General features: G+C 45.2%; 7 protein-coding genes and 4 pseudogenes across 12 annotated transcripts in view; 7 read left to right on the top strand and 4 right to left on the bottom strand.

Annotated features, from left to right (window-relative positions):
* The window catches only part of ARK2N (arkadia (RNF111) N-terminal like PKA signaling regulator 2N), a 63,083-nt gene extending 9,097 nt beyond the window's left edge, over window positions 1-53,986 (bottom strand). Inside the window, exons 1-3 of one of the 3 annotated variants that reach the window (XM_066615789.1) lie at window positions 53,795-53,986; window positions 32,359-32,454; window positions 24,221-25,035 (exon numbers count right to left, since the gene is read on the bottom strand). In XM_066615789.1, the coding sequence (XP_066471886.1) occupies window positions 24,221-24,944 (724 nt within the window). In that variant the 5' untranslated portion in view covers window positions 24,945-25,035; window positions 32,359-32,454; window positions 53,795-53,986. Of the gene's footprint in view, window positions 1-24,220; window positions 25,036-32,358; window positions 32,455-53,736 lie in introns of all 3 variants that reach the window. The other 2 variants (XM_066615790.1, XM_066615791.1) reach the window with 2 other exon arrangements.
* Window positions 53,987-57,066: 3,080 nt separating this feature from the next.
* Window positions 57,067-66,685, bottom strand: HAUS1 (HAUS augmin like complex subunit 1). Its single transcript, XM_066613485.1, has 9 exons — window positions 66,615-66,685; window positions 66,084-66,258; window positions 65,777-65,912; window positions 64,117-64,251; window positions 62,646-62,769; window positions 61,126-61,191; window positions 59,457-59,528; window positions 58,110-58,157; window positions 57,067-57,357 (listed from the first exon to the last, which is right to left on the bottom strand). Exons 1-9 carry the CDS (start codon window positions 66,633-66,635, stop codon window positions 57,304-57,306), a joined length of 831 nt encoding a protein of 276 aa, XP_066469582.1. The 5' UTR covers window positions 66,636-66,685; the 3' UTR covers window positions 57,067-57,303.
* Window positions 66,686-69,904: 3,219 nt separating this feature from the next.
* On the top strand, window positions 69,905-84,133 carry ATP5F1A (ATP synthase F1 subunit alpha). The gene is made up of 12 exons (XM_066613484.1): window positions 69,905-70,078; window positions 73,321-73,399; window positions 74,597-74,766; window positions 76,934-77,107; window positions 77,209-77,375; window positions 77,750-77,898; window positions 78,296-78,447; window positions 78,547-78,771; window positions 79,825-79,932; window positions 82,106-82,250; window positions 83,271-83,421; window positions 83,803-84,133. Exons 1-12 carry the CDS (start codon window positions 70,019-70,021, stop codon window positions 83,882-83,884), a joined length of 1,662 nt encoding a protein of 553 aa, XP_066469581.1. The 5' UTR covers window positions 69,905-70,018; the 3' UTR covers window positions 83,885-84,133.
* An 18,184-nt stretch (window positions 84,134-102,317) lies between these two features.
* Window positions 102,318-144,005, top strand: PSTPIP2 (proline-serine-threonine phosphatase interacting protein 2). 2 transcript variants are annotated; one of them, XM_066615721.1, is made up of 15 exons: window positions 102,318-102,381; window positions 117,783-117,883; window positions 120,239-120,316; window positions 122,000-122,034; window positions 123,674-123,780; window positions 126,993-127,055; window positions 128,288-128,386; window positions 130,175-130,220; window positions 130,958-131,037; window positions 132,052-132,150; window positions 133,344-133,440; window positions 134,965-135,046; window positions 136,298-136,332; window positions 138,488-138,550; window positions 142,141-144,005. In XM_066615721.1, exons 1-14 carry the CDS (start codon window positions 102,349-102,351, stop codon window positions 138,538-138,540), a joined length of 1,008 nt encoding a protein of 335 aa, XP_066471818.1. In that variant the 5' UTR covers window positions 102,318-102,348; the 3' UTR covers window positions 138,541-138,550; window positions 142,141-144,005. The 2 variants fall into 2 exon arrangements, 1 of the variants encoding a protein (XP_066471818.1); XR_010793812.1 differs by lacking the exon at window positions 136,298-136,332 and having other exon boundaries at window positions 142,141-142,158.
* A 6,272-nt stretch (window positions 144,006-150,277) lies between these two features.
* On the top strand, window positions 150,278-219,899 carry EPG5 (ectopic P-granules 5 autophagy tethering factor). Its single transcript, XM_066615176.1, has 44 exons — window positions 150,278-150,391; window positions 157,780-158,667; window positions 159,829-160,072; window positions 161,201-161,337; window positions 162,705-162,812; window positions 163,581-163,654; window positions 165,011-165,119; window positions 166,250-166,364; window positions 167,843-167,993; window positions 168,277-168,432; window positions 168,928-169,085; window positions 169,750-169,904; window positions 170,689-170,829; window positions 171,360-171,524; window positions 172,753-172,872; window positions 173,961-174,220; window positions 179,682-179,822; window positions 180,057-180,201; window positions 183,107-183,304; window positions 184,062-184,172; window positions 187,295-187,414; window positions 187,494-187,660; window positions 190,170-190,397; window positions 191,809-191,932; window positions 192,844-192,988; window positions 193,465-193,636; window positions 194,005-194,167; window positions 194,606-194,748; window positions 195,188-195,344; window positions 196,425-196,619; window positions 198,005-198,218; window positions 199,676-199,833; window positions 200,588-200,795; window positions 202,610-202,685; window positions 203,881-203,984; window positions 204,983-205,158; window positions 205,760-205,945; window positions 206,510-206,719; window positions 206,851-206,995; window positions 207,520-207,762; window positions 208,612-208,831; window positions 211,591-211,806; window positions 215,525-215,639; window positions 217,369-219,899. The coding sequence occupies exons 1-44, from the start codon at window positions 150,335-150,337 to the stop codon at window positions 217,549-217,551; spliced, it is 7,701 nt and encodes a 2,566-aa protein (XP_066471273.1). The 5' UTR covers window positions 150,278-150,334; the 3' UTR covers window positions 217,552-219,899.
* A 4,554-nt stretch (window positions 219,900-224,453) lies between these two features.
* On the bottom strand, window positions 224,454-229,568 carry SIGLEC15 (sialic acid binding Ig like lectin 15). Its single transcript, XM_066617842.1, has 3 exons — window positions 229,187-229,568; window positions 226,467-226,826; window positions 224,454-224,488 (listed from the first exon to the last, which is right to left on the bottom strand). Exons 1-3 carry the CDS (start codon window positions 229,566-229,568, stop codon window positions 224,454-224,456), a joined length of 777 nt encoding a protein of 258 aa, XP_066473939.1.
* A 2,165-nt stretch (window positions 229,569-231,733) lies between these two features.
* Window positions 231,734-231,853, top strand: LOC136642979 (5S ribosomal RNA; annotated as a pseudogene).
* A 14,396-nt stretch (window positions 231,854-246,249) lies between these two features.
* LOC136642433 (5S ribosomal RNA) lies at window positions 246,250-246,366 on the top strand (annotated as a pseudogene).
* A 7,528-nt stretch (window positions 246,367-253,894) lies between these two features.
* SLC14A1 (solute carrier family 14 member 1 (Kidd blood group)) lies at window positions 253,895-282,777 on the bottom strand. Of its 3 annotated transcripts, XM_066615898.1 has the most exons (10): window positions 282,677-282,777; window positions 277,902-278,079; window positions 276,727-276,874; window positions 272,064-272,253; window positions 270,815-270,943; window positions 264,963-265,155; window positions 261,364-261,511; window positions 260,050-260,184; window positions 257,900-257,949; window positions 253,895-256,414 (listed from the first exon to the last, which is right to left on the bottom strand). In XM_066615898.1, the coding sequence occupies exons 1-10, from the start codon at window positions 282,709-282,711 to the stop codon at window positions 256,235-256,237; spliced, it is 1,386 nt and encodes a 461-aa protein (XP_066471995.1). In that variant the 5' UTR covers window positions 282,712-282,777; the 3' UTR covers window positions 253,895-256,234. The 3 variants fall into 3 exon arrangements, with proteins under 3 accessions (XP_066471995.1, XP_066471996.1, XP_066471997.1); XM_066615899.1 differs by lacking the exon at window positions 277,902-278,079 and having other exon boundaries at window positions 282,677-282,763; XM_066615900.1 differs by lacking the exons at window positions 276,727-276,874; window positions 277,902-278,079 and having other exon boundaries at window positions 282,677-282,716.
* On the top strand, window positions 257,269-257,385 carry LOC136642767 (5S ribosomal RNA; annotated as a pseudogene).
* A 2,670-nt stretch (window positions 282,778-285,447) lies between the features above and the next one.
* Window positions 285,448-285,561, top strand: LOC136642958 (5S ribosomal RNA; annotated as a pseudogene).
* The last annotated feature ends 1,424 nt before the right edge of the window (window positions 285,562-286,985 follow it).

The raw sequence follows: 286,985 nt of genomic DNA, 5'->3' as shown, positions 1-286,985 counted from the left end.
AAGCCTTTCACAGGCATTTGGCTGACCCAGTAATTGGTGCCAGGCATGGGAGGCTAAAGAGCCTGAAGGGTACAAATTTTCTACATGTTTTGTTACAGCAAGCATGTCATGACCACAGTTTGCTTTGCTCAAGTGCAGATCAGCTCACTTCCCTGAAATAAATTTGGATCTCCAGGTGACCACCTCCCCCTCAAAATGAAACCATTATTCCTTCTTGGGCCACAAAGACTATGTTGCATGTATGTTCCCGGGATTATCATGTTTAGATTTTATATTGGTTGGCTGGCTGGTTGTTCTTTCTAAAGACAGCCTAGTAAATTTGGTAATAGAAAACCTGGGGCAAAAATTTTACATAATTCATCTGGCAACTCACAACATTAGCAGTCCAATAAGGACAAAACATTTTCAACTCACTCACCTAATATACTGACAAAAGAATTTGGATCCAAATTCTTTTCAAAATTACAACAGGATTTTTTTTTTCTTTGTTGCCAAGCAAGGGAAGAAAAAAAAGTTATGAGAACAGAGCTCCAGATGGATTGAAAGCAAAACACAACATGCCTATTCTCAATATAGCCATTGCAGCACAATCTATTCCAGTGTTTTTCAAGGTTTATCCTCTGCTGTACCAATTAACATGGTCCACCTATTCAAAGTACCACCAGGAACAACTGCTGAGGACATCATCACCAGTTACTTCTGGATTGGGAGGCCAGGTGCAACACAACAAACACCAGTAAAAGGCTCAGGGTGGATGGGAGGGCTTTTTTGAGCATGGAAAAGCATGCTTTGGAGCTCTGCCTACTGAGCTGAGCCGCCTACCGCTGTTTGTGTTGCATTCCTGGTCTTGTTACCAGGTAGGAAGAGTCCAGGGGTCCTACAAGTATCACCAGACACCACCTCAAGTACCACTGGTTGAGAAACACTGATCTATTCCACTGAAAATGCAGAGCACAACAGAAATTAACTGGGAGGAAAAACAGATTGATTCAATTCAGTTGTCACAACCAAATTCTGATTTGCCTAACAGGACCGTGCCCCCATGCTTGCTTGCTCCCTTCTGTATTTTCTCATTTGTGAGAACCATAGGCAAATGACAGTCACCTGAAACCAGAATCGGAAACCAAGATTTGAAATGAGATTCTGGTTTGGAGCAGCAACCATAATTTGCTTGAATGTCCCAGGAAAGTATGATTAACACAGACCAGGAAGTGCAGGAGCAGGTGGGAGGAGGAAGGAGCATACAAGCATGGAGAACATTCCTGACTACTAAACCATAATTTGGCTCCACATCAAGTTCATAAATTGACTGTACGCAGCCACCTGTCTCTATGATCTAGAAGAACATAGGGGTTAAAATGTGGCCAAGCACCAATGTCTTCCTCTATTCTATTCCATGATTCAGAAATCCCTCTGGGAAAAAATTCCCTGAACTGTGCAGGCTCATGATAGCCCCAAGGGTTTAAAATTTTTGAACATCCTTTACACATTTAACTTTTGTCTTTGAACAGCAGACCTCTCCCCATGTCAGATCACAAACTGCTAGTGAAACTGAGGGACAACGCAAACATTTCTTTGCCACAAAGCAGTGTGGGATGGGGATGGGTTGCTATACGCACAAGTACAGAGCAAGCTTGGATACACAAGAAGTCTTAAGTGGATCTTTAGTCCATAAGAGGCATAAGAGCTCTATAGAATCCAGAAGACTCATTTAAATCTAATATCCTGTTTTCAACAGTAGCAAATCAGATTCTTCCATGTAGCCCTGGAGCACAAGCAAGGCATGAAACAGACGCCCTCTCCTGCTCTTGTTTCTCAGCAACTGGTATTCAGTAACATATTGGAACATGGAGGTTCTATATCATCATGATTAGCAGCCATGGATAAGACTTTTCCTCCTCTATACACAATCCTCTTTTACAGCCATCTAAGCTAGCGACCATCACCATGTGATAGTGCATCCATAAATGATCTTACAGTGATTCTCAAACTTTTAGTACCGGGACCCACTTTTTAGAGTGAGAATGTCAGGACCCACTGGAAGCAATGTCATGACCAGAAGTGACATCACCAAGCAGGAAAATGTTTAACAATCCTAGGCTGCAACTCTACCCACATTTACCCAGGAGTAAGTCCCTGGGTAAGTCCTATATACTATCATTGCTAAAAGCATATACATAGTAGCCTGTTAAAAGTACAGATGCAGTCATATACCACAGTAACATCAAGTCTATTAAAAATAATATATTGAGATGAATGGGCTCACGACCCACAGTTTGAGAAAGACTTTCTTATGAGACTTTTAACAAGTGCCTATTAGCTACCAAATCAAAACAGCATCAAAACCTGACCCATACTTCAAGACTTACTGCAGGAATTTTAGAAATATAAGGAGGTTTCTCTCCTTATAAAACCTATTGTAACTTAGCATCGCAATTCTAAAGCAGTTATTCATTCTGCTGAAAACAAAGTGAAAGTACAGTATCTAGTTTCAGTTTCACAACCCGTTATAAAAAGATATATAGCAGATTTCAGGTGAAACCCTATGCCAATCACAACAGCTCTCAAAAGACAGACTCAAACTTAAAAAGAAAAATGAATGATTAAATACTAGCATGTACGAAAGTGACAATGACCCAGCATTAAACACTGATGATGATGTGAAAGTGAGGAGAAATCCTAGAAAGTCCCAGATTGGCATTTGCTGTTGAATAAGAGACCACAAACTTTACACAATTATGCTTCTGAGTGAGAATTTGGTGTCAGGAGGATAGAATGAGTGTCAGGGTCTAATTAACATGAAGAATTAACTAGAGGGTTTGTTCTTTGTTTCTCCCCACAGGAACATCATCAGAGTTCAGTGCAACATGGTCTCAATTGACATTACATGGTCAATTAAAAAAAAGTTTGAGTGCAGAAGATACGAGGGTCAAAGTACAATATTGACTATTTATTATCTAACCAATTAAGGAGCTGTTCATAATTCCTTTTAGTGGTTTGCAAACAGGCCTGCTTTAATTATCGCATTACTGTCAAAAGCAGAATACAAACTATTGCCAAATCAGCCAGGTTTAAATGAGCCAAATTCCGTTCATATGACAACAGGAGTCAAGTCAAAATTGTACCACTCCTACATGTATAATCATGCAAAAAATGTATAATAAATGTATATACATGCAGAGTGATATTCTTTATCACCTACCCAGAGAATAACTTGGGTGAAAGTCTTCATCAGTAGGAAATACAAGCATAAACTTGTTATCTGTAGCTCCAACTCTTGTATCTTCCACACTTCCAAACAGCACACCTTATAACTTAGCTTAAATTTAGCATACATTAGTGATAGTTTACATACTGAACAATCATTAACAGATGTCATTTAAAAAAGCAGCTCAAACTGTCCTCATTCAAGAGATTCTTCAAAAAAGGAAAACCAGGTATAAGCCATGTGCTCTCAATTTGTCAGTGGAAGCCAGGGGTTGTTCTATCATTTTGCTCCTACTGTGGCATGATATGTTGGAAAACAAAGATTCCTTTGAGTCCTTTGGAATAAGCTAAACCCAGAGGTGGCCCCTAGCATGAGGTCGGCTAAAGTATCTGGGGTGATGATTCCAAAAATGGCATCGGTTTTGCCCTATCTAGTTTTGGAGATACCGCATAGCCTCATTAGCGAATGATTTTTTTTTAATTTATTGAATAAAGATACGGGTAAAGGAACCAAATATACATGGGTTGAAGATAATACAAAGGGGGAAAACATTAGCAATTCGCAGAACTGTAGTTATTACCATTTTAAATCACCATCAAAAAATTAATTACTACTTTCCTCCATTCTATAATGTCAATACCAATTTAACAAAAATTCAATCTAATCTTGTCTATAATTGTCATAAACATTAATATGTTTACTTTCGTTGATTTTTATTTTACTTAATTGACTCAATCATTTATCTATCCATCTGTAAAACGGATTCCATAATTGCTGTATTGTTTCTATCTTATCATCCTTCAATCTTTCAGTTAAGACATCCATTTCAACAATCTCATATAATTTCTTAATCCACATATCTGTAAAGGGAATTTCTGAGCTCTTCCACATCTGAGCATAGATTAATCTTGCTGCAATAATTGTATACAGCAAAGTATGTCTTGTATCATTATTACAGCTTTCGGAAAAAATATTCAATAGGAATATCTCTGGTTCAAAAGGTGTAACACATTTAAAAATATTTTGAATATTCATATGTACTTTTCTCCAGAATTCTTTTGCCTTAGAACAGAGCCACCACATATGGTAAAAAGATCCTTTCGCCTCCTTACATTTCCAGCATTTATTACATATACCAGGATACATTTTTGCAAGTCTATCTGGAGGTAGGTACCATCTATAAAAGATTTTATAGATATTCTTTCATCTTTGTTGCTTTGATTATCTTCATATTTCTTTTCCAAATCTGTTCCCAATTGTTCATTGTTATATTATGTCCAATATTCTTTGCCCACAGGATCATCACCTCTTTTACCAACTCATCTTCCATTTTCATGTTTAACAAATATTGGTACATCTTCTTAATATAGTGTTCCTCATTTTATAGAAATATTTTATCATATTCTGTCTCCACTGGGTAGATTCCTTCTTTTTTATCTTCTATCCATCTTGTTTTTACTTGTAATTCTGTCAGCCAATCCAATTTAATCCCTTTCTCCAATAACTCTTTTGAATAAAGATCTGCTTTACCGTCTAATAAGTCATCATATCTCTTATTTTGTGATTCCCGTATCCACATTGGCTTTCTATTAATTTCTAGCGGTTTGACCCATCTCGGGATTTTCCCATAAACTTTATATCTTATTTGTTCCCAAGCAAATAACAGTGCCCTTCTTACCAAATGTTGTTTAAAGTAACTGTGGTATTTAGCTTTGTCATAAATCATAAAGGTATGGGGACCAATCTGCAAATCATGTAATTCTAGTTTCAACTCTCTAGATTTTTCCAATTCTGCCCAGTCTTTTATCCAGTTCATTGCTGCTGCATAATAATAAATTTCCCAATTAGGTATTCCAAGGCCAGCTCACTCTTTAGCATCTTGCAATAGTTTCATCTTCACTCTTGCTTTTTTTCCTTGCCAAATAAAGTTGGCCATAACTTTATTAAATTCTTGGAAAAATAATTTCTTTAATATCACAGGAATTGTCTGGAATAAAAATAGTATTTTCAGTAACACGTTTGAATTTATCGTTGTTGGGGAGAATAGTAACAATAAAAACAATCTATTCCATCTTTTTAAGTCATTCTTAATCTCCATCATTAACTTTAAATAGTTATTTTCCATCAATGCACTGGGTTTATCTATTAAGATAATACCCAGATATTTAACTTTATTTGTAATATTAATACCAAATTCTTATATTTGCTGTTTGTCTTGTTTTCTAATGTTTTTCACTAGTAGTTTCATTTTATCATAATTTATCTTCAGTCCTGACATTTTTCCGTATTCTGTCAAATTATCTATTAAATATTTTAAGGACTGCTTCGGATCCTCAAGAATGAAAGTAAGGTCATCAGCATACACCTGGATCTTAAATTCTTCTTTTTGGACCTTCACTCCAACAATTCTTTCATCTCTCCTTACTATATTATTCAATACTTCTAAAGTTAAAATGAATAATAATGGAGATAAAGGACATCCTCGTCTTGCTCCCTATTGGATTTCTATCTTTCTTGTTATATCACCACTTATCTTTATTCTCGCTGTCTTGTATTGTGTATATCTTCCCTATTATCTTTATAAACTTTGGTTCAAAATTCATCTGATACATTTGTTGTATCATAAAATTCCAATTTACTCTGTCAAATGCTTTACGTGCATCTACAAAGATTAATCCTAATTTCTTCTCTGGATGTGCCTCAAAATATTCTATTATATTAATAACTCTCACATTATTTTTTAGGTGTCGTTTTGGTAAGAAGCCCGTTTGATCTTGATGTATTATTTGTAGCAGGACTCTATTTAATCTTCCAGCTAATATTGATGCAAAGATCTTATAATCCGTATTTAAAAGAGAAATCGGTCTATAATTTCTAATTTCTTTCTTTTCTGTGTCTTGTTTCTGTATTAGCGTAATTAATGCTTCTTTCCATGAGTCCGGTATATTTCCAGTTTCCCAGATATCATTAACTAAATTCTTAAATGGTAATTGTATAGTCCTTTTTATTCAGGAAAGCCTTTGAGGCACCATAAGGGCTGTTGTTATAAATTTGTCTTTTACTGCTTGCTGTGTATTTTATCTTGTTTTAATTGTTTTAACTGTTTTGTATTTTTAATCTTTATCTGCTGTTTTGTATTTTTAACCTGATTGTTAGCCGCCTTGGGTGCCCTTCGGGGAGAAAAGCGAAATATAAATCGAATAAATAAAATATAGTCTCTTCAAATATAGTATTCAGCCAGAATTGCGTCTGATCCTGGAGATTTCTGATTTTTTGGTCTTTTAATTGCTTCTGTTAATTCTTGCATGGAAATTTTTTGATCCAGAATTTGTTTCTGTTCTGATGTCAGTTTTAACATATTATTTTAAAATAGGTAATCTTTTTGCAAGTTAGGGTCTATATTCTTCTTCTTATATAATTATTGATAGAACTTTTCTATTATAAGTTTAACTTCTGAAGATTTGTTTCTCAATTCCATTTTCATCTATCAAACTGCTTGTAAAGTTCCTCTGTCGTTCTTTTTTCAGTCTATGTGCTGGCCATCTTCCAGGTTTATTTGCATTTTCGAAATAATTCTGTTTAATTAGTTTTAATTTTTTCTCAGTTTCTTCTGTTTGTATAATTCTAATCTCGTGTTGAAGTCTCTATATTTTAGCATTTAATTCTTTTCTAGATTTTATCTCTTGGAATTCCTGCTCCTTCTCCTTCAATTTTAAGGTTAGTTTTTTGATATGTTGATTATCCCTCTTCTTTTTCCTTGCTGAAAATTTCATCCTAATTCCTCTAAAATATGCTTTGCTTGTATCCCAGATTTGTGATCTTATTTCTGGGTGATTATTTATTTTAAAAAACCAATTCATTTATTTAGCTAATTTTACAAAGTTCATTTCTTTCATATCAGTAATGTTCAATCTCCAGAACCCTTTCCTTCGGGATTTATTAAGTTTTAAACTAATTGGATTATGATCAGCAAAGGTGTTTGGTAATATTTTTGCTTCGAATATATCTGTCATTGCTGTAATCCAACACATATCTATTCTGGATCATACTTTGTGACGTGTTGAAAAATGAGTATATTGCTTTTTCCCTGGATTCTGGACTTTCCATGTGTCAAACAAATTAAATTCAATTCTTCTGCCAATTGTAAAAAAGATTTAGGTAAGTTTCCCCCTTTCTTTTTCCTCTTACTTGATGTATCTAAATTCATGTCAAACGTTGAATTAAAATCACCCAGCAAAATAAGATCATATTCATTTGAGGAGCCAATTTTCTACATAATTTTTCATAAAAATTTTCACGTGAAATTTTTCTCATGGGCATCATGGGGAAGCCTATACTATGACTTCCTCACAAGAAAGCTACTTGAACCATTCACTAAAGAGGCTATGCCATATCTCTGAAACTAGATGTGATCAGGCAAAAATGATACCATTTTTGGAATCAGCACCCCCAAATTCATAAAACCACCATTAATTTTGAAAAAAAGTTTTTTTCTGACCCTCAATTTCATAGGTCTGTGTTATTTAAACCTCCTGAACGTCAATAAAGGTAAACATCTTTGATGTAAGCACTCACTCTTCCCAGGTGATGGGAAAAGCAGATGAAACAGGCAATAGGAGGTCAATATAATTTTCACTGGCCCTCAAATCTACCAACCAGCATGGGTAGTATACCTACGTGGCTCACCATAACATCTGAGTCAGGAAGAAGGGATTGGAAAGGAAGTTGCACCTGCTGCCTGGGAAACCAAGTGGGGTCATTACTGCCAGCAGAGAGAATTCCTCATCTGCTACTAGTGTTCTTATTTTGACAGAAATCTATTTTGGGAAATGGTGGGGGTTGTGGCCTGCTGCTCTGTGCCCAAATCTCTGCAGGTCAGCCAAGTGTCATCTACTCCAGAATTAAAGGTGGCCACTGCTACAGACACAGAGGGAATTCAGAGTCACAAATTATGAACTATCCTCCGGCAGGTGTAAAATGTGCACCACTAAGCAGAACAGGGGAGATGATGGCGCAAGTTAGCAAGACATTTCATTGTCCAGTGTTGTTACTACAGAACTGTGTGTGCCTATATCTGCTCTCAGAAGTAATCTTACACAGCAAGGCTATGCCGGTTTATTTAAAAATAAGTCTCATTCTATTCAATAGGACTTCATCCCAGGTAAGGGAGTATAGGATTGCTACCCCAGGACCCAATCCTATTCAACTTTTCAGTTCCAGTGCAGCAGCAATGCAGCCCCAAGGTAAGGGAACAAATGTGCCCATACCTTGAAGAGGCCTCTGTGACTGTCCCCCCACTGCAGGATGCAGTGCACACCTCACTGGTTACAGCAGCATCGGCCCTGGAAAATTGGATAGGATTGGGCCCTCAGTCTCTTACATCTACACCTCTTCTGCAGGCATTTATTCAAACCTCTTGGCAATAAAGAATAGAAAAGGAGACAATTCCTTCTCCCTCTCTGAAGTGGGGAAACTTCACTGGTAATGATAAAAACGGACTGGGGGGGCACAAGCCCTTTACTGCTATAAGCCCAGTGACCTCAGATGCTGGATAGGATGTAGCACAGGAACAAGGGCAATAGATGGACCAGAAAGGTAAATAGTAGGGATACATTATTGTAGCAGGGGCAGGTAAGTTGTCAACTGTGGGATAGTGAAACAAGAGCTGGGCAGGTGGGTAAGGGTAGGAATCAGATAGGATAACCAAAGAAATTAATAAAGTGTGTGTGGGAGAGAGAGAATTATGAAAAGAAATGGGAGATGCATTTATGGGAGATCATAATGCAATTGCATACTAAGCGGCAAATGAACCAGATTAGCCAAATTCTAAAATAAACCTCTCCAAAAAACAATTCCGCTTTACATTTGTATTATAATAAGAGTTTTATTAGTAACTATATTAATTCTAGGTTTCAGTAGTTACATTTCTGAATTTACAGAGCTTGGCAATGAATACACATTATAAACACAATAAAAGAATAGCATAACCATGTTCTCCCCAAAATTTGTGAAAAGAATTTTAGGAGCATTCTTCATATTTTGCCCTCATTTCAAGTGTTTTGCTTTTCCAGTTTGGTTTTTGGAGGGAATGGATACAGTCTGGTATATACAGCATGATCAACCTGTTTATGCCTGATCTTAAGACACCTATGAAACCCCAAACAACACTAGATGGAAACACATAATGTGACCTAGATAATGATTGGAGCCAAAATCATCAGCCACCCAATAAAATGGGTAGCAAATGATTTTCTTTAGAAGCAGGATGCAGTGTTCATGGTCTAGATGTTGGACACCGACTTGTAACCATCAGGCTTCACTAAGGAGCCTTCAGCATCTCTGACCATTCTGCATCCCAGTTTATACAATGGAAATAACTACTTGTTATTGGGCAGGAGGTCTGGTCTAGAGGGTAGAGACTCCGTTTGCCTGAAGATAACATCGCCAGTGTTAGGCCAGGTCTAACGGTCTAAAGGTCGCCAGTTCGAGGCCAGTGAACTGGGAGACCTTGAAGCTACTGACAAGCCTAGCCGAGTTATTCCACCTGCTCTTTGGCCGCTGTCAGCCTGTGTGGGAGGAAAATGGAGGCCAGAATGCGATACCAGATCATTAAAGATCCATCTGAAATGTTGTGATTCTTGAAAGACAGAACCTGCTTCAATTGTAAAAATCCCTATTGGGATTTAGTATTGCCTGCCTATGTAAACCGCCTTGAATTAAAGTCTGAGGAGAAATCTGATGACCAAGAAAGGCGGTATAGAAATACCTGTATTATTATTATTATTGTTTCAAAGGGGCCAGGGAGGGTAAGAAACAAATATAGTAGAGCACAGGGCTGCCCTGAATAGTTGTGCACTGCACATGGGTGCCACATCTAAGGGGGCACTGTTCAGACATCAGAATGGAGGAGGGTGCCAGTAGAACGTCACTTCTGGCAGGGAGAAGGGGCACCTTTTTGTACTGCGCACAAAGGTACCATATGAGTTTGGGGTAGCCCTGGTAAAGCATCTGCTATCTTACAAGTGCCATTACAAATTAGCTGGTTAATAAAATGACTTCTGTACTACCTTCTCAGATCAAATGAAGAAATACTCTTTCATACTTCTCTCACTTTTACTACACCAAGGCCTCAATCACAGGGATCAGAAGGAGGGAATGGCAACACTTGTTCCTTCAGAGACTTTCATGTTCTCTTGCTAGCCGGTCCAGTGCACCTAATTTTTAAATCTCTTAACCACAGTTAAGAGATCAGGAATGACCTTCTTTGCCACCCTTCTCTGCCTTTCTCCCTTTTCAGAGCTGATCACTGTTTACTGTTCTACTTACAAGACCAGGTTTACAATGACCACGGTTCCCTTTGAACAAGAGTTTGAAACTGGGCTGCAATTCTTGGTCAAAAAGCCACCACAGTTAGCCCTAATATTGGTGCAGAGGCAACACTTAACCATGATTAATGATGTAAGAGAAAGTACGGGCGATTTCAGTAGGACAGAAAGAAGAAGGAGCATGCAAGGTTGAGGGGAGCTCCCTATTTCTAAACAGCGTGGAAGACTGGGAATGCTGCATTGAACTGAATATCAGGACTAAACCAGATATGACCATCCCTACCATGGTCTGGATCATGATCCCTTGTGGCTATTTACAAAAAAAAAAAAAAAAAAACCAACCCTCGCAGGGCCACAAATGCCATGTCATGTCTAGTTCGGCTCAAAGTCAGAGAGAAGCCAGACTTCAGTGTTTCTTTCCTTCCTAGGACATGTAGATCTCCTTAACAAGGAACATCCATAAGCACATTGATCTCCTAAATTTGAACATCACTAAATGAAATTAAAGATTAAGATAAACATACACTACTATTTTGAACCTGGAAGTGCGAAGTAGATATAATTCAAAAGAATTATGAGTGAAGCAATATTGGGACTCTTGCAGGCTAACTAAGCAGTCAGCAGAACATTCACTTTGATTTCAATCCAAAGATTTTAAGAGGTGTCAATGGAGAGAGCCACTCTGACATAAACAACAGCGCCATGAGGGTAAAATACATTTAGCTTTTCAGAAACATTGGGATATAACTTCCACCTATTTCTCATACTCAAGACTATTCCCATCAGAAAATGGAGCAATAACCTTATTTATCCTTGAATTTGAAATAGACAATATTAAAACCACAGACCAAACATATCACAAGTACGTGCCAAAACATTAAAAAAAAATACCTTAGCCATGTGCTGGGGCTCACAGAGCACAACCAGAAGGTGCAAGCCATTTCCCTGCTGGCCCTTGGACAACCACTTCCAAATGTCCTGCAAACCTCAGGTTCCTCCCACCCAGGACATGGGCAGGCTTTAGGTAGTTTAACTCATCTGACAACAGGAGAGACAGGATACACCTGCCCTCTTTCCAAGGTGCTAGGAGTTTGGCATGCCCAATTCTGCTTTACACCTTTGTACTTCCTACTCTTGGCACAGTCACTCACTGCTTCAGTTCATCTCCAGCCAGACGTGTGTCCTACCAGGGTCTTTTTTTACCCCTTTCCCATCACCTGAGCTGCAGGGCTAGGTGAACAAACTGTGAAGAGTGCACTCTCCAACAGTTTTAGAGACCTTCAGTTCAGCAGCTTGCATGAGAAACTGACTTATACAGACGCTGGGTCCATCTAGCTCCTAACCGGGACATCCATTTATTGCACCCTTATTTTTGTTAATGTTCACAGAACCTAGCAAATAAAGCAGAAGAAAAACCAAATGAGAACTAAAAATCAAAACAAAAAAACCAAGATTATTGCTGTTGGAGGCACCCAAATTTACAGCACCTTTACACACAACAATTTGGTTGGTAGTTAAAATACCCTCTGGTAAAATTTGAGAGAACCACTACAGATGTAAAGCTCAATTCCTAAAAGACCAAGAGGTAACTATGGAAATGTGCACTCTATTCCCACTCCTCTGTTCTTAGCAATAAATTTTTCCCACCATGGCTAAGGGGAATAGTGGCACCAAACTTAGCTGCAGTTAACAGAACCTGAACAGGATGGGAAACCAATATCAAACTGTGATTCGTATTCATGACTTTGTGTACCTTGGCTCAACGATCTCCGACACTCTTTCTCTCGATACTGAGCTAAACAAACGCATCGGTAAAGCAGCTGCCACGTTTTCCAGACTCACAAAGAGAGTCTGGTCCAACAAGAAGCTGAGGGAACATACCAAGATCCAGGTCTACAGAGCTTGCGTCCTGAGTACACTTCTGTACTGCACCGAGTCATGGACTCTTCACTCACAACAGGAGAGGAAACTGAACGCTTTCCACATGCGCTGCCTCTGACGCATTCTCGGCATCACCTGGCAGGACAAAGTTCCTAACAACACAGTCCTGGAACGTGCTGGAATCCCTAGCATGTATGCACTGCTGAAACAGAGAAGCCTGTGTTGGCTCGGTCATGTTGTGAGAATGGATGATGGCCGAATCCCAAAGGATCTCCTCTATGGAGAACTCATGCAAGGAAAGCACCCTACAGGTAGACCACAGCTGCAATACAAGGACATCTGCAAGAGGGATCTGAAGGCCTTAGGAGTGGACCTTCAGATCCCTGGCCTCTGAGCGGCCCACATGGAGGCCCGCGTGGAGTGGGAAACCCTGGCCTCTGAGCGCCCCACATGGAGGCCCGCGTGGAGTGGGAAACTCTGGCCTCTGAGCGGCCCGCGTGGAAGCAGGCTGTGCAGCATGGCCTTTCCCAGTTTGAACAGACACTTGGCCAACAGACTGAGGCAAAGAAGGAAGGCCCATAGCCAGGGAGACAGACCAGGGACAGACTGCACTTGCTCCCAGTGTGGAAGGGATTGTCACTCCCGAATTGGCCTTTTCAGCCATACTAGACGCTGTCCCAGAACCACCATTCAGAGTGTGATACCACAGTCTTTCGAGACTGAAGGTTGCCAACATTCCAATGGTTAAAATTAGTGCCAATATTTCCTTTAACATTTAATGTCACCTGCTTTGGCAGTTGACTTTCCAACTTTTAACCACATCCATGATTCATAAGAACATAAGAACAGCCCCACTGGATCAGGCCATAGGCCCATCTAGTTCAGCTTCCTGTATCTCACAGCAGCCCATCAAATGCCCCAGGGAGCACATCAGATAACAAGAGACCTGCATCCTGGTGCCCTCCCTTGGAGGAACTATTCAAAAGGAACTAGCATTATGTCTGCATCAGGTTACAATAGTCATTAAACTAAGACATCCACTGGACACAAGCCATTTTCAACAAAACACTCTGAAGCAAAAGTAATGTGGAAACACTTTAGAGAAACCACAGAATTTTGCAAGAAACAAATATGGTTATCATTGGCATAAATAATGCATGAATAAACTCTAAAGCATCATTGTTCATGATCATTCTGAGGCCTTTAAGGGTGTCAGACAAAACTCTGTTCAATTTCAATATTTACTTTTTCAAGTTCTGCTAGAATCTGATCAAAGTACAAAAGCAGAAAAAATTCTGACAGATTTTCAGCTGGTTATAATGATTTAAGAATCTATTTAAAATGATTATACTGCAAGATGTCTACCATGTCAGCTGACACAGTTCATCTCAATTCTAAAACACCTGTATAATCCATTGTAAACACACATTTTAGAGCATTCTTCAAAATAAAAAGTAGCTCCTGCATGCTTGGAAAGATCTGCAGAATTCACACTCAGTTTTGAATATATTTCTAACAAATATTTAACAATACTAGAAAGTGGTACAAATAAACTCTTCAGAAAAATGATCACTGGTAAGATTTTAAATTTAGAAGTAACAGGGCAAATTCACAACATTTTATTTAAGACAAAAAGGACTGTTGAGATACTAACAGTAATTCCTATCATTTAAAACCAATTGAAGTAATTGTATATATGATTTCAGATCGGCAAGATAATAAATTTACATCAAAAACACAAATATAAAAAATTATACATGGAAAGATTTAACATGATAATTACTTTAGAAAGCATTCAGAGTGTGCGTATCACAGCCATATCCTGCATAGCCTTCAAACAGTTACCCTGAAGATACAGGGCTTTTTTTAAATTTTTAATATGTGTTTTTTAAAAAAAGCAATTTCACTGCCTAAAAGACAATAACATAGAGCTTTTCTTAAGCTTACAAGACCAAGGAAAGGCGGAGATGGAAAGGGATTAGACATTTGAGAATTTATTTCGTCATAAAATCAGATGCAACATTAATGAAAGTTAATTCCACTGAGTACGTACATGGTGACATTTGTGAAGGAAATTAAAGGTCCTTGCTTCAATCACAATAGAGGTACAGAATGCAGCAAAGCTCAGGGACATTAGAGTTACTTCAAGTACATCCAGTAGGAATTGTACATTTGTGTCTTAACAGGAGGCAGACATCACAAACTGCTTTCGGACATCGTTCCAGTATTGAGAGCAGTTTGCCATGGGACGCTGAAGGTTGTTAAAGCAAAAAAAAACTCTGTGAACTACTTTTTGTTAAAAAGTGGTATACAAATATCCTTAATAATAATCTTGGTCAATAACTGCAACACTATGCTGCGACCCTAAGCAAAATTATTAGGCAGTCCTACTGAATTCAGTGAGGATTAGCTCTGAGTAAATGGTGCTTAAGAACACCCTGTGAGAACCTTAAATAACTGTTCCACCTTTTAGCACAATGGAAGGAATGCTTCTGAACTAAAACCCAAATGGAGACTATTTCAATAGAATTAATGATAAACTTTCCATTACTGGAACAAAGCTAATTCAACAAACAATGTTGCTGGCAGGAGCATTCAAAAACATTTTTCAGGCGTAGAGTTTGAGTCAGGTGTAGATTCTGCAAATAATTCTAACTACTTAATTAATGCCTGAGCATTCCCAACCAGAAAGGTTAGGAATATAGTTCGAGAGCATTGCACACAGTAACTTAAATGTATTTTATTAGGGCACAGATGCAAAGAATAGCTCATGAGTTGGAGAACCATGCAGCTAGCACCACATACAGGGTTTTCTGCACAAATACACACTGCATGCCCAAATGCTACACTGACTTTTGTTACTGGCTTTGAAGCCTGCTCCATTCCAAGGACTCAGAGCGGGTAAGGTTCTACCCTATGCTTGGCTACCAACAGCTGCTTTGAATGAAAACATCGTACAAAGCTTTTTGAAGATGCACAGACCTGGATAGGCCCAAAACCGAAGGGAAACTACTGAGACTGCCTCACTGCATGCCTCTGTGGTCCTGCATGGTTCTGCATAAAAGATACATTTAAACATTCCTATTTTAAATGTCATGGTAGAAAACAGCAATAATATTTTAGATATGCTGGGCCTAGGCTACTCAGGTTTCATAGTTACCACTAGGGATTTAACCTCATTACAGCACTAGTGCAGTGTGCTTCCAATGAACCACCCACAGCAGAAGAAATGCTGCAGTGTTTTGCACCATCTGAAACTACTAACAGTTATCAAGGACTGTCTACATTCAAGCACACTAGAGTAATTCAGCCTCAGAGTTATGAAGGCATAAATTTGGGGACTCAAGGGAGTTTCAAAAGCAGCTAGACCTGCAGTGTGATGGACTACTATTTGGGGGGGAGGGGGGAGGTCAAATGCTCATGTGCAAAACCTTGCTGGCTAAAGGAGCAATCTGGACAGGGGCAAATATATCAGTTATTTAAAGATGTCAGGCCAAAACTCAAACCCTGCAAGGTGATTTTTAAGACCAGAATAGTTTAACGGTTGCATGGAAATACAATTTGATCACATATAGAACACACACATTAATAGCACTATTCTGTTTCTGAGGATAGGTGGCATAAATTCACGAAGAAACCATGCCTGTACAATCTTCCTTAGCCTCTTTTATTCACTCTCTATTCTTTAAAAGTCAGTGCAACTCTGAATTGGCAGACCCAATGCTTCTATCAACCTCTCAAATTCCAGTGGTCCTTGAGACAAAGAAGTTTACCAAATATATGCATACTGATGCTCCCTCTAAGGATGGCGAACACAAAAGTACTTGTGAGAAAAATGAACTGCTAAAAGGGGATATAAATGTCAATTTATCAAACATATCTAGTTCACAACATCAGCCTAGTGTGATTGGAGAAGAAAAATACGGCAAGCAATATGTAATCCTATTTAAGCTGCTCAATTTAGATAGTAGCATTTGATTATGAAAATATTCATAGGACATATATTCATTGGGTACATAAGAATTCTTTCAATTCCAAATTTTATTTCCACATATAAACACTTTTGGCATGCAAAAGGAGCACACAAGGAATACATCAATTGCTCCCACAATAAGTCACACAACAGATGATTTCTAAGTTGTCGCTTGCCAAGCTTTGGTGATGGAAAGTTGGGAGGAGAAGCCTTTTAATGTCAGCCCAAGTACATCTCTGTTTTCTTTTGGGAAAAAAAGCCCCAACTGCGGCAGCTAAAGCCTAATCAAAGAACAAAAACCAAAAAACCATATAGAGTACGATCCAGTATGATCCATATCAACAACAAAGGTCTAAAAACCTTGTTAAGTCTGTGATTGATTCAAATTGGGTTCTGTGATATTCCCATTTTCAGGAAAGATTGTTGAGAAATTGTTATTCAAAGTTGCTGGAAACTCTAAGGCCATATCAGCATTTTGATAGCTTATGTAAGAGTTAAATGATTGCGGTGGATGTACTTGGCTATCAGGTACCTGCATAAAAACCCCTGCCTGAGCAGTTGGGGAGTTTCTTTGGCCAGCTAGTGGTACTTTAGGTTCCCTGGACTCCAGCTGCTGCTTGCTTTCTTCATCTGTGTCAAGACGGGTCAGTTTTTCTATCCACATGCGAAACTTCTCCTCTGTCTGCCTCTGCATCTCAGCAAAGCAGTTCATGGCCTCTTCCAGGACACTGCCTATGCAGTTCCTTTCCCAAACGGTGCCCCTGTCAAGCAATCCTGGAATTTCCCTGGTCGCTCCTTCAGATCCCCCAGCACGACCGAAGCCAGCTTTAAAGACATTGAGGCCATTGCATAAGACATCATTAAGGAAAAGATAATCATATCCATACATTAAGGCATGCGATACACATGGCTCTACTAGTCAGATAGTTACAATGTCAGAGATAACGCCTGTCCAATTAACGAAGTCACCTCACTCCAACATACTTACTAGAATTTTCTGGCTTTCAAAGTAACTTAAGAAAGTGACATTAATCTTATAGGCACCTTTCATGTTTTCATTGCTGAATGAAACTCAAAGCAGCATAAAAATGTGCAACAATCAAAATCTTATTTTAAAATAAGAGAAACAGCAAGATCTGATTTTTATGTACATTTTACTTAAGAATGTTGAAGAGTAAGAACACAAGAACTGCCTTACTGGAACACAGATCAACACTCCATTTCCAACTGGGTCCTGCCAGATGTCTCTGGGAGCAAGGCATGATGTCATGTGTCTATATTTGAGATATGCTGCCTCTGAAAATGGATTCCTGCTCATTTTACCTAGCTTCCAGGCCTGTGAAACATTGCCAGTGATTTGATTCCATGAGTACAAATTACTTAAAACAATTCTAACTACTCTGAAAAGAAGAAATCACACATCTATTTATGCTAAGTAAAACTTGACTTTTGATTATACTTCTGCAAGGGTTGCCCCTGCAGGCAATCAGAGCTGTGATGCTAAGCAACAATTACAGAATACCAAACGGGTATAAAAACCCTCTTTATTTTGCACTCGGAACTCATGCAAATTTGTAGAAACTTAATTTTCATTCTGTATTCCAATGGTAATATTGCATCTACACAAAATTCAAAATATTTTGACATGTGAGATGACACAGAGCACAGAAGGCGGATGTGGGCCTGGGAAGGGAGTTCTTGAGAGGTAATGATGATGTGCCATGGAAAGAAACATGGAACACTATCTGCATATTCTCCAGACGGAGAGAGAAATCACCAATTATTGCGACAATATGAGAATATGCTACTACAATGGCATATCACTTACTAAGGAATTCTGGTGTTTATATCAACGTTTGAGCTCCTTTTCTGGAACAATAATAAAAATATGAACTGATGGCCAACAGTCCACTTCCATGAGAATTCTGAGTGGGGCTACAACTGTGGCCTCAAGTGATGAATGCCTTGGGATTTTCATTACAGCAGGCATTATTATGGGCCACTGAGAAAGCAGTGATGAAAGTCCAGGTTCTCAGTGAGGTGCTAGAATGAGCTTAAAAATTAGAGGACTACATGAAGAATTCACTCATGTTCTCCCCCCCCCCCCCACAAAATCTCTGTCACTGTCATTTTATAACAGCAACACTTGCTCTTGAAGAGAAAAGTTTACTTCAGACTTCTTTTCAAGGCAGATTTCTGCAACGAGAGCTGTTTTCTCTCCACATCCCCACCAGCGCAAAGTACGAATAAGTCTTTTTCCAGGATTTCAACGAAAAGGTTTTCTCATATTAACAAGGAGCATCTCTTCTGGGATGGAATACCAAGGAACTGAACTACTTTACCAAGGACCATCCTATCACAACTCCACGCGTGAAAAGGAAAATTGAGGAGAATTTCAGTGCTTTGTAAAATCATGTAAGCAAGGAGAAACAGTCTCCTGTCCCTTTTCATCATACACTCACAAGACAGGGAAAACAACATGAACCAATAAAGTTCATGAACATGAACCCAACAAGAGCCCAAAGTCCAAGGACTCCAGATACCAACAAGGATTAAATTTAACAAAACTTGTTTATACTCCTCTGAAATCTAAGGATGCTCAAGTCTCCTTTTAGTTTCCTGGTACTATACTATCCACCATATTGCTATTAGTGCCATAGCAGAGTAGATAAGCCCAAAACAGGAGAGAGGTAGTTGCCCAAACCAACATGTAAGTTTTCAAGTACGTGATTGCTGCTCATCCCTTAAGCCATCACATGATATACAGGGACAGGCAACAAGATTCTGCACAATCTGAACATTAACCGGTAAACTGCCCACCTGTTTGCAAAAAGCCTCTGAGTGTGGGGGGGGGGGGGGAGGAAGAAGAGTGAAAAGGTCAAACAACTCAACAAGTGGAGATTTCTGAAACTGACTACGGGCATATGAACTGATCAGGACAAAGTGACCTGTGCTCCTTGAGACCCTAATGAAGAGAGAAAAATGTCAATGAGTCAGAAATTTCTACAAGTTGCAGAAGCTTAAATCTTACCCTTAAACCAGGGCTTTTCAGACTGGGGCATTGCAACGCCCCACCTGTGGGCCCTGGCCTCTGCCCTCTTAAGGGGCGGGGGTAGCCAGGAGGCAAGGAGGAGGCAGTGGCCTAGGATCGTGCCGCTCAGGGAGCTGCAGGGGCTTGGGTGCACTTACCAGAGTCTCCTGCAGCCTCCCGGGGGTGCGGGGAGCCCTGTGCGACCTTCTCCAGGACTCCCCGCAGCTTCAAAAGTGAAAGTGGAGCAATCCACTTTCAGAAGTGAAAGTGGAGCAAAACCGGAAGTGGAGTGCAATAATTCCACTTTCACTTTTGAAGCTGCGTGGAGCCCTGCTGAAGGTCACGCAGGGCTTCCCACACCTGCGGGAGCCTGCAGAAGGCTCTGGTAAGTGCACCCAAGCCCCTGCAGCCCCATGAGGAGTGCAATCCTGGGGGTCACGCTGCTGCCTTCCCCCTGCCCCTGCTGCCTCTCCCCCCCCCCCGCCCCTGCAAGGACTTAGAGCAGTTTTCAAACTCCTGGAGAGTTTGAAAACCGCTGCCTTAAACCAAAGAAGCAAGCTTGCTTCTTCAGCAGAGGAGGCTTCAAAGAACGCCAGGACACTGAATGAAACCAAATGAAAGAATCAGCTGAGTGGGATGCAATTGAAGAGGGGTCTGATATGATGTCTATAAGGTTTAAAAAAAACAACTAGTGGGCCACAAAAAGCAAGCAAACCAGAATACAGGCCTTCATTATGACTAGGTTTAAAGTGCCCCTTGGTTCAGGACAGCCTTCAACTGTCATTAGTTCCCACAGTGATTCTATTGGGATGTTACAGAAATGGCTGAACACCAATGCTACAGTCAACATTGCACAGCACACCCATTTTGAGCTCAAAACGAAAGGGCTTACTTCTGTACACTACAGGCTAAAACTATCACCCCTGAATTCCTCTGCTTAGATACAACTACTGTGTGTTCTACTCCAATCCTGCTGTCTGGACCCTTATTAAAATACGGTTCAGATTAAAGTGGCATAAAAATATTTGACTTTTAATTAACATTTGAATTGGTTAAAAAGCTAACACTTAATTACAATGAGGAACTAAGACACTAGCTTAGAGTAAGATAAATTCTGCACTTTTCTACTCACAAACAACACTGTTTGGTAAAGAAACCAAGTTCCCACACTCAAAAAACAGCAATGTCTTGGACTCTTAATTCTTCTAGTCTAGCTTTTAAAGGCACAGAATAAATCAGTATCACATACCGTATATTCTCTTTTCTATTTAACATACACATGCACACACACAGTTAGAGAATAGGATAAAGTACTTGTGAATGGTCCTACCAGCTGATTTTCAAAACAGCATTTCTAACTAAAACAAGAAAATCTGATGTGCTTGCCATAGGAAGACAGGCATACAATCCATGTTTGTCCATTAAAGTGACACAGTGTTCATCAACTTCAAAACAATAGTACAGGGGTTCAAACTCATTTCATACAGAGGGCTGAAACTAGCATTCAGGGCTCCTGCTGAGGGCCGGAAGTGACGTCATTAGGCAGAAAGTGACATCATTAAGCAGCTAATGGCCAGAAGCCAGACCTTGTTCTCATATAGAAACTCATTAACTGTAAATGACAGAAGAGAAAATACGCAAGTCTTGATAATATTTAAAGACTTGGGAAAGCCCAATTTTCAATTTGGCTGCCTCAGCAGCTGAGAGCCTGAGGGCCGGATAGAAAGCTTCTGGGGGCCATATTCAGCCCCCAGGCCTTATGTTTGACATCCCTGCATAGTATTACTGAATTTCAGCCATCCCTTTTGCATTTCTGGTCAACATGATTCTATCACATTTGAAATACAGTGAACCTTCGATTTAACAGATCTCTGTTTAACAGACCTTGGTAACAATGAAGTTCTGCTTTATAAAAACTAGCCATACATTTTGCATATGTGCATTGATGTAAATATATTAGGATTGAACTGACTTTTGGCATTAGCAGACACTCCTTCTCTAGCAGTCCATTAGAGCGAGGGCTCACTGTACAATTTTACTGAACACTGAACAACAAATTTTGCTGATAACTACATAAACCCTGAAATCTAACTTCTAACAGGAAGTAGAAAGCTACCAACTAAAAACAACTTATCTTCCTTCAAACTAATTAATATTGCTGTAAATATTTTAATTCTGGCCAGGACTCTCAACTTCCTCTTCTTTACAAAGGTTTTCTGGAAGTTTTTAGAAGGTAGAAAGGAATCAATTTATGTGCAAGTTTGCACACTGAAAAAGAAGTCAGAGCTCTAGTCTTCAAAAACCAGTGAGTTCTTTACGTCTTCTGCATGAAAGTAATCTTGAGAACACTAAACGCATGCAGCCTGTATTTAGGAAATATCCTGTATCCTACAGATAACAGCTTTAAAATGGAGAAAAGCAGGGAAGGATTAGGGTGCTGCTCATTTCATTCTTCCAACTTCTCTTTCAGTTGAGAGACTCACAAAGAGGAGACAACTGCAAAGATGAAGTGGCAGGTTTCTGTGCTCTAATGTGAACATGTGTCTGCTTATAAGCACTCACCTGAATTTGCAACCTCCATCTCCAGTTATAACATTTGATCCCTTTAGGGCAAAATCCACAATGCCACTTTGTTTAACAGCAACACTTTTAAAAGAACCACAATTCCATTAGAAGTTTTCATACCTGCATAATATGCAAGGCAACGGGAGCCTGTCACAGACTGTAAAAGAAGGGGGGAATCCATACTTCTCTGCACAAAATCATTTTGTTTCATACTAAACATAAGTCAACTAAGATACCAATTGCAAAAGGCAAGAGAACACCAGAGTGAAGCTCTGTAACGGGGGCCATATCACACCGTTGCTTCAAAGTGACTGCAATGATGTGAACTTAGTGCTTCTCTATATCTGCAGCACAAAGGTAAGTAAACTGAAGAGCTCTCCTACATTAAAAAAAAAATGTGACCAAGATGGTACTGACTGTTATGAACAGGACTGCAGCCTTAAAAGGTAGCTCACAAATCACATCAGACTGATGAACTTTTGCCTCTTGCATTTCCATCGCTCTCAAAGTTCTTGGGTTGCATATAGTGGTTTCCAGTGCCTTATACTTGGTCATATATTTTTCTACAATCCTGCCCATAGGACAACCAAACAAAGGGGCAAGGTACTGTGCTCCACAATCTGAAGAACACTGTGCTGAAATTATATTAGAGCTAAACCAAACTAGAAGAAGGTCCATATTGTGCATCTGCTCCTGGGCAATTTCACAATGCAAGGGGTGTGCTAACCTACTCTTTTCATGTACAAAACTAGCATGTCAAGAAAAAGAATAGCCTAGAAACCTCTCCTCAATACGCTAGTTTTATACATACAATCAGTGTTGGATGACGTCACTTGCCATCTGAAATGGTCCATCTCAGAGAAAGATGTATCTGTGATAATTCTGCCTGCCTGTTCTAATCTTGCTCTCTTTCAACTCAAAGCCTAGAAATAAACAATTGCTCTTAAGCTAGTATCATTTAGCTAAACAAATTTGAAGACCAGAGGAAATGAATCTAGCCAATAGACACCAATGCTGCAATCCTTCAGGCACTCTTACTTGAGCAACCTCCATTCAGTTAAGTTGGTTTGTGCAGAATGCTATTGAAATCTGGACAGAGGCTGGGTAGCTACAGTGCCTGAGGGACAGCACCCATATACAACTATCATCCTAAAGTGCTATGCAAAGGCAGAACCCATTGGACTATACATTAGCATTGGAAGGAAATACACCTGAAGGGTCACAAGCTGTGAACTCAGCATAGTAATTTTCCTTTTACGTCTTCCCACAGAGTACAGAAATAGCTCTACTCAGTAGACAGATTTTAGTTACAAAAATTATTTCTTCTCATGCAAAGAAACAATTAAGTTCACCCATAAAAGATTGGCAAACCAAAAGATGTTTAAATAGTACTTTATTTTAAGATTGCTATAAAATGCAGTTATTCTGAGAACCATACGCCAAGTTGAGTAGATGATACATATTCCTGATCATGCTGTTTGAGCTAAGGAATAATGCAGGCCTTAAATTGGAACCTTTCCAAAATGAACCTTCTGAGAATGACCAAAATATTTGGCCTCTTAGTCCTTCTGGATGCACCAGAAGAAAAAAAAACAACAGTAATTGTGCAATCCACACTACAAAAGAAATAACTCACTTGCGTCTGAAACTGAGGAGCGGGATGGGATTTAGTTATTTGCAACCAACGTGCAAAATATTCCTCATATAGGCTCTGGGGTAACCAGTCTGCCAAACTGCAGCTCACAGCAAGGCTGAACCAGCTTCTCATGCATTGAAACACAGCTGGAAAGCGCAGAATTTAAGTGCAGCAGTGAAGAGAAAGAAGGGCCTTGCAGTCAAGGGCAGAATAATACCTCATGCCGTTTCAGATGCGGAGGGAGCAACAGTTGCATCCTTTTAAAAGGTTTACTCACTTATAATAAAATAGCTGCAAATGAGGCTGCTTTAACTAGTACTACCTAAACCACACTGAAGTTAACACAGAGGAGGAGCAGGGGCTGGACTTGACTCACCATCACCAGTTTAATTTGCTGATGTGCAAATAAGCGAAGTGAGAATCCCCAGAACCAGATTAAAACTGCCGCGTTTTCTGCAGCCTACAAATTTACCCAGAGCTGCAGCTCTCCTAGATCTATTATTTATCTTTCTTTCTCAAGTGCCGCTCCTCTAAATTTAGCATGACAGCTGAGAAATGACGGCAGGAGCTTTACCAGTTCAGTTTAAAAAACATCCTCTACCTGGTATCTCTGCAGTGATTGTCTTGCTGCTCCCTGAAACTTCTTCATCATCATCTGATGAACTCGTGCTTGAGTCACAGGTCAGGTCACTATCACTGGTACTGCTGTCCTGCAGCAGGTTGTATTTCTTGCGAGCTGCCGCCTCCCGTTTTTGCCTCAATAACCGAATTCTCTCTTTGTGCTTCTGGCTCCGATGACCTTTAACCTTTGCAACACGGCCGTTCTGCTTATCGCTAGACTGCCGATTTTTCTTTGCAGCCATGGTTGAGGTTTCACTTTCCGACCTGGACCGCCTAGACTTCCTCCCAATGGTAGACCCCGATACTGCAGAAGGGTCACCCTCTACAGTTGCTTCAGCTTGGCTGGGCTCATTCTCTTCTGCGGAGGACAGGGTGTCTGAATCAGCCAAGTGCCCACTGGAAGAAGGGGAGAGCATGCAATGGTTGGAAGAGTCACTCTCATAAACATGGCCAGCTGTTGGCTTGTCACTCTCTGTCGACGCCAGCTGAGATTCTGATGAGTCCCGCCTCAGTTCCATCAGCAAGCATGGCATTGAGGCAAGCACTGTGGAATCCTCTACCACAACAGCACTTTCCTTCTGGGCATGCATTTCTAGTTCTATCGTTCCCTCCTCACCCAGGGCAGCCTCCTGTTTTTCTGAGAGTTTTGGTGGGACCTCTGGGTCAATGAGTTCTTCTACTTTGTCTACCGCCTCCATCTTCATTTCAGAGTTTCAAATCTCTCCTGGTCTCAAAGCATGGAGCAGAGTCTAGTGGATAGCACAACCTAGCCTAGGGCTTCAGCAGGAAAGCAACCTACAGGAGAAGAGACAGCAAATGAAAAGGTCAGCAGTGAAAAATTCAAATCGTGCCACCACTCAATCAGGAAACTGAAGTAATCTGGTTAAGAAACAGAACCAGGTTATCTTTTTAATATAATCAAACACACATCAGTCCTAATTTCAGATTTTTTTTCTCTTCTCCCAGATAAAACATGCTCTAACAGGCTACACTGCGCTAAAACAAATCTTCCCATGGTGAATTATGTTAGAGAAATTTTGCTTCATGCACAAGGTCTAATGATAAGTATACCTAGAGACAGAAAAGAAGTTCAGATCTCTTTGCTAGTGAATTTGGGGTGGACTGGTGTCAGGAAGCAATGCTAGAGGGGATAAACCCTCTCCAAATGCAGGAGGCAAAACAGTGGGTAGCAATGGCCACCCCTTCACCAATTTACAGACCAATACACATGCCCCTCCAACTGATACTGAAATCTAATAGGTGATCCATATTCCTAACCAGCATCACGAGTAATGAGCAAAGCACCTCTTCCTTCATAACTTACAAACCACTGCACCATGTAATCAGAAAGGCAAAAACTTAAGAAGAGCCCTGCTGGATCAGGCCAAAGCCCCATCTAGTTCAGCTTCCTGTATATCACAGTGGCCCACCAGATGCCTCAGGGAGCACACAAGACAACAAGATACCTGCATCCTGTTGCCACTCCCTTGCATCTGGCATTCAGATACAGCCTACTTCTAGAACCAGGGCTGTGATGGAATTTTCCTCCATAAAAACTGTCCAATCCCCTTCTAAAGGCAGCTAAGGCCAGACACCACTACCACATCCTGTGGCAATGAATTTCACAGTGTCTTATTGTCTTGTGTGCTCCTTGAAGCATTAGGTGGGCCACTGTGAGATGCAGGAAGCTGGACTAGATGGGCCTTTGGCCTGATCCAGTGGGGCTCTTCTTATGCTCCCCAATTCCTCTACGAGACAGGGAATCAAGCTTCTTGGGTAACATGAAAGTTAATCTCACTCATCTCTTTATTGACAAAACCCTGAACTGCAGCAGTGGTGGAAATGAACGGGTACTTGCATCAAGGACAACAGCAGAACTGGATCGCTCAAAACTCTATGTTGAGGTTACTGCGCACCATTATTTGGTATGCTATCCTATACAAATCCAAATTATGGTTATTGATATGGAAGATTTGAGTGGTGGTTGTCAACATCCCCAGAGTACAACTTGGGGATGAGTTGTAATCTGAGTTAATTTCTCAGTTCATTTGGTGCTTAGGTGAAGATGATCTTGCAAACTGAAACCACAGCAGGACTTGCTTAATTTTCATATTCTGTTTTGAGGATATAGCAGCTTTGCAGGCATGCACACATGCCTCACTGTACACATAATACATTTTATCTGCCCTCTTTTTTAGCTGATCTGTTCCAAGATCAGTTATAAAGTATACTTCAAGTGTTAAGCTCTATACAGAATAGTACAATTTCTACTATAAGTAGCTCTTGCCTCCTGTTCAGTAGAGAATTAACCATACCAACATTAGCTTGAGTATCACAGTAGACATTAAAAATTGATCTGGAGGCTCAGCATCATAAGAACAGCCCCACTGGATCAGGCCATAGGCCCATCTAGTCCAGGTTCCTGTATCTCACAGCGGCCCACCAAATGCCCCAGGGAGCATACCAGATAACAAGAGACCTCATCCTGGTGCCCTCCCCTGCATCCTAGTTTATGCTGTCCACATAAGATTTCTCCACACTGAGGTTCTAAAAGTTGCTCTTTAAAACATTCAGGTCTGCTTCTTACCTTACTTTTAAATACTACATTCATAAAAACATAATGCTGTAAGGCAATACAGGCATCTTTGTCAGAGAAAAGCAGCACAAAAGATGAATCATCAGTTATTTGGCTATCTACAGGTCTCCTTTCAAACACATGCATTGCTTTCCGAACATTACACTTTTATAAATGACATGTGGTTTGGTAGATAGAGCATTAGGTATGGGAAACCAATGCAGAGGTTAACCTTGCTATCTGGGTCAGAATTTAAATCACTGATGTGAGAAGATAAGCAAGAAAAACTAAAAGGCACTTTGAATGCTGAAAATGTCCACAGAAATTATCTTAAAATACAGACATAGAACTTCCAAGTTTCCAGCAATCTATTTTAAGTGTATCAAGTGAAGCAGTTCTTTGGGTTTTGAATGCTATGAGCCTCTTACAAGTAATACAGTGCACAACTACACTTTACAGAACTGCTTGCAGTTATACTTTATTCAGACAAAGCCTAAATCAGGTGTGCCCAAACCTCAGCCCTGGGGCCACTTGCGGCCCTCAAGGACTCCCAATTATGCCCAATGGGAGCCCCCAGTCTCCAACGAGCTTAGGCCCTCCGGAGACTTGCTGGCCCGAAGCAACTGCTCTCAGTGTGACGGCCAACTGTTCAGGCTCTCGTGTGAGCTGTGGGATGAGGGCTCCCTCCACTGCTTGCTGTTTCATGTCTGTGATGCAGCAGTGACAGAAAAGGAAAGGCCAGCCTTGCTTTGTGCAAGGCCTCTTATAGGCCATGAGCTATTGCGAGCCCGTCATACATTCATATAAATTCCATCTCTCATACATTCATTCATTCATGTAAATTTATTCAAATTTAAAATGTAAATTAACTCTTTAATTACAATACCACCAACACAGCGTCAGAGAGATGATGTGGCTCTCCTGCCAAAAAGTTTGGACACCCCTGGCCTAAATGAAGAGGAAGTAAAAGATCATCAAATCATGAGAATGTGTTCAAGGCCTCTTAAACCCATTGTCAGACTGGATGTTCAGTAAAGAAGGATGTTCTGGAAAGACATAAGGATGAGTGCAGGACCTTTTAGAAAGACTCAATTAGAATAGCCTCTGCTAGATACAAGATAGATTTTGCTTTGCACTGAGTATCACAGGAACAAAGAAACAAAAAAACAACCTTAGTAGGGATAGCTACTTATGGCAACTCAGGTAAGCTCTTGGTAAAAACAAGGAAGTACACTATCCAGCATCCGTTTACACAAAAATTGCCTTGATTTTAATAGGACTGTAACACACTGTGACAGACTGAGGTGCAAGGCTGAACCAATCTGATTCATTAGAGAAAGATATATTGAGAAACCACAACTATATGTTAATGGGGAATGTCAACTGTAAATTGATAGCACTATAGAAATCAAAATTATAGACATAAATCTAGTGATATGGAAAGGATCACTCCATCTCAAGTACAAGGAAATACACCAGTAGGATTTTTTTTTAAATGATAAAAATCTTCCAGTAAACATTACCATGACAAGTGTCAGTACCTGCAACACAAATGCCTGAAGAAGGGATTCACTTAGCCACAATAAAGTCTTGAAAAAGAGGTGTGAAGAATATGTCACTAGTACTTCTGCTTTATGACTAGTAGCAGGCCACCTGTTAATTATGTGGGAGTATTTGAGACTTAGTATTCACTCAGAAGGAAGCTCACCTCTCAGGGTGCATAGCCAACTCAGGGTGCATGCAACATTCAGTTCTTCCTTTAAGGGCTCTCTTACAAGTGCAAGTCTGCCCTGACCCAGTTAAGCTTGTGGGATCTTCTGGAGGAATAGTAGAAGACAGAAGTCTCCAAACTGGAAACCACTGTGTCCCCAAAAAGCCCTTGACGCTATGTTCCTTTCAAGCTGATCTGGGCACAGAGATGCAGAACAGTAAGCGCCGCTCAAGGGGGGGCTTTCTCCAAACCCTGGATTCAGCCCACGGGCCAGGATTTGGAAAGACCTGGTATAACATAATATGACTGTAAGCAAGAACACATTTATTTCTGTCCCCGTAAACCCTCAGTCAGTTTTTTTTGTTGTGGTTGTTTACATCAAGCTGTACATGGTAATTGGTAGAAAGAGTCACTTATTTGAAACTTGATTAGCATAACATCCAAGTTCCTCCTATTACTAAAACTTTTTTCTCTATCTTGAGCTGTGCAGGCTACTGAATTATTTAACATATGCTAAAGCACATATGAAGATGTAAATAGATAAAGCAATGTCACCTAGATACCATACACAGCAACAACATTCTAAAACATGGTATCACAAGGACAGGGGGTCTACACAAGCAATATATGGGCAAGATGAAATGTCAGTAATATTGCTAAAAAGGTGACTCAGTTTTAGCTTTAAAAGATTAGGGGCCCAAAGCTATCCACTTTATTTATTAGAATAAATTTCTAATAGAACGATTTATTCTAGATAAGAGATTCTCAAACTCAACAGAGTGCCACAAAAGCATACAAAATTTATTGAAATGAATTCTGCAAACAGTGGAAGTGTGGTCATCCATCCAGTAGTTTGACTCCAGTTTTTTCTGACCAGAGGACATATCTGATTTTTTAAAAACTATTTGAAGTACCAATTGAATAGCCAATTTACTTCACTGAAACCAAAGAGTAAGAACTACTATGAGACCAAACACTTGTCAAGTGACAGAAATGACTTCAGTATTACACTAGTCACAACAGCAAGCTCACAGTATCTTCTCATTTGGAAGCCCCATGAACACAAACTTCCCCTCCCTTATGCTTGTAGCTGGAACAGCTACAAACTTCACCAAGTTAAGATAAAAAGAAATAAGATGTGCAAACACAAAATGTCACAACAGCTTAGAACAGCTTCTAAAGCTTTTTCATTTGTAAGGTCTCCCATTTTAAGCCATTTCTGCCCAATGTTGCATATTTGCAACAGGGATCCAATGCGTACACCTGTGGGGTGGGCAGAAATGGGTTAAATCAGGCAGGCCAAGATCACCAAAGGAAGAGCTAGTAGCACTATGTGTCTCAAACATTCAAGAATTCTGTACCTTGGAAACTCACATTAACCACTCATCTCAATTCTTCTCTAGTAAAGAATAGCAACTCACTACAACATGGTTGCTGCATGGAGGAATACAAGAATTGTAAAGCACTATCCATGCAAGAAGTGCTACATACATATAAGTTACACATATGTTTATTCTGCAACATTTTGGGCTTTGTAGTATGTTTGCCAGAGGGTGGTGGAAGACACTATGGAAAGGAAAACACAAGATGCAGAGGCAGCAGCAACTGCTTTGAAGACATAAATCATTTCTCTACCCATCAAGGTTTCCTAAGAAGTGTGTAAGGGAGGGTTTTGTTTGTGTGAGTTTTTGGCCTAGACAATCATTCCTGACCTCCGCCCATGAAGGCTTAGGTTTCTTATTCCAGTTTCTGTATTATTCATGAAATATATACAGCCACAGGACATTATTTCCTGATCAACAGTCATTGGATTACACATTTGTACTAAAGTCAACCTAGATACCTAGATTGTGGCCAAGAGGAGAAGCAGTGTTAAGACTAATGCACCCAGTTATACTACAGCAAAGTTTAGTGCAAACATATCAAAGAGACTCTCAGAGCTTCTGAGCAAACATACTGAGATCTGCACATGGCTCTGATAAACTCACATGCAGTATCACATCCATTAAAGGAGAGTCAGTGGTAGACTTAGAGGGGGGCAAGTGGGGCAAATGCTCAGAGCGCTGACCCTCTGGGGGCATCTCAGTCAGCCTCCCCCCGCCACCCGGTTTGTTTTTTTAGAGGGAAAGAAGCTGGCAGCTCCACCGGCTTCTCTCCCTTAAAAAAAAACCCCTCCTCCCGACGGGGGAGGGGCACTGAGAATCGCTGCTAGACAGGCAGTAAGGTGCTCTTTCTCTGACAGTGATTCAGCACCAGACTGGGCCATCCCCTCTCCCCTCCTCATTTATAGGAGGAGACAAGAGGCGCCCTAGAGCAGGGCTGTCAAACATAAGGCTGGGGGACGAATGTGGCCCACAGAAGCTTTTTATCTGGCCCTCAGGCTCTCAGCTGCTGAGCAGTGCTGCAGTGTTACTGCTGCAAAGGCAACCCACATGAAAACTGGGATCTATTATATCTTGAAATATGATCAATATTTGTGTATTTTCTCTTCTGTCCTTTGCAGCTAATGAGTTCTTAAGTGAGGAAAAGTGCTTATTTTTGGTTATGAACTGTTTAATGACATCACTTCCTGCATAATGACATCACTTCTGACCCTCAACAGGCACCATGAATGCTGTTCAGCCCTCGGTATGAAACACGTTTAACACCCCTGCCCTAGAGTGTCACCATGCTAGAAGTCACAACTCTGAGAACAGATCCCCCGCAATGTTCAAGCACCAGTATTGAAGAGTAGAGGTCTATCACTCAGGTCTCTGACCCTTGCCTCCATTGGTGATTTTTCACTAATAAAAATGCTTTTATTTAGGCATTTAATTAGTTTTTCTTCACTGCAGTTTATTTTTTTCTGTGCTCGCATTACTAGTCTCTTTTGTGGACTTTTAGATTGATTGGAATTTTATTTTTTTTTGCATTTATGTATTTTTTTTAAATACATGTAAGCTGGGTTGGGAGCCTCTCTGGAGATTAAAAGGCAGGATACAAAAACATAAAAAATAGATACGGCAGTTTTCCAAACTGAGCCAGAAAGGTGCAAGACATCCATTACACAGAGGTCCCCTAGCAAAGACAACTTTCCTATGAAGAATAATACTTCTCATTTAGCAGTAGGCATCACCTGGAAATTGTTGCTTATGGGGCATATTTCTATAGTTGATATGTGACTGTTTTAAGATCATGAAGAATTGCTAACGAGCTCAACTAAGGGCCCAATCCTATCCAATTTTCCAGTGCTGGTGCAGTTGTGCCAGTGGGGTGTGCGCTGTATCATATGGTGGAGGAGCAGTCACTGGGGCCTTCGTAAGGTATGGGAATATGTGTTCCCTTACCATAGGGCTACATTGTGGCTACGTAGGAGCTGGAAAGTTGGATAGGATTGGGCCCTAAATAATCAAACGGGAAGGCATAATGCCCAGGCAATTTAAATACCAAAAAGGTAAGAAAATGCAAGATAGTGCTTTCAGTGACTAGCAGATAAGTATTTTTCCATGATACCAGCCTCATGTGGTAAGTGACAATTATCTTTGACAATCACTTAGAATAGTGGTTCCCAAACATTTTAGCACTACGACCCACCTAAAAAAACATCACTTTCCCAACCACACAAGCCTCTGTGGCTGTAACAGCAACTGGGCAGCAGTGCTTCCCCCATGTAGCAGGCTGTTTAACACTTGATGCACATCACCAAATCTACCCTGTCAGTTTCACAAACCATTAAAAACTGAGTCATGACCCACTGTCCTACAGACCCATAGTTTGGGAACCCTAGACAGATTTCTCACATTCAGATCATTAAGAAAGCCCTTACATGAAGAGTATTAACCTATGAACTTACCCTTCAGCTACTGCTGTCACTGCTGTATCTGTTCGGTGGACAGAAGACTTGAGTGTCCAGGGCAGTCATTCTGGTTGTGTTCCACCACCACATTCACTACCAAAAAAAAAAACAAAAACACCACAACAAAAAGATGTGCATGTAAAAAAGCTGGGTGTTTTAAAAAAACAAACCAACAACAAGCAAAAGGAGACATCAGCTTCTCAGTTATTAACATGTCATATTGATATGGAGATTCTCAAAACTGTTTGAACAAAGGGAAAAGCACTAAAACAATTTTTTTAAGGTCTGGTCATGTTATTTAGTTCTTGGAAATGAAGGACAGTAAGAAATGCTTCACAAGCAACTCTCTATTTACTCAGTCAGCATAACAGCCACAGCTTGCAAGCAGCTCAGTCCTATATTTACTCAGAAGTCCCACAGAACTCAATGAATCTTACTGCTAGAAAAGCATTTAGCATTCCAACTTAAGGGCTGCTTCACAATTGCCTATTCCAGTTCCCCATCACATACACATAGTGAAATAGACAGGGTACATGAACATAGGAACATAAGAACAGCCCTACTGGATCAGGCCATTGGCCCATCCAGTCCAGCTTCCTGTATCTCACAGCGGCCCCACCAAATGCCCCAGGGAGCACACCAGATAACAAGAGACCTGCATCCTGGTGCCCTCCCTTGCATCTGGCATTCTGACATAGCCCATTTCTAAAATGAGGAGGTTGCACATACGCATCATGGCTTGTAAACTGTAATGGGTTTTTCCTCCAGAAACTTGTCTAATCCACTTTTAAAGGCGTCCAGGCCAGACACCATCACCACATCCTGCGGTAAGGAGTTCCACAGGCCAACCACACGCTGAGTAAAGAAATATTTTCTTTTGTCTATTCTAACTCTCCCAACACTCAATTTTAGTGGACGTCCCCTGGTTCTGGTGTAATGTGAGAGTGTAAAGAGCATCTCTCTATCCACTTTAACCTTCCCATGCATAATTTTGTATGTCTCAGTCATGTCCCCCCTCAGGTGTCTCTTTTCTAGGCTGAAGAGGCCCAAACGTCGTAGCCTTTCCTCATAGGGAATGTGCCCCAGCCCAATAATCTTCTTAGTTGCTCTCTTTTGCACCTTTTCCATTTCCACTATGACCTTTCTGAGATGTGGAGACCAGAACTGGTGTGGCTTTACCATCGATTTGAGATGACAGCATATCAATTTATTCCCATACACAATGGTTCAATACAACATTGTCATATTGAGAACTGTCATTCTGGTCTTCACTGTACTGAGGTCGCTGTTTTTGTTCTTTGAGGATTATGATCCCTTACTTTGGCCCCAATCAAAGGAAGATGGGTGTACATGTACAGAGGTGAGGGTGCAGCTTAATCTGGAAGGGTTTTCTAGGACATGCTCACTGCAACTGCTTCTAACACTAAAGCAGTACAACTGACATAATAACTACAAAACCAACATTTCATTCTGGGTTCTTGATAAAGCCAATTGCCTTAATTTCCAGTGTTGAAGTATATGCTTTGCACCAAGGAAGCTTCCATTAGGCCAGTGGTTCTCAAACTCTCTGGGAGAGTTTATCTGGGAGAGTATATCTGGGACAGTTTGAGAGCCACTAAATTGTTGCGTGGGCAGGAGGGGGGAGGCAGCAGGGGTGGGGGAAGGCAGCAGCATGATCCCCAGGATCGCGTCATTCAGGGGGGCTGTAGGGGCTTGGGTATATGTACCCAAGCCCCTGCAGCCTTCCAGGGGTGCGGGGAGTCCGGCAAAACCTGCAGCAGGGCTCCCCGCAGCAGTGAAAGTAGATGCGGAGCGATTGCGCCCTACCTCTGCTAAGCAGAAGTGGAGCGCAATCGCAACTTCATAGGAGGGCAGTTCTTTGTTTTAAATAATTTTTTTAACTTATACTTATTATAAACTTTTAATTTACTTACTTACTTAGAGTTGATTTTGGCATATGGGTGTTAAAAATTTTCCTGCTAGATATGTTACTTCTGGCCATGACATCACTTCTGGTGGTTCACGACAGACTGCCATTTTAAAAAGTGGATCCTGGTGCAAACCAATGCTCTGCCTAACCAATTTAGGAAAACAGAGGTGAGGATAAAGATTCCCCCCCCCCCCCACTCTTGAATGTATACAGGTTCTTATGGTTATATACTTTGTATTTATGGAATACCTCCTGCCAAATCTCAGTATTTGGCTTTTCATTTTAAGTTTTACATCTTAAACTAAAAAGCGTGTAGCCACTTCAGCCTATGGCAAAACATCAAAGAAACCACTGCCTCTTTTTTCTCCCTGCACTAATTCAAGAAGAATCAAGTGCCCTGCTGCTGTCCAACTGGCATTTCAAACCCTCTGCCTAACACCTTTGCACCTATGAGGTAGACTGCTGTAAAGGGAAACTACTGTGACACAACAGAGTTTAAAGTTTTCATGTTCTGCATAGTTGGTGGCAACTAGACAAGACTGAGCCACTCCTCAACTCCAAGTTTCGCATCATTATCTCTTGCAATCCAAAACGTAGTGACACCCTGAAAAAGTAGCACTCTAGGTAACCCATTATTATTATTATTAATTTATTAACAGTATTTATATACCGCTTTTCAACTAAAAGTTCACAAAAGCGGTTTAATAATAATAATAATAATAATAATAATAATAATAATAATAATAATAATAATAACAACAGTATTTATATACCGCTTTTCAACTAAAAGTTCACAGAGAAAAATCAAATAACTAAATGGCTCCCTGTCCCAAAAGGGCTCACAATCTAAAAAGATGCAAAGGAATACCAGCAGACAGCCACTAGAACAGACAGTGCTGGGGTGAGATGGGCCAGTTACTTCCATTACTTCCTGGCTTAACAAATACATATAGACCATGCCTCTAAAAAGCTTCTTACCAGGTAATCTAAGGCAAGCAAGATATATCCTGATGTGATAGACAATCAAGGTGACTGGATCTCAGGATCATGTGCATCTGACACCATCTACTTTAACTAACTTGTGACCTAGGCATACACAAGTTCTTTCGACAGTCTTTCCACGTCCCAAAAAATGGAATAAGGATGCTCAAGTCACAGGTTATTTCCTACATTTGTTGGCAGGTACATGCATGATCTTGACACCCTGAGCTGAGTCACACTGAAAGTAGTATTATGATGATACTGCAAGCAGAATATGAAACAGTCCCAAGAGCGATATCCAGATAACTTGGCGGTACATTCAACAGTACTGGTTCTCTTTCTTTCAGGCCAAAAATGTGTCTATTCTATTCAGCAGCACGGTGAAAGATTCACTTACAAGACGATACTTCTTAATATGCAGGGACTTATAAAATATCTATTCTTATCCACTTCCCCATATAGCCTCTGCCCTATTTGTCTTTTGATGCCATCAGGTAACATGTTGCTTGTCATCAAAAATCTAAACTTTAAAGGAATGGCTGTAGATCAATAGTAAAACACATGTTCTGGATGCAAAAGGTCCTACGTTCAGGGAGTCCCCATTATACACTTTTTCTGGCATTTACATTTTGAGGATCTGAACATTAAAATTCCTCACATTTACTTCCTTTGCCTTGTGCAGGTCCCTCCTTCTCCTTGGAGCTTTTAAGGGGACAGCCCTGGATTTTGCCCTCAGTGTGCCTACAGACTCTGTTCACCTCCAAGATTTTCAAGAGATAGCACTGGGTTTCTACTGGGTTTCTAAAAGAGGAGAGGCTATATTTTTAAAGTGATGAATCTTGCTACTTGAAGGGAATACTTATCAGCCATTGATGAAGTGATTGCCAGCCCAATCCTATTCCTGGGTGTAAGCCCCATTGACTGTAATGGGACTTACTTCTGAGTAGACATTCATAGGATTGAGCCGTGCATCTCCTAGGAGACAAATCAGCCTCCTAACCAAACCCTTATCAGCTCTGATATATTTTCATGGTCTATTTTTATTTTCCCCACCAGCTGCTGGAAAAATTTAATGTAATTTAATTAATAAAGGGTTCAATCCTATCCAAGGAGAATGGGAGAAATGACTAGTTGGATTGGGGTCCACAGGGTGTGTGTGTGTGTGTGTGTGTGTGTGTGTGTGTGTGTGTGTGTGTGTGTGTGTGTGTGTGTGTGTGTGGCAATGTTGGTCAGGCTGAGTGTTCACAAAGTTCATTTGATAAAACAATTCAATTGATATGCTTACAAAGTTAAAAAAAAAAAAAAAGAGTCCTCCTGGACCAGACAAAATCTACCTACTCCAGCATCCTGTCTCCAACAGTGATCAGCAGCTGATCATTTATAGAGCATGTATATTGCTGTGCATTAATAATATATTTTTAAGATCTGCATTTAATTAATGATATGGTTAATATAATTAATATTAATATAGTTAATGTTTCTGGCCACTTCCTGTTTAATGATGTCACTTCCAGCCCTCAGGAATATGATGGGGAGTCATGGCCAACAGCCACAGGGGTCAAGGGAGCCACGGGCTGGAAAAGTTTGAGTACCACTGTTCTAAGCAGACATGCATACAATTGGGCTCTTAGCTGCTCATCCCTCATAACTGCTATTTATAGCCCTTATTCCTTATAGGGGGAAATAAACATGGACTTGTAAAGGGGACGGCCTTTAAAAAAAACAAAACTGTATGTACCCAGCCAAATTTACTTGAACATAAAGCCACAATACAGAATCACACCAGTATGACTACCACTGAAGGATTATGCATCTAAAAGGAGAAATTTTACCTGTTTACTCCTAATCCTTATGTAATGCTACATTCTTGAGTGCTTTCTGCTTTCTCATGCAATTTTCTATTTAGATTTCTCAGTATCTTTTTTCCCTACTTACCATGAAGGGACACTTCTAATTCTGTTCTATCATGTCCTGTTCCTAAAATATTTTTAAAAAAAACTAAGGATGAGTCAAACATTCTCCAGTAACTTTTTCTTATTTAAAAAAGTACCTTTGGACATCTCCTTAAATCTCCAAAGGTTTGCCCTTTTCACAGGTTTGACTGGCTGTTGCTTCATTGTGTTTGTTTCAAAACTGCCAGAGACACCATCATGGAACTAAATTTGGTGATGGTACCCAAGGACAAATGGATGCAACTCAGAGTGAGTGCAAAATGTATGCAGGATGCTCTGCTCTCAGTCTGAATTAGCTTTGTGAGAGACCTCAGGGATGTCATCATATAGTGAAATCTGATTAGTTACCTGACACCAACATTCCTATTAGAATGCAAGAAGGAATGGAGGAGGAAAATGGTATCAAAACTGCAGCCACTGGAGCTATTTAGAAGCCTGCAATGAAACTCTTGCCTGTACAAGTACTAGGGAGAAAGGAGGCCGAGGTAATCTCAACACATGCCAGGGAACCACTTTTTCCCCTACAGTGCTAAACAAAACTGAACAAAACTAACCAAACTACACAAAACTATACAGACTGCACTTGCTCCCAGTGTGGAAGGGATTGTCAGTCCCGAATCGGCCTTTTCAGCCACACTAGACGCTGTTCCAGAACCACCATTCAGAGTGCGATACCATAGTCTTTCGAGACTGAAGGTTGCCAACTGCTAACCAAAGAGTTCCACCTCAGGCCAATTTTCACAGGATGATGGGGGGAAAGAAAAAATTGTGGAAAAACCCCATCCCCCCATTTTGACTCAGCCCTAAAAAGAAAAAATGTAAAATGAAAGTAAAAGATCTATGAAAACAAAAGAAAAGTGAGAAGCAATGCTTTTTGTAAATGATTAAACAGCTTGCCCTAAGAGGAGTGCAAGGTCTTTGCTTCATACCCACAACAGTCATTTTTACTGTGCTCTTGGTCTGACTTGGAGGGGAGTGCAAGCTCTTTCAAGACATGGCTTTTTTTCTGCTTGCCGAAGCACCAGGCACAGTCATCCTCACACTTTTAAAACCACACAGAGGGAAAAAAGTTATTTTATTCAAAGTGATGGAATTGCTTTTCTTTGTCTTTGAACCCGTAACTTTCCATACAGCTTACAACATTTCATAACATTAAGCCATCATCTTCTAAAGGCTCTGCTCATAGGCACAGAAATAGGGGAGGCAGAATGCTCTTACAGCAGCTGATGCTTCCATTCTACCCAAGGCTTGGGGAAATTACTTTGGCACTTCACCAGACAATTAATAAATTAGCCCCAGCAGCCAACCTGGAGGCTGCATGCTCTACTATGCTCCAACAAGGATGATGAGTGAAACAAGAGATGAAAGGGTGAAATCAGAGAACTGTTACAACCAGCTTTGCATAAACAAATGAGGGTTAAGAAAATAGAAGGTTTCTATTTAGTGCTCAGCAGACAGTATAGCCAGTACAAAGGGGAGGGGGAAGTATCTTTATGACTGTCTGTAGAACATCCTGTGCATTTCTGGAAGTCACACCACATCTAACAAAAGCATACAAAGTTAAAAACATTAAAATTTGAGTGCACAGTTTTAAAATCTCTTGGCATGACTTATTGCAAATATAATTTTAATTCAACAATACAGGTTGAGCCTCAATATTCGCGTGGGTTCCCTTCCAAGCACTCACATGGATGGCAAAAAACACAGGATGGCAAATCAATTTAAAAAACAAAGTTTCTTTGCTCCAGTGATTGAAAAACAGCCTTGCTGACCTTTGTGATGTAAGGTAACAGTCATTAAGCTTCACAGCAGTCCCTCCCTTCACCAATGCAGTGATCACCTTTCTTTCACTGCTCAGGGGGAAGGGAGGGGTCCACTGGAGAGAGAAGGATTGATGGATTGTCAGCCAGCTGCCCTCTCTCTCTCTCTCTCTCTCTCTCTCTCTCTCTCATTAAGGAGGCTATTGTTAAAGAACTGTTCAGTTTTTTAAACTGATTTTAAAGGGATGCATTTTCCCCCTTCACCAGGGGCACATTCCTTCTCATTTGCAGTGGTCATTTGTGTTGAGTCAAATCTGTGTATAAAAAATCCATGTATAACAATGCTGAACCTGTACAGATGAAGAAAAAAAGTCTAATATGTTGACATGCCATACACACAATTTGACAACTGAAAGTTAATCTGTTATCTCCATTGTCTCTGCAAAATAAAGCTACATAGGAAAATTAAGCATGCTTAGCTTTGTGTCTCCTTACAATATCTACTCTGATACCACCATAATCTATTGTTGGTTCAAATCCAATCTTAGCTCAATGAATATCAGTCTATCCTAGCTCCAACAGAAGCCAAATGAATCTTGCGCAAGGAGGGAGAACACCTGAACCAAAGGAGAAGGTGTCTGAAGAGTTGGATCAAACAGAAATGAAGTTTTAGACTTAACTGGGGAATTAACAAATCATCAGGCCTGGATGACATTTACCCAAGAAACTTAAGGAACTCAAATGTAAGTTGCTCATCATTAAACTAACTACGCAATACAATTAAAACTTGGCTGTTTGCCAGAAAACTGGCTAACTTCCAATTTAAAACCTGTTTTTAAAGAGGGGTCCGTTAAATTACAGACCTGCCAACCTAACTTCTGTTCCAGATAAATTGGAAGAAAGCATTATTACAGCTAGAATTAAAACAGAGCATAAGAAGCTTTGCTGAAGACAAGTCATCATGGCTTCTTCAAAGAGAAATCCCGCCTCACCAACTTTTAGAATTTACTGAGCATATGAATAAGCACATACACAGTAATAACTCAGTAGACATTATGTACAGCACTTGGATTTCAAAACAGTTCTTTTCGATAAAGTTCCCTACCAAAGGCTTCCTAGTAAACTTAGCAGTCATTGGAGAAGAGGGTAGGTTCCCTTACAGATCAGCACCTGGTTAAGAAGTGATTGACCAAAATGATTAGTGGGTTGGGGCACTCCCTAACAAGGAAAGACTACAGCATTTTGGGCTCTTAAGTCTAGACAGGGGCCTTCCAAACTCCGTCCAAGGACCAAATTCGGGTTTGGACTAATCCATCCGCCCTGTGAGCAGACCTTACTGTTCTGCCAAGTCACTGCATGACTTTCACCTCTTTTGGGAACAGGGATGCCCCGGGGAGTTGTGTCTGCCCAGACATCCTGTCATGCAGCTTTTTGAGATGCAGGGCAACACACGCGACTGCCCATAGTGTTCCTGTTCCCCAAAATAGGTGAAAGTCATGCGGCGACCTGGTGGAATGGTACGCTGCAATCCAAAAGGGGACCGCATTTCTTAACACAGTGGTCTCAAGTTTGGCAACCACTGGTCTAGATTGGTATCTGAAGGGAGACATGATTGAGACATAAAATTATGCATAGGATGGATAGAGTGCAGTTCTTTTTTCTCTTGCATGACAACAGAACCAGGAGACATCCACTACCATTGACAGGTGGGAGAGTAAGAAACCTCCAGGTTTTAGAGGTAGCTTATTTCTGAATGCCAGATGCAAGGGAGTGGCAACAGGATGCAGAAATCTTGTTGTCTTCTGTGCTCCTGGAAGCATCTGGTGGGCTACTGTGAGAAACAGGATGCTGGGCTAGATGGGCCCTTGGTCGGATTGAGAAAGTATGTAGATCCCATCCCTCAGTGATTTCTCTAGGGACCAATGATCATTAGCTTGTTTATAAATGATCTAGAGTCAAAGGGAGTTGGTTATGTTTTGCAGAAACTAAGTTATTTGGGATAGTGAAAAACCAAGTGGAGAATGAAGAGCTTCAAAAGAATCTCCAAACTGGGTGAACAGGCAGATAGTTCCACAGTTCTCTAAACTGCTCAAAACACCAAACTGCTCCTGGGTTTCCTTTAGAGACAGTGCTTGAATAAACAGATCATTTGGGTAAGGAAACATGCAAGCTCCCTCCTCTAGACCAGGGGTGCCCAAAGTTTTTGGCAGGAGGGCCACATCATCTCTCTGACACTGTGTCAGGGGCTGGGGGGGAAGAATTAATTTACATTTCAAATTTGAATAAATTTACATCAGTTTACATAAATGAATATATTAAAGATGAACTTATATGAATGAATGAAGGTCTTGCAATAGCTCAAGGTCTATAAAAGGCCTTGCACAAAGCAAGGCTGCCCTTTGCTGCCGCTACTGCATCACAGACGTGAAACAGCAAGCAGTGGAGGGAGCCCTCATCCCACAGCTCACGCGAGAGGTCAAACAGTCGCCCTCACGCTGAGAGCAGTTGCGTCGGGCCAGTGCATGCTCTAACAAATCTCTGGAGGGCCAGAGGCTCATGAGGGCGACATTGAGAAGCCTTGAGGGCCGCAAGTGGCCCCAGGGCTGGGGTTTGGGCACCCCTGCTCTAGACTACTTCTCTGACAGCTTGGAAATGAGTGGTTCAAAGGCTCTCTAAATTATCTACCTCCTGCACAGTATATATCAAGGAGGCAGGCTCAAAGAAGAAGATCTGCATTCCAGGATCTGAATCAAAGACATCTATTAGCTATTGTGTCCATAAACATAGAACTGGCAGATATAATTTTTTTAAGCCATTGATAAGATGTCTCAGCAAAGGAGGCAAGTGCTCCATTAGCTTATTCACTCAAGCACATGGCCAGACATACTTTGTGGCAGAATCCTCTAAAATGCACTTTAGAGCAGCCTGTTTCTTACTGTTTGTCATATGTCATTCAGTTGAACGGTTCCCCAAAAGACAAGGGCTGCACCTTTAGACAAAGCAGCAGTTGCTGCATCAACTCGGGAAACAAAACCAAATTGCACTTCAACACATCTGAACAAGTAGAATTTAAGGGTAGACTTCCTCACCTTTAAGCTCTTCTTATTTTCTCTTTAATAATGTTCAAAGCTGGGCATGAAGCATGCTGCTTTCCTACACTTTTTTTTAAAGCTGCCTTCATAGCAAACAGAAAGTCTGCTATCTCCTTCTTAGCCCCCCCCCCCCCCCACACACACACACAAGTTTGGAGCCAAAGACAAACTCAGAAAAACAGAAATAAAAGCAAGTATTAAAAGTTGTGTGGCAACTGCGGAGTTCTAAATCTACATTACTTTGTTCTTCTGCAAAGTCATATAACATATTAGGTATCATATCTTAAACCTAATTTAAGCTAATAACCAATAAACTAATTTAAGAAATAACCAATAAACTAATTTATTGGTTATTTCTAAAATACGTTTTCAACAAAAAAGTTTCTGTGTATCACATCTACTCATCGAATTCATAATTCACTACACCCGTTTTCCCCTTCACACACAGGAAGTCCATAAATGGTCTCTAATTGTACATACAAGTCTTTACTGACTTATCTTTAAGAAAAATCATATGTTTGTCCATTTCATTTTGTATTTGATAATTTTTGTTGTTTTAAAATAAATAAAAGTTTGGAGCCAAAGAAATATAGATGCTTTCAGATAGATTTTTTTTTTTTTGTATTTCCTGCCTATGAGTCAGAGGGACCAGTACTTAACATATAACATATTGAGTAGCACAAGAGAATCTTGAGTGTTTATTTGGCTTCACTGGTGACTAAAATTCAGTGCAGGGACCTGCAAGACATATTGAAACAAGGGAAGCTTATTTATTTATTTACAAAATATATACCCTGCTTTCTCTCCCTGCCAGGCACTCAAAGCCGCTTATCAATCACAGCATCAGTTACAAAGTGACCCATATATCTGCTAGAGTCAAACTCAATTTTTTAAAACCCTGTCTTTGAGATGCAAAATGTGGGTAGATGGCATCATCGTAAGTATTTATTATCTTATCTACTTCCTGCAATCATACTAGTTATTGTGGTTTTAAAATATACTAGTTCCAATATTCTTACCTTTCCCTTTTAATCTGTGATTAAAAACCGTGGGCATGTACACAAGTTCTCTTTCCATGGAACCACCACATCAGTGACTCATAAAATAGGTCACTCTTGGTTAAACAAAAAATGCACAGCCAGATGGCTGAATCATCTTGCTCTTAATTCAATATGCAAAGTAATGGCTCATGTCCTATAGCAGTGAATAGTGTTGAATTTGGACCAGAAAGATCCAGATAGTTAAGTCACTATCTTTCAACTGACCTACCTCACAAGTTGGTATGATACAGGTATTGCAATATACAATCCTGAAACATATACACAAAAATTTTATACATATATACATGCTGAAATTTTAAATTTTAGTTCATCAATATGCAGATGATACTCCTTTCCACATGTTTCCAGAGTATCTATGGAAGTTGCAAATGCCACTGCCTGGAAGTAGTGGAGGTCTAGACAGGGGTCAATAAACTGCAGCTTAATCCAGATCAGTCAGAGGTGCTCCTTCTTAATAAGAATCTGGAGTAAGCAACATTTCAACTTGTGTTAAATGATATTGCACACTTTCTGCCAGAATACATGTGGATGGTGATAGCTGAGACAAGTGTTGCCCTTGGCCACTTTGGGCTGGTATAACTGCTGCACCCATTATTGAAGTCTGCAGATATAGCCTTAGTAATACGTTTAGTCACTGCAAGACTGGAATACCATAGTACAGTGTTTCTCAAACTGTGAGTCAGGACCCACTAGGTGGGTTGAAAACTAATTTCAGGTGGGTCCCAATTCATTTCAATATTTTATTTTTAATATAGTAGGCTTAATACTACCATGGTATGTGACTGCATTTGGGAAAATGTTACAGACCTGTACTTTTACAAGCTACTATATATATTCTTTTAACAATGGTAGTAAATGGAACTTACTCCTGGGCAAGTGTGAGTAGGGTTGCAGCCTAAGATTGTTAAAAATTTTCCTGCTTGATGATGTCACTTCCAGACATGACATCACTGGCGGTGGGTCCTGACAGATTCTCAATTCTAAAAAGTGGGTCCCGGTGCTAAATGTGTAAGAACACTGCTGTAGTATGTTCTATGTCAAGCTGCCCTCAAAGAACATCTGGAAACTTCAGCTGCCGCTGTGAGATACAGGAAGCTGGACTAGATGGGCCTATGGCCTGATCCAGTGGGGCTGTTCTTATGTTCTTAATGTAGCAGCCAGGTTACGGAGTGGGTTGGCCCAATTTGCTTCCAACTGAACTGGCTGCCAATACATTTCTGGGTTCAATTCAAAGTGCTGCTTATCACCTTTACAGTTCTTAACAACTTGGGTGCAAAATACATATATGAATCTATGAACCTGCTCACTTTCTAAGATTATCTGGGGAGACTCTTGCATGTTCTGCCACTGACTGGATGTACTGTAGGCACGTTACTGGGAGAGGGTATACTCAGTTGCTACACTGAAACTGGAATTTAGGGAGATCAGTTCTGCCCCCTTGGTGTTCTCCTTCTGCCCCATAGCAAAGACATTTTGTTCTGGACAGCATTTTAATTTTATAGTGCTGGTTGTTCTATGCATACTCTTGATTTTATTGTTGAAATTTTTGGTTGAAGGCTTTTTATTGCTTTCTATATTGTAATTCTATGCTGTTCGGAATGCAAGAAAAGTAGGATATAAATATTTTAAATAAAATAAATGAAGGTTTACCCCACGCGTGTCACCCTGAAACCCTTTAAAGAAGATGAAATAGTGTAACAAAATAAATTCACAGGCATTACTTCACTTTGCATGCTTCAGGCAACCATAGTCACTGGGCAGGAGCAAACCCTGGGCTGCATCTTGAATTAGTTGATTCCCTGCAGTTTAGATACCTGGCACAGAAATAACCAACTGCACAGTTACAGAATACGCCTGCAATTTCAGTGATTAAAAAGGCAAGAAACATTTGCCAACAGCTCATACCTTGTTTATGGCTACTGTGCTTGAATGAAGAAGCTTTCTATTTTAATAATTATTGGTTGAAAAGTCCTTCTCATATTATTCCTTATCAAGCAGTAAACAGCATGCAAGTTTTCCACTGACACAGAGTTCTTAGGCAGAAGCACAAAGAGCTAGCAGCCAGTTACATGTTATCGATAATGCGGTATTATCTAAGGCCAAGCCTAGTGCAGAAACAAAATTTTTCGGTCCATAGAAATGGCAGCCTATGGATGAAACCTTTCATATTCCAAACAATACTAGCAGGATAGTACAATAATCTATTAAAGCTGCAATTCTAGACATTTGTTCTGTATGTAACCCATAAGTGGCTACCATCCATCCCCCTTCCCCCATTCCAGTTGGCTGTCCTGGCCAGGCTTCGCTCAGCAGAAGCTGCAGCCCCAACTTGTGTTGAAAAGTTTCTTTGCACCCCACCAGTGCTACGGATGAGTCCATTGTCAGATAACATTTTAAAATTTTATTTACAGCTTCTATTATAAAAATATTTCTTAAAATAATGTATTATATAATTGTATATAATAAAATAATTGTAGTTTATGATATTACAATTAAAATTAAATGACTACACACACACCACATTTCTCAATGTTTAAATTCTAATACAGTTTCTCAACGTGTGTTCCTTGGAGCCACTTAATTTAGTCAGTTACTCATTCTTTCAATTTATATCCTGCCTTTCTCCCTGAAGGGCTCTCAAGTTGGCTCACAACGGCATCAAAATTCATATAAATCACAAAACACATAAAAATATAAAATACACATGTAACGCAACATTAAACCCCTATCCCCCCTTCCAAAGTTAAGTGAAACAGAAATGTTTTTAAGTCTTGCTGGAACTCTCCAGAGAGGCGGCTGAGCATAGATCCTCTGAAAGCATGTTCCAGAAATGCAGTGCCAGCACAGAGAAGGCCCTGTTTCTCACTGTCATACCCTTTACCTCGGATGGTGGCAGAACTGTTAGAAGGGCTCTGCGATATTATCCAAGGCAGTGGTTCCTAATATGTGCATCACAACACCCTGGGGCGTTGTGGGCTGCCCACTGCCTGGCAGCAAGACTGTGGCACAAGCCTCCAGAAAGCAGCAGGAGGCTCAATTTGGCAGGCAGAGCTGCAGTGCACAAAAATCACAAGCTGCGAAAAGGCCCTCCCCGCCCACCCTTATCTCTTACCATTGTTTGGAGGCTTGGGTTAGGCCTCCAAATCTGGAAGTGAATGGCAGTGACATGCTTTGTCACCATCCCTCATGTCTGGTTTTTCAGGCAGTTTTTCAGGCAGCAGTGGTAAATTAGGGAATTGCTGACCTAAGTGGACTGTATGGGAGTAGGAGATACCAAAGGTACCCTGGTCCCAGGCTGTAAAGGGCTTTGGAGGTCAAAACAAGCACCATGAATTGGGCACAGAAATGAATTTGCAGCCACTGCAGTTGCTAGGGCAGTGGCCCAACAGACTCAAACTGCCAGACCCAGTAACCACATAAGCTAGAGTGCAAAGAGCTAGAGTGCAAAGAGACAAAAAGGTTTGAGAACTTCTGTTTTAAAACAATTTTAAATGATAGTAGACAAACACATGCAGGTTTGAGTGCTTTACCCACTCCTCTCTAACTTGTCCCAAAAGGAAAGCTATACAAATCTTTTAATATACTTTATTAAAAGTAAACAAGGTGATTGGGTTCTCTAGAAAACTTGATTACAGCAGACTAACATTCTTATCTATTTTACATATAACAATGAGAAAAAGTGTTTTATAAATAATCGACTCTGAAACTTTCACAAAAACTCTGCATTTGCAAGTATCTAGATTCTGTAACTCAAGCTAGCATACTTCTAAACCAGGGTGCCCAAACCCCAACCCTGGGGCCGCTCGCGGCCCTTGAGGACTCCCAATCTGGCCCCTGGGGAGCCCCCAATCTCCAATGAGTCTCTGGCCCTCCGGAGACTTGCTGGAGCCCATGCTGGCCTGACACAACTGCTCTCAGCGTAACAGCCAACAGTTTGACCTCTCACGTGTGCTGTGGGACGAGGGCTCCTCCACTGCTTGCTGTTTCACGTTTGTGATACAGCAGTGATAACAAAGGAAAGGCTGGCCTTGCCTTGTGCAAGGCATTTCATAGGCCTTGAACTATTGCAAGACCTTCATTCATTCATATAAGTTCCATCTCTAATATATTTGTTTATGTAAATTTATTGAAATTTGAAATGTAAATTAATTCTTCCCCCCCCCCCCGGCCCCTGACTTAGTGTCAGAGAGATGATGAGGCCCTCCTGCCAAAAAGTTTGGACACCCCTGTTCTATACCAACATGAAGTTAAACAGTTTAGGAATCATCTTACTTATTAATCCCAAGATAAATTCCATCCATTTGTTTACAGTTTGCTTTCTGCTAAGACCAGGGATAATGAAAATAATGCTAGCTACGTATTGCGATCATGTTTGTAAGCTCTCACAACTCTGCAGTTAGGAACTGTTCTGAATTCTTGGATTTGGTTTCTATAACAGTACAAAAAGAATAAACAACTACATTAGCAAGAATTTTATCACCCAACTTGTCAGTACTCTTTTGAAAACATATTATAAATATCCTGGGGATGATATTTCATAGCAATTGAGATCCATAAAGATCAGCAACTTCAATTCTCAGATAATACTAAGACTCTAAAGATAAGGCACTCTTTCTTAAATTTAACATATCTGAGGAAAAATAGCAAGTTGGAACTTTAGAAGAACAAACTTGGAAGCAACTCTGCAAATTTCACAAACAGAATTATCTTTCATTTTTAAATGCTGAAAACCTAGGCACACTCAGCATGGAGTGGACTCCATTGAACCCAGAGAGATATACTTCTGCATAAACTTTCACAGGATTAGACTGCAGTTCTGAAAAAGTATACAAGTACCAGCATTTGTTGAACTCTTACAATGAAACTTTGTTGATAAATTCAAGTGATGCAAAACCAAAACATCTTATTTCAATATCCAAAGTGAAGAGACAGTTACTGATGCCAGGCTGGGGGCCATAAGGGGTAGAGTCTTCCCCATAGTGGCACCAATATAATGGAACTCCCAGTCAAATTGAGAACTACACCTTCCCCGGCTGATGCTGCTCCTTTTTGTTTGTCCATCCCACCTTAATTTTGGTTGGATATAGCATGTTTTTTGGTTACTGGCTACTTAATTCATTTAGGGTGGTTACGGGATGCTACTGCTGGATTTAAGCTATTGCTATTATTAATGCTGCTGCATCTTATGTATTTTCTATAGTACTTAATGACACTGTATGCTAGCTACTGATTTTTATTTTTTCTTTGAGTGAACTTAAATGAATATAGCAAGCCCCATTATCAAGGGGGAGGGCTGGTACAAAAATAAAATAGAAGTAGAAGGAAAAGCTGCAGCACAAGAATATCACTGCATTATAAATCTCTCAAAGGTATTTATAAGACAAACATCTAATGCAGTTTTTCAGTGACCCCTTTGACTTTATCATTTGTGCACGTTGTCATACTTGCCCTGGATTTTTTCAGTGAGCTTTAAAAAACCAAACACACACCAACTATTAGTCATATGTGAAACTGTGAGTTGGTACATGAATTATCCTTGCCCCTAATTTGACACAAATTTATCTCACCCTACTCTTTAAATAGCTGAAAGTATACCTGGAATTCTCTCATTTTTATTTTCAAAATCACTTTTTGAAGAAGGCTAGATTGAGGTACTGTGTCTGGGCCAAGGTGAACTTTACAGCTGAACAAGGAACTGAACTCAGGTCTTCCATATCCAGACCCAACACTATAGTCTTTCCCCCTATTGACACTATTGGATGTCAAAGGATGACACTATTCAAAGACAGGAAAGGAAAGTGTTCTATAGCCATTATGCTTTGAGAATTTCCCAGAAAATTGCTCCCAAATGTAGCAAACTGGCATGCTAAGTATAGGCTAGCATTGGCAAAGATCACACAATTACATGAGTATATGCCAGACCCTGGACCCATCTGCTCCGTCTTTGTTCTCAAAATTACATGTGATCAGGTCACAAAGTTGTTCTCACACAGGCAAACCGATCCTTGAAGTTGCTACTGCTACTGATCCTCCTCCTACAATTGATCCTGCTATCTGCATGGCTTGCAGATGTTCAGACCCTCACTGTTAGGTAAATCAGTGGGCTAGTGCCCATCAGCTAGCAACAAAAAGTAAGAAGAAAATAACTAAAATTGACAGATAAACAGCATAACATGATCCAATGACACTGGCACTCAGACACAGACACTTATTTTAGAAAAGCACACCACCGTTAAACTTCATCAACAGCTATGGACAACTTATGGGGGACTAACTTTGTTAAACTGTCATATAGCCAAATCTGCTACTAATTTACAAACCTGATATCAATGAGTTTTCCAAATTAACTTCAACAAATCTCCTTCTACAAGGGAACTCTCTTGCTGAATTGTGCTCTTGTTACATTCGTTTGTCTTGCTCACACCTGTTACACCCACCTCCGTCTCCTAAAATAAACTAAACTGCTCTGCAAAGGCTTATGCCTGTGTAGTGCCAAGTACAATGGAGCCATGAACCTTGGATTGAAGTCTAATCACTGCCAAACTTCCAATATATTCCACTTTTCATGTATGAAAGATTTAGGCTTCAGTCCTCAGCAGCTTTAAAGGGCTAGTATAAACTTCAGATAACATAGGAATACAAGTAGGATAGACAAATCTATAACCCGAACCTCTTTCTTCATGATCTCTCCTGAACATCCTTTTCATCCATGAAAAAGCACACAGGCAGGATGACTAGGGAAATTGGCATGATTAACTAGGGTTGATAACATTACACTGCAAGTCTCCAAGTAATAAAAATCCACTCTGGATCAGTTTCTTGTGTTGGTATGAGACTCCTTCAGATCACCAGTCATGAAGATAAACAACATGACAGAGACAAGGCAGCCCCACAAGCAAGTCAGTTCTATTGCTCAGAATTGTTGCAATGAGACCCTTATCATATGCTACAAACTCAGAAACCAAGTTTTCCCAAACTATCACTATCCTGAGAAATGTCAAATGAAGCATGTGCTTGTCAGATTCAAATAACCAAGCACTAGTTTTTTTTCTTTATAACTTTGCAAGGTCAGGTGGTGGCTTTCAAGGGAACTGCTTTCAAATGTTTCTTTAACTACCTAAACATACAAATAGAAGCTTGAAGTGATATTCCATTTTTCCCATATGTCAGTTCAGACCAGGCAAAGTACCAATACTCTGGCATCCTTCTTGGTAAAAATTTTTAACACCTCAAGGACGGTGAATAAAGATCTAATTTTTAGTTTCTTTGGCCCTTACACACACCCACCAGCAACTGAACTCCTCCACCTATGGAAAAACCACCTTGTTTTTATTGCTCTGTTTTTCTAGGACAGATTACCCCCCTTCCTCCCCACAAAAAACAGACATTCCTACTGCAGAAAAAGAAACTAAAGAGTCACACAGGAAGGAATCCCACAATTCAAACAAGAACATCAGTTGTTACTACCAGCTTATGGACTACAGAAAAGTCAATTCTGTAATGTACACAGGAAAATACAGTATTACCACAAAGACCTACCAAAAAAAAAAAGCTAGATCCATTAGTGCTGTAGCATCTTTCATACACTCTTCAGTATTTGCAAGAATATCCATTCACACTTGCATACATAAGTCACAGACAATAGTGTTTTATGTTTTTTTAAAAAAACATTAAATATCTGAACTAAACCACTCAAACACTGGGGAAAGGCAGAAGTGGGGAGAAGTTACAATATCTAAAGGTAATTGATACATCCAGATCACATAGGCAGACTGACAGATCAGGGAACATTAATCCTAGAAAAAATTGTTATTATCTAAAATGGTTATATGCTTTTCATTTGCTTGTGGAATTATAACTGAATTGTTTAATTCAGGACCTTGGTTATCAAGTATTCCAAGTCTTTCATTAACTACAATGATGGATTTACTACATACCCACCTATATGGAGCTGGATTAAAAATTAACCATTATTATAATACAGTTGACCTTAGCTGTCTATTCTTATACAGACTTCATGCCCCAACTAAACAAACCTGGCATAAGTTTATGGCATTTGATTCATTAACACAATTTGTGTGTGTGTGTGTGTGTGTGTGTGTGTGTGTGTGTGTGTGTAAACAAAAAGCAACACATTACAATGCATTTCTAGTTGCAACTATATTTTCTTGCTGTTTTATCAGGTCAAAACTCACAAAGTTAAAGGGGGGAAAACCTATGAACAACCTATCCTGCTGAAACCAGCAAGCTCATACCTGAATCTCATTACATTTCACAAAACCAGACTTGTACTGGTCCCCTGGCTATTTAGAGAAGTGCTTTGCTTTGAATGATTTATTGATACTGTCTTACGATCTCATCTTCATATGTTTTACTATAAGCATTCAAAAAAGTATGTCCTCTAGCATTATGAATATACCTGATTACATGACCTACAGCAATCATTCTTACTCAATATCCCATAGGGCTTGAAAAGATAACTACTAAACCTACAAATTAAACTTTGCTGAAGCAATGTGTCAGGTCACAGAAACTCAAAGGAGCTATATTTATCATTCACTGTCATTAAACCAGCTGAAAGGAATTCTTGACTCGAAGGCCAGTCAGTTGTATTTCAGTTACACCTCTGGCTTATTTCCATCTTCACTAACACTGGTAGATAAAATATTTAGAAGCACAAAGCAGAGGAGGGGAAGCAGAAGAGAAAAATATGCAAACATCTAGAATATTTTCAGACCTAACAAGAGGAAACCTTCAATGCAAATCATATCACCACACTACAAAGGAAAGGGCAACCAGCATCCAATCTGAAATAACATTTAATTGAAGCCCTTGGATTAGAGTGGATTAACAAAGGTGTGTACATTTTAACTTGCTCTAGGGAAAAGACTTTATTCCTAACTGTGTCTAAAGTTTGCTGTGCTTGTCCTTTGCTGTGCTTGTCCTTGCTGCGTCTAAAGTCATGGAGGTTTGCTCTTCATGAGTATGTGTGAAACTGCAATCCTGCAACTGCTGGAGAGCCATGGAAAATACCTTTGCCAATCCTGCTCCTCACCCTTTATGTACATGTACAGTAACTATGGCAATTTGGTTTCTGGGGAAATCATTCACTTCAGTACATTAGACTCCCTTAGGGAAAAGGAACGAAGACGCCTCTGCTTCTTTCTCTTCCATCCTGAACTACAATTTCAAAGTCACCTCATTTGTCTGTCTCATCTACTGATATGGGACTTCCCTTTCCTGAAATAAAATGACTGAAGGCCATAACCCAAAAAGTACAACAAATATGCAATAAGCCTCCCTGAACTTAGGAAAACTTGCATTCAGTATCTATATTGGGGGGGGGGGGGGAGAAGATACTGGATTGTTAGCTGCCCTGGCACAAGAGCGAGGCGCATCATCATCACCACCCCAAATCAATGCTCAAAGAGACAGCCCCCAAGCCCTGTTTCCCACCTTTAAAAACATGACAAGAAACAGCAGATGGGAAAGAAGAGCAAGAGAAAGAGAGAAAAGATGAGAGAATGTCTTCATATTTCACTATTCCAGGGTATCACATGGAATAAACTGGAGTGGTCAGACCACAGCTCATGAAACACATGAGGCTCTTTGACATATAATGTGTGGTTCTTGGAAATATGTTGCCTGATCTCCTTTTTTGCATCACAATTAATATAAAAGGTAAATAAAAAAAATTTTCAAGCTTGATAATTATTTGCTGGATATAAAGTGAGAGTCCACTAGATTAAAATAGAAGTTTACTGTTCATTTTGAGTAAATATATTTAAGGAACTTAAATGTTTCTTAAACATTGTAGCTCTCAAATGTCTCCCAAAATGCCTTAAGTTTCTCATACGTGGCTCTGACATTAAGTAAGCTTGGTCACCTCCGACATAAACAGAAGGCCGGAAGAGACGAGTGCCACAGAGTCACGGCTGCTGCGTTCTGTCTGCACCCAGATCAGGATGTAAAAATGCAACCAAACGCCCTTCTTCCCCCCCATCCTGTCCCTGTCAGCAGCCAGGGCAGAAGAGTGGCTGTAGTCTTTGGGGGCTGTGGCAAGCGTGGAGCTCAGACCAGGGGCTCTCTCTTCCTGCCGCCTCCACGCACAACCCACAGCGGTGTCCAAGGAGGAGACAGCTGCCCCATCACTCCAGACAACGGGGGGCGGGGGAAGACACATGCCAACTCAAGGGTGGTGGTGGCTGCTTTGACCAGCATCACCTCCCCTCTTACCCTCCTTGGTCCCAAGATACTCTGGCAGGGGGCAGAGGAAGACTTGGGGGGCGGGATAGGAAAGGGGGCAAGACTGACCCTCCCCCCAGGATGAACTCATCAGGACCAAAAGGTCTCTGTGAGCCCAACACTATGCATGTCTACTCAGACGTAAATCCACTAGTCAATGGGGCTTACTCCCACATAAGCGTGGATGGCTGGAGCCTGACAGCCAAGCCCATGCATGCCTACTCAGAAGTAAGTGCCATTACAGTCAACGGGCTTACTCCCAGGTAAGGGAGTCAGGGCGTGGGGCCTGACAGCCCATTCCTGCGCCTGTCTACTCAGCAGCAAGCGCCATCACAGTCAACGGGGCTTACTCACAGGCAAGCGCGGGCGGATGGCAGCCCGAGCCCGCAGCCGCCAAGGGTCACTCACTCACCAGGGCCGCCGCCGCCACGGCGCCTCCCGGCCTCGGGCCCCGCGAAGGGGACCAGCTCGGGCATGGGGGGCCGCGCCTCCCTCCCGCCTTCCTCCACCAGCACTTCGGCCGCCGCTCGGCCCGGCAGGAGGGAGGGAGCGCCTGAGGAAAATGTCACCGCGGGCAGCAGGCCGCTCGGCTCGAGCTCGCTCCTGCGTCACTTCCGGTGGCATAGGCGCCTCGGCGAGACAGAGGGCGGGGCCGGAAGGAGGAAGGGAGGCGAGGCACCAGGCCGCCGGAAGAGCGATCCGCATCGCCCTCCCCTCGGCTCCAGACGGCGAACGAGAGAGGCGGGGCAAAGCGTCGCCGGGGCAACGCGGCCACGCCCCCAGCCGACTTCCCCAGAGGCCGTTTAACGGCTGTAACGGTCGCAGCGGCTGAGTGGGGTGGAGGGGTGGCCACGCTGACCTGAAGCGGTGCACAGCAGTTGGGCAGGGACAGGCCCCGCTGGGCGCTCACGAGTCACACAGCCCTGCTGAGCTTCAGTAACACCATGTTGCACACAGCCTCACTGTGCCCCTATGGGCTTACTCACGAGTAACACCAGCTTTCACACTGGCCCCAGTGGGCCTACTGCTGAGTAACACCCCATCTCAGAAGTAACTTACTGAGGCCAATGGGCCTACTCCCAAGTAAGGCACACACCATCTCCACAGCGCCTCACTGGCCCCAATGGGCCTACTCCTGAGTAAAGCACATACCATCACCACAGCCTCGCTGGCCCCAATGGGCCTACTTCTGAGTAAGGCACACACCATCTTCACACAGCCTCGCTGGCCCCAATGGGGTTACTCCTCTGTAAATCACCCACCATCTTCACACAGCCTCGCTGGCCCCAATGGGCCTACTCCTGAGTAACACACACCCCCATCTCAAAAGTAGCTTACTGAAGCCAACGGGCCTACTCCTGAGTAAGGCACACCCTATCTTCACACAGCCTTACTACTGAAACAGAGACGCCTGCGTTGGCTCGGTCATGTCGTGAGAATGGATGATGGCCGGATCCCAAAGGATCTCCTCTATGGAGAACTTGTGCAAGGAAAGCACCCTACAGGTAGACTGCGATACAGCTGCGATACAAGGACATCTGCAAGAGGGATCTGAAGGCCTTAGGAGTGGACCTCAACAAGTGGGAAACCCTGGCCTCTGAGCAGCCCACTTGGAGGCAGGCTGTGCAGCATGGCCTTTCCCAGTTTGAAGAGACACTTGGCCAACAGTCTGAGGCTAAGAGGCAAAGAAGGAAGGCCCACAGCCAGGGAGACAGACCAGGGACAGACTGCACTTGCTCCCGGTGTGGAAGGGATTGTCACTCCCGGATTGGCCTTTTCAGCCACACTAGACACTGTGCCAGAACCACCTTTCAGAGCGCGATACCATAGTCTTCCGAGACTGAAGGTTGCCAACTGACTCCAATGGGCTTACTTCTGAGTAAGGCACACACCATTTTCAAACACCTCTAGTAGTAAATGCTTATTTAGGCCCTCCCTGCTGCGCCCTCCTGACAAGGGAGGCAACACCTGCTGAGTGTCTGCTGTCCCCACACCCATTAAGATGCAGCTGCTTTGCTCAGGGGAAAAAGGTGACCGTCAGCAAGTGCCTAGGTGTGAGTAGCTGGCTGAATGAGGGTCTGGTTCTGGACCTCTGTGTGGGCTTCCCTGGGAAACCTCTGACCATGGGGCCAGGCAGACCATGCCTGGTCCAGAAAGGCTCTCATGTTCTTGCCCCTAAACGTGCTGTGACTGAGGGGCTGGACCCACTGGTGTAAAATGCCCCCCTCGCCTTCAGAGCCAGTTGTGGCTGCAGCCTATGCATGTCTTCTCAGAAGTAAATCTCATTCTGGTCAATGGAGCTGCAGCCACAACTGGCTCTGAAAGCAAGGGGGGGGCGCTTTAGCCAGGTGCCTGAAGGAACTTAATGTCTTGCACCCCCCCCCCCAAACGTCAGTGGCCACACCACCAGCCCACAACTTCTTTATGCCTTTCAAAATAGTTCAGCAGATTTCAGCTAATGAATGAAAAGCAGCAGCCTTTCCATATGAACATAAGAAGAGCCCCTTTGGCTGGATCAGGCCAAAGGCCCATCTAGTTCAGCTCCCTGTATCACAGTGCCCCCCCCAGATGCCTCTGGGAACACTCAAGACAGAAAGCATGGGAGGCGAAGGGCCAGAGAGAGGCCAGACCGGGAAGGAATCCAGCTGGAATGAGGAGTTCTATGAAAGACTAGAACTATTCAATTGTAAAAATCCCTATGAGGGTTTAGAACAGCCTGCCTATGTAAACTGCCTTGGATTAAAATCTGAGGAGAAATCTGACAACCAAGAAAGGCAGTATATAAATACCTGTATAAAATACCTGCATACATATAGTTGCCTCACCCTTGCATCTGGCATTCAGAGGTAGCCTACCTCTAAAACCAGAAGGTTGCACACACCCATCATGGTTTGTCAGCAGCTATTGACTTTTCCTTCAGAAATTTGTCCAATCCCTTTTTAAAGTCACCTAGGCAAGACGCCATCACCACGTCCTGTGGCAAGGAGTTCCACAGATTAATTGCACACTGGGTAAAGAAATATTTTCCATGTACCATTGCTCTGGCAAAAGTGTTCAGTGAGTAACCATATTACCGCTTTGTCCACAGAAAAGCAACGCAAGAGTCTTGGGCACCTTAAAGATGAGCACATATGCTATGGCATTCAGGTTAGTAGGACAGAGGACACTTCACAGCAGGCACATGTGAAGCATTCCTCAGCTGACAGAACACTTCATGCACCTGGCAGATGGGGCTCTGACCCATAAAACCTGCTACCACAAGAAGTTATGTATGGCACCTCCCACATACAATCTAAAAAAATTATAGTCAATTTACTCTTTTTTAAAAGATCTGCTGAGCAGTTGATTCAACATTATAATCAAAAACACTTTTCAGCTGATCAGCTGACTAGTGAAATCGCACTTGAATCACTTTTAAAAAAATATGGCAGTAAAGGACAAACATCACATGCTCATATCTGGTAATAGCCACGGCACAACCAGTCACCATGAAGCTTATGACTGGCACAAACCAGAGCCTTCAAAGTAGGCAGGCAAATACTGGTGGTTGCAAAATTTCTAGTTTGGTGGCATTTTTGAGCTCAAAAAAGTTCCCTTGAGGTTAATCAAATCTTGAACTACTTCTGCTCTATTTAGAGCACCACCTGGAGGACAGCTGTCAAGCCATTTAACTACAAATGCAAATGATTCAGAAAGGTTTTATTGTCCATTCACATGGAAAAAAAATAGAGATCGTATACAAAATAGAAAGGCTGTATAACGTTTCTTTAGGGACCAAAGAGAGTGAGAGAAGATGCTACCATCTGAAAGGAAGGCAAGGAAAGAATACCAACATCTACAACATTTACAAGGTAATAGAGAAATTGACCCTTTCTTCCCACATCAGGGTCATTAGGTAAATTGATGATTGCTTGATAAGGGTTAGGAAAGTGCTGTCATATCCACCTTGGTTGAAAACTCTGCTTCAAGTGTTTCCTAGGAAGAGAAAAAGAAACCAGTGGCAATACTGAGTACTTGGAGTAGAAGGGCATCACCTATTTGCTATACATGGATAAATAAATACTATAACATGAAACCTGTGCAAAATTGCATGTTGGGGAGATGTGTTGCAGATGCTAGAGTCTGCTCCCAGTTCCTTCTTCTGATAGTTGGTGGGGCGGATGACAGCACAGCAGGCTCCAGGAGAGGTCTATAAAGCTAACTCAGTTTCTCAGGGTTGTAATCCAAGGCTGGGATTAATTTATGCTAGAGAACCACAACTCCTTGGTACTCCCGTTTCATGATTGCAATGTTGCATTAGTACAAAGACGTATAGTCCTTAGTTCCAATAAGGTGTGCATAATCACACATCACCACTGTTAGATTCCTTCAATTCAATCAGGCATAGCACAAGGCACCAATTATCACCTACTTCAGCATAATTTTTTATAGATGCCAATAGGATGGTAAATAAAATGGTGGAAACATTGGAATGCACATTAAGATGACCATCTTCCATCTTAAAATACCACACTCAGAACGAGGCAAGAATATATTTAAGCTACAATAGCAAAGCAAGGATTCCTGTGGTGGCCTGAGGACTAACATTGCCTGGCTCATCCACTATAGCACCTTTGTCCCGCACTAAACTGGACAACACTAGTGTAGGGAAAATTGCAATATCCCAGAAGTTCAGTTTGTTCATCTATGCAATTAAGGTCATTTATTAAATAAAAAGATGCACTCACCAGCTCTCTTTTTGCTTCTGCAATTTTCACTCGAGCAAGAGAAGGACACTAAAAAAAATCCAATAATTCAGGGAGTCACAGAGTTTGCCCATTATCTTTTCTGAATTTTCCAATACAGAAAATGGTTTATGGAAGTATGCGCCCTAAGCACTTGTAACTGAAATCTTTCCATGAAATACCCAATGGTAGCCATGTAGAAGGATTGGCTTGGAACAAGAACAGCAGCATTTGGCACCCACCCAAAGGTTGCCAGCTCCTTCATGTTATTTTTTAATAAGTGGAATGTCTACCCTGCCATTCCACTTTAAAGAAATGGAGGTGTTCAAGGCATCAAATATAGCATTGAACAACAGTAGCTAAAGACACACCACCAAATCAATAAATATAGAGCCAACAGTTAAAAGTTAAAGTATTGAGAAAACCAGATAAAAGGTTATATGCAGCAAAATCAAATGATTGCTGAAAGAGAACTCAGCAATAGGCAGCAGACCACCAGGAAAGTGGGGGACAACTAAACTTTACAGGGCACAGACTATCACATTCAGGATGCCACCAGAAAAAGAGGTCTCCCACTCCATTCTTTGTTATTGTCTCATATGCTGGGAACCACCTGGGGCCACTGACATCATCTGCCCCACCCAGTGCATCTCCTGTGTCAAATTCTAACTGGTAAGCTACTGAAGTAGGGTTTTGTATTCTTATCATTGTATAAAAGTGCAAAGAACACTGATGACATTATAGGAACAATAATAGCAATAAATGTGTGTTTTAACACCATCCTTGAAGTGGGGAGTCATTGTCCTGCCTGACACAAGTGTCCCCGTAGGCATAAAGTATGTACCACACACCATAGAGCAGCTGTGCAAGTATCTGTGATACAGACATCAGCTCAACCACTGTCCCTCCACATTCCACTTTGTCTGGAATGTTCCACATTTCCCAGCTCATTCCATTCCCTCAAAATTCCACTTGCCAGTCTGTATGCCATGGCCCTCTTTGTCCAAGCCACAAGAGGAATACAGCACTGTCACAGTAGCAGCCTCTATTGGCTCATTCTATTTGAGAAAACTAAGCTTTGAAACACATTTTGGATACTAAATATAGCTAAAGGAATAATAGCTATTCTAGAACCTTAACAGAAAAGGAAATGATAAATATGTTTCAAGGCTTTTCCATGTGTCACCTAACTGGCAATCCTTGCATCAGGGTGAACTTGAAAAAGCATAAGAATATAGCCTGTTGAAGGCAGTATAGAAATCTTCGAAATAATGAGCTTTACTCAAACGCACACCTAACTCAAAACCTACACTAAGAGTACAGGACAATGAAAATAGGGAAAAAAGTTACAGGTGGAAGGTCCCGATACGACTTCAGTTTCTTCTTCATAGGCGATGTCTGTTTCTTTAACTCTGCCAGTTTCTGTGGATAGAACACAGTACAATGAGGCTAAACTTTGTTGACCAAATAAATAAAAGCATAGTTAAGTTTTTTTATATACAGAGGAATCCTATGTGTGTTTACTTAGAAGTGAGCAAACTATGTTCAATGGAGCTTAAGTGTACAGGCATTTTAGCTGCACTCTCTGCCATAAAATGATACCCAAAGCAGTGTGCAAATATAGGAAGTATCGAGGAGAGATAGGGTTGTAATCATGTGGGACTTCCAATTATCCACATATCGACTGGGTCAATTTGTGCTCTGGTCACAAAAGACAGACCAGATTCCTTGACTTGCTAAATGACTGTGACTTAGAGCAGCTAGTCAAGGAGCCCACCAGAGGACAGGTGACTCTGGATTTAATATTGTGTGGTACACATAACTTGGTTAGAGATGTACATGTTCTGGAGCCATTGAGAAACAGTGACCATGCTGCGATCCGTTTCGACATGCATGTTGGGGGAAGAGTTCTAAGCAAATCTGACACAAAAACCCTTGACTTCCAAAGGGCAGACTTCCTTCTGACTAGCCTCCTCATTTGGGGGAAGTTAAAAGGGAAGGTAAAAAGAGTCCAATCTTTCCAGAATGCATGGAGGCTGTTTAAAACAAAGGTAGTACAGGCCCAGCAGAAGGGTATACCACAAAGGAAGAAGGGTTTGGCTGAGTCCAGGAGGGTGCCCACATGGCCAACGAGCAAAGTTAGAGAAGATAAAAGGGCAAGGAAGCTACTTTTTGTAAATGCAAGTCTTGCCCTAATGAGGAGAATAAAAAGGAACATAAACAGTGGCAAAAGAAATGTAAGAAGGTGATATGGGAGGCCAAGAGAGACTATGAGGAGCACACGGCCAGCAAAATTAAGGGGAATAATAAAAGCTTCTTCAAATACATTAGAAGCAGGAAACCTGCCAGAGAAGTAGTTGGCCCTCTGGATGGTGAGGGAGGGAAAGCGGAGATAAAAGGAAACTTGGAGATGGTAGAGAAATTAAACAAGTTCTTTGCATCTGTCTTCATGGGAGAAGACCTTGGGCAGATACTGCTGCCCGAACATCTCCCCCCTGACCAAGGAATTAAGACAGATAGAGGTTAAAAGAGAAGATGTTTCAGATCTAATTGACAATTTAAGGATCAATAAGTCACCAGGCCCAGATGGCATCCACCCAAGAGTTATTAAGGAATTGGAGAATGAAGTTGCTGATCTCTTGACTAAAATATGCAATTTGTCCCTTAAAAAGGCCACAATGTACAATTACCACAGTTTTGATTCTGATCTTGTACAAAGTCATATTTTGTTTTTGTTATTTTCACATATTCGTTATACCTCTATGCAGTATTTTCTGCATTCTGTTCTCTTGAAAAACTATCAGTATTTCAATTCCTCCTTTAGTACAAAAATCTGGACCACTCAGACATCTGAAACACACTCATTAGAGAGTCATTTGGATCTGAGCTCATAATCTCCAACAAACTTGCATATGAGTACCATCTGGATAAATGTTATTTCCTTTCAACCACCCAGGTTAAATGCCAACTAGCGTGTGTCATTTTAGAATACTGTCAATATGTGCAGCATAACACCCACCTCTGAGAGATTCACAAGAGACCCATGAGTCAGAGACGCATCCATGCCACTCAAAGAAAGTTGTTCCTGCAAGGAGGAAAATGCACAAACAGGAAAAAGCAATGACTACTTATTAGTGGCAAATTCAGACAGTAAGTAACATAAATTATCCACAGGAAAAAGACAAAGAGATGCAAAGAGCCAATTTGCTGTTTCCTATCTAATGAAAATGCAGCAGGAACCCCAGTCAACTTTATGAACATAGGGCAATGCTTTATACCAGGCCACACATTTGGGCCACCTAATCCAGCATCATCTACTCCAAAAGACAATGATGCTCAGGACGTTCCCCATCCCTGCCTCTGATTCCTTTAACTGGGGGTGCCAGAGATTGAAGCTGGCACTTTCTGGAGGCAAACGTACTCCAACACTGAGCTGTGGGCTCTCCCTACAGTGGAAGACTATAGGCATCCATTTAGTTGCCTCTCACAGCCAAGTCCCAGGACAGAAGGGTACACTATCAATACTGGTGTGGACCAGTACTTCCAAACAGCCATTCAGGGAGCATACCAGTAGGCTTCTCCAACACTACAGATTTTGTGCTTTCTAACGCATATGCCCATCTAACCAGTGGCAGACCTCCCCATAGGCTTGATGAGGCCAATGCCCTAGGCACAGAGCTTTAAGACCCTGCAGAAACCACTGCTAACTGGGTAAAAGGCACTTTTTAAGTGGGTGCTCTTATTTAGCAGGGGGAGAGTAACTGCCCCTCCTCACCCCAGCAGTGTCTTTTCTAGTGGGTGTCTGTTGATGTGCTTTTGCATCTTTTTAGATTGTGAGCCCTTAGGGACAGGGAGCCATTAGTTGTTTGATTTTCTCTGTAAACCGCTTTGTGAACTTTCTGATAAAAAGTGGTATATAACTATTGTTATTAATATTAATAGTAATAATAATAATAATAATCAGCAGCAGCAGCAAGAATTTTAGGTTAAGCAGCACACAGGCTGGATACAAAACAGCCCTTCCCACTGACATTTCTGGATAAAGCAAACAAGGGTTATTCAAACCGAATCCCTCCAGGGAGCTGTTTCAGATAGAGATTAAAGTCTAGTTCTCTTTAAATGTTGCAAACCTGTATCTGAGTTGTACAACTCTAAGATTACAATTCCCCCCCCCCCATACACTTGCTTTCTATGTGAAGGGAGCATTCCTGAACATTCTATCATGCAATCCTCCACATGCACTATGAAGTGCCCAGGTGCAGTTTCCCCACCTCAGTGAGAATTAGGACATTCCATCATAATTCCCAGGTAGGTGTAACCACATTCACAATAAACTCAAGTTACTATGGCACCACCCTCTATCCAATCTGGACCAAAAGCTCCCAGGAGCAAGGACCTGCCTCTTTTATCTGTAAAGAAACATGTATACCAATGGTGCTGTATAGAAGAATAGTCAGCAGGTGGTTCCAGAGGTCTCCACCTTGGGCACCGAGCTGTGCCTTCCCTGTAGTAGTACCAGTAGAAGGGTGTTAAGCTAACCTCTGCTGCCTTGATTCTGAATTTGAAATTCTCAGTTTTGTCCTTCAGGAACTTCATGTTCTCGGTGCGACTATCAGCTTTGGCTTTTTCTGTTACCAGAATTTCTTCTGTTTTCGTAAGGTCACTAAAAAAAAAGTGGGAGAAAAATCTCTTTTCAGAAATGAAAATATAGAAATGCACAAAAGCTTCTAGGCACAGGTCAGGAACCACAGCACACCCAGTGACTGCTCACTTGCCCCTGAACAACTTGAGAACTCTGAATACAAGCTCTGGGGCACTACACGAATCCAACGCAACTGGAATTGCCACCCTAGAGCCTCTAAGCCCAGCAACAGCTTAATCACAATTAGCTCTCAGGGATAACTTGTCATCCAGATCACAAACAATGCACCTAAATGAGGAAAGGCTCCTCTTTTGAACATAAAAGCAACTGCAGTAAGGTCCACCTAGTAAAAGGCTTAACAATTTTGGACCAAGTATATTAAAGATTGCCAGTTGACACATAAATCCATCCATCCTATAAGAGCCCAAAGGGAGACAATCTTCCCTCTAGCGAACTCCCTGACAGACCAGAACACAGCAAGTTATAATGCAGTGAGAACTGGAACAGTATCAATCTGTTGTCTTGTCCAGTGCTTCTCAAAGTTTCTGCCGTGGCAGACTGGCAATTTTTCCTCCCCAATGTGCCATGGACCAGCAGGCACATGACACATCAGCTTACCTCATCTTTCCCATATCCTTTCTAGCAGTCTTGTAGCCTCCTGCAAGGTTTGGCATGTATTCTAGTCCTAGGGCAAATCTTAAGAGAAACCAGGAGCCACAGCCAATGGCTGCAGACCACTACTAGTTCAGAGATCACAGTCTTAGTACAGATCTAAGACCACACATGCAGGAGAATGAAAAGTAAAAAAGACTGCAAATAACGAACTGCATTCACTAATGCTCTCCTTCAGAAAAAAGTCCTGCAAGTAGAAAACTAGTGCAACGGTTTATAGTCTAGTGTTTCTTTTCTCACCTATATGCTAGTAGCTTTAGTTTTTTACTTTCAGGGAGGAGGTTTTTGTGGACAGCATAAAAATGGTACCGCCAACCTGAAGGAGTAAAGTCCATTCTACCATCTCATTCAGCTGTATGTGTATATCACCATAACCAACAATATACACTTAGCATGAGGACACAGCATGCAGTCTGACTACTACAACTCAGCTAATCTAACCCTTTAAACTGCCTGAATGAGAGACTGCCTGGGACCTTACTAAGCCACTTCTACGTTCCTGAAGAAAAAGCAGGATATAAAAATAAAGACAAGTTCATTTGTTGATTTGGATCTTACTTTTCAACCAGTCTCCCCAAAGAAATTCACAGCATACCAACATAAACGTCAGTAGCCTTATAAAGAACCAACTCCAGTGCAGCTGAAGAAGAAGGCATCCAACAGCTGTCCCCCCTTTAAGAACTGTCCACTACTCACTCTTGAAGGCGTTTTTCCAGCATCAGCGCTGAAGTGAGCTTTTTCCTCAAATTAGTCAGTTCAAGCTCCATGTCTCTGTTTTTTGACTCTGCTGCGTACAGATCTGAAGTCAAGTCATTGATGGCAGGAATGAAGCTAAAGGCAAGAATAGATCAGGCTGATCAAATTATCAATTTAAAAAGCAGTGTTTGGATATGCATGAAAACCCTGGTTCTACCTACTGGCCACAAGCTTAGTGGAATATCTTGCAAAGCACTGCTTCTCAAATCATGGGTCAGGACCCACTGGTTGGGTCATGAGCCAATTCCAGGTAGACCACCATTCATTTCAATATTTTATTTTTAGTATATTAGACTTGACGACAACATGGCATGTGACTGCATTTGGGGTGATCTGTACTTTTAGCAGACTACAATGTATATCCTTTTAACAATGATAGTCAGTGGAACTTGCTCGTGGGTAAGTGTGAATAGGATTGCAGCCTAGGATTGTTAAAAATTTTCCCTGCTTGATGATGTCACTTCTGGCCATGACATCACTTCCAGTGGGTCCCAAGAGATTATCATTCTAAAAAGTGGGTCCTGAGTTAAAAAGTGGTTTGAGAACCACTGCAGCAAAGAATACCACATTCAACCATGCAGTTAAGACCCTCAATGCACTTTCAAGAGGAGAAAACACCCATATCTCTGAAAAACACTTTCACATAACTGTTACCAAATACCATTTGACTCACAATGTTTCTCTGTCTATGATAAAGTGAAAAATTAAAGGCCCAATCCTATCCAACTTTCCAGGGCAACTACAATGTGGCCTAGAGAAAAGGGAACAAATGTTCTCTTACCTAGAGGAGGCCTCCATGACTATTCCCCTACTGTATGATGCAGCACATGCCTCATTGGCAAGGCTGCACCAGCACTGGAAATTTGGATAGGATTTGACCCTCAGTCATCTCCACAAAGGAAAAAAGAACTCTGGGATATCCTGATATGTTTTTAAGGTTATTATACTAGTTAATATTTACAAACATTCTTTGTCTAATACTTTTCAGAATCATTTTATAGACATTCAATTCAGTTATGTAGAATGGAGGGGCACCTTGGCTGCTTTCCAACAAACAAAAGCCAGGAATGTTATATTCCTCTGTATGGATTTCAGAAAGTCCACCTTAACCCTGGACTGTTTTGAAAGGCTCTATGCAGATGTACAATCCTTGTTTTCACCACCAGAAACATTACATTTAGTGGAGTCATGTGCAGATACCCCAGAATTTTTCTTTGCTTTTCAGAGAAAGTGGACATGTTCATTATATCTGGCAGAAGGATTCTGAGAAATGCAGGTTATACAGTGGGAATATTTACATGAACAAGCCATCCTGGAGCAACGGGTCACTCTCCTCTTTAATGGTTCCTCCTTGCCTTGAACTTCTGTCTCAGCAAGAGCTATCCAGGAGTTTATGCTACTTTTGATATTTTATGTTTTTTTTTTTTTATTTGATCATTTTTATAAGCCAACTGGGTTCTTAAAAAAACAGGATACAAGTTCCTTAAGTGAAAAAAGAAAGCATGATGTTCTGAGATTGAAGTAACACTTGGGGCGAACCTGGTCAAAACACAGTTCAACCAAGTTCCCAATGACAGAGAAAACCAACAGCAGGCCCTACCTTGCAAGGGAAGTGTCCTTTGTTTCTAGGGCTAAGGCAGTATCCACCAAGGTATTCAGACAGCTGGTGCTGGCCTTAGACAAGCTATTGAAAGAAAGATTCAGACTTTCAGTCAGAAGATCCTGTAGATATCTACCTGAAGAAACAGAATACACTTTTTAGGAAGGAACTTTGGACTATCCAAACAAGACACCTTCATTGAAAGGGAAACATGAGGTGCCTACTGCATACAGCATTCTAAAACAATTCTAATGGGGAGGAGGAAAAGAAACACAAGGATTTTTGAGGCATTCAAATCCATTCTCACCCTCTGACTCATATTCTGCTGCTTTCTGCTTCATGTCATCAATTAACAGGCTGACATCTGCATTTCTGGATTCATTGCATTCTGCCAGCTCATACAATATATCAACAGTTCGTGCATCCGTCTCATACGATGGGATAGGTTGATCCCCAAAAGTCTTTTTTAACCACAAGGCAACCTAACAGGGATGTAGGGAAAAATATGCAGGCAAGGTATGAATAGTGACTATTTACCCTAAGCTTAATCTTAACACTAACAGTGCATAACTTCACAATATATACAATGCAATTACAATATATTAGGTCATGACCCATCAGTGGGTCCGGACCCACTGCCCTGGTAGGAAGAGGGGGGGCAAAGGCGTGGCCACAGCAGAGAACAGCTGTGCTCTGGCTGCTCCTTGCAACTGTAACTGTTCAGGTTGTCACTTGCTGCAACGGTAGCCCAGCCTGAGCTGCCTCCTACCCCACCAGCCCTCCCAGGGCAGGTCCTGCCTCCCCAGAAGCACCCAGGACCAGCTCCCGCCTCTCTCACCTTGCTCAGCTTCTCCTCCATGCCTGCCCGGGCCTCCTGCACTACAAACCTCCCGCCTTTCTCCTCGGCCCCTTTTTTCTGCGCAACCCGTCGCGAACAGATGACCTCACGCGCGCGGTGGCTCTCGGGCGTTGTAGTCATCGGAGGCAACCTGCCTGCCTGCCTGCCTGCTTACCTGACCATTCAAAGGTGTTTTCTGAACAGGTAGAGTCCCTGGGAGGGAGGAGGCAGGGGAAGCAGGCGGTGCGTGTGATGCTGGGTCTGGCTTTGCAGCTGGCAAAGGAGCAGAAGCTGGTGGCAACTACAGCTGCTTGGGCACCCAAGTTCAACACCAGATGCAGGAGTACTCTTTCTTCTATATTCATAATCATCCTCATCTTATTCTTAAGAAGATGAATGAATCAATGCACGAATGGAAAAGCACAGAGGCTTTAGCTTCTTCTAATAGAGAAAATTTTCTGACTGTACAACTGTTGACGAGACAGACTCCACCTCGACCCCAATATAAACTTGGTATGGCAACATTCTCAGTTCTGCCTAGAACAAGCTCTGTTTGTGTGAAATATGCAAGCTAATTAAAATCAAGGACTACAGAAAGCAGTTAGAACTGACTAAGATGAGACAAGTGCGAGTTAGAAGGTATTCGCTAAAATTGTGTTGCAAATAAGGTACAATGCTAACTGAACTATATAATGGAACTGCTTATGCTCTCTTATGAGTTCCTCACCCTGTGGGGAGGGGGAGCTACCTTTGATCAAAGAATACAGCTTTCCTTGCCAAATCCACATTTCAACTCAGCCTCCTTTATTTCTGCACATCACGTGAATGTCGGCTCAGAATCGGGGGCTTCCCTCTTTCTGCTACAACCTTGTGCATGTCTACTTAGACATAAGTCCTATTTATTTCAAAGGGACTTACGTGTATAGGTAAACGTGTATAGGTTTGCAGCAGAATTCTCTCATCCTCCAGGGAGAGCCCAGAAGTGACTGCCTTACACATTCCCCCCCCCCCCCCACACACACACACAAGAACAGCCCTGCTGGATCAGGTCATAGGCCCATCTAGTCCAGCCTCTTGTATGTTACAGTGGCCCACCAGATGCCCCAGGGAGCACACAAGACAACAAAAGACCTGCATCATGGTGCCCTCTCCTGCATCTGGCATTCTGAGGTAGCTTACTGCTAAAATCAGGAAGTTGTACATGCCCATCATGGTTTGTAACCCGCGATGTATTTTTCCTCCAGAAATTTCTCCAATCCCCTTTTAAAGGCATCTAGGCCTGATGCCATCATCACATCCTGTGGCAAGGAGTTCCACAGAGCCTGGGGCAGGTGCCCTCAGGCTCCACCCTAGCTTCATCTCTGACGCCCAGCAAGAACTCAATCCAATATTTGTGGTGGGGGGTTATCTCTGTGCCATGAATGCACAACACCAGAAAGGCGGTGGGACAATGGGGGCCGAGTTTCGCAATATGCGCCTATCCTGTGACATAGGAAAGGTCAATGTTGGCTGAGTAGCCTGCAAGAGCTCCTCATAAGGGTTTCTCTCTCTGTGCTCTGCCTCTATATGAAATGGCTTCTTTTTACACCACAAGGTAAAGTAATGGGGGAGGGGCTGGGAAACTCAGGACCCATCCTAGCCGGTTTCCAGTGCCAGTGGGGCATGCACTGCTTCTTGCGATGGGGAGGCAGCCACAGAGGCCTCTTCAGGGCATGGGAACTTTTGTTCCCTTCCTTGGGGCTGCATTGAGGTTGCACTGGTGCTGGAAGGATGGGTAGGATCGGGTCCCCAGGGGTTGTGGGGAGCGCACTCTGCACATGCCCAGAGGCACTCTTCCCTGCCTGCCAGACTGCTGCGGCTGGACCCGACCCAGGGACTGCAGCCTTCCTTATGGGGAAAGGCTATGGTGTTTGGGCCTCTTCAGCCTAGAAAAGAGGCGCCTGAGGGGGGACATGATTGACATACAAAATTATGCAGGGGGTGGACAGAGAGATGCTCTTTACACTCTCACACAACACCAGAACCAGGGGAGTGTTCTAAAACTGAGTGTTGGGAGAGTTAGAACAGACAAAAGAAAATATTTCTTTACTCAGCGTGTGACTGGTCTGTGGAACTCCTTGCCATAGGATGTGGTGATGGCGACTGGCCTGGACGCCTTTAAAAAGGGATTGGACAAGTTTCTGGAGGAAAAATCCATTAGGGGGTACAAGCCATGATGTGCATGTAGAAAAGGGCTATGTCAGAATGCCAGACGCAAGGGAGGGCACCAGGATGAGGTCTCTTGTTATCTGGTGTGCTCCCTGGGGCATTTGGTGGGCCGCTGTTAGATACAGGAAGCTGGACTAGATGGGCATATGGCCTGATCTAGCGGGGCTGTTCTTATGTTCTTATGGCAGGTTACCCCTGGGGGCTGGGGATAAGAATAGGCCCTCAGTTTGGCTGTACTTGTCGTAAGAGGCGACTGAACAGCCACCGGGTAGATGGGACTCGTCAGCCTGGGAAGGCAGCTCATCTGAGAGAAGGAAAACTCTGATCCCAAACCTCCACTGCCTTGTGGCTACATCCAGTTATGGGAAAGGCTTCAGGAGTCAACCTCGAGGCAAAATCCGGAGCCGGAGTCCCTGAGGCAGTTCATGGCTGAACACAGTCATATTCTGGCAACTCCTGCGACGCCGCTGGAACCAACCGTATTGGCCTCTGCCTTGCCATTGGACCATTTCAGCGACGTGGAGAGGGGGGATTTGCTGCATGGGTAACAGCCTGTCCTCCACACCTACTTTACCCAGGCTTCGCGCACTGGAGAGGACACTCTGTTCCAGAGCCACCATTCAGAGCGTGACACAATAGTCTTTCGAGACTGAAGGATGCCAACAACAGATGGCAGGCTGTCAGTTCAGTCCAGCCAGGGGGCGTGGCCACAGATCCCGCCACGCCCCTTCCTTCCCTTCCCTGGATCGCGGCACCGGCCACGCCCCTTTCAGCTCTCCAGCCCACCTGGTGGGCGTGGCCTACGTGAAAATGGGAGCCACGCCCACTTTCGCTCTCACGACTCGGTTTCCCTCAGTACGGAAGCGCGGCTGCTGTAACTTTTTTCAATAAAAGCATAAAAACTATGAAGCTGTACGTTTTTTGAAAGGCTCGTTCGAAGAAAATGAGATAGAGGTGAAGTGGGGTTATTCGGGTTTGAAAAAGAAGCACTTCCGGGTCATGCTGGAGGCGACCTTCTTGTTCTCCTCAAGGCCGCGGGAAGGGGACGGGACTTAGCTCCACTTCCGGCGGAGGGGCGGGGCAGCGCGGCGGCCATTTTGTCTGCGGTGCCTGCGCGAGGCGGCTGCAGCGGCAGAGACAGCCAGCGACAGGCACCAGTGACTCCCGCTCCGCTCCCTTCCGAGGCTCTCGCTGCGATGTTGTCCGTGCGTGTGGCCGCTGCCCTCGCTCGCGCCCTGCCTCGGCAGGCCGGCTTGGTAAGAGCCGCCGCGGCGCCGCCATCTTGGTCCGGCTGGGGGTGACATTGACGTGGGCGCCTCCTCCTTGCCCGCTCGCTGCGGCCTTCGCTCCGGGACGGCCTCCTGGAGGGCTCTTCCTCCCCGTCCCTGGGCAGCTGCAGCCGCAGGCGGGGCTCCGTCCTCCGCAGTGGCGTAACCAGAGGGGGCGAAGCCCGGGCCTCGCGGCGTGCAAGCGCCCCTTCCCTCGGAGCGTTCCTGGCCGGGGCGCGGAGCATCAGTCTTGCGGGAGGGCCCCCTCCGGAGCCCTCCCCGCCGGTGGCCGCCGAAGGAGCTGCTTCTGCGCCGCTCCCACTGCCCAGAGCGATGCTCCCTGCAGCACTTGCAGTCCTAACCAGTTTCCAGCACTGACACACGTGGCACGCGCTGCATCCTGCGGGGAGAGGCAGGCCAGGGGCCTCCCCAAGGTCAGGGCACCTTGTCGCCTTCCCTGGGGCAGCACTGCCAGGCCAGTGCTGGGAAGCTGGGTGGGGTTGCGCCCTGAGCGCCTCGCAGGCACAGCGGGACCCCGCAAGACTTTGTGCTCTGCACCTCCTGCAGCTGCTCCAGGTCTTCCCAAACAGGCTTGGACAGGTGAGGCTTTCCACATGCAGGGGCGAAGGCTAAAGAGCCCAGCAGGGCTGCGTCCTCTTTGCATGCAGCTGGTGGCAGGCAGAAGTTCCTTGCAGACCTGTCCTCTCGCTCTCAAAACTTCTTAGCTTCACAACCCACCTTTTAAAATGATGCTCTGTCATGACTCATCTTGCTTTATGAGATTTTTAAAAGGCTAATCTGGAAAGAAATATTTCTGTTTATTTACAAGTGCTGTTTATTTGCAAAAACCTTGATCTGTTTTTCATAATGAGGCAGCTGTAGCGTCATGGTCTGTTACATTACCCAACCTTCACCCCACTGGTTGTCATTGACAGGAGGGGGGAGAAACACCAGAAAAGACAATTTATTTCCCTGTATTTGCACAAGCTTGCAAATTGCAGGAGCTCAGCTCTTTGCAGGACAGTCAGCAGGAATGTGATTTTTGAATAGCCTAAGGATTTGAGGCAAGTAGTTATCCGATCTTTTCCATCACCTTGGATTTCTTTGGAAGCTATGCAGGACCCACCAGAAATGATTCACCAAGTGGGTCCTGACTCAGTTTGAGAAACACTTATAGGGAGTTTGCTGAAGCTGTTGGTAAAATGGCATAGAGGGGGACAGAGGAGACGAGAATCAGCGAAGGTTGATTCTTCATTGGTTCTGTTATGGCCATCTAAACAGTCACAGAGTGAGCACAGTTTCAGTTTTTGTAGGCTTGCTCTTTAGGCTACATGCGCTTGAACACTTGCTCACCCTTTCAATGACCTTTAGTAATTGACCCTGATAAATGCATTGCTGTTCTGTGAGTTTTTTCTCCCCATCCCCCCATTGGCTCCACTTAATGGGTTTCTGCATGTCTTAAGCATAGCTCACTTGCTTTTATGTGATGGGGAAATTAATGTAGCTTTGGAGGGAGCTTATGGTTGTATTAGCATAGTATCCTTGGTTGGTGTTTGTAACCTTGAGCTGCTTGTTCTTCTAGGAAGCTTAACTTCTCAACCTTTATGAACTACTTTTAAAATGGTGGTATTTTTGCCTTTTAGTTGCTTGTTTGGGGAGAGGGCTGCTATGCAGGCTTGAACTGCTGTTCCTCTGTAAAAATCCCACTTAAAGTCTAATATAAGCACTCCCAAACTAACCGAAGGGTTCTGTTCCAGACAGCATTATGTAAGTTGAAACCCTGTTCCAGTTCACACAGCAGCAGACCAGAGGAGAGTGAAATGACAAGGGATTAGATTGCTACTGCTACTATGGCAAGAGCCCAGCTTATGCAAATAGCATAAGGCTACTGCAAGCATTGGTGGCATGTGGAGGGGAGCAGTACCTGCTGCTTTCCCCCCCTCCAGTCCAATGTGGATGCGGCTGGCGTCCTACCTGCCTTTTACTCTGTGGAGGAAATGCAGAGCGAGTTTGGAGTATTCCAGCACATTCTGCATTTCTTCCATTTAAAGAGCCCCCCCCATGGAGAAAGGAGCTGCATTTTGATTAGAGGCCTGTGGCAGACTGATGTAAAATCAACATTACGTAAGCTGGGGACCTAGTGTAGTGTGGTTTTCAACTGAGTGCAAGTAGTGGACCTTTCCTTAAAGTCGACCTGCCTTGTCAGCTTATTAGTTGGTGTGGGAATGCCCCAGAAGACTTTGTTTATCAGCATTGTTCCCATTAAGCTTTATAGCTGCATAGTTAGAAATTCTGCATAGCGCAAGATGTCATTGCTGAGTGTCCAGAGATGTTGTCACAATGCAGTCGAAAGGCCACACAGCAAGGGTCTGCACAGTGCCATGGACCTCTTACAGGAAAACTTACTTATCAGCATTGTCTCATGCACTCTAGTAAAATGTTTTCTTGGTTCTGGTAAAACTCTTACATTATCTGATGCAACCCCTCACAAGAGTTTTATTTAGCATTTACAATTGACATGCTGCTGTGGTTTGGACACTTCTTGCAGTAGTTGCAGACCTCTGTCCCTGGATTTGTCATGATCTTATAAAGTGCATTTGGTGTCATTTTGACCACTTGCTTGTGAGATTTGTCCAGTAAACATGATATATATTAGAGGGCAAGACCGTAACCCATTTTTGCTCAATGCACAGGTGTACGCATTTCATCCCTGTTGCATATATGCAACATTGGGCAGAAATGGCTTAATGCTGTGGTTCCCAAACTAATCTAGGTCACAGTGTCTCTGCAGCCTCTCCTTCCTAGCTTAGCTGGGCACCACCATCTTGGATCTTGCAAAATCTAGTGAGATCCAAGATGGCGGCGCTGGCACTCAAATCTTGCAGGATCTGGACTCCACCATATTGGATCTTTCAAGATTTCATTAGATCCCATGGTGGTGCTCAGAGGAACAAGTAGCAGGGACCACTAGGGACATCCTGCAGCTCCCCTATGCGTGTGCTGTGGCACCCTAAGGTGTCATGATGCGCCTTTTGGGAACCTTTGCCTTAATGGGAAAGGGTTCAGTGAACTGGACAAGATCATTGGCCAGATGTTACCAAGACGCCCAGTAAAATCAAACCCCCACAGATAAAGAAGGCCCACTGTACTTTGGAAACTTGTGCCCAGTGAATGTGACTCTGTTTTAAAGGGAATGCTCAATGTAAAACTAAAGTATTTCTTTGCACTAGGTATCCAGAAATGCTTTGGGTGCATCATTTGTTGCAACAAGGAACTTCCATGCGTCTAAAACTACGCTACAGAAAACTGGTGAGTTCAAATACAAGCAACCTCATCTTTGCTAATAAAATAATGGTGAACTTTCATTATTGCTGTGAAGAGTTGCTTTGCACAAATACTAAGGACCAGATTAACATCTGATTAATGTTCAGATGTTAATTGTCAGCACTTGTTTACCACTGCTTCAACAATTCTGGTTTAAGCAGCTGTAACATTTACTTAGGGCTGCTTTTATAGCATTCAGGGCCGAAACAAAGCAGGCTTTCTCTATAATGTTGTCACTACTTGGTGATTTTTCCTTCAAAATATTTGTGTGCCACAGTTCCTGGGTTGGAAAGATTAAGTAGCCCTGTTTAGTATTTTAAAAGCCAGTTCCTTAAAATTGCTATGTTGCACAATTGAAATTGTGCTTAGCATTTAGTTTATTTGGCTAGAGCAGAGGTTTTCACACATTCAACACTGGGACCCACTTTTTTAGAATGAGAATCTGTCAGGACCTGCCGGAAGTGATGCCATGACTGCAAGTGACATCATCAAGCAGGAAAATTTTTAACAATCCTAGGCTGCAATCCTACCCGCACTTACCCAGGAGTAAGTCCCACTGGCTATCATTGTTAAAAGAGTATACATAATAGCTTGTTAAAAGTACAAGTCCGTACAGGTTCCCAAATGCAGTCACATACCATGGTAGCATCAAGTCTAATATATTAAAAATAAAATATTGAAATGAATGGCGACCCACCTGAAATTGGCTCGCGGCCCACCTTGTGGGTCCTGACCCACAGTTTGAGAAACACTGGGCTAATTTACGAGCTTGCAGAATCAAGAGAAACCTTTTTCAGCTTGCCTCAGTTTAAGTAATTTGTAAAGCTCTTTTGGGGTTATGTTGGAAAGCAGATCAGGAACATAAAACCATAAATTCTCATAGAAATGCTATCTTGGATGCTACAGACTAGTACCTGGAATTGGAAGTGGGCAGCTTGTAGAGTGTGGTCAGCCACAACATACGAGCGCTTGTGCTCCTGTACTGTCCTGAAGACTAGAAATACTGCTTTTCAAGGTGGTGGGTAGGATTCTAGTAAGATTTGGTAGATGAGGATGAGATAAACGACAGATAAATATTGTGTGGCCTAGGGTTACAATATGCGTGGTGGTGTGCTGTCAATAACTTTGCTTTATAATACAAACTGCAAGTAAATTTTTTGATCCTACTTGAAATTTTGACAGGCACTGCTGAAGTATCCTCTATTCTTGAGGAACGTATTCTGGGTGCTGACACCTCTGCTGAGCTAGAAGAAACTGGCCGTGTGCTCTCAATTGGTGATGGTATTGCTCGTGTCTATGGTCTGAGGAATGTTCAAGCAGAAGAAATGGTGGAGTTTTCTTCTGGTTTGAAGGTGATTTTTTCATTAGTTTTGTCCTTATTTTTATATAAAGCTGACTTGTGACTCTTAGATTGCAAAGTGCCTTCCTAGCTGATAAATTAGGTATGTAGAAAAGCTAGAAGGGGGTCATGGCATGTCAGTGAGATTTAGGATTGAAATTATGTAGGAAATTTAGATAAGATTGACTTGACGGGAAGGTAACGATCCAGTGAAGGTTGCTTCTTCTGTTCAACCTCTTTCCTGGTGTGAGAAATCATTGTGTGTCATAGTAGGGCTGTTGTCCCTAATAAGCAATAATTCTGAATGGTTATCAATTTGGTAGTCTTTAGCAACCAGTGAAATTGATAAAATTTGTTTCCAGGTTCAGTCCAAGGTGCTGGTTTTGGCCTAATTCCAGGCCATTTAGGGCTTTAAAGGTTACCTTGGGCCTGTCTCTTCTGGCTTGAGACTACTCAGGAGACCCCTGGAAACTACTCAGGAGACCTTTCTTTGTGTTGCCTGCCATCATAGGTATGGCAGGTGGGCTTGAGAAAAGGCCTTCATAGTTGTGTGCATAGACTAGGTAACTCAGTCTAAAAAGCTATACCAGTCCTCATCATTGCCCACCTTCCAGTAAGTAGTGTGCTTTTCCTTGGATCAATCTTGTATGTGTTGCTTTAAATGGCTATTCAGTCTTATCTGTTTCTCTGACAATGCAGAAGCTCTGTAAAGGTTAGCACTGCATTCTGCAAAGGGGGGGGGGGAATCAGGAGTCTTGGGAGAGCCATAAGGCCCTCAATTGGCAAGGGGTCTCTTTGGACCTGTGCCTGCTCCTTAGTTGGTGCAAGTATTCGAAGAGGAGGGGGTGTGCTGACTGCTGTCAGAGGGGATCACATCTGGTGCAAGTTGCCCTTGCTGGGTGCCACCCTCTCCCACCTCCATTCCATTGGCCTATCTGGTTCAACACTCCATCCTCCAGTACTGTGCTGCCAGCAGGCCATTTGTGATGGCCATAAAGTGCATTCCCCGTCAGAATGATAGTTCTGGCAGTGGCCTGTTCAGATTGGCCTGTGAGTTAGGTTTCTTGAAGTACAGTTGACCAGTTTGCTATGTATATATGTGTAGCTTTGGTTATGTTGCTCTGAATTGTCTGCCTTGAGTACAATAGTAGAAAGTAGAGTATTTATAAGTCAAGTTATTATATTTGAAGTATGTACCTGGAAAGCACAGTTCTTGGGACTTGTAGCTGAAAGCCTTTGCTTTGTGTGAATTGCCTTGCTAACACTTAAGCGCAGGTGGAACCTTGGTATCCACTGATTTTACATCTACTGATACAGGGAGTCCACCTTTAAATGCCTTGTATCAAGGAAAAACACCAAATCCAATCTGCTACCCTCACACTATTAAATATTTATACACTGCTTTGCAATGTTCCGACTAGCAATGGGCTGCATAAGTGACAGTCTGTCACCGGTCACTGTTCACCCCACCCAAGCCTCTGAAGTCAAGGGGAGCTGTGCTGCCCTTGCCTCTGGGAGCTTTTCTGAGCCCTGCAGAGGCAGCATGTGTCTGAGGCTCAGAATGATCTTTTCAACTGAAAAGATGCAACCAGAAGTGACATTTTTCCTCTTATAAGGCATTTGGAAGCCCAGAGGGCCGGAGAAACTGAAATCCCTTGGAGGGCTTCCCTAGGCCTTCGAATGACTTATAAGATGAAAAAATGTCACTTCTGGTTTCCCCGAGGTAACCAGAAGTTGCATCTTTTTGACCAAAAAGGCCATTCTGAGCCTCGCAGAAGTAGTGCAAATGCTTCAGAGGCTTTGTTTAGTGTTGGGCATTGCTTGATGGGAGTGTGGGAACACATCCCTGTTGCTAAGTGACACACCTGTAATTTCATTCCATTATTTCCCATCTAGTGGCTGAATGCGGTATAGCATTTATACCTATGCATTCTGGTGTAACAGTGAAAGAGCAAGAAACCTGGAGGTGGGTCTGATTTGGTATCCACTGGGGGTTGACCTGTATTTCAAAAATCTTTAAATTATCTTTCATCTTGGGAGTGCGAGGTTATATACACAATAGAAAAAAATAAAACCATTGTCAATAACATTTTATAAACAATTCGGAATAAACAGCAAAAACAGATGACTTGACTAGATGTCTTCTGAACTACCCTCTATTCCTGGTTATTTTCTCCTAGGGAATGTCCCTGAACTTGGAACCTGACAATGTTGGTGTTGTCGTATTTGGGAATGACAGATTGATTAAGGAGGGAGACATTGTGAAAAGAACAGGTGCTATTGTGGATGTTCCAGTTGGAGATGAGCTCCTGGGTCGTGTTGTTGACGCCTTGGGTAATGCCATTGACGGAAAGGTAGGTGAGGCAATAGTAGTTGATGCTGAATGTTACATAACAATGTGGATTGTTTGTTATGAGTTGCTATGAAGAGATGACAATATTTTCTTGCTTTAAAGGGTCCCATCACGTCCAAGACACGTAGGAGGGTTGGTCTCAAGGCCCCTGGGATCATTCCTAGAATCTCTGTGCGTGAGCCCATGCAGACTGGCATTAAGGCTGTAGACAGTTTGGTACCAATTGGCCGTGGACAACGTGAGCTGATCATAGGAGACAGGCAGACTGGGTAAGGACTACTCAGCTTGCTTGCTATATGTTTTCTGTTAGTGCAAGAGTATTCTGGAAATTCAGAGAAAGGAATAAATCTGCTGCTGCCGGGGAATTCTTGTGTGCTGACTGCTGAGAATCACAATGCGTTGTCCACAGACTCCATAGAAGATGTTGGGGCATGTTCTGTGGCATACTTTCCTCATGCAGAAAACTGGCTGGGTCTGTTAGGATGCACCTTTCCTCTACATGAATGGCAGGTGTAGACCAGCTCTTCACTTTCAATTACTAGTATCTTCTCTGTGAATCCAGGGTTCACCAGAACATGGTTCAAATCCAGTGTTGACTGCTGGTAGCACAACATAGTTCTGTTTACTTCTGTTTCTTCTGCAGCAAAACTTCAATTGCTATTGATACTATCATCAACCAAAAGCGCTTTAATGATGGGACTGATGAGAAGAAGAAACTGTACTGTATTTATGTTGCAATTGGTCAGAAGAGATCTACAGTTGCTCAGCTGGTGAAGAGACTTACTGATGCAGGTATTAACATGCTTAGATTCTCCTTCATGCAAGTGCTTGATATGGAAGCACCTCTGCTAATAGCAGGGATGCAAAGAGGTTTCTTAAGAGAACCGTGTTGGTTGAATGAACTTGAAGTATTTCTGTATAGAATGACTGAGTTCACTTTTGGCCAGAGTGGGGATTTGCGATTTTAATAGTAAGATACTTCAATCAAACATGAGTGAAATGCTTACTTTCTGTGGGCTGTTCCTGTTTATAGAAAAGCATCTAGTTTGATAAGAAAGTAGATCAGCAGGGAATAGTGGGACAAATCAAACTGAATTGCAATTAACCAGGCTGCTTGCTTGCTGCACTGGATAAGGAAGAGCTGACTTAAGCAGCCAAACAAATATTAATTGCCTTATCTCTTTTCCAGATGCCATGAAGTATACTATTGTGGTCTCCGCCACAGCCTCAGATGCTGCTCCTCTTCAATATCTGGCTCCTTATTCTGGCTGCTCCATGGGAGAATATTTCAGAGACAATGGAAAACACGCTCTGATTATCTATGATGATTTATCCAAGCAGGTTTGAATTTGTTGACAACTTGATTTTAAGTTTGAAACCTAAAGACATTTTTGGACTTGGGGAGGCAGATGTAACAGCTCAGCTCTTTTGCATCAACAGGCTGTTGCCTATCGCCAGATGTCTCTACTGCTGCGTCGTCCCCCTGGTCGAGAGGCCTACCCTGGTGATGTGTTCTACCTACACTCCCGTCTTTTGGAAAGAGCAGCCAAAATGAATGATGCTTTTGGTGGTGGCTCTCTGACTGCCCTTCCTGTCATTGAGACTCAAGCTGGTGACGTGTCAGCCTACATTCCAACTAATGTCATTTCTATCACTGATGGCCAGGTAGGATTCAAAGGCAGTTACCTAAGAATTGTATATACTAAAGGAATTACTTGGAATGACTTTGTCCTTTTTGGGCCCAATTTTGTTTTAGTAGTAACTTGCTATTAAACAGATGTGTAGGATACTGACAGGGTAGATTTTCATGTCCCTGTTTAAATTGCCAAGGCAAGAATAGTAAAATTGGGTAACCAATTTAAATGGTTTTGGAATTCATATTTTGATTGAGCGAGCATGCATTCTGACTGGTTGCAGTAACAGAAAACATTGGCTTGCAACTAGCTTGAGCCTTAATTCTGCCTTTAGGCTACATAAAAATCTTTGGCCACTAGCCTGCGTACCTTTTTGTATTGTGAAATTTTCGATGGATAGAATCTTGCATGCATGTATACATGTGAAATATTAAGCAAGATCACTCCTTTGAACCTTAAGACCTCAATTTACCTTTCCACCTTTATTTGGTTGAAAGAGCTCAGTCCACCTTTATTTGGAACAGACTAGAACATTTACAAATGCATAAATGAATTTTACATTAAGTTTCTTGACAAAAAACCAGAAGTGGGTTGTGAATGCCTCAGGAAGCCATTCTGAGGAGCAGAGGAGTCCAGAGGGTCCTCACACTTTCCAGAAGGCTGGCGCTACCCCCCAGTATGCCTAAAAGTCCCCTTTTCACAGCAGCAGCACAATCCCCACAGTGCCATCACTGCCATTCTGCTATCACCACTGTTGCCATTCCCCTTAAGGGGGAATGCAGTGGTTTCAGTTGCCCTAGGGGTGGAGTCACAACCCCCAGGTTGGGAACGTAAGTTTAATAAAAGCAGTCTATTTTGAATTCAGAAGAGTGTCATAATGCAACTCATCTCAGTTGATTAAGTTCAGACTTAAGTTTAAACCAGGTTATTTTTTAAAAAGAGAAATGTATCCTACATACCAACAGTAAAGTTGGGCTACTTTGACAATTTGTATGTAAAAATATAAGATTTTTTTTAAGAGACGGCTATCTTCATTTAACTGTCAGTTTTGCAATCACTCTGGATACCCGTCTGTGTCCTTTAGATCTTCTTGGAAACAGAGTTGTTCTATAAAGGCATTCGCCCAGCCATCAATGTCGGTCTGTCTGTGTCTCGTGTTGGTTCTGCTGCTCAGACAAGAGCCATGAAGCAGGTAAGTGTAAAATGATGGTCATATGGTGAACCGGTCATGGTGATCATCAGTTGGTCAATAACAGAGACCCACCTACGCAAGCACAAAAGAGGAGTGGGTGAGGTTAATTGTCATGATTTCTTCCTACTCACTGCCCGTCAAATGGAGTGCACTGCTACTGTGATGTGTTTTGTTTCCTTTCAAGACAATGGTGCAGAGAGTGGTGTGGCAACAGCAAACACCCAGTTTTGAAAAGCTGGAGGGAGGGAATGATGAGACAAGTAGGAGAGTAACTGGATGGGTGGGGGGCTGAAAGGGCCTGTAGAAGGTTGGGCTCACTAAAGGAACCACAGAAAAGAAGAATGGAAAGGGGGGAGAAAGGCCTCCCTGAAGTCTTCACCCAAGAAATGTCTCTAAATCCAGTCTCTCCAGCAGGATTTGCCATCTCTGTGAGCCCCAACCATGGCATTTGGGTACAGAGGCTCTATGAACTCCAGCCCTGGCTTTTGGACACAGAACAAAATGGTGGTCGCAGCACTGCTGCAACTGACTTCTGGGTTCTGGCTCACCTGCTGAGACAGCTAAAGTAACTCATTCATGTGTTGCTGTGTAAAGCAACAGTCTTCAAACCACGATCCACAGTACGCTTGCAACACTGTCTCAGGCATGGCAGTAGCGAAGCCTGACCATTCCGTGCTGCAGCCTCTGTTCTTCGTACCTGATCTTTGCAGAGAGTCATGCCAGTCAGCTGCTTCCGCAGCACACTGCCTCGGAAGTCTCTGCGTCCAGATTTCCAGGGGGAAGTGACTGCCTGGCATGACTCCCTGCAAAGATTGGGCATGAAGAACAGAGGCTGCAGTGCAAAATAAGGCTTCGCCACTTCGATGCCACATTTGAGATCATTTTGCCATCTGGACCACAGTCTCACGGCTCTGTAGAGCATAGGATCAACTTAAATCTGTTATATTGATGCTTTTTAGCATCTAAATAGTTTAAACCGAAACTGGTTTGTATTACGTTCTCTGGTAAGTGTGAGGTCAATATTTTGGGCAACACTGTTTGCAAGGGTCGAAGAGAAGGAGTTAAATTTTGGGCGTAGGCATACAGCCCCCAAGATTTGATTGTACAAGAGTGCTTCACCCAGCTCATAACTACTCTATGGAATGCTGACGGTTACTAACCTAGATAGACTGAAAAGAGAATTAAACAGATTCATAGATGAGTCTATTAGTAGCATGTAGCCATCTTCAGCTTCAGCTTTGGTCTGCCTCTGAGTACAAGTTAATGGGCAACAGTGACTGATGTATTTGTATCTTAATCTTCTGCCTGTGCGCTTCTTAGAAGCTTTTCGTAACTGGGAAAGAGGATACTGGTTTTGAGACGTTTGGTCTTATCAGCAGCACTCTTGTGATTCCACAAAACCTTCTGAATTAGTGCTATTCCTGTACAATTTTTCTTGTCTGTCTTGTTGATTGAAGTATGCCAAAATGTTGTATTGAACAGAACACAGTGTGGCAGACGTTACATGAACGATTTTCTGTGTTGAGCTGGGTCTTGTATCTCTCCAATCTTTGCTCAAAATTGATTTGAAACTTCCGTAAAGGCACCCATCTGGGACAAAACTATGCATGGGGTAGGGACCCCACTGGGTTTGTGAAGCCTCAGTTGAGAGATTGCAGCAACTTACATGAATGAAAGAGGTTGAAGACCACTTACTAGAGGCACCAGTAGGTAAATGGGAAGACATCTGGTGCACCCTTTCAGGTACCAGGAGATTTGTGTTCCAATCCTGCTAATGTTCTTAGCAATAGGAACATTTTAGCACTAGGAACAGCTTTCTCTAGTGCCAGGCTAACCTTTTCTGCTCTCTCCAATAAGAATACTTGGTTACAGTGAAAAGTGCTGGGAGGACATTACGGGGGTGGGGAGTAGGCAGTGATGGGGCAGGTATGGGAGAATATGGTATGGAAAGGCAGATTGACTGGGAACCTACAGTCACATACTATATTTATTGGAGTCACAGCACTAAAAATGTTGAAGACCACTGATCTGTAGTGTTAACTGCTGTGACTACACGTGTAATGTAGAACTGGGATTCTGGTAGTCCAGAAGCTGGCAGCAGACACTAAAAATGGAATGTTTGCTGCTTGGAAAAATTTGCCTAGAAGCCAATAAGTCTAACACCCTTTTGCAGGTGGCTGGGACCATGAAGCTGGAATTGGCTCAGTACCGTGAAGTAGCTGCTTTTGCCCAGTTTGGATCAGATCTGGATGCTGCCACTCAACAGCTCCTCAATCGTGGTGTGCGTCTAACAGAGCTCCTCAAACAAGGACAATACGGTAAAAACCCTTATGCTTAGCTCTGGTTCTGTGCAGAATGCAGTTCTGTTTCTTTCACTGTGTAATGGCTGACTGCTGAATATGGTCATACAAATTAAAGTCCATATGATTCTTGGGTATTTAGTGGGTGTTGAACAGGAAGCATGAAAGCAAATTAGTTGTCTGCTAAAGCTCCGATTAGAGAGGGCATAGAAGGGAGGTAACCAGAAGCTCTTTGTTGCTCCTGACCCTTCCCACAAGGCCTGTACCATCTCTCCCTCCCTCCCTCTTCTTGAGCTGTTACTCTTAGTACTGGGGTGCGTGTGAGAGAGAGAACCTAAGCCAGGGGTGTCAAACTCGTTTCATACCAAGGGCCGAACAGCATTCATGATGCCTGTTGAGGGCCAGAAGTGATGTCATTATTCCCATTATATGGGAGAGCCAATTTTCATGTGGGCTGCCCTTACAGCAGTAATGTCTCAGCACTGCTCAGCTGCTGAGAGCCTGAGGGCTGGATAAAAAGCTTCCAAGGGCCACATCCGGCCCCTGGGCCTTATGTTTGACACCCCTGACCAAAGCCATTATTTCTGGTGATTCAAAGTTAACTGTGTGTCTTGGCAAACTAGATGTGGAGGCATTAAAAAAAGCAACTTGCATTCAGTTTGAAAGCTTTCACTACTGTAACTCTTACTTGAACAGTAAATGGAAGTTCTCTGTACAGTGTATAAAGAGTGTGTGTCAGTTGTGTTCTCATGAGACTTTATGGGAGCCTTGGACATGTTTCTTGTTGCTGTAGTACTTTGAGAAGTATATGGCTCAAATCATAGCTTGCTCCTCTGCAGTAAGTGAAAGGTTGGATGACAGTTGTGCACCCCTCCTTGCCTCAATTTTGAGTTCCACAAGAAATTGAGAAGGGGAGGGATAGAGGAGCCTCGGCTTGGTGCAAGCCCATGCTCCTAGACGTAAGCGTCCCCTTCTTTCCCACTGCTGCAGATGGTTTGTTCCTAAATGGTTGACCAAATTTGTGCTCTTTTCCTCCAGTTCCCATGGCAATTGAGGAACAAGTTGCTGTTATCTATGCTGGTGTAAGAGGTCACCTGGACAAGCTAGAACCCAGCAAGATCACCAAATTTGAGAGTGCTTTCCTTGCTCATGTTCTGAGTCAACATCAGGCCCTCCTCTCAACAATCAGGTACAAATGACTTCATACTGGTTAGAAAACCAAAGACTTGCTTGACCAGGAATCGGTGTTCAGTCATTAATATTGGGGTGTCTGTGATCTTGGTGACTGAAAGTCATTTATAGCAGTTCTAGGCAGAGCTGTTTAAATTATTGTGTAGTAATGATGACTCTTGATGCCAGGTTCTGTATGGCAAGGCACAAAAGACCCTATTTGACTGACAATGTAGAGTTTTGATAAACCTAAAGTGCCTCTTAGTTCACACTGTGGCCTTAACGTCAGCCCTTGTCACTACTGCTTCGTAAACACCTCCATGTCATGGTTATGAAGTGGAGCAGTAGCTGCTCTGCAGTTTCCTCAGTTAAATTTTCACTTTTGGTTTTACTTCAACAGGACTGACGGGAAGATCTCCGAGCAGACAGAAGCCAAATTGAAGGAAATAGTCACAAGCTTCCTGGCAACATTTGAAGCATAAACTCTTAACTGTTCTGTATACCAGGCTGTTTTTTTGGTCACTGACCACTTGAGTACTCTGGTTCCCTTTTTCCAGAGTCTTAACGTTTGTGTGAGTTGAATGTACAGATCTTGCTGAGGATTAAAGGTTCCGTGTAAAGAAGTCTTGTGGCTGTAGTCTTCAGTAATGAAGATCTGTTTGCAGCCTATACGTGTTGGCTTAGGTTTGTGCACAACTACATGGTGAATAAAATCTTGCCTGTAGGAAGAACTTCAGACTGATATTTCCTTTAGAAATATTAAACATTGCTCCTGCACACTTAACAGTGCATTGAATGCTAAAGTGCTTGCTGTATGTTGGTACAGTTGAGAAGAACTTAAAGCACATTAAACAAAGGTGACAGACTGTGCAACTTGCTGTGCTGGCCAGCGGTTTGCTAGCAAAGCAGTTTGCTACTGATGCATAATTTTCATCCACTGGGCGTGTGTTGAGGTGGAGAAACATGCTAGGGAGAGCAGGTATAGTAACTAACCTTTTCATAAAGAGGCTGAAGAACTAGTCAGCAGTGACTAGTTTATAGTCTATTCTATAATATTCTATATTCAGACTAGTTTAAAACTTGTTATAAATAGCAACAAGTGACCAGATCTGAATGGCGAATGGCATCCAAGTATTCTTGGGGAACTTAAATAGCTGTTCTGCTAACAGTTATGTAACTTGTCTGTTATGAGATTATTTAAGGGAATTGATGGGGCCTCTAGGAAATTATAGACTGGTCAGCATCTGTTCTAGGTAAGCTGGTGGCAAGCATAGTTAAAGATAAAATTAAGCATATTAAAAAAACACAGTTTCTTGACCAGGGTGGTATTGAGAAAGCTCCCTAACCAGTGGTTCCTGCTGGTTAGTCTGTCTGCATCCTTTCCTGCTCTCCACTTTCCCTTTCTTGGGTCAGCATCTGAGGGAGGAAACAGGTGGTTTGTCCACTGTCTTCATTCCAGACTACAGCGAACCAGGTGTGGAGGCCATGTGGGAACCTTTCCCAAGAGGTGTAAACTCCAGGAGTTAATAAAACTCAAACTCACCATAGCATCTGCGAGACTGAGGATATATGACAATCCACTGAATTGCTTGTAATCACGATCACGGACTAAGCAAGCACAAATCAAATGTAACTTGTCTAAGTCCAAAAGAGAAGGAGTTAAACACAAGAAGTGTAGATAAAAAGTACAGGCGGTCTGATGGAAAATGCCTGACTTTGGCTGAGTAGACACAAGCAAGAGCTTTATCAAATGAATGCAATAATCAGTAATGCTCAGCAGATGGAGCACATTGCTAAACCCATGAAGCTTGCAAACAAGCTTGGAGTAGAAGAGCAAAAGAAATTCCTCAGCTGGTCTGGCTAAACTTACAGTCCCTATTGTCCTAGGAATCTTTAGTCCCTACACTAATGCACCACCAATAAGTGGGTGTGTTTTCTGGACTGGACAAAAACACATAGAGCATCCCTGTGCTTGAACTTAAATGATTTAAGTTTAACATCAAGTTTACTGCAGTTGCAGCTTGCCCTGACTCCATTCTGCTCCTTCTAGGTAGAGAGGTTTGGCTGCTCACTTACGAATCATATGCCAATCTGTTACAGGTAGGGAAAAGGAGCCTGAATCCACAAATACACAGAGCTGGGAAAATAAAGGTGTCTCAAAACAAAGACTACTGCAGGCTGCCCCAGTAGCTCTTAAAAGTGCTGAGTTTGCCGAAGAGCTGGGGCATTAGAAGTGTCTCAAGATGTGGGTGGCGGGGACTAGCTGTGAAAGTCCCCCTGCAGTTAGCTGGGTTGAGAACCCGTTAGCCCTGCCCACTCTGGGGCAGACCTCTTTCCACTTTTCCAAAATTTCACACTTAGGTGCACTGATTACTTAAAACATCAGAAATTGTATGTGTTGGAATTCACATGAGAACAACCTTTACTCAGTCAATCAACAGCACCAAACACGACTCATGTCCCACCCTGGGCTCAGCTCTGGCTTACTGCCTTTGGAACAATCAGCCAGCTTAAACTGGGTGTCTGTAATAAGTAGTAGCCAAACTAAAAACAGGATTCAGATACAACCAGATCCAATGGAAACATAAGTATAAATGTGTAAAATTTATTTTAACATTCAAATAAGGTACAAAGACAAGCACTTTCAGGTCATAGAACTATGGAGCATAAGCACACAACTTAAAGATAACTCCTAGTTGTTTAACACCATCCCTCACAAAAATACAGCTTACATGTCCTGATCTTAATCCTTTAGCCAATGCTGCCCACACTGAGATGAAGTAGCCACTGCCCAGGACCACAAACTGAAACAAGCTAAGAGCAAAAAGCTTTCAAAAAATAGATGACTCATACCTAACTGAGCCACAAACCAATCGACAGTCTTACCTGCCAAACCTTACAGAAGATGGCTTCAGGCAGAGGCCCACAATTGTTCTCACTAGACTTAGGGCACAATCCTAACTCCTTATGTAAGTGCTTTCCAACACTGGCATAGGGGTGCCAATAGGATGTGTGCTGCATCCTGCAGTTGGCTGTCACTCACGGAGGCCTCCTCAAAGTAAGGGAATGTTTGTTCCCTTACCTCAGAGCTGCATTGCCCTTATGTCAATGCTGGAAAGCACTGAAATAAGGGGTTAGGATTGTGCCCTTAGCCAAACTTAGCTATTTCTGTCACAATAGCCATTTATCATACAGCTTCAAACCTTTCTAGGGTTCTTTTGACTATTAGGCAGGTGACTGGAGTAGTAATAGCATTGTCAAAAGCTTTTTGAAAATCCAAGAATACAAAATTATTTGCTTGAAGGTGTTCTTGTAACCTTGACCATTAGAATAATTTATGGACTAGTAACTGGTTAAAGAACAGGAAGCAGAGTAGGAATAAATGGACAATTTTCACAAGGAAGAGAGTTAAGAAATAAAGAAAAATCCAAATTTTTTATGGGTTATTTGCATCTCATATAAATGAACTGGGTACAAGCAGTATAGTGGCCAGGTGACGCTTGCAGATGATGCTAGATGAGTATTCAAGTGGTAAAAATGAAAGATCAAGAAGAATTCCAAAAGGATGTCTTCAAATGGGGTGATTGGGCAACACAGTGATAAATGTGGTTCAATGTCAAATGATGCACATGGGGGGCAAAAACGTTCTGCCTTCCACATGTTAGTTGATGTGGTTTGAGCTGCCACTGACTAGGAAAGCAACCTTGGTTGTAGTGGATAACCAAAAAAAGGTACAAAAGAGCTACTAGAATAATCAGAGGGCTGCAGCATCTTCCTTGCAAGGAAAGGACTTAACATTTGGGACTTCTTAGCTTGGGGAAAAGATGGAGGGGCATGACCGAGACTTTGTTAATGTATAGTACAGTATGGAGAAAGAAGTTCTTCAGGGGTCATCCAATGAAACTAAGGTGGGAGATTTTGGATGGAGAATTCACTACTGCAGGATGGCTTGGAAAGGGGATTAAATTCATGGAGTAAGTGTGTACCACCCAAGTATGTACTACGTCCAGCTTCAGTGGTAGTATGCCTGAGTACCAGTTGTAAAGGAGCAGTGAAGGCAAAGGAGTGCTGTAGAATATGCAGCAGCAGCTAGATGAGCCACTGTTGGAAACAGGATGCTGGACTGGTGTTTGACCTGATCCAGCCAGACTGCTGAAAGGCTGCCTTTTCCCATGAGGTGCTACAGCAGGAAAGAGTGAGAGGCTGTGCTTTCCGCTAATGGGGAACAACAGAGGCTCAAAAGACCAGGCTCTTTCTGAACAGTATGTACCTTCAAGCACTTCCTCAAATCCTTTGCACACAATGCTGAGTTCTGCAGTCACTGTGCAAAGGTTCCTCAGAGCAGTCTTGACCCAAGCACCAAGCAGTTTGAAAACCGTTGACCCAAAGTAGCTCTTAAACATCTGGATTGCACTGTTTTAAGACATCTCACCAGATGTGACCGGGCAAGTCATAATTTCCAAAACTTCAAATACGTTGCAGATTACTTCTCAACACACACCCTCTTATGAGATAATGCAACCCTGTACTTCTCAGTGTTTGACGTGCCTGTCGCAGTGGCAGTTCCAGAATGCAGGTCACCAGCTGATGACTCACACTCCTAACCACCCTAGAAGCTCCTCACAGTGGAAGTTCCATAGTAAGTTTTGTTCCTCTTCCGTTTGGAAAAGTTCAGCTTAGCTACTCCCTCAATCATATGCTGCTGTTGCCCAAGGAATAAAATTCCTTTTCTGCATTGTTGCAATTCCCCTTGAACCTTCCAAAGAAAATGCTCCATAGGTGGGAGTGGAGAAACCACTTGATTCTCCAAAAGATCTTCATTTAAGGCTCCCTCCAAACTGAGTGAATTTAGGAGTGGAAAAAAAAAAGTTTAAATGAAGCAGATCTAGAGGCTTAAACTTCAAGCTTTGGCATGTGATGTGGAAACCATTGCTCTGTAGATGTCCCATAGGGCTTGTGCTGAAAAAAAGGGGAGGGTTGAACCCATAAGTAATAACATGACTTGACCAGAAGGTGGCACCAATGCATACCAAAAAAGTGCTTTAAAAACCAGCCTTGATGAACCTGCAACCCCAAATTAATGAATTAATCTGAAAGGCAAAAGAGACATTTCAGCTGTGCTGCTACTTTCTGTGACTGGCCTCCCTACTCTTCCTCCCTCTCTCTCTGCAGTCAAATAATGCTTGGAGGGAGCTCCAGTGGGGAATGGGCAGGGAAGGTTGGTTGGTGTGATTCCCCCACCAGCATTCTGGCCCCACTTGGCTCAGAAGTTCTCCCAGTTCTCCCATGAACACTTGGAGGCTCCCTGATCATTGGTGGTTTCCGCACATCCTCTTGGATGATCTTGCTTGGCCTCTCACCTTGGTTGCAAGAAAGTGTGGTGTTGGCCTGGGGACTTTGAAAACAGTTCTCTTTGGAATAGACCTGCTCATGGCTTCAGGGGCCTGAGTCAGTACATGTAAATTGCATTGCTATAACATGCTGTATGTGGGACTGCCTTTGATAACCATTTTGGAAAATCCTACCCAACTTTCCAGCACCAATGAAGCCCCAACGTAGGGGAAAAAATGTTTTCCTTGAGGAAGTGAGTGCCCCATCCCTATGGTGGAATGCAGCACATGCCCAGTTGGCACAGATGGACCAGTGCCGGATAGGACTGGCCCTCGGTGCAAAATGCCACTACAAGAATTCTGACTGGTGCCACGTTTAGGAAGCATGATGTACGAGCAGATCACTTGTGCCAACTACTGTTCTGCTTTTGGTTGCAATTCCAGATGCTGGTGATTTCCTTTAAAGCCTTAAATGGCTTAGAATCATGATAGCAAAGGAACTTTCTCCCCCATATGAATCTGCCTGTTCTTTGAGATTGCCACTGGACACGCTCTTGTGCATACGTCAAAGATGTATGATTGGTGAGAGCACAAGAGGTCCTTTTCAGACTGTGAAACACTGGGAGGATCTGTTTCCCCCTCCCCCACCTTGTCAGTGTTCCAGTACCACCTCTAGATTTTTCCAGCACTTGTTCAAGGTTGTGCTGTGTTAGATCACCTTCTGTGTTTAGTGCTGGCCATTCTTTTTAGATTACTGCTTCTGAGTTGTGGGCAGTCGGTGGCTTGCTTTCAGTTTTGTTGTGGTTTATGGTTTGAGTTCATAAATCACCATGAGCACTTCCAACCTGGTGATGGAAAGGTGGGCTATACGTTTATATACAACCAAGTTTACCAGAGGGTATATGGAATTCAGCCACAGAGAAGTAGCCACCATTTTGCAGAGATGATATTCAACTGGGTTTACAAGTCAGTGGCTTCTTCAGCTCCCCTCCCACCCAAAGTAGAAACATTTTCAGGTCTTCCTTACCTAATGTAACGTGGGGGTAACTACACCTTTTCTTGACTTGAACCTTGGGTATTGGAGGGGGTAAAAGGATGATCTGAGGGTCTTGGGGTTTGAGCAACTCTGGAGATGATCAAGTGATGCATTAAGAAGCACAAGATCACAGAGTCAGAGACGGAAAGTCAAGGAGTTCATCCACTCTGCAAAGAATTGATACATAAGTTCCATTTGTTAGCAACCAGTTTCCTTCTCAGCCTCGCTCTGAGCTGTGGCCAAGTGATGAATCCCATACATGGCTGCTTGTATCTCTGTCAGTGTGCCATGACTTGCTCAATGGGAAACACAGTATTGGTCACCTTTCTTAATAATGAAATAATTCTAACAATGCCTTCCTTATTAATGCCTGACTTGCACAATAGACTGGGATAATCCCGTCTTGAAACCAACAAGTGAAGTGTCAAGGTAGAACTCTGAGCTGGCCAATGGCCAATGACTCTGCAGCCCAAATCCTAACCAACTTTCCAGCATTGGCATAGCTGTGCCAATGGGACGTGTGGGGCATCGTGCAGTTGGGTGGCAGTCACTGATGCCTCCTCACAGTAAGGGGATGTTTGTTACCTTACCCTGAAGCTGCATTGCCCTTATTTTGGTGCTGGAAAGTGGCTTAGGATTGCACCCTGTACAGCCTAAGATTTGAGATCCAGATAGCCAATGGCCATGATGGCCATTGATGTTTCACTGTTGGTTTCAAGATGGGTTTATCCCCATCTATTGTGCAAGTCAGGCATTATTATTATTATTATTATTATTACACTCCCGAATTGGCCTTTTCAGCCACACTAGACGCTGTGCCAGAACCACCATCCAGAGCGCAATACCATAGCCTTCCGAGACTGAAGGTTGCCAACTGACATTATTATTATTATTATTACTATTATTATTATCATTATATTTTTGCATAGTCGGGTTGGTGTTATTGACTGGTTAGTTTTATCCAGACATTGAGTCCTTCCCTGGCTTTTATCCTATTTCAATATTATAAATACTGTCACAAAATGTAAGCTGATCCCAGTAAAGCCCAGTCTTTTGCCTTGTATTAGCTGTTTTGTTACATGTCTAGACTAGAGCAAGCTTCATTACACCTAGCCAAGTGCCTGCCCTACAGTGAGATTGCGCGTGGAAATACGGCAGGCGGTGGTGCCATATGGCCATGAAGTTAGATTGCTTTAAAAGATGAGTTGGCAACTTCTTGAAGGAAGAGAGGGCTATCCATGGCTCTTCGTCACAATAACAAGATGGAACCTCCATATTCAGAGCCTGTATGCCACTGAATACCAGTCTTTGGGTGTTGCAGTGACCTTTGGGAGAGCAACCAAAGCCCAGGGGTCAGGTTGCTGGATATAGGTGCGAGAGCAAAAGCAATGAATGGTTAGACAGAAAATCAAGAGACAGCAGACATATTGAGGGTTGAGAGTGCAGAGAGAGAGAGAAGCCGATTCTACTAGCCTCCTCCTGCGTTTTTATTGTACTTGCAACATTGCTACATTCGGTTCTCAGATAAAGCCACATTAGAATCTCATACGGGGGTGAGAACAATGGGTGCTTCTTTTCTCAGAGTGCTGTATCAGCTATTGTCACACTTCAGCCTGGGAACTAGCAGCCTTGTCGGTTTGCTGTTTAACAAGGGGGGTTTGCCCGCAATTGCCATCGCACCAAGGCTTTCTGTGTGCTTCTGCTTAAGCACTTAAAAACACCACATTTGGGGGCAGAGGCAATGTGACCTGGAACACTGCCTGGTCCACCTCTGCTGTGTGAGGAAAAAAAAAAACCCAAAGCCTTTACCGTGCTCCTTGCTTACAGCTGTGAAACCTGGAAGTGTGGGACTTCCAAATTTCATGGACGACCATAGTAAGGAGGGGAATGACCTTCTTGCTCAAGTGAGTGGGAAGCAGATGATGGTGGTTTGCATTGGTGGCAGGCTGGAGGGAGGTGGTGGGGGCAACAACAGTGAAAGCCCCCACCCCTTTGGCCTCCTTTGCCTCTGATTGCATCCGCATCAGGTGGCCTCATAGATGGGCCAGCAGTGTTTGGGGGAGGTGAGAGTAGATTGCCATTGCTGTCATGTCCTGTTTGTAGGCTCCTGGAGGCATCAGGGCAGCCACTATGACAAATGGGAGGCTGGATTTGGTGCACTCTTGGCCTGATCTTCCATTCAGAGGGAAATGACTGTGCAGTCTTGCTTCTCTTGCGCATTCAACTGCATGCCCCTCAGGTTTGGGGGCTCTGATTCTATATTGTACAGCTCTCTGCGTAGGAGAGAGTAGGAAGGCCCTGGTCATGAAAGTACATATGTCAAGATGAGACTTCCTGGTTGTGTTTTCCCCGCCTCCAGTCTTGCTCCATAATCTTTCTTTGCCAGTGGATAAATCTTTCTACAACACAGGCATGTTCTTACCTGCTTCTTACGCTTGAACACCAGGAACACCACCCCAGTCATCTTTGGTGCAGTCCTGGGAAAAAGAAGACAGGCAGCTACATGGACCTAATTTGGAATACCTTTCATTCTGTGGAGAGAACCTTCTTCAAAGAGTCCTCTCCATCAAAGGAGGTAAGAAATCTGTGGCTGGAGGAGGACCAAAATTCACAGGTGATCCTGGAAGTATTTAATCTGGATTATGAGACCCTTCAGATCAGAGTCATTTTGGAGTTGTAAAGGATCAGGGGCATCCTCGCCATTGTATGTACTTATTATAATTATACCCTGCTTTTTCAGACATGATTGGCTCCCAAAGTGACTGACAATTAAATACAGAGAGAAGAAGAATATTGTTAAAGATACAGTCCAGGTTCTTACCTCTAAGGGGAAGGAACAGGAGAAACTGCCTTGGCTGATGGTAGATGCCATCCCATAGAAGCAACCCTTCCCCAATTATGTTTCTGTTTATGGACTGGATATTTGCATTTTAATTTAAGGACATGGGCAAGGTTTTGCATTTGCTTTGCATGCCGAAGAGATGGAAAGATGAGTGGTATGAATGGTGTTTAGGTTTATGGCTAAACCTTTTGAATGGTGTTTAGGTTTATGGCTTTTGAATGGTGTTTAGGTTTATGGCTAGCCACTTGATCTCCTCTGCTGGGTAAGTATTGGCTTCAGGTGACCAGGCAGGAGCAGATTTGCAAACCGTGGGTTGGTTCGCTCTCTTGTTTTGTAGGCCACTGTTGTGCCACAAATAACTCTTACAGGCCTGTGTAAACAGATGGTTAGTAAAAATATTTGTGGGCTAATTATATGTTGCATGTGCAAGGCTGTAGTCTGCACTGCTGTTGCTGCAACATAGTAGAACCTGCACATGGCAGCTCGGGAAGAAGCTTGTGTGTAGACCCTGGCTACTGTGAACCAATTGCTTGTGCCCTTCTCCGGATGCTATGTTAGCATTTCCCAGCAATTTTGGCTCATGCTGAAAGTCAAATCCCAGGCTTGCCGACAGGTGTTTATCACCAACTTGCTACCATATACAGGTCTTCCCATCCTATAGTCAACACATACCTGTTGGTAACATAACTCGATGCTCAATGCATCAAGTGGCTCCAGTCTTTGCATCATGGGTCAGTATGGTTGGGCGTCTGCCAAAGCTCACCAATGACTAGAGCAGGTTGATGCCACCACATCTGACAGGGTGAATCGATGTGGGGCTTTAAGACAGGCTGTAATTTAGCTGGTTGTGTTTGTAATTGCAAGCATGTGAAAATCTGCTGCCCACAGTGCCTGATCTTCCTTTTTGGCCATTGCAGGCCACCATCCACTTTTGGGCTACTGCTCCATTGACACATAGTCTGCCTAGACATGCTGCTTTCCTTGAGACATCAAAGGAGTGTCTGTGGCCAGGGAAAGGCTGGTAGCCTGCAACAGGAAAAAAGACATTAGTCACATGCACACACATCAGCCACATGCAGCCCAGTGGGGTGTGTGTGTGTACCATATACAGCCCAATATATGTATTGGGAGGGGAAGGGAGCCCATTGAGGGTCTCTTGACTGCAAGGCCACAAAATTGTGGCACTAACCCGTAATGGCTTGAACCTAAGAGACTTGGGTTCGTGTGTTGCCTAACCCATGAATTTGGTGGGTGGTCTCAAGAAGAAAGATTTTATAATAGTACCGTAGAAGTGGTGTTGAAGGTTTGCCAATTGGCTACTAGTCAGGGTTCCATCACCACTAGGGGGCCCACTGGGCCAGGCTGGCCCAGAACCCCCAGTAATAGTGGCAGCGGTAGCAGCAAAACTCAATCTGGGCTGCTGGGGGACACCATGGGGAGATACAGTGCAGGACGCTTTCCCAGGGCCCCAAGCAACTAGTGCAAGGGCTGAGGCTCTTTGCTGAGCACAGAAGCAATGTGGCCCAAGTCCTGGGTGGACAAGCCATGGACCTGACCTGGTTTTGCTTGGTGCTTGTGGAATGAACTTTTCTCTGCTGTCATTCCATAAGTGCGCAGAAGGGATCATTCAGCTGCAGACAAGCTTCTTGGGGGAAAGTGTCACTCAAGGCTTCCCTCCTCCCAGTTCTTTTGATCTGCCTTTCCCTGCCCCTCTCGCCTTGCTTGTTGTGGTCAGCAGGACTCCAGGTGAGCTGCAGGGCAGGAGGAAGGTGTGTGTGATGGAAGGGATTGTCAGAAGAAGCTGCAGCACCTTGTCTTCTGCTGAAACAGTGAACTTGGAAGTCCCAGCACAAATCTGTGAATTGCAAACTGTGGCAGAAAACCTCAAGCACAGCCGTATTGCTTGCTGAAGCCAGGCAGCCTACTGAATCGCCCCCTTCCCCCATTGCGGAATGCACTCCCTACGCTTGACATGTACTTTTGGCACCTCTTTTAAAAAGCGTGTTCATTTGTCCAGACGTTGTAATTCAGTCTTTTTATGTATCACAAAGTGTGTGATGGCTGCTGTCATTATATTACGGTATTGTATCATTTCATTAGTATTGAATTATTCATAAGAACATAAGAAGAGCCCAGCTGGATCAGGCCAAAGGCCCATCCAGCTTCCTGTATCACAGTGACCCGCCAAATGCTCCAGGGAGCACACAAGACACAATCTGCGTCCTGGTGCCCTCCCCTGCATTTGGCATTCTGAGGTAGCCTACTTCTAAATCCAGGAGCTTCCACATACCTATCATGACTTGTAACCCGTAATGGACATTTCCTCCAGAAATTAGTCCAACCCCCTCTTAAAGGCGTCTAGGCAAGATGCCATCACCACTTCTGTGACAAGGAGTTCCACAGACTAATTACACGCTGGGTAAAGAAATATCTTCTTTTGTCTGTCCTAACCTGGACTTTTTCCTCTGATGTCATAGGGTGCAATCCTAACCAATTTTCCAGTGCCAAGGTAAGGGCAATGCAACTCTGAGATAAGGGAACAAACATTGCTTTACCTTGAGGCGGCCTCTGTGACTACCCCCCAACTGTAGGATGCAGCATGTGCCCCACTGACACAGCTATGCCAGTGCTGGAAAGCTGGTTAGGATTGTGCCCACAATGTCTTAACTTCTTGGGTGTTTTGTTTTGCTAGGGATGTTATATTTTGTAAAGGGTTTTGTTCTTTTTGTAAGTCGCCTTCGACAATTCATGGAGCTAGGATGTGAATTTATTAAACAAGTAACACTTGGCACTGATGTAACATTCAAAATGCTTCACATGCCTTACCTTGTACATTCCAGAGTGTTACTGCTGCTGTTCACCACCCTATGAGATATAGGTCAGTAACATTAGCCCTATATATTGTAGGTGGCAGAGAGCAAGCAGCATGCCAAAGGTCATCTACGTCAGTCGCTTGCAGAGGCAATATTCTAACCAGGAACATCATAGCTCAGGCTACACTAATATGCTTAATAATAATTAATTATAATGCTGATTGTAACTGATGACCTGACCTGTTATGTACCCGGCACATTCATTAACATGTACACACACGTACATAGACATGTATACACACATCAACACACAAAGTTATCTTTCACCAAACCTCGCTCACTTATACTCATGTGAATTCTGCATCCCCACATTTACCTGGCAACATTGCAGAGCCCTGATCGGCAGTTAGTCCTCTGCAGGGGCAGGAGGGTAGAGCATCTTTCGTTTGGTGACTTCTCTCTCTCACTACAGATGCTGCTTCCTCCACACCCCTCTTATGCATCTAAGAGCCCAATCCTATCCAATTTTCCAGTGCCAATGGGGTGTGCACTGTGTCCTGTAGTGGGGAGGCAGTCACAGAGGTCTTCTTGAGGTATGGGAACATTTGTTCCCGTAGAGCAGGCGGGGCTGCATTGTGGCTGCACCAGTGCTAGAAAGTTGGCTAAGTTGGTAATATGAAATGCCAACTAGCAACCCTGGAATGGGAAGCAGGTTAGGCTCAAGAGCTTCCAGCTGCTGACCCCTATGCCTTTATCACTGCCCTGGATAGAAAAGAGTGACAGATTGCCAGCTCCAGTTGTCCTTATTGGCAACCAGGGAGAATGAGATGGAATGAGAGCCAGGATGGTATAGTGGTTCTGGTGTTGAATGAAGACCTGAAAGATCCAGATTCAAATCCCTGCTTAGCCCAGGGACATGCGGTTATTAGAATAGAGCCTTACTTGACCCCGGCTGCACCCCCCCCCCCCCCAAAAAAAAGGACCTGACAAATCAGGTCTGGAGGCATTCTGGTGGCCGGAGAGGCCATACATCGCCTCTCCAGCATTTGGAAAGCCTTTCTCGGGAAGGCCTTTTTACCTTTTCTTGTTAAACTGGAAGAACCTTTAAAAGGCATTCCTGAGACCTTTGGAAATACCTTTAAAAGACCTTCTGGAGGCCTTAGAAGGCTTTCTAAGGGCTAGAGAGGCTGTTTGTGGCCTCTCCGGCCCTCAGAACACCTCCGGACTTGACTGGAGTGGCCATAGCTGGAGGTGAACCAGATGTGACGTCACTTCTGGGTCATGGGGCACCATCAAATTCTGTGCCTCATTGGCACAGGACGTCATGACACGTCCCTGGCTTAGCCACAAAGCGTCCTGTATGACCTTGGGCTTATCACTGTCTCTTAGCCTCACCCTACCTCACAGGGGTTTGTGAGGACAAAAGGCGGGAAGGAACCACCCTGGGCTCCTTTGAAGAAGGGCAGAATAAAAATGTACAGAAATATATACATATTCCTCGTGCTGCTGCTGATTGCAGGGACGCAACCCAGGAAATGATCGCTTGTATTTTTAGTAACTCTGTCAAGCCAGGTGAACAGGCCAGACAGGAGGAGTCCCTGCCCTGTGCCAGTGTGCCTGATGTTGCAGAGGAGGACTCGTTTTAAAACCTTACAAGGAGCGGTGCTGAGATGGTGACGACCCATTCCAGGTGTGGGCGATGTGGCTTCTTGCTTGCACAGACTCATGTCACTACCCATTTTCAGAAGAAACCTCAAACCCAGTAGCAGTTCTGGAAAATGCTCAAACCTGATCAACTTGTGTTCAGCTTTAATTCAAAATAAAAATGGGGGGGGGGCCCTGTTGGGATAGTGTCAGCCAGCTGAACTGGAGGTGAGCTTCTAGCCTCTTGTTCCACACAGAGGTAGCAGGAAAGACCCACAAGCAGGGGGTCCCCTGAGCTGCGCGGACCTGGCCCCAGTAACCCATGCCCCAGTGACATCTAGATTAGATTATTGCAATGCGCTCTACGTGGGGCTGCCTTTGAAGACGGTCCAGAAATTACAACTAGTACAGAACGTGGCTGCTCGTGTGGTTACCGGGGCACGTCGGTTTGACTCTGTCGAGCCGTTGCTCCGGCGGCTACACTGGTTGCCGGTTCTGTTCCGGGCCCAATTCAAGGTGCTAGTTTTGACTTTTAAAGCCCTTTACGGCTTGGGTCCGGGGTATTTGAGGGACCGCCTTCTTCCCTACAATCTGGCCCGTGCTCTTAGATCTTCTGGGGCGCCCTTTTGACTGTGCCGCCACTAAGAGATGTGAGAGGGGTGGCGGCCAGGAAGAGGGCCTTCTCGGTGGTGGCCCCCGAACTGTGGAATACCCTCCCCTTAGAAATGAGAACTGCTCCCTCGTTGCTAACGTTTCGGCGTGGACTGAAGACCTTTTTATTTCAAAAAGCTTTTAATTGTTGACAGGCTGGCTGGCGTTCTTGCTTTTTATATGAAAATCCACGGGGTTTGTTTTGTTTTTTAGCTTTTTAATCATTGTAAATTGTTTTTAACTGTTTTTCATGTTGTATTTTTAAATTGTTTGTTAGCCGCCTTGTGTGCCCGTTGGGTAAAAAGGCGGGGTACAAATTAATAAAATTAATAATAATAATAATAATAAAGCAGCATTCTTGACTCGATTAGGCAGGCATAAATCAGCTTGTGGCCTGTTTAAATTGCATTAAAATGAATAAAGGAAACAGGCTTTCAAGCACTTGCCCTTAGGCTGTTGCTGATTTGCAGTGACTTCTCATGTGTCACCCCATAATCTGCATTATTTTGAATATATGCCACCCTCCTGCCAAAGAACTCTGGGCAGCAGAGAGCAGAAAGCTCTGGGAGCTTTCTCTCTCCACTTCATCCTTGCAATAACCCTGTGAACTGGGTTCAACTGAGAAAGAGGGTTTGGCAGGCTGGATTTGGAGCAGGCATGGAAGGCTGGCTTGGGGTTGGTGGTGAGGAGGCAGTCCAGTTATTCTTAAAAATAGTTTAAAAATATACTTTATAACAGGAGTGTCCAAACTTTTTGGCAGGAGGGCCACATCATCTCTCTGACACTCTGACACATTTAAATTACATTTCAAATGTGAACAAATTTACATAAATGAATATATTAGAGATGGAACTTGTATGAATGAATGAAGGTCTTGCAATGTATTGGCAATCTTCAGTCTCGAAAGACTATGGTATCGCGATCTGAAAGGTGGTTCTGGCACAGCGTCTAGTGTGGCTGAAAAGGCCAATCCAGGAGTGACAATCCCTTCCACACCGGGAGCAAGTGCCGATCCGCTTGTCGGTTTTCACCCTAAACCCCACGCACCCCGTGAGGTTAACGGACTGTGGCGAGGCAACATCTTACTGACTGGGGACTGCCCAGCTTAAGGCGGGCGGTAGCTGCCCAATGAGATGCAATGATCTCTCCCACCGTCGGAAGCAGCCCCTGGCGTCACGCTCTACGCCAATCGAGCGAAGACTTGTAACCGGTAAACTGCTGCTTCCCATGTTGTGCCAACGCCGTATGGCGAAGTTGGAGTGTCCTCTCCAGTGCGCGAAGCCTGGGTAAAGAAGGTATGGAGGATAGGCTGTTACCCATGCAGCAAATCCCCCCTCTCCACGTCGCTGGAATGGTCCAATGGAAAGGCAGAAGCCAATACGGTTGGTTCCAGCGGCATCGCAGGAGTTGCCAGAGCATGACTGTGTACAGCCACGAACTGCCTCAGGGACTCCGGCTCCAGATTTTGCCTCGAGGTTGACTCCTGAAGCCTTTTCCACAACTGGATGTAGCCACAAGGCAGTGGAGGTTTGGGATCAGAGTTTTCCTTCTCTTAGATGAGCTGCCTTTCCCCCCTCCCACCCCACATCCTGTGTGTATTGGCAACCTTCAGGCTCAAGGCCTATAAAAGTCCTTGCACAAAGCAAGGCTCAGCTTTCCTTCACTGCCATTGCTGCATCACAGACATGAAACAGCAAGCAGTGGAGGGAACACTTGTCCCACAGCTCATGCAAGAGGTCAAACAGTCATCTTCACACTGAGAGCAGTTGCGTCAGGCCAGCATAGGCTCCAGCAAGTCTTTGGAGGGCCACATGCTCATTGGAGATTGGGGGCTCTCCGTGGGCTGGATTGTGAGTCCCTGAGGGCCACAAGTGGCCCCCGGGCCAGGGTTTGGGCACCCCTGCTTTGTAAGATCAGAGCAGCAATTTTCAACCAGTTTGCATGGCACACTGGTGTGCCAGGAAAGGTCTGCAGGTGTGCCACCAAGTTTGGAGCACAGTGATTGAAAATCGCTGACAAACTCTTCCAGGTTCTGCATTCTGAGCGGAGGAAGAAGGACAGACATTTCATTTCTTCAGACAGTTGACCTAAACATAGAGCTGAAGAACCCGGAAGAGTCTCCTGGAAGGTGGAAGTGACATCACAACAGACAAAGACCAGGAAATAAATTTGATTTACTTTATATAAAGCATGTGTGTGTATGTGTTATTAATTCTCTCTCTCCACACACACACACAGAAAGAGAGAGAGAGAGAATGAATGAATGAATGAATGAATAAATAAATAATGACAGGTTCATGTATGAAAACCCGAGTATCTCATATGACAGAGACAGATCAAAGAGAAGTCATGCATCAAAGTTCTGAAAGGGACAATCTGTGTACGAATGTAGGGTATTTGAGAGCTGAGCAAAGTGTGGGGGAAGAGGCTTTGTCTGAAGGTGCCTTATTTTTACTAGCACCTTGAGTTAATTATCACCGGCATAATATCTCTGCTCATGTCATCAGGCCTCCAGCTGATTTCTATGCTTGCAGATGTGGCTAGGCTTAGAGGTTCTCTATGGAAGTTGCTCTGCTCAGTGTGGCCACTTTTTTCTCTGGCTGTAGTGCAGGCAGAAATTTAACAGGTGCATAGAGAACAGCTCTACCAGTTGAATCACATCACATATATGTCAATGGCACAGCAGCACTGCCATGTCAGAAGTCCTTGCCATGTCTGAAAACAAGCTGACAGCCCAAACTGTACCATGTTTACTCAGAAGTAAACCCCTTGATTTAAGTGGGGCTGACTTTCAAGTAAGTAGGCTTAATAATGTAGCTTTAGAGCCAAGGCAGGCTTACTTGGGAGAAAATCTTACTGAACTTAATTGGACTTCACCTAACTCTCTCCTGCAGCCTAACCTGGAGCAAGTTTACTCAGAAGTAATTCCTGCTTTCAGTGAGACTTTCTGCATCCAAGGAATTTTGCATGAAAATAACAGCTGTGCATTCTTACCCCAAAGAAAATCTAATTGAGCTTAATGAAAGTTCGTCTAATTGAAAGCAAGTGTGTGAGTAAGTTGCCATGGAAGACCATAGCCTTAAGCCTACTTACTTGAAAGTAAGTCCCATACTTTCATACATACATACTAGAATGGCCCATACTTCTGGGTAAACGTTGTTAACATGAGGACTTTTAGGGTCCAATCCTATCCAACTTTCCAGTGTTGATGTAGCTGTGCCAATGGGATGTGCAGTGCATTCTGGGGGGGGGGGGTCAGTCATAGAGGCCTGTTCAAGGTCAGGGAATGATTGTTCCCTTACCTCAGAGCTGCACTGCAGCTACATCAGTGCTGGAAAGTTGGATAGGATTTGGCCCTTAGTTGCTCTTCCTGACACCATAGAGGAAACTAAGGCTGCAATCCTATACACACTTTCCTGGCAGTAAGCCCCATCTGACTCAATGGTACTTACTTCTGAGTAGAAAGACATAGGATTCTGCTCCGAGTCCAAGCCTATGCATGACTACTCAGAAGTAAGTCCCATTAGAGTCAATGGAGCTTACTCCCAGGTAAGTGTGGATAGGATTGCAGCTTAAACTCCCAATGCTTTAGCACAGGGGTTGCCAAATGTTTTAACACCCGGACCCATTTTTGTAAACTACACTCTTGGGATGCACTTAGGTTTACCAGATTTTTAAAAAAGCACACCTAGAAAGAAATAATATTTTATTTATTTGTAGGTAATAATAACCAGAAAAAAAGACCCTCAAACATTTATCTCCTACATCAGTGGTTCTCACACATTTAGCACTGGGACCACTTTTTAGAATGAGAATCTGTCAGGACCCACTAGAAGTGATGTAATGACCAGAAGTGACATCATCAAGCAGGCACATTTTTAATAATCCTAGGCTGCAATCCTACCCACAATTACTCAGGAGTAAGTTCCCTTTAGTATCATTGTTAAAAGAATATACATAGTAGTTTGTTGAAAGTACAGGTCTGTAACATTTTCCCAAATACATACCATGGGAGCATCTAGTCTAATATATTAAAAATAAAATATTGAAATGAATGGGGACCCACCTGAAATTGGCTCGCGACCCACAGTTTGAGAAACACTGTCCTACATGCTTCCAAACTTCAGGAGCTCAGCTCCTTGCAGGGCAATTAGCAGCTCTCTTGCAAACTGCAGGAGCTGAGCTGTTTGCAGGATAATTAATTAGCAGCTCCAGGGTCTGATTTCTGAATAGCCTGAGGCAGTGAGTCATCTGATCTTTCCCTCGCCCTTTGGCGACCCACCAAAAACAGGTCGCGCCCCGTTTGGGAACCACTGCGAGGCAGTGCGGAGCAGCGGTAAGCGCAGCAGCCAGGTCCTGGGTTCGGATCCTCCCCGCTGGGAAGCTCCCCACGTTCTTTCCCAGCCCAAGCGCGGAGGATGCAACGCGGGCGGGCGTAGGAGGCGCACCCTACACGCCCCCTTCTTTGTGTGAGCTGCGCGTTCAGACCCGAGAGGTGGCAGCCGAGGGCGCGGAGAGGAATTGAGGAACTTCAGCGGAGCCGCTCCGGCTGCACGTCCGCCCGCCCGGCTCCTTCGCTGCGCCGCCTCACCTGCTGGGCTGTCGCTTGGGCGCTGCGGCTGGAGCCAGGATGCGGCAGACCCTCTTCAAGGACAACTTCTGGGTGAGCCTGGCGTCTAGTGGCGGGGAGTTCCACCAGCCGGCAGGGTTTGCTTGTACCCAACCGGAGGGGAAGCAGCAAAACTTGGGGGGGGGGTGTTGTAAGGGCCCCCCCCATCCCTTTAAGAAGCTTGGAGTGGTGCTTTCTGTCAGTGCAGCTGGTGGAGCCTCCTCAGGGCTTGGCATTCCCAAGGCTGTTGCAGTGCTCATAAAGAGAACTCCGGCAGGTGAAGGGTTAAACCTATTGCTTGGGTCAGAAACTGTTGCTGGGACCAGATCAGTGGTGTAGCTAGAGGGGGTGCAAAGCACTCAGTTTTGCAGGCATCTGAACACGCCATGTTCAGGCGCTTGCCAAACTGAGTGCCTTGCAACCCTCTAGCTATGCCACTGGACCAGATCTGTGGATGGTGTGACGCATCCCTGTGCCCTTTACGGTGCCCAAGGTGGGGCTCTTCTTTTTTGGGCACTGTTGACCTTTTGTCGGCATGGCTCGCTGGCCAGGTCCCAGCGGCACTTCACTTTTGTTAGAAGTTTCAGTTGTTTTGTAATTTGTGGTTCTGGGTTTCTTCCTTGTTTCTCTTTCTTCCCCAACTTGTTGTGGCTGAGTGCACTGCACGAACCCAGAGCCTTGGTCTGTGAGAAATGATAGTAAAAGGTGCTAATAATTATGTGCAGAGTGCTCTCCCTGACTACTGGTGGCACCTCTCATGTGAGACTACATATGTGAGAAATATGCTCTGCTAGCTTTAACCAATATGCAATGTGCCTGTTTTCTTGTTCTGTGTACTGTTGACTGGTGTGTGCTAAACTTCGGCAATGAGTGCTAGAATTTACCTGTTCCTGATCTAGCACAATGCCTTTGGTGTGCTTTAGGTTCTTATCTCGCATGCACTCTGTGTGCCGATGAAGCACAGAGCTAGGAAGTCCCTCCACCCCCGTTTAAGTCTTGCCAGTCTACAGATCTGCAACCTGGTAGATATTGATCTACCTCGCAGGGCTGTTGTAAGAATTACAGCATAGTACACTCAAAATGTAGATCAAATGTGATATACATTTTCAAAGGTGTTTTTTAAAAAAAATATATTGAACTTTGACATTCTCAGAGCTTCAGCATCTTGGAAACCAGGGCTTGTGCACCAGTAAAGTTATGTGGCCTGCTTCTGGGTTGTAGGCGAACCTGTATGTTGAAATTAGTGGTACTTTTCCCCTAGCCTGCATCACTTCTGTTGTTGGAATTGGGCCAACAACAGAAGTGCTGTTGGAAAGAAAAGTGCTGGGAAAGAAAAGTGCTGGGAACAAGGAAAAGAAGGAGGCTTTAGCTTTCTGGATCCCATGGAAGCATTAGGCCCTTTTTTGTCTTGCCTTAAATGTGAATAGGGCAGGTGCTTGAGTCACAACAGGGCAACAGGGTTGCCCCACCATGTCCAGCTCTATACTCCTTTTTTCCTCCTCCCTCCCCTCCCTTTTTTCTCTATACTCCTTTTTTCCTCCTCCCTCCCCTACCTTTGAAGTGGATAATGTCTAATGCTGTAGCACTTCCAAGTGTTCATGTTGACTGTATCCTTGTGGATAACCTGAGAAGAATGGGCCCATTGTCAGCTTCTGTTACTCTGGATTTGAACTGGGGGGTGGGTGGTTGGGGGGGAGGAAGAGGATATAGGAATTGCTTTCTGCTCCATGCTTTATGCTATTTTGCCTCTGTCCTCTTCTTGGTTTTGTCCTCTTCTTGGTTATAAGAACATAAGAACAGCCCCACTGGATCAGGCCATAGGCCCATCTAGTCCAGCTTCCTGTATCTCACAGCGGCCCACCAAATGCCCCAGGGAGCACACCAGATAACAAGAGACCTCATCCTGGTGCCCTCCCTTGCATCTGGCATTCTGACATAACCCATTTCTAAAATCAGGAGGTTGCGCATACACATCATGGCTTGTACCCCGTAATGGATTTTTCCTCCAGAAACTTGTCCAATCCCCTTTTAAAGGCGTCAAGGCCAGTCGCCATCACAACATCCTGTGGCAAAGAGTTCCACAGACCAACCACACGCTGAGTAAAGAAATATTTTCTTTTGTCTGTCCTAACTCTCCCAACACTCAATTTTATGTCCCCTGGTTCTGGTGTTATGTGAGAGTGTAAAGAGTATCTCCCTATCCACTCTGTCCACCCCCTGCATAATTTTGTATGTCTCAATCATGTCCCCCCCTCAGGCGTCTCTTTTCTAGGCTGAAGAGGCCCAAACGCCGTAGCCTTTCCTCATAAGGAAGGTGCGCTAGCCCGGTAATCATCATGCATGTCAATGTCTCATGCAGCTTTTAAAAAGTAAAACAGACCTTTGAAGCTTCCGGCATGTGTTTGCTGAAAGGGGACATGGAGGCCAGGGGAACTCATCTCAAGGGAAGGACCAATGGATTATTTGTTCGTTACATATCTGTGCACTTTTCTTTGGTACTCAAGCCAGGTACGTGCGGTGGGTGGGGAGGCAGGTGAGGCAGAGCCACACCACTGGAAAGTGCTGCTGACATGTGAGGAACCCAAGCACCCACAACCCATGTGCTGAGTGGCACTTTCTGAAGGACTGCAGTGGGGAGGTTCTGCCTTACCTGCCTCCTCACCCACCGCATGTCCCTGACTCAAGCATACATTTATTTCAGATCCCTCGCCATCTTTCCAGTGAAAGATGGAGCAGCTTATGCAAAAGAATGAAAACAGAACAAAACTCAGTTACAGCAAAAGCAGGGCAAGGGGCCAACAGAGTGCATGCTGTTGACCATCATCATTAACTAAAATGCAGAAGGGCCTTCCCCAGATGACTTTAGTGACTGACCAGATTCATGCAAGTAGAACAATCATCTCAGTACCTTTTAAGACTTACAGGTCCAGCCTATATATACAGGAATTTGACTCAACACAAATGGCCACTGCAAATGCAAAGGAATGTGCTGATCCCTGGAGAAGGGGAAAAATGCATCCCTTTAAAAAACTGAACAGTCCTTTAACAATAGCCCCCTTAATGAGAGAGGGGGGGGCAGCTGGCTGACAATCCATCAATCCTTCTCTCTCCAGGTGACCCCTCCCTTCATGAAAGGACAAAAGAAAAAATTTCTTTGCCCTGTATGTAGTTAATTTGTGAAACTCCTTGCCACGTGATGTGGTGATGGTATCTGGCCTGGATACTGTATTTTAAAAAGGGCATTGGACAGATTGATGGTGAAAAAGTTCATCACAAGTTATTGGGTATATGCAATTTCCTGGTTGTTGAAGTTGGCTACCTCAGAATGCCAGGTGCAAGGGGTTGGCAAAAGGATGCAAGTCTTTTGTTGTCTTGTATGCTCCCTAAGGTGCCTGGTGGGCCACTGTGAGACACAGGAAGCTGGACTAGATGGGCCTTTGGCCTGATCCAGCAAATCTTATTTTCTTATGAATTTCTCCAGTGGTCTCTCATGTAGGTCTGGACCTGACCAAGCCCTGCTTAATTTCAGCAAGGTGGCTGGATCCTGTATCATCCTATTCATACTCTTGGTCTTGGAGCCCAGCTGGAGGAAAAAAACACTCTCCTTTAACCCGTTTTTTTGCCTGGCCGCAGGTGTACACATTTGGTCCCTGTTAGGTATATGCAACATTAAAATGACTTGGTGAAGCTTTGTGAGATGGATGGGGGAGGGAGAAGGATTAATGCTCCAAGTGCCTCCCCTTCACACAGCTGCAAGCATTACTAGTGGAGTGCAGTGTTGAGAACCCTGTTCTCTCTTCATAACATCTGTCCCTGTACCCTACTGCAACTAAGCCTAAGTACGAGTATATGAAATAAGTTCGTATGTTTTCCCTATTTAACCTGCCTCTATTTCCCTTTAGAATATTTATATACCACTTTTCAATAAGTAATTTAAGTGCTTTAGTGAAAGAGAATTTTGTTCTCTGTCTTGTGATTGTGAGCTCTTTGGAGGCAGGGACCTTTTCTGCTGAAAAGTGCCACATACACGGATGGTGCAGTGGAAATAATAATTGGACCCTAAGAAGAGGAAATGCTTATTCAGCCCCATGAATAGCTGGGCTTCTAAAAGACTGAGGCTGGGATGATTTAGGATGCAATTGTGGCTGCTGGTTAAGAGGAAACTAAATAAATGAAGACTTCATTGTGCCAGATTTCCCACGTGGAAGCAGATCCCCATCCTGAAATGCCTCTGGAGCCAGTCAGAGCAGGGGTCCTGGAAGGGGTTGGAATTGTACAAAATGCAGCTGCGGCCCAAATTGCAACAGGAAAGGAAAAAGCAAAGCCTCAAGACAGAGAGCCAATCGGTTACTAGAGGCAAATGTCTTGGCAGGCTGTGGAAGCAAAGCCATTATTGTGAAGATTTCAGGAGACATTGTGGCATGACAAGGAAAAAATTATCGGCTGTTCTGGAAAACATTTGCAAAATTTGCTTGGCTATCAGTACCAGATTTGGTTGCAGTCATGGAGCTCAGAAAGAACACATGCAATAGGCTTGCTTTCTTGCAGCCATGCAAATCTTAGAAAGAGGAAAAATGGCTCTGTGTGCAGCTGTGTGTATGCTTCAGACATTCACCTCCAAGTAAAGGATTGAAGGAATCGTAGTGGAAGGTAAGAGCTTACCAGAGCAATTACCTGATCTGCTATAGGGCAACTTCATATGTAATGAGTGGGCAACGGTTTGAGGCTGCTAGCCTTACTTTGCTCTCTGCTCTCTCTCTGGGCCAACCTTTTGAAATTCTTCCAAACTTCAAAGGAAGGAGGAAGAGGAAGCTGGCCACTTCCTCCTTCCTTTCCAACTTCTCCATCAACCACTTGGCCTTGCAAAATTGTGCTGAAAGGACAACCTGGTGTTTCATTTTCTGAATGCAGTTCCTTCCAGAACATGGGAACAGAGGGCCAAACTAGGCCTGTGACCCACTCTACTGAGGTTTTTTTTTTTTTTTTTAATAGGGTTGGTCAGAATCAGGACACTAGTTAGGAGGTTGGATTTAACAATCTGCTTAGGCTGAGCTGCTTCCCCAGTCTGAATGGCCTCCTGGCATAAATGCATTGTAGCTGGATGATGGCCAAGTGGCAGCAAGGGTAACTGCAGGACTCTGAGCAGTATGGGCCACATCCTTATGGACAAAGGTAAACAGTCAGGTTACTTGCAATTTTTTCAGGGGCCCTCAATTGCCATCTGCATTGCTCACCCATTTGCAAAAGTACATGCCCCAATTCCACTCCTGCCAAGTGGATCTCCTTGAAAAAGTAGGCAGCCTTGTGGAGGACAGGACAGGCCTATTAAAGGCTGTAATAGCTGCAGAGCCATTGCTACTGGCCTTTGCACCTTGATCTCCAGTCTGATTTGCAAACATTAGCAGGAGCTCACTCTTCAGGAACTACCAGGTGCTGTTTTTCAGTGTGACTGCCTGCGAAAGGCCCTAGAGCAGGCTATGCAGTTTTTCTCTGGATAGCTGTGACTGTGATAGAACCTCCATGTACAGGAGCAGTGCACCTCTGAATTTCAGATACTGAGGACAAAAGGGGGTGGCTTTGTGTCTTGCTTGTGAGATCCTAGAGGTGGACAAGTTGGTATAGGTCAGAAAAGGCCATTCTTGTATCGGTATCCTTTTATACTGATCTTATTAAATTTCAGGAAACTCTTTAGTTATACCATTTGTGTAGTTTCTTCTGAGTACACAGAGAGCTTCACAATGAATATTTTGATGTTGTCCTTAGACCCCCCTCTGAAAGGTAGGTATTGCCATTCCCTATATTGGAGGTGAGGAAGACTGATGCTGGGAGTGGCATGCAGAAGGCTGCTGAAAAATCAGGGGGGAAGCAAGACTCAGACTGGGGAAGTACTGCTTTGCAGTTCCCTCTCTTAACCATCACCTGTACCAGCTCTCTAGCCCAGAGTGTATTCTTTCATATGAAACATCGACTCCAAATTAATCAAGTTAGCAAAATGAACTGGAGGAGGAAGCAGCATCAGTTGATAGAGATGCTGATGGTCCCTCGCTATCAGCCAGCCCCATAGACTTCAGGTCAAGGTTTGGGTTCCTAAAGTTCGTAGAGTATATGGGGAGCAGGGTCCCTTGGAAACTTAGCCCCTTTACGCCATCGACTCAATGATTCAGTATCCGCTAATTTGGTATCCTCCAGGTGTTCCAGGAACTGAACCCTAGCGGATAAAGAGAATTGACTGCATATCACTTCCGATACCAGCAATTGTGGATCCTGAATTCAGTAGTCATGTGATAAGATATGGCGCAAAGGAATGGGGGTGAAATGCTGTCGTTTGCCTAAAGCAGCGAAGAGCCTTGTTCTGGTCCAGTGCTGTGTTGTGCTTCTGTAGCTAAATGACAAACTTAAGTGAATGGATGGAATACATTCTTTTCCTATACCCCTATCTTGATTGATTTCCTTATGCATTTGGGCCTCCCGTCTCAAGTTCTTGTCAGTTGCCAAGTTGCCACCTTGAAATAGCCTTTCCACACTTTCCACAGATATTCTGCAGATTGCATTGCTCAGAATGTTTCTGTGGACAGCAGTGCCAGAGATGCTGCCCTGGACTCATCCCAAGCCTAAACTTGCACAGACCATGTCTGCCTGCAGCACTGGTACAGGGCCCCTAAGATGCTGGCATGAAGTTCTGTTTTGCACCACTTAAGCTGGGGTAAAAATTACACACTTGCATGCATGTCCAGGAGACATTAAGGCTGGACTAAGCGAAGGGCAAATATTGCTCTCTCAGTTGTTTTTAATTGCAGAAAGTGGTGTGTTTGAGCAGTGGTGTCACCTGATGTGGGAGGCCAGCATGTCACCTCCATGATGAACCTCCTCCCATGCCGTAGGCGGGGCAGTGACCCAGGTGGTGGGTATTGTGATTTACCATTGACAACGATTGTACTCTCCCCACTGGATTTTTGGCTATACTTTTTGATAGAACACAGATGCTTCAGCATGGTTTTTTTTATTGCATTCTGCTGTAAATTACGCATTGAATGGTATATAACATGATGGTATTATTACTACAAATTGCAATTTTAGTTATTTTGGTCACTAGTGGTGTCGCCTTACTAACAACTTATTGCTTCAATGTGGTGTCATAATAACATCTCATTGGCTCTTTGAACAATCAGTCTCACTGGTCCATTTTGAATTAAGGAAATGTACTTTTTTTGTTACATAGACAGTTGCATTTTTGTTTTTTGGCCATAACTTTTGATAGAGTGGAGATATTTCACTCCAGTTTTTTTCATTGCATTCTGCTATAAATAACACATTGAATGGTATATAACATGATGGTATTATTCCTGCAAACCACAATTTTAGCAATTTTGGCCACTAATACGCGTCATCCTCCCTCTGCGTGTCACCCGGTGTGGCCCACACTCCCTGCATCCTCCTAGCAACACCACTGTGTTTGAGTGTCAGAACCAATTCATACACCTAACTTATTCTGTTTTGAGAAGGTGGGTTGAACAGAGTTGAGCTCCCATCTCAGTTTGCTACTTAGCCCACATTTGCCGTTCCAGGAATCAACCCAGAGTGCATGAACATAAACATATAAAGCTGTCTTTTGCAGTTAATGTATGTCAACAAACACACAAAAACCCGAAAAGAGGAAGGCTTGTCAAAGAGCTGCAAAGTAACCGAGGCAAAAGTGTGGTGGTCGATAAAATAGTTATCACACATCCACAACAACACAATTGCTTGGACTTATAAACAGAAATACATAACACACACACACAATGTGGGAAATGGTGTGCTCTGCTAGCACTGTGTCATGGTGAGAAGATAAAACATACTCGCATACAGATCAAACAAAAGATGACTAGGATCTGGAGTATGTCTCTTTTCGTGAGTTGTATCTTCAGAAATATTCTAGGAACTTGATAACTTTATAGGCTTCATAAACACTATAAAGTGTTTATAACTTTATAAACATTTCTGCTGTTGAACCATATCCTGGTCTGCAGAGCACCCAGCTCCACAAATCTTGCCAGGTCATGCTGGTGAACTCATCTGTGCTCAGCAGTATGTCATTTTCCAGGCTTCATACCCCCTTAAATTAAGTGTCAAAACACTGGACCATAAACTACCCTAATAATTCACACATACCAAGTTTGAAAGGAAAGAACAGAAAGCAATGAGTAGCTCCCTGTTGCTGATCAGTGCAGGTGTGGGCTTTTCAATGTGTTTGATCGTTAAAACAGGAACAGAAAATTCTTTGCAATAAAACACAAAGAACCAGAAGACTGGAGGTGAATTGCAAACCTTGCCATTGTTAATGACCTTAAAGAGGACTGGTAGACTGAGCAGCTTCTTTTGAACTCCCTTAATAAGCTCCTAAATGGCTGAAAACCAGGGGGTGTTCCCATATTTGTAAGATCCGGCTGCCTCCTAAATTGAAGTGAATTTCGAGGCATACAAATTAACCTATCTGCAGGGACCAGAGAAACACCAGTCCACAAGCCCTCTTGTCTCTCACCTGAAAGTAATTATGGGAACTGCATCGGAATTAGTAACATGTTTGTATCCTATAAACACAGCCACCGAAGAACAAAAAGCAGAGGGAATAACTATGCTGGTGTTTAGAAAAACGCAGCTAGATCCTGGTTTGTCATTAAGACCAGATGGAGAAAGCAATCGGGGGAGGGTTAGCCAAAAAGCACGTGCTCTACCACTGAGCTGTGGCCACAAGGATCGGCACCAAAGCCCACCTAATCCAGCATCCCGTTTTCCGCAGTGACTCACGAGCTGCCTCTGGGAAACCCAGAAGTGGGAGAGGAAGGCAGTCTCCTCTCCCACCATTGCTTTCCTGCAGCTGACATTTTGCGGCAGACAGGATCTGAACCTAGCGTGTGTGCGTGCTAGATGAAGTTTGGGTTGCTGCCTGAGACAAGACTGCCACGAGTGGCTTCATTCAAAGACCGTTCCGTTGGGGAACCATATTCCCGTTAAGGGTCCATGCCCCTGCGAAGATCCCTTTGCTAACCGCTCAGCAGTTCCTCGTCGTTGCTGGACTTCCGGGAACGCCATGCTTGGAGCTGTGCTGAGCTCAGCTGTGAAGGACTTCAAACTGGACCACCGCATGGTTGTGCAACTGAAAGGGAACAGTGGTGGGAGTACCCCTTCCAAGAGAGAAAGTGGGTCTTATCGCTTCCGTTAGGAGAAGATCCAAGTCCAGTCAGTAGTAAAAAAAAAAAAGCCATTAATTTGATTTGCAGCAAGAGGTAGCAGAATTTCCTAATAAATCCCATGTTTGCACAGATACACCCTTTCCCACCACTCTGACCAGACAATGATATGTTAAAGCACTGTGATTGTCACACCTATGCTGAAGGGACACAGGATGGCAGAGTTCATCCTTCTCTCTCTCAGCTGGCCAAAAGTCCAGTGATAGTGGTCACCTACCCCAAACTGGGGAGAAGGATGATGGCGGGTCTTCTGCCTTTGCCCCTTTGGGTTCACCTCTTTATCTCCTTGGAGTGGTTCATCCTGAAGGGATGCTCTTCTGCCTCCTGGGCTGGAAAGGTCCATTTCACCCTGGCTCTCTTGAGGGAGCAGGTACACAGAACTCCATCCATGCTGCGCTTCTGCTACTCCCTTCACACAGCCTTGAGATCTGATAAGGGCCTGTCGTGAATATGTACATGTTAGGCCTTGGTTAGCATGTGGAGCCTGAACCAAACTAAATCAGTAACGGAGAAGTGGCTAGCAGTTCCTGGCTGCAAGAATGTGAGTAAACAAACACTAAGATCGGTTTCTCCTCTGCTGGCCAGAAAGGACAGATAACAAGAATTACAACTCATTGGAATGTAGCACCTTTGCAGACAGAACGGCGCCTTATCAAGCTGTTGAAGTGCAACTGTGGATCTCCAGTTGGGAGGGGTAAGAACTAGGAGGACTAGCAACCAGACTCACTTCGAGAAGGTTCTGTCCTCAAAAGTTTCTGATTGGACTAAATAAGTAAGAAGTCACCTCAGTACTATTAGCACAAGAAGTATAATAAGGAGTGCCCAAGGGGTGTGTCCAGTTCCTTTTTGGACAGAGGTTTTGGGTGCAACATCCTGCACGCGTTGAGCTCCATTGTCCAACATGGGCATCTGGCCTCACAGGTAGCCTGGAGCTAAAAGATCTACAGGAAGCTGACCCATGTGAGAGATAGGAATTAATAGAGATAGCCAGCTAGCTTTATTATTTTATTGCTGATATGTTTCCTAGATGTTTATGCCTCTAGCATTTGCTGCCTCATGTAACCTTATGTAACCTTATGTATTTAATAAACTAAAATCTCTTTTACTAAGTTGTTTCATTGTCTGTTGGGGACAAAAGTTCAGAATCCTGCCTAGCCGTTCAGCAAGCTACCAAGTGCTCATTGAGGTCTAGTAACTTGAGGACTGAAGCTTTAATTGGAGAAAGCACTCAGTGCCTGCAAGGGATAGAATTAAGCCTAGAGGGTCTCGGTGTCCCTGGACTGAGACACTGGCACGTACAGGGTGGTGGCAGTACTACTGGATGGGGGGGCCTTGAGGGCTTTAGGGTTCAAGAACCAAGAACTCTGAGCACCCCAAACCTCCCTAAGTTTGCAACAGGGTCCCATTCTCCTCAGGGAGGGTCACACATTTACAGCCTGAACATGTAAGCTGACCTGATTCCTCCTTTCCTCATCTTGATTGTTGTTTGTGGTAGTTTTAATGGGGCATGCCCCATCGCATGGGCGATGATTGTGGGAGGTTTCTTGATGAGCTCCTGCACTTTAAGAGGTACCACTACATCATTTTTTATATGATGACACATTTTATTTTGAATATCCAGCACTGTAGGCATGTTTTACTTTGATGTGACTGTGAAGTATGAGTATATGGTGTGTAGGTATTAGGCTTCTCTCTTTCTCTGCGTCTCACATAAGAAATGAAGATTTGAACCCTGGTGTCACTGGTAGAAGTTGGGCACTGTCCATTTATTCTGTACTGACTTATTGCCAGGCAATTAATGCATCCTTCCTGACACAGTTTTTTGTTCCTTGATATACTGAGCCAGAGCTCAGAGCCAGAGTGTCAATCTGTCTAGCTGAGTAGCATCCACTGGGCAGCAGCTCTTCATGGTCTGTGCTGAGGGGGTCTTTCCCAGCCTGAAGTTGAGACCTGCTGTGCACAGGGAATGTCCTTTGGCCAGTGATCTTGGATCCCACCAAGCAGCCAAGCAGAGTTTTCAATGCTACCCGTTATTCAGTGGTGTCAAACTTTGCATATGGAGGGCTGAGTAGCATTCATGATGCCTGCTGAGGGCAGGAGGTGATGTCATAAAGCAGGAAGTGATGTTATTAAGCAGGGCATGACCAGAAATAAGCACTTTTTCTCACTGAGTAGCTCATGAGCTGCAAATGTCAGAAGAGAAAATACGCAAATCTTGATCATATTTTCAAGACATGGGAGAGCCCAATTATCACGTGGGCTGCCCTTTCAGCAGTGACAGCTTGGCACCTGAGTGCAGCTGATGTTAGTGCCCAGAGAGCCCGAGGGATGGATAAAAAGTTTCCAGGGGCCACATCCAACCCACCGACCTTATGTTTGACACCACTGATTTTGATGGTCCTTTCCGTATGTCATCTTGCTAATATTAGTGTGACTTTCCCTTGGGATCTGTTCTGAGAAAACTGGTTCCAGTTACTTGAATTATTTTAGGCTAAAGAGTTGAGATAGGGACAAGACTGTCAGATGCATTTAGCAGTGGAAGACCTGTACTTCCTGAGCAGTTTGGTAGAATATTGCCGGAATGGTTTTCCTTATGTATCTCTGTATGTGTAAAGAGTAGAGACTTGTTTAAAGGTGAATGCTGAAAATTAAGGGAAGGAGCTTGGGATTGTCCTGAGGACAGCCTCCACTAAGTCTATGAACTTGGGTATTGGAGTAAGTGTAGGAGGGGTGATTTTATCATTCATCATCAGTGCACATCCCTACCGCTGTCAAATGGGCACCTGCAATATTTGCATAAAAGTATTCTGGAGAGAATGCCATGGACCTTGTCACCAGCTGATGAAATAATTTCTTTCCCCCAGCAACAGTATCATGTAATACCTCTTGGAACACTGTGGGTTTGTTTCAGAAAGTCCAGCCTGGCATGAAACAGTGCAATAAATGCATAGCTAATCTAAGAGGGGTTAATTGGCCCAGAATGCACTGCTCCCATTGCCTAAAATAGCTGTCAATCATTCCAGGAAAAAGAGTGCTTTAACTAACCAGGGGTAAAAAAATCAGCATTGTGGGAGGTCATCTTGTATTGATATAAGCTGGCTTGCCCATATTGTCCTGGAGCACATGTTGGGATAACCATACATGCCCACTGCCAAATTTAATGTAAGCAACTTCCCCTTTGGTGCATGCCACCAGAAGTACTCAAAGCGTAGCTGGGAAAGGTCTTGGGGGGCACCCTCGTTTCTCGGCAATCTCTGGCTTTCACTTCCCCATGAAGCCTGGTTTCATTTTCCACAGTGTAGCAATCTCACTGTGAAAAGTGGCATCCCCTTCTCTTATTCCTTCCTCTTATGGTGTGGTGATGTAGACCTATAGAATTTCTTTGCATTTGTGGGGAGTGAACATAACTCTTCCGTGTGGCTTTCACAGATCTGTCATGTCTCTGATTTGGGCGTGTGTATTGTGGAGGTGTCAAAAGCCTGCAGAGCTCTCCATGGCAAACATGGACTGATTCCAAAAAGAGGCAATTTGGGGTTGAGGTTGGGGCTGGTTGAAAGTCAAGCTGTGCCCATAGCATAGCTGCAGGGGGGCAGCATAGTAAGCATTGCAGGTGCCACAGCGCATCTTATAAGTGGCCTCTCCCACTTACTTTGGAGCCATTCTGGGTAGCTCAGTTGCTGTTGCTGCCCAGAATGGTTCCCGACAGTGAGCAGGAGGGCCTGCTTACACAATACTTTGCAGTACTTACCACGCCGCTCCCCCTGTAGCTACGCTACTGCCATTGAGACCTTGGGTCACCTGATTCTGGCTGGACTGGTACCTGCAGGATCAGCCATCTGTGGTGATGGTGCTCAAGGGCAACAGAGAGCAGGCAGGCACTGCTCTTCTCCTCCACTATGGCAGAAAGATGAAGAAGGCACCTGAGTTCTAACACCCAAGTCCACAGTTTGAGATGCACACACCGTAGCTTCTTCCATGTTACAAAAGGAAAAAAAACGCAATTTACTCTCACACTGCAATTTTTGGTTGCTTTTGCATGATGTTGGTCACACAGTATGCTCAACCATGAATATTCATAATTTAATATACTCAGTGCTTTGTTTCCCCATAGGCGTGAATGGGAACCATGCATTTCTTTTGGAGAAAATACAGGGCTGGAGGGCCAACCTTCCTTCCTGCCTGTGAGCTTCCCAAACACTGAAAATCATACCAGTGTCTCTGTCCCAACCCAGCTTCCTCATCAGCCTAGTCTTACCCTTGCTTTTGTTTCTTGGTCACGCTAGACTGTGGCAGAATGTTGGTGAAAACCTGGGAGGCGGTGACTCGGAGCTGTAGTGTGTCAGCTCCATGCGAATAAGTACAGCAGTAAAACAGGTTCACCCAGAAAGAAGGCTGTCACTTCGGCATACCCAGGGGATGTTCAGGTATATCGAGAAATACTGGCTTAAAAAATAAGTTTCCCCCTTCCTATGGGAGTGCTGAGAGTTATTATGCTATGGGGGGGGCAGATTTCCCGTCAGTTATCCCTCCCGTTGATAGCACAATGGTTCTGGGTGTTCCTGTGTGTTGCCAGCTAACCACAACCATGCCCAGCTTGACCTGTGCCTTGAATACAGCTTGGCCTGCAGAAATCAGTGGGTGAATCATTTTGCAACCTGTAGAGGAGCACTGTCAACTCCTTGCCATGGGATGTGGTGATGGCATCTGGCCTGGATGCCTTTAAAAGGGGATTGGACAGATTGATGGAGGGGAAAGTCCATCACAGGTTACAAGCCATGATGGGTATGTGCAACCTCCTGAGTTTAGAAGTAGGCTACCTTAGAATGCCAGGTGCAAGGGGGTGGCACCTGGACACAGGTCTCTTGTGTCTTGTGTGCTCCCAGAGGTATCTGGTGGGCCACTTTGAGATACAGAAGGCTGGACTGGATGGGCTTTTGGCATGATCCAGTGGGGCTCTTCTTATGTTAAGACCTAATATCAGTTGATCAAGCTCTGTTAAAGGTGCAGGAGCAGAGGTTTGTGCAGAAAATAACAACCCTACCTGCTGTGCCCCACCTCCATTGTACATTCTGAATGGTTGGCAACCTTCAGTCTCGAAAGACTATGGTATAAGCCTACAGCACCTGGTATTCCCAGGCGGTCTCCCATCCAAATACTAACCAGGCCTGACCCTGCTTAGCTTCCGAGATCAGACGAGATCAGGCATGGAAAGACTATGGTATAAGCCTACAGCACCTGGTATTCCCAGGCAGTCTCTCATCCAAGTACTAACCAGGCCTGACCCTGCTTAGCTTCCGAGATCATGGTATAAGCCTACAGCCCCCGGTATTCCCAGGCAGACTCCCATCCAAGTACTAACCAGGCCTGACCCTGCTTAGCTTCCGAGATCATGGTATAAGCCTACAGCCCCCGGTATTCCCAGGCGGTCTCCCATCCAAGTACTAACCAGGCCTGACCCTGCTTAGCTTCCGAGATCATGGTATAAGCCTACAGCCCCCGGTATTCCCAGGCGGTCTCCCATCCAAGTACTAACCAGGCCTGACCCTGCTTAGCTTCCGAGATCATGGTATAAGCCTACAGCCCCCGGTATTCCCAGGCGGTCTCCCATCCAAGTACTAACCAGGCCTGACCCTGCTTAGCTTCCGAGATCATGGTATAAGCCTACAGCACCTGGTATTCCCAGGCGGTCTCCCATCCAAGTACTAACCAGGCCTGACCCTGCTTAGCTTCCGAGATCATGGTATAAGCCTACAGCACCCGGTATTCCCAGGCGGTCTCTCATCCAAGTACTAACCAGGCCTGACCCTGCTTAGCTGAAGAGACAATAAGCAGGGCTTTGCCTTTTTGTTTTGATGAATTGGCAGGAATTTGGGGAAGAGGCTCTTGTTTTGAAAAAGCATGTTGTCATTCTCTGTAGCCATCGTCCAGCACTTGTAGTACGCAAACAGGTCTCTTTCAGCTGACTTTCTTCTGGTTTTGATTTCTCAAAAAGTTTCACAGTTCTATCTGGTCAATCATGTGAAAAAGTCTGGAACGCGAGAGAAACTGAGGCTGTGTTTTCTGCAAGCAGCCCTGTCTGAACCGTCCAGGTGTTGCTTTTCATTTGTGGGAGTAACTTCCCCAAAGTTTGAACACGTAACGAAGACCATCAGTGATACTTTGCTTGATGTGCAGAATGGCTTGTCTGTCTTCTAAATATATCATGCTTATAAACTCGATCCTTAGACGCCGGATTTGATTAGCACAGCTGGATATGATGGGATCCTCCAACACCTGAACGATGGCAGGAAGAACTGCAAGGAATTTGAAGACTTTTTGAAGGAAAGGTACCTGCTTTTCTTTCCTCCCTGGAATGACTCTCAAAGCTCTATTTTTTGTCTATAAACTGCTGTTCCTGAAGCCTCAGTGCTGGTAACCAAAAACAAAATCAACACTATAGAATTAAAATGAAGTGCCACCTTTAGGCCATTTCTGCCGAATGTTGCATGTACGCAACAAGGACCAAATGTGTATACCTGTGGGGTGGGCAAAAATGAGTTAAAATGAAGTAAAAACTAAAGATCACAACCAACTGTACAAACCACCAAAATTTAGGAAAAAGTGCTACCTTTGTAGAAACTCAGCAGAGATGAAGAAGACTGTGCCCCCTTCGGGAGGGATCTGCCTTGATAAGCCTCTTTCACTGAAGGAAAGCTCTGATTTGGGTTTCAAAGTGGTTTAAGCATGTCTACTCAAAAGTAAGCTCTATTGAGATCAGTTGGTCTTACTCCCAGGTAAGTGTGTATATGATTTCACCCTGAAGGCCTTAAGCCATAATTGTGGGTGTGCTTTGGAAATACTTAAAGATGAAACTTCAACAGAGCTCTATTGATTTTCTATGAATCCAAATATCCTGGCTTAAAGCCTTTCCTTGCAGTCCAGGTGATACTGTGGTGGGTGGATATAGAGAACATCTCTGCTCAGTAGATTTTCCATGGGGTTCAAGTGTCTGCTCTGTCTGTCCTTGGAAGGCTTTAAATGTCATATTTTCTGATTTTAAATGCTTTTTGTAGCGTGATGTGTCTTAGTGGTTCTTCTTGGCCACTTCCTTCTCCAGCACCTTCTAGGATTTCTGGCTTTTCTTTACCCATAGTCATGGTCTTGTACCCTATCAGGATTTTAACCATAACATTTTCTTGAGTACCTGTTCTATGTCTCTCAAAATGATTGTTGGACCTAAGAGAGGAGACCTCAAGTGTGCAGAGAACAATAGGTGCAGTATCAGTATGCTTTGAGTCATATTGTATAGAGCAGGGGTGTCCAAAGTTTTTGGCAGGAGGGCCACATTGTCTCTCTGACACTGTGTTGGGGGCCGCGGAAAAAAGAATTAATTTACATTTAAAATTTGAATAAATTTACATACGTTTACATAAATGAATATATTAAAGATGAACTTATATGAATGAATGAAGGTCTTGCAATAGCTCCAGGCCTATAAAAGGCCTTGCAAAAAGCAAGGACAGCCTTTCCTTTGCTGCTGCTGCTGCATCACAGATGTGAAACAACAAGCAGTGGAGGGAGCCCTCATCCCACAGCTCACGCAAGAGGTCAAACAGTTGCCCTCATGCTGAGAGCCGTTGCTTCGGGCCAGTGTGGGCTCCAACAAATCTCCAGAGGGCCAGAGGCTCATTGGAGACTGGGGGCTCCCTGAGGGCCACATCGAAAGGCCTCGAGGGCCGCAAGTGGGCCCAGGGCCGGGGTTTGGACACCCCTGGTATAGAGCAATAACTCTATATTGCTCCCAGTCTACTTTTTTTAGATAACTTTTGTTATCTAAATAACAAAATAACTTTTGTTTTTATTGAATTTTTTGTTTGAATATTTTCTCATTTACCTGCTGGAAAGCAAACCACAAAAATGAAACACCTGGTGGAAAGCAACACACCTAGTACAAAACAACACACACAATGAAACACCAGAGCAGGCACTGGTGTACCTGGGGGTGCAAATACCCTGGTATGCCACCTGGCTGGGGTGCCGCTGTTACTCCCTCCCCCTGCCACTTTTTTTTTTTTAAAACAAAGCACCTTTAAAGGGCCTCAGAAGGCCTTCGGATTGCTATGGAGGCTATGCACAGCCTCCCCAGCTACCTCTAGGCCTTCTGAGGCATCCAGAAGGCGTGAAGATGTCACTTCTGGTCTTCTCTGAAAACCAGAAGTGACGTTTTTTGGCCTCGGGGGAGTGTTTTGAGGTCTTAGCCCCAGGTGGCACAGGGGCCAGAATCACAACTGAGAGCAGGATAATACAGTCCACTTTGTGAGGAAGATGAGGGATGAGGCCTCCTCTTCCTTTCATCCCACATGTCCATTGAAAGGGAAGGAAAAGGATATGTTGGGCCTTCTTAGTGCACCATTTGAGGTCTCAAGAATTTGAATAATTCTTCCAGTGTGGTCCCTTCTTTCCTCCAGTTGACTCTGGGCTGACCTTTTAAATAAAGAATTATTCTGGGCCAACTCTGAGTTTCCCCTTCTGTTGCCCTGGCATATCTTCAAGGCCATCAAGGCAGTTGCCTCCTAAGAGGTTTCCTCAGGAACACACAAGTCTTCGTCGACACAATGTCAGGTTTGCTACCCTTCAGCCACAATGGCCCTTCCTCTCTCCTACTTTCATGACAATTTCTATGTGTTTCCCTCTTGCTACAGGGCTTCTATAGAAGAAAGATATGGCAAAGACCTTATAAACTTGTCAAGGAAGAAACCATGTGGACAGACAGAGTTGAAGTGAGTCCTCATTATTTTCTAAAATTAGTTCTAAAAAAACTTTTTTTACTTCTTTTCTTTACTTCTTCTGTATCAGATTCTATGGGCCACAAGAGGTAGTGAAAGGAAGGGCGAGATGATTCCGGAGGAGGCTGAACATTCATCTCCAACCTGTTCCTGGGAATGAGCATCTAGCCATATAGCTCCAGTTTCCTAAAAATTGCTGATGTTGGGCTTGTAATCAAGCTTCCTCCTGCCCAGAAACTAGTTCCTGCTTTAGTGGAGATTGTTTAAGGCCAAACTGAGGAGTCCTTGTTGCATGACTGTTGGGATACTCAGCTGAGTGGAGAAAAGTTTGTCTATGGCGAGACTCCAGATTGTGAAAAGATATGCTCAAGATTCAGCTCTCAGATCCCATTAGGAAATCTGGTGGCAAGCATATATGACTAATCCACTAGAGGCTGGGGACCTTAGAACTACTGTGTCATGTTTAGGCACTGTGAATTATCATTGCACTGCCCCTTCATGGGCAAATGAATCTTCCTTTCTTCCCTTAAATTTGGGTAAAACCTGCTGCTGGCTTGCAGTTAGGCTGCAGTCCTATACACACTTACCTAGGAACAGGGCTTTTTTTGTAATGGAACGCACCGGAATGGCGTTCTGGCACCTTTTTTTCCCTCCTCTCCGCCCCCACCTTTTTTCCCTCCCTGCGCTGCCCCCGCCCCACACTGCTGGCTAGGGAGGGATTCGAACCTCCAACCTTGTGCTCCACAGCCCAGCACTCTCTCCATTGGGCTATAGGAAAGCCTGTAGTTAAAGCCTATAGTTAACTTGGCCAACAGTCTGAGGCTAAGAGGCAGAGAAGGAAGGCCCATAGCCAGGGAGACAGACCAGGGACAGACTGCGCTTGCTCCCAGTGTGGAAGGGATTGTCACTCCCGAATTGGCCTTTTCAGCCACACTAGATGCTGTTCCAGAACCACCTTTCAGAGCGCGATACCATAGTCTTTCGAGACTGAAGGTTGCCAACACATAGTTAAAGTGTTCAGAACTAATATATAAGGTCTTGAGTCCAGCTGGTGGCCACCAGCGCCTCAAGTATTAGTTCCAAACACTTTGAGCCTAAGAGCTTTTATGGCTCAATTGCTAAAGTGCTGGTCTTTGAAGCCAGAGGCTAGGGGTTCAAATCCCTATGAGGAAGAATTTTTTTTTTTTTAAAGGTGGGGAGGTGCTCCATGGCTGCAAAATATAAAGGTTGGTTGCCAGTTGCCAAAAGGGGGGCCAGTTGAGGCTGCAAAACTCCTCAAAGTTCAGTCTCAGGCAGGCTTTTTTTTTTACCTTTTTTTTTTAAAGTCCCAGGTAGGACTTAACCCACAGTTAAGCTCCTGGAGTGAGCCCCCTGCTGGAGGCTGTGGGTTAAGTCCTACCTGGGTTAAGCCAGCCCTATTGGGAAATCTGGAAGTTTTGGCCCATACTTGTGGGAAGGCCAGTGGCAATGGAAGAAGTCCATTCTCACACAGGCCTGATGATGAAATGTGTGCTCTTAATTTCAAAAGCTGCATAATTTGGGTGTTGCAATAGCTTCAGTTCCTACCACTTTAGAAAGACTGCTTGGTTGCTGCCTTGCTGTGACTTAAAGTAAAACCACGTTTAAAAAAATATTTCCCAGCCTCTGACTGTGTGCCTGTTTTTTTTTCCTCTTAAGCACTCTGAAAAGAGCCCTAGAAGTTTTTAAGCAACGTAAGTAACTTATGTCCGCTAGAACTATTAGGATCCTCAGCTAGACTATGAACAGAAACATACAGAATATTCATACATGTGTATTTTGTGCAATGAGCAATTGACAATAGCTCAATGCTTGCATGTTGCCTTGGAAAATTTCATGTATTATATAACTTCCTTGAATTTAATTGAACTTGCTTTTACAATTTAATGTCCATTGTGCCATTTCCTCCCAAAAACGTTTATGGTGGATTGCAAATTAATCCAGCCTCAGAAGAGGAATGCTGGTTCCCTTTACACTGTTGGAAACAATAGCGGGTTAGGTGACTTGCCTGAGGACACACCCTTGCAAGGGAAGCCCCAAACCAAGGCCCTTAAGCCATATGTGACTCTGCAGGGTTTAATTGGAGCCAGGGGTCAGTCAGGTTGGACACTGGCCCATCACAGGGCCCACATGATCAGGCTGGTCCTTGAACCCCTAGTACTAGTGGTTGTGTTCAATGGGCAAGATGATTGGGCAGGTGATTGGCGCCATGGAGGGCCCAGTGCAGAGCTTTGCCCCAGAACTTGACAGCCGCATTGATTAAGGCTAAACCCCAAGACCTGTTGACTGAGCCTTTGAGACTATTTCCAAAACCAGGGCTTAGGCACAGAAAACATCAACTAGGTTGTAGATGTTCTGTGTCTGAAAAAAGAAAAGAACAATAAAAAATTACAAAAACTAGATTTCTGTGATCTGCATTATTTCTGCAAATCAAGCAAATGTTTGTATTTTATGCTTAGTTTTGCATTCCTTCTTTTGCAAAGGAATGCAAAACTTCTTCCCTTCTTCTCTTGGGGATGGGTTATGTATGCCGATCACCAAAGTCTTGTCCACGAGGACTCCTATATGTCAGGCTCCTTGAATTTCACCTGCCATTGGGTGTAGGCTTTTGTTGCAGCAACTGTTACCCTGCACATGCCTGATCTCATCTGATCTCGGAAGCTAAGCAGGGTCAGGCTTGGTTAGTACTTGGATGGGAGACTGGGTGCTGTAGGCTTATATACCATAGTCTTTCGAGACTGAAGGTTGCCAACCTATTTGTTATGAACAGTAAGATATTAAAATGCTGTGTCTAGATTTTGTTTTTCAATCTTGGTTGCAGCTCTGTTTCAGAACATCTTGAGTACGCTTGCCAATGAACCCAGATGTGGTATCGTGCATTTGCCTCTGTTTTGCTCCCACCATCCAGAATGGCTCCCAGGGGCAGCTTGCACACTGCAATGAGGTTTCCTGCAAAACATAGCCTTTGCAGACCTCTAGCTACACCACTGCTGGCTACGGTGCGTTAGTGTTTGACTTGCGTTCAAATGCTACCACTCTTATAGACTTCGGAGGCATCCTTGGATAAATTGTTAGTTTTCAACTGTGCTTTTCTGTCTGTAGAATTGCCGAAAAGGGGGAAAAAAGTGATTTTCTTACCAAGTTTGGCAGCTTGGGTGAACAAATGTTGTAGCTGACTTTTCATTCCAATTATTTAGGCTAAAATCCAATTATTTAGGCTACAATCCTATAATGCTTTCCTGGGAGTAAGTTCTATTATTTTCAGTGAGACTTACTTCTGAGTAGACAAGCATAAGATTGCTCTCTCAATGTTGTTGCATTTCTTGCTTTTAGAGGTGGACAATGTAGGCCAGAGTCATATCCAACTGGCCCAGACCTTACGGGAAGAAGCAAAGAAAATGGAGGATTTCCGGGAGAGGCAAAAGCTGCACCGTAAAAAGGTCAGGAGTAGAGATGGGTGGGTACTTAACATCAATGCTGAATTAGTAGTGTGGTGGTGGTGGGGGGTTGCACGTTGAGTACAGCTTGCCTGCGTGTTGCTGTCACAGCCTCCAATGCCTTCAACTTCGACTGGGAGGAGCCACTTACATGGGGAGTCACGGCAACTGCTGTTCTTATCATGCCCCCTGGCCACACTACTGTGCTGAATGAACACTCTGGTAATACATTCTTGGATTTAGGTTGGTTATGTGCAGTCTAAGTAGACGATGACTCCAGGAGACTATTCTACTCAGCCAAACTTGGGAGGATCAAATTCATGTGGCGCTTGGCAGCAACAAGAGCACTAACTGCTTTCTGTGCTGTGCCTGTCATAGGGATGGGAGCTGAATATTTTGCAGGAAGTTGAACCAAACTGGAACTCATCCCCTCCAAAATGATCCAGAATAACTTCTTCAGTGAACTAGAGTGGAACCTGAGCTGGAAATCTCTTGGTTGCCTTGAACTTAGACCAAACAAAAGAAGCACAACCCATTCAAAATAAAGGGTTTAATAATCAGGCACCCCCCCTTATAATTATTTGTTAATGTTTTATTTTCTCCAATTGTAAACATCGTATTTGTAAAAACTTTTCAAAAGAAATAAAAGAGCCAATTTGAATCTTCCCTTCCCCCATTCCAGTTAAGTAATTTATGTTCATTGTACCTGAACCTCTTACTGAATCACTTTTTAAAGTAAAGGTCCAAATCAGAACTGAGCCAAAGTTAACACAAATGCTGATAACACAAATCAGAATCCAATTTTTAAATGGTCTTTCTCCTTAGTATTTTGACCCAACTGTGTACATGCATTTTCAAGGATATGAAGTATGAGAAAGCACGATTGGGTCTTAGTAGTGCTGTTGGACAGACTGTTAGTCCTCCATTGTGACCTGCGTACAGGAGTGAGTTTTCTGAAGTGAAAAACTGTTTGAATGGAAAGTGAGGGGTGTGTTTTGTTGCAGTCTAGTATCTCAGGCTGCTGACTAAGCACAAAGTTCCATACATATAAAGAAACAAACACATAGATAGGAAGACTTCGCCTGTTATCAGCAAAACTAGGTGAACTTTCCTAGGTGGACTTCAGCTTAGAAAGTAAAGGAAGAGATGATGTGAATATCAGCTGTTTCTTATAGATCTGTGTATCCCATGGAGCTTGAACTCAACTGGACCACCTGTCCATCTAGCCTTGTCTGCTCACTGGTCACAGTGCTCCAGGGCCTGCAGTGATAGAAAAGACTATCACCAACTAGCTGCTTCTTTTAGCTGGAGAAACCAAGAATCAAAGCTGAGTTCTTATGCATGGAAAGCGTGTGCTCTGCCACTAAGCTGGGATGAAACTGCAAAATATCTCCCCATGAAACTGCAAAATCTACTTTCAAGTTGCACAACCTTTTGCTGTGAAAGTCATAAACTGTGTGGAACTCCTGTCTTTTGTTCCATAGGCCATAAAACATGTAGCCTCGCCTGTTTATATGGAACAAGCTTTCAACAGTTGGTATAGATCCAGTGACTCCAATCTCCAAATTCCTAGATTATAGATTCCTATCACGCTGGTGTTTTGCATTTACCTAAGTCAGATCCTAGTAATCTTGATCTGAGATTGTGTGGGCAAAAGGACCACTTTATATTGTTAGGCTGAGATTAAACACAGATCCTCATGTAAAAAATGGATAGTGGAGATCAAGCATGCATGTGTTGAACATGTGTTCTGAGTCAGGTGTGCTTATAGCCAGTCTGAACACTCTTTCCACCCACACATCACAGGTTAAATCTAATGAGCATCTGGTGTGGACACGCATGCACATCCACTTCTCTATCACTCGTATAACATTTCCATTTTGCTAGTTGTGTTCATCAGCACTAAAGGACTTTTTATGGAGTTATAGAATATTAGCGTTGGAAGGGACTTTAAAGGACATATAGTTCAGCTGCCTGCTTAACTGCAGGCAACTTCAGCCTCCCTGACAAATGGCTATTCAGTCTCTGCTTGAAAACTTCCAACTAGGGAAAGCCCACAACTGTACGATGCAGTCTGTGGCAGTCTGTTTCTTATGGTTAAGAAATTCTTCCTCCAGTCTAGTCTACATGTACTTCCCTGTAATTTCAGCCCATTGGTTCTAGTCCTGCCCTCAGAAGCCACAGAGAGTAAGTCCTTCCCTTCGGTGTGACAGCCCATCAGATATTTAAAGATGTCTGTTCTATCACTTCTTAGTCTTCTTGCCTCCAGGTGAAACATACCAAGCTCTTTGAACCTTTCCTTCAATGTATTTAAACCATGGTGTCCCAAAATGGACGCAGTGTTCTTTGTGAGGTCTGATTAGTGTAATATAGAGTGGAATGATTACTTCTTGTGATCTGGAATCTGCCTCTGCTACTCCAGCCCCATCATCTCCCCTTTTTTCTTAAAAATGAGTGCATTTGCTGCTGTCCTCAAGTTTGATAGTACAGAATGTTTGGGTTGCATGTTTGAAGTTCCTCATTCCTTTTATACCTGCCTATCCCATGAACCCTTTGCTCAAGTCCAAAGTTTATTCCTAAATGCTGTAATAATGTGAGAGAACAAAATCTATGCAACCAGATAGAACTTCCTTGTTTGGAGTGATTCGTGTGTTGCATTTCAAAACTTTGAAGGGAAAACTGTTAATCTTAATGTCAGCTTTCAAGCTCAGAGCTGCAGGGGATTTTCCTCTCCCCATGAAACACATAGTCAGGGCTCAGTTCTATCCAACTTCCCAATGCTGATGCAGCCATGCTAATAGGGTGTGTGTTGCATCCTGCTGTTGGGGGGGGGGGGAGTCATGGAGGCCTCCTTAAAGTAAGGGAATATCTAATCCTTTTAAAGATATGCCCCACCTTTGTGGAATTCAGACTCCCTGTCAGATATTGGAATCTGTATGGATTGCAGAATACTATAGATCCTGACTGAGGAGGATCATTTTTAGGAGGAAGTCTGTGGCTATTGTATTTTGCAAGATGGGGTTTATGGCAGCCACCATATTTGCATATCTTGTTCCATGTGAGAGGGAAGTTTTTGAGATGTGGCCATGTATTTTTAAAAGGAGAACATGACAGTTTAAATCCTTTCCATTATGATATCTTGGTGGTTCCTTTTCTATTTTCTATTTTTTGCAGTGCAAAACAGACCACTAACAACCTTGGTGTTCTTTCCCCAGATTGAACTTATAATGGATGCAATTCATAAAAACCGGAATTTGCAGTACAAGAAAACCCTGGAAGTGAGTTACCGCTCTCATCTGCTTCTCATGACTTTTGTTTCATGGTCATCACCTTATCTTGATATCTGGGTGTCTTAGCAATCCATAGGATATAGACAGATTCATGTTCATCCAGCAACAGAAAACACTTAGGGGGAAAAAAGAGGATTTGGATATCCTGCAGTGACATTCCTGGGTGGCTAGAGACAGGTGAGACCCTCCTATAATTGGTTTGCTGTTCCCCAATTTCTCTTAAGTGTGCCAGGAAAAGAAAGGTGCCTCTTCTATCTGCCAAGCTTCAGTCCTTACCTTCCTCCCCTATTTTCTACCTGAAACAGTCAGTAAAAAGGAAGAGTAAAGACTGAAATGGGATTATTCCCCCCCCCCCCCAATAAAGTCAGCTTGAAAGAGTGACTCTTGTTGCATAGAAGGCTGACTATTACTCATAGTGGTTCTTAAACTTTCATAGAACTTAGTGGTACAGATGTCAAATTGGTTTGTTTTTTTGTTTTTGTTTATTTGCCATATTTTTATCCCGGCTTTTCATCCTAAGGGGGAGAAATTAAAAATTACCTCTTTAATAACTGTTTTTAAGTTTTCAACATTGTTGTGCCTCTTGTATTCCTTTGAACTAGAATGCTCACTCTTTGTGTTGGCATTTGTCAACAGCGCTCAGAATAGAAAATGTGCCAGTCTTTCTCCCATTTTATAGATGCAGGAGAATCTGGTGTGACCCTCCTGTGTGATCTCTGAGGTTTGCTGCTCCTCCCCCAGCCCCTTCCACTCCTCTTGTTTGTTCACGTCTCATGGCCCCTCCCCCCATGGTCTCAGAATGGATGGGGAGAGGGTTACATAGTACCCAGTGGTCCTCATGCAGCCTTCTCCTATCCTACGGCTAGACCTTCTCTCTGGGATCAGGGCCTTAGGCTGACTTCTTGGCTTCCTAACCTCAGCTTTCAAAGAGAGTAGGGCAAATGTGTATAGGGACCACATGGCTTCTCGCAAAATCATTGGGTTGCTGTGGGGATGGGCCCACTTCATGGCTGAGCTAAGTGGTCTGCAACTTGCACAATGGCTTATCAGTGATGCTGGCCAACATTGTCTCTGTGTTCTTAGTGGGTGGGGTTTCTGCCTGGCTGAAGGGCCTCTTCCTGGTCACCTTTGGCCACACAGGGTGATGGTTTGGTGTGATCTGGGGGGAAGTGATTTGGAACCTGTTGATTGTGGCCTGTTTCGTCTCATGACTTTTCTAGGCAAAGCGGCTGTATGAGCAGCGGTGCAGAGACAAAGACGAAGCGGAGCAGGCAGTGCACCGGAGTGCCAACCTGGTCACACAGAAGCAACAGGAAAAGGTAAGAGGTGCAAGTAAAGAAGAGGGCTTATGGAGAACAGTGAAGAGAGAGTGATGCACCACAAGGATGACTGTCGTTCTTTATAGACATACTAACCCCCAACATGCGTGTTGTGATTTTGCAAGACTTTTTTCCAGAGGCATCTCTATGGAAATACCTGCACTATGGACTTAAACCGATTTAACAGTAATTTCCTCCAGGGATCTCTAACCCAGAACTCTCCTCACCCTCAACAAATTTAAATTCTCAGATCTCCCTCCAGGGGCTTCCCCATGCCTCCTAATGTCTTATAAGGCATTAAAAAGTCGCTTCCGGTTTTTCAGTGACACCGGAAGTCATGTGTTCTGAGCTCTATAGCTTGGTCTGAGCCTGGTAGAGACCAGGAATGGACATTTTTGGCCTCTGCTGAGCTCAGAAGCCCCTCCACAGGCTCTCCTCACCTCCAGAGGGTGCACGTGTGGGAGGGCCCAGACCTGATCTGCTGATAACGGAATCCACAGATACAGGATTTACAGCTGTGGGGGGGCTCTCTAATACTATTTTGAAAATTCCCATGTAAATGCCTCCTGCCCTGCTAGATCCTCTTCAGGCTGCAGTTCCCAAATGCACTTCCTAGAAAACAAACCCCACTGAATACAGTGAGATTCAGCCCTGAACAACCCTGCACAGATCTGCTTTAGAAGTTCCTTAATTTGAGCCACTCCCACTAAGTTAAAGGAATCCAGTTCATACTACTGCACTTGTTTGACTTGCTCAAGACTGACTGGTGAAGATGGAGGAAGACCTTTTAGAAAACAGATTATTGATTTAAAAAAAACAAAACCCTATAAACTTGTGAAAAAAAAGGTTTTTATAGGAAAAGAAAAATCAGGGCAAAAGTGCAAACATCTCTGAATACATATAAATACAATATAATACAATGAATAAGTTTCATATTTTAGATGCAGTTTGCCCTTAATCAAGTACTCTTTGTTCTCAGTATCATGTTGAAAGTATCAACTGTGTTTGGTTTTTTCCATGTGCCTAATCTACAGAGCAGAGCATTTTCCCCTGCCAGGTTTTACGATAACAAAAGGCCATTTTCTTAGTGGTTCTATTGTTCGACCATTATTTGCATTTTTTTCTCAGGGCAACTCAGGCCAACCTCATTTGTACCTGAGAGAATTCCAATCAGTTCTTCTGGAGTACTCATTTAGTTCACTCTTCTGCTTAGGGAAGTTGCTCACCTTTTATTCAATGACACACTCTGGGTCTTTCCAAGACCAGACTTCGATCTTCAAGGCACCTCCTTTTCTGTTCTGGGCTTCTCTCCTCAGGGTTACAATAGCAACTTTGGGGAGGGGCAAATTTCAACTGGTAGATGGTGTAGGTAGGGGAAAAGAATTGTCTCCAAAGGGGTCAGGTTCTCCCCATCACCTCCCCACAGCTGCTTTTTGTTAGAGAAGATTCTGAGTTCAAGTGCATTTCTTGATTCTGCTTTTCTCGCAATGTTCTGTCATTTGGTTTCAACCTGAAGTTGTGGAGACTTGGCCACCCTACTTCTTTTAGGGTTAGAATTTTGTGTCTAGGACAGAATTTGGTAACCCCTAAAGCAGTCTCCAATTCTATACGCTTTATGAATTTCCTACTACTAGGTATTCTTGTTTCTGCAGAAGTACAGACTGGAGTGGCTGAAATGGATCTTCTTTGCTCCTTCCCCGCTGTTGACCAATGCAACCCCCCCCCCGCTCAGCCCAGCTTCAGAGAGCTGTTTATTCATTTATTCTCTTTTTTTGTCCCCATGTCCAGCTGTTTGTAAAGTTGGCTCAGACAAAGACAGCCCTGGAGGATTCAGGTGAGTGGATCCCTGCCAGCCGTTGAACAGGCCATCTGAACTGGGCCCTTTAATGGCAGCAGTGGTGTAGCCGTGGGGGGTGGCACTGAATTATTTTGTAAGACGTCTTGAGGCCCCCTAAGCAGGGTGGAAAGGTGGGATATAAATTCCTTAAATAAACAAACACAGGGTCATGTTCAGTAGCCACCAAGAGAAACAAAAAGTGGTGGATTGGAAGGGTGGTGGTGGAAAAGGGGCAGAGGCTCCAGATGTCTGATGTGCCAGAGATTGGTTATCCTTAACTCTCCCACTTCCTCTGTTGTCTTCCTTTCTCCATCTGGGGAGCATTAGTACTGCTGTTGACAATATTGATTACATTAAGACTGTAACTTCTTCTGGGCAGAGACCAATTTTCTGTTTATGTTGTGATGTGCATTGAAAGGGCATCATGCAACATAAATGTATAAGAAGTTAGCACCCATTCCTTCAATACTCTGAGCAGAGGCGGGCCAAGATGTTCTGGCACGCTAGGCAGAGATTCCAAATGGTGCCCCCAGTGGCAATATTAAAAAAATGACAGCTGTCCTTTCGTGGAACTCATGTCTGTTGCTTGAGGTGACCTCGCCACTTTGCCTAATGGTAAACCCAACCCTGGTTCCAAAGCCATGTGGTCTGGAATTTGTTCCAAACGGAGTGTGCGGAGAACAGAGGACCACCACCTTGAAATGTGACTGACTTGCTCTTTGAACTAATTGCAGACAGGGTGTATCAGGCGAACGTTGGCACTCTCGAGAAAATTAGAGAAGAATGGCAGAATGAGCATGTCAAAGCTTGTGAGGTAAGCACTGATGATTCAGTTGCCCTTCCTCAGGGGATGGAATGCTGGACCAGTTGGTCAGGCTAAGAAGGAATGGTGTTTCACAGTCTTCCGTATTCACATTCCAAAAATTTAATTAGAAATAAATCCAGGAGAATTGGCAGCAACTTAACATGCTAAAATGGCTCTGTGGGGAATGCCACCACACACACACACACACACACACACACACACACACACCCCTGTCCTTTGCACACAGGCTTCAGATGGCTTTTTGGTCTGTACTTGGACTCAACTGTATCTTGGTGTAGCACAATAATTGTTAATAGCTTCCTCAAATGGGTAAAGTTACTTTAAAAGCACCCTGAAGGAGGGCCAGAATTCTGCTACATATTGTATGTGAGGAAGGCTTCTCAGAAACTTCATTTGGGACAAAATGTAGCAACCAGGTTGCTAATAGGTGGAAACATAACTTTCTGGCTCTGGCAGAGGCCATTAGAGTGGGTTGTGGGTCCATTGTATCCCAGGCTTCCTAATGAGGCATCCCGGCCCCAGGTTCATGTAATGATGGAACTGCTTAACAGTAGGGTTCGAAGAATGCATCCCCATCATTAAGCAACACTCACCTGTATTTGTTTCTACATGGGTCAAAGCAGAAGAGTTTAAATTTTCTTGTTAACGGAGTGTGGACATTTCTGAGCCAGTACAAAGTCAGAAATGTCCTGTGTCTTCAGCCCCCAAACCTGGTTATCTATCAGAACATGATTTTCCCAGAAAAAGACCAACTGGTTGGCAACTGTGACTGGAGTTACTGGACCACTGTACAGGTGAACTGGGAGCACTATGTGGGGCATAGTTGTGCATGGGGATTCTGTGGCAGGTGTGTGATGACCAACACAAGTCTCCACTCTCCAATTGCTTGTGCAATTTGGGTTTATCTTAAAAGTCAGGCCTACAATGTTGTCTTCATGAAGCAATTCCCAATTAAAACTTGTTCTCCAGCCTTAATGCTCGCTGTCACTTACACCCCTGCAGTTCTTTGAGAGCCAAGAATGTGAACGGATCAACTACTTCCGGAATGCTCTGTGGCTTCACGTCAATCAGCTCTCTCAGGAGTGTGTCAAGAACGATGAGGTAAGGAAGGCCACTCCTTGCTGTTCTCCAAGCCTTTTGCTATCTGTTTGAGGTACAGTCATCTCCTCCTTACTTTTTCCACAGTCTGTCCTTCTGTGCCTTTAATAGCAGCCTGATAAATTTCTGCATGGTTTTTCAGGCATATTAAAAGATACTGAGAGTCTTGTTGCATAGGGCAACACGAAATGGGATGGAAAATGCTTCCTAATAGATAGGCCAGAGGTTGGGTGAAGTAGACTCAAAGAGGTTCAGTGTAAAATGATGCCTGATCTGTGCATATTGCAAAGGGCTGGAGGAATCCTGAGAAGGTAGAGAGGATGGTCCCATTTCAGATAGCAGGAATGGATATCACATTTTTTGAACTCCCCTTCAAATAAAAAACTCCCTGCAAATGAAACCCTTTGACCTCAGGCAAAAAGGGCCTGCCCTCGCTCCTTGCTGTGCTAGTTTTCTTCTTGCAGGGAGTTGTTTGGTTTCTTTCCCTCACTGAGTATTTTGCTCCACCAGCAGAAATAAAAAACTCCCTGCAAATGAAACCCTTTGACCTCAGGCAAAAAGGGCCTGCCCTCGCTCCTTGCTGTGCTAGTTTTCTTCTTGCAGGGAGTTGTTTGGTTTCTTTCCCTCATGGAGTATTTTGCTCCACCAGCAGTCTGAAGAGGCACAGTCCATTCTTGCGCATTGGGATGATCTCCTCCTCCATTTGAAGCAAGCCTGAGTTTCAAAAGCAGGAAGGAAAATGGAGCTAAACTGTTCTGGCCCCAGATAATATTTTCTGCCTGCAAATTCCATGTCCCACTGCAGTAGATGATTTAGCTAAGAAACTGCTAGTCAATCACTATTGACTATGGGAACCTCCATGTTTAGAGGCAATCTACCGCTAAACACCAGTTGCTGGGGAGTAACAGCGGGAGAGGGCTTGTGCCTTTTCAGAGGCATCTGGTTGGTCACTGCAGGGACAGGGGAAGCTGGACTAGATGGACCTTTAGTCTGAACCAGCAGGGCTTTATTATGTTCTTAGGGGGCTACTTTCTAGTCACTATAAGAAATAAAACCAAAGTGAAACTTCTGGTGATCTGAGGAGGGTTCTCTTTCCCTGCCCTCTTGGCCTTGTGGCGCCTCTGTTTTGAGGGAATGGAGCACTCTCCTTTACCTTGCCTTTTTCTGAAAAGTTGTCTTCCTCTTGTGCTTTCTAGAACTATGAGGAAATCCGCAAGAGTCTAGAACTGTGCAGTATCGAGAAGGACATTGAGTGTTTTGTAAATGTCCGAAAAACAGGCGCCGTCCCCCCAAGTAAGTGGACTGTTGTTGACTGTCTGAGGCCCAAATTGCCTGTGATAGTGGCAGGCTCATATCTTTTAAACATGGGTCTGCCCTAGTTATGTGAGTGGTGGGGGGTATGAACAAAAGGGTCTAGAGGCTCCCCCCACCCCCAGCCAATGCCTTTTGTATCCACAGCCTCTCTCTTCAGGTGCTTTCCTCTTATCCAGTCTTGCTTTCAGTATTCAAGCTTTCCCAAGCTGGTTGGGAAAAAAGCAACTGGAGGTACTGATTAGTGGGATAAGAGTGATTTGGAGAAAGATTTCAGTACCCACCCCCCTGCACCCTTCTGTGCTCTCAAGCCGCATTCCTGATCCCCTATAGCACAAGAATGAATCAGATTGATATTTAAAGACACAGACCTATTGCTGTTTGTCTCCCCCCCTCCCCATCTGTTCTGCAGTCAGATGTGCATCATCTCTGCACAGTTTGGAGATATCCTCTAGAGGTGGTTCTTTGATTGACTGGCAAAGCAGCTTCGGATAACTAACACTCAAATAATGGTCCAATGTTATCAAATAATGGAATATTTCCTTGTATTGTTGAATGCATATACTATACATAAATTTTAAAAAGACCCAAATTTATAATGACAAAATTAAATTATGGTAGCCCAAGACAATGTTAGAATGGTGTACTATTTCCAAGCATTAATTGAAAACAGAAATGGCCAGGAGGTGGATCTCTGGCTACATCTGGCTACCATCTTGAATTTTGGTGGCCCCAGCCATCTTGTGAGCAAACTCCTCTTGAATGCTGGGAGGAGGGCTGGATGGCTGGCAAGGACCCATAAGAATTGATGGGGATGTGCCCCTCTTGGTCCTCCTTCCCAAGGTTGAAAGAGAGGAGTGTTTTTGTACTGGGCACCCACTGAGGAAGTAGGAGGACTTGTGGCACGCTCTTCTTCAGTGCTGTGAAGGTTCTTCAGTGTGGACAGCCAGATCCGTCCCTGGCTCAGGTGCGTGCCTGTGAGAGAAGGAGAAGGAGGAAGCATGAGCAGACATCGTAAGAAAAAACGACAGAGGAGTCTGTTGAAGCGCATTGCTTCTTTTAGAGGGGCTGTAGGTTTGCACTGAATTTTCAGATCACAAGCTGCCAATCAAAGTATGCCCCTTACTTCAGCAGAGGATTCTTTTATAACTCCAGAATTGGCAGCTTGTTGGGGACAAGCAGAAATCATGCCAAAGCTGTTTCTGCAGATGGCAGCTGCATACCTAACTCTCTCCCTCTCTCCCTGCTGCTGTCTGTTGCCACTCAAGCATGTCCTGACACTCAAGCATTCTATCTCCCTGCCAGCCAACTGCGGGAAGCAGGGGGCTGTTGTGACTTCAGGACATGGCTGAACGGTATTCGACAACTCGCCGGGGGTCTTGAGATGGCCAAAAACCTGTTAGGTTCCGACATGATTTTGCAGCTGAGGTTTCGTTTCTTTTTGCAAGTGTTTTAGCTTCAGCTCAGCTTTACAAATCAGCTATTTTCCTCCCCTTTTTTGCGTAGCCCCAGTGGTCTATGAAAACTATTATAACTCGCAGAAGAATGTTGTCATTCAAGGACGAAATCCAGCCCCAGCCCCGGGACGGTAAGAATAAAGGAAGTGCTCAGATGAGATGGGAGAGGTGGGGGCATGAAAGTGTCTGCAGGCCTCAGCCGGCTGCAGGGCCAAACTGTGCAGTCGAGAATGAGTTCTGGAACTGGCAGGTGGAGTGCCTTCTGGGGGTTGAGCAAAGGATGGGTATTTGCTCAGGTCAGGTAAGTGATCATTTACCAAAAGGGAAGCTGGGGGGGGGAAGTGAAAATTGGTGAGTGTAGAATTAAGCAAGCTACCTGCTGTCAGTCCCTCCTGCGAACATCATTTCAATTATTTCAAATGTTATCCCGCCTTTTATCCCCAATTGGCCCTAATAGTTCCATCCCCACTGCCACCACTCCAGTGTTTCAACATTCCCATACAGCGCCTGACTAGTGACCTCTGCTGGGAAGATGCAGATTGCCGTATTGCATGCAGAATGTCCCTGCGTTTGTGTTGCGTGGGTTTGGAGTCCCATCACTGCTGAGAGAGTACTGTCCTAGGCAAGCCACTATCTCAGTACCCCGCACCCTATCCTCCATTTGGAGAAAATAATATCGGAGAGCTGTTGGCCTGAAGTAGGGAGGCGCTGCAAAGGGATGAGAAACTGGCTTACTCTTCCTTGACAGCTTCCTCTTTTAAGGTAGCTCTCCTTTCTCCCTGCCCTCTCATGGGCGTTGGGAACAACTTTGTTCTTGCTGTTAATATTTATTGACCACTTATCAACAACAACAAGCTCATAAAGTGGCTTGCATCACAAAAGAAATGCAAGAAATGTTCCCTTTCCCGCAGGGGCCAATAGTCTTAAGAAAAGACATGAGGCACACTGGCAAACAGCCACTGGGATGCTGGGATGAGGAGGGTTTTTGCCCTCCCCCTTCTAATGAGAGCCACCTCTGCAAGAGATGCCTCTTTCCCTGGTTAGGAGGGAATTATGCAGCATTGTTCACAGGAGGAATTCTCATAAAAAAGAGGATTGTTGCTGTATTTTGCTTGCCCTTGAAAAGCACCAAAATCCTTTCCCTGCATTTTCAGAATGGAAAATGGGCTGGTGGGAGAAAATCAGTCCTAATGGTAACACAGGTCTTCGCCCCAAGGAGCTGACAATCTAAAAATACCAGATAGTGGAGGCAATAGAAAAGGGGAGGAAAATGGAGGTCATGGTGAATGTGGGGAAAATGCATTCAGTTACGTGTAAGAAATGGGCATAACTTCTAAAGCACAATAGAATTGCTGAGTCCTATTGTTCTTATTGATCTGCAGGAGGCCACCATTACCCATCCCTTCCAGCAGGCAATGTAAGTGATCGAGCAGTTTCCTTCCCAACTGGAAGCCTTTCTCCAGATTAAGATTCATTGCTATCTGCAACTTGGGGATAAACTGGATGAGGGGATAGAAATCTGTGATTGGATGCCTCTGTCTCTTTAAATGTAAAACAGCTTGGGGAGAATTTGTATGGGTGGGTTTGGGGAAGGGATCTCCTGGCACCAGGCCATTTTTGTGATGGAGACTCTCTTGCCTGCCCTTTGCCTTGTTCGTGAGCCCTTAAGTTTTCTGACATTTTGCTAGCAAGGTAAAAGAAACCTGAGGCTCCTGGAATTTCTCACCACTCAGAGAGGTGGAACATGGGTACGAAATGATATAAATTTATGGAAGATCCAGTCACAGATCTCCACTCTCTCATCTATTTAGGCCCATAGTGTTGCTTGCTTATGTCAGTTTCTTCGGATTCCTATCATTTTTTTAAACAGTAATATTTATATATGCACCAGAGTGAGAAGCAAATAAGGAGTAATATTGATGTCGCTTTGAAAAGGAAGAGGGTGGCATGACATTTGGGGATGGAGAACTTGAATATACTCTTGGAGAATGTACTCTTGCTTGTTTCATTATTACATTTCCTAAAAGCCCAAACCAGTCTTAAGTCAATGTGAGGGCACTGTCACACCATTTCCTAAAACTTTTCTGTCCCAATTTCTCTTGAACAACTCTCGAAGTACAACTTTAAACATTTACTCCTAAAAGCCAAACTAGGCATTGCCCAACAGAGGCATGTAACAATCTCCAGGCTCTCTTTAAGTGAGACCTGTGAGTCTGAAGAAAGGGGAAGGAGCTGTTTCATCCTACCCCACCACACCCTTTTCCCCATCCAAAGTGCCCTTTTAAGCTGTTTTTCTGCCCATGGGGATAAACTACGACACCGTATCTTTTATTCTGTGGATAGAAAAACTGCTTGAACAGACAGCTAGGAAGTCTATATCTGCACTTGAACATGGAAACTTCTGCAGTAGGGATCGGCAACCTTTTTGGGCAAAGGGGCCAGATGTTTGGCAATCATGTAATTGCCGAACTTCCAGATTGCCAAGCTCCCAGGAGCAGGCGAGGGGAGCTTGGCTTGGGAGGTAAAACCTCCTGCCCAACTTTCCACACACTGGACAGGGAACGGAAGAGCTGCCTGCCCAGGCTTGCCCAGTTTCTGTGCTGCTGTTAGCCTGGGCAAGTGGCTGTGCCATTCTCGGGCACATGGCATTGTGTTGGAAGCCGGAAGGCATTGCCTCCTAAGGGCCCAATCCCATCCAACTTTCCAGCTCCAGTGCAGCCGCAATGTAGCCCCGAGGTAAGAGAACAAATGCTCCCATACCTTGAGGAGGCCTATGTGACTGTCCCCCCACCACAGGATACAGCGCACACCCCATTGATACAGTTGCACTGGCCCTGGAGAATTGGATAGGATTGGGCCCTAAGTCGCATTCTGCATGAGCCAGATGACTTTTCATGGTGATCTGGGTTTGGCCCATGGGCTGTAGTTTTCCAACCCCTGTTCTACAGCTACTTTTCATTTTTTTAAAAAAGTTGATTGCGCAAAATCTAATTTCATTCCATAAAGTTTAAGTGTGAATGTGAAAAATGGGCATGTGAAAATATGTGTTACATACAGTTAGAGATCCAAGACTGACTTCTAGCTCCCTGCTAACAGTGTACATTAGGTCTATTCATATCTTGTATCGTACATGCATTGTTTATACATACATAACACATAAGAACAGTACACAGGTTCATATAAATAAGATCAGTGATCTTATTTAAAAATAAATAAGATAAATGTTTTTAAAAGATCTAAGATCAGTGTGGGAACTGGATCCCTTGAAGAGTACAGAATGCATATATTGGTGTATGGATGTTGAATATGTGAGCAGAGCTTTTGTGATAGACCCAGGTTTGTTGCTGTTTAATGTGTGAAATGGCCCCCCTCTCATGGTTTTTCCCCAAAGAACCCCAAATAAAACAAGTACAGTTTTCTGTTGGAGGCCAGTAGCTCTCCATCCTCTTTCTCAGAGTGACATTTTCTAGGATTTGTGGTATGGGGAGTCAGAACGGTTGTGCAGTGTTAGGTTTGTAGTGTATGTGCCTGTTTCATCTTTTATAGTTCTAACTGTGATCTGTATTTTACAGTGGACCCTGAATACTCTACTGTCGATGGCTATAGTTTAATACAGCACCACTAGTCTAGAGAAGGTAAGCTTGTTGATGAAGAAAGAGATTTGTTTGGGGTGGGATGCCTGGGAGTTTGCTAGTGTGTTGAACCCAGTTATTTCCTGTCATTCAAGAGTGTTCTAGGCTGCGGAAAAGCTTCCACTATTGTTTCTCTTAAGAGAGACTTAAGTCAGCGAGGCTGTGCAAAATATGAGGAAATGCCTTTCAAAGGGTAGCCTTGCCACATTTGGGAAACAAACATAATGACTCATAAACCTTGGGAACTGGAAATGTTCTCAGGAGTTGACTTTGAGTCAAAAAGTTTTTCACCGAATCAAGACTTTCTCCTGCTTCAGTCTGGCAGCCCGATCTGATGCGTGCCTGTAGTGGGCACCAGGGCCTGTAGTGGGCATCAGTACAAGTTATGTAAATATAGGAAGCTGTCTTTATACTGAGCCGGACTGAGCCCAATACTGTCTGGTCTGATAGCAGCCACCTCTCCAGAGTGAGGCCAGAGATCTTTGTCCCACATGTCAGAGTTTTGAAAGGGAAAGAATGACATATTGCTTCCACCTCAAGCCTGCTATCTCTGCAATAAATCCTACTTCCAATTTTGATAGTTACTATAGAGCAAAATGCTGAAGGCCTGATGTATGAAGGGGTCAGGAGCCCTCATTCCCAAGATCCTTTAACTGGATATTTTCTGCTTGCAAAGCATGTACTCGGTCACTGAACTGTATTCCCCTCCCCCATGGTCAATATATTTGATTTATGTACCGTAAACTTTCATTGCCTTTTTGTTCTTCTACTTTTGGGTAGAAGCAATTACCCATATAGAAGCTACCCAAATAGTTGGGCAGCTAATAGAATAGAAGTACAACATCCCATTGCAGATATTTTCAATGTATCTCTTCTCATGGCACACTGACCTCTATGGTCTTTGCCTTTTGTGATGTCACTTTTGACTTCCCAGAGACACTTCTAGATTCTGTGGCTCTGTTTCTAGGGCAATGTTCTGTAGTAGCTATTCTATTCTAGTTCTGTTTGTAGTAACAGATAGTGGGGAAAGAGAGACTACAATTAGCTACTACAGATATTTGCCCTAGAAACAGAGCCACAGAACCCAGAAGAGTTTTTCAGTGATTTTCAACAGCTGTGCTCCAAGCTCCAGCAGCACCCCTGTGAACCTTTCATGGCACACCAGCTGAAAACTGCTGTCCTATTTAAAGTAAAATTATACAATTACAAAATCCTCTAGTCATTCCCCAAAGATGAGAATGGTGTTAGGTTGGTCAACACCATTGGTCGGGGGCTGGCCAAATGCCCACATCATCCAAAGAGCCCACCAGACATTGACTCCACAGTGCTTGGGGCAGCAGTTGCACCTGCTGTGTCATTATGGAATGGGCAGGGATGCCATAGGAGGACTTTGTCCTAGGGCCCCCAGCAAGCTGGCACCAGCTGTGCCTGAAGGCTTTAAAAAAGAAAAAAAAAGAATCAGCTTTATCTAGCACTGATGATGGGATCTTCCAATTAAAATCCACAATTGTGCAAATGTAGATTATAAATAGAATGACTGTGGCAGTAGCAGTGGATATTCAGAAATCTAAGGTCACTCCAGAATTTAGCCAAATGATTCAATGGAGAGAGGTGAAAAGCGGTGTGCCCCAAGGATCTGTCCTGGGACTGGTGCTCTTCAACCTCTTCATAAATGACCTGGAGACAGGTTTGAGCAGTGAGGTGGCTAAGTTTGCAGATGACACCAAACTTTTCTGAGTGGTGAAGACCAGAAGTGATTGTGAGGAGCTCCAGAAGGATCTATCCAAACTGGCAGAATGGGCAGCAAAATGGCAGATGCGCTTCAATGTCAGTAAGTGTAAAGTCATGCACATTGGAGCAAAAAACCAAAACTTTACATATAGGCTGATGGGTTCTGAGCTGTCTGTGACAGATCAGGAGAGAGACCTTGGGGTGGTGGTGGACAGGTCGATGAAAGTGTTGACCCAATGTGTGGCAGCAGTAAAGAAGGCCAATTCTATGCTTGGGATCATTAGAAAAGGTATTGAGAACAAAACGGCTAATATTATAATGCCGTTGTACACATCGATGGTAAGGCCACACCTGGAGTATTGTGTCCAGTTCTGGTCGCCGCATCTCAAAAAGGACATAGTGGAAATGGAGAAGGTGCAAAAGAGAGCGACTAAGAAGATTACTGGGCTGGGGCACCTTCCTTACGAGGAAAGGCTACAGTGTTTGGGCCTCTTCAGCCTAGAAAAGAGATGCCTGAGGGGGGACATGCTTGAGACATACAAAATTATGCATGGGAAGGATAACGTGGATAGAGAGAGATGCTCTTTACACTCTCACATAACACCAGAACCAGGGGACATCCACTAAAATTGAGTGTTGGGAGAGTTAGAACAGACAAAAGAAAATATTTCTTTACTCAGCATGTGGTCGGTCTGTGGAACTCCTTGCCGCAGGATGTGGTGACAGCATCTGGCCTGGATGTCTTTAAAAGGGGATTGCACAAATTTCTGGAGGAAAAATCCATTACTGGTTACAAGCCATTACGTGTATGTGCAACCTCCTGATTTTAGAAATGGGCTATGTCAGAATGCCAGATGCAAGGGAGGGCACCAGGATGCAGGTCTCTTGTTATCTGCTGTGCTCCCTGGGGCATTTGGTGGGCCGCTGTGAGATACAGGAAGCTGGACTAGATGGGCCTATGGCCTGATCTAGTGGGGCTGTTCTTCTGTTCTCTGAGCTGTGCCAGTCCTTAGGCTATAAAGAGCTCTTAAGCAGCATCTTCGTGTGGGCACAAAAACAAACCAGTAGCAAATTCAGGTGCCGCAAAATTTGCTAAATATGATCCTGGCCCCCTTCATTCACCCAAGCTTTTGCTATTGACTAGCTCTATCCAAACTGGAAGTAGGATTTACTGCAAATACAGTTGGGATGGGAGCAATAAGAATGCCCTTCTTTCCTTTTCAAAAATCTGACACGCAGGACAAAGCTCTCTCCCCAACAAATGCAGTTTGTTCCTTCCGTTCTCCATCATCCATTTTTTTTTCTGCTGCCACCACTGACTGGCTAAAGCTTCCAAGTCATCCACAGGTACTGGAATGCTCATGGCCAGCTCCAGTGGGTAACAGTGTGGGGTGGTTTTAAAATCAAGAGTGACCAAGTCTGAGAAGGCTAGTGAAGAAGGCTTCAAAGAAGGCATCGCATGGGCTTTCACAGTCTTAACCACTCTTATTCGTGCCTTCCATTGGGAAAACAGATGCCAAGATCCTATGTAGGCATCCAAAGCTTGGATTACTTGCTTGAGTCATCGGGGCAAAAACACTGGAATGCTCCATATTCCCACCCTGTGTTGGCTAAAGGGTCTCTTATGTGAGTGCCCCCCAAATCCTGACGCTGGCCCTAGTCATTGTCCTGCTGGCACTGTTGCCCTTTCTTAGGAAAGGTGATTTATGCATTTTTCAGATGCTAAAACTATAGTTTTGTTTAGATAGGATGAAGACATAGTTTGCCAGGAGAGATTAACAAAATGTGTGTGAAGGATTTTGGACCATTGGAGCTCTTTGGTAGCAAGTTATGCTCACATATGCTTTGCTTATCTTCTCTAGATCTTGAAGGCTTCCCCCAATATGTACTTCCACAAGGGAAATTGGGAAGAAGAGTTCCTTTATAGCACAGCAGAAGCTGGCTCCTATCCCCACCTCCCATCGTGGTTTCTCATTGGCTGGACGAATTCTCATGTTAAAAATCAAGACCACAGCAAGTGCCTGGTTTTGCACAGTGGAGCATCTGCAGAAGAGTGACAGCCACCTGTGACTAGCAAGCAACAAACCCACCAACTTGATTGTTTTGATTTTTCCTGTTTGGGGGACGGAAACATTCCTGAAGTGCAATAGTTAATGAGATGCCAGGCCGCGAGTTGGGCTGTGGGAACTCCAAGTTCAGATCTTCACGTTAAACTCTTAGGATGGCCTTGGCCAAGCCACCATCTTTCTGCCTCACAGGGCTGTTGTGAGGGTGAAATCAGTGCATATTTGTTGCTCTGAAGCCTTGGAAAGGAAACTGGTGTGACAGTGAGAACTGATGGGCTGCAGGGGAGGGCAAAGAGCAGATCTACTTTGGGGGGTTGGCATATACCTTGCAAAGGGCTCCAAATGATTTAAAACAAAAATATTAATAAGAAGCACAATATTTATCCAAAAACAAGGCAATTCATATTCTGTACTCCTGCATGGGAATCTGCTGCAGCAGAGCTCAGATTTCCTTGGAATCTGTAATAAAATGAAAGGCAAGTTAGTTGCTAATCCTCATGGTTGGAAAAGAAGCTGGTTAATGCATGGATGCTGTCTCTGTGCTCTCCGTAGCTTTCTCTGCTCTTTGTAGCATTCCCCCACAGCTAACCTTGCTCTAGAGCCCAATGCACACCTCCCTGGAGGAAAGAATTTGGGTATTTGTTTTGGCACACTATGGAGAAATCGATATAAAACTGTGTGTACGAGGCAGTTCCTGGTTGTCTGGCACTGATGGAGTTAGTTGTACTTGATGGTATCCAATGCAGATTGTTTGATCCAGTTGCAGAGAGTTTCATTGTTTTGGATCCCGTTTGTGTGATGGGTTGATAGTTTAAAAAATGGCTGACAAATAAGAACATGATATTGTTGTTTCCTGGACAATGATGCAATTGAGGACAAATGCAATTCCTATCCCAAACGCCCAATTTGTCACACATGCGCGCGCGCGCACACACACACACACACACACACACTCGAATGCATTCTGCAAGAAGTGAAAATTTGTCCTATAGGTTGTCCTAAATCTATTTCTGTTAGTATCCCTAAGCTTATTCCAGTTGCATAATTCAGTTTTCTGATGCCACATTCCCACTCCTCTTTCATTTATGTATTTATAACTGGGTTCAGTGAAAAGGAATTTCTATAGACGATTCTGGTCTCTTGACATAAAATGAGTGGTTGTTGGGTGAATTGCCTGCAAGCCGACTGTTGCTGAGTTGTTGTTTGCCTGCAGTTCAAGTGTTTGATGGCATTAGCCCTCTGCCTGCTTGCTGTGGGATTTTCATTTATTTATTTTAAAATATTTATATCCCACTGTATGTCCATGGATTCAAGGCAGCTGACATAAAGGTTAAAATTGCAATAAACATACTGTTAACAAATAAGTGATCAGTGAGAGGTCCTTGGGGTCCCTTCACGCTTGCTTTTAATAGACCTGTTCTAGCAAAATATCTCTGAGGCCTGTTCCAGGTATTTCCTGGCTTCTAGTTTTATGCTAAACCCCTGAAATGAGATGTAGATATTAAAGGCAAAAGAAGCGCAACAAGAAGCGCATCCACTTCCTTAAGAGTGGATTCCCCCAAGGACAGTTGTCTCATTGGTTCACTTTCCCTGGCCCTCTCTTCAACTGTTTGTTTTGCTTGTAGTGTTCAATGAAAGAGCAAAGGATTCGCTTTCCTACTGCTGGTATTTTAATAAATTTAAAACGTTTAATAAAATGTTAATTGGTAAGTTGAAACTGTGAAACTCTCATTAATGGAACACTTGGCATCTCTTGAGCTTCTGGAAAGCAGTGGCATAGCTTTGTATTGGCAACCTTCAGTCTCGAAAGACTATGGTATCGCGCTCTGAAAGGTGGTTCTGGCACAGCGTCTAGTGTGGCTGAAAAGGCCAATCCGGGAGTGACAATCCCTTCCACACCGGGAGCAAGTGCAGTCTGTCCCTGGTCTGTCTCCCTGGCTATGGGCCTTCCTTCTTTGCCTCTTAGCCTCAGACTGTTGGCAAAGTGTCTCTTCAAACTGGGAAAGGCCATGCTGCACAGCCTGCCTCCAAGCGGGCCGCTCAGAGGCCAGGGTTTCCCACTTGTTGAGGTCCATCCCTAAGGCCTTCAGATCCCTCTTGCAGATGTCCTTGTATCGCAGCTGTGGTCTACCTGTAGGGCGCTTTCCTTGCACGAGTTCTCCATAGAGGAGATCCTTTGGGATCCGGCCATCATCCATTCTCACGACATGACCAAGCCAACGCAGGCGTCTCTGTTTCAGCAGTGAATACATGCTAGGGATTCCAGCACGTTCCAGGACTGTGTTGTTTGGAACTTTGTCCTGCCAGGTGATGCCGAGGATGCGTCGGAGGCAGCGCATGTGGAAAGCGCTCAGTTTCCTCTCCTGTTGTGGGCGAAGAGTCCATGACTCGCTGCAGTACAGAAGTGTACTCAGGACGCAAGCTCTGTAGACCTGGATCTTGGTATGTTCCGTCAGCTTCTTGTTGGACCAGACTCTCTTTGTGAGTCTGGAAAACGTGGTAGCTGCTTTACCGATGCGCCTGTTTAGCTCGGCATCGAGAGAATGAGTGTCGGAGATCGTTGAGCCAAGGTACACAAAGTCATGGACAACCTCCAGTTCATGCTCAGAGATTGTAATGCAGGGAGGTGAGTCCACATCCTGAACCATGACCTGTGTTTTCTTCAGGCTGATTGTCAGTCCAAAATCTTGGCAGGCCTTGCTAAAACGATCCATGAGCTGCTGGAGATCTTTGGCAGAGTGGGTAGTGACAGCTGCATCGTCGGCAAAGAGGAAGTCACGCAGACATTTCAGCTGGACTTTGGATTTTGCTCTCAGTCTGGAGAGGTTGAAGAGCTTTCCGTCTGATCTGGTCCGGAGATAGATGCCTTCTGTTGCAGTTCCAAAGGCCTGCTTCAGCAGGACAGCGAAGAAAATCCCAAACAAGGTTGGTGCAAGAACACAGCCCTGCTTCACTCCGCTTCGGATGTCAAAAGGGTCTGATGTGGAGCCATCGAAGACAACAGTGCCCTTCATGTCCTTGTGGAAGGATCTGATGATGCTGAGGAGCCTGGGTGGACATCCAATCTTGGGGAGAATCTTGAAGAGGCCGTCTCTGCTGACCAGGTCGAAAGCCTTTGTGAGATCTATGAAGGCTATAAAGAGTGGCTGTCGTTGTTCCCTGCATTTCTCCTGCAGTTGTCTAAGGGAGAATACCATATCAGTGGTGGACCTGTTGGCTCGGAATCCACACTGCGATTCTGGATAGACGCTCTCTGCAAGTACCTGGAGCCTCTTTAGTACAACTCGGGCAAACAGCTTTCCTACAACGCTAAGGAGAGAGATGCCGCGGTAGTTGTTGCAGTCACCCCTGTCACCTTTGTTCTTGTACAGCGTGATGATGTTTGCATCCCTCATGTCTTGAGGTACTCCACCTTCTCTCCAGCAGAGACAGAGGATTTCATGCAGCTCAGTGACGATGATCTCTTTGCAGCATTTTAGGACTTCAGCAGGGATGCTGTCTTTTCCAGGTGCCTTGCCAAAGGCAAGGGAGTCCAGGGCCACGTGAAGTTCTTCTAGGGTTGGTTCACTGTCAAGCTCTTCCAGCACAGGCAGGCACTCAATGTTGTTCAGTGCTTCTTCGGTGACTACATTTTCTCTGGAATATAGCTCAGAGTAGTGCTGCACCCAGCGTTCCATCTGCTGCGCCCGATCCTGGATGACCTCGCCTGTGGCAGACTTCAGAGGGGCAATTTTCTTCTGTGTTGGACCTAGGGCCTGCTTGATACCATCATACATCCCCTTGATGTTGCCCGTGTCAGCTGCTATCTGTATCTCGGAACAGAGCTGGAGCCAGTAGTCGTTAGCACATCTCCTGGCAGTCTGTTGGACTTTGCTGCGAGCAGTTCGGAGGACCTGCAGGTTGCGCTCACTGGGACAGACCTTGTATGCTGCTTGAGCTCTCCTCTTTTCCTCAATGACTGGTGTCAACTCCTCAGAGTGGGCTTCAAACCAGTCTGCCGCCTTGTTGGTCTTCTTGCCGAATATGGACAAGGCAGTGTTGTAAACGGTATTCTTGAAATGTTCCCATCTGTTGGATGCGTTTGCGTCGGCCGGGCCTGGAAGAGATTCCTCAAGCGCTTGTGCAAATTCCTCCACTTTTCTCTGATCCCGGGTCTTGCTGGTATCAATGCGAGGTCTTCCTTCCTTTTTCGTGTGATACAGTCGCTTTGTTTGCAGTTTCACTCTGCTGCACACCAGGGAGTGGTCAGTGTCGCAGGCAGCACCATGATAACTGCGTGTGATCTTGATGCTGGGAAGGCTGGAGCGTCTGGTGAGGATCAGGTCGAGCTGGTGCCAGTGCTTTGATCTTGGATGTCTCCAAGAGACTCTATGTTGGGGCTTTGTGTTGAAGAATGTGTTGCTGACACAGAGACCGTGATGACAGCAAAACTCTAGCAGGCGTTGGCCATTTTCGTTCATCCTCCCAGTGCCAAACTGACCTAAGCAAGTGGGCCATGAACTGTTATCAGCACCAACTCTAGCATTGAAATCGCCGAGGATGAACAATGGCTCTTTTACAGGGATTTTCTTGACAGTGGTGGCCAGGTCATCATAGAATTTGTCTTTGGCTTCTGCTGGAGACGACAGAGTCGGTGCATAAGCACTGATGAGAGTGATAGGTCCTGCTGATGACTGGAGCTGCAGGGACAAAATTCTTTCACTTCCCACAGTAGGTGGGATGATGGATTTCAGCAGGGTATTTCTGACCGCAAAGCCAACGCCATGTTCCCTGGTTTCGTTTGGTGGTTTTCCCTGCCAGAAAAATGAGAAATTTCTCTCCTTGACAGATCCGGAATCTGGCAGCCTAGTCTCTTGAAGGGCGACGATGTCCATCTGCAGTCTGCTCAGCTCCATGTCGATGACAGCTGTTTTGCGTGCGTCGTCTATTTCTTGCAGGTCATCAGAGAAGCCAGGTGTCATTGTCCTAACGTTCCAGGTGCCCAGCTTTAGGGCAGTAGTTTTCTGTTTTCTGTTGCATGGTGCAGAGTTGTCGATCCGCTTGTCGGTTTTCACCCTAAACCCCACGCACCCCATGAGGTTAACGGACCGTGGCGAGGCAACACCTTACTGGCTGGGGACTGCCCAGCTTAAGGCGGGCGGTAGCTGCCCAATGAGATGCAATGATCTCTCCCACCGTCGGAAGCAGCCCCTGGCGTCATGCTCTACGCCAATCGAGCAAAGACTTATAACCGGTAAACTGCTGCTTCCCGTGTTGTGCCGACGCCGTATGGCGAAGTTGGAGTGTCCTCTCCAGTGCGCGAAGCCTGGGTAAAGAAGGTATGGAGGATAGGCTGTTACCCATGCAGCAAATCCCCCCTCTCCACGTCGCTGGAATGGTCCAATGGAAAAGCAGAAGCCAATACGGTTGGTTCCAGCGGCGTCGCAGGAGTTGCCAGAACGTGACTGTGTTCAGCCATGAACTGCCTAAGGGACTCCGGCTCCTGATTTTGCCTCGAGGTTGACTCCTGAAGCCTTTTCCAGAACTGGATGTAGCCACAAGGCAGTGGAGGTTTGGGATCAGAGTTTCCTTCTCTTAGATGAGCTGCCTTCCTAGGCTGACGAGTCCCATCTACCCGGTGGCTGTTTAGTCGCCTCTTACGACAAGTACAGCCAAACTGAGGGCCTATTCTTGGCCCCCAGCCCCAAGGGCCTATCTCTTGAGCTTCTGGAAAGCAGTGGCATAGCTAGAGGGGTGTAAAGCACTAAGATTTGCAGGGAGCCTTGCCGCAGTGTGCAAGGGGCCCCTTTCCCTCCTCTATGGAGCCATTCTGGGGGGGGGGAGGAGGAGGAAAATTGAGGCAAATGCCAGAGAAGAGGCGATGCTTCCATTTTGCTGCTGGGTACTCAGAGGCACTGGGTCATTTTGCATTCTCACAACTGGGGGAGCAGCAGACATCATTTGCTCTCCATGCTGTAGGTCTGGGTGCCCCACATGCTTTCCACATGCGCTGCCTCCGACGCATTCTCGGCATCACCTGGCAGGACAAAGTTCCAAACAACACAGTCCTGGAATGTGCTGGAATCCCTAGCATGTATGCACTGCTGAAACAGAGACGCCTGCGTTGGCTCGGTCATGTCGTGAGAATGGATGATGGCCGGATCCCAAAGGATCTCCTCTATGGAGAACTCGTGCAAGGAAAGCGCCCTACAGGTAGACCACAGCTGCGATACAAGGACATCTGCAAGAGGGATCTGAAGGCCTTAGGAGTGGACCTCAACAAGTGGGAAACCCTGGCTCTGAGCGGCCCGCTTGGAGGCAGGCTGTGCAGCATGGCCTTTCCCAGTTGAAGAGACACTTGGCCAACAATCAGAGGCAAAGAAGGAAGGCCCACAGCCAGGGAGACAGACCAGGGACAGACTGAACTTGCTCCCAGTGTGGAAGGGATTGTCACTCCCGAATCGGCCTTTTCAGCCACACTAGACGCTGTTCCAGAACCACCATTGAGAGCGCGATACCATAGTCCTTTGAGACTGAAGGTTGCCAACACAGGGTACCCCAAAGCCAAGAGTGCCAAGCACTAGTACCAGTAATTCAGCATCACTTCACTGCACCTTAACCATGACATGCTGCAGGTCTGAGGTCTTCATCAGATGCAGTCCGTCTCTGATGGCACGTCCTACAAAACTGATGTTTCCTTGCAATGTCTGTGACTTTAATTGTGGCTGCCACAGTGAAGGACAGTCCAGCTGCTGGGGTGTTCGGCTCATGTGCTGCCCATTGGCCACCTACGACATCATCAGAAGAGCCCTGCTGGATCAGGTCATGGGTCCATCTAGTCCGGCTTCCTGTATCTCACAAGGGCCTATCAGAAGCTTCAGGGAGCACACCAGACAAGAGAGACCTGCATCCTGGTGCCCTGCCTTGCATCTGACATACCCCATTTCTAAAATCAGAAGGTTGCACATACACATCATGGCTTGTAACCCGTAATGGACTTTTCCTCCAGAAACTTGTCCAATTCCTTTTTAAAGGCATCCAGGCCAGATGCCATCACCACATCCTATGGCAAGTAGTTCCACAGACTAACACTTCCTTTTGCCTGCCCTAACTCTCCCAACACTCAGTGTTAGTGGGTGTCTCTGGATCTGGTGTTGTGTGAAGGCACCGAGGCTGGTGCCACCACCACATCCTGTGGCAGGGAGTTCCACAGACTAATCCTTTTGTCTGTCCTAACTCTTCCCACACTCAGTGTCAGGGAATGTCTCCTGGTCCAATCCCCTTTAAAGGTGTCCAGGCCAAGTGCCATTGGTGGTGTAGCTGGAGTGGGGTGGAGCACCCAGTCTGGCGGGGGGGGGGGGGCAAGTGGCCCCTCCCTTTGGAGTCATTCCCGGCAGGGGGAGCAAAACGTGCTCCGCCCCCCTCCAGCTACCCACCAAGTGCCATCACCACATCCTGTGGCAGGGAGTTCCACAGTGCCAACATTCTCTCTAGGCCAGCTCATTGCAGAGAGAGAGAGCTTGTACACCAAAGCGCAAGAGGAAGCCCAGGAGGGAGATGTGTGCCAGAGGCTGCAACCTGTGGCAAGGAGTTGCACAGGCCAACCACACGTGCTGACACTGCAGAGGGGCCTGCGTCAGCGACACAAGCCCCTGCTCCAGCTGCAGGCCCTCATCACCAAGCTGGGGGCTGCAGGAATTTGGGCCTGCTGCGCCTTTAAGAAACACCTTGGCTGCCACGACACCGTTCCCTTTAGGACCGCGGGGAACAAGGCGGCCCTTCTGCCCTGGATGCTCCGCTTCCCCCATAAGTCCGAGCAGCAGGCGACGCTCTAGCCTTCTCTTGCATCTCTATGGCGGGCGCCGCTGCCGCTCTAGGCTTCGTGGTGACTTCGAGCGAAGACTTCCGGTCACGTGAGCTTCCCCACTTCCTGTCTGAGGAGCAGCAACAACAACAACAAACAGAAGGGGAGCTGCCGCGGGCGGTGGAAGGAGGCTCCCTCCGAGGGCGGATGGCGGAGGCCGTGAAGCCCCGCAGTCGGCCCAAGGCTAGCCGGGCCCGAGCCAAGGTAAGCCAAGAGCCTCCCCTGGAGGGCCGGTCCTCCCCCCCCCCGGTCTCTGGCGCCCTGGGGTAGACCTCCCCTGGCCATGGAGGCTCTACTTCCCTAGCTGTCCTGGCTGGTCCCCCTGGTTTCCCTGGGGTAGACTTCCTCTGGCCGTGGAACTGTTGTCATGTTGATGTGCTGTGCTGGGGAATAAGACTAGAAGTGCACCCCTGTTGGGTGCTCCTGGACCTTTAGCAAGATTCAGTACCATTGACTATTCTTTTGGACTGCCACTCTAGACCAGGGCCTCCCCCAAATGGGAGGGTTCATACAGTGGCATTGGAGGTCTGCCACTCAACCCGTTGTTCTTTAGGGTCTCACTAGTTGTTTGGAATCCATGCTAAGCTGCTGGGAGAGGTTTGTCTCTGGAGATTGAGGTTGAGGTGTCATCAGTATGTGGATGACAACTCTTATCTCATTATGGCACCTGATTTCAGGGAGTTGTCCTTAATCAGAGACTGGAGGCAGTGATGGGCTGGACATAGATAAACAAACTGAGATAATCTAGACTAGATGGACATGCTATGGGTTAGAAGGAGAGCTAGTTGCTGAAGTGTTTAGCCCTCCTTTTGCTGACAGTTGCTGTTCTGTCTTAGCCTTCCTTTTGAAGGAGCAGCTAGTTGGCTTAGAGCTGTTTCTTGAGATCAGTCAGGTTCCTGCCATGGCCAAGAGTGCCCTGGTAGATCTTCAGCTGGTGCATCAGTTGTGATCCTCTTGTGAGAAGCTGTAGGAGGAACAGGAAAAGGAGAATCTTAGTTCTAATGAACCCCATGAAAGGGGAGAATTTGATTAAAAGGACATGGTTCCCCCCCACCAGCACTTGCAGAGTTATCTGTATGCTGCTGTCACTGCTCTCTGAATCTAGAAAGCAAGCAGCAGAACTGTAACTACGTATGTGAGTCTAGGTAGGAAAAAGAATCTAAGTAGGTTGCATGAGGATTTGAATCTTGCCTAATTTCCCATTCTCCTTTTTGAATTCATGGTTTTTGATTTTTAAACAGCTGTTCTGTTTCAGTCATAGTAGAGCCAGGATCTTATAGATCATTTGTGGCTGTGTATATGCAGAGGAACTGGTGTTAACCATGACAGTTTGCTCCCTGGCCACTTTAGCAACCAGCTTCCAGGCTGAGGAAACCCTGATGATTGAGCTTGGGAGGAAAGGCACTTCCTTTTTTGGATTTGTTTTCCTGGTTGTAGCAGTTATTCTTTTGAGGGTTGTCTGGGTCATAGTGCCATATCTGTCACAGTCATTGCAGAAGGTACCTAAACATGTGTAGGAAGGCCATATTAAAATGTGTTCCTTGGCTGTTCCTCCATCCTGGCATGGTGGGCCTGTGGTCACTCCTCTGGATCACAGCAGCTGCCTGCTTCTGAGTAAATCTGCCTTCCAAACAAAATCTTCTGAGCGGGGCTCTATTCTGCATGCTGAAGGTTGATTGTCATCTGCAGGGGATGGTGCTTTTTTGGTGGTTGCCTCAAGGCTATGAAAATGTTTCTTGGAGTAGATTAATTTGGCTTTTCACGTTTTGGCCTTTTGGAAATTGCTGAAGCCCCTCCTGTTTCCCTGGGCCTTTGGAAGGTGATCTTTAAAAGGCTTCTGTTTGGCAACACCCATGTTTGACTAATGGGATTGCCATTAGTCAGTGATTAATGATTGATTGTCTGCTGCTTCTGTGGTGTTGTGTTTGGCTCTAGTTTTACTTTACCCTTTTGGTTTGTATCTTCCATACTTTTATTGAATGGTTAGTGTGTGTTTGACTTGTAAATTACCTCATGGTCTTCTGCATTACACATGGAAGGTAGTTTATAAAGCTAAAAAAAAAAAATGAACAAGTGAGGGAGAGCCCCATTGGATGTGGCCAAAGTCCTGCCTAATCCAGTGTTCTGTTTGCTGCAGTGGCCAATCAGGTGCTTCTGGAAGCTCACAAGCAAGGCCTGAAGGCAGTAGCCTTTTCCATCACCTAAGAATCTTGCTGAGCCAAGCCCAGGGTCTCCATTTAGTTTCCAGCAGGGGCCAACCAGAAGCCCACAAAAGGGTCTGAAGGCCAAAGACGCTTAGGAACACAGTATAGGGGTTATTTCAACTTTTTCTTACTGATTCATTTTGGCAAGTTGGATGTCATTGGTTGCAATGGCACTTTCTGCAGGGTGGAGGATTTTTGGTGGGGAAACCACACAGGAGTAAAGGGTTAAGCATCTACTGCATTTGTGGTCCTAGGCTAGATTGGGCCATGCTATTTTAAAGTGAAAATAAGCCTGCAACCAGTCAGTAAGACAATTTGATATCCCAGTGCTGCTTTTTCCAGCTTCAGCTCCCTTATGTCTGGTTGGTGTGTGTCTGAATGCAAATCAAGGTGCTCATGATGACCTTTAAAACTCTTTATGTCTTGAGATCAGGATACCTGAGAATTATTGCCCCTTCTGAGATGGCCTGTCTGCTAACCATCTGCTAAGATCAGCTTCTAGGGATGCTGTCTCCATCCGAGATTTGGGTGGTGATGATGTGAAAGAGGGCCTCCCCTGTGGCAGTGCTGCAGTTGTGGAGCTCGCTTCTGCTTGAGCTGAGATTAACCGCATTACTTCCAACCTCCTGGTGGCTCCTGAAGGCTTTTTAAATTTCTAGATATGGTATATATTGGTGGTGGCAGCAACTGCTTCTCACTGTTTTCTGATATTTTGTATTATATTTTTATTTTATGTTTTTTCTTTGACTTGTTAGCTGCCTTGGGTGTCCTTTTTTTAGAGAGAAAGGTGAAATAAAAATCTTTTTAACTAAATAAATGTCTGTGGGGGGGTTGCTGTTTACTGAGTTCAGTCTTCGGAGAGATATAAGAAACTGCTTTCTTCTGAGGAAAACCATTAATCCTTCTAGGTTAATTTAGTCCAGTGATTTTCAGAGTGTGCTCCTCAGAGCTCTGGGGTTTCCCGAGACCTCTTCAGGGACTCCATGAGCACACCACAAACATCTGCTTGGTGCTGCATCACTCCATGTATGTACTGATGCTCTGGAGCTTCCCAAGACTCCGTGTACATGCTGGAGGGGCCCCCTGAGTGTGAAGGGCTCTAGAGACCAAAAAGTTTGAGAACTGCTGATCTGGTCAATACAGTTTGGCAGCAGCTCTCCAACACCTTGGGTATGGGTCTTTCCCAGCCCTATTTGGAGATATCAGGGTCCATCCACATGCAAAGAAGAATGTGCTCTGCAGCTGAGTTCTGGAACGTCTCCTGCTGTAAGGAGTTTTTAAAAATTGCTTTCACTTCATGCAGCCATAATCATGAGGACTAAAAATGTTCTTGTGTAAAGGAATGAAAGCTCGGTTGTTTAGTTATCTGATGGACACCATATATTGTGTGGATACGGCGTAGTAGTTTTTGAATGCTTGCTACTTTTGTGAGTCAGTTATTTTGCTGGCTAAAAAAGTCTACTGTGTTCTTCTGATGTCAGCTGGACTCAGTACTTCAGAGTAATGTGACTCTCACATGGTATTTTCTTGAGGCTCTTAACTTGTGTTAGGTTTTGGGATCCTCATGTAAAAAAATACATGCTATCAGTAACTGGTGATGTATTTTACAAAGCAAAGAATTAAGTTTCTTACCACAGCATCTTGTATTAAAAATGTTGAAAATAGAATAAGGCCTAGCAGTTTATAGGGGATGTATTTCAGCAAATTAATGGATTAAAAGAGGTTCTTGCATTAGTAGCTCTGCTTCTGTGGGGGAATCCCTGATTTTTCTCTGGTTTCTTTTCTTGCTTAAGCATATGTGGGTGCACACAATTCAGGAGGATCCTTCAACCCTCGGGAACATTTGTGATGTGTGCAGGGGGAGTCTGGAAAACTGCATTTCATAAGCAAAAGCCCATGCATGGTAGTTGAGGATGCAGTCCATTTCTGATATCTTCACAGTCCAGTTATTTTCTGTGGAATACATGCTTTCACGTTACTGTACTTATTCTGATCTGTTGCCAGCCCCTTTGAAGTGAAAAACATCAGCTGACCCCAGGGGAGGCAGAACTGCCACTTAAAACCCCACAAATGCTGTGGCTGCTACAGGAAAGTCAGAGACTTTAAAATCGTGAACGTTGTAAACATGTGCATGAGCTTCCTTCTGCAGCCTGCCAAGCTACAAGTCTTAGAAATGCATACAAATTTTGCCTAGTCTGCAGCACCTGTGTGTTAGTCACTTGGGAAATATCCAGCTTTTGTGAAGTGTCCTTCTTTGTTCCCTGGAAGCACAATCTCCCTCACCCCAGGTGACCAAGACTATGATTATTTTCAAGTCTGCTCTTAAGAACATAAGAAGAGCCCCGCTAGATCAGGCCAAAGGCCTATCTAGTCCAGCTTCCTGTATCTCACAAGGGCCCACCAAATGTTTCACGGAACACACTAGACAACAGACACAGCCTGCGTCCTGGTGCCCTCCCCTGCATCTGACAATCAGAGGCAGCCTACCTCTACCTTGCACATACCTGCCATGACTTGTAACCTGTAATGAACTTTTCCTGTAGAAATTTGTCCAGTCCCCTCTTAAAGGCATCTAGGCAAGATGCCGTCACTACTTCCTGTGGCAAGGAGTTCCTCAGACTAATTACACGCTGGGTAAAGAAATACCTGTCTGTCCTAACTCTCCCAACATTCAACTTTAGTGGATGACCCTTGGTTCTGAGATTATGTAAAAGGGAAAAGAGTGTCTCTCTATCTGCTCTATCCAGCCCCTACATAATTTTGTATGTCTCAATCGTGTCCTCCCTCAGGTGCCTCTTTTCTAGGCCCAAATGTTGTAGCCTTTCCTCATAGGGAAGGTGCCCCAATCATTTTGGTTGCTCTCTTTTGCACCTTTTCCATTTCCACTATATCCTTATGCACTTTGACTACAATTTTAGTTATAAAGTGTATTTTAATTTTTTGGAACTAAAAGTTGTGGAAGGGAACAAGGAATAGGCTATGAGGAGGTGAGCAAGTATCTTTGTAGGTCTTGGGTCTGTGGGTGGAGTTGCATGGGGAACTTAATTCTCCCTGTGATAACTGAAAACCCTATCCTGATCCTGAGGTTTTTGAGGAAGTTTTATCTTCACAGTGCTAGTGGCAAAAATTTGTTTCTTCTTGTTTTAGCGAGCAAAATAAAAATAGCAAGAAAAGCAGAAATGCTGACAGATGCAACAGGATTTGTTCAAGTTGTTTCTTTTGACTGATCACATAGACTCAAGTGCTCTCAAATACTCATCAAGTTTTTAAAAGGGTTAAAATTCCCATGTCATGGTCCCTGTCTGCATTAGACCCTTCTATGGCTCTTAAGGAGTGGGAGCAAATATATACCAACTCTAATTGTGCACAGCTCAGAAATGACTGAAGCATGAATTTGAAACAGAAGGGAGGAATGTGGCTTGATAAATAGCTAGAGATGGGCTGTTTTAAACATAAGAAACAGTATGGCAGAAGTCATGGAGACCAGATAGAGAAAGATGGGGTGTGTATATTAGCTGGTGCACATTTTTGCAGATTCTATGACTTCAGTCAATCCTAAGTGTGTTTATTTGGAAGTAAGTGGCCTATGGTGGGGTAGTGGTTAGAGTTCTGGACTTGTACCAGGGCTACTTGGGTTCAGATACCTTCTTGCATGTGAAGTGCACTGGGTGACCTTGGGCCATTAATTCTGTGTTAATAATAATTAACACATAGACGAACAGGCCTTGCTGAGGGAGAGTCAGCATGGCTTCTGTAAGGGTAAGTCTTGCCTCACGAACCTTATAAAATTCTTTGAAAAGGTCAACAGGCATGTGGATGTGGGAGAACCCGTGGACATTATATATCTGGACTTTCAGAAGGCGTTTGACACAGTCCCTCACCAAAGGCTACTGAAAAAACTCCACAGTCAGGGAATTAGAGGACAGGTCCTCTCATGGATTGAGAACTGGTTGGAGGCCAGGAAGCAGAGAGTGGGTGTCAATGGGCAATTTTCACAATGAAGAGAGGTGAAAAGCGGTGTGCCCCAAGGATCTGTCCTGGGACCGGTGCTTTTCAACCTCTTCATAAATGACCTGGAGACAGGGTTGAGCAGTGAAGTGGCTAAGTTTGCAGACGACACCAAACTTTTCCGAGTGGTGAAGACCAGAAGTGATTGTGAGGAGCTCCAGAAGGATCTCTCCAAACTGGCAGAATGGGCAGCAAAATGGCAGATGCGCTTCAATGTCAGTAAGTGTAAAGTCATGCACATTGGGGCAAAAAATCAAAACTTTAGATATAGGCTGATGGGTCTGTGACAGATCAGGAGAGAGATCTTGGGGTGGTGGTGGACAGGTCGATGAAAGTATCGACCCAATGTACGGCGGCAGTGAAGAAGGCTAATTCTATGCTTGGGATCATTAGGAAGGGTATTGAGAACAAAACGGCTAGTATTATAATGCCATTGTACAAATCTATGGTAAGGCCACACCTGGAGTATTGTGTCCAGTTCTGGTTGCCGCATCTCAAAAAAGACATTGTGGAAATGGAAAAGGTGCAAAAGAGAGCGACTAAGATGATTACGGGGCTGGGGCACCTTCCTTATGAGGAAAGGCTGCGGCGTTTGGGCCTCTTCAGCCTAGAAAAGAGACGCCTGAGGGGGGACATGATTGAGATGTACAAAATTATGCAGGGGATGGACAGAGTGGATAGGGAGATGCTCTTGACACTCTCACATAATACCCGAACCAGGGGACATCCACTAAAATTGAGTGTTGGGCGGGTTAGGACAGACAAAAGAAAATATTTCTTTACTCTGTGTGTGGTTGGTCTGTGGAACTCCTTGCCACAGGATGTGGTGCTGGCGTCTAGCCTAGATGCCTTTAAAAGGGGATTGGACAAGTTTCTGGAGGAAAAATCCATTATGGGGTACAAGCCATGATGTGTATGCGCAACCTCCTGATTTTAGAAATGGGTTATGTCAGAAGGCCAGATGCAAGGGAGGGAGGTCTCTTGTTATCTGGTGTGCTCCCTGGGGCATTTGGTGGGCCGCTGTGAGATACAGGAAGCTGGACTAGATGGGCCTATGGCCTGATCCAGTGGGGCTGTTCTTATGTTCTTATGTTATTTTTTCTCTCGGCCTAAGGGAGAGGGGACATGAATGGATGGGACATGGCCATGTACACTGCCCTGAGCTTCTTGGGGGTGGACCAGCTTATAAATGACTATAGATAGTCTTGGATCTTGAGACGAGTTTGTCTGATTTTTCATACCTGTAAGACCTGCTTGCTAGCATTGCGTCATTGGTAATTTGGACCAATTTGATGTCCTCAGTCTGGATTTGCTGCGATATGAGCCCACTGCTGTTGTTCAGACCCCATATTTTAATGTTGCTTCTTACATTTCTTCTAGGAAAAAAAGAAAAAAAGCGAAGAAGAGGGTGTTGAGCCTCGGACAGTTCTTCCCAGTGCAATCAGAAACCAAGAAGGATCTTCTCAATCTAGCAACGCTCAGGTGGAACACCTTCCAGAGTGCAGGCCCCATAATGAAGTGAATGAGAGACAAAGTGGGAATGACATGTGTGACATCCCACCAACTGTGAAAACCCTGATGAATGAAGGCTCCCCAGCAGCTGCCCTGACAGAGCCTTTAACACAGGTGGATGAATTTGAGGCAAAAGCTTTGCAGGAGCAGAAGGATGTTGAAAAGACAGTAGCCAATCCTCAGAGCCTTACTGATGGGCTCATTAGTGAAATGACAACCTTTTGCCTATCAGAAAAGAGTGTTTCTTCGCCAGCAGGAAGTGAACAGGACCAAGAAACTGAGAATATGCAACACAACAAGCATCCTGTTGTCCACTCTTCGGAAGAGGCAACCGTTTCTGCCCCCATAAAAGAAGTCAAAGAACGCATACAGAATTCTGGTTTCAAAACACTGTATCCAGATCTACCCTTGGAACTAACTCAAGAGAGATTACCAGTGCTTGCCATCAAGGCACTGTTACCTAAGGGTAGGCTGTATCCTGAGATTCCAGTGGAACCAGAGCTGGTGCCTTTTACCAAAGAGCAGCTCAAGATATTTCAGCCATGCTCCTGGCTGGAGAACGTAGAATCCTATGTGGAGGAGTTCGCAAGTGTCGCGCATCAAGACAGGCACGAGTTTTATGAGTTGTTGCTGACCTACTGGCGCTGTCGAAAGCACCTGCTTCTGGCTGAGGCAGAGCTGCAAACCATGACATCAGATCTCCACAGTGTCAAAGGTCGCCTGTGGATGTTCACAGACAAACAGCAGTCTATCCAGGTGGCGTAATAGAAGTTGTTTTGGAGTCTTAATTCATACATTTGCCAGAACCATGTGGTTCAGCCCTCTTGAGTCTTTGGCACTTCTGAATGTTGGTGACCAGGAAAGTGTCCTGGGTTGAATTCTGTCCCAAATCTCTTGCACGTATCGAAATTTAGCATGTTGGAGAAAACAAGTTGACTTAAGGTCCAATCCTATCCAGCTTTCTAGCACTGGTGCAGCCGCAGTGCAGCCCTGAGGTAAGGGACCAAATGTTCCTATACCTTGAGGAGGCCTCTGTGATTGCTTCCCCACCACAGGATGTAGTGCGTGCCCCATTGGCACAGCTACACCGGCACTGGAAAATTGGATAGGATTTGGCCCTTAGTTCTCTTATATGCTGGTTTTTCATGTGAAGGAATTCACTGATATGGTTGCCACCTGCAATTCTGAACATGTACTGGCAGCCCCCACATCCATGAATCTGGTATCCATTGTTTCAACTTGCTGATCCGCTCCCCCTTTAATTAGCATTTACTTGCTTACTGCTAAGAAAATGTTTCTTCCTTTTACAGGTTACTATAAGCATGCAAGCTTATAGTGACGTGGAGGCAGGTTGCAGGCAGCCTGAATGCTTGAAGAGACGAGATCAAATATTGACAGGAAGTAGTATTGCAAAGATAGCGTGTGGGTGGTGGCCTTCCATTATTGGTTGCTTCTGACAATTCAGGGGCTTTCTCCATTTATCTATGACAGTTTATAGCAATCAATAGATAAAACCCTTGTTCAGAAAACACCCCCATCCTGCATTCATTGAATGTGTGGTGCAGAAGTATCCTGAGATACTCACGCCTCCTAGCCCTCTCCCCCTACTTTGATGCTCCTGCTGGTTGTGACTTTTTGGTAGCTGTGTATTGACCATTTGTATGAAATGGGATGAACAGTGTCTGGGGACAGGGGCTGATTCATATAGTTTGGAACCTTGGATCAGGAAAGGGGGAGGAAGGTCCATGAACCCCTGTGTCACCAGCTGGATTTTACATGGCATGATGGCATCAATTCTCATTTCCGCATTCTTGTCCTGTCCTCCCGTCACACACCTGTGAATTAAATCCTCCCTTCAGTTGTTGATTTTGCCAGTCCTTGTACATCAGAATAGCACTGATGTTGATTCCTTTGCAGGGCGTCTGTGCTGATCAGTGCAAAGTTTCTGGCCATCATCGTTACCAGACAGTTGAAATGAATGAAGGTGCCTTGGCAGACCTGAGGAGCTTGTTTGAAGCCAAAGCTGAGCACATCCATCAGACTCTGGCCCTGCACTCGTACACTTCAGTGCTGTCCCGCCTGCAGGTGGAGTCTTACATCTACGAACTGCTCAGTGGCTCTTCTTTGCTGAAGTCAGTGGGCATTCAGCAGCAAGAGCCAGGTGTGTGTGTGTGTGTTTAGTGTAAATCAGTGTTACTGGTGGGGAGACGTTGCCGTCTGCAGGCAGAGTACAGCCTCGTGTTCTAAAAACAACACTTTCCAAAATGTGGGGTTCTTTAACACAGCTTCCATAAATTATGCAGATTAAGCATACGAATGTACATGGTAAAGACTGAGAAAGCAGGAAGATATCTCAGTGGAGATCCTGCTTCCTGGTCAGAGGAAGGGATGGGGGAACTAGTTATACTGAAATTACATGCACTTGTCAGTGGCTTGCCTTTTGTGGTCCTCTGGCAGTCATCTGGCTAGGAGCTTGACGACTCTTGCTCTTCACTTCCTTCCTTTCTGGGATTTCACAAAATGCTGCCCATTTGCTCTTGAAGCTTGTGTTTGCAATCTCAATAACTAGAAATTTGCTTTTTAACGGTCTGATTGTCTCACAATGCTGGAAACTTTGTCCATTTTCAAACCCCGGATTTGTGCCATGCTCAAATTATGTGAGGAGATCCCATAATAAAATTTGCAGTCCTGGTGTCTCCCAATTTTAGCTACTATCATGCTTTCTCCCCATCTTTGAAAATAATTGCCGTAGGGATCAGGCTTTCTGTTATTTGAGCACTGCCTTGTGCAGAATCAGGGGAAATATCACAGGCTGACCACTTCCTCAGGAAACGTTTCCTAGTTGTTGGAATATTTGAGCAGTGAAACAAGTTACCTAGGGCATTCAGAGCATCTTTTTCATGGGAGGAGGCCTCTGAAATCGAGCGTTCCCAACATAAGAGATGGGACTCTGTGAAAGGCATGAGTAATTGTTTGGAGAGGTGGATTCCACTTACCTTTCCTAATCATTACACTTTCCAGTTCTTGCATGGCTGCTGATTAGGCCAAGAAGTAGAGGATGGGCCTGTCCTATGATAAATGCCATTATCGGAAAAAGCTATCCCTTTTTACCATTGCAGTGTTGTGAGGATTTTAAGCTGTGCGATGGTGACTTGACTGAAGCCACCTAGTGAGCTTTATGGCTGAGAGGGGAAGAGAATCCAGGAAAGGGCTCCCTGGCCCAAGCCCCAGCAGTCTTCACTATACCACACTGGCTTTCGGCTCTCCTAATTTCATTCTTAATTTACAGCTCTTAAACAGGTAGAGAACATTTCTTCAGACTTGGGCTCCTTGAAGGAATGCATCAGCGTTCTCTTCAGTTTTACTCGCAGAGTTGTTGAAGATTTGCAGTTCCAGAACGATGTTCTTCTTTGGCTCCGGAAGCTGGTAAGAAACGCTGTGCAGAAATTCTGTAGCTGGTCATCTTGGTAGTGTATTTCTTTTGTCATGGCTGTCCCTTGTTTTGCCCAGGAGATCTGGATATGTACGCATGTATAGCCTTCTCCCTCTGTTTCTTTCCAGCAAATGGTATTCAGAGACATTCTGCCTCTGAACCTGGAGGTCATATGTAGCCATCATGGTTAGTAGCCATTGATACAGCTGTCCTAGATTTTTGCTTCTTGTTTCTGGATCTCTGAGTTTCATAAGTCATGCTGGTATTTTCTTAGGCATTGACTTTTGCAGTAATATTGCTAAGAGGGTCATCCATATATTGTAGAGAAGCCTGCAGAAGTGACCTGCTACATTCTGACATCGTTACATTATTTATTTTAATACCTTATTCCCCTCTTTTCTACTCTTGTAAGAGCTCCAAACAGCTTATGTAATAGGTGAAACAATGCAATAATCGTGTTAATCATGCAGAGAACCGACTGGTCAGCGTTTCTCAGTGTGTGCACTTTGGAGCCCTAGGGCTACAAAAAACAATTATTAGAAATGGAAAGAGACAGAAAAGTTTGAGGAACTACTGCTCTAGATAATTTCAAACAGTTTCGTTACTCACTAGCACATTTTAACCATTGTTTCATACTTGAATTAGGATGGGTAATGAGAGATCAAAAGGTAGATCTTGAGAGTTCAAAAGGTGGACCTTTTTGGGTGTATGTGCATGAGTGGGGTGAAGATCCCCACCCATACTGCATCTTAAAGTCTTTTGAGTTTGAAATAAAAGGTTGAGACTTTTGTGGATTATTGAATATGAGTGTTAGGGTATGTTCTTGTGGGGGAAAAATGAGCCCAGATCCAGTCCTGTATGTACATACTTGAGAATAAGTCCCATTGAACTCAGGGGTAACACTTCTGAGTAGATATACTTTGGATGGCACTGTGAATGGGGGAATGTTTTCCCTACTTGTCACCATCCAGCACCCAAGACACCGTAGTGCTCTCCTCTCAGACCACTAGGTGGCAGTCTCTGTTACTCTTCAGGGGGCTGGATGAGAAGGCACCTCCTTATCCTTTAGCGGGGTCTTTCTCCATTCTCCGTAGCATGGACAATGTTTTTCTGACATGGTTCTACATTAAATGTGAAATGAAGCTCCATTGCATTCCGTATCTGACTTAACAGCATCCTATCTAGAGCTGGATTAATCAGTAGGCTAAGGAAACAGCAGAGTGGAGACGCAACTGGAGCTTTTGCTGTGCTGTGCTGATATGGGAGTACTTTGTTATTTTAATACTGCTTTTAGCAAAAAGTTTTTAAAGTGGTTTGTATGGCAAAATTACGTTCAATTCGTAAAAATTTCATTTTCCAGGTTTCCGTCTTGCAGAGAATTGGCTCTTCAGGGGACCATGTCTTCCTCTTGAACCACATTCTTCGGTGCCCAGCTGGTGTCAGTAAATGGGCAGTTCCATTCATTCAGGTGTGAATGTTGAATCTCTTCTTGAAATTGTGTGACTGATGGGATCTGGAGTGCACCATATCAGACTGCATATGTTGGCTCCTATGATTGAAGTTTCCTCCATGTGAAAAAAATGCCTTGCCCAGAAACTAGCATGTCAAGGAGCAGGTTAGGCTGGAACCTGAAGCCTCCTTCTTGACATCTTAGTTTTCCATCTAGAGATTGTTTTGTTTTAATATGGAGAAGAATATAATCATGCAAACACCCACCTGAGGTCTGAATTAGGCTAAACTAGCAATTTTTAACACTTTTTTTTCTCATAGCGCACACAGACCTCTATGGTCTTCGCCTCTTGTGATGTCACTTCCAGCTTCCTGGAGACTTTTCCAGGTTCTGTGGCTCTGTTTCTAGGGCAACTGTCTGTAGTAACTACTTGTCCGTCCCTCTTCCTCTGTTGGCAGAGCTTAGTAACTACAACCCCACAGCTGTAGTAGTCCCAGGACTGTGCCATTTCAGGCTTTGGATGGACAGTGGTTGTACTATATAGTTACTTTTCACCCATTGATTCTGCTGCCAGAGCTCACTCTTGTTATATTTGTCAATCTTCAGCCCAGTTTTTCGCAAAATCATATTTCTAATAGCTCCCTGTGTTGCGATTAATTAACTTTACCCTGAATATCTGACTCTTTGTTTCTTAGAATTGGGTGCTTTTGACACCCAGCCCTGTGATTTTAGAATTAGAATTGCCTGATTTTGTACTGATTTTGTATTTGATTTTTTCACTTTTAGATTCACATACAGGGTAACCCTTCTGGGGTCTTTCATTTTATGCAGTCCCTCGCATTGCTTATGTCTCCTGCAAAGTAAGTACAATGGAGAGAAATTGTGACTATAGGTTATATTGGAATATTTTGCTTAACCCCATAAAGACAATGCAGAAAAGTCATCTGTGCAGTCGTGATAACTTGAGCTACCTGCAAAAGGTTGATGTGGACCAGAAACCTTTTTTTTTTAAGGGTTCGGTTCCATGTTAGGAAATCTCAAGGTCTTCCTCCCATAACTACAGAGGAAGAACTGTAGCTCAGTGATAGAGCACAAGCTTTGTGTACCAAAGGTCCTATGTTCAGTCCCTGGCATCTTCAGGTAATCTAGAGAGCCTCTGCCAAACAGAGCAGGTGATACCAAGGGTGATGGACCAAGAGTTTGACTTGGCATAACACAACTGCATGTGTTCAGTTATTCCAACATTGAAGGAAGGCTGTCTTGCCCTGAGCCTTTTTCTATCCTAGGAAGGAGAGAGAGCACTGGGCAAACAGAAGGAGTAGGGAACAGTTCTCACCTGAGCTGTCAAGCCACCTGTGCATGTGTCTGTCATATTAATAACTTCAGTTTGCTCTCCAGTACATGGCCATCATTTTGAGGCACTTGCAAAGCTATAAATGTTGGACTACATGTTTTTTCTAGTTGCATGCTAGGGGTTTGCTTTAAAAGGAGAAACACACTTAACCAAAAGCAACTGTTGGAGGCCCTGAATCAGACTGGCATCACAACATGCAGGGAGGATCAATTTCCGCAGCTGTTCTCTAGCTAGAGATTGCCCTCCTGAGCAGCAGTTCACTCCAGAGGCAGCTGTTTGCATCAAAGAGCAGCAGAGGTGGTAGGGCATGGGGGATTTTCAGTGGGAGAACAGTATGAAGGAAAAGAACGAACCTCCCCACATGCTCTCCACTTATTTTTTTTTAAAAGGTGCTTTTGCTCTTAACCGATCTCTCAAGCACTTACTTAAGATAATGTTTAATTGGACCATAACACACTTGATTCCTCAGTTCTTTGAAAGATCACTGTTTACGGATTTGAAAAAAATAATACTGGGGCCAAAACTAAAACCATGTGTGTCTGCTTCCCTGAGGAGAAAGTTCTTATATGTACAGCTCTTCTTGCTGCACAACTTTCCAGGAGCACCCTTCTCCAGCACTACACTACACCCATGAGTAGCCTACTCACATGCCTTCGAAACATTGCTTATGCTTAGTAAGTGATGCACATCTTCCTTGGTGGAACACATCTGGCTTGTGATTTCTGTATTTTTGAACTTGGTTGTGTGTGTGTTCTTCCCCTTATCAGTTCAGCTCGGAATGTCAGTAACAATGAACAGCATTTCTCCCTCTTTTGGAATGCCTGCCTGATTTTTGTGGCATGTTACATTTTATAATCTGCAGAAATCGAGCAGAGTTTATGTGCCATATGAAGCCTAGTGAACGGAGGACTTCCTCTTCATCTGCAGTGGAATCTGGAAACTGGACTTTGGTGGATGAAGGCGGGGAAGAGGTACTTTAATTCATGGCCTTTTTGTATTCCAAGCACAGACTCTTCCTGAGAAAGCTGGAATAAAACATGCCAACTGTGTATCTGTTAGCCAGGATCTGAAACTTATACCTTCACTTTTGAAATATTATAAAGTCAAGTAGGTCACTGATATTCCATCAAGAGATATGCAGCTGCCTGTATAAAGCACTGCCTCAGTCTTTTTTCCAGCCACAGACTGGCCTGATGTCTGCTTTTACAAAACTGGTCCTTGCTGTCACTTTGCTACTTAATACACAGGTGACATCATACTGAAATGCAGATAGAAAGGACAAAAGTGTGTGTCCAATGATAGGAGAGGGACCAGTCATCCTCTCCATTACTGTTCTTGCTCTCCTCTCTGAGGCAGGGGGATGTAGTGCTCAGGAATGGGCTTTATAATTCTGAGGTGGAGTGTTCTTCTGTACCTAAGAATGCCTGATGTTGGGCTCATGTACGGAATTGTCAGGGGGCTGGAGCTCAGTGGTGGAGCACTTAAATACAGCCCCTGCCATTTCCAGATAGGGTTGGAAAAGAGCCTTGGGAGAGCCACTGCCAGTCATCATAGACCGCTCTGAGCTAAGCGGACCTGCTTAGTTAGAACTAGATCTGTAGAAAGTCGTTTTTTTTGTTCCTAGTTGGGGAGGAAAGCAGGAAAATGCATGCCATTTAATTTAATTGTAATGCAGGGTTAGGGATCATGACCAGTTTTGGTTTGGTTAAGTCATAATTTATGCTGGTCAGCATTGACCCCTTCCCTCCTCCAAATAATCTGTAAGAGTGAAATAACCGGGTTGGGTGGGGGGGGGGTTTGGTTGCCTTACTCAGGGCTTTGGGGCTGGCAGTTGGCTGTCTCCAGAGCTCAGAAGAACTTTTCCCCAGTTGTGGGCAGGGGAGAGACTTCTGTATGGTGCTGAGTTTTGTCTCTCATGGCAAGTGGTTTTAGGAAGGCCTGGATAATGAGAGCTTCTTTTTGTTGTCTTGAAAGAGCACAATCTGACCCTGAAGGAAGAAGTACAATCCTTGATCATTTTGTTGGAGAGGCTAGTATTCATCCATACCTTGCTGGTGTTGTGCTTTTTAAGATTAGAAAATGCAACCTTCTTTCCTCCTAGGATGAAGATCCTGATACCAGCTGGGTTCTTCTTCTTGAGGATGACTTGATTGCACTTTTGTCACAGTTTCCCTTTCATGAACTCTTCCAGCATGTTCTTGGATTCGATTTTAAAGGTGGGCAAATGTGTCTAGTAAGAATTTTTTTTAAGGAAAAGACATTTATATAGATTACTTCAGTTGGCATTCCACCCCCTGGCCCTCTGAGCAGAGGCACCCCTTTCTCCTTTCCCACTTTCACCTTCCAGCTCCGTCCTCTTGCCCTCATCTTCTCCACTCTTCCTCCATGTTTTCCTCTTTGTGGGTCAGCACTGACCCCTCACTGGACCTGGTTGTAACTGGACCTGATTCTCCTCAGTATCTCTTGTCAATGGTGTAGAAGAGGGGATAAAAGGAATCCTTATCAAATTTTCAAACAACACTAAAGTGGAAGAAATAGCTAATAGCACAGAAGACAGTAGAAGCATTTGAGAGCATCTTGATAGAACTGAATACTTGGCTGAAACTAACAACATGAAGTCCAGCAGAGACAAATACAAGGTCATAATTTGCATTAGGCACTTAAAATCAAATGGGAAATACGTAGTTTTACAGCAAATGTGCTTTTTTGTTGTTGCAGTGGATCACAAGCTGAACATGAGACAGTGGTATGGTATAGCTGCAAAAAAGACTAATGCAGTTTTAGGTTGCATTAGTAAAACCATAGCTCCCAAGTCACATGAAGTAATGGTTCTACCTTACTCTGCACTGGCCAGATCTCATCTACAGTACTGTGTCCAGTTCTGGGCACTTCATTTTAAGAAGGATACAGCCAAACTGGGGCAGTTCAGAGAAGGGAGCAGGGACCTAGAAAACAAATACCATGAGGAGAGGCTGAGGAAACTGAATACATTTAGCCTGGAGAAAAGAAGGCTGAGATGACAAGATGGTGCTCTTCAAATACTTGAAGGATGTCACATGGAAGAGGACTGGAATGTCCTTCTGGACATTTATTCGTATTGTTGGAGATGGAGGAAGCAAGCAAGGATGGATGGAAGGACATTCCAACCAAGTTTACTGAACAGTGGTTGAGACTGAGAGCTACCAAAATAGTTAGTTCTATTTGTATTTTTAACAGTTTCAGATTTCTATTACACTTGTTAAAAATATGTTGATTTTCTTTTTTTCTGAATCATAAGAACAGCCCCACTGGATCAGGCCATAGGCCCGTCTAATCCAGCTTCCTTTATCTCACAGCGGCCCACCAAATGCCCCAGGGAGCACACCAGATAACAAGAGACCTGCATTCTGGTGCCCTCCCTTGCATCTGGCATTCTGACATAACCCATTTCTAAAATCAGGAGGTTGCGCATACACATCATGGCTTGTACCCCGTAATGGATTTTTCCTCCAGAAACTTGTCCAATCCCCTTTTAAAGGTGTCCAGGCTAGACGCTGTCACCACATCCTGTGGCAAGGAGTTCCACAGACCAACCACACGCTGAGTAAAGAAATATTTTCTTTTGTCTGTTCTAACTCTCCCAACACTCAATTTTAGTGGATGTCCCCTGGTTCTGGTGTTATGTGATGTCTTCTGGGTGTTTTCATCCGCACAGGCGTTTATGTTCCTGAGAAAACAACGCCCCAGGAGATGATGAAGGTCTTTGCGTTTGCTAACTCCTTAGTGGAACTTCTGGCAGTGGGGCTGGAAACCTTCAACCGAGCCCGGTACCGGCAATTTGTGAAGCGAATTGGCCGTCTCATCAGGTAGGTAGAGTAGCTTGATTGTCTCATGGGTGGGACCCCAGGCATCAACCTGGTTGGGGCCTCACCTTGCTCCCTTTCCTTTTGAGTCAATTTTATTGCATTGGCTGCCCCCGATTCCGGGTCAACAAGTGGTCCTGATCCTGAATGAGGAAGGCTCAGGGCTGAAAGGGGCATCCTAACACTAGCTCTTAAAAAGCCTCCTAAAAAGTGAGAACTGAGGGCCTGATTCTGTTGACATTGTCCTGAGTTTTTCCTCTTCCTTGTGTTCCTCCTGATCCTGTAGGATGACACTTTGCTATGTGAGTGACCACTGGGCTCAGTACATAAGACATGCTAAAGACTGCGGCTATGTAATGTATCCTTACACAGTTGAGAAACTGCAGGTGGAATTCGATGAACTCTTTTTGAGGGCTGTCCTTTATGTACTGAAAGCAAAAAGGTAGGAAGCCACAGGCTGTCATGGTGGTGGTGGGAGCATGAATGGCTGTTGAGGAAATCTAGTTAGAGAGAGAGAAAGCGATGAGCAAAAAAAAAATCTGTTGGTAGAGCAAGGAAATCTGCTCTTCATTGGTTCATTTCAGTAATGGAGTAATGAAGTAGCTTTAAATGTTGAGCTTTTACTTTGGGAACTTGTCTAGTCAAGGCAATCAACCACATTGCCTGATTCCAAAAAGCCAGTAGTGTTTTCATCTGGCAAGCTTCTCAGTGAGACAGGGTGCCATCCCCGAAAAAAGTTATTACCTAGCTGAGTCAGATGGCAGTGGGGCTCTATTGGGTTTAGGCAAGTCCTTGTGGTAGGATGTTCACTTCACTGTGGGAAAGACTTGTCAGGGTCACAGAAGCGTGGAAGTGGGGTGGGTTGTGTGTGCGTCCTTGGTCTCTGCAACAAAGGCTGGTTACATTGTACTTCTGCTTTGGCTTTCCAATCCCACAGGCTGGGGGTGTGGCTCTTCATGTCAGAGATGCCGTATGGGACGCTGTCTAGCAATATGCTTTGGAAACTCTTTTCGATCATGCACTGTGCAGAAAGTGAAAACCTAGAGAAACTGAGTGCCACCATGGAGCTTGCTGACTGCCAGCGCGAACTGAAAGGTAGAGCCATTTCTAAGGGGGAGGGAATTCCAGCCAGTCTATGCTTATGTGTTCCATGCAGGTATTGGGCCAGTGCTTTGGAGGCAAGCATGTGGTCCAGCAGGGAGATGAAGGCAGTCAGAAGACAGCCGAGTCTGTGCAAATGAGCTTTTAGACTGGGGAGCGTGGCGAAAGTCAGCAGCTTTTTGCTACCAGGTGAAAACTCTGTTAGCCATTTGTGCCACCTGCAGTTGGCAGCTGCAGTTAGTAATGCTGCTTTCTGGCCAATTGCAATGCTGGTCCAGCAGTACAGCAGAGAGAACACATTTTCTGGGTGTTTGGAGTAAGGCGACTGGGTAGAACCTCTGGCTTAACAAACCAGGCATCTTAAGGAAGGATTTGGTTGTGCCCGGCTCTGTGATTCTGTGAAAAATCAAGGCCAAACTAGATGTGCAGTTCTACCCCTAATTCTTTGTCATTATGAAGGCTTCCCTCTCAGCTGACCGGTGGTTTACTGGCTTGTTCATGCTTGTAAATATAGGAAATGAGGGACTCATTCATGCTGCCACTCGGATCTCCACATCTCCCTTCTGTCCATCAGGATGTCAAGTGAATTGACATATTCAGGGAGGACTTTAGATATTTGACCTAGGTATAAACTCTCTTTTTTCCACGATACTGGCAGACCCAGCCCATTTGGAGAGTTTTGAGAAATATCTACAATCGATGAATGGGTCTGAGCAAATCTGCCTGCTGACAACGTTCGCCCAGATGGCACAGACCAAGCGGGATGATGTGGATGAGGACTTTGTCAGAGTCATTGTGCTGGAGATTTACGAGGTGAGCAAGAAGCAGTTTGTAGATGCAGTGGCATAGATACAGGTGGGTTGCATGTTAAGTACTGCAGGCACCGCGATGCACTGTGTAAGCAGCCCCTGCGCATTGCCACTGCTGGCCAGAATGGCTCCGACGGTGATTGGGAGGGGTTGCTTACTTGGCATGTTGCGGTGCCTGCGGTACTGAACGCTGTACCCCCATAGCTATGCCATTGTGTAGGCGATCTACTTGGTTCCATAGAGGAGGCAGAGAGCTCTGTGCAAGTGATTATTTTAATACTTATATTTTGCTCTTCTTCATTTTAAGAAAGCAGGATGCAAAACAGTTTATAAAAATAAAAATACAGGAAATCGCCAGATAAAAATCAGCTGTTAAAACAGTCATTGCTTCATTGATGGAAAACAAAATTTAAAATGCCTTATGAAATGGACAGTTTTTCACACCTCTTTTAAAAGCCGGAGAAGGCTTATTTGAGGTCCACAAAGAGGACATTGGCATTGCGAACAGCTGCAGACCAAAGAGCACAGCCTCGGGTGCCAGTCTTGTATGTAGTGCTCAGCCTCTGTGAGACCCTTACACTCGACTGTGAGACCCTCATACTAGACTGCCAAGACTGCGTACCTGGATATACTGGCTACCAAACAGAGCTGTGAACCTTCTTACCTCTTCCATGAACTTGTCTGTAGAGTTGGGAATGACGTTAACTCACAGTAGGTGACTGCTTTTTTCTTTTACACTCACATAGAGAACTTAAGTTCCTCTCCCCTGTGCTTTTTTTTTTCTTCAGGTGTCTTACATCAGCCTTTCCACAAGAGAAACATTTTCAAAGGTTGGCCGGGAACTCCTGGGCTCCATCACCGCTGTCCATACCACCATGATTTCTGTCTTGCTGGACCGTGTCAGTGAAACCATTGAAAGAGTCGGCATGGTAAGTCAGCATGGCTTTGTCAAGGAGGTGGGCTTTGCAAATCTCTGCCACGAAATGCAGATTTCTGTGGTGTATAAATTAAGCCAATTTGCCCAAAATTGTTTAGTTTTGAATAATTATTTTTTTGTCAGGGAGGTTTAAGGTGGTTTTCACTGAAAAAGTCAACTACTGTTTAGTTGACCAGAGGTCATTTCAGCAGCAAGTCAACTTTGATATTCAACAGAGATTCATATACAGTTTCACATCCCATGTTTTGGTTTTGCTGCTCTGAATCACAGAATCCACACAGTCCTGTTACTGATAGATCATTGAGGACCAAAGTGCCATTGAACTTGTAGCGCTTAACTTTTTCTGTGCATAGCAGGTAGTGGTGGTTCAGAGAAGCTGCTTTCTCTTTCCGCCCTTGAGTCATTTTCTGAGCCTTTCTGACCCAATTGCTATTTCTGTGGAATATTTGCGGGCACAAAGAACCCTGATGGATTCTAAGATTATTTTCATCGATCATCTTCCATCCTGTGTTTTTTTGTTAGGTTTCCCTTTATTTGTTTAAAGAGCTGCCGATGCATCTTTGGAAACCCTCTGCTTCAGAGGTTGACCTGATCTGCGACTGGCTACTGAATTACAACCTGACGGAAGTTGAGAACAAACTAGCTTGTGTTATCCTGGAAGGACTGAACTGGGGACTGAATGAGCACGTATGTATTAAAAACAGTTCATCAATTTAAAAAACTTGTAAACTGAATAGGCTTCCCCCACACATTTTTGTAAACATTAATTATTTTTAATTATTTAAAACTTATGAATAATTCTAATGGTATGCATAATCACAGAAGAGGCATTCCTTCTTTTTTCAAGCACAGGAGGGAATTCCTCAAAGATGAGGCTTATGACAACATATCCATATCTGAAAATAGAGAATTTTTTCCTTATAGATTTTTTTGTCATATGTCTGCTTATTAATCCATTAATGGATTAAAACTGATTTGATTAATTGCTTCTAATAGGGCAACAGGCCTGACCGAAAACTAAAGTATGTCAGGCATGGTTGAGAGTGATTTGGCTGGTTGCTCAAGCAATGGTGACTCTCTTCAGAGCTGTAGATGGGAACTGTGACAAAACAGCACCCACTATATATGACTGTGAATGTGTGCAGCTTTAATGTAAAGGTCCGTTTGAAACTGAAACCACATCGTGACTTCCTCTGTTGGTGGAGGAGAGGATTATTTCAAGAGACAGGGCAGGATGATTAGCAAAGGTTTTTAAAGCTTCGCAGATGAAGATTCCTTCCAATTTCCATCCTCTTTAGACAAGCCCACTTTTGGAGCTCCCCCCCCCCCTGGGAGCTTTCCCCATCTCTTGGCTTTCAAGGCCTCCTTGTAATAGTAATCCTCTTCTCTCTCATCCTCTTCTAAGTCCTTCCTTGCCTTTTCTCTCCCTATCCAGAGTTGGAGGCAATTTTTCTCCTTTTCCCCCAAGTAAAGAGCAAAAGAGAAAGGAATTTCTTTAGCAGCCACCAGTGTGCCCCTCCAGTATGCCATCCAGCTGAACCAGGAAGATTGGGTAGCCACAGTGGTGCACAAATCCCCCAGATCTGGTCAGATACTGAAGCAGATTCATCAGGACCACATTTGATTCTTTCCTCCCATGCAGTCACAATGTCAAGTAAAGGCTATTCATCACTGAACCAGCACGCTGCTCCTCCACATACATAATTGAATGTTTTAGTTCTTGGCTGATCTTCTACTGGACAGACTTCTTCTCTGTATGCAGTTCTTGTACAGAGGATTATTCCATTGTATGAGCTCCAGCTGCAGCTTGTTGCTCAGGCATAGGCTTTATTTATGGGACAGGAGTTGGGGGATAATACACAAAGGAAGCCTGGTGGACTGTTTCCTTGAAAATAAGCACTGTATTCTTTAATAGGGTAGCCTTCACCTGGATTCGGAAGTCCATGTCAAAGTTGCACTGACTGTCTTGGAAGCATACCAGAAGTACCTCTCTCAGAAACCATACAGTGGTCTCCTCTCTGAAAGCATCAAACAGGTACCCCACTTTCTCTTTGTATGTTTCCTCTCTGCTGTGGTGAAGAAATGCAAGTCCCTCAACTTAACATTCCTGTAAAACCTCCTTGTCCTTTTACCTGCTGTCAGCCCTGTGCAAACGTTGCTTTGGTTTTTCCTCAAAGGTTTTGTCTACATGTACAATTTTATTGCAAGTCCATGGCGAGGTAAGGTCCGTTTCAGTGGCAGCTGACCTGCTGAGTCTGTACTGAGAACAGCTGGGAATTGATGAAGGCGTCCCTGAGTCTCTGTTTGCAAATGTCAACTTGCAGCACTTTAACGGGAGGCAGATATTTGAAATTAGATGCTACAAGGTACAACCTCCCCCTTTAAGGATGTAGCTTTGTGTTAATCCTCAAGTTGCTGCGTTGTGGTCAAGTAGTTCTGTCTTTGAGCCCTTCTTGCCTTTCCTTCAAGCATGAAAGATCATTCCCTTGAAGGCACATGATGTAGCACATGTGTAGTTGTGTCTGGACTAGATGCGGATGCTCACAAAGGAGAGACTAGGCAGTTAAGCAGGTCAGAATTCGTAGCACCATGGATGCCTCCAAGGAGACAAGCTGGTCTGAGGCCTTCCACACTTCCACAATGCTTATTCTGCCCTCCTGGACTCTGCCTCCGTGCCTGGAGAGTGAGAGCCTTAAAGCGTCTCACAGGAATGCTAGGAGGCACTATTTGAACACAGTGAAGATGTTTGGAGGGCACAGAGCCAATAATGTGAGTGTAGGGTGGAGCCAGCTGGGTAAGTTGGTGAATTTAGACCAGAGAGGAATGACCACCTGAGTCTGGCAGTGGTGAGTTTGAAATGCTGGACTGAGAGTGGGGAACTGAAATGACCAAGTGAGGTGGGATATGGAAGCCAACAGGAGAAATGGAGGGTGGCTCCATGTAGATGGTGAGGCAAGGGCCTTGGGGAACTGGGGGCTTCTAGCCAATTGGGGCCATATGAATACTTCTTTAATGCTAACTTGCCTATTTTTAAAACTGTTTGAGTCTGTACTGCTGTAGGCGGCAGTACAGGCAAGCTGGATGTTCTGTGATTCTTCAGCCATGATGCCTCTTTGTTCTCAGGTCTCCTACCTGGCCAGCATTGTTCGTTACGGAGAGACTCCTGAAACCTCCTTTAACCAGTGGGCATGGGGCCTGATTTTGAGATTAAAACTGGACACGAATGACCATGTCCTGCAGTTACACTGGCCTCCGGTTGCTCCCCTCCCCTGGGGGTCAAAGCTGACAGAATCACCCACATTTCACCCACTGCTGAAAGCTGTCAGAGCAAGTCTTCCCATTGGCTGTTACCTTGCACTTGCCATGACAACACTGGGCTGCACGTAAGTTACCAGATGGTTCCTTGTCTTTTGTGCTCTTGGTAAGCATTTGTCTTCCATCTGATGCTAGGCTTCTTGTAGCACTATATTTCTTTTTTTGCTCTGTGTCAGCAACACATTCTTCAACACGAAGCCCCAACATAGAGTCTCTTGGAGACACCCAAGATCAAAGCACTGGCACCAGCTCGACCTGATTCTCACCAGACGCTCCAGCCTTCCCAGCATCAAGATCACACGCAGCTATCAGGGTGCTGCCTGCGACACCGACCACTCGCTGGTGTGCAGCAGAGTGAAACTGCAAACAAAGCGACTGTACCACACAAAAAAGGAAGGAAGACCTCGCATTGATACGAGCAAGACCCAGGATCAGAGAAAAGTGGAGGAATTTGCACGAGCGCTTGAGGAATCTCTTCCAGGTCCGGCTGATGCAAACGCATCCAACAGATGGGAACATTTCAAGAATGCCGTTTACAACAATGCCTTGTCCATATTTGGCAAGAAGACCAACAAGACGGCAGACTGGTTTGAAGCCCACTCTGAGGAGTTGACACCAGTCATTGAGGAAAAGAGGAGAGCTCAAGCAGCATACAAGTCCAGTCCCAGTGAGCGCAACGTGCAGGTCCTCCGAGCTGCTCGCAGCAAAGTTCAGCAGACTGCCAGGAGATGTGCTAACGACTACTGGCTCCAGCTCTGTTCCGAGATACAGATAGCAGCTGACACGGGCAACATCAAGGGGATGTATGATGGTATCAAGCAGGCCCTAGGTCCAACACAGAAGAAAATTGCCCCTCTGAAGTCTGCAACAGGCGAGGTCATCCAGGATCGGGCGCAGCAGATGGAACGCTGGGTGCAGCACTACTCTGAGCTATATTCCAGAGAAAATGTAGTCACTGAAGAAGCGCTGAACAACACTGAGTGCCTGCCTGTGCTGGAGGAGCTTGACAGTGAACCAACCCTAGAAGAACTTCACGTGGCCCTGGACTCCCTTGCCTTTGGCAAGGCACCTGGAAAAGACAGCATCCCTGCTGAAGTCCTAAAGTGCTGCAAAGAGATCATCGTCACTGAGCTGCATGAAATCCTTTGTCTCTGCTGGAGAGAAGGTGGAGTACCTCAAGACATGAGGGATGCAAACATCATCACGCTGTACAAGAACAAAGGCGACAGGGGTGACTGCAACAACTACCGTCGCATCTCTCTCTTTAGTGTTGTAGGAAAGCTGTTTGCCCGAGTTGCACTAAAGAGGCTCCAAGTACTTGCAGAGAGCGTTTATCCAGAATCACAGTGCGGATTCCGAGCCAACAGGTCCACCACTGATATGGTATTCTCCCTTAGACAACTGCAGGAGAAATGCAGGGAACAACAACAGCCACTCTTTATAGCCTTCATAGATCTCACGAAGGCTTTCGACCTGGTCAGCAGAGACGGCCTCTTCAAGATTCTCCCCAAGATTGGATGTCCACCCAGGCTCCTCAGCATCATCAGATCTTTCCACAAGGACATGAAGGGCACTGTTGTCTTCGATGGCTCCACATCAGACCCTTTTGACATCCGAAGCGGAGTGAAGCAGGGCTGTGTTCTTGCACCAACCTTGTTTGGGATTTTCTTTGCTGTCCTGCTGAAGCAGGCCTTTGGAACTACAACAGAAGGCATCTATCTCCGGACCAGATCAGACGGAAAGCTCTTCAACCTCTCCAGACTGAGAGCAAAATCCAAAGTCCAGCTGAAATGTCTGCGTGACTTCCTCTTTGCCGACGATGCAGCTGTCACTACCCACTCTGCCAAAGATCTCCAGCAGCTCATGGATCGTTTTAGCAAGGCCTGCCAAGATTTTGGACTGACAATCAGCCTGAAGAAAACACAGGTCATGGTTCAGGATGTGGACTCACCTCCCTGCATTACAATCTCTGAGCATGAACTGGAGGTTGTCCATGACTTTGTGTACCTTGGCTCAACGATCTCCGACACTCTTTCTCTCGATACCGAGCTAAACAAGCGCATCGGTAAAGCAGCTACCACGTTTTCCAGACTCACAAAGAGAGTCTGGTCCAACAAGAAGCTGACGGAACATACCAAGATCCAGGTCTACAGAGCTTGCGTCCTGAGTACACTTCTGTACTGCAGCGAGTCATGGACTCTTCGTTCACAACAGGAGAGGAAACTGAGCGCTTTCCACATGCGCTGCCTCCGACGCATCCTCGGCATCACCTGGCAGGACAAAGTTCCAAACAACACAGTCCTGGAACGTGCTGGAATCCCTAGCATGTATTCACTGCTGAAACAGAGACGCCTGCGTTGGCTTGGTCATGTCGTGAGAATGGATGATGGCCGGATCCCAAAGGATCTCCTCTATGGAGAACTCGTGCAAGGAAAGCGCCCTACAGGTAGACCACAGCTGCGATACAAGGACATCTGCAAGAGGGATCTGAAGGCCTTAGGGATGGACCTCAACAAGTGGGAAACCCTGGCCTCTGAGCGGCCCGCTTGGAGGCAGGCTGTGCAGCATGGCCTTTCCCAGTTTGAAGAGACACTTTGCCAACAGTCTGAGGCTAAGAGGCAAAGAAGGAAGGCCCATAGCCAGGGAGACAGACCAGGGACAGACTGCACTTGCTCCCGGTGTGGAAGGGATTGTCACTCCCGGATTGGCCTTTTCAGCCACACTAGACGCTGTTCCAGAACCACCTTTCAGAGCGCGATACCATAGTTTTCGAGACTGAAGGTTGCCAACTGTGATATTTCTTTTTTAAATCTGTTTTTATTTTATTATACCAAAAACAAAAAAACTAAAAAATAAAGATATTACAGGTTGTGTGGCAAATGCGGAAATCACAGACTACATTTCTTTGTTCTACTATAAAATCATAGAGAGCGACTAAGATGATTACTGGGCTGTGCCACCTTCCTTACGAGGAAAGGCTACGGCGTTTGGGCCTCTTCAGCCTAGAAAAGAGATGCCTGAGGGGGGACATGATTGAGACATACAAAATTATGTAGGGGATGGACAGAGTGGGTAGAGAGATGCTCTTTACACTCTCACATAACACCAGAACCAGGGGACATCCACTAAATTGAGTGTTGGGAGGGTTAGGACAGACAAAAGAAAATATTTCTTTACTCAGCGTGTGGTTGGTCTGTGGAACTCCTTGCCACAGGATGTGGTGACAGCATCTGGGCTGGATGCCTTTAAAAGGGGATTGGACAAGTTTCTGGAGGAAAAATCCATTACGGGGTACAAGCCATGATGTGTATGTGCAACCTCCTGATTTTAGAAATGGGCTATATCAGATGCAAGGGAGGGCACCAGGATGCAGGTCTCTTGTAATCTGGTGTGCTCCCTGGGGCATTTGGTGGGCCGCTGTGAGATACAGGAAGCTGGACTAGATGGGCCTATGGCCTGATCCAGTGGGCCTTTCTTATGTTCTTATCCTACCAAAAAATTAGTTTTCACTTCTTAAACAATCTACACTTATTAAAAATACATTTTCAACACAAAAAACCATAGAAGTTAAATCCCCTATCTACTCATCAGATAAATAGATTATTTGACCCATTATATCAAACTACATTTCTTTATTCTACTACAAAATCATACAAAAAATTATCAGATCTTAAACAGTCTAAACTAGCTAAAAATTACATTATCCACACAAGAAATAAAAATTAGAAACATAAAAATTAACTTCCCTGTCTACTCATCAAATCCATAGGCTATTTAGCCCATTTTCCCCTCAGTGCACAGTTAGTCCATGAATGGTTTCCAATTATCCATAACAAATTTTTACTGACTTGTCTTTAATAACAGTTGTAAGTTTATCAATTATCCATCAAAACCTCTTCCTCCTGACACTGATCCTGTTATATATCTTCTAATCTTCCCTCTTGTCTTCCTAAATCCTCCTGTTCTTTAAATTTCTGCATAAAGTCTCTTGCCTTTTGAACCATATCCAGTCAGTAGTTTTTTTGTTGTCTATAAACCTGGTCAACCTCTGAGCCAATGATATGTTCATCTGTTTGTAAATACCAAGCTAGGACCTGTACCATTCGTTTTCTCAAATCTTCTCCAACTTCTCCGAAATTCTTTGATGAGGCACTTAGTCTCAATGTTTTTTCTTTATTTGTTTGTTCCATCAAAGGTATCATATCTAATGTTTTCTCTTGTTCTGAACTCAGGACTTCCATTCTACAATCAATGATATTGACTCTGTTCTGACTCTCCTGTGTCTCTTGTTTAATATGTTTGACAGATTCTTCCAGCTGACCCATATCTTGTCTCAATTCGAATTTCAGGTCTTTAAGGTCTTGTTCAACTGAGTCTATTTTTAATTCAATTTTATCCTGAAACTGTTGAAACAAGTATTCCAGAAATTCCATATTAAGTTCTCTCTTTGGAGTCTATATTAGTAATCTTGGCTGTTAAGTTTGTTCTTTTGGTTACTCCATAGTATTGGCTCTTCGTTCCAGTTTTTACCAGCAGATGTCACTTCTAATTCAAGAACTCTATGGTTACACACTCTGTGATTTTGAAATAAAGCTCTTCTATTCTATAGTTCATATACTAAAATTTCATAAGCTATGACGTATCAAAAAAAGCTAAATATAAACACCCTAAATATTGTAATCATTAAAGTCAATAAAAAGTTATTAATCACTAGGTAATTTCTTGTTATCCCTTTGATCCAGGGAAGTCCTCAGCTGCAAGCTGTCAACAGTAGCCAGGTTTAAGTCTCCTGGTGCTTTCCCAAGCAGGAAAGTTCAACCTGCCATATTTACTCCCCCACATGATCTCTGTAGCACTGTATTTCTTCCTTGATGTCAGAAATCAACCTACAGTTTCGGAAAGCCAAGCAATAGTTTACTTTGAAACTGTGGACAAGAGAGTGCTGCAAATCCCACTTTTGTTCTCAATCTTTTATTCTCAAGAGTTCTAGTTTTAAACATAAAATGGCCTTGGCAGCCTAATATTTGGTCATTATCTTTCCATTTTTCCTCTTTAGCAATAGCTCCGATAACATATTTGTGAATCTAGGCAGACAGTTCCAATTTCCATTTTGAGTTGGTGCAACTGCATGATTTTGGTCTTTATTCTAGGAAAAGAAGAATGAGTTCTATATGTCAAGATATTTCATTCTATGTTGTTCAATTTGGGTGTGCCATTTAGGTGAAGAAAGTAATCCAGATTTACTTAGCCAGGGCATTAACCGTTGACCCCTACAATTTCCCTTTGACAAACTGGGATGAGAACAAGTGGCAGAGGGGGGACTCCTTACCCCAAGTAAATGTGAAAGAATCTCTCTTGCGTTTAGACTGGTGGGCACCAAATGCTCCTTCCTTTGTGGCTGGTTCTCCTGCTGTTCCCCACCTCCTGAAGCTACCTCAGGTGCTGGGGTGCATCAAGACAAAACATTTTGCTGTCTTCTTGCTGTAATACATGAGGCAAACCTGTGTTTATCTTCTTCTTTTTTTACAGAATTGAGAAGTTCTGTGCTGAAGGGATTCCTCTCCTGGGCATTCTGGTGCAGTCACGACATCTGAAGACAGTAGTTCATGTGCTGGATAAAGTCTTACCATTGTTCTACCCCTGCCAGTATTACCTGCTGAAAAATGAACAGTAAGTCCATTATTTCTCAAACTTTCATCTCCCTCCTCTTTCTTGATGTCTTCCTTGTGTCGTTTTCTGAATTGAGGTAGGCCTTTCATTCTTTGTGAAGCAAGCACATACATGGATGACATTGTATCGGTAATGGTAAGACCTTTTTTAAAAGAATGGCGGTCGGCCTACCTGTATTGGAACATCTGTACCCATGAACTATGAGCCTGATGGCATTTGTTGTGGTTTTCCTAGGTTTCTCTCGCACCTCCACCAATTCCTTCAGCTGGACAGTGGTGTTCCCCAAGGGATGACCCAACAGGTGACACACAAAGTGGCTCAGCATTTGAGTGGAACAAGCTATGGTGAAAACCTGAAGCTACTCAACAGCATGATTCAGGTCAGAAACGTAATAAATAAAGCCATTATCGCCTCCAAGACTGGAAAGTACCAGGGAACCAAAATACTCATCATCCTACTCCTGTGTCACAATCCTCTATCCCCTACAGATCATCCCACACAGTACATAGTGCATATAGTGTGCTACAAAAAGAGAAAACAGGTGGTTTGTGCACCACATCGGAAGTGTTGAGTGTATATTGTGATTGCACACAAGCACAAAGAAAATGTGTTGTATAGTATTGGATGTAGAATCTAGCTTTTGGAGAGTCTTGGCTCTTTTTTAAAAAAAAAGTTGTTTAAATCATGTTTCTAGCCTTTATGTCAGTGGAGATGGGCCTGAAATTGTGTGGCTCCTGCTTCCTAAAATCTCAGAAGTCTGAGAGGTGGTTAAACTAGATTTCCAGTGGTCAGGATTGGGTCCACAGCCCCTACCTAATCTTCATGCTTTCTGATGGCTATTCATTGGCATCCTTCAGTCTCTGGAGACTATGGTATTGTGCTCTGAAAAGTGGTTCTGGAACAGTGTGTAGTGTGGCTGAAAAGGCCAATTCAGGAGTGACAATCCCTTCCACACTGGGAGCGAATGTAGTCTGTCCCTGGTGTGTCTCCCTGGCTGTGGGCCTTCCTTCTTTGCCTCTTAGCCTCAGTCTGTTGGCCAAGTGTCTCTTCAAACTTGGAAAGGCCATGCTGCACAGCCTGCCTCCAAGCGGGATGCTCAGAGGCTAAGGTTTCCCACTTGTTGAGGTCCACTCCTAAGGCCTTCAGATCCCTCTTGCAGATGTCCTTGTACCGCAGCTGTGGTCTACTTGTAGGGCGCTTTCCTTGCACGAGTTCTCCATAGAGGAGATCCTTTGGGATCCGGCCATCGCCCATTCTCACAACATGACCAAGCCAACGCAGGCATCTCTGTTTCAGCAATGCATACATGCTGGGGATCCCAGCTCGTTCCAGGACTGTGTTGCTTGGAACTTTGTCCTGCCAGGTGATACCAAAGATGTGTCGGAGGTAGCACATGTGGAAACCTTTCAGCTTCCTCTCCTGTCGTGTGCGAAGAGTCCATGACTCACTGCAGTACAGAAGTGTACTCAAGACACAAGCTCTGTAGACCTGGATCTTGGTATGTTCCATCAGTTTCTTGTTGGACCAGACTCTCTTTGTGAGTCTGGAAAATGTGGTAGCTGCTTTACCAATGCGTTTGTTTAGCTCAGTATTGAGAGAAAGAGTGTTGGAGATTGTTGAGCCAAGGTACACAGAATCATGGACATCCTCCAGTTCATACGCAGAGATTGTTATGCAGGGAGGTGAGACCACATCCTGAACCATGACCTGTGTTTTCTTCAGGCTGATTGTCAGTTCAAAGTCTTGGCAGGCCTTGCTAAAACGATTCATGAGCTGTTGAAGATCTTTGGCAGAGTGGGCAGTGACAGCTGCGTCATGCAGATGTCATGCAGCTGCGTCATGCAAAGAGGAAGTCATGCAGACATTTCAGCTGGACTTTGGACTTTGCTCTCAGTCTGGAGAGGTTGAAGAGCTTTCCGTCTGATCTGGTCTGGAGATAGATGCCTTCTGTTGCAGTTCCAAAGGCCTGCTTCAGCAGGACAGCAAAGAAAATTCCAAACAAGGTTGGCACAAGAGCACAGCCCTGCTTCACTCCACTTCGTATGTCAAAGGGGTCTGATGTGGAGCCATCAAAGACTACAGTGCCCTTCATGTCCTTGTGGAAAGACCTGATGATGCTGAGGAACCTGGGTGGACATCTGATCTTGGGGAGAATCTTGAAGAGGCTGTCCCTGCTGACCAGGTCGAAAACCTTCGTGAGATCTATGAAGGCTATAAAGAGTGGCTGTCGCTGTTCCCTACATTTCTCCTGCAGCTGTCTAAGGGAAAATACCATATCAGTGGTGGACCTGTTGGCTCGGAATCCGCACTGCGATTCTGGATAGACGGTCTCTGCAAGTACCTGAAGCCTTTTTAGTGCAACTCGGGCGAATAGCTTTCCTACAACGCTAAGGAGAGAGATGCCGCAGTAGTTATTGCAGTCACCCCGTTGCTTTTGTTCTTGTACAGAGTGATGATGTTTGCATCCCTCATGCCCTGTGGTACTCCACCTTCTCTCCAGCAGAGACAGAGGATTTCGTGCAGCTCAGTGGCGATGATCTCTTTGCAGCACTTTAGGGCTTCAGCAGGGATGCTGTCTTTCCCAGGTGCCTTGCCAGAGGCAAGGGAGTCCAGGGCCACGTGAAGTTCTGCTAGGATTGGTTCACTGTCAAGCTCCTCCAACACGGGCAGTCCCTCAATGTTGTTCAGCTCTTCTTTGGTAACTACATTTTCTCTAGAATACAGCTCAGAGTAGTGGTGCACTCAGCACTACTCTGGTGGCTAATGAAACTATAATGTGGGTGGCCACAAATTTGAGTGAGTGTGAGTGTGTGTGAGGGCAGAGTCAACAGAGCTCTGATAGCAGATTAGTCAGTTGTGCAAGCCAAGCTGTGTTCTGCAGCTGTAAGGGAGAATAAAACCTCCAAAATAGCCAAATTTAATCTTTGAGGATGACTCCAGATGTAGTAATCAATCAGGCCTAACTTGCATTTTCTTTTTTATGTTAAGTCATCACAATGTGACTGGTCCCTCTTGGTTTTCCTTCGTTCTTCTCAGTGCCATCACACTATTGTTTAGCCACAATGGCTGAGTGAAGTGTGTTGTTTCAGATGCAGCATATTTCTGAATACTGGTTCCTAAGGTGCAAACAGCAGGAAGAGAGCTGTGGTGCTCTGTGGCCAACCACTGTTGAGAATTAGGTGTTGTGCTGGAAGATCCTTTGTCTTGCCTCGAAGGCCTCCTCTTATGTTATTTTTTCATTAATAGGGAGTTGTATTGATAGTTCCGCTCTTATACCCTGGCAGGGTCATATTTTCACAAGCAGCCATCCCAATGACATTGGACCAGCTGCAGTGTTGGACTTCTGGGTTCAGCTCCTGATCAGTCAGCCACTCTGGCACAAGGAGAAGGCCACCCTCTACCTCATGGATCATTTGTGCCAAGCAGCTTTCCAGTTTAACCAGGAGGATTGTGTGCAGAAGCTGCTGTATCAGCAGCACAAGGTAGGGTGGATACAACCCTTTCTCACTTTCAGTTGTTAGGGTCCTCTAATAAATAACACCTAGGAAGTGTTTTGAATTGCACCACTCTCCAGTGGAGGAGGGGAATCCCACTGCACTTGAAGACCCGTGGGAGGGCTCTCCTTCCCATTGGTTTCCCCCCCCCCCGAAGTCTTTTCCATCTCTCTTGCTTAATGTGATGGAAATATGGTTGCTTTGTTATATTAATTACTGGGAAACAGGCTGAGAGGTGGGTAGTTCTTACAGGTCTTAGACAGGTTCAGAAAAATGATCCAAGAGCCTCATGATTTTTTAAGGCGATTTTTAATAATTTCCAAGCCAATCTGAGGCAAGTTTGGGGGAGCTGCTCTACTCCTAGTAAGCACATGTCAATTCAAAGGAAGGCGAGTTGGGTGCCTGTTTGATGGCTTGAGTTAAGTAGCAGAATTTCCAGGACGTGTAAATCCAAATGGCTGACTCCTGTGGTATAGTTTCATCCAAATATATTTGTAGTTTAAAGCAGCCTTCCCCACCCTGCCCCCGCAGTTATGGGCAAAAATGCATCTTTTCTATTGCTTCAGTAAGCATTCTGAGAAATCTTGGAGTGGACTTTCTGCTTCTAGCTGAAGGTGGGAATCTCGTGTTCAACCAGTCTGCTCTAATTGCACTGCTTTTAAGCCTAAGGATTGCAGTCTAAATCTCTGACCTGTAATGACTCAGTTTTCTCCTCTGCATTTCGTCTCTCATCCAATGCTTCCAGAATGCTTTGGGCTACCACTGTGACAAGGGGCTGCTGTCGTCCTTAGTGAGCTGGATTGTAGCTGGCAACGTCACACCTTCTTTCATCGAGGGAAACGCTAACCCCACTCAGGTAGAGAAATGCCGTTGCGTTGATGTGCTGGAGCAGGTGTGAAAGGATGAAGTTCATTTTGGCGGCCTTTGGCGAACCATTATCTCTCAGTCTGATATGAGAAATAAGAACCCTTAAGGGGTCATTGTGAGCATAAAACAGGAGGAAAACAATATATACCCCCCTCAGCCCCTTGAAGGAAGAACAGGATGCAAATGCAACAAACACAGTAATAATAAAATCTACTACATTATAATTTTTAAAATGTTTCGAAGCTAGGCCCCCTAAATTAGTATACCTAAGGTTTCGTTTAGGTTTTTAATGTATGCTTTGTATGCTGTTAATTCCCTGTATTGCAGCACAGATCAGCACAGAGCAGAATAAGACCTTAACAGAGTGATTAGTGCAAAACTCATGCAGACATAAGTAAAGCTTCATTTTATCAGAGAAAGTAATAAAATACAAAGGGGTCAGTACTTGCTAGCTAGTCACTTGTGGTTCATCTGGTATCATGCACAAAACAGTGTTTTGTGGAATCTTAGGTTCCAATCCTATCCAACTTTCCAGCACTGATGCAGCTACAATGCAGCCCTGAGGTGAGGGAACAGATATTCCATTACATTGACGAGGCCTCCATGATTGTCCCCCCGTGCAGGATGCAGCACACTCCCTGTTGGCACAGATGCATCAGTGCTGGAAAGTTGGATAGGATTGGGCCCTTAGAGTGTATCTCCTTTCACAAATTATAATCTACCTCATGTCTCTGCTGAAATATCCTCTTCAGCTGGTAAGTGTGTTTGTGTATGGGTATAAATCTGTGAATCTAAAGAAACATCAGTTGTAGAAGGTGGTGTCAGAGGGCCCTGGGATGGAAGATGTACTGTCAGTGACCAGGAGTTATGTAAAATTTAGTGACAATCAGTATAATAGTAATAGTCAAGAACTGGTCTCCCTGGCTACACTGAGTTAATTAACTAGAGGGCTGAGGAAGGAACAATGGTTGCTTACCATGACTATTCATGTGGTGGGTGTGTATTTTTATGTGAAGCAAAACACATGAAAAGTGCAAGAATAACTTAGGTAGGCTTTAGGGATGATAATGTAGAATCCCCTGGGGATTTGGCAAGGCACCTGGAAAAGACAGCATCCCTGCTGAAGTCCTAAAATGCTGCAAAGAGATCATCGTCACTGAGCTGCATGAAATCCTCTGTCTCTGCTGGAGAGAAGGTGGAGTACCTCAAGACATGAGGGATGCAAACATCATCACGCTGTACAAGAACAAAGGTGACAGGGGTGACTGCAACAACTACCGCGGCATCTCTCTCCTTAGCGTTGTAGGAAAGCTGTTTGCCCGAGTTGTACTAAAGAGGCTCCAGGTACTTGCAGAGAGCGTCTATCCAGAATCGCAGTGTGGATTCCGAGCCAACAGGTCCACCACTGATATGGTATTCTCCCTTAGACAACTGCAGGAGAAATGCAGGGAACAACGACAGCCACTCTTTATAGCCTTCATAGATCTCACAAAGGCTTTCGACCTGGTCAGCAGAGACGGCCTCTTCAAGATTCTCCCCAAGATTGGATGTCCACCCAGGCTCCTCAGCATCATCAGATCTTTCCACAAGGACATGAAGGGCACTGTTGTCTTCGATGGCTCCACATCAGACCCTTTTGACATCCGAAGCGGAGTGAAGCAGGGCTGTGTTCTTGCACCAACCTTGTTTGGGATTTTCTTTGCTGTCCTGCTGAAGCAGGCCTTTGGAACTACAACAGAAGGCATCTATCTCCGGACCAGATCAGACGGAAAGCTCTTCAACCTCTCCAGACTGAGAGCAAAATCCAAAGTCCAGCTGAAATGTCTGCGTGACTTCCTCTTTGCCGACGATGCAGCTGTCACTACCCACTCTGCCAAAGATCTCCAGCAGCTCATGGATCGTTTTAGCAAGGCCTGCCAAGATTTTGGACTGACAATCAGCCTGAAGAAAACACAGGTCATGGTTCAGGATGTGGACTCACCTCCCTGCATTACAATCTCTGAGCATGAACTGGAGGTTGTCCATGACTTTGTGTACCTTGGCTCAACGATCTCCGACACTCTTTCTCTCGATACCGAGCTAAACAAGCGCATCGGTAAAGCAGCTACCACGTTTTCCAGACTCACAAAGAGAGTCTGGTCCAACAAGAAGCTGACGGAACATACCAAGATCCAGGTCTACAGAGCTTGCGTCCTGAGTACACTTCTGTACTGCAGCGAGTCATGGACTCTTCGTTCACAACAGGAGAGGAAACTGAGCGCTTTCCACATGCGCTGCCTCCGACGCATCCTCGGCATCACCTGGCAGGACAAAGTTCCAAACAACACAGTCCTGGAACGTGCTGGAATCCCTAGCATGTATTCACTGCTGAAACAGAGACGCCTGCGTTGGCTTGGTCATGTCGTGAGAATGGATGATGGCCGGATCCCAAAGGATCTCCTCTATGGAGAACTCGTGCAAGGAAAGCGCCCTACAGGTAGACCACAGCTGCGATACAAGGACATCTGCAAGAGGGATCTGAAGGCCTTAGGGATGGACCTCAACAAGTGGGAAACCCTGGCCTCTGAGCGGCCCGCTTGGAGGCAGGCTGTGCAGCATGGCCTTTCCCAGTTTGAAGAGACACTTTGCCAACAGTCTGAGGCTAAGAGGCAAAGAAGGAAGGCCCATAGCCAGGGAGACAGACCAGGGACAGACTGCACTTGCTCCCGGTGTGGAAGGGATTGTCACTCCCGGATTGGCCTTTTCAGCCACACTAGACGCTGTGCCAGAACCACCTCTCAGAGCGCGATACCATAGTCTTTCGAGACTGAAGGTTGCCAATACAGAATGTAGAATGTCTGGCTGAACTGCATTTATTTAACAGTTCTGTATAGTGAGACAAGAAACTTTTGTCGACTTTTCAAGCCAGAATCAAATGTGGGCTTGTTTGGCTTGTGGGCTTCCTGGAGACAATTGGCAGACCAGTCTTGGAAGCTACATGGACCTCTTGTGGTGTGACCCAGCAGGGGTCGTCTTATGTTCTTAATGTGAGGTGTAGAGGCTGTAAGTGTTTGCAACTTCCATTCTTGAAACGCCAGGTTCTTTATAATTTTTTCCCCTTATTGATTATAGATTTGGTTTGCGTGGACCGTTCTGAACATGGAGTCCATATTTGAAGAAGATTCCCAGCTTCGTAGAGTCGTGGAAAGAGAGCTGCTCACCAATTCTTTGACTCCTGATCAGGCTCTGAAGGTACAAAAAAAGAAAAAAGGAAAGTACTTAATGGCACAGCCTGTGATGACATCATAACAGACCCTCCCTCTGTTTCCAGAAAGCACAGGCCCAGCTGAAGCTCCCCATTGTGCCTTCTCTCCAGCGGCTGCTAATTTATCGTTGGGCTCACCAAGCACTTGCCACTCCTGCAGACCACCCCCTCCTGCCACTCATCTGGCAGAAATTTTTCCTCCTCTACCTTCACCGTCCAGGGCCACAATATGGGTGAGAATGTTTGAAAGCATTGTTTTCCTAATAGCAACTGATAATTCAGGGACACCTGATGAAACAGATGCTTCTCTGGCAGTGGAGGAGGGGGCCTCTGCAGCTTCCTTTCTTAGGCACCTTTTGTCCCTGTTGAGCAGCAAGAGAACCTTCCCGGTTGAGGCAGTTTTGCCTCTCAGAAGCTGCATCAGTGGAGGCAAATGAGACCAATCTGTAGTTCTTTACAAAGCAAAATATTGAAGGCCACCCTGGGTATCCCTAATAACCAGGCAAATAACCTCGCAAATACCCCACCTGTTTTGACTTTTTGCCGATTGAGGCTGTGGTTTGTCTTAAGAAACATAAGAACAGCCCCACTGGATCAGGCCATAGGCCCATCTAGTCCAGCTTCCTGTATCTCACAGCGGCCCACCAAATGCCCCAGGGAGCACACCAGATAACAAGAGACCAGCATCCTGGTGCCCTCCCCTGCATCTGGCATTCTGACATAGAGTATTGTGCCCATTTCTAAAATCAGGAGGTAGCATATACACATCATGGCTTGTAACCCATAATGGATTTTTCCTCCAGAAACTTGTCCAATCCCCTTTTAAAAGCATCCAGGCCAGATGCTGACACTACATCCTGCAGCAAGGAGTTCCACAGACTGACCACACACTGAGTAAAGAAATATTTTCTTTTGTCTGTCCTAACCCTCCCAACCCTCAATTTTAGTAGCTGTCCCCTGGTTCTGGTGTTATGTGAGAATGCAAAGAGCATCTCTCTATCCACTCTGTCCATCCCGTGCATAATTTTGTATGTTTCAGTCATGTCCCCCTCAGGCACCTCTTTTCTGGGCTGAAGAGGCCCGAACGCTCTTCCTTTTCTCATAAGGAAGGTGCCCCAGCCCAGTAATCGTCTTAGTCGCTCTCTTTTGTACCTTTTCCATTTCCACTATGTCTTTTTTGAGATGTGGCGACCAGAACTGGGCACAATACTCCAGGTGTGGCCTTACCATCGATTTGTACAACGGCATTATAATATTAGCCATTTTGTTCTCAGTACCTTTTCTAATGATCTCAAGCATAGAATTGGCATTCTTTACTGCCGCTGCACATTGGGTTGAAACTTTCATCGAGCTGTCCACCACCACCCCAAGATCACTCTCCTGACCTGTCACAGACAGCTCAGAACCCATCAGCCTATATGTAAAGTTTTGGTTTTTTGCCCCAATGTGAATGACCTTACACTTACTGACATTGAAGTGCATCTACCCTTTTGCTGCCCATTCTGCCAGTCTGGAGAGATCCTTCTGGAGCGCCTCACAATCACTTCTGGTTTTCACCACTTGGAAAAGTTTGGTGTCTGCAAACTTAGCCACCTCACTGTTCACCCCTGTCTCCAGGTCATTTATGAAGAGGTTGAAAAGCACCACTTTTCACCTCTCTGCATTTTGAAAATTGCCCATTGACACCCACTCTCTGTTTCCTGGTCTTCAACCAGGTCTCAGTCCAAGAGAGGACCTGCCCTCTAATTCCCTGACTGTGGAGCTTTTTCAGTAGCCTTTGGTGAGGGACCGTGTTGAACGCCTTCTGAAAGTCCAGATATATAATGCCCATGGGTTCTTCCGCATCCACATGCATGTTGATCTCTGGGGTTGTGTTGCTGTCTTTGAACATTGCGTAGTACATTGTTTTCAATCTCATCTTTGCTGTTAAGCTGTGCACCACATTGAGCTTTTTGAGAAAAGGGACATAAAATAGATATTTGCAGGAAGTCTGGTATTCCTTTCTGCTGGCCAGAGCTTGGACTTTGGAGCATCTTGCCAAACTTTCCTATATGAACATCTGAATCTCTCCATACCGTGTCAGACCATTATTCTATCTAGGTAACCTGGTCCTAGGCTGTATATGTGGCATACTTATGTGAGCAGAGTTCTCACCCCAATCCTTAAACCTTTGTGCTCACCCTGCTGGATCTTCTTTTGTCACAGTATTGGTTGGAGAGAATTGGAAACAGTAGGAGAGACTTCTGTTGTTTTGTGCCTTTTCCAGTCTGCACCATGAGTGAGAGGTAACTTTGCCACTTTGGCCAGTGCAGAGGGCTGGAGAAAGGTCAAGTCTCATCTCACTTGTGTGGAGGTTTGAGTACTGCTCTTTCTTCTCTACTACAAACTGCAGTGTACAAGCGAGAGAGCCTCTTGGAGGCTGCTGGCAATCCTCCTTGCTAAGAGGCCAGGGACAGTAGTCATTCGGGAATGACCTATGTCTCCAGCTGTGTGCTTAAATTAATAAATTTTCCAGCATCAATCTGAGGTTCCCCTCTCTTTCAAGTCCAGGCCATTGTCTTTTGGAGCTCTTGTGCCAGTTCATTTCACTAGGACGTGTAGGAAAAGGACTTGATGCACTATGCCTGATGAAATATGCATCAGAAATGATTTGTGTTTTTTTAGAAATGTACATTTCCAGAAACCTCTCTTAAAGTAAAGCTGCTCGCATTGGTTGTAATTGACAAGAATTCTGCTTTTAAGGTTACCTGTCGATGGTTGCATTGGGAAAAGATTTTTCCAAAGTTCTTCTCATGTTGGCCTGTTACATGACCTTAAGCAGCGCTTGACAGAGGCAGCTGACTTCCACCACTCTGCCAGTAAGGTGCTCAGGCTGGAGAACCCAACGAATGGCAGCGAAAGCTCAGTGGAGAATGGGTGCCATAGACCGAATCACCTGACCTCCCCTGAACTGCACAAGGAACTTGTCAGGTAATGAATATCTATCAAAATTTTGCAAAGAAGGCTGTCCTTTGCAGTGTCCTGGTACACTGTTTTCTCTAGCGAGTCTGCAAATGGGGTGGTTGAGAAATTTCAAAACACTGCAGCTGTATTTCTGTGATGTGTTGGCTCCCTGCTCGTGGCAGACTGCCTGAGTGGCTTCACTCCTTCTTGAAGGATGGATTCTAGAAGGTGGTAGTGGGGAATTGCTGCTCAGTACCGTGACCACTGGCTTTCAGGGTTCTTCATGGTTCAGTTTTGTCCCGTGTGCTTATTATATTCTACATGAAACCTCTGGGAGAGTTCTTCAAGGGGTATGGGTTGGAAAGATATCTGGCAGTGATGCAAGAAAGGGTCTTCTCTGTGGTGTCACCTGAATAACTGAATTACCTGCTGCAGAATGTGAGGTTGGCACCATTTTTGTCTTTTTGGCACCAACTGAAGACATCTATTTCTGTCAGTCTCTGATATGTGATGCTGTTGAGCTGCTATCTCTGTTATGGTGCTTTCGTTGTTGTTTTTAGACTGCTGATTTCATTTTAATATGTTTTGATTATACTATTGGAAGCCACACTGAGCCCCTTCTATTGGAAAAGGAAAGTGTGGGATAGAAGTTGTTGAATAAATAAACCCAACACCACCTCCATGAAGCTTCTGAGAAACCTTAGGATTCCTCAAGACTGTCCTTTGGAAATCACTGCCATAGGAAATGTATGAAGTCCTACCTTGTGAATGGTCTTGATTCTTGAAAATCAATTGGCTGTGTAACTTAAGAACTGGAATCTAACTTCCTTATGCTCAATATACTAGTGCTGGTGGACAGAATAATTAGTTTCAAAATTAATTGATACAGTACTAGCCAATAGGCAGTTTCAGAGTTGCAATTCAATTTTTTTCAGGTGACTGTTCTAGGAAGCATGCATTTATATGTAATCAGTGTAAATGTAGATCTCTTTGGGCTTGTTAAGATTAGCATATTAAGCATTTCCAGTGCCTTCTTTTTTCTTCGTAACAATAAGCAAAGAGTATGCTATTGCCTTGTCATGTCTTGAAATACTTGCAAATATTTCAGTTTAATAATTTCCAGGAAAGGCTTTGAATTTGCATGTAATGTTTAAATAAAATCAATTAAATGTTTTAGATCCAGTAGTTTGAGCTATTAGAAGAACTTTTGCAGTATTTTACGTTGACATGTAAAATAATCCTTTATACATTTCGGTTTCTAAATATATCAGACACAGTAAACCAGACCTCAGTCAGTTTAGGGTGTTAGAGAATTCTCCAATTAGAAATGCTCTAGAAAGCACACATCATTGTAATGTGTACCCAGAGGATACATACAATAAAGGAGACCATGTTAGGCCCACTCTGTAATTGTTTGCTGTGTTCTTACTGCTTTTAGGTTTTTCAACGTATGTATTCTGTGGCTGGAAGAAGAGAGCTTTCAGAAAGGGGACATCTATCTTCCCTCATTGCCAAAGCAATATGATGCCCACAGGCTTGCCAAGATCATGCAGAACCAGCAGGTAAAATGGACTTGATTTCGAAATGCTAGTCCACATTCCCTGACACATCGTTGGTTTACTTCTTCCCCCATTCTGCCCCTCATGCTGTGGAGACCTGTTTTGTTTAATATGTTCTAAGATCATTCCTGAACAAGCACACAGATGAGGAGGAGTCTACTGTCCTTTGTAGGTGCTCTGTGTATACCAGTTGTGGGGTCATTCCAGGAGCTCAGGAGTTACTAAAAGAATCTTTAAACTTTGCTAAGGGTGGTGGTTGGGGATGATCTGCTTTTGAGATGTCTTAGAGGTACCAGCTGACTAGTGAATTCTGGAGAAAAAATAAGTATTTACTGCTCAGGAAGATATTGTTTGACATGGTAAAGAAAAGTGACTGTGAATCAGCGGGATATTTTTTTCTCCAGGATGTGACTTTTCAGTGATTTCTCCATTAGGATGGATAAATCTTCTGCCTCCATCCCATCAAGGGGTCCCCTGATTTTGTACTGTGTATGATCTGTACATCTTCAGAGAGCCCTGCTTAGTTTTGGATCACGGCTTCTTCTCTCGTCAAGGTGGCATGACTTTCAAAATGCTCTACCTGTTGGAACAGTGCAATAACTACATCTCATTCTGGTTATTGCACTGACTCACAGTGAGTAGAGATGAGATTGAGCTTTCTGCAAGCCACACTTTTAGTAGGCGTTAGAATTACATTCCGTGTGGTGGGTGAGGCTTATGTGAAATTGCAGCAGCCCTCAAGATGGGTGCTGTTTCTATTGGAAAAAGATGGCTTGTCCTGGCCCTGTTTTTCTGTGATGACCTTTGGTTGTACTGTTTCAGTGTAATCTCTTGCCCTAGGATTGAAGGGACTGGAAAGGTCCCCCCTATTACCACATATACCCAGTTGTGCTTTATTCTCCATCACCTTGTAGGATTTGTGGATAGAATTTGTCAATGTCGAGCGCATACAGCATGACTTCCAAGAAGCAATAAACTTTTGGGTTCAAGTCAAGGTAGAATCGCATGCGACCTTAAGTGCTTTGTCAGTGCAGACAGACTTCACAAACCCTCTTTCAGGTAAGTCACAAGTACAGCATTCAGAAAGATGCTGCTGATTCTATGGGTGTGTGCTGATACTTTGCAGTTAAATGCACTTTGGGAAGGAGCCTCCATTTTGGAACATCAGTACTCAGAATACGGATATTCCAAAATACTTCTCAGGTGAGTGGATCATATAAGCTAATCTACCTGAAGCTGCAGTTGGGATATCTTGGACTTGGGTAGGGTTTGACCCAGTCAGGTACTCATTTTGTCTGACGTTCAGTTGGGGCTCTTCAGACTCAGAAAAGGTGCCTGAAGGGAGACCTGATAGAGACATATAAAATTATACACAGGGTGGATAGAGGGAATTTCTGTTTCCTCTTGCTCAACATCAGAGCCAGGGGACATCCACTAAAACCAAGTGGTGGGAGAGGTAGATCAGGCTTTTGACAGTGTTGCCTATCCACAAAGCAGGTGGTGGTTTTGAATACTTTCTGGCTCTTCTTTTGCAGCCAAAGAGAGAATTCTCAGAAACTTAAAGAAGTACGAGGCCCCCCAGCCTTCTCTTCCCCTTCAGCCAATGAAAGCACCTGTGCCTGTCATTTCTTCAGCCAGCCTGGTGAATCCAGGTGAAGCCAAAGAGCTGACTCACGCTGACCTTCGTGTCCTGCAGCAGCATGCCAAGTAAGATGCAGTTCTTTATGTTCTTGATTTTTGTTTTCTCACTTGGTTGTGTTCAGGCACTGTTGCGGTCCAGCCCCCAGATTCCCCCTCCCTTTTCCCTGACCTAATTCCCCACCACCACCACCACTGCAGGCCTGAGTTTAGATCCTTACAGGGTGTGGTAAGCTACTCTGTTAAGGAACCTGTCACATTACTTGTTCCTGTGTCAAGCCTACTGACTTCAGGCTCCAGAGACAATATCCACTTCTTCCCTTATATGTGATGTTTGTTCCTGGAGAAATCTGACATGCTTGTTAAACTAAAATTTGAGGAGTCTGCTAGTTAAAAAAACATTTTGGTAAATGTGTGAATTCTTTTTAATTTTCCAGATCTGCAGTGCTCCGAGAGTCCCAGCAAGTTGCTTTTGACAGTGAGATCTTGGACACTCTGCCAAAACTTTATGCTAATAGAGAAGAACAAGTTACTCTTCAGTTGGAATGTCGGGGTGGTTCCGGTAAAAGTTGCCAGGGGGCAGCTCTTGTAACAATCCAGGTTGGAACAGAAATCCTACCCACACCTGTTAACCTTGAAAGTCTCACCCAGATTCCCAGTAATTTCTAAGCACCCGGGGAAATATGGCTTCTCTTGCTTTTCTTCTTGTCCCCATTATATTTGTGAGAACTAGAATCTTCCCTCCTCCATTTTTAAAGAGTTCAGATTTTCAAAATTTTGGGCAGAGGTTCTGTGATAGAAATCCCTTCTGGGTCTTTCCATATGATCCATAAGCAACTGCCAGTCAGCTGCTCAGATTCTGCACAGGTTGGAGGTGTTTGAAAGTCCTGTTAAGCATTTTACTTAGAAGTTAGCCCACTGTGTTCAGTGTGACTTAGGCTGTAAACCTGTTTTACTCACTGGAAATTTATACCTGCCTCTCTGCATAGGCATTCTATTTGCAGGGGCCCCTGCTGTAACAAGTTCTCTCCTTTTAAGTTTGAAGGAAAGCATAAAAACGAAGCCATCAGTCAGCAGCTTCATGCTTTGAAAAAAGAAGTGAAACAGCTGCAAGCAGAAGCCACCAAACCTCCTCCTCTGCGAGTCGTGGAAGCTGCTGTGCACATGAAAAATTTTATCACGTAAGTTGCTTGCACTTCACTTCCTTTTGCTGCAGGGTCTGGTAGACCTTTTGTCAGTGGGAGAAAACGGGCTTGCAGCTGGTATCCAGCTCATGTTCTCTTTAGTGGATTAGAAGTAAATGTGGTGCTGTGACAAATAGCTAGGTTTCAAACAGCCACGTGCAATGTTCTTTGTGCATTTTGGGATGTCCTTTGTCAGTGGAGGACAATAGGGATTGCTTTTCCTGTTTGCCAAACTAGGCCAGGCTTTACGAGGCTTTGATAGCTGGAAAAGGAACTACCCTCTTCTGGTCCTGCCTTGCTCTAAGAACCAACTCTGTTCAAGCTAGTTATAGGCCACCTTTTCCTTCCTGGTCCAGTTATGAGTTAGGACAGGAAAGCACTTGTGAGTTTTTTTCCCAAAAACCAAACTACTTTCTTTTCTTTCCCTCTTCAACAGAGCTTTAATAAATATCTACAAGCTTCAGTCCATGACTGGCATTCACAGAGTCGGGACCAATCTGTTTTTTTCAGTGGCGGAATTTGTGTGTGATGAAACACAACGTCATCCACCCACCAAACAGTTCTTCATCTCCTGCATTGAGATCCTTGGCCAAGTAAGCTGATCCTGGGATGGAATTCTTCATACCCTCTTGACCCTTTTAGTTATCTGTTTTGCCCCAATTTATACTCTTGTGAAATATATACGTATTTTAAAGCAACAGTGCATCTTATGCCATACCAAATTGTACTCTACCCCGTGGTTCCTAGTGCTGTGCATAGAGCTGTCAGATTTGAGACAAGTGGGTCTCGCATCTCTTGTCCAAGCTCTTCCTCAGACTTGCTGGTGTATTTAGCTGGGGAAGTCAGGGATCTTATGAAATGGGCTGGGTGTCAACTGGGAAACTGGGCCTTCATAGTTTGGGGCTCCTTGCAGCAATTGTCCACACACTATGGCATGTCTGCACTGGCGCTTCTTCAGGGCCAGATGCACAGGACACTCCCACTTGTGAGAACTGATTGAGACTACAACTCTTGCTGCCCTCTTTGTGCAGTAGTTTTTATTTCTTCATTTATGTAGCTCCATCCATGTGCATGGCTCTCTGTGCGGAGTGAAAAGGTCATTGTTCCAAAGACTTGCAGTCTAAAAATAATCTTAATTGACTATAAGAAATGATTGACCATTAGGAACGCAAGAAGAGCCCTGCTGGCTTGGGCTAAAGGTCAACCTAGCCCAGCATTTTATGGTGCACAGTAGTACTGACCAGCCATATGCCTTCAGGACGCCCGCAAGCGGAACCTGGAAACCACAACCACTGTTGAGCCTTTCATATCACCACTACGACCATTGATGGATGTAAACGCCACTGAGCTTGTCCAGTTGTCTTGTAAAGCCATCTAAACAAGTGGCCTTTACCATATCTTACGGTAGTAAAAACATTGTCATTCTTTGAACTGTGCTGAAACCATGGCCCATGAATTTCATTGGATGATCCCAAGTTCCAGTATTAGGAGAGAGGGAAAAAACTTCTTTCTCTTTTTGCTTTCTCCATATAATTCATAATTTTTATAAATGTTTGTCATGCCCCCTTCCTTCCCATTTTTTTTATTCCTATAGGCCGTGTGTGTGTGTGTGTGTGTGTGTGTGTGTGTGTGTGTTTTGCTGAATGAATCACTATGTCTGTATCTTGTTCCAGGTGTTTGTTGCAGGAACAAAATCTGAATGCAAGCCACTTCTCCAGACAATTTTGAAAAACCAGAGATTTTGTGCCCTCCTGTCTCCTTACTTCACTCCTGCTGCATCTCCAGAGGAGTTTGTGTCCTTGTATGAGAAAGTTGTGTCTTTCCTCAGCAAAGACAACAGCAGCATCATTTGTATGCTCCTCACAAAGGCAAGAGGCTCCTGTGAACTTCCATTTTTGACCAGATCAGGCTGTTGCATAGATGTCTGTATTTTGAAGCCTTGTTGTGAGTTTGTGACTGTAGAGGAATCAGAATTGGAGCTGAGCTAAACAATTGTTAGCTGTGTGTGATGCATCTTTTTACAGGATTTGAATCTGTAATTGTACAGGATTGTACCTCTTTTACAGGATTTTTACTCTGCATGTAGAGGACTATATGAATGTTTGGCAACATTAAAATATACCATGTGTATTCAGAACTGATTGTGCCAGGGAGAAGGTTCTAGTCCAACCTGAGGCTAAGAGATCTAGAACAGGATCCTGCATCACATCTAGCACATATTTTGGGGCATAATGGCATTTCTAAGCAAAGGACAAACAGACCCTCCAGGATCTGCAACAGATCCTTCAGGAGCTTTTTAAGCTACTGGGGAATTAACACAGAAAAATAGGCATAAAATACCAGGCATTCATCACAGTTGGCTCGGTCATGTCGTGAGAATGGATGATGGCCGGATCCCAAAGAATCTCCTCTATGGAGAACTCGTGCAAGGAAAGCGCCCTACAGGTAGACCACAGCTGCGATACAAGGACATCTGCAAGAGGGATCTGAAGGCCTTAGGAGTGGACCTCAATAAGTGGGAAACCCTGGCCTCTGAGTGGCCCGCTTGGAGGCAGGCTGTGCAACAAGGCCTTTCCCAGTTTGAAGAGATACTTGCCCAACAGTCTGAGGCTAAGAGGCAAAGAAGGAAGGCCCATATCCAGGGAGACAGACCAGGGACAGACTGCACTTGCTCCCGGTGTGGAAGGGATTGTCACTCCCGAATTGGCCTTTTCAGCCACACTAGATGCTGTGCCAGAACCACCTTTCAGAGTGCGATACCAGAGTCTTTCGAGACTGAAGGTTGCCAACTACATCACAGTTAAACTTTTAACCAGTGTTTAAAGCCGATTCACAAACCATGATGCAGACACAGGAAGAGAGGAGGGAATGTACAAATCCCTGGCATGTTCCCAGTCTTTTCATTATGGTTAACAGATTAGAAACCTTAATGACCAGGTTCAGGCAGTAATCAAAACCATAAATTACAGAATCATGTGCAAACTTGGGAAACTCGTACTTCTCCTCCTCCATGCATGATATCAAATCATGGTTTGCCATTACATCTGTCCCATTCTTCCTTGACATGCTGATTTTGAATATGAAGGGAGTTTAAAACAAAACGAGGGGAACTTCTAGACGGAACTTTAAGTATCAAGAACTATACTTAAAATTTCGGTCCCTGGTTAGGGTTTTCAGCTTTCTTAGAATGTGATTTTTGCCTCCTGCCTCACCATGTCGCCTTGCGCCAATGCTGTTTTTCTTCCCCTTCCAGTTTGACCTCCCAGAATGGTTGCAAACTTCGAAGCCCCCACTGTCTGAGCGGATCAGGCTTTTGGAGTCTATTCACTTGGCACTTGAGGCCTGTGGCTTTGATCCCGAGGAGGACATTGTGATGTCTTTTGCTGTCTTGTGCAACCACTGGGCCTGCCTCCTCCAGTACCAGTTTCCTGATCACTACAGCACCTTCCTGAGGCTGCTCATGCAAAGTAAGTTCCCATGGGGCACACACTGTCATTTTTCTTGGTGTCCATCTGCAGATGGCATCCCAGTTGTATAAATGGGATTTCCGGACTTTTACAGTGCTTGGCTTCTAGTGGAGCTTGATTTCCTCCTCTCTTTATTTTTCTGTTTATTATTTTCTGTTTTCTGTTTATTTTTTTCTGTATGTTCCTGATACTTTTGTTTGTGTCAGGTTCTTGCCTCCAAGCAGTTAAATTCTATTCTGCAGGAAAGCAGGCAGTGGAGGTGTGTGGTGTGTGGTTCAAAAAGGGAAGAAGTGAAGTTTCAGAGCAACAGTCAGAGGGGCCCCAAAGCAGACAGTCAAAACCTGGAAAGGGCAAGATTGTGGAAATGGAACCTCAGGCAAACAGTATTCTTGCACATTGACAAGCAAGCAAGCTGAGCAGCTAGGCCAGGGATCTCTAAACTTTTCGGTCGAAGGGCCACATCAAACATCTGGCATAGCGTTGAGGGCCGGGAAAAAAATTTAATATAAAATTTAAATAAATACATTGGAGATGAAACTTAGATGAATGAATAAATGGGCTCGAATGTTCAAGATTTCTCCAAACACCAACACAGCCCAAAGCACACACTTAAATGGACCCCCATTCCTCCACCCCACAAGTACAACTCCAGTTTTATTTGGTCAACTGGGTCAGAGACTCTCGGGGGATCAGAGGCTGGACACGGGCCAGGTAGAGGCTCACTGTGGGTCACATCTGGCCCCCAGGCTGTGGTTTGGAGACCCCTGAGCTAGGCCATTGTAGGACTGGTGGGTGAGTGTCTCCTTGAATTGAATGCGGTCTAGATGGTGCAGACAAAAACACAGAGCTCATTCTACCAGACTTGCAGTGAGCACTGATAGTACCACAGTACAAATGCTGGGAGCGTCAGTTTGAGATTCCACCCCTTCTTACCTCTGTGCCCTGCTGCTGACTTTCTTTGTCAGAAACGTGCTGCTTTCCAAAGAGTCCTATAATGTACTTGCTCCTTAATATACTTGACCTTAAACAAATTTCTTCATTATGAAAACTGAATTTTGTGGCCTCTCTCCATAATTCAGATTACTGCAAATGATCTTGTTTGGTATAATGTTGCATACATTATTTTGCAATGTTTGCTCTTCTACAAGAGTTATTTTGCAGTTGCTAGAAGGGGCAAGAGCTAAGCAGTGAGCACTGAATCACCAGCCTGGAAATCCTGCTCTCACATATATCTGGCGTCTGGGATTCCAGCAGGCACAGCCCACTCTCCTTCAAGCATCTTTGTAGCTGGAAGGGCTAAAAAGTTGTGTTTTTTAAAATAAGCCAATGAAAGTTATGTTCTTTGTTTTGTTCTTGTGTGAACCAAAACAACATACCCAACTCTGGTTATAGTATTTGATGCTAAGCTGTTGTGGTGATCATAGCTGTGGAATGATCCAATCCGAGTTTGCTTTCAGGTTCCTCTGGCCAACTCCTGAGTCCAGATTGTTGGAAGGTGTCTCTTAGAGCCTTGGGATGCAACACCAAGGCAACTAGAAAAGAGGCTAGGAAAGAGAATGCCAACAAAAGTACCACATTCCTAACATCCGCTGAGACTCTTTTGTCCACAGAACAGGTGGGTTGTCAGAATGCACAATTTGGAGACAGTCTTGAGGCTGTCACAGAAAGTCTTGCGGGATTTAAGGCTTCCCTGACATCAGCCACATTGAAAAAGTTTGTCTTGCACCAAGCAGCCCATACCTGTGTGTAAGCAACAATGTCTCAGGCAACCACTTCCTTGAACTAGGGCTAGTTGTGGGGCAATTGCAGGAAACAGCAGTGGCAGAGTGGATGAAGCCTGCATGTAATGTTGTTTTGTCCAGTGGTGTAGCTACAGGGTGTCACGGTAAGCAGTGTAGGCACTGCAGTGTGCCAGGTAAACGGCCCCTCCCACTCACCGTCAAAGCTATGCTGGGCAGCGTTGCTGCCTAGAATGGCTCCAGCAGCGAGTGGGAGAGGCTCATTACCCAGCGCATTGCAGCACCTGCAATGCTTACTGTGCTGCCCCTCATAGCTATGCTACTGTTTTAATTGTTTTAAAGTCTTAATAGCCTTTTAATTGTTAAAAGTCTTAATATTTGTAATTTTGCCATGGGAACATGTTGTGCTGAAGGGGTGGGGTATATATGCTTATAATATAAAATAAATAAAAAAGGTCCAAGGTTCTTGTTTATTAGAATGTGTTGGCACATGCTGAAAATGTGTCAGGACTGTTGGTACTTTGGCTGTCCGTAGACAGGAAATCACTGGTCACTTTGAAGGTGGATTGGTGGACCGTGCCTGGCCTCTCTCCCAGCTTTTATGAGTCCTGCTCTTCCTCCTCCCTGCAGGTCACGGAGACCACAGAGTGGCTTTCAGACTTCTTCTTGAAGCTGCGCTGGTCATCACAAGACTTCAGGAGCTTTGGTCTGTTTTCAAAGTGGGCTCCCTACGTAGGCGAAGTGAGGCGCTTCATGGAGTACCTTGTCAACAGGCTCGTTGCCTCTGAAGTTGCCAGCTTGTTGCAAGAGCCAGTAGGCAGCTACCAGGTTCTGGCAGGTAACAGAATGTGTGGTGCTGGTGGAGGATGCTCGTTGCTATTGAACTTGGTAGATTCAGAGAACATTCAGACCAGAAGAAAACCTAAAGCCAAAGTGTTGGAACATAGTTAAAGCTCAGCATCCCTGATATTCAGTCATCCCAACACTCTATCTGCTAACTGGGTGAAGAGGCACCTTTCAAAGTGGTGTCCATTCATATTTAGCGGGGGAGAGCAGCTGTCCCTCTTCACCCCAGCATAGTGTCTTTTCCAGTGTCTGATGCTGGTGTCTCTTCTGTACTTTTAAGATTGGGCCCTTTGGGAACAGGAAACCATTTATTGATTTATTTTACTGTGTAAATCACTTTGTGAACTGCTCCTGTTGAAAATTAGTATATAAATATTATTAATAATCTCTGTTCTGTGCTAAATGAATGTAACTATTACAATCCACCATTCTTCTGGAGAGCTCCAAATGGTATGCCTGGCATTTCTTTGTAGCCCTCCACTGAGGCACAGGCTCAGACCTACTTAGGCTCAAAGCAGCTGTATCAAAAGCCTTCAGAATCCATAAGAACAGCCCCACTGGATCAGGCCATAGGCCCATCTAGTCCAGCTTCCTGTATCTCACAGCGGCCCACCAAATGCCCCAGGGAGCACATCAGATAACAAGAGACCTGCAAGGCTTCCTGGGAATTGAAGTTAAGAACATAAGAACAGCCCCACTGGATCAGGCCATAGGCCCATCTAGTCTAGCTTCCTGTATCTCACAGCGGCCCACCAAATGCCCCAGGAAGCACACCAGATAACAAGAGACCTGCAAGGCTTCCTGGGAATTGAAGTTAAGAACATAAGAACAGCCCCACTGGATCAGGCCATAGGCCCATCTAGTCTAGCTTCCTGTATCTCACAGCGGCCCACCAAATGCCCCAGGGAGCACACCAGATAACAAGAGACCTGCAAGGCTTCCTGGGAATTGAAGTTAAGAACATAAGAACAGCCCCACTGGATCAGGCCATAGGCCCATCTAGTCTAGCTTCCTGTATCTCACAGCGGCCCACCAAATGCCCCAGGGAGCACACCAGATAACAAGAGACCTCATTCTGGTGCCCTCCTGCGTCTGGCATTCTGACATAGCCCATTTCTAAAATCAGGAGGTTGCACACACGCATCATGGCTTAAGAACATAAGAACAGCCCCACTGGATCAGGCCATAGGCCCATCTAGTCCAGCTTCCTGTATCTCACAATGGCCCACCAAATGCCCCAGGGAGCACACCAGATAACAAGAGACCTCGTTCTGGTGCCCTCCCTTGCATCTGGCATTCTGACATAGCCCATTTATAAAATCAGGAGGTTGCACATGCACATCATGGCTTGTACCCCGTAATGGATTTTTCCTCCAGAAACTTGTCCAATCCCCTTTTAAAGGTGTCCAGGCCAGGCGCCATCACCACATCCTGTGGCAAGGAGTTCCACAGACCAACCTCATTCCCTGGGCATGAAGGAAAGCCACCCAAAAAAGTTTGCCACCACAGCCCCACACGTAGGACACCTGTTTTGCATGTAGAATGTCCCAAGTTCACTTGTCAGCTTCTATAGTTTAAAAATTACCTGGTGGGAGAACTGAGAAAGATTTGTGCAGCTGCTGTCTGAGATGAAAAACTGATCAGTCTTAGATTTTGTGTAAGGCAAGTTAAGCGTATATAGTATTTACTTGTGTAGTGCCGTTGCTGGGAATACGCAGCCCTGTGTCTTTCTCTTTTGGAAAAAGATGTTTGTCTTTGGAAATACAATATCTTACAGAATGTGCTTGCACAATGTTTGTTTTTCAGCGCTTCATTCTTTGCATTTAGTAATCACAAAACTCTTTAAGCCTTGGATTCTGGTGTTACAGAGAGAAGATGCCAGGTAAAATGGAGTCTGTTTTGTTTTCATGATGAGTCTGTGGCATAGAATGACAGGGGGAGAAAGTGTGTGGCTGCCCAAAAGGCAAAACCTGAATCTGTTTGTCAAAGACTTTGACTTTATGATGAGACATAAAGGAGTCATGCAGTTGGATACACAATTAGAAGTGATGTTGGTTATGTTTGCTTACATATGTGCTAGTCTGCAGCACTATAACAATGTTGTATGCTTATCTGTTAGAGCGATGGTTCCCAAACTTGTGGCTCCCTTGACCTCCTGAGCCATTGGCCGCAGCTCTCCATCAGGACTAGTGGCGGGTTTTCATGAGGATTCCACAGTGACATGGGAGCCATGGTTTGGGAACCACTGTGATAGAGCATCTCCTTCTTTATGTTGCAATAGTTCTCTTTTCCTGTAATGCAATTAAAATCATTTAATTATTTTAATTATCAGGCTGCTCTGTCTTTGGTGGCTTAGGACGGTGGTTAATTCAAACGCATTTCATCAGCATACTTAAGGACCTGTTTTAGAGGGATTTATAGAAGTCTAACTGGGACAAACGCACAGACTCTTTCTCCTTAGGGTCCTTCCAGTAGTTGTTGGGCTTCTAGTTGAGCACAGAAGCTCCAAAGCTGGAAGGTTGTCCTCACAGTTCAGCCTTGGCAAATAGATAGCGCCGCAAGACGGCTATGCTTTGTCCTAGTTCGAGAGTGGCAGAATCTTTCCAGCGCTTTCCTAGGTTGGGGAAGACCCCTTCTGCATGAGAATACTGGATGTAATGGTCTGAGTTGGTATAAGGCAGCTTCATGTGTTCATGTTGGCTGACCTCTTGAAGACCAAGCTATGTGCAATGATGAATACATGAACTGGCCGTTAAGTGTTTAGTTTTAAATATCATATGGGGGAAGACCATTGCAATTAATGCACAAGGTCAACTTAAATTAAATATAATAAGCTCTAATTTTTCTTTCTTGAATACTTAAATTAGCTTAAATTAAATTAGCTTAAGTGGATTTTTAAAACTGTAACTGGGGTAGTAGGCATGATCCAGGTCAGAACCACAACAGGGGCAAAATATTAAAGCCCTCCTATGCACTTCCTGTGCATAGATTGATCATGTCTCCACCTCCACATGCTTCGGGAATCAGGAGGGCACATGGAAAATGACTTTTGGCTTAATTGTTTTTCCTTTTTAAAGTAAACAGCCCTGCTATCCATGGTTGGAGAGCGACACTCCCATTGCTTCCAATATGGTTCAGTCATATGCAGACAGTGTGGGTGTCTTGCATGAAAGCTTTAAAGGTAGGCAAATGTCCACTGCAATAACCATTCATCTGTTATTTCAGCTCAGTTGTCTTCCAGCTGAACTCTTGTAGATTTCATTTTCACTTGTGCAACTTTCTTTTCCTCTAAGAATTCTACTCCAAAGTATTTTAGACTCTCTGACCAGAGAGCTCCAGGGTGCAGAGTATGGGCGGACTGACCCATCCAAGCTGTATTGCCATATTTGGCATCATTGCCCAGCCCCCAAAAGCTATGAGGGTGGATGAAATGAGGGTGAAAGTATCTTGTTCTTTCTGCTGACCAGCTTCCTTGGTGACCGAAGAGTGTCCTTGTTGTTCTCCCTTATGGTCATTCCCTGGTAGATGTTATCCCTGCTAGCCATGAAGGTTGATATGGGAAGAAGGAAAAGGTGTGTTGCTTTCATCAATGCTGAAGCTATTGAAGGAAGGCACCAAGACCCTGCAGCCCTCATGACATCCCCCCGTTGCTCGGCAGGGCACCTTACCGAGAACATTCAGCTCAGCCTAGCTAGAAGTGGCTTAGTAGTCTTTGCCTTGAGCTGACAAGATGCTCCAAAAGTGGCTGGGAAGTCTGAAGTCTTCAGCATAGTCCAGATCAGAAAGTAGAGTTCGGAATGTTTAAATATGGAAATGGGGGAGAGTACAGGATGACATTTGGCCTAATGGCTGTCACTGATGTTTCCCCTGTTCAGTTTCTAAGGGAATGGGGCATGCTGAGTAGGTGAGAGGAACTCCCTCTCCAGTGAAAAGGCACAAATTTGCTCCACCCGAGTCTGTGTCATGTCTCTCACAGGCCTCCTCCCTGCCTGCTCACTTTCTTATACTCTTGCAGGCATCTGGTTCCACACAGAAGCTCTGTGTTTGTTTGGGGTCTTGTCAGCCTTGTTAGTTCTGCAGTTTGGTTAGTGGTTTTGTCTGAGTTGTACCAAAAGTGAGATTTTCACAGAGTGGTGGCTGATTTTCTCTTTTCCAATCTGCTGTTCCTTTTTGACATAGATAAACTGTTGCCAGGCCAGCGTGGGGCACTTTGGCTGTTTCTCATGCACTATTGTGAGTCGTGCACAGCCCCCAAAATGCCGGAGCACATTCTCTATACATTCCATGCAGAATTTGGTTGCCTGTCCTGGAAGGAAATGCACCCAGACCACCACCTTATGGAAGAGTTCTTTAAAGTAAGAGCCAGTTTTGGTGACTTGATAAGGGAGACAAAAAGAGTGAGTAGGAGAGAGGCAATGATGACCTGGGGTGAATGTGAGCTCTGCCATCTGCACTGACTCCATGTTCTCTTTCGAATGCATTGAAAGTGCTGATTCACTTGCAGTGATTTAGGCCCAACATCCCTTTGGTGCCTCCTGCTCCCTTGGGGCCTGTTACAACCTCTAAGATCCTCCAACAATGCCCTTTCCGTGCCTCAGGTTCTGTGGGCGAAGGGACAAATACGTGCAGTGGCTGCCCAATTATGAGGCTCCTTTCCACTGTTGACTTCCTGAATTTGGAGGAAGTGTGGAAGCCCTGCTTTGGGACTGGTCTTTGGTACTCCGGGTTAAGTTGGCAGAGTTGAGGTGGGGGGAGATTTAGAGGAATCTTGCTCTGTCAACCAGTCTTTCTGCCCCACTTTTGGCACAATCTGCAATGAGCCTTTGGGGCAGGGGAGTTGGAAACATCTAATCAAGTAAAGTTGGTTAGAAATGCTGAGTCTCTCCTATCCCCTAATGCTATTTTTGTAGCTGAGTGGCCATTTTCTTTCTTTCTTTCTTTTTTTTACCCTCCTAGGTTGAAAGAGGCAGCCCCAAAAGTTGCTTCCTATTTCTGGGCTCAGTTCTATGTGAGGTCAACTGGGTCAGCGTCCTCTCGAATGCCTGGAATCCCAACCCACCTCCAGAAACTCACAGCATGATTGTGTGTTTACTCTACATGGTGGTCCTTCTGGGAAAGGAGGAGCAACTGGTAACCAAAGGGGTATGTCCAAAAGGCAGCTGGCATCTTGTTCCTTCCATGGCTTGCAGCACGCATGTTATCCCTCCCCAAAGACAGAAGTTTACAGACTGTTTCTGCATCAAGAGAATTAGATGAGGGTCTCTGATCTGCAAACATTATGGAGCATTCCATACTTTGCTGCCAAAATTGTGCATGGGTTGGTTCCATGTGATTTTTTTTTATCTCTGTTGTGCCTTAATACTGTAGTTCAGCCTCCCTTGGTACCATACAAGTTGTGAACATCTATGTAAAACTGGATGCACCTGTGAGCTCATGGAACTGCCTTGTAGTGAATCAGACCATTGGTTGCTCTAGCCCAGCATTTTCCACTCTGAATGATTCTGGCTCTCCAAAGTCTCAGGCAGAGGTTGTGTTGTTACCTAAGATTTTTCTAACTGGAGATGCTGTGGGTTGAACCAGAACCTCTACATGTAACGCATGTGCTGTACCACTGAGCTATGGAGACTTCCAAATGGCACAACTAGTACTCTTAAGAGTGGGTGGTTTATTAAAGTATGAATTCTATTTCTGGTTTCAAAATTTCAGGAGTCCCCGCTGCTTAATCTCCTTGGCCAGACCAGCTCCCTCCCATGGCAGCTTGTAGGCATTTTGTCCTATCAGAGCATCATTGGCTACTTCAACAGCCACTATCCTCCATCTATCATCCTGGCAAAAGAGCCTGCAGCTGATCTGATCATGAAGCTCCTAAAGGCTTCTGCAGGCTTTGGTGCCTCTTCTGAGAGCTACACACACCTTGTAAGTACACCCAGCTGCATAGGAATCTTCTTTCTGCCGTGTTCCTGTTCGAGTTTCTTTGTTCATTACCCAGTTTTCACAGAAGGTGCTATAGTGTGATGTACAGTCATTTTTGTCTTACCATTTCATAGGATGCAACCCTGAAGTGCCAAGCCTATATTCGCCAGGTGGTTCATTTTCTCAGTGTTCTGGAGCAGAATGGCAAAATAACTGTGTCGGCTCTGGAACAGGAAATGGCAAAGCTGCTAGATGATATTGTCATCTTTAATCCTCCAGGTGGGCAAGAGGAAAATTTGCAAGAGGGGGGTTTGACAACAATTTTAATCATCCGCAATTTTCTCTTTAGCAGTGTTGAAATTTGTGGTGTCTGCCTCACCCCATAAGGCTGTTTCTGTCTCTAGGAAGGCAGGACAGATGCCACTCATTATACCCGCAGACAAGACTGCCAACCCTTTCTCTCTCGTTCATCTCTGCACAGGGTTGGCCATAACTCTGTGTCCTGGGTTCTGTCTCTGGCTTTGTCAGTGCAAGGATCTTGGGTAGCATGTGCTGCGAAAGCTCTGGAGAGCTACTGTGATCAGGAGTTGGCAGTTCGGGTTTAGATGGTTTGTTGCAATGAAAGACAGCTTCGCATGTTTATAGGGTGGGCTAGAAATGTGAAGAAATATATGCAGTTGGCTTTTCAGTGCTAGGGATCAGCTGAGCTTTATTCTCCACTGTCACTGCTCATAGGTCTGATCTCCTGACTCTTAACCATCCTTCCTCCTGGAAGATCAGTCTCTCCTTTGTTGCCTTTTCAGACACAGACATGCAGGCTCGCCACCTGGCCTTAAGTAGCCTCTTCACAGAAGCCCTGATGATGATGAATAATGCCAGCGTTTCTACAGCAGAGTCTCTCCGGGTCAGTTTGCGAAGCTGGATTGAAAGAGCTGTGCACGGCCTGGGGGTGATGCCCCTCTTAACAGCCGCATGCCAGAGTCTTGCCTCTGTTCAACATATGGCAGAGACCACAGAAGCTTGTGTCACTGCCTATTTTAATGAAGGTGAGAGAGAATGTCCATCGCTGGTTTTGTCTGTAATTTCAGGCAGTCCGTTTTGGACTCGGGGTGGCATCCAGTGTGGTTACTGGGTCACTATACTACTGTTGCCTAACATGTAGTATATGTCGTACTTGGCACAGAAGTCAGCATCCTAAGAATCTAAGTTTTTAATTTTTTTTAAGCATTTTAAACTGTTCAGATTTTTCCTTGTGGGAAAAGGAAACAAGTGGGAAAAGTACAACATGTGGATTGTGCTTGAAATTGCAGAGTCTACTAGGGTGCCAGGCAGAACATCCACTAGCTAAGGCAGCAATTTTCAACCTTTTTTAAAAATCTCACAGCGCACTGAAAAGGTGCTAAAATTGTCAAAGCACACCATCCTTTTTTGGTCAATTGACAAGGCACAACATGCTGCCAGTGGGAGCTCACATCTCCCAATGAACCTACTAATAAATGACCCTACCCCAAATTCCTGCAGCACATCTGTAGACAACTCATGGCACACCAATGTGCTGCAGTGCGCCACTGGGCTAAGGTGTGAAGCGTCAGGGCTTTGCCAAATTCTTTTTCCTCCATGGCTAGTTGAATTAGAATAAATTATGAAAAACAAGCGAATATATGCACTTTTGACATCCTGTGAGGCAGAATTTGACTCTTTTTGCTGAGTGAGCTGGCCTTCTTTACAACATCATGAGTATCCTATGATTTTTTTCTTTTTTGCCTTTGATGCCTAAGCTTCTTGATTTTATAGCTCCATCACTCATGATTACGGATTGAAACGAAGAGTCAGCGGAGGCTCTGGGTCCTCAGACTCTTCCTCTAACAGTTCTTCTCCTTTTGTTTTGTGCGAAGACTCTCCGCTCAACCAGGACTTGGGCTGGGGGCCAATTGTGGCATCCTTACAAGTCCCTGAGCTCACAGCAGAAGAGTTCCTGCAGGAGTGCCTTGCCCTGGGGGCCTACCTCACACTCTACATCTACACGTTGCAGCAGCTCAACACGGAGCAGACCCTGGCCAATGAGATGCAGGTGCTGCTGACGTTGAGCAGGTGGCTGGAGCAGGTGTACCCCAGGTATTGGTGTGTCATGGCTTAGCACAGTACCCAGCATACTGGTCAGGAAGGAAGTTAGGATTTCTAATCCCAGCTACAGCTTCTTGGACAAGTTCTCCTTTTCTGACCTTCTCACTGATGGACCTGTCCATTCTGTCTATTGCATGCCCCCTGTCTCTGTGCAGAGGCAGGACTGTAGAGATCTGCTGGAACACAATGCTTATGGTGTAAAAGCTACTTCAGTGATAAGTTCATATTAAGATAGTGCATGATGATAGTACAAACATTTATTAACCTTCTGAATCAGTCATTTTTAACCACAAAATCAGTATTGACTTTCTAAATGCATATTGACCATATAAGGCAGGGATCATCAAGCAAAGGGGCTGGATGATTGGCTATGGTGTCATCACTGAATGTCTGGGTTGCCAAGCTCCCATAAACAGCCAAGCTTGCCACCTGTTAGCATGGGTTGGGGGCTTTGCCATGCCCTTTCCAACTGTGTAGCTCAGGGACTGCCCTATCTGGCACACAGCAAATTGAGTGGGATACTTTGCCTCCCAAGCTGAGCTTCACATGGGCTGGATGACTTTGGGTGGCAGGCTGAATCTGGCCCATGGGCTGTAGGGTGCTGAACCTGATATAAGCTTTTCCTCAGTGGCATGGCTTTCCTGAGAAAGTCGTTCAGCTTTAAGGCTTTCCACATGTTCCAAGGGGTGCGTGCCAGCCCTGAGAAGGGTCTGCTTTCCTCAGTACATCAGACCTTGATGATGGTTGTATCACTTGTATCTGAGGTGTCTTCCCTGTTGGTAGAGTAGTCTGTGCAGATGTGCACAACTGACCTCTATACATACAATACTGAAACAGTAACGCTTTTCAGAAAAGTTCCTGAAAATGTTCTTTGGCAAAGGAAAAAGTAATATCCCATCATGTGTAACTGCTGGTGTAAGCAGGTTCTAGATCATTTTCCATTTTTCTATTGTGTAAGATTAGTAGCTGATGCAGTTCTCTCATGCCCCAAAGTTACATGACAGGCATTTCTTGTTGGATTCTGAATCAGCCTTCACTGGAAAGGCTTGAACGTGCTGGTGTGTTGTATGAAAAGAAGGAGCTAGGGATGAGCCTAGAAGCTGTGATGGGTTATCAAGGCAACAGTGATGGTGCAGGAGGGAATGGTTGGTGTATTGGAGTGGGGGCAGCAGAGGGCTTTTCTCTTCCCTCTACTCTCAGTGTGATGAAGGCCAGATGATTGTGATTTTAGTTGTCTCTGGAATTTTATGGTGCAAATGCAGCTGCAGTGCTGTACCAAGTTGAATTGAATCCATTTGTTCTTGGCTTGTGACAGATTTAAAGATCATGTCCAAATTAGTGAACTTTTCTCTTTATCGCTGTGACATATAGATACGCATTAGTAACCTGAATGTAGGGAGTACCTAATTAGAAGCATTAATTCCTAACAAATGACTTGCTCATCTGGTTTCTCTCAGAGAGTGGAAAATGTCAGGCAGCTTCTGAAGCCCAGTGTGATGCCTTCACCAAGGCTCCCTCTTGCAAGCAGTTCTGCCATTCCTGAATGACACAGACAATCTCGTGCTATTGTACCTTGGAAACAGTGTCTCTTCCTTCATTGTACTTTTACATGCATACATTTCTGGAAAACGTAATTTAAAAAAAAAAAGAAGACAGGAAATTGTAGCTCTGAATGTGATGGTCTATTTTTGGAAGGATTAATCAACAGAGGAACTTATTCCTCGTAGCACAACTCTGGGGCTTCCACTCAGTAAGGACAGATTGGAGATTACAAGGACAGGTTGCCTTTTCAAATGCTCATTGTTAATTCCAGAATTAGAGAATGGAAGGCAGGATTGACTTCTCAGAGAAAACTAAATGTATTATTCTCCAGCATTGGAAATCAAATGATTCACCCACTCATGGACAGTGGATCAGGAGATCTCTTGAGCAGGGAACCTACACCAAGAGAAAATTCAGAGACATTTGAAAAGACTGAAACAGTTTTCTGAAACCATTGGCTGCTTAGATAGGAAGGCTGGTATTGGCGAGAACATCTAGGGGCGTTCTAACTTTCGTTGTAGTAGAGCTGGTGTAGACTAATGGCTCAAAGACTGATTTGTGAATCAGGACGTCCCCACTTAAAATCTCACCTCTACCGAGACATTCAGGTGGCTTTGGCATGCCGCTGTGCTCTTCATGTGCAGTAGGTCATGCAATAATACTTGCAGTACAGGGGCTTTTATAAGATTGTAGGGCTTCTCTACCTATTTATGCTTTGCTCTCTGGCCCTGAAAGCTTTCCATGAGCTCCTCCTTCCTGCCAGTTCAGCTGAACACCTGCCTGGGATTGTCTTTCTGTCCTCTGTCTGCACCTCCAATAATAATCAATTAAATGCTGTGGTTTTGCTACCTTCCTGGGAATGTTTCTGCCCTGTCTTCCTGCAGAAGGATCTGGGTCCATCTGCTGTTCTTGAGAGTGTCTGAGCCCGCCGGGAAAGCATATGATCCCTTCAGTGCATGTGTAGATACATGCTGTGGGGATGGGGTGGTGGATGAATCTGAGGAGCCAATGTGTGACTGATTCTGCCTTAGACTTGGGAGTCATAGTAAAGGACATTTTTGTACCTGCAACTCTTATAACCCTTATATATTGATAGTGGTTTAATGATAATTCTTAAATGTAAGAAGAAGATACCAAGAAGTGAGGCAAGATAATGGTTAATTTCTAATGATGGGCATCCCTGTGTGTTTTTCTTCTTCCCCCACAAGCTCTACAAAGGATGAAGCCAAGCTTTTCCTTTGGTGGCACAAAGTCCTGCAGCTCTGCCTCCTCCAAATGGAACAGGATGATGCTGTACTGATAGAGTCGGTGGTCCAAATATTGATGTCCCTGCAGGGCAGGCAGAACTTGCTTGCTGAAGAGAGGCTGACGTCAGGAATACTTGGTGCTATTGGGCTTGGCAGAAAGTCCCCTTTATCAAACAGGTAACAACCTAGGAAGGACGGGTCCCAGTCTAGAGGCAGCTTTTAGCATATGATGGGACTTCAGGCTCAGAACATCTAGAAGTTGCATGGTCTAAACATGCCTCCAAAGGTAGAATCTGCTGTATTCACACTGCCTGATGGATATTCGTCAGTTCCTCTCATAAGACCAATACACACAACCACTTAACTTTCATCCAGGATGTTCCGCTTTGTTCTTTAACCATTATTGAACATGAAGGTGGCGCATAACATTAAAAAGGTGGCAGAGCAGCTTTTAAACTGATCCCTGGGGGAAGGCCGACAGGAGCCGAGGGGCATCCGGTTCGGGATGGGGAGGTTAGAGAACAACAAGACAAAGGTAGGGTAGGAGAAGAAATTGGGAAAGGTAGGGTGATGGGATGTGATAGACGGTTTGGCACAATGAGAGGATGCGGGGACAAAGGAGCGAATAAGCAGCCCATCCTGGGGCATTCCGTGTATAAATGCTTTTATGCGAATGCCCGAAGTCTACGAGCAAAGGTGGGAGAACTGGAATGTCTGGTGACAAGGGAAAATATTGACATAGTGGGCATAACGGAAACCTGGTGGAATGCGGAGAATCAGTGGGATACCGCAATCCCGGGCTATAAACTCTACAGGAGGGACAGGCAGGGGCGTGTTGGAGGTGGGGTGGCCCTTTATGTTAAGGAAGGGATAGAATCCAGCAAAGTAGAGATTGAAGGTGGGTCCGACTCCACCGTAGAATCTCTGTGGGTTAAATTACCAGGCTTGTGCAGCGATGTAATACTGGGGGCGTGCTATCGTCCTCCAGACCAGAAATCTGATGGGGACCTTGAAATGAGGAAACAGATCAGGGAGGTGACAAGGAAGGACAGGGTTGTAATCATGGGGGACTTCAATTATCCTCATATTGACTGGGTCAATTTGTGTTCTGGTCACGATAAGGAAACCGGATTTCTTGACGTGCTAAATGACTGTGGCTTGGATCAGCTAGTCACGGAGCCCACCAGAGGACAGGTGACTCTGGATTTAATTTTGTGCGGTACGCAGGACCTGGTTAGAGATGTAAACGTTACTGAGCCATTGGGGAACAGTGATCATGCTGCGATCCGTTTTGACGTGCACGTTGGGGGAAGAATACCAGGCAAATCTCTCACAAAAACCCTTGACTTCCGACGGGCGGACTTCCCTCAAATGAGGAGGCTGGTTAGAAGGAGGTTGAAAGGGAGGGTAAAAAGAGTCCAGTCTCTCCAGAGTGCATGGAGGCTGCTTAAAACAACAGTAATAGAGGCCCAGCAGAGGTGTATACCGCAAAGAAAGAAGGGTTCCACTAAATCCAGGAGGGTGCCCGCATGGCTAACCAGCCAAGTTAGAGAGGCTGTGAAGGGCAAGGAAGCTTCCTTCCGTAAATGGAAGTCTTGCCCTAATGAAGAGAATAAAAAGGAACATAAACTGTGGCAAAAGAAATGTAAGAAGGTGATAGGGGAGGCCAAGCGAGACTATGAGGAACGCATGGCCAGCAACATTAAGGGGAATAATAAAAGCTTCTTCAAATATGTTAGAAGCAGGAAACCCGCCAGAGAAGCGGTTGGCCCTCTGGATGGTGAGGGAGGGAAAGGGGAGATAAAAGGAGACTTAGAGATGGCAGAGAAATTAAATGAGTTCTTTGCATCTGTCTTCACGGCAGAAGACCTCGGGCAGATACCGCTGCCCAAACGGCCCCTCCTAACCGAGGATTTAAGTCAGATAGAGGTTAAAAGAGAAGATGTTTCAGACCTGATTGATAAATTAAAGATCAATAAGTCACCGGGCCCTGATGGCATACACCCAAGGGTTATTAAGGAATTGAAGAATGAAGTTGCAGATCTCTTGACTAAGGTATGCAACTTGTCCCTCAAAACGGCCATGGTGCCAGAAGATTGGAGGATAGCAAATGTCACGCCTATTTTTAAAAAGGGAAAGAGGGGGGACCCGGGAAACTATAGGCCGGTCAGCCTAACATCCATACCGGGTAAGATGGTGGAATGCCTCATCAAAGATAGGATCTCAAAACACATAGATGAACAGGCCTTGCTGAGGGAGAGTCAGCATGGCTTCTGTAAGGGTAAGTCTTGCCTCACAAACCTTATAGAATTCTTTGAAAAAGTCAACAGGCATGTGGATGCGGGAGAACCCGTGGACATTATATATCTGGACTTTCAGAAGGCGTTTGACACGGTCCCTCACCAAAGGCTACTGAAAAAACTCCACAGTCAGGGAATTAGAGGACAGGTCCTCTCGTGGATTGAGAACTGGTTGGAGGCCAGGAAGCAGAGAGTGGGTGTCAATGGGCAATTTTCACAATGGAGAGAGGTGAAAAGCGGTGTGCCCCAAGGATCTGTCCTGGGACCGGTGCTTTTCAACCTCTTCATAAATGACCTGGAGACAGGGTTGAGCAGTGAAGTGGCTAAGTTTGCAGACGACACCAAACTTTTCCGAGTGGTAAAGACCAGAAGTGATTGTGAGGAGCTCCAGAAGGATCTCTCCAGACTGGCAGAATGGGCAGCAAAATGGCAGATGCGCTTCAATGTCAGTAAGTGTAAAGTCATGCACATTGGGGCAAAAAATCAAAACTTTAGATATAGGCTGATGGGTTCTGAGCTGTCTGTGACAGATCAGGAGAGAGATCTTGGGGTGGTGGTGGACAGGTCGATGAAAGTGTCGACCCAATGTGCGGCGGCAGTGAAGAAGGCCAATTCTATGCTTGGGATCATTAGGAAGGGTATTGAGAACAAAACAGCTAGTATTATAATGCCGTTGTACAAATCGATGGTAAGGCCACACCTGGAGTATTGTGTCCAGTTCTGGTCGCCGCATCTCAAAAAAGACATAGTGGAAATGGAAAAGGTGCAAAAGAGAGCGACTAAGCTGATTACGGGGCTGGGGCACCTTCCTTATGAGGAAAGGCTACGGCGTTTGGGCCTCTTCAGCCTAGAAAAGAGACGCTTGAGGGGGGACATGATTGAGACATACAAAATTATGCAGGGGATGGACAGAGTGGATAGGGAGATGCTCTTTACACTCTCACATAATACCAGAACCAGGGGACATCCACTAAAATTGAGTGTTGGGCGGGTTAGGACAGACAAAAGAAAATATTTCTTTACTCAGCGCGTGGTCGGTCTGTGGAACTCCTTGCCACAGGATGTGGTGCTGGCGTCTAGCCTAGACGCCTTTAAAAGTGGATTGGACGAGTTTCTGGAGGAAAAATCCATTATGGGGTACAAGCCATGATGTGTATGCGCAACCTCCTGATTTTAGGAATGGGTTAAGTCAGAATGCCAGATGTAGGGGAGAGCACCAGGATGAGGTCTCTTGTTATCTGGTGTGCTCCCTGGGGCATTTGGTGGGCCGCTGTGAGATACAGGAAGCTGGACTAGATGGGCCTATGGCCTGATCCAGTGGGGCTGTTCTTATGTTCTTATGTTCTTATGTTGTGGTCAGCTGAACATTCTGCTGTGTCCTGAATTCTAATTTTGCACATAATCACAAGCATCCTTTATAAAAATTTCCAACCATGTCCTAAATTGGCATCTTGGCTCATGGCAGAGCACCTTTCATCTTATCTGAAATGTCTGGTATGGGTGCAATATGAGGAAGGAACTGTGTGTTTTCTTTCATGGCTGCTCCACCTCGCCTCTCTCAGGCTAGTTCTTACCGCTTTCTGTTCTCATTGAAGATTCCGTGTGGTGGCCCGCAGTATGTCCGCATTCCTGTTGGTACAGATCCCCGTGGAGAATCAGATTCGACTGAGGCCTGGCGTGGAACTGCAGCTCTCTCCTAAAGCTCATCAGGTTAGATTCAGTTACCTCACCCCTTCACTAGTCAGTTTGTGTTTCTGGCATCCTGCACAGGCTTTTTGTAGATGTGACTTCATGCTACAAGTAGTCAGGTTCTCCAGTAGTTCTACTGAAGTGTTCAAAAAACCCAGGCCCAGCATGCATATATGCCTCAGCTGCTGAGTTGCTGTCAAAGTTTAGCATTGTGCCTGTGGGGAGGGGAATGGGACAGGTTTGGACACCAGGTCTTGAGATTTTCAGCACCTGCAGATCTATGCTAGACAGTACTACAAGATGTGCTGGGTCCAAGTGTGGGTGAAATGAATCCAGACTGGATCCCTGATTGGGCTCCAGTCCTGGTATATGGCAGGTGGGTGAAGAGGGTGAACCTACTCACTCACTCAAGAGGGTGAAGAATAGGCCTGATCTCATGGAGCTGGTAAATGTGTCTAGACTGAACTGCTTTGGACTGTAAGGGTAGTGACTCATGTACTTGAATGGTTCTTCAAAGAGAAGCAGAGGAAGAAGGCCTAGCTCAATTTCAGTGAATAAGAATATTTTGTTCTTGTTGTGAAATAGTCTTCCATGTGAGCCCAGATCTGTGATCTAAATCTGCAGTTCTTAAACTCTCAGGGAGTTTGAGGACCGCAGTAAGTGCCTTCATGGGAGCGGGGAAGGCAGTGATGTGATCCCCAGGATCAGGGGCTGTCATACACTTACCAGTCACTGCAGCAGCCTCCCGGGGGTGCAGGGAGCCCTGCGCAATCCTGCGCAGGGCTCCCCAGCCTTCAAAACGTGAAAGCGGAGCAGTTGCACCCCACGAAACTGGAGAGTTGCGCAGGGATCCCTGCACCCCGGGAGGCTGCTGTAGGGACTAGTAAGTCCCTGCAGTGACTTAGCAGTGCGATCCTGGTGAACGCATCGCCGCCTACCCCCACCTCCTAAGGGGAAAGAGTTCAGGGCTCTCAGGCTGGGGCATCGTGACGCCCCAGTTTGAGAAGCCCTGGTCTAAATGCTCCACTCTGGGTACAGTTTTGTTTTTATTTTTAAAAATGGACATCTTTCAGTATTATTTTTTCAGGGCATGTAACAGTCAATGAGGGCAATGGAATTATATGTCAGAATAACAAATCGAATACATGAAAACAGCAGAGGCAATAGAAATACAAGCACATCAATGCCACAGAATGAAGCCCAGTCCCATTGGCAGTTAGACAGTAGCATATAAATAAGGAAAACATAAAGTTACAAAACTTTGCATGATGACGACAAAGAGGCAAGTGTTCATTTCAAAGGCAGGGTCCCACAGCTGATAAGGCCCTCTCCATCATCATGTCGCCAATTTCTGCAGATGGAGACATCTGCAGAAGTGACCCCCCCCGCCATGATGACTTCAGTATGCCAGCAGGTTTGCGTGGGCCAAGGTGGACCCTCAAATTTACCATTTTAGTGAGACATTTGGATATGATGGGGGGGGGGGATAATTCTCCTCCATGATGTACTCACTCAGGGAATGTAGGACTGCTATTATCTCTCAGCCTTGGCCTGAACCTTCCCCATCTGCAACATGGGGGGTAATGGACTGACCTTGCAAGACTCCTGAGAGTGCTTTGAATTCTCTGAAGCACGGCTCCAGTACATGTGCCAGCTGGTTCCCAGCTCCTAGCCTGCTGCCTTCAGCAAGAACACTCAAAGACCATGGGGTTCTCATTCACTGAGCCATTTTTACCTTCTGTCTCTGCAGGCACTGAATGCCCTCGACGCCATGGCTTCAAACAAGCAATACGCTGAATACCAGGAGCAGCTTTCCCAGGCCTCTCAGTTCATCAAGAACTCTCACCATTGCCTTCGGGACGGGACTCGCCTTCTGGCTATCCTCATCAACACCCTCTACCCAGAAGTGCATCACTTGGATGCCATACGGTAGCAGTAAGCAAGCAGAGGAGGCCAGGCCCTGCCCCTTGCTGCAGCTGTGTGGCTTCTCCCCAGTTTACAGTGAGCACTGATGTTGCACAAGTAACTGTTCCTCACAGGGTAGTTCTTTCTCAAGAGGATGGGGTGAGGGTGCAGGTAGGGCTTGTTTGAAAAAACAGGCTTGGACTTTCATGGCTTGAGTTTCTGCTTTGGTGAAATACTTCTGTGGCTTCTTGTGTAGTCTTAATGAACCGATCCAGTATGAAAGCCTCCAGTGTGTGCCTAGTTGAAATGAATGGGAGCTGTGCGGGAGCACTGCCCTGGCCTTGTGCTACTCCTGTTCCCTTCAATGGGGCTTTGCTCGCCCATGGGACTTCCACGCTGGCCTGTTCTCTGAAGACTTGAGAGCCAATGTTCACCATTTTGGAGATTTTACAGTTTATCTTTGGGTGTGGTGTTCAGCACTTTTTCATCTCATTTGCTTTTGTGCCTTTTTCTTTGACTGTGACTTTCATAGACTGATGGTCTGGACTCAGTGGTCACGTCTGATCGAAACTTTGGACCAGTCTTGGATTGCTGCTTAATTCTTTTCTGGCTGTTTGCGACTATTCAATATGGTGGGAAAGAATCCTGTGACCTTTGCAAGTGACAGAAACTCATATATTGTTGTCCCTTCTATAAAGAAGAAGCTGGATTTGTTTGTTTACAGTGGGGGAAGTGGGGAGAGCTTTCCTATTAGTTACAAAACTTGTAGCTTACAACTTATCATGTGCTTTGAATAAGTCATTCGTTTTTATGTTATATTACTTACAAGGAAAAAGTTGCAAGAATCACAGTTTTCTAGATTTTGCTTAAGAGAATGTACTTAAAATAGTTGAGTTGGGAACATTTTGGTTTTCCAGGAATGGCACCTTTTGTCTGATCCACATATATTGGCAGGGTAGCAGGCATTTGACATTCAGAGGTCTCTTCTTATCCTGGGGCAGGGTGGTGTGCAGCTTGAACACTTTCTGCTCTGCTCTTGAAATGTTTTGGATTCATTCTGTCACAAGTTTAAATTAGGTTACTGTATTCCCCTTTGCCCTCAACTCAGACTACGAAACTGCAATTCCAATAGGACTGACTTCTAGATTGGTGTCATTAAGGTCGGGGTCTTAATTTTAGACAGGAGTCTTGACATGGCATCTTCTGAATATCTCTCTGTCAGATTTCTGGTGCCACTCCAGCACATTCTGTCCTTAATTGATTGCATTCTCCCATGATAGGAAGTACACCCTTGTTTGTGGCATTTTTATTTACCAGTGTAAATAACCTTGGTCCTTTAAAGCTGGATTTCTGGCTCAATAAGCACTGATAACTTATTTTGCTTCCTTTTGAGTGCATTTTGAAAGACTTCCTCTCCCCCCACCCCCATCCCTTGGGGATACCCAGGTTATTTAAACCATTACCACAAAAAAAACACCTTAGATGTAATCCACTAAATGTAGATTATGTGGATGTCAGTTCATTTCAGGCTGCAATCCTGTGTGTACTTGCCTGCACCTAAGTCCTGTTGTACACACAGGAGCTTACTTCTAGGTAAACATGCTTAGAATTGCAGGGCCTAATGCATTCATGCAAGCTGCACCAAAATGATCTGAGGCATCAAAATAGTGCTGCTTTGAAGAATGCACCTCAGCTTGTCACCATTTCATTATTTTGTGGAACTTTAGTTTGTGGAGCCTTCCATACATCACTTGGGAGTGTTCACTTTTGCATTTGGAACTCATCAATAAAGTGGGTTTGTTTCTGTTTGAAAATGTCATCATGTTTTCACCCCTTAAGCTCTGCATTACCAAAGCACAGTTTTCCCACCTAGGTCTCTTCCCCGACTGATTTGCTGTTCCAGTAAATGATGTCATGTTAGTGATCCGTTTCAGTTAATTATCTTGGGATTCACAATTTCTGCAAATCATTTTGCCAAATTATGCAAATAAAGTCTTTGCAGCAAGATCTTCAGAACTCACCTTGTGGATTAAGCTTCCAGGTATGACTGTCAAGTTGCCCCTTTGGTGCACAAAGTCAGAACTATCATGGGGAAACAACTTCAACTTTTGGAAGGTCTTTCTACAAACCTCTCAACTGGGAAAAAACTGCTTTTTTAAAAGAGATGAAGCAAGTAAGTCTTCTAGGATCTTTTACCCAGCTCAGTGTTAATTAAAAAAAACAAAAAACTGTGAAAATGTGGAAACTTTATATGTGCATCTGGCATGATAGTTTTAATATGGAAGCTATTATTCTGGCTGTTGTTTTTACAGGATGTGTGTTTATGATGATTGTGACTGCAAGGACCATGTGAAATAAACAGTGAGAAACACTGAACTGTCATTGAGACACTTCCTGTATGGTCTGTTTTTCAGTTGGGATTCTGGTTGCTGTGGGTAGAGGAAGCATCAGATGAGGGGCTTCCTGGATCAGCCTTGTAACAAGGATGGGCTAGAAGGGCCTTTGTTCTGATCCTGCAGAGCTCCTCTTAAATTCTTATGGAACCAGTAAGGGAGGGGCATAAACAGTTTTGCACACGAAGGGTCTGATCCTGCCAAAGTGAAACACTTCTCAGTTGTGTTGATTACGACTGGAGAATTAAGGTGAAAACTCTTTCATTGAAGCCACTAGGATGTGAAAGGCTTTAACATTGGCTGGATCATCCCCCTAATTGGTAAAAAGTCTCAGGATTTCACAGTGTGTAGGGGTGGATGGATGGATTGTGACACCACTGGAGACAAGAGGGAACAGTGGGTTGTCAGCGCCATGGCTGGATGTGGGCCTGCTTTCCTCAAGCCAAAGATGAAGAGGCAAAGGGGGACGTAGGAGGTGAGATGTTGATAGGTTTACCCAATAAAGTTGGCATTGGATCAGAGGGTGTGTTTTGGAACTACCACTATATTTGCCACAACCACATTGCCATTTATTTTAAGAGAGCATCTGAACTGATATTGTAAATGCATTATTTAATGGAAACAGAACACTTAAATGAGGAATTCTCTTGTGGAGGAGGGTGGTTTGAGCTAGCTTGGTCTTCTCAGTTGCTCCACAGGAAAGTCCTCCCATTCATTGGAGTCTTGTTGGGGGAGGAAGTCCCGTCCCCCCCGCATTGGAGAACTTCTGGAGCTCTGCTCCTTCCATCTGTTCTTCAAGGCCAGAATTCTTTCCCCAGTCTTCCATCCCTGGCATAGTAATTAAAGCTGGAAGACAGCTGGTTACTTTTCAATTAAAATTAATTTACCATTAATTTAGAATAATTCTAAATTAATTCAATATATAGTTGATTCCCCCCCCCCGGTTAATTTTGTATATATTTGACTTTCATTTTCTAATGAATTTACACAATCATTTGCTCCTCATCTTTCACTGTCTCTACCAAAATGAGGACATTTTCTTTGCATATTTTATACATATTAATACTGTACTAAAAACAGACATATATAGTTTTTAAAAACCTGTAAAGAGTTTACAAACATCTAATTTGGCATACCACGTACAAATACAATAGGTGCTCATTGCAGAGCAAAACTGACACTCTAAAATATGAATGTTGAATGCTAAAATTACAATTTGCTTGGATGCATTTTCAGCACGAGTCCTCTTCTGTAACTTAAATATGGTGACTCCTCTCATGTTTGTAAATGTAGATACATCGAACTGGACTGTTGTTATAACTAGTGCATCTGCTTTAGTAGGTCAGAAATTATTTTAATAGTTAAAACAACAACATATGAAAGCTAGAGCATATCGGACACTTAGGCCTGGTCCACAAATGATGGAGAATGGAATGATGGAGTTATGAGGTGGTAGAATGGACTGTTTCCCATAACACCATAAAAATGCAAATTCTCACACTGTTCCCCTCTAGGCTTGACTTGCATCTTTCTTCCCACTGGTTTTCCATCATCTTGGCTCAGGCCCCCCAGTTCCATCCAACATTCTATTGCCCAACTCGTGTTTCTCTTGCTACCCTGATCACATCACACCCCTCCTTAAACCCCAACATTGGCTTCCTGCCTGCTCCTGGTCCTTCCCTTCAAAGCCTTCCATAGCCTTGCCCCGCCTCTCTGCGTGTCCCACTCTGTTCCTGTTTGTGACCTTTGCCTCTAGCTCCCTCCCTAGCTGATTGAATGTCTGCTCCCTCAAACAGCTTTGCCCCTTCCCCTTTATCCTCAAAACTCCTGGATTGTTTGCAGGATACCCTTCTTCCTTACTCCCTTGAAATGCTTCCTCAAAACCCTCTTTTCCTATGAACTCTTTGTTCCTAAGCCTAAGGTCACATCTGTAAAACAATAGGAGAGCCTTCCCCTTCTACCCAGCCACCACCCTGATCTCTTTCTTCCTTAAATCTATTTCTCAACTGTAAGCTCTTTGGGGGAGGGAATCTCTTGTAAAGCACCAGGGCACTTTGAGGGGGCTGTGTAAACAAATAACTAGATGAATTCCAGTGAAGTCCACATTGGACTACGTAAATGCAAAATCCCTCCTCAAGTATAAAAAAATACTAGCACATCAGGGAGAAGGTTCTGCTTGTGCCCTGTTGTGCTAGTTTTTTATTTGATTGAACTTTTCTTCACCAAGGGGAGCATTCAAAAGTTGTTATGGATTGAAATGGTATGATCCATTCTACTACCTGAGAACTCCTGCCACTGCTTGTATGCACCAGCCTTACTTTCTTCAAAAAAGGGAAAAAAGCTTAGAGATTGGTAACATGAAAAGCACTACAGTGGGAAAGGGATGTCTGGGTAGCAGAGGTGCATCTAAATAAAAAGGGTGTTGCTTGGGTGTGCCCCAAAGAAATGTACATTTTAAAAGTAAGGCATGACAATAGAACCTGGATGGATGCACACAATTTGGACACACTTATGCAATAGTTGCATGCTGTGAGTCACTCCCCCACCCCACAAATATGACCAGTGGGTGCAGTCAGCACAACTCCTTAGATTACTGCTGATTTTGCCCATCTCTGTTGTTCTGCATCAAAATGTCTCTGCCTGATGATGGACCTGTGTTTCATTGGACAAAGCTGGAGATCACCATATAGTTCAGGATCTTTAACTCTGTGTTGCCATTGATTTATTGCGGTAGACTTTGGCTGATGGATTGGATCCTGCGACTGAAGTTTTCGTATGCAGATTCCTGGGATTGTTGCCTGCCAACCAGAGTGTCAACAACGTTAGTGCCAGTTATGGAGAACAGAACAGAATGTATCTCCCAGCTCATGGTGGAAAGGTGGGGTGGAATGCTTTCTAATAATAAACCGTTGCCTTTTTTGTTTTTTGTTCAAGGGCCACTCTTGAACTTACTGCCTCCCTCCAGAACTCCTTTCTGTGTCTTTTCAGTTTGTAAGTTTCTAATCTGTAAGTTGAAAGGCAGCATATCTCCTTTTTGGTCATTTTTTTCAGTGCTTGTGATCTGAATTTTAGATGGGTGTGAGCCACTTCATGAGACATTTTTTGGTTGGAAAACCGGGTTAAAGATAGATCTGAGGAATCCACTAATTCCGGCCTTTGCCGCTGACTTAGGCTGAAGGCAGCCAGTTGCCCTCCCAGAAGTATTTTTTCCATCAGCTTCTGTTCACCGAGGGCCTGTGTCATGTGTTACTCATTCCTGAAATAAAGCTCTGGAGGGCTGAGTCCCTGCAGATGCTCAGCAGTTTCCACTGTGAACTTTCAAGGTTCTTCCTTATTTCTATTGGGGCCCTTAGCAGGAAGGGCTGCCTCAGCTCTTCCCAAGCTAGACAGCAACGGTGCTGATCCGTCTGCACTCCGTGGCACTGTGCGTTGCTAACCCCCTCGGTAGAAGTCCCACAGACAACCTATGGGGAGACTGTAAAATGGTGTTTCGTTGGGTGCTATGCCACTGCCTGCCTCAACCCCACAAACCGATTGCCCTTCTTGCGTTTTGATTAAATTAGCTTGCTTATTCCTCTAAGGGCTTTGCTCAAACCAGATTCTGAAATATCCTTTGGGCACAAAAGATGGCATGTCGCTCAAGCAGATCAACTCAATAACTCCTGACAACTGACAGGGCAGGCCAAATGCCTTCCCTGCTGATGTGCCAGTCTCAGCTCCTCCCACTCTCTGAAGTGGAAAAGCGGGGGGGGGGGGAGAACAGAGCAGAAGAGGAAGTGTGGAAGAGAAGAACCACTTTAGCCCACCATTCTCTCTTCCATGCTTCCTCTTCCACTCCATCATGCTCTTTCTTTTCCAAGCCAGAGAGTGGAAGAAATAGCAGCAATAATGGAGGCAAGTGAGCAGATGGAAGCCAGCCCTGCATTAACGCAGAAGACATTCAGCATAATTACAAAAGTATAATTCAGTCCTGCAGAAAGGAGTTCAGAAATCAGAAGTCCTTCGATGCAGGGTGTGTATGTCAATGTGTTTTGTTTGGGTGGGAACAGGTGGGAGAGTAATGCTTTCACTTGCAACGCCTCCTTTCTCCCATGATTTCCTACTCCAGCACACATGTTTCCGGTGTTTCATCACAAGTTCTTGTGATAGACTTATAGGTTGAGACTGCGTGGTTCAGTGGCTAATGTTATGCTTCGGAGCCGAGTTCAAATCCCGCTCTTACCCTGAACTTTAGTCTAATTTCCAAACACAGAAATAGCATATAGTGTAGATTTTGCGTGTCACGTAGCGGGGTGGGTGCAAGTGGCAGGTTGTATGCCGCAGTGCTCTCAATGAAAGAAATTCCCTGCATGTGGAAAGTCAGCCTGCCAAGGAGGCTTGCACATCAAGCATTGAAGCACCAGCCCTAAGCACCAGTCTCCCCAAGTCTCTCCACTCCCATCCCAGAAACACCAAGAATACTGTTGAAGCCTATCTTGACAGTCCAGGCTAGAAACAAGCTTATTTTTTAACTTAAAAGCAGAGATGGGAGAGTTGCTTACCGTGAGAAGCTGGTTGGGGCTGTAATGCTGTCTGTAATGCGGAGAGATGAAAACAAGCAGAGAGATCTGTTAGTTTTTTTTCACTGTACCATCGTGAGGTTTCAAGTGAGCAAACACTGACAAATAGCAAAAGCCCAACTCCTTAAGAGGCAAAGCAGCAGGACCTAGAACACTGCCTGACGCTGTCTTAGGTCTACCTAAAACAAACAAAAAAATACCACCCGAACCCTTACTGTGCTACTTGTGAGCTGTTGTGAAATCTGGGAGTGTGAGACTGTGAGTTTTCATGGCAGTGCACAGAGAACATGGAAAGAGGAACAATCTGCTTCTCCCGCCAGAGGTGGGAAGCAACTCATTGGGGCTTGCACTGATGGCAGGGTGGAGTGAGGCAGTGGTGGCAGGATTTTGCATGCCAAATCTGCCATTCTCAGTCTACTTTAAGCCAATGTGCTTGATGTCTCCAGATTAAGCCCTGTGCTTTGTGGAGCCGTGGGAAGCAGATCCCCCACTCCCGCAGCCAGGTTCTCCTTGGGTGGACTGATGGCAGGCCGAGTGGTGTACCTGCATATTTCGCCCACCCTACTCTTACTTCCAAACAGGCTGGCTCCTACCTGCTCCTAATTCCAAATGGCTTGAAATGGGCCTCCCAGGAGCAGTTGGCAGTAATCACATCAGTACCAACTATTTCCGGGTGCCAGGCTTCACTTGTAGCACTAGAGCTCTTCTTGCTGTGACGGCAGTAGCCATGGCTGTTTGGTGCGTGCCCCCTGCATGGAGAGGGTGGTGGCACTGGGAATGCCCTGCATTGGGCCCTGCTACTCCTGGGGCTGACCCTGCTACCACCCCCTCACAATTTGCCACTGGTGCAGCCCGCATCAGGTGGCAGCATGGGTGGGCTTTCAGTTGGTAAAGGCCCAGTTCTCACTATTTCATGCTGTTTTCTGGGCTGTATTATTATCATTGCAACATTTATACTGATTGTCCTTTGAGGGACTCAGGTGGCTTCCAATAGCAATACAAAATACAAGCAACATAAAAATGCAGTCAGAGGTAGCAGCACACTAAACGTTATAAGAGTAAAGTGAGTTCAGGAACCACTTGTTTCAATAGCTTGCTCTTCAATAGCCGTTGGAACACTGGCTAGTGAGAAATATACCAGAGGGCAGGGAATACCACAGTTTGGGGGACACCACTGAGAGGGTCCTCTCATGCATCATCACCAACCAAATTTCAGAGGAAAGTGGGTCATGCAAGAAAGCCTTTCCACCTGGACAGGTTAATTTTTTTTTTGGAGGAAGGTGGTCCAAAAGACCACCTTGGCACTAAGCCATGCATAGCTTTGAAGGTGAAAACCAGCACCTTGAATCATGCCTGTAAACAAACTGGTACCCATGAAGCTGAAACAACAATGACAAGACATGATTAAACCACTTTGCACCAATCAATAGCTGAGCAGCTGCTTTTTGTACCGGTTGAAATTACCGAATAGTCTTCAAGGGCAGTCCTACAGAGGGCACTTTGCAGGGTGACTAAGCCATGGGTCATCATGGCCAGGTCTACCTAAGACAGAAATGGATGCAGTTGGCACACCAGCCAAACCTGGCTAAAATTACTCTGGGCCACAGCCACTGCCTAAACAGTAGGTGAGGACTCATAAGTTTTAATGCACCTCCATCTCAATATTTTGTGCATGTGGAAAACTACAATATAAGAGGAATGGGCTCCAGCCCAGCTATATACAGGCATATTTTTGTTAGACAGGTCACTAATCTTCCTCTTTAACTGACTGGCAACTGAGGCTGAGAGGGGCTCTAGCTTAGCGGTTAGAGGTCATGTTTTATATACAGAATGTCCCAGAGTTCATCCCTGGGCTAGAACATTTGTGTCTGAAACGCTGGAGAGATGCAGCCAGTCAGAGTAGCCAGTCCAATGGCCTGACTACGAGATGTGCTTCTGATGCTTATAGGACTTTTATGGTCTTCGCTGGTTTCTGAGTGAATGGTACCTACCTCCCTTCCAGAAAGCACCAACCCCTAATATCGCCACCAGTCCCAGGAATTTAATTCCTAAGGCCACAAATAAGAGGACCAGGATCCACGAACCGCTCCCGGCTTTGAATTTATAGAAGTATACAGTCCCTTCCGCTCTTCCAAGGCTGTTTATAGCTGTGCAAATATATTTGCCATCATGAGTCAAGCGCTGGAGCTCCTTGGTTATCTGGTGGCTTGAGCTCAGGACTGAGGACATGTTGCTGGCCGGAGGACCAGTCCACGTCAAGGTGGGGAGTGGCTCCCCTTCAGCTGTGCACTTTGCGTAGAAGGAGTGGTCTTGGCGGGTCAGGACAGAGATGTTCACTATCCTTGGGGAAGCTGCCGAAGTTGCGGTATATAAACCACCGTAAAAGCAAAAGGAAGACAATATTAGTTTGCAATTCACATGGCATATCTAGTATTTGTCATTACTTCCCTGTCCTTTTTCAGATGAATCAGGGTCGCTTCACATAGAGATATCATAAAGTACTGCTCGCATAAAAATGATCCCCTGGAAAATCTGCCTGCAAAAGAAGCTTCCTAGTGTTTCAGCCAGGAATGAACCAACCTGCCACTTGCCCAAGGAGTGCTGGCACTGACATTTTGGAAAAGAAGTTAGAATGAATACTAGGATTCCTCCCAAGAAGAACCACCTGAGAATTACCAAAGGAAATTTTTTGGGTCATGAAATTGACAGGGCAGATTAAGCTACATGTATTAAGGGTTAAACAAGCTGCTGGGGGGGGGGAGCACTGATGTCCAATCACCATTACAGCCACACCCCTTGGCATTTATAAATCAGGCAGCAGCCTCTAAAATGTTTGGGAACCACTGGTCTATGCAATGCTGTGGTCCTGGCTGTGGGTGAATAGCAGGAGTCCCAACACTGTATCAGCCCAGGGCTTATTTGCCCAGTGCTGTGTCTTCTGAGTCTCAGACCCAGAGACCTAAGGTGGTGGAGCCTGGGAGGTAAGGGCGACCTGAAGATCGAAGGCAGCTGTTGCGACAAGGGGGTGGAGAAATGTCCTCAGGGGTGGTGTTACCCAGAATGCCACTTGATGCTGTTTCAGGTCCACTGGCTCTGGTTGGCAACCTTCAGTCTCGAAAGACTATGGTATAAGCCTACAGCACCCAGTATTCCCAGGCGGTCTCCCATCCAAGTACTAACCAGGCCTGGCCCTGCTTAACTTCCGAGCCCTTACCATGTGCCTTGTGCCCTGCCACCAAATACAAAAATGCAGAACTTCTGGTTTCATGTACAAGGACACCATGCGCTCATTCTCCCAGTCAGTGAAACCAGAAGTTCTGTACTTCTGCGTTTGATGGTAGTGCTTGAGGAGCAGGGTAAGGAAGGGAATGGTCTGCTTCTCGCTTGAGCAAGTGGGAAACAGATGGTAGTGTCTTGCACTAGTGGCAGGTTGGAGGAAGGCAACGGCAGCAGACTGAAAGGTGAAAGGCATCCCAAGTCCACTGCCCCCTTGGACTCCTTGCAATCTGCTGTGGATGCACCCTGCATCAGGTGGCCTCATGGATCAGCTGGCCGTGCCTGTCCTCTGGTCAGAGGAGGAAGCTGGCTGAGCCTGTTGCCTCGGAATGGAGCCCAATAGCCAAGGAGGTCAGAAGAGCAAATGACAAAACTGCTCTAGCAAAGAAGAAGATCTAGCCAGCCCTCACAATTCTGGTGGTGATTTACCTCCCCCCAGACAGCCTGCAAGGAAGGTTAAAGCTTGCAATCCTATAAGAATGGTCCTGGGAGGAAGCCCAATTGAATAAAGTGGGGCTGGATTCTGGGTAGACATGCACAGGATAGCACTGTAGGACTCTGAAATGTCATTTCAGCCCCAGGGAGCAGGAGTTGCCCCCACCCTCTGGAGTCAAATGCAGTGTCTGGCTGAGTTTTTGTTTTGTTTTTAAGCAGCACATGTGTGAGCCATATTGCACTTGTATCATGATGTCAAGTTAATAAGGTTGGCTGTTAATTGTCATTTACGCTTCCAGCTCCCTCCCAACCATTAAAAAAAATTTAAATATTGAGAACAGTTTCAAGGATTTTAGGGGAAATGAGGGTTGGTGATGACATGGGCATTAGCCAGCACAGTTTACTCTTTGCTGTATAATACTCTCCACAGTATGGGGAGGGGCTATCCAAGGTACTTGTGCTAAAATGCTGCACATCTGAGGGTGTCACCATTTGCCAGAAGGCAGAAAATGTTTGCTGTTGTTTAGAGAGCAAGAAGTGCCTCAGGCCATGCTGAAAAGATAGCACCTGCTTTCTCCCTCAGACTCCTCTGAAAAACTTAAAGGGGCAATCAGCCTTGATGGCAGGGAGCTCCTGAAGGTTGTCAACTTTTTAATCAGCCCCTGCTACTGTGCAGCTTATGTGCAGAAATAAAAGGGAGACAAACACCATGATGATGTTGATCTCCGTGCTGTGAAGTGTCGCCAACTGATTTCTGCTGAACGGGCTGATGTTCATGGCACAGGAGCGGGCAAGGCTGCTATTTTTCTGATTGGTTTTCTAGTTCTTAGCATCTCTTAAGCACCTGGCTCAGGGAAGATAATTAAATGAGGCCTTCTTAAGAATGCTGCAGCAGATGTGTCTTGAAAGACTGGTTTTCTCTGACCAGATCAAGGCCAGGTTTGTGCCATTTCCAAGCACTCCAGACACTTCACTGGATTCACATGCAAAGTTCTCTCACCTATAAGGTGAAGCCTGATCCCCATCCTGCTCTCATACTTGTCGTGCGAATCCCCAGAGAACTCCACTCGGCAGAAATATCTGTTGCTGTCACTCCAAACCAGGTTGTCAATTTGGAGTGAGAGATTGTTCTGCCTCGGATTCCCCAAGAGCTTGTATCGGTTGTTTGAGCCGATGGTGGTTTTGCAGAGGTCACTGGAGCCATGAGTAACGCACTTGAAAATGACTGTCCCGTTGTAAGGCTCCTTCACCCGCCAAATGGCTGTCAGCGTCCTGTCGTACGTTTTGTGTGGGTGTGTGAACGTACAGGGCAAGGCTGCTGTCTTGCCAATTTCACCAGTTACCTCCGAGGGGACGTGCATGGACCAGCCTTTGGAGGGCATCCCTAGAATGAAAGCAAGCACATTTTTACATTTATGTAGCCAGTGACAGATCACATGTTTTGCATGCATAAAGTCCATGGTCAAGCCCTTGCATGTCTGGTTAAAATGGATCTTGGGTAGCAGGACTGGAAAAGCCCTCCTTCTGCTGGACACCTTGGAAAGCCATTGACAGTGTACACAACTGAGCCAGAAGGAACAGTCCTAATCTGGCAGGCCTTAAATCCTTCTTCTCTCCTACAAAGCGTCTTTGAGAGAAGAAGGGAAGCATACTCCAGGAATAATTTCCCACAAACTCCAAAATGGACTTTTCCTCCATCAGTCTGTCATGGGTGTCCCCTCGGTGCAAGGAGCTCCAGGGACTTGGGGAACAAGTTTCTTCCCTTGAAGCCTTGGTTGCGGACTTGGAGAAGCACAGGCATGAAGAGAGAGACCACGGGGAGACCTCAGGCGGGCAGCTCCTCAGCTGCCGGTTAAGAAGTCTCAGGGCTGGAGGACATCATTCAGGAGAAGAGAGAAACGATCCCCCAGGGGGAATCCTTCCTCAGGGAACGGGCCCATATCCAGTCGCACTAAGGATATTCCTTGGTGGGAGGGGGTCGGGGACTTTTTGTAGTGGGTAATTAGATTGTCAGGAACGTAGAGAGGGGGGTTTATGATGACCACATGGTGACTTGCCTGCCTGGTGCAAAGGTTGCAGATAACATATCTCATCTAAATAGGCTGCTGGAGAGTGCTGGGGAGGAGGTAGCTGCTGTGATGCATGTCAGCACCAACAACATGGGAAAATGTAGCTGAGATATCCTGGAGGCCATGTACCTCATCTGGTATACAGTCAAATGCTTGCCCCCAGCTAAAGTTGCTTTGCAATGGAGAAGGGACCATTGGAGCACTGCTTCACATGGTTGCAATGTGTGCTGTGCTGCTCAGAGGTAAATGCAGCACTGCCACTTCATGTACAAGCCATCCTGTGGCATCCCAGTATTTAAAGGAGTAGAAGGGCATCAAGAACCTCCATGGCCCTGCCTAAGGCAGAATCACCCATTGATTCCAGAGCACTTCAGATCAAGAAGCACACCCACAATCGGCCATTCATTTCCACAAGCCTTTCAACCATTCCAAGGACAATGAAAGCAGGAGAACAAAAGTTCTCAAAGGTACTCACCGTTCTCAATGGTGCAAAGCAGAGATGTGAGACTGAGGAGGAGACTGAGGCCTGGCATCTTCTGGGCTCCTCCACTTTTCAGTTGTTTCCTCATCAGTAGACCCACCTTTTGTTCACATTTGGGGCAGTCGAAACACTAGGACACTATCACCCATCTTCTGAACGGAGGCAGCTTGAAACTGCTTCCAGAGTCCTGGAAGGAATGAGTGTCTCGGCGAGTCAAGTGATGGGACTTTTTGTTGACTGTGCTGTGATCACTGGAAAAAATATCGGAGAAGGAAGGAGCCGTCATTTGCATTTATTTCTTGAACAAGCACGAGGCCAAGTGTGGAAACGGCTCAGGTTGATCCAGCTCGTCTATGTGACTTGCTTACCACGTATCAGCCCCAAGTGATATGGACTATGGGGATGCGTGTGTCTGCTCCTTGTGAGGTAGGAGCAGTGGCCTAGCTAGACAGGGTGCAAAGCACTAAGCTTTCCACGGAGCCTCACCACGGCGTGCAAGCAGCCCCCCTCCTCCCCTACACCAAAACAGAGGTGTACACTGTTTTGCTCCCGATGCCCGGCATGGCTCCAAAGGGGGGGGGGCTGCTTGCACGCCATGGTGAGGCTCCGTGAAAAGCTTAGTGCTTTGCGCCTCCTCTAGGAATGCCATTGGATAGGAGAAACACAAATAAATGCACCACACAAAGAGAAAGAACAGAATTAATCCTCACATCTTAACATGCCTAATAGGCAGCAAAGGTTTAAACAGTCAGCTTAATAGGAAGCAACAAGATAATCCAGAAGTGTGAGAGTCACGGCTTGGTTGTGTTCTCTCTACGGAAAAGAGCCACACACAGCAAATCTCTGCCAATAATTCCGCTACTTATTGCTTACAACTCATTGGGAAAGTGCAGTGCATGAAGGCTGAGATCGTTGGGGAAAAAGAAGGTGGTGCTCAGATTGCGTGCAAAGTGTCTCCTCTTTTTAGCCCGTGGGACTGACTGTTCAGGATGCTACATTCTGCAGCAACTGTTACCCTGCAGATACCTGATCTTGTCTGATCTCGAAAGCTAAGCAGGGTCAGGACTGGTTAGTACTTGGATGGGAGACCGCCTGGGAATACCGGGTGCTGTAGGCTTCTACGACAGTCTTTTGAGACTGAAGGTTGCCAACCATTCTACAGCCTCAACAACTTCCACAGGCTTCTGCTATCAAACCGAAATGGTTTTCTCTAGTTTCTCATGTGCCCAGTTTCCTTTTGGGGTCTTCTGGGCTTGGCTCTTATAGAAGCCAATGTAACATTTGCCACCAATATTCCTGGCAGGTCTCTTGCGGTTTTCCTCATCTGCACTTTTGTTTTGCTGGAAAAGGCCAGTATTTGGACAAGCTCTTCTCCTGATGTCTTGGCAGCCCTCCTTTGGCTCCTCAATATAGAAATGTACAAAATAATTAATATGAAAATGACCTTCAGGTTTGTCCCTGTGAAGGCAGCTTGAGACTGTTTCCACGGTTAAGGAATGAGGTTTCACCACCAGAGGGCAGTGGTGCTTGACACTAGAGCAGTGCGCTTTCAGAGCCTATGTATAAAGGGAAGCTACTTTTCCCAAAAGGATGGTTTGTCAGGCCAAAATACTATATAGCAGTGGTTCTCTCACATTTAGCACTGGGACCCACTGTTTAGAATGAGAATCTGTCAGGACCCACCGGAAGTGATGTCATGACCGGAAGTGACATCATCAAGCAGGAAAATTTTTAACAATCCTAGGCTGCAAAGGAGTACGTCCCATTAACTGTCATTGTTACAAGCATAGTAGCTTGTTAAAAGTACAGGTCTGTAATATTTCCCCAAATGCAGTCACATAGCATGGTAACATCAAGTCTAATATATTAAAAATAAAATATTGAAATGAATGGGGACCCACCTGAAATTGGCTCGCGGCCCACCTAGTAGGTCCCAACCCACGGTTTCAGAAACACTGCTGTATAGGCAAAAAAGGGAATGCGGAGCCACTGTGCAGATTGTTCTATGGCAGTGCTTCTCAAACTGTGGGTCAGGACCCACTTGGTAGGTTGTGACCCAATTTCTGGTGGTCCCTCAGAGCCTCTGAAGAAAACACGGGTGACGGAAAGGTCAGATAACTAATTGTGTCAAGTCCTTAGGCTAGTCAAAAATCAGAGAGTTAACTGCCCTGCAAACAGCTGAGTTCCTGTAGTTTGCAAGTTTGTCTAAATATAGTGAGATGAAGGTTGGGTAACATAATTAAGCCCTTCAAGCCTTGAGGCTATTCATTAGGGCTGCAATCATTATGAGAAATGGATTGAGTTTAAAAAAAAATAAATAAATAGAATATTACTTGTACATAAATAAAAAAAAATGTAATTCTTTCTAGATCACCTTTTTTTAAAGTCTTGTAAAACTATGCGGGTTCCAATAAAGTGTCATTTGAAAAAGTGGGTCCCAGTGCTAAAACATTTCGGAGCCAAGGGACTAATGGAAAATAGTTCAAGACATCACCTCTGGTGAACAAAAGGCTATGTAGGGACAACAGTCCCCCCCCCCCTGCAGTTTAGGAATCTACAGGACTGGCTTTTAGGTTCTACAGACCTTGCTGCAGATTGGTCTGCAAAAAATTCACAGTGCATTTTTGGGGGTGTATAGGCAAAAGGTCTTCCTCTGGTTTTTACACATGGCCTATTTCAATGCATTTTATGCTGCTGTTTTGGTCATCGTATTTTGACACTGGTTTATCTTTATGTTGTTACCTGCCCTGAACAACTTCACATTGGAGGAGAAAGGCAGGATGTATCTTTTAAAATAACAAACAGCCCAATACTAGCCATGGAATACACTGAGAAACCACAAGAACCACCAGAATATCCTGCCAGCCACTACCATGGCAACGCCTCTGCCATTCTGTGGAGTTGCCAGTGGTGTAAGACCCTACAAATCTTACGCCACCAGCTGCACTCAGCAGAATGGCCATCAGCTGGTGTTAGCTGGCAATGGGGGCAAATCAAGGGTGGAATAGGGGATAAGCATGGTAAGGCCACACCTAAGCTAAGCAGGGTCAGGCCTGGTTAGTACTTGGATGGGAGACCGCCTGGGAATACCAGGTGCTGTAGGCTTATACCATAGTCTTTCGAGACTGAAGGTTGCCAACCATCATTAGAAAAGGTATTGAGAACAAAATGGCTAATATTGTAATGCTGTTGTACAAATCGATGGTAAGGCCACACCATGATGGTAAGGCATCTCAAAAAGGAAATAGTGGAACTGGAAAAGGTGCAAAAGAGAGCAACTAAGATGATTACTGGGCTGGGGCACCTTCCTTAGGAGGAAAGGCTATGGTGTTTGGGCCTCTTCAGCCTAGAAAAGAGACGCCTGAGGGGGGACATGACGGAGACATACAAAATTATGCACGGGAAGGATAGAGTGGATAGAGAGATGCTCTTTACACTCTCACATAACACCAGAAACAGAAGACATCTACTAAAACTGAGTGTTGGGAAAGTTGCTGGGGATCACATTGCTGCCTTCCCCCCACACCAGCTGCCTCGCCCCCTCCCCTGCAAGGACTTTCTGTGGTCCTCAAACTCCTTGAGAGTTTGAGAACCGCAGCCATAAGGGATCAGGCAGCCTCCAGAGAGGCTTTCTCTAAACCTCAAGGGGTCTTTTACAATAAACAAAGAAGTTCTATCTTTCAAGAACACACTACTTTCCAAGTGGATCTTTTTCTGTCTGGTCTTCATTTTGGCCATGTGGTCTCCAAAACTGAGAAAAAGCTGCAGCTGGCATCTTGTCTCCCACTCAGCTCAACACATCAGCTTTAAAGTCTTGCCGCACATGGAAGATTTCAGTGTTCTTGGACTGGCGACCTTCAGATATTGTCTTCGGGCTTAACAATGACTCTACCCTCTAGACCAGGGGTCTCCAAACCCCGGCCCAGGAGCCAGATGCGGCCCGCAGCGAGCCTCTTTCCAGCCCGCAGCCAATCTCTTGTCCCCTGAAAGCCTCTGGCTCACTCAACTGAACATGACCAGAACTGTGCTCTGATTGTGTCTGGAGGGTGTTCTGAGGGCCAGAGAGCTTGAATGAATGAGCCCATTCATTCATTTATTCACTCATCTAAGTTCCATCTCTGATTTATTTATTTAAATTTTATATTTAATTTTTTTTTCTTGTCCTCCACACCACGCTAGATATTTGATGTGGCCCTCTGGCCAAAAAGTTTGGAGACCCTTGCTCTAGACCAAATCTTCTGCCCAAGGTAAATAAACAATTTTTCAGCTTACCTCTTCTGGCTTGCCTGGTTCTCTGCTAGCACACAGGATACGTGGCCACTGAGTCAGCACCCCTGCACACTCGCAAAGGATAGCGTTAGGCCATAAGTATCTGCTTCATCTAAAGTTCCAAACAACACAGTCCTGGAACGAGCTGGAATCCCTAGCATGTATGCACTGCTGAAACAGAGATGGCTGCGTTGGCTCAGTCATGTCGTGAGAATGGATGATGGCCGGATCCCAAAGGATCTCCTCTATGAAGAACTCGTGCAAGGAAAGCACCCTACAGGTAGACCACAGCTGCGTTACAAGGACATCTGCAAGAGGGATCTGAAGGCCTTAGGAGTGGACCTCAACAGGTGGGAAACCCTGGCCTCTGAGTGGCCCGCTTGGAGGCAGGCTGTGCAGCCTGTTTCCCAGTTTGAAGAGACACTTGGCCAACAGTCTGAGGCTAAGAGGCAAAGAAGGAAGGCCCATAGCCAGGGAGACAGACCAGGGACAGTCTGCACTTGCTCCCAGTGTGGAAGGGATTGTCACTCCTGAATTGGCCTTTTCAGCCACACTAGACGCTGTTCCAGAACCACCACTCAGAGTCAACCACCATACCATAGTCTCTCGAGACTGAAGGTTGCCAACTACTACTACATCTAAACTTTGTCCAAATCCTCCTCTTCCATCCACATACCTTTATTGAACAGGCAACTATCCAACTTGGCTGGTATCAAACTGGCATGGACCGGGGAGAGCCAATCCCATCCCACCATCAGTGCTTTGTGGTCAATGACTTTCATTGGGCTTCCTGAAGGACATGAACAGGACTGCTACAATCTGGCCTGAATGGAGTTTGTGTAACAGTTTAGGAAAGGCTCAAATGGCTCAACTTCCTACAGAGTTCATCATTACTTTGACTATGAAAACCAACCAAAACTGTAGGCAAGCAATTATTAGGGAAATATGATGTTATAATAATAATAATAATAATAAAAAAAAACTTTATTTCTATCCCGCCCTTCTCCCCAAAGGGACCCAGGGCGGCTAACAACATATAAAACAGATTAAAACATAATTTCACACAGATAAAAACACATTAAAAAACACATTAGCAGAACCCATAAAAACAGTAGTCAGATAAAAGTCAGAATAAAAGAGCATAAAACAGCAGTACTTAGAGGAATCAAGCCTGTAAAAAGCAACTAAAAGATGTATAAAAGATGTTAAAAAGGCCATGAAGTCAGAAGGCTTGGTTAAACAGCAAGGTCTTCAGGCCTCGCCGAAAAGTCTCCAGCGAGGGAGCCATTCTCAAGTCAAGGGGAAGGGAGTTCCACAACGTTGGTGCCACTACTGAGAAGGCCCTATTTCTTGCCGCCGCCCCATGTACCTCTTTAGGCGGCGGCACTTGTAAAAAGGCCTTCTCTGATGACCTGAGAGGACGAGTCGGATTGTACGGGAGTAGGCGATCTCTAAGATAGCCTGGCCCAGAGCAGTATAGGGCTTTAAAGGTCAAAACCAGCACCTTGAATTGGGCCCGGAAACGAATGGGCAGCCAATGTAGCCCCCGGAGAAGCGGGCTGACAGAGTCAAATCGCCTAGCTCCAGTGACCACACGGGCCGCCGCATTCTGCACTAATTGCAGTTTCCGAACCGTCTTCAGGGGCAGCCCCACATAAAGCGCGTTACAATAGTCTAACCTCGATGTCACCGTAGCATGGATCACCGTGGCCAGGTCTGCACGATCCAAGTACGGACGCAGCTGGCGCACCAGCCGAAGCTGAGCGAAGGCCCCCCTAGCCACAGCTGCTACCTGGAAATCCAGGAGCAGCTGCGAGTCCAGGTGGACCCCCAAGCTGCGGACCTGCTCCTTCAGAGGGAGTGCAACCCCATTCAGAGCAAGCCGATAATCCAGCACCTGCATCGAGGATTTCCAAACCAGGAGAGCCTCTGTCTTATCCGGATTTAATTTCAGTTTGTTAGCCCCCATCCAGATCCTCACTGCTTCCAGACAGCGCTCCAGGCCCTCAACCGCCACCCTGGAGTCTGGAGGAAAGGAGAGATAAAGCTGGGTGTCATCAGCGTATTGATGACACCCCACTCCAAAGCCCTGGATGACCTCTCCCAGTGGTTTCATGTAGATATTAAATAGCATGGGGGACAGAATTGAACCCTGCGGCACCCCGCACCTCAAAGGCCAGGGTGTCGAACAGGCATCCCCCAGCACCACCATCTGGGACCGACCTTCCAAGTAGGAGCGGAACCACCGCAAAACAGTGCCTCCAACTCCCAGCTCGGCCAATCGGCCCAGAAGGATACCATGGTCGATGGTATCGAAAGCCGCCGAGAGGTCCAGCAGGACCAACAGGGACGCACTCCCCCTGTCCAGTCCCCGGCGTAGGTCATCCACCAAGGTGACCAAGGCAGTTTCCGTCCCAAAGCCCGGCCTGAAACCAGATTGAAAAGGATTCAGATAATCTACTTCATCCAAGACCCTCTGGAGTTGGGCCGCCACCACCCGCTCAATTACCTTGCCCAGAAACGGGATGTTGGAGACTGGCCAATAGTTGTTCAACACAGTGGAATCCAGGGAGGGCTTCTTCAGGAGGGGGCAAACCACCGCCCGCTTCAAAGCAGGTGGCAACGTCCCCTCCCCCAAAGAAGAGTTGACCACCCTCCCCGTCCACTCAACCAGTCCACCCCGGGCAGCTCGTATCAGCCACGCTGGGCAAGGGTCAAACAGGCAGGCAGATGGCCTCACACTCCAAAGGAGTCTGTCCACATCCTCAGGCTGCACAAGCTGAAAAAGAATCCCACAACACTGGACAAGCAGTTGCCAAGGGGACATCGTCAGACACTGTCAATGTGGCATCCAAGTCGTAACGAATGCGATCGATTTTATCTGCAAAATGTTGCGCAAACACAACATAGCGGCTGACCGTGTATTCCTCCTGGTCCACTGGCAGGGCCTGATGGAGGAGGCCCCGCACCACATGGAACAGCTCCGCCGGACGGCTATCAGCAGACGCAATGGTAGCAGAGAAGAATGATTTCTTCGCTGCTACCACTGCCACGGAGTAGGCTCTATAATGAGCTCTACTCCGTGTCCGATCGGATTCATCACGAGTTTTCTGCCACCGTCGCTCTAGACGCCTGCCCTGCTGCTTCATCATTCGCAGCTCCTCAGTAAACCAAGGAGCCGCTCCGAGTCTGCGACGTGGCAGAGGTCGCTCCGGAGCAATCTCACCCACTGCCCTGGACATTTCCCCGTTCCAGAGGTCAACCAGGGCCTCAGATGAGGTGCCAGTCTCGGCAGTGGGAAAATCCCCCAGAGCTCTCAGGAAACCTTCAGGCTCCATTAGCCTCCGGGGGCGGACCATAGAAAACGATCCCCCACCTCTGGGGAGGTAGGAAGTCGCAACCAGCCTAAATCTTACCAGGAAGTGATCTGTCCATGACAACGGAGTGATCTTGATCTCCTCTACATCCAGATCACTGCTCCCGTGCCCAGCTGTAAATACCAGGTCCAACACATGTCCTGCAGTATGTGTCGGGGCCAAGATCTTCTGGGACAGGCCCATGGTTGTCATGGCAGCCATGAAATCCTGAGCTGCACCTGCCACGGGCCTCAGCATGAACATTGAAGTCCCCCAGCACTAACAGGCGGGGGGCCTTCAATGCCACCCCTGAGATCACCCCAGTCAGCTCAGGCAGGGAGACTGTTGGGCAGCAGGGTGGGCGGTACACCAACAGAATCCCAATCCTGTCCGGTCCTCTCAACACAACATGCAGGCACTCGAACCCAGCAGACTGCTGGACAGGGCACCTGGTGAGAGAGATGGACTCACAATAGACCATTGCAACTCCCCCTCCCCGTCCCTGCAATCTTGGCTGCTGCAACACCTGGAAGCCTGGTGGACAAAGTTCAGAGAGACTAACGCCTCCCTCCACGTCCAACCAGGTCTCCGTAATGCATAGCAGGTTGGCTTTCTCATCCAGAATCAAATCCTGGATGATACAGGTTATTATTCACCGACCTGGCATTCAAAAGTAGCAGCTTCAGATCCAGGGACTCACCGCCAAGACCACCAGGCATCTGAGAATTGGGGGAGGGACCAGAAGGGGAGATGATCTGCCTATGATTAACTCTCCTCCTGTAACGGCCTGTCCGACCCCCACCGCCATATCTCCCCTGGCCCGTCACTCTCTTGATAGTGGCACCCTTCCCTTCCCCTGAGCTCCCTCCTGCGAGCACACACATGTGGCGAGGCCCGCCTTCTGAGACTGGCCTGCAGGCGGATCCTCTGCTGTAAAAACAATTGTTGCTCCTCTCTCCCCTGCCTCCACCAACGGGGAGGGTATCCGACTGCTGCTAGTTGGTCCGCTGATGGAGAGGGCACCTCATCTTCCGGGCACGAGCCCCAGGCTAAGAGCCACGGGCCAAGAGCCCTTTGGCTCTTGCCCTTCGGCTTGCGCCAAAGGTTCACACCTCTGGCAAGCCCAGCAAGCTGGAAATACCTGGGAGAGGAGGAGAGCAATCAGGCAGGCCTGCAGACTCCACCCCCCAGCCAAACAATCTCCCCAGCTGGGCCTGATGGTCCCTTCCAGAAACTGCCTCTGGAGAGCAGCCTCTGGCAAGCCCAGCAAGCTGGAAATACCTGGGGAGAGAGAGGAGGAGAGCAATCAGGCAGGCCTGCAAACTCCACCCCCCAGCCAAACAGTCTCCCCAGCTGGGCCTGATGGTCCCTTCCAGAAACTGCCTCTGGAGAGAGAGGTTATAACCTTTCCTAATAAGGATGGCAAATGAACTTGGTAGTACAGTGAACCCTATTTAATGGAATAATAGGCATGGGATCTCTTAATGCAGGAAGTCCATTAAATCCAAAGACAATGAAGTCAATGCAGACATTCACACACTAAATGTATATGACTAATTTGTAACGGAGAAGAAAGTGTACATTTCTGAAGTGTGTGAAATTGAGTGCGTTCACTGCATCAGAGTGATTGGTGCTAGAAACTAGCAGGACAACTGAGACACAAAGGTCCAGAAGCTTCAGACCACAACCTCAGAGAAATCAGTCATTCTCATTCAGTTGGAACCATGGACAAAGAAGCCACCATCTCCTCCCCATCAAAGATCTCTGTAGGGAGCCAAGCTTCCTGATAGCCCCCAAAGTCGAATTCCTTTGGCCTGAAGACCTTCCAATCAGGGAAAGTAAGAAAAAGGCTCAGTAAGTAAGAACAAGGCCCAGGAAATAATAACAGGGTAATTTTGACAAATTTTATTTTGTGAAAAGCAAGAACAAGCAAGGCACTTCATTTATGTATCAAATGAATACTGCAAAAACAGCAGGAATTTTACAAACATCAATATTTGATGCAAACAAGGAAATTAACTGTTGTTGCCTCACTGAGAAGTATAAGGTTATGTTGTTGCCTCACTCTTCTAAGAAGTATAAGGTTTTTCTCCTGATTGGGTTCTCTGGTAGCTCAGACTATGACACTGACTGAAGGTTTTTCCACACTCCTGGCACTTACACGGTTTCTCCCCTGTGTGGCTTCTGTGATGCTTTAGAAGGGTGCTACGCTTACTGAAGCTCTTTCCACACTCCTGTCACTGATAGGGTTTCTTCCCTGTGTGGGTTCTCTGGTGGCTCATAAGATTAGCACTCAACCTGAAGCTCTTTACACATTCCTTGCATTTATAGGGTTTCTCCCCTGTGTGGGTTCTCTGGTGGATCTGAAGTTTTCCACTTTGACTGAAGTAGAAATGCCACACTCCTGGCATTTATAGGGCTTCTCCCTTGTGTGGGTTCTGTGCTGTGAAGAATGAATCTGCTTTCTCTTTCTTCTAATCTGGTTCCAAACTGATTCTGTTGAAATAAGAAAATTAATGCAACAAGAGACCAAAGGAAGAAACTGCTGCTAGTTAGTGAAGTCAGAAGTCCTTTTTCTCTCTCCAGAACCATGGCCCAGAAAAGTCCAGAAAAGTCACACCAACTTTTAACTGCAAGTGGCTTCATCAATATTATCTTTTCCTTCTTTAGAGGTGAAGGAATCTCAGAGAAATAAAGGCCAAAACTAGAAAGAAAGAAAGCTGTCTCCTATTGAGTTGAATGCTGCCCTGAAAGGGTGCAACTGAACCATCCAAAAGTGTATCCAGAATATGGATGACCATCTGAGTTTCTGAAGGAAACCGGGGCCAAAAGCACGCCCAGGCTGTGCACTGGTTCCTTCAGAGAGAGGGCAACACCATGTAGAAAAGGACAAACTTCTCCCAGGTGGCTCTGTAGAGAAAAAGGATCTCTGCACTGCCTTGATTAAGTTTCGGTTTGTGCTTCCTGAAGGACACTATCAGGACTGCTGCAATCTGGCCTGGACAGACTCTGCGTAACAGTTTAGCAAAGGGTCCAAAAATTCAACTTCCTACGGAATTCAGCATTATTTTGCTTGTGAAAACCAAGCAAAACTGTAGCAAGCAATGATTATGAAAATACTAGGATGTTATACTTGTCATCTGCAAGAGGGATCTGAAGGCCTTAGGAGTGGACCTCAACAGGTGGGAAACCCTGGCCTCTGAGTGGCCTGCTTGGAGGCAGGCTGTGCAGCATGGCCTTTCCCAGCTCGAAGAGACACTTGGCCAACAGTCTGAGGCAAAGAAGGAAGGCCCATAGCCAGGGAGACAGACCAGGGACAGACTGCACTTGCTCCCAGTGTGAAAGGGATTGTCACTCCTGGATTGGCCTTTTCAGCCACACTAGACGCTGTTCCAGAACCACCATTCAGAGCGCGATACCATAGTCTTTCGAGACTGAAGGTTGCCAACATGTAGGATGTTATATCATTTCCTAACAAGGATGGAAAACGAACTTGGTAGTACAGTGAGCCCTCAATTCAATGGGAGAATAGGAATTGGTTCTGCTAACCCCCAGCTAATTTATGGCACTGTGTCCTCAGGTTGAGAGCTACCCTCCTCATCAAGAGACCCAGATCTGGGCTGGCCAGGAAGGGAGGATGTGGGACCGTCAGGCGTGGCAGCAGCCATGGCCGGGTCATGCAGCCCAGCCACCAACACCCCTCAGCAATATCTATTGGAAAAGAGGTTCCTACCTGGGCATCTATCAGTTGAGAGGCAAATGATCCTCCTTACCTACAAAGATCACATTTTCATAATTCTCCATCATGACAGACTCATACAAGCGTCTTTGGCATGGACTCAGCAGAACCTACTCTTTGTGGCTGAAATACAGTGCTATCTCCTTGAATGAAATCAGGCTCTGAAGGAAAAAGAGTAATAATACCTTATTAGCAAGCCAGCCTAGGTCATGACTTCAATCCCAAGGGAGGAAGCATGCCAAGGACTGAGAACCTTGTGCATTGAGTAGTTAGAAGGAGAATAAAAGGGGAGGGGAGGAAACAGGAACTCCTCTGAAGGAGAAGTGCAGAGTAGAGAGGGGAAAATGCAGGGAGAGAAGGGATGGAGGTAGTTTAGTTGGGCTTTCCAGAGGAACCCTGGAGAAGGAAAGGAAGATTTGGGGTTGCAGGGAAAGAAGCAAGTGTGGTGCAGTCAGTCCAGACTGTGGCGAAAGGGCTGCGGTTGGGAATGGTCCTGGAGGAGAAGCCAAGCCGTCCCCTGCAAACCTCCCTTACCTGGCCTGCCATTTCTGCCCTTCCACAAGGCTCGCTGTGCTTGGATTCTCTGCTACCTGTCAGGGAGAGAAAGGAGACCTGCATCAGTTTCTTAACCCTGCCTACCTGCTTCGTGCACATGCTTGAATCGCCTTCTACTGTTTGAGGTGATGGCAGCAGTGAGAGGTTGGGCAGAGTCAGGGAGGAAAGTATTGATGGCTCTTGGATGGCGAGACGGTACACACTGCGGGGTGGGGATTCTAGCCATCACTCTTATCTCTGGCTCTTGAGTGGATTAATAGGGTAGGCCTGGGGGGGGGCTGGCAATCATTGGGGGGGATAAGAACCCAAAGGGGCTGCATTAGATCCTTGCACAGGCACCTGTGGCTGCCTGCCCAACCCAGGCCTCATTCACAGGTGCAGGAGGAGAGTCCAGCAGGCCCTTCTCTCTCCTGGGCTTGTGCAACCAGGGGCTCAGTGCAGCCTGTGCAACCCGAGCCAAGCTCTGCAGTCAAGGACCTGCCACTGCACACACCTGCTCCCAGGCCGTCCCTCCCTCCCTGGCTGAGCCTTCCTGAGGATCCCTTCCCTTCTCCAGCCCTCCAGCAAGGCCTCTTCCTCCCCCTTGCAGGCTCAGAGTCCCAGATCTCACAGCACGGCCTCTTGGGAAACGTAGTCCCCACACCCAGCAGACCCACTGCACATCATTAACAGTTATGTATGTGCCATTGGTCTCCCTTTCCCTCTTCTCTGTCATTTCCTGTCGTTTCTCCTGTGTTTTTGCTGCCAGGGACAGGATTCTTTTCACTTTTTTTTTAAGTCTCCTAAAGCTCGGTGGGTCCCAGCAGAGTGTCATTTTACAAAGTGGGTTCTGGTGCTAAAAAGTTTAAGAACCACAGTTCTATGGTGTTTTGTGGAGTGGTAAAGTGCAATAACAACAGAATCTGCAAACTCCTCCATGTAAAAGTATCCCTCCAGGTGGGTGATGTCAGGGGTCGACCAGGTTGGGCTTTGGTTGACTCCCACCTGGGGAGGTCAGTTCCTGAAACTTTAGGATCCATTGTAGCCACAGTGCCCTGGACACCATCAGGGAGCAGGTGGGGGAAGCATGGGGGTCTACTGCATGGCTTTGCCTACAGCCCTTGCCTGCAAGCTGGTGCTGATCCACTGATCCAGGCAGTACACACAAAAATCCCTCCACTAGCCTCGCCTTCCCCCCGACAGGTCAGTTTTCTATGCACAAAGAAGAGATGGGAGCCTCCCTGGTCTGTGGTGGTGTCACCTGCTCAACAAGACCTCTGAGGTTTAACCACCTCAGTGGCAGCTCATCAACATTGAGGCCCTCATCAGGATTGAGAAGGAGGAGATATTAGCACAAACAACATTCATCAATATCCTATGCCCCTTCCGGGCCTCAATCCGCTGGTCCTGGTCCATGCTGACTTGTGCCATGATATAACTGGTGCAGGTCTGAGTAGACCCACTGGGCCAGCAAGGGGAAAATGTTCCTTTACCCTGAGGAGGCCACCAGGGCTTTGTGGGATCCTTTGTGTGCTCTGTTGGTGGGGCTGAATTGCCTCTTGGGGAGCCAAACTGAATTGGGTTGTAAATCTATTCAGGTTGCAATCCTAGCACGTTTCCTTGGGAGTAAGCCATTGAGTTTCATGGGACCTACTTCTGAGCAGACATGCATAACTTGGACTATAAGTTAACCTTTAACTCGCTGCATTGGCTGCAGTATTCCTGGCAGTCTGCTTCCTCATCCCGTACACAGCAATGCCGTACAATTTTCCTTTCTGCACGCCATGCAATACATACACTTTTAGGTCGCTCTTTTGTCTCTGGCTCAGCCGTGGACCTCCTCAGCCTCATGCCCGGAGCAAAGCTCCGTGATGGTGCCCCCCAAGGGCTATCGCTGCCCCCCATGCAGAAATCTGTCCCCGTCCCCCCACTCACCAGAGGCTCACGGACCACAGCCCACACCGGAGAAACCTCTGTGAGGTTCCCTGGCACTATAAACTGTGCTTCTGGCAAACCGGAAGCACAGTTTCCACCCCTGTTGGAGCTTCCATGGGGGTCCCTGTTGTCCGGCGCCTGGGGCATTTGCCCCAGCAAACCCAGTGGTAGGCATGCAACTACTCTGGCTCAGACATCCTCTTCTGCATTTCCCAGATAGGAATAGAGGGATCTGCATGAAACACCCCTGTTCTTAAACCAAAGTGCACATTGCGAGTCTCACTCCCTCCACCCAATTATGATATGTTGTTGGAGGCCTTCCTGAGTGCTCACTTACTCTGCAGTAGATGTGACCTGGAATCCTTTGAGATGCCAGGACTCAAACCTGAAATATATTGAAGCAAGAGTTTTAGAAAAAATGCTTCTGAGCATGCGTGGAGTGCCTTTGCTTCACGTGCATCTTGGATAAGGAAAAGGACTTTCCAGTCAAAAGAAACAGCTTCTAACCACCCCTGAACTCTTGTCTCTCTCTCTTAGAAACTAAACACCGCAATGACTGCGGTTATCTTTATTCAGTCAGTGTCTGGTGTGGAAACTTCCTTATAAATGCAATATCTGTGCAGTTAAATCTATATTGAACCATGACTTGAAGAAAGATAGAAAAATAAAAAACCAAACAAAGCTCTAATCTGTTGCAGACTGTTGTCAATCACCTGTCAGCTCTAGTGACCGATATTGAAACCCACTCACTCTGGAGCTGTGCCATAGTTACAAAATTAATGGTCCAATCTATTGAAAGGAAGCGGCGGTGGAACATGTGTTCCCCTGGTGCTAGCTGCCGTGAAAGTGCTTAGTGGCAGCGCAAGGAGCCAGTGCTCCAGTGGGAAGTCCATAGCCTTCTCTTGCGCACTGGCAGAGTGACCGTCCCGCTGGAGCAAGTAAGCCCAGTGCAGGGGGCAGGATGGGGTGGGCAGGAGGTTGACTGGGGTAGGGGGAGGGCTGAACAGGGAGGAGGTGGGACAGGATGGGCAGATTGGGTCTTGGAGTGGGCAGGTTCAGTGATGGTGATGCAGGCCAAATCCCAGCCCTCTTCCCTGGCCTGATCTGCCTGCACGAATCAACGCAGACTTGTACCAGTCGATCCATTGCAGCTGCTAGGGCTTACACCAGGGCAAGGGGACAAATATCCCCTTACCCCCAGAAGACCTCCAACAACCAAAAATCCCCCACAGGATGCATCAAATCCTGCACCAGAGCTGCTCCGTTGCTGCATGGGGATTTAAGAACATAAGAGCCCTGCTGGATCAGGCCATGGGCCCATCTAGTCCAGCTTCCTGTACCTCACAGTGGCCCACCAGATGCCTCAGGGAGCACACAAGACCACAAGGAACCTGCATCCTGGTGCCCTCCCTTGCATCTGGCATTCTGAGACAGCCTACTTCTAAAAACAGGAGGTTGTGTGTACCCATCATGTAACCTGTGATGGATGAAATTCATATGGATGAAATGGGAAACCATAACTGATACCATAACTACCATTCCAGAAATGGTAGGTTTGAATTTCTTTCTCTTGTGCATTAAGAAGGGAAGAAGGATAGGGAGGAACATGCATCATGTTGTCGTAACAGTAAATAATGATTTGGTGTGATGTCTGAATGTGGCCCCTTATTTCCACATGTAATTTGAAACTGTTACCCTGCACATGCCTGATCTCGTCTGATCTCGGAAGCTAAGCAGGGTCAGGCCTGGTTAGTACTTGGATGGGAGACCGCCTGGGAATACCTGGTGCTGTAGGCTTATACCATAGTCTTTCGAGACTGCAGGTTGCCAACCACCAATTTGAAACCATGGTTTGGGCTATCCATCGTTCAGAACCCACATTGTGATTTGAGCTTCCATATGTATAAGAGGTCAACTGGAGTTTAGAGATGCCTTTTTGCTTCCATTAGTCATTCCATTTCCACCGTGCAGCAGCCCTCTTGGCCCTAACTCTGGTGTGTCAAATCTGTGAATAGACATAGCAGCATGCCATAGTGAGCAGAAACTGTGACTTGCAAACCAGTTTCAAAGTGTAGTTTCAGACCCCAAATTTTCAGTGCCAAGCAAACCAGAATTGCTTAGCTAAACAAAAACATGGTTTTGAATTATGTCCAAACACTACGTCACAGATGTGATCGAACCCATCTCCAGGGAGATGGGGGATGGATGCCTCCCAGATCTCCAGGGTCAATGCAAGGGCTTCTGTCCGACTTATGCCCTTGGCTGTCTCTCAGACTCCACGTAACTTCATATTTTAATGTCGCAATGATCTCCCGCCTGCCCCACCTGCTTTCAAAACGTGCCAAGTCGTAAATGGTAGACTCGAGCGCTTTTGTGGCCTATAAAATTTCTCCGGCTGTTCGTGATAGCGGAGGTGAATCGAAAAGGTCAGTGGAATTTTCCCAGCAGGGAAAATTCCAGGCAGCAGCACTCTGACAGGTAGCGCTGGAGAGTGGTGCACCGAGGCAGAGCTGCCAACCTTCCCCTTTGTGTGCATTTGATCCCCGCGCAGCTGGAGAAACCCTGAATGCGAACTCTGCGGGGCCACTCAGGATTACCAGGCCTGGCAGCTTTCCATCCTCTGTAACATGGCAGCAATCTTGGTTTCTATGGCGACAGAATCACTTTCGTGCTTTTTTATATGGAACTTCTGAGCTGGGTGGGAAGCTCAGGGGGTCCTTTCCTCATGGCCGGTCACATTGCAGCAGTTGCCAGTTGCAGGCGTTGAATGAACTGATCTTAAAAACATGCCTGCATGCAAACAAGTTTTAAATGGGGTAACTGAAAAGTCTGGAGTCATTCCATCAGACCAACTCTTTTCTTTCCTGTCAGGGCATCAGTGCCTTTTACACTTGAGCAACAGGCAGAAATTCTGTAAGTGAAGCTTTTTTTTTTTATTGCATCCTGATGCTGGGATAATTTCTTTACCCAGCATGCAGTTAATCTGTGGAACTCCTTGCCACAGGATGTGGCGATGGCCTCTGCCCTGGATGCCTTTAAAAGGGAACTGGACAGATTTCTAGGGAAAAGTCCACCACAGGTTACAAACAATGATGCATCCTCCTGGTTTTAGAAATAGGCTACCTCAGAATGCCAGGTGCAAGGGAGTGACAACAGAGTGCAGGCCTCTTGTTGTCTTGTGTGCTTCCTGAGGCATCTGGTGGGCCACTGCGAGACACAGGAAGCTAGACTAGATGGGCCTTTGGCCTGATCTATAAGAACATAAGAAGAGCCCTGCTGAATCAGGCCATAGGCCCATCTAGTCCAGCTTCCTGTATCTCACAGTGGCCCACCAGATGCCTCAGGGAGCACACAAGACCACAAGAAACCTGCATCCTGGTGCCCTTCCTTGCATCTGGCATGCTGACATAACCCATTTCTAAAATCAGGAGGTTGCACATACACATCATGTGTTGCACATACGAGGGTCGCCCAGAAAGTAATGCACCACATTTTTTTTCTCAGCCTACAGTAATGGTACGAATGCGAAACTTTAGATATACATTATTTGAATTTTCAGGAGCGCACACACAAATTTTTGGTTTCTTCAGACAGATAGCGTAGCTGCAGCAGTGTTTCGAAATGGCATCTGTAAGTGATGTACGTTACAAGCAGCGTGTCGTCATTGAATTTCTCACTGCGGAGAAAGAAACTGTTGGGAACATTCACAAACGTTTGTGTACAGTTTATGGAGAATCTGCAGTCGACAGAAGTATGGTTAGTCGCTGGGCACAGAGGGTGAGGCCATTAGAAGGCGATTCAGCAGAGCTCCAAGATTTGCAGCATTCGGGGCGGCCATCCACGGCTGTCACACCTGACAAGACACAGCTTGCTGATGTGCTCATTCGCGAGGACCGACGCATAACGACTAGGCAGTTGGCGCTGAAGCTGTCAGTCAGCAAAGGAAGTGTGGATGCAATCATCCGTGCTCTTGATTACTCAAAAGTGTGTGCACGATGGGTTCCGCGCTGTCTTACGGTGGACCACAAATCTCTCAGAAAAAACATTTCTTCTGAGTTGCTGAAATGTTTTGAAGATGAGGGGGAAGCGTTCTTGTCCAGGATTGTGACAGGTGATGAAACCTGGGTTCACCATTTTGAGCCCGAAACAAAACGACAGTCGATGGAATGGCGCCATCCTCAATCTCCACAGAAGAAAAAATTCAAAGCAACTGCTTCCGCCGGTAAGGTGATGATCACTGTGTTTTGGGACTGTGAGGGCATCATACTCATTGATGTGATGCCAAGAGGCAGCACCATTAATTCTGAAGCTTATGTGAAGACATTAACCAAACTCAAGAAGCGCTTCCAGCAACTTCGGCGCCATAACAACCCAGGTGAATGTTTGATTCAACATGATAACGCTCGGCCTCACACAAGTTTGAGGACTTCGGAACACATCACTAAACAGGGTTGGACTGTGTTACCCCATCCACCCTACAGCCCTGACCTAGCTCCCTCAGACTTCCACTTGTTTGGGCCATTAAAGGATGGCATTCGCGGAAGACATTTTGAGGATGACGAAGAGGTGATTTGCACAGTGCAGAAATGGCTTCGTGACCAGAACAAGGAGTGGTACCGACAGGGCATACGTGCCCTTGTGTCTCGCTGGAGGACGGCCATAGAACTGGACGGAGATAACGTGGAAAAATAGGGAGTGTAGAAGAAACATCATTCTTTCTTGTGTGTTTCATTGTGTTCAATAAATAATTGTTGAAGAAAAAAAATGTGGTGCATTACTTTCTGGGCGACCGTTGTACAAAATCCGGTGGGGCTCTTCTTATGTTAACATAAGCTTAAGCTCTGCAGGTGCTGCATTTCTGACCAGAAAAAGGGTGGCAACACCTAGCATCTCAATCGTTTTGAAAAAGGGTTCAAAACCTTTTTAAGATTACAGACTCCCAATAGATTGCCTGATAAGTACCCATACTTCACCAGACTCGAAATCATCATTGGCATAATCACCAGTCCTATTAGATACTAGTACTAGTCAAAAAAGGTCAATTGCTTGTTTTTACTTTACATATGGATAGCTAGGAACAGAATACCTCAATCTGTTCTGCTAATGGTGATGGTTAATAACAAAACCTAACAAAATTTTTTTTTAATTGTTCAGAGATCGAGTTCCATACTCCCATCATTTGGATCCCATACCCCAGGGGATATGGATACCCCTGGTTAATCCCTGATCTAGATATTCAAGGAGTATAAAAGAAATTCCCATTCAATTGTTCTGGCACTGCACGTTGGTAGTGGGATGTACCTTGTCACATTTTTGCTTAAATGTCCATGGGCAAAGCAACCTTATGTAGTCACTAAGGCTAAGGTAGCCAGAGATACCACCTAAAGAAAGATTCATTTTCGAGTTCTGGACTACAGTCACAAAACTGTATGAACTCTGATGAAACTCACTTGGAGCAATATATCATGCTCCACTACCTAAAAATATATTCTGCAAATATATTTCAAATATGCCTGCTTATATTTGGCATATAAGCAAGTATTCTGCTTCAAGTCAGTTTCATTAGTTCTAGGTGTCAGCTAACTACTTTTTAGTTTTATTTTATTCACTTGAGAACGGCCTACAGAGTTAGGGCATAAGAACATAAGAACAGCCCCACTGGATCAGGCCATAGGCCCATCTGGTCCAGCTTCCTATATCTCACAGCGGCCCACCAAATGCCCCAGGGAGCACAACAGATAACAAGAGACCTGCAAGGCTTCCTGGGAATTGTAGTTAAGAGCATAAGAACAGCCCCACTGGATCAGGCCATAGGCCCATCTAGTCCAGCTTCCTGTATCTCACAGCGGCCCACCAAATGCCCCAGGGAGCACACCAGATAACCTCATCCTGGTGCCCTCCCTTGCATCTGGCATTCTGACATAACTCATTTGGACACCTATGGGAAGGTTGCTATTCTCTGGAGGCACTGAGAATTACCACAGCACTCTGTGTCTCCCATTTTGAACCACCAAGAGAAGCCCATTGCTGGCAATGAATAAAGCTTGAAGATAACCACAATTCTAAGTCTGCTGAGATTGTTCTTGAACCCTGATTCGCCGTGCAGCACAGGGAGCACACCAGGTAACAAGAGACCTCATCCTGGTGCCCTCCCTTGCATCTGGCATTCTGACATAACCCATTTCTAAAATCAGGAGGTTGCGCATACACATCATGGCTTGTACCCCATAATGGATTTTTCCTCCAGAAACTTGTCCAATTCCCTTTTAAAGGCGTCTAGGCTAGACGCCATCACACATCCTTTGGCAAGGAGTTCCACAGACCGACCACACACTGAGTAAAGAAATATTTTCTCTTGTCTGTTCTAACTCTCCCAACACTCAATTTGAGTGGATGTCCCCTGGTTCTGGTGTTATGTGAGAGTGTAAAGAGCATCTCCCCATCCACTCTGTCCATCCCCTGCATAATTTTGTATGTCTCAATCATGTCCCCCCTCAGGCGTCTCTTTTCTAGGCTGAAGAGGCCCAAACGCCGTAGCCTTTCCTCATAAGGAAGGTGCCCCAGCCCAGTAATCATCTTAGTCGCTCTCTTTTGCACCTTTTCCATTTTTACTATGTCTTTTTTGAGATGCGGTGACCAGAACTGGACACAATACTCCAGGTAAATGTCAGGATAGGACATAGACTTTGTGATTGTAGCCTAGAACTCAAAAATGAATCTTTCTTTAAAGCAACCTTATGTTGCCAGGTGAGCCTTTAAGATGTGTGTAATATGTGCACACAAGAGAAAGCATCCATTGTGTGTGCAGGGACAAAGTGGAATGGCTCATGGCACAGCTAATTGGCATGGAATGAAAAGATGGGGGAGGTGAGGTTAAAAGGACGATGATCGGGAGCTTTCATTGCCCGGATAAAAATATAATAACTGAAGTGGGGAATAATTTAAAGTGCAATGTAACCAACAATCACTAAGACAACTAGGCCTGAAACGTCAGCAGTTTCTAATTACAGCACTGTAAGGCCCTCTTACGATTCGACTGTGCCATCAATTGACTGTGCAAGTCACCAGTGACAGAGTGGGGTGGGGTGGGGGGCTGATGGTCAGAGCTGCTGAAGGCCAAGGTACCAATCTGTATCTGCCAAGGCAAGCTGATAGTGTTGCAGAGCAGTGACGTGCAGTGAGGTCCAAGGCTGGGGAAGCACTGCATGGAGAGCTTGGTGACCTGAAAGTATGGTGGTGACATCATCACATCATAAGAACATAAGAACAGCCCCACTGGATCAGGCCATAGGCCCATCTAGTCCAGCTTCCTGTATCTCACAGCGGCCCAGCAAATGCACGAGGGAGCACACCAGATAACAAGAGACTTCAACCTGGTGCCCTCCCTTGCATCTGGCATTCTGACATAGCCCATTTCTAAAATCAGGAGGTTGTACATGTACATCAAGTTTCCAGGTTTTCACGCAGCGCATGCACAATCATGAGCGTTCATTACCACAGCTCTAGTCTGTATACAGGGAGAGACGACGGCTACAACAGACAGGAATTCAGCCTCCCCTGTAATAACACAACCACTCAGAAACTGGGCATGTGCACAATCACAGGGGAAGCTGAGTCTTGGAAAATGATAGGTGAGGCTCTGCCTCCACTGCTGCCCTGACCACACATCTCTGTTGCAAAGATGGTGGAGCCAGTGTGCCGACACAAGCACCAGGCTCTGCTCCCCAGGCTCTGAGACTGGGGAAAGTCAAGCCAAAGTCAAGTATAAATCTTCTAAATAAAAAAAAAAAAAGTCGTAGCAATCTCCTAATTCAAAGATGCAGACAAAAGTGGAAAATAAAATGGCTTGTTTACAGGGTCAAGCCTTGCAGTTGTCTACAAGTGTTGTCAGGTTCCACTTGTTCCACAGGTTCTGCTCCCTCACCCTTGTCACAAGCTTCCAGGAATCCTTACCTTCAGCATTTTTTGCACTAAGCTTGTTGACAATCTTTGAACTCTGAACCCTACGGAGCTTCTTCACATCAAAGTCAGTGTGGGGAGCAGCAGCTGAAACTGTTTTTGTTCTTTGCTCAGGACTTTGGACTCCCAGCTGAGTTCTCACTTTCATGCAGTCCATCCATCCACTGTACCTTACCACTTCTTCTGAGGACGCGCCTGTTCCACTGTGCCTTTCAAGTCAGGTTGAGGGGGGCCTCCTAGGTCCAGATGTCCTGCATACTATGTGTAAAATTCTCAGTCATTTTTTAATTGCATGTTGTTTTAATTTATATTATTATATGCTTTAAGCCTTCTTGCCCTTACTAACTGAACTAAGAAGCACCCTGTTACACATATACAGTAGATTCTCCAAAGTTGACCACCTCTCTATATTGACCATCTCCTTAAGTTGACCTAATTTTCACAGTATGGACAGACACTGCATATACACTATGGGAGACCAACCTCTATATTGACCACCTCCGTAAGTTGTATCTTGACCACTTCGACCATTGCACAGAGTATTAATTTACCCTCTGTAAGTTGCCCACTGAACGCGATACTGTGGAGTGTGTGACACCACTACTGGCCAAATATTTTTAAATCTTGGTATTTTTGAATATCATCATGTTATATATCTCTCGATGCATAATTTCATGCAGAATGCAATGAAACAAACCATGTTGAAATATCTCTATTCTATCCAAAGTTATAACCAAAAAACTAGCAAGCGTGGGACAATGGTGCATCACCAAGCCCACCGCCCAGGGCTCTCTTTGCCCACCTACTGCATGGGAGGAGGTCCTTCATGGGAGTGATGCGCTGGCCTCCTGCCCAGGTGACAGAAACCCTAGTGATGCCACGGGCTGCTCCTCCAATAGCTCTTCTGCCGACACAAGATAGCTGGAAGGCACCGAAAGACATTGTTCTGACTGCACCAGTACAACACATGATATTGCATTGTTGAAAGGATCCTAGTTCCTGATCCTATCCATTCATTTCTTTCCTGCCTTTCTTTCATAATGGATCTCAAGGCGCCTTCAGGCCGTCTCCCATCCAGACACTGACCTTGTATTGCAGGTGTACACTTGGGATGGAAGTCCAGTTTTTACACTGTGCTTTAGGGGTGAGTTGTAAATCTATCTTAAACCTCAGCTTAACTGACTTGAGATTAAAGATTTGCTTCTATAGTGTAGTCCAGCAGATGTTTTCTGTCAGAAAACCACAGAAGCAGCCAGCTCAAAGAGCTGGAAGTAGCACTGAGTAACAAATGTTAGGCATGGAACAGACCCTGCTCAAACTTGGTAACTTCTGGTGTTGAAAAACAGAATGGAATTGCCACAACTCATAATTTTTTTCTCTAGTTTATTTGACATGCAGGAAAAAAAAGTTCAGACAGTGTCCATGAAGCAGAATGAACTCAACCAATATGTTCAGTTCAGATGTCATGAACTGGAACATCCAAACCATGTTTAGGAATATGCCATGCTGGGCTTATTCCTTCCTCCTCTCCCCGACAGCCCCCCCCCCATCTTTTTTTTTTGTAATTACTGTGGTTTACAGGACATCCAAATTGGCAAGGCACAAGCGTCCAATCCATAATTTGAAACAAAGATTTGAGGCAGCTTTGCAAAATATGGTTTAGAGGCAAGCTGCAAGCCCTGATTTGGATGTTCAGCCTGTAGTGTAGCTACAGGGGTGGCAGCGCAGTAAGTATTGCAGGAACTGCAGTGTGCTGTGTAAGTGGCCCCTCCCATTTGGCATCAGAGCCATTCTGGGCAGCGATGGCAATGCTGAGGGGGAGGAGCCAGTGGCAGGCCTCGAGGGCAGCCGGGGGACAAATGTTTCCGGTTTCCTGGAAGTACACATGGTTTAAGACCATGTGGGAAGCCTCAGAAGGCTTTCCGAGTCGTCCTAAATGCCGCGCAAGGCTCCGTTGCACTGGGTAAGTTTGGGGGCACAGCGTGGTGTGGGGCTGCAGGTTCATTACTGGGAGGGGCTGTTTACATGGCACATTGCAACGCTTGCAATACTTACTGTGCTGCCCCCCTGTAGCTGCGCTACTGTATTCAGTAAACAATGCCTAGGGAAAACCAAGAAATGGGGGGCTGTCATGCACCAAGGGAGGAGGGAAACAGCAGGCGGTGGTCTGAATGAGTCACTTCTTGATGTCGGAACTGAGCCTTAGATGCAACTCAGGAGTTCCAGAGATCCAACCAGAAATGACATGTTTTTTTTGGGTAAAACAAGAAAAAAAATATTTGTAACCTGCCAGGGTCATGGGAACCAGCTGCAAATGGTCAGCTGACCGCTTGCTGCTGCTTGGCAGGGTTGCTGCTTTGTCCATACTGACCTCAGGCCTCCAGCCGCTTCTTCCTCTTCACTGTCACAGAAGCCCCTCCAGAATCCTGGACTTTGGCAGGGTGGGTTTGTGTTCTGAACACCCACACAATGCCAGATGTGAGGGAGGACACCAGGTTGCAGGTCTCTTGTTGTCTTGTGTGCTCCCTGAGGCATCTGGTGGGCCACTGTGAGATACAGGAGGCTGGACTAGATGGGCTTTCGGCCTGATCCAGCTGGGCTTTTATGATGTTCTTATGAGCTCCTGGGATCTACTAAGTGCTAGTTTCCGCTTGCAAAGAATGGTGGACCAAGTGAACATTTGTCTGATTGCGCAAGGCACTTCCGAAGCAAGAGTGCAGACACAGGATCACGTCACACAGGTTAGCGATGCTCTAAATATTCAGAGATCCTGAGCACTTGCTCATGCTTTTGTATTTAAGACAGGTGGGTTCACTGTTGAGATTCTAATTAGAAGAAGAGAGACCAGGGAAGACTGAAATTAGCCCACCCCTGACTTACACTTTCACTGTTAAGTGTATTGTAACATATCCACTGCACACAACACTGATAAAACACTCTTGAAGAACATGTTCCTTTCCCATTGCTTGCTTTTTATCAATGAGATACTCTCTCCTTTAGGGCTGGCCTTGTCATGAAGCCCCCCTGAAACAGTCACATGGAGTGGCACCCTTAGAGAGGCAGTGAGTGGGCGATCCTAATCTAAATTGGGAGGTCCAACAGCACTACTTCTCAGGGTCCACTCTGTTCTCCAGTCAGATTAGTCTGGAGGTTTGAAGTGTATCTTGTCACACTAGTTGCCCCCTTGCAAAGGTTGAGGCCCCGTAAGTAAGTTGATGCCATCCTGAAGACTACCCAAATATGGCGCACAGGCGGTGAGGAACAACCCAGGCATTATGATCCAAATCTAAAAGGGAGATGGCATTATCTTCCCCCTCTTTCTTGCCAATTTTGACAAAAAAAATTTATCTTCTCCCTACAAGTGACACTGTAGGCATTTTTTTAAAACTACTTTGTCGATTAAAATTTGGTGGTGGCAGGTAAAATTGCTCCAGGGAATGGACTGGATCCATACGTTGCCAACTGGCCATCTAAGTCTTCATTTGCTCCATGCACCTTTCCACATACATCAGATATTTTGTTCTTTTTTGAAGGAAGCACATACTGGAGTCTCCAAGATCCAAGCATAGCTATTTGCAATATAAAATGGACACAAACATCCACTGAAAACTGACAAGGCTTGTCCGTGTTCAACGACGTTCTTCCTTGGGAACACGTATATGCTATGTCAGTTGTAGCGATGGTGAAACGCCCGGGATTTAGTCCACTACACATCGCAGGAGGCTTTGGGTTGCTTCCCCTTCCTGGTCAAGTAATAGGCCCTGTTGGCTTCCGGATAGGTCACTTTGGAGAGAGGCAGTTTGTAGATGGCATCATTGTTGGTGGTGAGGAGCAGGAAGGTGAGGGAAGATAAGCAGAAAGGCCAGGTCCCAGATGGCACCCCGAACTGAAAGGAAACAGAACAGTTGGCATCTGAGATTAGTTGTACTGCTCAGTACAGAGGTGTTCAGAGCCAGAGGTGGGTAAGCAGTAAGTACAGCAGGCACCGCAATGGCCCATGTAAGCAGCCCCTCCCATTGGAGACATTCTGGGCAGCAACAGCAATGCACAGTGTCACCATTGCTACCTGGAATGGCTCCCACATTGAGTGGGATGAGCCACTTACACAGCACGTTGTGGCACCTGCTGTACTTACAGTGCCGGCCCCTCTCTGGCTACGCTACTGGTACCACGCAGAACATCTCTGCGAATAGGCCACGGTGGCTTGATCTTGTCACCATCAAGTTTATTGTAGTTATGAGTCTTGGCTGGAAACTAGATAATCCATTGGGAGGGACAATCTACTTGTGATTGTCCATTGGGACTCGTCCATTGGGACAATCTGCCTCCCACTCACTGGCACCCATCGTCTTTCCTAAGGGGTTTCACTGATGTCTACAATAGTGACCGGAGGAGTGGTGACACTGCCAGTCCATTTAGGCAGCCATCTGATGCAGTGTGTGTCGCTGGCAGATTGCAAGGGGTCAGAGGGTGGCAGACTCGCGGTGCCTTTCATCTGCATCTGCTACTGTTGCCTCTCTGAAACCTGCCACCAAGGCTGATCACAATGATCTGCTTCCCATTCAAGTGAGAACATTCCCATTCAAGCAAGGAGGTCATTCCTCTCCTCAGCATGCTCCTTGCACACTGCCATGAAACCTGGAAGTGTAGAACCAAATGGTTTCCTTGACAGGGACAGAGCAAATGCACCCTTGGACTACATCCTGAATTGCTGTTTGACTTTTCTTTAGTTAAATCATTGGCAGCAACTGTTACCCTGCACATTCCTGATCTTGTCTGATCTTGGAAGCTAAGCAGGGTCAGGCCTGGTTAGTACTTGGATGGGAGACCGCCTGGGAATACCAGGTGCTGTAGGCTTATACCATAGTCTTTCGAGACTGAAGGTTGCCAACCAGTTAAATCATTCTAATTTGGGAGCCAGATACTGTAAACAACAAGTCCGTTTGGCCAGTTTGGGTGTGCCCATTCTATCAGGCACAGCATCTTCTGCTTAGTGGTCTTTGCTGTGCCCTTAAAGGACCAGGCTGTGCAGGGTGGCAGGCTGTGCAGCATGGCCTTTCCCAGTTTGAAGAGACACTTGGCCAACAGTCTGAGGCTAAGAGGCAAAGAAGGAAGACCCATAGCCAGGGAGACAGACCAGGGACAGACTGCACTTGCTCCCGGTGTGGAAGGGATTGTCACTCCCGGATTGGCCTTTTCAGCCACACTAGACGCTGTGCCAGAACCACCTTTCAGAGCGCGATACCATAGTCTTTCGAGACTGAAGGTTGCCAATACAAATAAAGGACCAGCAGCCTTATCATCAAGAAAGCAATGGTGAATCCTTGCAGATTGAAGGCACCTCTCCATCCTTTCAGTCAGTGCAACTTACCGCAGAAAACATATTGGCCAGTGTCCCTCCTGCATAGGCAGTGAACAGAGCTGTAATGACATGAAGGACAATTAAATGAGGGGGTCCTTTGCTGCAGTAGACGTGGCACAGTGGAGTGAGCAGGTGCATAGGTAGGTAAGACGACTGCTTGCTCTTTTGTTTTTAAGATGCAAAGAGACATGAGATTTGCTTCAGGAGGTTATATTTTTTCATTCTTGCATCCTTGGTCCCAAATGCTCCTAGGCACTACAATGCATGATCTGGCCAAAGACAAGCATAACTCTATCCCACAGAGTTACTGTGGTGAGGATACAGTGGGGGCAGTGTACTGTATACTGCCCTTAGCTTCGTGAAGGAAACATGGTCTAAAAAAGGTAATATAATATAGTCTAATGGGAGGTGGAGGACACAACTTCACCAGATCCTCCAGGAATTCCTCCAGGAATCCAATGCGACTTCTCATCACCTGTAATTCCATCCCAGGGAAAGGACAGTCCTGACCAATGGGGCAAAATGCAGTAGGCTGGTCTCATGCACAACATAAGAAGAGACCCACTGGATCAGGCCAAAGGCCCATCTAGTTCAGCTTCCGGTATCTCAGTGGCCCACCAGATACCTTAGGAAGAACACAAGTCAACAAGAGACCTGAATCCTGGTGCCCTCCCATGCATCTCCATTCTGAGGTAGCCTACTTCTAAAATCAGGAGGTTGCACATACCCATCATGGCTTGTAACCTGTAATGGACTTTTCCTCCAGAAATTTGTCCAATCCCCTTTTTAAAGGCATCTAGGCCAGATGCCATCACCACATCCTGTATAAGGAATTCCACAAGCTGTTATGAAATGCTTGGGAGCCATGCAAAAGCCCCTGAAGCACTGCCGCGAGGCACAGTGAATGGAAGCAGGCCAAATAGACCAACAGGATTTCTTTTTCTATGCAGGTGGTGGCATAGCTGGAGGGGGGGCCTGAGCACTCAGCCTGGCAGGGTGGAGACAGCTGGAAAAGTCTTGGAGCCCACCCACCCATGTGGGTGCAGCCCTAACCCTAACCTTGGAGCCCTAACCACCCATGTGGCACTGGCCGCTGGATACAGGAATATGGAAAACCAAACACACTCCTAAGTCTCTCTGAAATAGAGAAAATCATTGCGGGAAATCAGCCCCATCGTATTGAGGCTCTCACCAGAATGGAAAGTGTCCTGTGCGCACCAAAACTGGCTTCTGCAGCAGCTGCAGTCTTGCAGCTATGTCCCTGAGCTCCTCTACACTCCTTCCTGGCAGGCAGGTCCACAAGCCCAAGAACTACTGGAGTAGGCCAGTTGCCTCCCAGATTTGACTGTGTTAAGGAGTGTCAAGTATGCATTCCTTGGTCCAGCATATAAGCCTTGCTGGGAGCTGTAGTAACTGCAGCTGCACACTCACCGTAGTGTCCCCAGCATCCTGTGTGGGCAACAGGTGTGAGTAGAAAAGGTCAGATCCCAGGAAATTTCTGGGCCCCCAACTTTGGCTCCTGGGCCCCCCTTTTGACCCGGGTACAAATTACCCCCTTTACCCCCTTCTCCTAGGCCCTGTCTGTATGTGCATAAAATGTAGAGTATGAATCAACCTAACGAGAGAAGCTGAGAAATAAAAATGTTGGGCAAATGGAAAGATGGGGGGGGGAGGTTGCCTGCTGTTTGCTTCCACTTATACTTCACTACTTCCATACTGTATGTACATCAAACATTTCAAAAAGTCATAGCACTCTGGTGCTCTCCCCCCCCCCCACCAAAGAAACCACACCTAGGTAGAGATTTCCCAGAATGTCTCCCCACTCAGAGAAGAGAGAGTAGTGATGTAGCAGGAGGGGGTGAAAAGCCTCTTTGTAGGGAGCCCCACTGCGGCATGCAAATGGCCCCTCCATTTAGGAGCCATTCCGGCAGTGGGAGCCAAATGGAAGCATTCACTTCCGTTTTACTCCCCCTGCCTGGAATGGCTCCGAAGGGGAGGCTCCACTTGCATGCTGTGGCGAGGCTTCCTGCAAAACTCAGTGCTTTGCACCTGCTCTAGCGACACCACTGGAGAAGAGCAGCCAGAGCTCCAAGATCAAGGCCACGCCCCATTCTTGAGCTCCAGTCTTTGGAGTACCAGCAGTGTCACTGGGTACCTACCACATGCAATTGCCAGCAAAAAGGTCTGCCAGGTGAGGGCGTAGAACATGCCTCCCATTGCGATACACGAGAGGCAGCTGTTATAATTCCACAGGCCAGCGTAAATGTTGCTGAAGGGAGTTGCCAGGCTGAGAGCTGCAAAGACAGATGGGAAGACGTCACTTCTGGGGGTGGGGGGGGGGAGGAATAATTATTGTTGGACAATGTAACAAAATAGCGGTGAAAAAAGTGATTTGCTTCACAGATGTTCTCCCACCGCCAGATTCCAAGAGGGCATTTTGCAGCCCAATCCTATGGAGGTGGGGCACTGGGGGAATGCGTGTTGCAATGGTGGTGACTGCTTTACGGCTATTGTAAAGCAGCTGCCTATAGCACACACTGCTTGACCGGTGGCCGCAAGGCCAGAGCAGCCTTCCTCCCATGTGCTGGTGGACAGCCAAAGATCCGCCAACCAAGGTAGGCCAGTGGGGAAGGAGGGACAATGTGGCGGGAGGGTGGGGGCAGGGGATGGAGAAGGGATGGCAGAACGAGGCAGTGATGGGGCAGGGAGGAGGGTATAGGAACAGCCCCAGTGGATCAGGCCATAGGCCCATCTAGTCCAGCTCCCTGTATCTCACAGCGGCCCACCAAATGCCCCAGGGAGCACACCAGATAACAAGAGACCTCATCCCGGTGCCCTCCCTTGCATCTGACATAGCCCATTTCTAAAATCAGGAGGTTGCACATACACATCATGGCTTGCCCCCTGATGGACCAAGTGTCCATCACACTGGCCAACCAGATGCCTCCAGGAGGCCCACAGGGAAAGCATGAAGGTGGCACCCCTCCCATTTCGTTGCACTCCATCAATTGGTATTGAGTGGCATATTGCTGCCTCTGAAGGGACCCCTCAGGTTCCTATAGCTATCACATCAAATGGCTGTTGACAGATTTATTTTCCTCCATTGCCTTGTCAAGACCTTGTCCTTCATCATCTGTCGGCCATCACCAGATCCAGTACTTGGGACCAAGCCATTTCGTGGCCAAAACCAGCACCTTGAATTGTACCTGGAAACAGTGACCCATTGAAGCGCTTTCAGCACTGGAGTAATATATGATCAAGCCAGCATTTCCCAGTTAACAATCAGGCTGCTGTGTTCCGAACTGCCTGAAGTTTCAAAACAGTTTTCAAGGGCAGGCCCACTTTCACATTCATGGATGGCTGGCAATTATTTTATCAATGACATGGCAATAGTAACTTCAGGTTTTGGAGCCCCTGTCGAAAAATCAGAACAATGCCATCCCCAGCTGCAGTGCAGGGGGCATCTCTCCTACCTGCTGGCACTCCCAGTGCTGAGCCAAGCACGGCGTGAATAAAGATGAGCGGGGAGGAGAGGAGCAGAGCCACCATCACAACACCTCCTGTCCAAGGGTTGTCGCAGCCATACACCTGCCCAACTCCTACGGGGATAGACTGCAAAAGCTGTGGAGAAAGGATTGTAAGGAACAGTTAAAGGCTGAGGCCCACTGAGCTTTAATGATGTAAAAGCGTTACATGACCCCAGACCATTCTCCTTCACTGAATCCTTCCCCTGTTTGGCTTTTTGGCCTGCCACATGTCTTCTCAGGACAACAGTGGCTTCAGAACACAGGAGAAGCATTAGGGGTGCATCTTCCTTTCTTTGGTTCTGAGATGAGCATTCAGGACAGGCAAACCTTGCGCTCGGTTCTCTTGCACTGCTAGGGCTTTGGCACAGCGACTACCTCAGATGTGCTCTAATTGGCCTAATGGAGGTGACTGGGGCACCCCACTGCTCTTCTGCCACAGGAAGCAACCCTTTGTTCCAGGAAGGCATGAACCGGGCCATTGTCAGCCGCACTCTTCACCCCAAGTTGGTATGCACCCTTCCATCCCTCGAAACAAGCGTCTAGTGTTAGGCGGCTCACGTTACAAATCTGAAGGGTGATGAGCTGACCGCTGAAACAAAGGCCTCCTTTTTAATTAAATTACATGCTCGATGCACGAGCCTGTTTCAGCTTGACAGCAGAAAAACTCATTACGGCTGTTGGCGAAGTCCCTGGGGAACATTCTACAAGACAAGTGCCTTTGCTTTTGAAGTCACTTGTGGAGATAAGAATTAAAAAAATGTTTCTTAATACCCGGCTAATCTCACATAAATACCTCCCCCTGTGGAAGCTGAAGGTGACTGGTCTTAATTCTAAAACCCTCTTGCAACTGAAGGCCTAGGCTGTAGTTTTCCATCGGGTCTGAAAGGCACGGTGCTGCTCACGTCAAGGCAGAGTTGCCGGTTTTATAGGAGTTCAACTCCGACACGTACATTCCTTGCATGTCCCAAATATTTCATTGCTGCTAATTGGGAAAGAGATTGAGAGGCTAAGGGAGGGGTGGGAGGGGTGGCATTGTGAGGTCGTGAATCTAGTAGTTAGCATGGGAGTGGGGTGGGGATGAGAGGACTTGAAAAGTCCCCTGCCAGCTTTGTGCTATTTGGCTTAAAACCCACATTAATACTTTGAGAAAGCCATCCTTGTAAAGATTAACTCCTTTTCCACCCTTCACCTCAATATGCCTCTTTGGGACAGAGTTCCTTCTTATCTTGCCTTCATACATATTTCCCAAGTGCTGGAAAAGATCTGTATTCAGTGGCATAGCCAGAGGGAGTGCAAAGCACTAAGTTTTGCAGACAGCCTCACTGCAATGTACAAGGGACCCCTTCCCTTTGGAGCCATTCAGACGTGTATGCCTCTGTTTTGCTCCCCAGCCTGGAATGGCTCTGAAGGGGAGAGAGGGGCCGCTTGCATGTTGCAGTGAGGCTTTGCACCTCCTCTAGCTATGCCACGGTCTGTATTACCTGGGTAATGTGAAAAGGCTGCTACACATGTCAGTTTCTGGCACCGCAAAGTCCTTGTGCCATCAACTCTGAGCCTTACATGTCTAGCCATATCTGTTGTGGGAGGGAGGAGGAGAAACTACTTAAAGCATCTCTGCTGCCCTCCAAACAAGTGGGAATATGTTTTGTCCTATGGCAAGTTCTGGAAAATCCATTTTCAGCATGGTACAGTTTGAAAGAAATCTGGGCTGTAGTGAGCACTTATTGGCTAGCACTCATGAACACATGAGCACATCTCTGCTCCATACCCCAAATCGGTTTGCAATTAAATGGCAGTGATTGGTGGAGGGGGCTAAGGGGGAAGGTCAACTTATAGAATTATATGTGTTAAGTGTTAAAGTATTTAATACATATGAATGAAATATCAGTCCAATTGAAACATAAAGGCAGGGTCAAGGTGGAATTGTTATGTATATGTGCAAGGCTGGGTTCACACTGGGTTCAATAAAAGCACACTACCTAAGAAGGTTCCTTTTGTCTTGATCTCTTAATGTTCTCTCTTTCAACCTGGCTGCAGTGAGCCTTTGAAATGCTCACTGATATAATATAATAATAATAATAATAATATACAGTATTTATATACCGCCTTTCTTGGTCTTTATTCAAGACTTTATTCAAGGCGGTTTACACAGGCAGGCTTATTAAATCCACGCAGGGATTTTTACAAATTGAAAGAAGGTTCTCTCTTTCAAGAACCACCACATTCAAGCTGTTACACTCCGATCTGGTTTAACATTCTGGCCTCCATCCTCCCACGCTCCGAGCAGATGGAACAGCTCAGCTGCAGCTTGCCAGCTGCTTCAAGGTCGCACGGTGCCGGTGGCCTCGAACTGGCGACCTTGTGGATGTTAATCTTCCCATTTTGGGATATACCCATTTATCAGATAAGAACTGAGGCTAAGAGAGAAATTGTTTTGCCTACGGAAACCTGCTGGGTCCATGAACAAGGCAGAATTTATACACACACTTTCAAACACTTTCACTCGGTTCCGCTGGTGGCTTGATTGAATGAGAGCAAACAAAGCCTCCAAAATTCAGAGAGGAGATCATTTGGATGTCATAAAGTGCTAATTAGGCCCAATTATGCTGTTACTGGTGTTGGCAGTTTGTAGCACATGCAAAAGTCAATTGCCATCATAAAACTGTAGGCATAGTATCTTTCCAGTCCTGGGTCATTTCATGACCTTGGTGTTTAGAACAATGGCCCCTTTTTCTGGGTCAGGGTGCAGTCAGGCTAGCTAAATCAACGAAGTTTTGCTACTGCAGTCTCCTGTTGACTTCATGGAAGGATGGATGGATGGAACCCTGAGGTTCCATTCTCATGTGCCAACCATGAGTCATAAAGATTTAATAATCTAGATCTTAAATCTAAATAAACAGTAGTTCACACACCATGTTGACAAGGCAACCCATGAATGGGATTCTCCAATGGTTTTCTGGAAGAGAAGGGATTCTCCAAGGGTTTTCTGGAAGAGACTTTTGCCTTTGTACAGCATCATTAGCAAGAGCAGAGGATGGCTTATCATTTATTGATTTGTTTTATTCTGTAAACAGCTTTGTGAACTACTTTTTGTTGTACAGTCCTATATAGATATTCTCAACAACAACAACAATTCTTTGTTAGGGGAGCCACTGTTACTGCTGCAATACCCATTGTTTTAAGGCAGGGATGTCAATACAGAGGGCAGAGGTTAGCATTGCCTGCTGAGGGCAGGAAGTGACATCATTAAGCAGAAAGTGACATCATTAAGCAGATGATTGATAGAAATAAGCATTTTTCTTCTCATATAGAAACTCATTCGCTGCAAATGACATCAAATGTGCAAATCCTGTTTATGTTTTCAGAGCCCAATTATCAAACTGGGAGAGCCCAATTATAACTGGGACCAGATAAATTGCTTTCGGGGGCTGCACTTGGCCCATGGGTTGTATGTTTGACATCTTGTTTTAAGGTGGTTTGCCTTTCAGGGTCCCTCAGTCTAAAAGCCAATGGATAAGAGATATGAATGTTTTAAATGGACTTACCAGGGGCACATCAATTTCGGACCAAGTGATGTTGGGCATCGCTGTTGCGGGTTCAATAAGTGTTGCGGGGAAGAAGGGGTTGTAGTGACTGGTTGCAGCGACGTACATAGTCAGCGCTAAGTTGAAGGGCAGTGTGAAAACTGGCAAGTCCCACTTACTGAAGACTGATGCCAAAGCACTTGTGAAAAGAGGACTGGAAAAGAGGAAGAAGAAAATCATTTATAAGGAAGTGAAGGAAAATATAAGCTTGAAACCATGGAGCAAAGACTTTGGGTGTATCTGCATGGGATGGCCATTATAAGTTGGCTTCATAATCATTCCCACTTCGAGAGGATCCTGGGAATCATAGTCCTGCAAGGTGTTCCCGAATGGGCGCAGTATTCGTTGGATGGCGGCTAGGCAAATAACAGACAGGAGAATTCAGAGGGCTTCGGAAAAAACTTTTACTATGTTTTGCAAAACGGGACCGCCACAAAGATGTGGCGGACCCTGAAGCGTTACAGTGATGCCAGTTTTATAGAGCATTCTGGATAGAGGAGGGGTACTCAAGAGCACAAAGAGAGAGAGAGGTAAACATCCTTGGGAAATTACCAAGTAATCAGACAGAGAGCAAGATCAGCATTCTTATCAGTTTGGAACGCTCTGTTAAGAAGCACAGTACAATGTTCATCGACAGTTTATTTACATACGGGATGTCCATAATTGAAGGCTTGGTAAACAATTACACCACTTTTCCCTAGTCCTGCGGTTTTCAAACCCTCCAGGAGTTTGAAATCCTCAGTATGTCTTTATGGGGGTGGGGGGGGGGAGGCAGCAGGGGCAGGGGGAAGGCAGTAACGTGATCCCCAGGATCGCGTCGCTCAGGGGGCTACAGGTACTGGGGTGCACCCTCCAGTCCCTGCAGCAGCTATCCCTGTGGGCGGGGAGCCCTGCGCGAGTGCCTGCAGGGTGCCCCAGGTCAGGGAAAGGGAGAGAGGAGCGATCTGCTCTGCCTCCGCAAAAGCAGAAGCGGAGCGCGATCGCCCCACTCTCCCTTTCCCTGACCTGGAGAGCCCTGCAGGTGCTCGCGCAGGGCTCCCTGCACACAGGGACGGCTGCTGCAGGGACTGGAGGGTACACCCCAGTCCCTGCAGCCCCGTCAGAAGGAAAAGTGGAGCGATCGTGCTCCGCTTCTGGTTTTGCGGAGCGGGGCACAATCGCCCCACTCTCCCTTTCCCTGACCTGGGGAGCCCTGCCAGGCCTCCCTTTCCCTGACCTGGGAAGGTTGCACAGGGCTCTCTGCATACCCAGGAGACTGCAGGAGGCTTGGGCAAGTACACCCAAGCCCCTGCAGCCCCCCTGAGCGGTGTGATCCTGCGGATTGTGCCGCTGCCTTCCCCCTGTCTCCTGGCTGCCCCTGCCCCTTAAGGAGGATGAGGCCAGGACCCACAGGCTGGGGCGTCGCGACGCCTCAGTTTGAATACCACTGCCCTAGTCCTTTCAGGATCTCACATCCTTGGTCTATTTCAGGGGTGCCCAAACCCCAGCCCTGGGGCCACTTGTGGCCCTCGAGGCCTCTCAATGTGGCCCTCAGGGAGTTCCCAGTCTCCAATGAGCCTCTGGCCCTCTGGAGATTTGTTGGAGCCCGCACTGGCCCAATGCAACTGCTCTCTGCATGAGGGCGACTGCTTGACCTCTTGCGTGAGCTGTGGGATGAGGGCTCCCTCCACTGCTTACATAAGAACATAAGAACAGCCCCACTGGATCAGGCCATAGGCCCATCTAGTCCAGCTTCCTGGATCTCACAGCGGCCCACCAAATGCCCCAGGGAGCACACCAGATAACAAGAGACCTTATCCTGGTGCCCTCCCTTGCATCTGGCATTCTGACATAACCCATTTCTAAAATCAGGAGGTTGCGCATACACATCATGGCTTGTACCCCATAATGGATTTTTCCTCCAGAAACTTGTCCAATCCCCTTTTAAAGGCGTCTAGGCTAGACGCCAGCACCACATCCTGTGGCAAGGAGTTCCACAGACCGACCACACGCTGAGTAAAGAAATATTTTCTTTTGTCTGTCCTAACCCACCCAACACTCAATTTTAGTGGATGTCCCCTGGTTCTGGTATTATGTGCTTGTTTTTTCGTGTCTGTGATGCAGTAATGGCAGCAAAGGAAAGGCCAGCCTTGCTTTGTACAAGGCCTTTTATAGGCCCTGAGCTATTGCAAGACCTTCATTCATTCATATAAGTCCATCTTTAATAGATTCATTTATGTAAACTTATGTAAATTTATTCAAATTTTAAATGTAAATTAATTCTTTTTTCCCCTGGCCCCTGACACAGTGTCAGAGAGATGATGTGGACCTCCTGCCAAAAACATTGGACACCCCTGGTCTATTTGTTTATTGCCATCTATCCTTCCTTGGAGGCCCACACTAGGCTTATCTTGTTTAGCCAGCTTGTTTCTGAGAAGGATGGTAGATAGTGACTGGTAGCATTCCTGAACAAGGGTCAGAGAGAGGCTTAAGCCAGAGACGTTGGGCTTTGAAAATTGCGAGCTGGGCATTTTGGGGCCAGATCTCCCCCCTGATGGGTCCCAAGGAAGACAGAAAGAGGGTAGGATTTTAGCAGTCTCACTTGGTACACTTGGGCATGAGAGACAGGAGAGACTGTAGGATGCTGGATCCTAACATATTGAAAACACAATGGAACCAGATAAATACAGCCACAAGACAAATATTAATTAATATGAAAAGAGATTTAAGCCAACCAAAATCCACAAGCCAGTTTAACCAGCTGGGAGAAACACTATGGGTGACATGGGTGAGCAAGGTCCTTGAGATCATTTGTAAGGTTAGTTTGATTCAGAGACTATTTTCTATTGGGCTGAACAAAAAATACATTAACACACATCCTACTTTGGTAGGAATCATAAATCAGGACCACTTATGAGGTATACCAGGGTGGTGGAGTTTCAGTTCACTTTCTATACAGCATTTTGAACACACAAGGGCAAAGAGAGAGCTCAAAGTGTAAAGCATAGCTACCTGCCTGGGCGTCTGGTCTGTGAGCAGCAGTTTCTGTGAGTAGACACCCTGGAGAGTGGCTCTGTGTTAGGGCACTTGGGAGAGTGACTCCTTGTTTGGGCACTCAGGAGAGTAACCATTTGCTAGTCAAACCCTCTTAGTATTTAAGGATATTGAAAAGTTGCTTACGTGTAAGCAGACTGTTTGGAGATAAATGTGTAACTTAGGGTGTGAATGGAGGGAATTCTCTTAATCACCCAGGATGCAGGTAAACAGGGTGACAGGGGACAGTGATTGCGAGGGGCTGTTCACATGGTGCGTAGCAGTGACTGTAATATTTACAATGTTGCCCCCTGTAGCTATGCTACTGAGCTTAACCCATTAGGCATTTTTAGGTAACCCATCCATTTTCATTGGGTAAGCCTCAAGGAATGAAAGCTAGTGTGGTGTACTCTCCCAGTGTATTGGAATCGTGGAAGATCTGGTGAGCAGGTAGATGTGGTTTCAGCAGTGGCCCCTTTAAGGGTAAGGCCTGGGCATCCAGCAGAGTGTGCTGCACAGCTGCAGCCACTTGAAGGCAAGAGGGCCCTCAGGGATATAAGGAGCACCTGAGGCAGGAAGGGTGTGTGGGCAGCAGAAGGAGAAAAGCTTGAGGAAGGACAGACTGCACTGCTGATGAACTGATGTGTGAATGGATTCTGAAAGCTGCTGGAGCCAAAACTACTGGAGATACTGTTTGGCTGCTGTGCCCAAGACCTGCTGAGGACCAAGGGGCTGCTGTAGTGGTGGGAGGCTGCTGGCAGGAAGGAGGACCTCTGTAGGTTAAACAGGTGAGCTACCCTGGTGGTGGGGTCCAGCAGTACTGCAGGGCAGAACCAGGGTCATTTTTTGAGGAAAGAAGGGGAGCTAATTAGCTAAAACTGGCCATAATTCTCTAGGTGGAACTTGGACTGGAAATCTGGCAGAACACCCAGCTTGATAATTGGGCTCTCTCAGATCTTGAAAATATGATCAAGACTTGCACATTTTCTCTTGTGGTGTTTGCAGCTAATGAGTTCCTATGTGAGAAAAAAGAGTTTAGTGTGGTGTATTGAATCATAATGTATGGACCTGCCTTATTCTGAGTCAGTCAGTCTATCTTGCTCAGTATTGTCTACACAATGACAGGCATCAACTCAGATGCTAAAGACTGAATCTGGAATTTTCTGCATGCACAGCAAGTGCTCTACACTGAACTTTGGCTCTTCTGCTTCCCAAGAGTGTTGCCCTTAGCCTGGGTGCAATTAAACTCTTCATAACTATATGCATCCATGGAGCTCACTGGCTGGCCTTGGGCTAGTCACTACATATATATATTTTGTGCATGAGCCTATCAGTTGACTTAAATGCATTCAGCTTTAACAGTTTTTCAGCATTAACTGACACCCTTTCCCCATATTAGTCTGTTAAGTTAAGGCTTCACTGTATCTAGTTAGTTACAGCCTAACATGACTGACTCCTGCTCCTGTGCTTTTAACAGTAACTTGGTCATTAGAAGATAATAATGATTCTATGCAAGCTATGAAAAGTGTCATACTGATTATTTTGACAGATCAAGCTGCAGCCAGTGGTGTAGCTATAGGGGGTGCAAAGCACTAAGTTTTGCAGGGAGCCTCACTGCAGTGCGCAAGGGGCCCCTCCCCCTACACTTTGGAGTCATTCCAGGAGGTGGGAGCAAAATGATCTCCTCTGTTTTGCCATCCTGTCTGGAATGGCTCTAAAGGAGAGGGTTAGGGGCTCCTTGCATGCTGTGGTGAGGCCCCCTGCAAAACTTGCTTTGTACCCCCTCTAGCTACGCCACTGTCTGTGGTAATATGCACAGGAGCAGGACAAGTTCAATTGGAAACATAACCAATCGTAGCATATTCTCTAATGCGGACAAGAAAAGGGAAGCCTTGTGTGCAGGCAGCTTTGGATCATGTCCACTGTGTATGCATGTCTTGCGTGTGGAAGACTTGAAATCAGAAAATGTTTGGGTTACCAAACATCATGCAATTTGTTTTTACGATAAAGCAGGAGAAAGCAAGCCAAATTCCACCCGTCCCCCTGTAGCACCAGTCATCTGAGCAAAACAAGCAGTTTATAGCATCCGTTAGAAGCAGGACTCTTTTGTTCTAATTTTTGTTTTGGCATGGCTGGTTACACCTCTCATTGGGTGTAGAGGTCTGGTCTAGAGGGTAGAGCCTCCGTCTGCCTGAAGATAACATCCACAAGGTCACCAGTTTGAGGCCACCGGCACCGTGCGACCTTGAAGCAGCTGACAAGCTGAAGCCGAGCTATTCCATCTGCTCTGAGCATGGGAGGATGGAGGTCAGAGTGTGAAGCCAGATCGGAATGAAACACCTGAATATAGTGGTTCTTGAAAGAAAGAACCTTCTTTCAATTGGAAAAATCCCTATTTAATAAGGGATTTGGATAAGCCTGCCTATGTAAACCGCCTTGAATAAAGTCTTGAATAAAGACCAAGAAAGGTGGTATATAAATACCTATTATTAATAATAATATTATTATTATTATTAATCAGAGCAGAGCAAGGCATATTTGCAGCAAGCAACCTCCCACTCCTGTTTAACCTTTACATACATTCATACGTGTGTCTGAAAAGTACCTATACGCAAGATGGGCCCATCCATGAGACTGGATGAAGTGGCCACCTCAGGCAGCTGGGTGGGGGAGGTGACAAACTGGTGATGAGGTGCCCAGTAATGGGCCAGATTGGAGGAGACATGTCCCCTTGGCCCTGTGAGAAGGAGGAGATGAGGCAAAGGGCAACACCAAGAGAATGCGCCCCTCGCCAGACTTACCATGTCATGGACATGAGGGCTACAGGAAGCAAAAGCCACCAATAGTAGTCGCCCTTGTCTGAGAACACAGCCATGAGCATCCCTACCAGGACCCCGTTGTAGCCGTACAGTCCGGCTGCTATGGCTGACCTGTGTGAGAAGGAAAAAACAGACTGAAGAGGCTTGCTAATGTTTGTTCTGCAGAAATTAGAGAGGCCATGTGCTGAGGAACAGTATTGCTCTTCAGGAGACTTTGACCCTAGCCTGTGATGGACAATGGGTGCAGGTACTCCTGCAGTACCTTCTTTTGCACCTCTCTGCGCTGTGGGATCTGTCATTGGGGGTGTGGTTTGGCACCCCCAGAAGGTGTGTTACCTGAGGCAATGTACCCCCTTGTCCCCCTTAGCTACACCACTAACCTTCCCTTAGCTAACTGTTCAGGTCCCTTCTGATGCTCCTCTGACACTTGGGAAGCCTTCTATCACTTACGTGGGACTCCAGCTAAAACTGGGAGGTGTGCATCTCACTGGGCCTCTCATCCAGCAAAGCTTGACCTTCATCCTGTGGCCTGCTCAGTACTTTCATATGCTCTTTGGGTGCCTCATGAGTTCCAGCTATCTTGGTAATACTGATTAGTTTTACTCTGTCTTCTGTTAATAGTTCCTCTTGTATTATGAGTACATGTTGGCAACCTTCAGTCTCGAAAGACTATGGTATCGTGCTCTGAAAGGTGGTTCTGGAACAGCGTCTAGTGTGGCTGAAAAGGCCAATTCGGGAGTGACAATCCCTTCCACACTGGGAGCAAGTGCAGTCTGTCCCTGGTCTGTCTCCCTGGCTATGGGCCTTCCTTCTTTGCCTCAGACTGTTGGCCAAGTGTCTCTTCAAACTGGGAAAGGCCATGCTGCACAGCCTGCCTCCAAGCGGGCCGCTCAGAGGCCAGGGTTTCCCACTTGCTGAGGTCCACTCCTAAGGCCTTCAGATCCCTCTTGCAGATGTCCTTGTATTGCAGCTGTGGTCTACCTGTATTATGAGTAAGATCCCATAAAACCCCTGTTCAGTTCCAGTTGAAGCTTTACCCGCAATGGCACAGCCTGGAAGATTTGGGCACCTCTGTGGTTCAGCAAAAATCGGCTCCTTCCATCTACTCCAGTTCCCTCCAGTTTCAAAATCCAGAGGCATTTGTGGGGCTGATTTTGTATTCAGGAAGCCCTCTAACTGCTACTTTCTAGGAAGAGCTGAGGCATTAAGGCGTAATTCAGAGAACACCTACCTGTCCTGGCTCAGGAGAAGAGCTGTTAATGTTGAGGCAATGACACCTAAGCAACACATGAGGGCCATCCAGGGGCTCTGTACCAGGAATCCAGCAACCATGATCAACCCACTGAGCGGGTTGCTGACGAACATCACTTGAGAGATTCCTCGCAGGACCCAGTCAATGAACTGGAACACCAGGGGTTTGTCTGAAAGATATTCCCATTGTGTAAAATATGTGCAAATGGAAAATTATAAACACACAGACACACACGCAGTTCTGGGTTTGGAGACTATCTGCACTCTGTTTATACTAAAGATCCATGGAGGAAAGATAGGATAGAAATGTAATTAAATATGATACCCAGAAATATGGGATTTGTTTCCAGTCGTGTTTGTGAATAAGTTAATGCAACATATTGCAATGGCCATAGTTTTATTCCTATGAAATGCTCTGATCTCCTGGATTCAACTAATGGCCTGATCCTATTGATCACAATCGCTGCCACGATGAGTGTTCTGGTAGCATAAGGCTTTGTGACAGCCAAGAAGAGCCTTGGGGTGCAATCCTAACCCCTTATGTCAGTGCTTTCCAACACTGGCATAGCGGTGCCAATGGGACGTCTGCTGCATCCTGCAGTTGGGTGTCACTCACGGAGGCCTCCTCAAAGTAAGGGAATGTTTGTTCCTTTAGGACAGAGCTGCAGTGCTGGAAAGCACTGACATAAGGGGTTAGGAGTGCACCCTTAGGGTACCAGGCCACCACCACAACCAGAGACTGGCCTGCTTTTCATGCCAGAGGACCACAGTCGCTTACTGACACTGGTAAGTTTGCACAAGCAGTGGGAGGGAGAGAGGCTGGATGCAAAGGGGAAGCGACAGGGCAGGGAGGAAGGTAGTTTCAGTGGCAGTGACACAGACCAAAGCCTAATCCCCTTCCTAGGGCAAGGGAACAAATGCATCCTAAGAACATAAGAACAGCCCCACCAGGATGACATCTCTTGTGATCTGGTGTACTCCCTGGGGCATTTGGTGGGCCGCTGTGAGATACAGGAAGCTGGACTAGATGGGCCTATGGCCTGATCCAGTGGGGCTGTTCTTATCTGGCATTCTGACATAGCCCATTTCTAAAATGAGGAAGTTGCACATATACAACATGGCTTGTAGCCCATAATGGATTTTTCCTCCAGAAACTTGTCCAATCCCCTTTTAAAGGCCTCCAGGTCAGATGCCATCACCACATCCTGTGACAAGGAGTTCCACAGATCAACCACATGTTGAGTAAAGAAATATTTTCTTTTGTCTGTTCTAACTCTCCCAACACTCAATTTTAGTGGATGTCCCCTGGTTCTGGTGTTATGTGAGAGTGTAAAGAGCATCTCTCTATCCACTCCGTCCACCCCCTGCATAATTTTGTATGTCTCAATCATGTCCCCCCTCAGGCATCTCTTTTCTAGGCTGAAGAGGCCCAAACGCCGTAGCCTTTCCTCATAAGGAAGGTTCCCAGTAATCATCTTAGTCGCTCTCTTTTGCACCTTTTCCATTTCCACTATGTCCTTTTTGAGATGCAGCAACCATAACTGGACACAATACTCCAGGTGTGGCCTTACCATCAATTTGTACAACGGTATTATAATATTAGCCGTTTTGTTCTCAATCTTTTCTAATAATCCCAAGCATAGAATTGGCCTTCTTCACTGCCGCTGCACATTGGGTCGACACTTTCATCGACCTGTCCACCACCACCCCAAGATCTCTCTCCTGATCTGTCACAGACAGCTCAGAACCCATCAGCCTATATGTGAAGTTTTGCTTTTTTGCCCCAATGTGCATGGGGGCTAATCTGATGGTTCTGAATCAGATGTTAGAATTTCACCATGAGGCAAGGAGGCAGGAAGGCCCTCTGCTGGCTATCACCTCCAGCAGTTGGGTTTCAAAGGCCTCTGAATTTGCCTATAGCCGTCATGACTCACAGCCATAGACCAACCCCTCCTCCATTTCCTCAGTGGATTTGTCTAAACTCCTTTTAAAACCACACAAGTCCATAGCCATCACCAGATCTTGTGGCAGGGAACTCTGTACCCAAATTATGCCTCGAGTGAAGAAGTACTTCCATTGCCTGCCCTGAATCCAGTCAGTTCCAATTGAACCAGTCAGTTTCAATGGCTGCTTCACACATGTCAATTTTTAGCTGTAATCATCATATATGAAATGTTGGGCAAATATTTGAATATTCAAGACATATTCCATGTCAGATGTGACTTTTGGGGGGGGGGGGGGAGAAATGATGATATCCAAGATCCTTTGCGTTGTTTGAAAGTTTATGGTCTGGGATGAGATCCAACTGCGTGTGTGTCTCTCTCCCAACATCTGGAAGGATTCTTCCACCAACAAGGTTGTAAAATATGTTTGTAAAAGTATTTTGTAGTTGGGAGTTTGATTGAGTGGCGCAGCAACTGCTGGTGGAGTCCATGCCGGAGATTAAAAAATGGCTTATTTATGTTACTTCCAACTCCTGCGGCAGATGGTGCAGGCCTCTCCCTGCCAGTTTATGCTGATAGCGCAACACACCCTCCATGTATAATTTAAACTTTGCACCGGAATTTAGGCAAGATAATGACTTGGACTGAGAAGGGAGTGGAAAAAAGATGGAATAATGCAAACCTAGAAATAAATAACTCTGGAAATTTAGTGGGTAAAATAAGGGTCAGCTCAGGGTCTATGGCCCCAGCTAGCAGAGAAGGTTCCAGGATTTTGAGGGTTCTCAAGCAAGGGCAGGGGAATAAACTACAGTTTCTCTGGACTGACTCTGCCTTGAAGGCTTGGCGCAAAGGGCAGTGCTTCTGGGGTTGATGTTGCCTCTTTGTTAGGGTGCTCACCCATTTTTGAGGCTTCATCTCCCTCCCCAGAACCTTATAAAAGCCACGTCTTGTCTCCAAACAACATGCATGTAATCCCTGCACATGGCCACTGCCCGCTTTCAAAGTAATGTAACGATTGCCACAAATTAATGCCAACATAAAAAGTAGTTTGAACTACAAGTTAACTACATTTTAATAAAAGCATCTGAAACTACTTCGGTGAAAATTCTGAAGTTGTGAAATAGTTTCAACTACTTTTCCTGACTTCTTGCCCTCCCTTGTTGAAAATTAAAACATTTTTTTAAATAGGGCTAAATAGCGGGCCAATTCTGTGCTTGGGCTCCGCTCCTGGAACAAGTGTTCTGAAGGTGAAGGATGCTTTATGGCGTTATAAACATTGAGGTGCAACCCATGCATGGGGGTGGCCAGGAGAGGCCCCAACTGATATTGGTAAGTTGGTAGAATGGGCATAATGGGGTTGGGGGGATGATCGGGGTGGATCAGGGGAGGAATGGGGCATGTTGGAGGTGTGAGGGGGTGTATTCCAGCGCTGGGAGGCTTTCCCCTCCAGAGCCTCCTAACACACTCTTGTTGTCTCCTTTAGACATGCACCAGTGATAGAGCTCAGCTGGCTCAGGTCTGTGGGGACCCATTGGTGATCTAGGGGCTTATGGAGGAGTGGCAAAGGAGAATATTTTCTCTTATCTCTCCCAGGCTTCCCAATCAACCCCACTACCACCAACACAGCACGCAGTACATCCTGTTTTGGTGTGAATCCATGCTATGGCAGGGGAAAGGATAGGATTGGGTTTTGTACGTCAAAAAGTTTATGGAGTTAGGGATGTTAGCTATTGACTTTTCTCAAATAACTTCTATGAACTTTTGGGAATATAACATGTGAAGTTCATTCCTAAAGCAATGACAGTAATTACTCTTGTTTGTAGTTAAACTGCAGTAGTTAACGGCCAATAAAAGTAGTTTAGCTGCCAATTTAAGTACTTGCAGTTCAACTCCAGTCCATCATTGCACATGGGTTCTACAAAACCACACAGTGCCCACATTTCACATACTGGGGATACTGAGGTGTGTTTTGTACTGCTGCTGAAACCGTTGACTGCACCTGGAACAAGGAAGGGTATCTAGTCTGACTAGCCCAAGGTCATCCCAAGAACTTCATACCTGAGCACAGATTCAGGCGAGGTTCAACCACACTAGGGGCTCAATCCTAGCTACTAGTCGGAGCTACTACCTGGACGGTCGCAAATGTGTCATAAAGCACATTTGTGCCTCCTCATGTGTTGGCTGGGCCAGTCCGGGATGTACACTGGACCACGGAGGCCGCATCCAGTCTGCACGCGGACACAGAGAGAGAAGGCTGCGCTGGCCAAGCTCGGCCAATACAGGGGTCTGGGGAGGGTGCGGTGAAGGTGGAGAGGAGGCGGGAGGGAGGTATTCTGGGACAGGGGGAGGGCAGGCGAAGGGTGTTCAAGGGGGCAGGTGGACGGGGAATGGGAAGTGGGACTGGGACCCGGTAGCAATGCCAGATCCCAACTTCATTCCCAAAGCAGCGCAGAGCAGCTCCAAGCTGCTCCGTTCTCCTCGGACTTGTGTCACCTCCTGAGGTGGCACAGGTTCTAGGAGACCCATTGGGGCTGCGGTGGCTTACCCAGGGGTAAGGGCAAGAGTTTCCCCTTGTCTATGGCTGAACTAATTCTGGCCCCAATCTTGCGCTGGTTACAGCACAGGCCTCCTGACCTGCCTGTTCCAGCATAAGATAGGATTGCACTGTATGTCTCCAATACGTATAAGGAATGCACCTACCTTTCAGCCAGTCTCCAAAGGCCTTCATATCTCCTGTGATGTGGCTCACAGCTCCATAGAGTCGTCGACTCCAACTTTTCCCAGTCTGAGCTTGCGTTTTGCTGGACTTTTCTTTACCAGTTTCTATTTCCATTGTGGTTTTCAGACACTGCCCAGACAAAATTGACAATGCAGCAGACTTCACCAGGTACTGCTTAAGGGCTCCCAATCTAGCTGCGTTATAACTGGTAATTGGATGAAGAGCAAAGCAGGGCAGAAAGAAGCAACTACCCTTATGCCCTTAGCAAGGTCTGCTCCAAATCAAAAGGACTTTGACTGGCTCCCGGCTTGGGCAAACCATGGCAGGGGTCCTTGGCAGTGATGTCATTAGGGTGTTCATCACCCTGTGTGGGAGGCTAGTGCGTCATCCCCGTGATGGACCTCCCTGTGCAGTGGGTGTGGCACCACCTCGGACACTGGATGGTGGGTGTGGCAACACATCGTTGCCCAGCCTCCACTGATTTTTGGCTATAACTTTTGTTAGAATAGAGATATTTGGACTTGGGTTATTTTACTGCATTTTGCATGAAATTATGGATCAAATTATATATAACATGATGGTATTATTCCTAAAAACTATGATTTTAACAATTTTGGCCAGTAGAGGTGTCACTCCTCCCCCCCAGTGCATGTCACCCGGTGCATCCCACATCCCCCTGCATCCCCCTAGGGATGCCACTGGGCCTTGGTGGATCCCCTCATACCTCTGTGGGCACCCTTTCCTTAGGTTGGCAGCACACCAAGTTTTTATTTCTGTTGCTGCCACAGAAGCAAGCTCATTCCAGGCCATTTTACTTTCCATGATGCCCCTCCCCCCCAGTGGAGGTAGTGCAGGTACATTGGGGGTAAGGGGGCAATGGAGGAAACATGGTGGAGACGAGGCACCCACCCATCAGGACAGCATTTCAATTCCTTTCACACAGCAGCAACTGAAATAAAAACCTGCCATGCTACAAGTTATGGGGGGGGCACAGCACCCACCCAGACATGGATGCATCTCTGGCTGGGTGAGGTCCTCCAGGTGGACAGGGCAGGTGTCCTGACAGAGGGTGCAATCTTGTGATGCCTGCCTGCTTCCACCAGCCTACCTTCTGAACCTCAACCATAGCTATAGGTGGTAGTCCAAGTGTGCCTACCTGGGCTTCAAGCCTCTCCAAGAGTGGCATGCTTTGAGAGGGCTCTTGGGCGCACGCTGGCCAACGCTGGCTCTTACGCTCTGAGTCATAAGGCTTGTGTCCGTCTGGGGATGTGTCTGGCGGGACTGAGTTGGTGGAGGGCCCGCAAGTGTCGGTGAGAGAGAGTCCGTCCATCTTTCTGAGCATAGCATACGTGATAAAGGGCAGGGAGAAGGAAGTCAGTAGAAGAACCCCCTCCCAGCCTGGGCAAGAACTTTATGGTTTTATAGATGCTTGGTCAGGCGTCCCAAATGATGCCGTTTGGTTTATGGCATAACCTGCAACTGTTGTGCTGGCCTGTGTTGAATTAGAGGCATAATGCAGGTCGAGCAAAGCCTTTTATGGATTCTTTTTCTCCTATTTCTGGGTGTGCCCATCTGCCGGAGGTGGGTGAATAAAAAGCAACAGCCAACCTTTAATTGTAACAAATCATTGTTGTAACAACTCATTGTCATGATACTTACTGCTGGGACTCTGCTTCCCACACAAGTTAAGAACAGTTAATCAATTTATTTGTTTGAGTAATAGAGTTGTCACCCAAATCTGGAATTTTTTTAAAAAAATGTCTGCATTTTGATTGTGGATCATGTCTCCTGCGCTTACAGGCCACTCTTTCCTAGATGCTCACACAGCATTGCCCCTCTTCCCATCTATGAAATATTGTATGCCCTAAGATGAGAGGGGTAGTGCCACCCCATCCTGAGGCATTTGCTTTAGGTGGCAAACTAGTAATGGGGCACCAGCCTCTGTTGCTCCTCCTGCTCAGTGGCGTCACTAGGGGGGTTGACACACTGCACTGGGTGATGTGCTTGGGGTGGTGGTGACATCACTACTGGCCAAAATTGTAAAAATCTTGGTATTTTTGAATAACACCATTGTGTTATATATCATTCAATGGGTAATCTAATGCAGAGTGCAATGAGACAAACCTCACTGAAATATCCATATTCTATCAAAGTTTCTAGCCAAATAACTAGAAAAGGAAAACGCAACCGCCTTATGTAACAAAAATGGATTTGCTTATCTCAAAACTGATCAGTGAGACTGATTGTTCTGAGAGCCAATTAGGTGTTATGATGACATAGCAAAGAACCAATAAGGTGTTAGTATGAGTCAGCTCTCCTTTCCATATATCAGAGCTGATACTTGAACTCTTACTCAGTTGTGTGATTGTCATCAAGTTGGCTACTGGTTTTTTGTTGGTTACTGATTTGTTGGGTGACCTGTACTGTTATCTATTAAAATAAAAAAAATAAAGTTAATGCAGTGTGTGTGTGTGTGTGTGTGTGTGTGTGTGTGTGTGTGTGTGTGTGTGTGTGACACCAACCCTAGTGATGCCACTGCATTTAGGCTGTGCATATTGTAATTTTATTCTGTATGGCTTGGTATGGGAGGATATCCATCATGGGGGTGACACAAACCCTAGTGAAGCTTCTGTGCCTGCTCCCTGGATCTGAAAAGGAAGAGAGGAGCAGAGGAAGTGTGGATTTGTCTTTTCAAATTCAGAGAACAGGACTGATGGCTAGCAGGCTGCCAGGCAAAGGGGAAGGTGAGAGGATTTTTATCAAGGGGTACGGCATTTCTTTTGGGCCCCTTCCCTTTGCCATTGGATCATAATTTCATATGATCATTGGATAGAATTACAAATTACGAAATATAAGACTATGTGGGCTTTTACAAAATATGAATGTGGATCTTCACACAGTATTAACAATTCTACCACCAGCTATACGTTTTCATCTTCCTTGTCCTACGTGAAAGTGCAGACAGGGCTGTCTTTAAATCAGATGCCCATAACTTGGGGATTATGTGTATTTAAAACACCTGCTGGTTCAGATGTCGACTCAGGGATCGAACATGCACTTTGCACACAGCAAGTTCTCAGTTCAGTCACATCATCCGTGAGGGATCTCAGGGAGCAGGTACTTGGAGATCCTTGGCTGAGACACTTTAGAGTCCCTGCCGGTCAAAACAGGCCATCCGGGGCCAGGTGGTTGCAAGCGCCATGAGTCCAGAACGCTCTTGTCAATTTACCACATTTTTTAAAAATTTCTTACATTTATATCTTGTTTTTCACCTCAGCCCAAAAGTGACTTATAAGACATTGCAAACAACATGAACCCACAAAACACTGTCTTTCTGCAGCCCTGTCCAGGCTCTACACAAGATGAGTGCTGCCATAGCTTCATCTGACAGCCATAGCTGCAGTCCAGGGACAGTCCACACTGGTGTAATCTCAGCACACATCATCTTAGGAACTGCAGCTGTCAAGGATTCCAGGCTCAGGCCTGCAAACGATCAGGAACTGACAATCAGGCTGACTCCCAGCAGAGCTGAGTTATTTAAGGGAATCAATCTTTTCCTCTATAGCAGGGGTGCTCAAACCCCGGCCCGGGGGCCACTTGTGGCCCTCGGGGACTCCCAATCCGGTCCTCAGGGAGCCCCCAGTCTCCAATGAGCCTCTGGCCCTCTGGAGACTTGCTAGAGTCCAAGCTGATGCAACACAATGTTCAGTCTCTCACGTGAGCCATGGAACAAGGGCTTCCTCTACTGCTTGCGGCTTCACGTCTGAGATGCAGCAATGGCAGCAAACAAAAGGCCAACCTTGCTTTGTGGAATGCCTTTTATATAGTCCTTGAGCTATTGCAAGACCTTCATTTATTCATATAAGTTCCATCTCTAATACATTCATTTATGTACATTTATTCAAATTTGAAATGCAAATTCTTCTTTTTTCCCGGCCCCCAACACAATGTCAGAGAGATGATGTGGCCCTCCTGCCAAAAACTTTGGACACCCCTGCTCTATAGCAAGGCTGAAACAATGACTGTGTAGCTGAACAGATGGCCCAGGACCTGTTGTCTGAAGAAGCAGACTCTATGGTGAAGGGTGAGTAAACAATGGAGGAATTTTTCATTGGCCCATAGGAAAATGCTTATGGAACTCATTACCACAAGATGTTGTGATGACTACTAGCTGCCTGGTTGATGCAATCATCTTTGGATTCTCTCCTCAGGTTTGTTCCCCCTCCCTTTCTGAAGGCAGGTATGTGGTGACTCAGGATAGGGCCTTATGAGTTGTGCAGTGCCTTCCCTATGGAGGCTAGTCTGGAATCAAGCCTGATATCTAGCACGAGACTGAGACTCTTTTATGTGCCTTCCAGCACATCATCGAGCTGGCTTTAATCCAATGGTTTTATAGATTTTTCTGTTTCTACTGTGGTTTAAAAAAAATGTTCTTATGATTTTATGTATTTTTATTTGACAATTGTTCTATTTTTATTTGCTAGTTCCCCTGGGAGTTTTGCAAACTGAAAGGCAGTACATATATTTCTTAAATAAACAACAATAAAATAAAATCAACAGCTTAGATGCCTTTTTAAAAAGATTAGGCAAATTCATGGAGGCCAGACAAAGTGTTTTTTGATTATTTGTAAGTAAGACATATTACAAACGGTGAATCAAATCAATATTATTTATGATTATCTCTTTAAAATATTACTTCTTGGTGCTCCAGACATTTCTATGCCTAATTAAGACACACAACATTCAGATTACATACAGAATTTTATTGACTGTTCCCATAAATGCATTTTTTTATCATAACATACTCGTGTTTTACTAAGACATCAATTTATAGCAGGTTAAGGTTGCAATCCTATGAACATTTATGTGGGAGTAAGTCCCACTGAAATCTTACTTCTGGAAGACATTTGCGTTGATGGTTTATAGGGTCATTAGTTGTTCTTAGTGTATTCTTCATCAAGATAGAGCTAGCAGTGGCGATTTGTCATGAGAGCTACACTAATACTCTATGTACATCAACATCTCTGTGTACAGAGGCGGTATACCAGTGCATATCTGCTAGATGTTGGGGACAAAGAACAGTTGTCTTCATGACCTACCCTTGAGCTCTTTGAGGAATCTGGCTGATTGCTGTATATTTAGCAGTTGTTGATTTTTTTAGGAAACAGTGTTTTAAACTATTCTGCATGGAGGCTGTATTTCATGGATTTTCTGCATTTAAGTCTCATTTAGTGGGGAATTGGTCATGTCCTCCCCCCTCCCCATGCATTGCTGTGCTGCTTTTCAGTACATATCTTCTCTGATACTGCTATATTGCTAAACACATCAACAATCCATTGCTCCTGCCAGGATACCCTCTCTCCATTCTTCAGCTATGTGAGGACATTTAAAAATCCACAAGTGCCCATTTAAGCATTAATAAACCCACAACCATTTTGACTTCCAGAGACTTGCCTTCGTTTTAAAGTGTGTGTCTTCTGGCTTTACTCCTTATCTCTTTCCACCGGTTGTTTTTCACCAGTGCTGTCAACAGGCAGTGAAGAAGGGCAGATAAGCGCTGTCAGTTTGTTGGTGTGAGAGATCACCCACCGGGTAACAACACACACCGCCTTGCAAACCGTTGCTGTGCATGCTACAGACTGGCAAGGACTGATGGGCATGTGTGCACAAGGACTGTGTGCATGTGTGCACAAGAGTCCCTGCAGAATTCAATGGGACTTGCTCCTTAATAAATGTCCCCAGGACTGCAGCCTAATCCCTTCTCATTTCGTCTGCTTCTGGATTGCTTCCGAAGACCTTTAAAGATCTTTCAACAGGGATTTGATAGCAGGGGAGGAGGATCAGGCAGCTCAAAGAGCTGAAGCCCTGAGAGTATGCCGGTATAGAACAATCACTCTCTCTTAAGCAAGCAAACAATTGTACTCTGCTTACCTTGAGCTCTGTCCAGCCAGGAAGCCCTTCTGCATTACCAAGTTTTTATCACATTGAATGTGCAGCAGTAGTGAGAGTGGAGATGCAGCACATGGGTCGCACCACTTTATATAGCTCACCACAACTCCAAGCACCACAAAAGTCATGCTATCGGCCCTCCTCCTGCCAGTTCATGCACACACACCCTAGTCTCCCAAGCAATCTCATCACGAGGAGGAGGTTTTTCCTTGCTGCTGTTTTGACCAAGGGATTCACGCACATCCCATTTTCCTGCTTTTCCTCTCTGTGCCTATTTTTTTTCTCCAGCTAGAGAAGCTTTCGATTTCATAAGAGACGCAGCCTGGCCGGAATATGGGAAACAAACAAACAGGGCAAACTTGAAATCCTAAAATGGAAAGGCAAATATGATTCGATACACATCGCAGGAACTTGGTGGGATCAGACCATGGTTGGAAAATGGGTCTGAATGGGCATAACTTTTTCAAAAGGAACAGACTTGACTGAAAGGGAGGGGGAGTATCAAGCATGTATTCACCTGCACAGAACTCCAGGTATCTGAACAGCGAAGCCAGGTAGGAGGTGTCTGGGTAAGAACTACAGGAGAGAATAACAGTGACATCACCGTGGGAGTCTACTATAGACTGGGCCGCTGCTAGTCCACATGGTACCTTTGTGTTGAATTTAAAAAGGCTGCCACTTCCTTGCTGTGCTTTCTGGCAAAAGTGATGTTCTGCCTCCATCCTCCTTCTGTCTATGATGTGAATGGTGCCCCTTAAGATGTGGTGCCCTTCTGCAGTGTGCAACCTACACTACCATATGTGGCACCCCTGATATAGACCACCTGGTCAATGCTTTCCTAAGGACAATGCTTTCCTCAGACAGCCTGGAGGGCGTTATCGAGTGGAGTGCAACAGAGTGCTCTCTTTTGGACCCTGTGCTGTTCAACATTTTTATAAATGGTCTCGATGATGGAGTAGAGGGGATGCTTATCAAATTTACAGATGATACAAAGGCAGAGGGAAGGGATAGCTAACACCCTGGAAGAACAAACTAACACTCAAATGGATCATGGTAGTTTCCATGAGTGGGCTCAAACCAACAAGATGAAAGCAGACACAACTGTCAAGCCCGGCATACAGGAACAAAAAGGTCAGAGGAACAAGTACAGCATGGGGAAACCTGGCTTGTCAGCAGCGAGGAAAATCTACATAAGAACAGCCCCACTGGATCAGGCCATAGGCCCATCTAGTCCAGCTTCCTGTATCTCACAGCGTCCCACCAAATGCCCCAGGGAGCACACCAGATAACAAGAGACCTCATCCTGGTGCCCTCCCTTGCATCTGGCATTCTGACGTAGCCCATTTCTCAAATCAGGAGGTTGCGCATACACATCATGGTTTGTAACCCGTAATGGATTTTTCCTCCAGAAACTTGTCCAATTCCCTTTTAAAGGCATCCAGGCCAGAGGCCGTCACCACATCCTGCGGTAAGGAGTTCCACAGACCAGCCACACGCTGAGTAAAGAAATATTTTCTTTTGTCTGTCCTGACTCTCTCAACACTCAATTTTAGTGGATGTCCCCTGGTTCTGGTATTATGTGAGAGTGTAAAGAGCATCTCCCTATCCACTCTGTCCATCCCCTGCATAATTTCGTATGTCTCAATCATGTCCCCCCTCAGGCACCTCTTTTCTAGGCTGAAGAGACCCAAACGCCATAGCCTTTCCTCATAAGGAAGGTGCCCCAGCCCAGTAATCATCTCAGTTGCTCTCTTTTGCACCTTTTCCATTTTTACTATGTCCTTTTTGAGATGCAGTGACCAGAACTGGACACAATACTCCAGGTGTGGCCTTACCATCGATTTGTATAACGGCATTATAATATTAGCCATTTTGTTCTCAATACCCTTCCTAATGATCCCAAGCATAGAATTGTCCTTCTTCACTGCCGCTGCACATTGGGTCGACACTTTCATCGACCTGTCCACCACCACCCCATGATTTCTCTCCTGATCTGTCACAGACAGCTCAGAACCCATCAGCCTATATCTAAAGTTTTGATTTTTTGCCCCAATGTGCATGACTTTACACTTACTGACATTGAAATGCATCTGCCATTTTGCTACCCATTCTGCCAGTCTGGAGAGATCCTTCTGGAGCTCCTCACAATCACTTCTGGTCTTCACCACTCTGAAAAGTTTGGTGTCATCTGCAAACATAGCCACCTCACTGCTCAACCCTGTCTCCAGGTCATTTATGAAGAGGTTGAAAAGCACTGGTCCACTGCTTTTCACTTCTCTCCATTGTGAAAATTGCCCATTGACACCCACTCTCTGTTTCCTGGCCTTCAACCAGTTCTCAATCCATGAGAGAACCTGTCCTCTAATTCCCTGACTGTGGAGTTTTTTTAGTAGCCTTTGGTGAGGGACCGTGTCGAACGCCTTCTGAAAGTCCAGATATATAAGGTCTACGGGTTCTCCCGCATCCACATGCCTGTTGACCTTTTCAAATAATTCTATAAGGTTCGTGAGGCAAGACTTACCCTTACAGAAGCCATGCTGATTCTCCCTCAGCAAGGCCTGTTCGTCTATGTGTTTTGAGATTCTATCTTTGATGAGGCATTCCACCATCTTACCCGGTATAGATGTTAGGCTAACCAGCCTATAGTTTCCCTGGTCCCCCCTCTTTCCCTTTTTAAAGATCAGTGTGACATTTGCTATCCTCCCATCTTCTGGCACCATGGCCGTTTTGAGGGACAAGGCACATCTAGATGTGAAAACTATTACCCTGCACATGCCCGATCTCATCTGATCTTGGAAGCTAAGCAGGGTCAGGCCTGGTTAGTACTTGGATGGGAGACCGCCTGGGAATACTGGGTGCTGTAGGCTTATACCATAGTCTTTCGAGACTGAAGGTTGCCAACCAGCTGTGAAAAAGATCTAGATATCTTGTCTAGGTGCTTATGGGTGTTCCATCAGTAGAAGGGCCTCTCCAGTGGCCTGGCAGATGCTGCAGTGAGACATGCAACAGGACCACCAGTGAGAATGGTTAGCAACTGTGCTTGTGTGCCAATGGAACACGCAGTTGCTGCTGGAGGAGCTGTGTTGTTGGCAGGGGTGGCCAGTAGGTGGGAGGGAGATTAATGGGATGTTTCAGGAGAGGAACTGGGGGCATGGAAGGGGATGGAGGCTTGGATCTGGCAGCAGTTGTGCATGCCCTCTGGTTTTCCTTGGAATTAGGCCGGCTATACCCACCTACCCACCCTATACCCAGTCTATCCACCCAGTAGACATGGCCTCCCAGACAGGCCAGGAAACTTCCCTCCTATGGTGTCACCCTCCATGGTGTCACCTGGTGCTATCCACACATCCCTAGTGGCAACACGGCTGCCCGCATTGGAATAACCTGCCTCAAGATTGTGGGCTTCTCCTCACTGGGGGTTTTCAAGGAGAGGCTCGATGGCCCACTGTCAGGGACGCTGGAGATGCCTGCACTGTGTAGGGGGTTGGACTAGATGATCTCTATGATGCCTTTAATCTCTAGTATTTTATAATCCTATAAAATTATAGAATGCTGAAGGGGGAGCAGGAACCAGCTGATACAATGGAATGTGCAGGAGAGGGACTAGCTGACCAAATGAACTAGTCAAAGCCTCAACAACCCTCACAGTGTGTGTTCCATTTATGATTTATTTTGTTTAATGAAATGAAAGCAGCTAATAGCTGTAATCGTAAATGAAAGATAAACTATTCAAATAAGAAAAACAACAAGCAACTAGCCAGTAGATTTTGAGAAAAGTATTTCACAAGCACCAGGGCCTAAAAAACAACAACAAGATCATAGCAAATCAGGCAAAGAGGAATGTTTTTACTGAGCATTCCACAAGGGAATCCTATTCCAGATATATCTTCCTCTGGTTTTTCAAGACAAGTGCACAACTGTGCATGGCTGGCAACCTGCAGTCTCGAAAGACTATGGTATAAGCCTACAGCACCCGGTATTCCCAGGCGGTCTCCCATCCAAGTACTAACCAGGCCTGGCCCTGCTTAGCTTCCGAGATCATGGTATAAGCCTACAGCAGCTGGTATTCCCAGGCGGTCTCCCATCCAAGTACTAACCAGGCCTGGCCCTGCTTAGCTTCAGAGATCATGGTATAAGCCTACAGCAGCTGGTATTCCCAGGCGGTCTCCCATCCAAGTACTAACCAGGCCTGACCCTGCTTAGCTTCCAAGATCATGGTATAAGCCTACAGCACCCGGTATTCCCAGGCGGTCTCCCATCCAAGTACTAACCAGGCCTGGCCCTGCTTAGC

Source organism: Tiliqua scincoides, chromosome 2 (genome assembly GCF_035046505.1).
Source record: "Tiliqua scincoides isolate rTilSci1 chromosome 2, rTilSci1.hap2, whole genome shotgun sequence".
NCBI lineage: Eukaryota > Metazoa > Chordata > Lepidosauria > Squamata > Scincidae > Tiliqua > Tiliqua scincoides.
The sequence above is the reverse complement of the archived record's forward strand: the minus strand, read 5'-3'. Positions and strand labels throughout refer to the sequence as shown.

Coding starts and splice junctions, on each gene's coding strand:
- HAUS1 (XM_066613485.1), bottom strand. CDS start 66,635: ATGGAGGAGAAGCTGAGCAAG. Junction 65,913..66,083: donor AGCAGAATATGAGTCAGAGG/GTGAGAATGGAT, acceptor CTGTTTCTTCAG/GTAGATATCTACAGGATCTT. Junction 58,158..59,456: donor CGTATCGGGACCTTCCACCT/GTAACTTTTTTC, acceptor GATTTTTTTTAG/TGTCCTTCTCTTGCTCGAGT.
- ATP5F1A (XM_066613484.1), top strand. CDS start 70,019: ATGTTGTCCGTGCGTGTGGCCGCTGCCCTCGCTCGCGCCCTGCCTCGG. Junction 70,079..73,320: donor TGCCTCGGCAGGCCGGCTTG/GTAAGAGCCGCC, acceptor TCTTTGCACTAG/GTATCCAGAAATGCTTTGGG. Junction 77,376..77,749: donor ATAGGAGACAGGCAGACTGG/GTAAGGACTACT, acceptor TTTCTTCTGCAG/CAAAACTTCAATTGCTATTG.
- PSTPIP2 (XM_066615721.1), top strand. CDS start 102,349: ATGCGGCAGACCCTCTTCAAGGACAACTTCTGG. Junction 127,056..128,287: donor AGTACAAGAAAACCCTGGAA/GTGAGTTACCGC, acceptor TGACTTTTCTAG/GCAAAGCGGCTGTATGAGCA. Junction 135,047..136,297: donor CCAGCCCCAGCCCCGGGACG/GTAAGAATAAAG, acceptor ATTGATCTGCAG/GAGGCCACCATTACCCATCC.
- EPG5 (XM_066615176.1), top strand. CDS start 150,335: ATGGCGGAGGCCGTGAAGCCCCGCAGTCGGCCCAAGGCTAGCCGGGCC. Junction 167,994..168,276: donor CGAATTGGCCGTCTCATCAG/GTAGGTAGAGTA, acceptor CTGATCCTGTAG/GATGACACTTTGCTATGTGA. Junction 196,620..198,004: donor TTTGTATGCTCCTCACAAAG/GCAAGAGGCTCC, acceptor TTCCCCTTCCAG/TTTGACCTCCCAGAATGGTT.
- SIGLEC15 (XM_066617842.1), bottom strand. CDS start 229,568: ATGCCCTCCAAAGGCTGGTCCATGCACGTCCCCTCGGAGGTAACTGGT. Junction 226,827..229,186: donor GATCAGGCTTCACCTTATAG/GTGAGAGAACTT, acceptor CAACTTCGGCAG/CTTCCCCAAGGATAGTGAAC. Junction 224,489..226,466: donor TGGTGCTTTCTGGAAGGGAG/GTAGGTACCATT, acceptor TCCGCATTACAG/ACAGCATTACAGCCCCAACC.
- SLC14A1 (XM_066615898.1), bottom strand. CDS start 282,711: ATGCAGAAGGGCTTCCTGGCTGGACAGAGCTCAAG. Junction 270,944..272,063: donor CTTCTCCTGAGCCAGGACAG/GTAGGTGTTCTC, acceptor CTTCTCACACAG/GTCAGCCATAGCAGCCGGAC. Junction 260,185..261,363: donor AGCACTGGGAGTGCCAGCAG/GTAGGAGAGATG, acceptor CTGTCTTTGCAG/CTCTCAGCCTGGCAACTCCC.